General features: G+C 40.4%; 4 protein-coding genes across 14 annotated transcripts; 3 read left to right on the top strand and 1 right to left on the bottom strand.

Moving 5' to 3' along the window:
* Positions 1 to 2845: 2845 nt before the first annotated feature.
* Positions 2846 to 101397, top strand: CCDC88C (coiled-coil domain containing 88C). 7 transcript variants are annotated; one of them, XM_075426162.1, is made up of 31 exons: positions 2846 to 3336; positions 3420 to 3520; positions 11821 to 11929; positions 43213 to 43282; positions 51810 to 51868; positions 53494 to 53577; positions 54902 to 55042; positions 55786 to 55970; positions 56552 to 56633; positions 57063 to 57221; positions 63317 to 63463; positions 64895 to 65039; positions 67765 to 67946; positions 72464 to 72601; positions 74047 to 75117; positions 77360 to 77487; positions 78639 to 78780; positions 79376 to 79564; positions 79942 to 80103; positions 81221 to 81498; positions 86242 to 86385; positions 87259 to 87445; positions 87682 to 87827; positions 89240 to 89329; positions 90129 to 90370; positions 94286 to 94465; positions 94871 to 94939; positions 95554 to 95622; positions 96393 to 96694; positions 97689 to 97904; positions 99112 to 101397. In XM_075426162.1, exons 1-31 carry the CDS (start codon positions 3277 to 3279, stop codon positions 100123 to 100125), a joined length of 6291 nt encoding a protein of 2096 aa, XP_075282277.1. In that variant the 5' UTR covers positions 2846 to 3276; the 3' UTR covers positions 100126 to 101397. The 7 variants fall into 7 exon arrangements, with proteins under 7 accessions (XP_075282277.1, XP_075282279.1, XP_075282276.1 ...); XM_075426164.1 differs by having other exon boundaries at positions 95533 to 95622; positions 97797 to 97904; XM_075426161.1 differs by having other exon boundaries at positions 95533 to 95622.
* A 29357-nt stretch (positions 101398 to 130754) lies between these two features.
* Positions 130755 to 131831, top strand: GPR68 (G protein-coupled receptor 68). Its single transcript, XM_009936866.2, has one exon. The coding sequence runs from the start codon at positions 130755 to 130757 to the stop codon at positions 131829 to 131831; it is 1077 nt and encodes a 358-aa protein (XP_009935168.1).
* Positions 131832 to 135993: 4162 nt separating this feature from the next.
* On the bottom strand, positions 135994 to 183992 carry DGLUCY (D-glutamate cyclase). Of its 2 annotated transcripts, none has more exons than XM_075426157.1 (14): positions 183844 to 183992; positions 165296 to 165371; positions 161100 to 161211; positions 158111 to 158264; positions 157229 to 157427; positions 154528 to 154678; positions 152901 to 153023; positions 150735 to 150932; positions 148400 to 148660; positions 147825 to 147924; positions 145459 to 145607; positions 143239 to 143358; positions 141427 to 141578; positions 135994 to 136382 (listed from the first exon to the last, which is right to left on the bottom strand). In XM_075426157.1, the coding sequence occupies exons 3-14, from the start codon at positions 161200 to 161202 to the stop codon at positions 136239 to 136241; spliced, it is 1854 nt and encodes a 617-aa protein (XP_075282272.1). In that variant the 5' UTR covers positions 161203 to 161211; positions 165296 to 165371; positions 183844 to 183992; the 3' UTR covers positions 135994 to 136238. The 2 variants fall into 2 exon arrangements, with proteins under 2 accessions (XP_075282272.1, XP_075282273.1); XM_075426158.1 differs by having other exon boundaries at positions 183880 to 183989.
* Positions 183993 to 184597: 605 nt separating this feature from the next.
* RPS6KA5 (ribosomal protein S6 kinase A5) lies at positions 184598 to 268868 on the top strand. Of its 4 annotated transcripts, XM_075426146.1 has the most exons (17): positions 184598 to 185099; positions 196050 to 196121; positions 208596 to 208814; positions 213545 to 213660; positions 214418 to 214525; positions 235246 to 235329; positions 237963 to 238066; positions 247580 to 247730; positions 249149 to 249310; positions 250546 to 250671; positions 251326 to 251459; positions 254649 to 254742; positions 256530 to 256700; positions 260345 to 260536; positions 261134 to 261293; positions 262292 to 262455; positions 263869 to 268868. In XM_075426146.1, exons 1-17 carry the CDS (start codon positions 185027 to 185029, stop codon positions 264106 to 264108), a joined length of 2370 nt encoding a protein of 789 aa, XP_075282261.1. In that variant the 5' UTR covers positions 184598 to 185026; the 3' UTR covers positions 264109 to 268868. The 4 variants fall into 4 exon arrangements, with proteins under 4 accessions (XP_075282261.1, XP_075282262.1, XP_075282264.1 ...); XM_075426147.1 differs by lacking the exon at positions 263869 to 268868 and having other exon boundaries at positions 262269 to 262312; XM_075426149.1 differs by lacking the exons at positions 261134 to 261293; positions 262292 to 262455; positions 263869 to 268868 and having other exon boundaries at positions 256530 to 256718; positions 260345 to 260368.
* The last annotated feature ends 1775 nt before the right edge of the window (positions 268869 to 270643 follow it).

Below are 270643 nucleotides of genomic sequence, written 5' to 3'. Positions count from 1 at the left end.
TGTTTTTCCTGGCACCCCGTTGTTTACAGCTCCAGAGTCTATTTAAAGTAAACTTGCTTCAGAGCTGAGAAGTTGGTTGATGAACAGTAGAGTCATATTTACAAGAAAGCTGCTTAACAACAGTACCAAGCAAAGAAGGCGAAAAAGCCCTTTCCTGATTACCATGAGTTTAACTCTTGTATTCTAACCCTGTAAATTCTGTTATTCGCATCCCTCAGCAACTTACACTTCAGACAGCAGATGAATGGTGGAGCTTTGTTGATGGCTGTAATCGTTGCTAGGGGACAGTCTGGGGGAGGTGAATCATGCCATTTACAGTCCATCCAAAGGAACATTTGGAAATGCTTGAGCTCAGAAATTTCCTTCTGTGTTCCATGTTGCTGAGAGTCCACCACTTTGGGGCTGTGAAGGGTGCTTTAGAAATGCACATTATGACAACGGAGGCATTAAACATCCTGGTGTCTTTAGCTGCTTATACCTTTGTATGTGTTTTAAATCGTTGTTCTAGTGCTTCTTACTTCTTTGATAATTATGGTTTTAGTTAAAAGCTGACCGTGTGCAAATGGTATGAAAAGAAATCTGTTGGAAATCACATTAGAATTAAATATTACAAATTTTCATAATTTCTTTACTGTAATAAGCATGATTTCCAAATGTAAATGCATGTACATGTCTGGATCTGAACTTTCTTGGACATATTCACAGGCATTTATTTTACTTTGTCTGCTGTGTGAAGGTGTCAGCTTCAGGTACCACCAAAACTGTGAGAACTTGACCTGTAGTAGGTGGGTGAAGTTTTACAAGCTATGTCTTGGTGAAGCACAAAGTGGGTAAATAAAAGTGGTCATACTATAAATGCTAAGTCACAGTTTGGAGAGAACACAGAGGAAGCAGTACACACCTAGCTGAGGCTGGCAGGTATGGCACACAATTACTGAGGAGAACAATCCCAACATGTGCAGTTTGGGGTCTAGTAGCCAGGGTATGTTTTTTGCACAAGGCAGGCAGCCTGGCCTCCTCAAGTCCTGCCATGTGCACCTGAGATTGGACTTTGCAGGACTCCAGGGCAAGCCCAGTCTTGTTCTTCTTCAGGTCACCAGGTTATTACGAACATGCAGTGCTTTTGTGTTGCCAGCTTGAAGTCTGCGGCTCAAAAGAGCAGTTAGACGCAGGGACTTTTAAAGACTCACAGTTCAGAGTGTCTCAGTCATTCGGCTCTTCGCTCTTCAGCTGTGGGTTGTAGGCCCTTGTGGCACTTCGATTCCCCCTTGTCACGCCTGTTGAAGGAGTTTACCAGTATTTTACACACTGCCTCAGTGGTACCGCTTCCCGAAACAAGAGAAATGTTGTTTCCTACTGCTGCTTTGCTTTCAGCGCCAGAGGTGAGAACGCAGCCGGAGCAACCCGCTGCCCACCTCCTCCTCCGCTCCCCGGCCCCGGCCGGGCAGCACGCGCCGCCTGCGCCACCGCCCGCCACCGCCAGAGGGCGCCCGGCACCCGCCCGCCGCCGAGGCCGCCCCGGCCCCGGCCCGATCCCTGTCCCCGGGAGATCCCCTGGGTGAGGTCCGGGCCCCGCAGCTGTGCTCCGGGCTGCGCCCCGCCTTTCAGCCGTCTCGGACCACGCAACCGGGGCTTGCTTCATTGCAGGGCTTTGCAGAGGCGTGCTCCTACGAACGAGTCGCGCCCGAATCGTGAAAAGTAAAAAAAAATTATTCTCGCATTTGTGTTCTGGCTTCTCTGAAGGGGATTATATATTTTTCAGATATTAAGTTCTTTTTGTCTTGACTCTATTGATTAACACGCCCCTCATCTGTCGTAAGTGCTGCACTAACAGCTTTAAAATCGCGTTTAATGAATTCTGTTCACAAAACAGGCTTCAAGAAGTTACAGTACAGCAGCCCATCCCTCTGAGGCGCTGACAAATTCCTGTCCCCCCGCCGCCCCCAAGCAGGGGCTGCAACACTCCTATGCGTACCTGTTCTCCTTCCAGCCACACCGGAGGGCTTCCTCGCAAGCCCCCCCTCCTTCCAGGCTGAGGAACGCTCAGCCTGCGTGGCTCTCGCTACAGAGGGCGAATCGAACCGCCCGTACCCTGCGGGCACGTCCCCTCAGGAACAGCAGGGCCGTGCGGTGGCGGCTCGGGAGCGAGCGGCAGTTCGCAGCGGCTCTCCCTCCTCGGTCCGCAGGTGCGAGGACCGAAAATAAACCGCGTGCCTCAAGCAGCGCGTTCCCCCGCTCGCCCAGGGCCCTTCCCGCGTCGGACCGGGGCCCACCCAAACGCGGACCCGCAGCCCGAGGCTGGGCGGGCCCCGGGTTTCCTCCCCGCCCGGGCTGAGGTGCGGGGGGCGCGGCGGCGGGCGGTGCCGCCAACGGGCGCTGCCTCCCCGCCGCGCGCCCCAGGCCGCCTCCCCCCCTCAGCTGCGGGCGCGCGGCCCTCGGTACCCGCGGGGCGGCCTCGAACACAGGTCCTCGCGGAGCGAAACGGCCAGCGCCGGTCCTCGGCGGGACAGCCCGGTCGCCGTCGTTTTGGGACGGGGGGCGGCTGCACGCATGCTTACGCGTGGGCTGAGCACGCGTGGCGACTCGGGCGGTTCGTGACGAACAGCGTCTCAAGCGCGGTCCGCCCGACGCGGTGAGATCCGAAGGTGCGGGAAGCCGCCCCCGCGTCCCGCCCCCTCCCCCGCGGCCACCCAGGGGCGCCGCCCATTGGCCGGCGCCGACCCTCTCCGCGCCTCTCATTCGCGGCGGGCAGTGCCCGTCACGGCGCTTGCCGCGGCCCAAGCCTAATTGCCGGGGCGAGGGCGCGCCCCGCCGCAGGTGGTGGCGTGTTGGCGGCCGGAGCGGGGACGGGGGGCTGCGCCGCGCCGCCTCGCCTCGCCGCCTCGCCTCGCCGCGCCTCTTGGAGCCGGCCTGCAGGAGCTTTGCGCCGCCACTCCCGGCCTCGGGGAAGTTCGCCGCGGGTGGCTGCGCCGCTTCACCCTCGTCTGCCGGTGCGGCTCGCTCCTGCCCGGGCAGCCCCTTCTGCGGCTGCGGGGAGCGCTCGGCGGGGGCAGACCGGCCTGTTGCTGCCGGGAGGAGGGACCGCGGCAGCGGCCGGCAGCCCCGCGTCTTTCCCCGGCGCGGGGGCGGGGGAGCGATGAGCCACGCATTGTTTCCCCTGTAGGCAGCGCCCGGCGGGCAGCGGGGCGGCGGGCCATGGGCTCCGCGCCTTTGTCTCCCAAGTGAGCCGGCCCCGCTTCCGCAGCCTCCCGCCGCCACCAGCCGGGTCCCGGCGACATGGACGTGACTGTCTCCGAGCTCCTGGAGCTCTTCCTGCAGAGCCCCTTGGTGACCTGGGTGAGTGGGGGGGGGGGGGGGCGAGGGGGGCGGTGGAGCCCTCCCGCCATCCCCCCTAACCCCGCCGCCCTTCCTCCCGGCAGGTGAAAACCTTCGGAGCCCTGGGCAGCGGGGACGAGGACAACCTCGGCGTCTACATGGAGCTGGCGGATGGCGTCGTGCTGAACAAAATCATGCTGCAAATGTGAGCGGGCTTCCGAGGGAGAGGGGAGCGGGGCCCGGCGTGCCCGGGGCGGCGGCAGCCCCCGGCCCGGCCCGGCTGGGCGCCCGCGGGGGGCTCCGGGGCCGCCGGGGAGGGCGTCGGTCGGTGGCGGGGGGTCTCCGCCGCCCCGGTGGGAAGGCCGTCGCGGCGAGCGGGCTGGGGGAAGGCGCTGGATTTGCGGTTTTTGGGGGTTTTTTTTTGCCTTTCAGTTGCTCTTTGAAATTAACAAAAGCAAAGCGAAAGAACACCTCGAACTTAATCCAAGTTGTACAAAATCTGCTTTAACAATTTTCTAAGTTTTCTTGGGTGCTATGTGGGTTTTTGCCTTTTTTGTTTTCCCCAAACAGTTACTTTTTCTTAGTTGTTCGTACATGAGTTAGGGGAAGGTATGTGGCAGTGCAAATAAGGAAATGAAAGTACTTAATCATACGAAGCTTTACTGGGAGGATTTCAACTGAAGTGTGTCTACTCTTGAGTAAACTTTTACATTAAATACATAACTTTGGAAGAAAAACCCGAACCCCAACTTCAGTGATACCTCTTTCTGGGAGAACTCTAAGGATATGTCTTGAGGAAGCTTATAAATACATTAAAAGAGCAAACACTGAAAATGCTGTAACTCTGGAGTGAATTGTTAATAGAATTTGTACAGTTTTTTTTAACCACATTCTTTCATGTTGCTGATCTGCTGCGTGCAGATCCGGACTGTTTTCTATCATATCTGTATTTACTTTTAAGTATTCTGAAGTGCGTCTGATAAAGAGTTTGTAGGGAGAAGTGTTTGACTCTCAGGGGATGAGACTTTGGAAATCACTCAATTTTGGCACTGGACTCGTTCAAGTGAATGAAATCAATTGAAGCTCGACCAGTGACTAACAATGTTAGGCCAAGTCCAAGCGCTTAAATGAAGAATTTGTATTAGAATCTTTAAGTGAAATTCTTGAAAGTAACTTAAAAAAAAGTCGAACAACCCGTGCCTCACCCACTCAACTTGGCAAGTTTTGTTATCTTCTGGTACCTGGCTGCTCCATCTGAAAAGGTGATCAGATTTTTTTTATCGTTTTGGTGCTACTCACAGTGGAAGCTGTGAACTGGAACTTAGTGAAGCTGGTGAAGATTCGTGATTCGTAACAGAATTCAGAGCAATCTGCCCACCTGGGGATAACAAACCAGTGCAGTAAAATGTTAGCTGGGATGGAAACCTGTTGTAAAGAGAAGATGTAATTTCCAGCATTTCTGAAGGACTAATTACACTTTAAAAAGAGAACTTTCTGCAAATTAGAGCCCTGAGTATGAGCGTTCAGATCCAGACTTGTAGTTTTCCAAGATGTGGGAAACTGGATTTTGATTTGTGACCATTGTATTTGACATGGAGATGACCACCCAAATTATCAAGGAACAGCTGCAGTTGAGTCTGCTGCAGGTTTGACTAACTAAACAATCACTGTTAACTAATAGTGTGAAAGAATCTTACTATTTCAAAACAAGAAAAATTAAGTTGATACTTAGACGCTCTTGAATTTTGTTATTAAGTAGACTGAAGTTATGTGGCTTTTGAGTGACTGGTATTCTTATGAGTGGTGTATTTTAGAAGTGCTTTATCAGGTGGTGTATGCAAACTTAAATATTTCATAGTTGGCCACTGAATTATGTCTAAGGAGACAGAAAATTGTTAAAGTCTATAAGCTAACAATGTTCTGGGGGCAAGGAGTGACGGGGAAGTTATCACTGAAATAAGGAAGGTAAGGATATAGGCTGACTGAGAGCAGTGCCACCGATTGGCGTTTTGTTGGCTGTCATGGGTTTGTGAGAAATGCCCTGGCATGTTTACTTGCCTTAAGCAGTCAGGAAAGTAAGTTTGTTTTTTTCCGAAAAACCCCTCTGCCAGCAGTGTCGCAGAAAGTGTAAGGAGGGGGGAAGTACAAGCAGCGTGGAGTAGGAAGCTGTCCCATTATGCACAATCAGGACTTTTTTCCCCTTTTTGGGCAGCTTTGGAAGTGCTTCTAATGGTGTCGAAGGAGCTTGAAACCAAGAGTTTTCTACCCAGAGCCCAAGACTGTTTAACTTAGGAAGGGTTGCGGTTGTATTTATGTATCCCAACCCAGCAAGGCACTCGGGAGAGGTGCTGACTATGACCTTCACTTTTTCCTGACTTGACCTTTAGAAATTGCAATGCAATTACTGCTTGCCTGTAAATCAGAAAAGCCTTGCAAGGCATGCTTCCACCCTACAAAGCTTTCAGAATAGAAAAATAAATGTGTGTTTTAAAATGCTTCCTCATCAGTTTTTCAAGTCCTGGTCCCTGAAGATGACTTTTCAGTGCTCAGTTTGACGTTTCTTCCTGCTGAAATTGTATTAATAAGGGCCTTTGATAAATCTGCTAGAATTTGATACGCCATGCCATGATAGTGTTGACCGTCTGAAAGCACAGATGTATGCATGCATGCACATGCAGAGGGTGAGGGGTAGCAGAGTGAAAGAGCTGGGCTCTTAATGCGGATAGCTGGCTCCTCGCTCCTGTGTTGTTTCGCTTTTAGTTTTTTAGGTTAAATATCCTGCTTGCCTGCTCACTGGAACACAAATAACACAGGCACGTGAGCTTGCATCTAAACACTGGGCATGATGCAGTATTGTGCAGATCAACAGGTTTGTTTTGGTGAAGATTTTTGAAAGCCAGATTCTTGGGAATTTCGTTATTAAAAATAAAACATTGTTGTCCTGCAGCTAAGTGGATTTTAAGTTTAATCCATGGCCAAAAAGACAGGTGGATCTGTGAAGAAATCCAGATATACCTGTTGAGTGGAGATTGCTGAGTGAGAAAGTAAGGCTTTAGCTGTTTGACGCGTGAGTGGGCTGCGTGAGTTCAGTTAGCCTCCAGTTTCTGTTGTAATAGGTTGGATTTTGCCCAAATGCTGTCTGGCAACTTAAAGTGGGTGGAGAAGGTCCTGACTGCTTGGTGCCTGGGGTTGACGTTTTCTAGGCAGTGGATTCATATCAGCAAGGCGGCTGTGTCACCAGAGATAAGTGACATCTATCGCTTTTCCCGCCTGCTGGCTGTGTGACAGGAGGTGGAAATAGGGTTGTGCTTTCTCCTCATCCTCCTCGGAGATGAACTGCCCCCAGGAATGCTAGCCCTGAATAAAATGCGGTTTGCTCTCGCACACCAAATGTAGCCACAGCGCAAGGGCGAAGGAAGGGAACCTGGCCTGGGCTTAGGCAGATGCCAGCCGCAACGTGGTCAGCAGGTAACCAGCTGCTGGGCTTTGCTGGTGATCCCTAACAAAGCAAGACCCTTTTTTAAGAGAGTTGGGGATTGATTAGTTCCCAATAGTGGTGCCTAGCTGCTTAACAAGTCAAATCTAATAGGAAGAGATGGACAGCAGTATTTGGTTTCCCTGCTTATATTTTAAAATGAGACAGATGTTTTTTGAAGTCATTTTGTTGTAAATGAGTGGTTTCCGTTTCCTGTGTTCAAGTGTATACCCCAACCTGATCATGCATGAAGGACATGTTGATTTTTGCAGACTTGTAGTACTGGCTGAATATTCTGCATACAAAAATGTTTGCTAATCTTCAAAGTGGAACTGCTGTGTCCTTGAGCTGCTTTGTTTCTGGTGGATTTGTGTGTCAGTTTAATGAGCTGCTCTGCAGACAAAGTTTAAAGAACTTTTGTGAGATGGTTGTGTGTCACTTCCTGGTATGAAACCAGCATGTGGTGACACTGCATAGGCTGCCTTCAGTGTTACAGTCGCAGCTGTGGCATAATAATACCTACAAGCATAAGTAAATATTTACCCTGTTTAACTTCTTATAGAAAGTTTTGTTTGGAATTATGTGGAGTTGTACACATGCAGGCACACAAGCGTGCAAGTGTTTTCATATTGAGCTGTTATCGCTCTGCTAAATGATGATTGACTCTGCTACACATTCCTGCTTGCTGAATGTTTTGTTAGGAATACATCTGATAAAACCACATGTATTAAACCCACATAATAAAAATGCACAGTAATAATTTTTTCCATTTCGGTTGCATCTGTCATGGTTTGTGGTACTGTCAATCTGTCTCCTTTAATTTAGACCATGTGACAGGAACAGCCATGATGTGAGTGCCAGCTTCCTGTGGTTTGTAGCAAATGGCATGAACACCGGAAGATTGAAGATATATATTCATTTAATTAAAAATTGTATTTAAAGGTGTGTTTTTCTACCATTTTCCAGGCAATTTGGAAACCCCTCCAGCCTTGAGTGTCTTCATCCCACTTTGTGTTAGAGGAAGAGGGAGTTAGACTGGTCCAAGCATGGTGTATTTTCAGGTAGCGAGTTACCCGCAGAGCAAAGCGCGCAGGATGCTGGGCACAGCTGGTTCTTTCTAACATCTCGTAACTGTTGGACTTGGCTTGTGGGCTTCCCCTGTACTCATCAAAATTGCCTGTCAAATTGCTCAAATGGGTTTGTCATTTTAGAATTTAAAAAAAAATTTTTTGTTACTTTTATTAGTTGGTGGCTTAAGGGGTTGCATCTTCAAGCACTTGTGCTGCTGGCCCCAGCCCTGCTGAACTTGTCACTTGGTCTCTGTCCCCTGGCCTTTACTTTCCTCTGCTCCTGCAATAGTTGGGAAGGTGTACAAACCGGCAGACTGCTTTAACATGTTGGAGTATGTAGTGAGGTTTGAGACTTCCCTTCTCTCTGTTTGGCTTGGGTGTTTTTGACTGGTTTGCGGAGGACCTCCCTTAGTCACACCTCAGTCACACCACCTCACTCTTGTCTAAATAACTTTTTTGATCTTGAGAGTAGGTGGTTTTTAAAAGAGAATTGTACTTTTCATGATATTTGTGTGTAAGGGAAAGACATCAAAGGACTGAAAAAGCATCTCACTGAGGTTGTGTTCAGGGATTTTTTCAGATGCATTCGGGCAGGAATTTGTTTGGGTTACCTGGTTAGTGTTGCAAAAAAAATCTTTTTGATTTCCGATATGATCCTTGGAAAGTGTTTCTTTATGTAAAATCCTTCATAAACAAGTTTCACCAACCAAGCAGGTGCTGCAGTGTGCAGAGCATGGTACCAACAGCTCTGTGTTCTTTAGGGCAGAAACATCTTTAAACACAGAATTTGCCTCTTGCGGTGTAATGTTACTCAAGGGCTTATTTTCCTTGAGGACTCTGCTTCCCCTTCCACCTTCTCCCTGCCGTAGACCAGGCTGTTCGGGTTGCAGCATTTCAAGTACCTTGATCTCTCCAGGTTTCTGGCCTTTTTCACTTCTCCTGGGATGGGTGAGCGCCTGTGGCTGTGGGTTTTCTGGCAGCTCGGGCCTGCTCAGTCTTGGGGCGCGTCACCCTGCTCCCCTGCGGTGAGGCCTGCCTGCCCTGGGCTGCTCCCCTGTGGGGAGGCGGCAGCGGGAGGGCCGGGGTCTGTGCCCGCGGCTGGGGCCTGTGCGCTGGCTCTCCCGGCTCCGCAGGCTCTCCCCTTCCACGTCCCTGAGGTGTCTCAGGAGCCGGGTGGGTGACGTGGAGGAGGCAGCAGCAGCAGGAGGGGTCCAGCTGACCTCGCGTAACATGACATGGTTGTTCTGGGCAGGAGGTCTGATGCAGAAAATGTTTGAAAAAAATGCAACGAATATATTCTTTCTGAATAAACACATAGCTTGAACCCTTCATTCTTGTAAGTGTTCGTCTCCATGCTTATTAGGTTCAGAAGATGTTTTGCCAGTTCGACTGGGTAAACCTGAGCTGTCCTGGTGAATGGAAGAGAATACATCTGTCGCTTTGGGAACCTCCTGCTACCTCCAAGAGCAGCTTTCTGTGGCTCCTCTGCATTCTCAGCTGTGGAGCTAGGGCAGCTGTAGTCAGTACTCAAGCTTATCTGATCCAGGATTAAGGAAAAATATGGTAACAAATAAAGAAGAAATGGGATATAGCTTGTTGAGGAGGGATTGTTTGGTTTTTCCCTGTGGAGACAATAAGCCTACTGGCAGTTTGAAGTGTAAGCTGTGCTGGCCTTTCACATCTTGTGCAAAGGGTCCTTGCTGAAGTGAGATGGGGGGCTGGGTGAAGTTGGCTACACAATGTGTTCAGAAACACAAACCATCATTTTTTTGAGCCACATTCTGTTTTGAGAAAAGCTTTTAACTTCCTCCTCTGTGAGGAGGAGGAGGCGGCAGGACTGCTGGGGTGACCCTGTGTGCTGCGGCTTGGCTCCAGGTTAAGAGGACCCTGGGGTCAGTGGCATTAAGGGCTCTTGGGCAACCAGTTACCCTTAATGAAGATGATAGGATAAAAGCTCCAGAATTGCTTCTGAGGGCCCAGTCCTGCCAATGCTTATGTTCTTGTAACAGACGACTGGCTCCACTGTGCCAAAAGATGAGCAGGTCTTGTCTTGGAAGGAGGAATTGTTCTGTGTCTTACGTGCCATTGAAAACCTCATCCAAGCCCTGCAGTTACACTGCCTACAGCTGTTGAAGAAACTGCCATTGCTTTGCTGTGGCTGGTGCATGTATTTAGTGGATTTTTGCCCCGCTTGTGCAGTTTTGGGAAGGGTCCTGGAATATTGCTCCGCTGTACAGTCTAAGCTTTCTCTTCCTGGCCATAGACCGGAGTCACTGCCAGACAGTGTCATGGCAGTGTCTTGCCTACAAGAGCTTTCACATGGAAATGAGAACTGTAGGCTGATCCTTCTGTTTGGCCAGCTTCTCTTTAGTATATGTTTCTTCCCTTTTAGCTTCCTAGTTTGTTGTCGTGACCTTGCCTAAAAAGGCTAAGCATGCATCTTCCTGCAGGATACAGCATCTGCTCAGAGAGTACTGAAGGCAAGGTACTCCCGCCCGTATTCAAGCCCAGCTGCCGTTCACGCTTCTCCAACTTGCTGTGTTGCTGAAGACCAATACTGTCAAACTGTGTATGGGTGTGGCTTCTGCACTCCCGTATCTGAGAATCAGTAAAATGGAATACTACTGTGTAGGGTCTTGCTAGTTTCTTAGTGGCAGTTTTGGTCGTCTATACTTCAGTTTGCTTGAACCTCGGTACAGAAATACCATGTCTGATGTTGTCTGCTGCCAAGGCAGTTTCCTCTTATCTGTGGAATATCTATGTGTATTGTCGTATTTATACGTACAGCACTGCTTTCACTTAGGTGCTTTGGGGTGGTTATGCATTTAAAAAAAGAAAGAAAGAAAAAGCTCTTTGACATGCATATGTAAACTTTGGTAGGTGTACTTTAAAAATAAATATTGGATCAGTTCCTTTTTTATTTCCTTGTCAATGCCTGAGTTCAATATTTGGCCCTGGAAGACCTGTGAATGGCTTAACTGACAGCCCAAGCAGAGCTCTGGGAGGCAGGTATTCGGATTGTGTAGGAGTTTGCTGAGAAGAGTCTTTATTAGAAGGGAAACGCAAGGCTTTGATCTATGCTATTGGCAGATAAAGGTTTTCAGGTTCCTTTGTTTGCAATGTGTTAGGGGTGTACACAGAGAATCTGAAGGTGCACATTTGTATTAAATTATTTGCAGCTTTTTTCCTGGTTTATTTTTTATTTTAGAAATAAAGTTGATTCAGGTACAGTTTTTGATTTGCTTCCTTTAAAATCAAACAAAAACTTTAGGCTTCTTTCCCTAAAATCTTTCCATCAACTTTTTTCTTGTCTGGCTTGTATCTCTACCTGTATTTTTATATTTTGTTCATATCTTGAAGCCTGGTAGAACTAGAGCCCAGTTGAGCTGGTTTTTGTGACACAGTGGGTATACGACAGAGATCTAGTTAGATGATATGGGTGTAGTAAAAGTGCAGTGCTCCTTTTTCCCCTCACTTCAGTGTGTAATACATCTGAGTGTTGCAGTTTGCACAGTGATCATTGATCAAGTGCTAACACCCTCCTTTTGTCATAAAACTCCAAAACCAAGGAAGGCATGTTAGTCTTCCTAGGTTTCCCTTTATTTGAATGAGACAAACCACTTATTATCAGAGACTGCTTTGATCTAGTGTGTACAAACTAAATATGCTCTTTGCTTCGGGGAGATACATATGAGGAGAGAAGCTGCCCTGAATTGCTGTGGGGGTTAAGCTAAAGTAGGTTACTTTGTGGGATGCAGGAAGATTTCCAAGTTATACATAGGTACAAAGGTAACGAGCTTATTCTGTCATGACTTGATGTATATGTATCCTGTATAATTATGTCAACGCATTTAATGGGTAAATTTTTAAGGGGTTTCCTAATGGTGCATCATTGAGATGCCAAGATTTTGCACTGAGTAAACCAGTAATACTTAATTTTCTTTTTCCTTTTTTTGATAGAGATCCTCGACCAACCAACCAACGTGTCAACAAACATGTAAATAATGACACCTATCTCCGGGTTCAAAACCTGACCATCTTAGTCAGAAACATTAAGACTTACTATCAGGTGAGACTTCTGCTCTCTGCTCATTGATCTGTGGTGATTGCTACAATGTTCAGCCAGTGCAGGGGCTGGTGGCTTAGAAAGAAGCTTGCTACAGGAAATGGAGAGGAAATTATGTTTATGTAAAAGGACTTTCAGCCATGCTTTCCTAACGAAATGACAATACAGCTACCTTCTCTATGCCTTATGCCCAGAGGCTGCTTCCCTGCCCCCCTCTTTTTTAAAGAAAGTGTGCTCAAAGGCTGTGATAGCACTTGGAGATACATTCAGTAAAAAAGCTCTATTGTGGTGCAGTTGAGGTGTGTATGCGGAGGGATTTGCTGAAATTGGAATAATGTTTTTAGGTATAAAATTTGTTTAACAAGTAACCTTCTTTTAAAGGGGCTGCCAGCAAATAGGTTGTTATGAAGAAATGTCATTAATGCTAGAATATAAATCTCAAATTGATACACTATTAATTAGGAAAAACAAGTTTTTGCTTATTGTGAAGGTAGACTTATGCTATGTATTCGTTTTTTGGGTGTTAAAGCAGTTGTTTGTTCTGAACTCCTTCTCTAAGAGACTTAAATGCAAGAGTGACTGCAAATTCTCAGAAATAGTGCACTTAGGTGACATCCTTGAACTGATAGTCAGTGTTCCTCTGCCATAATAGTGCTCCCAAAAAGCAGGATGATGATAGCTGAGCACTTTTGCAGACTTAGATACGTGTTAGATGCTGCTGAAAAGCCACAGGAGTGAATTCAATTACTCCAAATAGAATTTTAGTGTACACAGTTGTGTATATTTAGACTCCTTAATGAGAGAGGTAGCTGTTCTCTGTTTCCTGTTACACATCTTTTGCCAGATTAGAATGCTGTGCAGTATAAACTAGGCTGAAACTGCTGAGGATTTTTAATACGTGTCTCAATCATGTAATGGCCAAAACAGCTAAACTGTAGGAGTTGATGTCAGTGTGCTCATTCAGGACACCTCATCTTTTCTGTATGTGTAGAAGGGGCTGTGTATTAGCTTTGTCTTCAAAATACAGAAGAGGTGTAATGCTTAACTACAGTGGTGCCTTTTGATGCCATTCTCTTCTAGAGCTTGCCTACTACTGTTCCATGTTATTGCCACTACTGTGCTTCTGGACTTGCTCAGGGAAGCCTAAAAGAGAGAGGGACTTGTGAAAAAGTCAGATGGGGTGGATGACTTGTGTGCAAGTTCCAGCGGCCTGCTAGAAAAATCAAGTGCAACTCAGGTTTCAGATGATGTGGGAGGGTTTAGTGTGTTTCTGAAGACAGTTGGCCTGTGTCTCAATTGTTGAGATCTGGAGATGCTGATGCAATGTGATGTCATTCCTGAGACTTGTGATTTCTAAGGGGAAATTCCATTTGGACCTAACTAGACGCTGAAAGCTTTTTTTTTGTTGTTTCTCTGTTACCCTGTGAACAGTGTAAATGTATATGGAGTCTACAAGTAAAAAAGGATGATGTTTAAGGACAGGGACAGGACTAGTCTTTTTCCCTCTCTCCTCACCCCCCACAAGATTTACAGTCTGAGAGTCTGATCGTGCAGGTGTTGAAACTCTAAAGCTTTTTATTCATGCAAGTTTTGTCTTGGAGCTGATAATCTGGTCTTTTACGAGTACCTGAAGAGAGATCAGATTCGGAGGGGGGAAAAAAGATTCAGAATGATGTGATATGTTGCTTGGTGTCATCTTGACCTAGCTGTTGAGCTGTGTAATCATAATCCAGTAAAGCTAGCAACAACTAAAATAGGTTGAGATGCAGAGTTTTCAGCGAGAAATGGTAGTTGAGGCTTGCAGTAGCAGGCATAACAGTGATGTCCCTGTTGTAGTCCAGAAATTAAGTACTATGAATCTTGCTGCCTGAAGATTATATACACTGTCTGCAAACAAAGCAGTCGTGAGAGCTGATCATTCTTTGCATTTGGTCCTGAAAATGTGTTATTACAACAAAGCTTAAAATAAAATCATGTTTTTTTTTATGATAATATTATATAAGAAACTTATTTGTCCTGGTCACAGTCACACCTTCTAGGGCAAATCCAAGGTCTTGATGCTAATTTGAGATTCTCTTTCATGCGGTGGTGTGGAGCCTTCAATGCTCCATAGTCTGTGAAGAGTTAACTCTATGTCCATCTATGCCGTAACCGAGCTCCATGTGGGATTGATGCAGAGTATAATGTTGTGTCCGTACTAATGTCTCTGTTAGATATTTGGAGAGTTTCTTGTGTTTTAGGATCTAAATAGCTTTTACTAGTTTTTTCAACATGCAACCAAATGGATTCTTTGGAATATATTAAATATTGTTAGGCCTCTTCTCTACTGAATGTTAGAAATTTTTTGAAAATAGGTTGAAGTTGTGGGCATTTTTTGATGAAGTAGTATTAATACATCAGTGTAAGTTAAAATAAGGGTAGTATCTTACTGACTGAAAACATGCAATCATATTTGGTTACAGACTGGAAGTGAGGGGGGAAGTTCCTAACAAACAATAGGAACATGAATTTGCTGCTTCCTCAAGAGAAACAAAGCCTCTAAAAATACAGTGTTGGCCTTGACATTTTACATTCCCTTTCACTTAATGGACCCAAGTCAAGTTTGTGGCTGTTACTGAATTTGGTAGACCAGGTCTCCTAGAATGAGGAAAATGCCACCTCATGCTTTATTGAAGGACATTGGTAGCTATGAAAGAATACTTGCCCCTCTCTGCACTGGGCAGAAAGTGATCAGGAATATGACATGAATTCGTGGTACTATAAACTGTATCTGAGGAAGGTGACAAAAGTAGCTACTAAAATTAACTCTGATATTCAGAAGCTTGTTGACATTTCAGATCATATAATTGTCTAGTATATCTGTATCTAATATCAAATTTCTCGTATATTTTTATAGCTGATCTCTTTGTTAAAGCAAAATTCTCATTAATACAGATAATACTACTTCAGAAAACAAGGACAGGTCTAATCCAGAAGTCTGAATCCGGGTATTCTCCACAGTGTTGGGGCTTTCCTTCTCTCTTAGGCTGAGGGTCTGTGCTGGGAATGACTGTGAACAAACCAGGTTACTACTGGTGGAATTTGGCTTTGATTTGAGCCATAAAGATCAATTCTTATCTGCGCTTCAGCAGGCGTAACTTGGGAGGAATAAATACAATGGAGAAGCCTTTTTCCAGTTCAAATAACATCTCGTTTTTAGAAGTTTGCTAACTGAATTTGTTCGTTAACAACTTTCTGAATAGTTGCCTTCTCAACAGCTTTAAGCTGCATAAAACTAGATTGCTGATGGCTAATAGGAAAAACATTGTGTCAAGACTCTTAAAATGGAGGGTTTGGTGTTTTTAATTGGGTATGTAATATTTGTTACTGGTGGTAGTGGGTAATATCTCTGCATCTCCCACTCTCTGAGCAGTTGCACCTTTGCAGGTCTGTTACTGGCTTGAGAGGCCCCTGTTTTGAAACCAGGCAAATGACTTATTTTGCTGTGGGATTTCATGAGCATTCAAGAGAATCTGTCATTAATTGCATTTAATAACTGTTATAGCACTAGCTCACTGGAGAAATGGCTGGTCATAAAACTTCTGTAATTGGTGCCCTATGTTGGAAAAGGGCTGAGCGTGCCGGAATGTGTTCGTTGCTCATAGTGTGAGTTTTATGTGTCTCTTCTTGCTCTGACTGAATTCAGACACTTGGCTGTCTCTAAACCGGAATTCACAATGGTTTTGTAGGGAATAGTTTAGTACAGAGAGTTGCAGATTACTGTCTGTAACTGCATTGGGGATGTTGATTGAAGGGGTCAACAGAGAACTGAGTGTATTGGAGAAGAGATGCTCATCCACTTCTCACTGGTGCAGGTGTTGTGCATCCTGGTCAAAGGGTGAAGTCCTTACCCCATACTACAGCTAACCAGTGTATATGGAACAGATTGACCTCCAGCTGTTGTCTGCTGCCTTGTGTTCATAACATAGTTCATAACATTGGGAATGTTGGTCCTTAAATCCACACTGTCTAGTCTGATGCAACATAGATGAAATTATCTTGCTGTTCCTGAGCTCTGCCTTCACTTTGAAATGCTGCTATTCTGAGCTCCACTAAGGCTAATCTACTGGTCCAATTAAATTGGCTTGAATGTAGTTCAGGTGTGAGTACTGCAAGACTGGATGATGTTTGGCTTCACTGAAATAAGCACTCTTGACCCTTGTTGACAGGGAGCTGTTAAGGCCCTAATTCCTCAGGGTCTCTTGCTTCTTTTCCAAATGGTGATTAATCCCAGCTGTGGCAACTGTCGTCTTAGTGGTGTGGCACTATCCCTGTTTCTGGCAGAGTTTGTTGGCACTGTTTAAAAAACCCCAAATGAAACAAAAAAGGAACAACCACCCCCCCTTAAGCTACAACAACCTGTGCAAGAGCTGTTACTGTTGCTGGTTCTGCCACTTCTGATGATGGAAGAAGAAAGTTAGAAAAACCTGAGGAATGTTGGCCTACCCCTTTCCTGTGCTGTAGGGAATATTGAAGTCCTGTAGGTGCTGGTACTTGAAGTGTCCATGTAAGAGCAGCTGCCCTGATGTCTGCAACATTTGGAGAACATATCCAGACCTGTAGAGTTTTGGAAGAGGCCTAAGGCAGGCTGACAGGGGAAGCCTGAAGTGGCTTTGCTGTCCTTCCTCTGTTCATGTGTCAACCCCTGGTTTTGGGGTTTTTCTGAGGAACCAAAGGTCGCTTTGCTACCAGTTTATAAAAAAATAAATTTATGAAAGGATCTGTTTTGATCTTGGCTAGCCTCCTAACCTTCAAAAATGCCAGTAATCACTCCAACAGTATATACTGCACTCTGAAGCAAAAATTCTTACTGCTTAGATGAGAAACTTGAGGTTGATAAAAGAAGAAAAAAAGATTGTGATCATCTTTTGGCTAGTCCCTGCATGGTTATTATGGCCACATCTGGAGTATGTGGATGAGAAATGCTGTTGGAAGCAATGCTATAATGTGGTCATGGCTGTATTTTTGTTGCCTGTATTTCCTGCAGCTGTGGCTACTAAATACAAAGTAGATTGCTTCATGCTTCTAAATAGGTTGGAAATCTCTTAAAGAAATAAAAAATCCTACTGAGAGACAGTTCTGAAACCAGTTGTGACTGCGTGGCTTGTGCAGCTTCAATAAGAAACTCATAACCCTTAGCATTTACATTAAAGTGAGGGTGTGGATGAGTAAAGATGAAACCATTCACTGAGTTTTTAAAGACTCCATATTGCCACAAATCCTACCCTCTCCACCTAAACTCACTTAGCTGGGCTCGGAGATAGTGGTGAGCAAGGATGCCTTACTTTTAAGGCATGTTTCTTCAGACCTGTGTCCTTCTCCTTTTACTTGGCTGCTATGTATTTGTGTAAAACAAGTACAAGCAGCAGGGTTTTTACCGGGCGTGTTACAGGGAGTTAGCTGCCTGTCTGGCTGTTGCTCTGAGCGGTTTGGCACTGGGGCTGCAGTTGTGCTGTGTTTCTCACCTCCAGAAAAAAGAGACCGTTTTGTCTTTAGACTGTGGCAAAAACTGGTTCTCCAGGTGGGTCAGCGAAGGTCTTGTAATACCAGTAGCATCCAGATCAATAAACAACTTCTGCTTCTGTAGTTGAGGCATTGAGTCAGGTTTAGAGCTCTTGGCTAGATTGCAAAAAGGAATTCAAACTTGGAACTCCAGATTTGGGCACAAGTTATGAACTGGCAACTGTACTTGAGCTATAAATAAAGTTCTGGAAGTAGCAATGTCCTCTTCAGTGAGCCGAAATCTTTCCCTACTAGGCAGGCTAATTCTGGTGGGTTCGTAATCCAGTCCTTAGCAAAGTAAACACCAAAATGCTAGAAATGCACATAAATGTGCGCACCCTGAAGTCAAAAAAGCATTCCTCTGTTCTGAGGGAGAGTTTGTATTCACAGTGACCTGCAGAATTAGGTGATAAAACTAACACACCAAATGGACAAGGCTAGCAAAAAAGTTTAAACTACAGTACGCCTGGGTGACTGCTTTCCTTTGATTCCTGTTCCCTAGAAATCTTAATTTAGCAGTTTGGCTTAAGGGGAGCCTTTCTTCATCTTGAGCTTTAAATTCCGAGATTATTAACTGCGAATGTCAGCTTTTTTTGAGCAAGATATTGGAAGCTTCAACAGATAAGCTCTTTCTAATTCAAATACTTTGCTCATCTGATGCACTCACTTAAGAGTATATTCTCTCCTTTTTCTGTACAGTTGAGCAGGCTCTATGCATGCAGTCTACTGAACTGTTTCTGCATTGGGAATTGCGTTGTTGCACCTACCAAAAGTAGTTTACAGGTTCTCGTGCCCTTATGTTGGAGCTGCATGTAGAAACAACGGTGAGCAGCCACTGTAGCTCTCTATACCTTGGGTTTTTTTCAGAAGTGTACAAAAAAAGGTAGTACTAAGGTACTATTGCAGAGATACTCTGTGTTTTCAGTAAGGCAATGGGCTAGGACTTGGGAGATGCTGCCACTCCGCCACAGACACGACCTAGAGCAGAACCTTATTGGCTCTGCATTTTTTTCCACTCCTGTTCTTCATCTGACTTCTCTAGTTAGTTTAAACTTGCCACAGGCAGACTGTGTATGCATATGTATGCAGTACGTAGCTAATGAAGCCTTCTTGGTTCTCTAGTGACAAAAATGTTTTGAGTTAGGTTTTCTGTTCTGCAGTAGCATGATCGCAAGACATGAAGGTTGCATACAGACTGGTATTTTGAAAACATTCAGTTATTGTGGTGGTGGCTACAGGGCAAGGGAATTACTGACCTTGGCACAGACACTCTGGGTAATGCTGAAATGGGGACATTAGTGTCTGATATAGTCCTTCATCTGAAAACAGTGGTACCCCTCTGCTGCAAGTGGAACAAACATAAGAACAACCACAAAGATCATGGCCTCTTTGTATAGGTCCTGTTATCAAGAATTTTGGTGAGAAAGACACGGAGACAGGTGACTCATTGCTATCAGCCAGGCTATCTGATGCTTTTTAGTGAGAATTGTCTTGCTCCTTTCCAGAAGAACTAGACTAAACAAATGTTTCTGTCCCAGAGCTGAAATAAGTTTTTGTGGAGATCAGTTTGAAAAGTGTTCCCAGGTTGGTGAGAGCTACCACTTTGGGTGGCTGGTAGCATGCTGTCAGACACACCTGATTGAGATTACTGGCTGTGGTTCTAGGATGCATTTCAGCTGATATATTGAATTATGTCTGGATGTTTAATGGAGGACTGATGTTAGAGACATTTTTTTCCCCTGAGGCTCCACATGCATTTTAATACAGAATGAAATAGTGACCTCAAACAGATGGAAGAGAATAGGTTGGCTTTTAAACTACTTTATTGGCTGTAATTTCCTGGAGCTAGAATATGGGAAAGGGCAGAATGGGCTGACATGTATCTGTGTAGTTCTTTGTTTTGCTTAATAAGCTAGAGGGGTGTGAATTCACTGTGCGGACAAATGAAGAAACTGAGCCAAGAAAAGAGAGGAGCAATATCCTAAAACATGGAGGCAAATGGAAGTGATCTGTAAAATATTTTGCAATATGGAATAACTGTTTGGTTCCCACACAGCAGTATTTGCTTAACCTCTGACATGTTAATTGAAAACAATTCTTGGGATGTCTGAATTACAGAACACATCCACTGTGTCCTTTGTATGGCTTAAAAAAGAGTAATGTGAGAGTGTGTGGGGCTTTGCTTAATGAAAGTCAAGGCCTAATGTTAATCTCCTAGACTATTGCTGTGATTACCAATGCTAAAGCCGCAGGGTGTTTCAGTCCTCTACTACATATATCTTTTTTGGATATTAGGTTTAAGACATAAGTCACTGTTCAGACAGTCTCACCAGACAGCCATGTTCAGTCCTGCTGCCTAGATTTCAGGCAAATGTCCCATTTTTGTCAGCTGAAATTTTGCGAGGGAGTTTTGTAGAGCCTACCAATTTCTGGTAAGTTAGAAAATAGCCTGCATGCCACTTATACCTGAAAATAGTTTTGAGATTTATTTTTGCTGAAAGATGCTAATAAATGAAAGTTAGATTGCCTTATTGCTTGCGTTTCTGTAATGAATTTCATGTCATTTAGTCCTTTTCATTAAAAAGTCTTTAAAGAGACAAGATGATGAATTCCACCAATGCATAAAGTATGATTGCAGAACAACCCCTGTAATTGTGTACCAGTTCCTAAAGCAAATAATTTCTACTTTTTAATGGCAGGTAACAAACAAAAATGACTTATGTTCCTATTTTATTTGCATGTTCTGTATGTGACAATGTTGTTTAATCCAATGTGGCTTTTGCTGAGGATGCTGTCACATGCTGTGTTGTGGCACACTGGATTCAGTCCACAGTCCTGCTCTTGGACAACTCGGACTCTGGATTAAGGTTTGGTGTCAAGGCTTGTTCCCATCAGTTCCAGTGACATCTGTGACCCTGTGGTGCGGAGTGACCAAAGGTGTCTCTTTGTGCCTCTAACTCAGCTGGCCTAGGCTTTCCGCTCCAACAGAGTTGTAATTAGCTTTTGTTACAAAGGTCTGTAATGAACTCTCAACTTTTTGTACACTTTTTTTTTAATGACTCACTAGACCTGTAAGCAATTCTTCCACGGTGTGTTTTCATCTGAAACAGATATTTGAGATGTGTTTTTAAAGCAGTGCTGATCTGTCATCTTGAAGGAGTGATTATCAGTTTCAGAAATGTGTGGGAGATCTTGGATAGAACATCATATCCATATGCAGAGTCCTGTTCACTTCTGAAAACAAACCGTGGTTTGTATTGTAAAGGACTGCTTGAGCTTATGTTGACCTCCAGTACTTTCAGCGAAGGTGAAGGGTCTGGAGCCGAAAAATAGGCGTGGAGGTTGTGGAGTCACCTACCCATGTTAAGAAGGATGGGATTTACCCTTCCGAGTGGGTCTCTGGATCTGAGGAAGCAACAGACCTGGGGACAGGAGGAAGATTTAGTGTATTAGTTTCTTTGCTGAAGACAAAGCACAGGAAAGGGTGTACTTCTTACTATGTGCTGTATGGACTTTATGCCAGCACAAATTAGGGAAGGCACCTGCTTGTTCATGTGCAGAAATTGAAATGCTGTCACTTGCTGATGCGTTGCATAAATCTTCCATTCACAAATATGTTGTTTTTTAAAAGGATTTAAAAAAAAGGCAAACTCTAAAGAGCAAATAAGGCATCAAATTAATGTGTGTGCACTGTACTTTAAGCAAGCAGAATGGCTTTTTTTATAGCTGTTTAGATGGGCTGTTTGAATGTAAGCTGTGTGTGAGCTGGTGCCTCTCCTCTTTCCCATTATGATTAAGATGGAGCTGAAGGGGAGTTACGTGTTTAAGTTCTGCTGGGTCTTCATATGGCCAGTAAAAGTACCTAAATAAAAATCTGCTCAGCAGACTGAAATGGCCCCTGTGGAGCTGTCACTGTCTCTTCTCTTTCATAATTAGCACTATTAGAAGTCTCTAGGTGTGTATTTAATTTGGTTTTTAGACTTGGAGTGACATCATTAGTGCCTGTTAGGTCATCAAGATAACAGCGACAGACATCTGCTCCTTTGGGGAATGGTAGGAAAGACTTGTGGCCTTTGCACAAAGGAAAAATATTATATGAATCCCATCTAAATATCTTCCAGTCCTGTTAAAATGATTTAGTGGGTTATTGATGTTTTTAAAACTTTTAAACTACAGTAGGTGGTGGTGTTCCTCTAGAAAGTCACCTTTATTTACCTGATGTTTTTGAAATCACTTCTTTAACATCTAAGTTGTTTGCTGTAAGGTTGAGAAGCAAAAGAAGAAAGTTGAATTCCCTGTGACACAAGAGTACTGCTTTTTTGTTTGGGTATGGATTGGTGTTTGTTTTTTTTTAATAACAATCCATCTGTAATATATCCACTGGAAAGGTATTTGTAAGGGAGTGCAGAATCAAATTTGTATTGCAGAAAGACCTGTTTGGTGTGCAGTGTGTCTCAGAAGAAAAGGGGAGGGTGGCGCTAAGGTTAATACCTGGTTTATTCTGGAGCAGCTGTGTTACAGTAAAGCTAAGTGGCTGGAGTCCCACAGGAGGCATCAGCATTTACTGCTAGAAACTGGAAGGGGGTGAATTTCTTTTGAAGTTTTGATTTTAAATGTAGAATTACTATGCACGTTAAGACTCATTTGTCAGGATGCAGGTTCCAAAGAAACAAATCAGTCTTGAGAAATAGTTACTTTAAAAGTAAAGCATGCTTCACTAATTTGTTTTTTAAAAAAATCCCAGAACTTTATAATTTGACTAGTTACCTATTTGAGTTACTTGGAGTATCTCAAGACTGTTTAGTTACTTCCAAGCAGAACTACAATTTAACTACAAGGAGTTGCCTTTTAATGTAATAAATGTCTTAAGGTCGCTTCTTCAGTTTTGATCTTTCGAAAGGAGGAAAAAACTCCTAACAACCAAACAAAAATACCCACCCTGTGTGTTCTGTTTTCCTGAATATGAAGAACCTTTGTGTCAGTATTGAAGGCTTTGGTTTTGTTTTCAAGGTTTGTGGAAAATGCTTATCTGAACAACACATGGGTGTATCTTTACAGTTTTTACATGCAGAAGGAATGAGTCTGTAGTAGAGGACCATAAAAGCTGCCATTATTAGAAGCCTTGCTTACAGTTCAGTGCTCTGGCACTTAATCTAGCTCCCAGCTTCCAGTCATGCAGAAGAAACTAAACCAGAGTGCTCTGTTTTAATTCTCAAACTCGGTTGAGCTGTCCTGTGTTTCTTTGAGTATGCATTTGCTTTGTAGCCTGAGCCAAAATCTTGGTTGGAAAGGTGATTTTGATCTCCCCTTTTTGCTTAGCCCTTTATAGATCGCTGGGTCCAGATTCTACGCGACTGAGGGATTCAAACTTCAAATGATTTGTTATTGCTTGAAGACTTGTCTCTGTAAGACGCAGCTGCAGTTTGGCCTGTTGCTGCTTAAAGCATCTCAGTTAACTTGCCAATGCACTTTCTTTGTACGGCATAGGACTCTATTTTAAGCGGCACTGACTTTCTTGGGATGACTTGATTGAACTTGAGATGCTGAGCATCTTGTACGGTGAGGTCTTTAAGCAGTTTTGGTTTGATACCCTTGGATATTGTGAAGCCAGAGCTGCCTGTCAGATCATGGTTTGTTTTGGCTCTCTTCCTTCACAGCATATTGCAGCCGTTACCAACGTCAAGGTATTTATCAGACTTTATCACTACTTAGAGATTTTGTAGTGTTTATGGCAACTATTTGAATATCTGCGGAAGGACTCATTCTGACTTGCTTAGCAGGACACCTAGTTTTGGAGGCTTTGAACGCTCCGCACAAGCTGCTGGTAAGAGATGCACTTCGATGAGTGTGCTGAGTTGACCTAACAGCATAAAAAAGCAGTTGTTTTTATAACAATCTGAACTGCTCTGGTCTTCCAGCATGCAGACTTTGCAGTCAGGCCTGTACTGTCAGCTGTTTATAAAGGACAAACCATTTGAAGTTTTTTCAATTTGCATATAAACAGGTAAAAATTATTTCACACCAATGACTTAACCTCTTGAGACTCTAAAGGGAAAATCTTTAGTATTAAATACATTAAAAATAAAAACCACTAGAACCAAACCATCACAGAATCACAGAATCACAGAATAGTAGGGGTTGGAAGGGACCTCTGTGGGTCATCTAGTCCAACCCCCCCGCCGAAGCAGGGTCACCTACAGCAGGCTGCACAGGACCTTGTCCAGGCAGGTCTTGAATATCTCCAGAGAAGGAGACTCCACAACCTCCCTGGGCAGCCTGTTCCAGTGCTCCGTCACCCTCAGAGAGAAGAAGTTCCTCCTCATGTTCAGACGGAACTTCCTGTGCCTCAGTTTGTGCCCATTACCCCTTGTCCTGTCACTGGGCACCACTGAAAAGAGCTTGGCCCCATCCTCCTGACACCCACCCTTCAGATATTTGTAGGCATTTATAAGGTCCCCTCGCAGCCTTCTCTTCTTCAGGCTGAACAAGCCCAGTTCCCTCAACCTCTCCTCGTAGTGGAGATGCTCCAGTCCCCTCACCATCCTTGTAGCCCTCCGCTGGACTCTCTCCAGTAGCTCTTCATCCTTCTTGAACTGGGGAGCCCAGAACTGGACACAGTACTCCAGATGAGGCCTCACCAGGGTAGTGTAGAGGGGAAGGAGAACCTCCCTTGTCCTGCTGGCCACACTCTTCTTGATGCACCCCAGGATCCCATTGGCCTTCTTGGCAGCCAGGGCACACTGCTGGCTCATAGTTAACCTGTCGTCCACCAGGACACCCAGGTCCCTCTCCGCAGAGCTGCTCTCCAGCGGGTCCACCCCAAGCCTGTACTGGTGCATGAGGTTGTTCCTCCCCAGGTGCAGGACCCTGCACTTGCCCTTGTTGAACCTCATCAGGTTCCTCTCTGCCCAGCTCTCCAGCCTATCCAGGTCACGCTGAATGGCAGCACAGCCTTCCGGTGTATCTACCACACCTCCCAGTTTGGTGTCGTCAGCAAACTTGCTGAGGGTACATTCTAACTCTTCATCCAGGTCGTTGATGAAGAAGTTAAACAAGACTGGGCCCAGTACTGACCCCTGAGGGACACCACTTGTCACCAGCCTCCAACTAGACTCAGCGCCGCTGATGACAACCAAACAATCAAAACAGACCACTTTGATCTTACCGATACTCATGCAAGTCTCTCCCATCAGGCTGCATTAATGTTAATTCCTCAAAGTCTTTTGTAAGTCAAGAAAGTTAATAGTGAAGAGAATTTTTTTTTTGTTGGCTAAACACGACAGAGTGATGCTTAGAACGCAAACAGGTTCCTGATTTAGTCTGCTTACTTACCATATCAGGTAGCATATAATTCCCAACTTAAAGCTTTAGTATGCACTGGACTCCTGGTGCTTCCACCAACCATATTTAATATGCAAAGGAGATTTCAAACAGATGCATTCAGTACATTTGTTTTAAATAAGCTTTTTATATGGCAGTTTTCAATGTACCTCTGCAGGACCGTGAAACCAGAGGTTACAGGTCACTGGTGTTGTGATACTTTTGCATAGGTGAACCTGAGATTCTAAAGCAGCTGTCTGACCAGGGTGCCAAAGGTTATCGGGTTAGCCCTAGATTTAAGTCATTATAGTCGTTTTTTCGAGTATCTAGTCTTGCACCTCTCAGTTTGTCTTGTGTTTGTGTACCTGGTGGATTGGTGCTGCTGAAAGACACATCTGTGTAAACAGAGAAAAAACTGGGAGCATACTTAATCCTTTTGTTTTTCAACACAAAACAAAGCCATATTTAAAAAAACCCCAAACAAACACAAACTCCTTGTATCAAAAATTTGCATCAAAGATGACTTTTTTGAACTCTGTTTCATTGTGGTTTTTTTCCTCTAAGTGAGAGTAAATGCACTGTGCAGGAACACTTGTCAGAGGAAAAGACTGTGAATGCCCTTGATGCCCCCGCAGAACACCTGCACTCTAGATGTTGATAGATTTACTTGGGAGAAGGGGAAGATCTGAAATGTGATCTCGTTTGCTGGGTTATTGGACCAACAGTTTTGAAATTTCTTCTTAATTGCCAGGTATGTTTGTTGATGTTTACAGTGACTTTGACTTACCTAAAACCTGAATCCATATGAAGTGAAACGTACCACTTCCCGAATTCCCGAAACTTGCAGCAGAAGCGTGCTGTCGGATGGGTGCCGGGTTCTAAGATCTTGTTCTCTGTCTGTCGGATGCGCTGCGACTGTGGTGGGCATCAAGTGTGTCCAAGTCGGGTCACGCTGACAGAAGGCAGCATGGAGCCGGCCTTCAGGAGCGGTGACCCCTCACCAGAGGCAGTAACTCAGTTTGGACCTGTTCCCCTGTGACTGCTTGCACTCCTCCTGCCTGAGGAGACCCGAGCTTTGCAGGGGGTTGTGCGCTGTCTAGGTCGAGGTCTTGCTGCTTTGCAATACAAAAGGAAGCACCCATTGAGTAGACTTTACCCTTGCACTTAATGGCTTGAATTTCTTCAGTTAATAGGGCCATCCACAAGGACAGAAGCTTTCCCTCCCCAGGGGTGGTGGTTGGGAGCTGCAGTAGTGGCCAGCCGCTTCAACAAGGCAGCTCCTGCCCACAGAAGCTCTGAGGCTTGTTATGCTAGTGTATCTCAGTAAATGTATCTGGCTGGCTAGCATAAGACATGTCATTTAATTACTCTGTATAGGCAAAGAAGTGTTCAAATGCCGCACTGGAATTACCGTGCAGTGCTTCTTGCTGGGTGCTCTGCTAAGTCTTACTAGAAGGATGTTCTCAGCTCCTCCTGCTAGTCTTGAATTAGGAAACCATGTGAAAGGTTTTTGTACTCTGATGCAAATCTCAAGGCCCCGGGGAAGTTGTGTGTTCATAAAAAGGCAGAATTTGGCTCTCGGTATTAATGGAGATCCACTCTCTGCACTTTACTGTTGTGTGGATGGGGAGAGAGGGAGGTTTTTGTGTCAGTTTAGGCACTCCCAGTTTGTTTAATCATCATCTGCTCTGTGTGATACGGACCCTTTTGAGCTCCACATCTTTGGCACACACTGCTGCTGTATCAAAGAGAAGTTATGAATGGAGTGAACTGGTTTCCTGGCGCTTGCAAAGCCATCGAAGTTTGTGCTTAACAGAACAACCAGGCTGACTAATGTAATACAATATTAAATACGTAGCAGCCCAAGATAATTTCCGTTTGCAGGGACAAGCCTTTTTTGTTTGTTTTTTTTCAGCATATCATCTAAACAATCATTAAATTTTAAATAGTTATTGTCCTTCTGAGGAACCAGCTAAGAGAGGGTAGAGTTTAACTACTACCTCTCACCTTTTTTAATGACAAGTCATTAATATTCCTTTGATATTCAGAGCAAGTCTGTTCCAGTTCCCAAGACATATGCTGTATGCCCTCAAGGGGGAAAGCAGTTAAGAATTACAAGGAGTATTATGCTTTTGTAGAAATAAGCAACCTGCTGAAGTAATAACCTGCTATGTGCTCCTAAGTGTCTCTGTATGAATCAGGGCTTTAAAGTGCTGACTGATATATGAGGAATATGTCATCTTTAAGATTAACAAGACAGATGCACTTGAGAGAGGAGGAATACATTTATTTTCATGTTCTGTAACACAGACCTTCATGCAAGAAGATTCAGACTTGAGTAACCCCTTAAACTGTTGCCACAATCCTTGAGATAATATGGCTCTTCTGCTGAGACAGAGCAGGGTACAGGTTTAGCTGAGCATCCTTCATTATTCTGTAGCTCTAATAGTGCAAAGTCTCATTTCCTGACTGTAACGGCTAGAGAAGTCTGAGACTTGTTTCATTGCAGAAAGTCTCTTTAAACCAGTCTTACTTTCTAAGTATCTTAGATAACTGTGCCCTATAATAATTTCTCTAACTTTCAGTTGGGTAAGTAACCCTGGTGAATTGATTTTTATGATGTTTTAATACCCTGTGGTGTAGGAGCACCTCGTGCTATGGAGTAGTGGCTCATTCTTGGCCACTGGATTTCATGCAGACTAGTTTGGGATGAGCTTGGGAATGCAGTAATTCACTTTGAAGAACTGTTGTGGATGTATGTTTCATGTCTGTCTGGACCCAGGCATTCAAACCCTGTCTTCTGCGTTAAGAGGGACTGCCCTCTTCCTCAGTTAATTGTATACATGTGAAGAACAGCATATTTGATGAGGCAGATGAATTGAAAACAGGCAGTAAAGTATATGCTTTAACATTTAATTACTAATTTACCTAGTGAAAAAACTTAGTGAAAGGATATTAAGAGTTCAGAATTTAAAGTTTATGTTGTTTGTCTGCAAAATCTTTTAAAAAAAGAAAAAAATTTCCATGAGATGTCCACAGAGAAAGTAAAGAGCTTACACATCTAGCTCTGTATAACTGAGTTATTTTTAATCCACATGAGAAGTGGTGTGTTACAAAGCAGTGGAAATCACTTTACATTGTGTGCATTCATAGAGATGCTCATTAAAAATGCATTTTTAGTCACCACCTGTTATTTGTTTAATATGATGGGTGCTTTACTGTAGTGTTGTATTATTTTTGTCATCCTTCTTTTCCGAAGTGCATTATTCATCACTTTAAACCATATGGGCAGAAATATATTCTGAACATCTGATTTCTGTACTGACCATTCCCTGAGGAAGGACTCTAATGTCCGTGTCTATGACCGGCCAGCGAAGCCATTCGTGTCATCTACTCGTGAAGATTTCGTACCTTTTGCATACCAAAGATGCAATTAGGAGATTGACAGCTGTGATGCTACAAGGAGACAACAAGGGGGCTGCACTTGATTAGGCAGCAAAGGCTGCTTTGCTCAAAGCAATAAATAAAAGCAACTGTTTTGGAAACAGGAGAGAGCTTTCTGCAGGTCCCGTCCCCCCCAAACCCTGCTTTTTCCCTGTGATTTGCACCTGACAGTGGGCATGTGCTGGGGTGCGTGTGGAGCGAGGTGTGTGCTGACGTGGCTCCTGCCTGGTACCGTGGCCCTAGTTCTTACCTTGCTGGGAGTGAAACCCAAGGGTCTCCCCTGTCAGAATGTCTCAGAAACTTGTAAACGTTTGACTCCTATGGGCCCTGTCTTATAGAAATTGGGATGAAAAATGCCTGTTGAGTTGCTTTCATTCCTTTTGCTTGGTTGTTTTTTTGACTGTGTATCTCCTCTGCTTTAGAGATATGATGTTCGCATTGTGCTGTCTCCCATTTTTCTTTCATGATAGTAGCATGTCCAGTAACACTTCATCAGTTGTACACACTGAGTGGAGGGTGTATATAACATACTGCGATATATTTTCTCTTTAATAGGGGGCAGGGGAATGAATAGATGGCAAAGTGTCCTTTTGTTTCAGTATGGTGTAAAATCTTTTGACACAACCATTTGGCAGGTTTCATTCTCATTCTTCAGCCCTGTACAAGTATCAAAAACCTGCCATACAACCTGGTGTAATCAGCAGTCTGCTCACAGGAGGCCCCGAGTTTGAAACAGCAGGAGTTTTGCAGCTTGGAGCTGAATGGTGTTGGCAGAGCTGTTAGCAGAAGTTTGCTTTGCTTAGTTCCTGCCTGCATTGTGCTGAGCCGATTTCAAAGGGGCTGTTGCCTCTACCTCGTGAGAATGACTTTCAGTCAAAATTCACAAGGAATCATGTATCTACTAGTCTGAAATGCAGCAAATGTTCTTTTTTATTTTCAGTTTCAGTTGTGCCTGTTTTTGTATTGCTGCTTACAAAATGACACCATTAGCTCAAGGGAAATTCCATTTTTTTTTTTACTACTGTGTGTTAATGTTCACTAATAAATTTTTGAGAACTAGCAGATCTTCCACATACTTATACTGTCAGTAGAAATTGCTTAGCTTGGAGCTTCAAACTTAAATGCCTGATTTTTAGCACGCTATATTTACCATGTGTCGTAATGTTGTGGAGATAAAAAGGTAGGCTTATGCTGAGGTTTAGAGGAATGGTGAATTCGGGTAGCACTGCTGAGGTGCCGCAGTATCTAGACTTGCATTCAGGTACTGTATTATAACTGCTGGATTTTCTCTGATTGTTTCCTCCAGATAATAAAAATCTGTTTCTCCCTTTAAAATTATTGAGAGCTGCATGTTTCTGAACACTGAGAAGTGAGACCATTAGTTCAGATGCCCAGCTGTAAAATGCAGACCGTTAGTGTAGGTTTGAAGAGCACGAATTGTTTTACTGCAGCATTTCGTTTGGTGAGTGACTGCACTAATTCCCGTAGAGCTCCAGTTTCTGATCGGCCATTCATCACTCAACCAGTTCACGATGCTCTTGGCGAAAAACAGGTTTGGCGAAGTAACTCAATGCCTCCACCAAAGGATGTTTGAACAATGATGCAGAACTGTTTTAATAAGTTATGTGAAAAGCTGCCTGTAAACCAGAAAAGTCCTTACTTCAGCACCTAACATCGTCAACATTTTCGAGTTCGCAGTGGACCTAGCATTGCTCCTTTCCCTGATGTACAGCTGGATGTGCTTGCTAAGGTTTTATGCTTCACTGAGGTGAAGGGTATAAACACACTCTCTGCTGATCAAATGTTGCTTGTGCTACCTGTCTCTGATTGTAGTGCCCTTTAAAATCTGAGGCTGCTTCTAGGAGTCAGACTTCTTCCAGACCACCAGGGCTGTTCAGCATGCTTTGAACGCTGCCAGGCTTAGATCTGCTGCTCAGTAGTTGCAACAACAGTATAAACGGGTTACTTTTGCATAATCTGTATCTTTTAAAATTCTGATAATCTTAGTTTCTACAGAGCAACACAGCCCAGATGTGCTAGTCCGGAAGAGGTGTTGCTGCTCTGTGCAGCCTGAGGCTTGAATCACTCTTGCCTGGAGCAGTCGTTCTGAGGATTTACCCTCCCCTCCTCTGCTTCCAGCTAGCTGAGAGGCCAGCCTGGCGCAGTTGCGTTGCTGCTGTTTTGTGGTCTGGTTGATAGGGAGCACAAGTCACTTGATACATCATATTAAGTTTCCGTTGATTATGTTGCTTAAATAGTAAACCTGAGCTCTGCTGATGTAGGTAAGGGATAGGATTCGCATGTGAGGCAGCACCGCATATGTGCCTGCCACTTTCATGTGCCATTAAAGGACACTGAAGATTAAGAAGTATAACTGAAAAATTATGCTAGTAATACAAAAGGGTTTTGGTGGTGTGCATAGTTCTACTTTTTCTGCCTGTTGCCAGAGCAGCCTCTTGTGTGTAGGGGCTCTTGATGGTTTTGAAACTGTTGTGATCATTTTTAAGGTTTTCCTCAGTAAATACAAGGTCTTGAAAGTTGGTTTTTCTTTCAGTTAAAGGTGAGGCTTTTGTATGAGCACATGATAGATAAGATTCACTTTTAGGAAAACATTAAACATCACAGCTTTAGAGGAAATTGTATTTTGACATAAAAAATCCAGTGGTCAGAAGTCTTTAAAACTGGCGTAGCAGCAGTATTACAAGTTAATCTTGCCTGCATGTTAATAATAACATAGTGACACAGTTTACCTCTGTTTCTGTGACAGATAGCATAAAGAAAGGATCTTCTAGGATTGCAACTGCACCCTTCACGCTTTTTCTTATGATATCCCAGGGTGTTGTATGCATGAAGAGTGCCATGACTACGGGCGAGTACTGATGAAGAAAGGTATAAAATGAGGAGAGAAAGTCTTTAAAAATGCACATCAATCATTTAACCATTTCTTGTTTAACCATGTCTTCTACATCAGAAGCCCACCATTGCTGCTTAACTCTAAGATGTCTGCTAGGGAGGTGGTGAAACAGAACTCTTAATTTGAGATCTGTGGTGTGAGGCTGGTGGGGGAGCAGAAGCTCTGCTGAGTTCATTAATGTGAACAGTTATGAGTTATCTGCAAGATTCACAGTAGATTACACAAGCTGTATTAAGCAGGGTTAATCAGTCATTTTGGATACTTCAAGGACCACTGTTAAGATTTGTCAAGACTGAAATTTCTTCTTGAGAGCATGTTTGCGTGTGCAAGTATGCATATGTGTGTGAATGCGTAGCCTGGATTACCATTGATAAGTAAATTTTGCCTAGTGACTACCACACAGGGACATTGGCTATTTCCTGTTCTGTGTATAGATGAAAGTGTGGCAGCTGTTGGAAGTGACTTTTTCCTTGCTTTTATATTTTTCTTTTGCCATAACTCTTTTTTCTTGAATATGAACTATTTCCCCTGCTGTGCAGTTGCAACAGTGAGGAGATGTTTGTTATCCTGTGATACCAACTTCTACTTGAATTGTGGACTCATTGTGGCTTGGTGGATTTCCACTGTTAATCTGTGATTCCCTCTTGCACATGGGTGAAATAGAATGTGGAAGGTGGCCAGGTTTTTTAAGTGTGTAGAGGATTATTCTGTCCTCAGGGAGGATTTAATGATTGCAGATTTAAAATCTTGATGTACCACAGCACCTTGTGTTGTGGTTTTCCATACTTGTTCAAAATGTTGGAGTTCTCCCTTTCTTTTTTTAAAGGAAGTGTTGGAGCAACTCATTTTTTGTGTAATTTCTCAGACTCAAAATAACTTGAATAACTGAATTTTCCTGACCCACAAAGACTTAACCTTAAATTTTATCAAGTGCACAGTGTCACACTATCACTTTTGCAGACTTGTCAGTGTTGTGTCTTTAAGAAGCCAGCTTGGTGCTGTGTGGTGTGGGGTAAAACTCCTAACGCTCTCACTGCTGAGCAGTGGGACTCTAAGTGCTTGGACATGGCACAGCCTGATGTATGGCAAATCTAATGGTGTTTCCAGAAGGATGTTGCTTGTCCTGGGTTTTAGCAGGTATAGTAATTCCATAATAATAGTGGGCAGAAGTAGCGGAAATGTGTATATACACATAACTCTTTGTGTATATATATGTGTATATAGATGCATATGTGTATATCCATTTCTTCTAGAGCGTAGTATTTCTGTTGCTATGTGACGCCCAAAAGGTGGAGGAGTGAGCGTGGCTGAGATGGAAATGGCACGGGATGGGGCCCAACCCCCCATGTGCTGGGGCTGAGGATGCACCAGGGCTGCCCACCTCTTGGGCCCGCTTCCCTCAACTGGCTGCTGAGGGCCGAGCGTCCGAAGCGCCATCCATTTCTGTCATGGTGGCTCTGGACTGGCAGTTTATGAAGGGATCAGATGTCAGTGAAAGGTCTCCTTGGGGTGGGATCGAGGAGCAGGCTCCTCCGTCACCTCCGCGGTGGGAGCCAGTTGGGAAAAGCAGGGAGGCTGTTGCTGGCAGCCTGCCCTGGTCACTGTCGGCGGGTTCCACCTGGCTCGGCTTTGCTGAGGTGCGAATGATTGGCAGTAAGCTCTGTGAGTAGCGAAGTGTCAACTGCAAATGGCTGTGTGTCCTCCCGGCAGGCGGCTGTTCCCTCTTCCAAGGGGGATGCGGTAACTCTGCAGATAGAAAGGTTGTTTGCTACTGAAAAGAAATGAGCATCAGAAATCCAGAAAGGGACCAGCGAGAGGCCCAGAGGCTATTTTGAGGGCATGGCCCCCATTTCCTCTCCCTTCCCTCTACTGTTTTATTCACTGTTAGTTTTTACTGTTGCTAGCTTCTGTGGTCTCTCTCTTTTTTTCCTTTTTTTTTTTTCCTGTTATAACTGCAGCACAGTGTTAATGGTAAAACTGGTGATTAATGCAGTAAATGCTAGGGGTATTTTCACAAGGGTGCTGGGGTTACTTTAGGAAAGCCATGTGGAATTCACTGCAGCTTCTCCGTCTGTAGAGTACAAGAAGCATTGATGGCCTTCAGAATCGCTTGCATGTTACCTGCTGGCTATAAAGAGAAACTCCAGTCTATACGTGTCTGTGAAAGAACCATACCATCCAACTTGAAGCTTCTCCTTTTACCCACCTTAAGAAAGAAGCTGCAGACTTGCTGTGGTGGCAGATCTCCTGCCCAGGGACTGTCTGGGTGTTTGTTGAATGTGTTGCTATTGGCTAAATCAGATATTGATAATGCAGTGATACGTTGAGGTAATGATGTTGGATAGAAATTCTGCTTCAAAATAATTGGGAAGCTCATAGCATTAGTCTGCAGTGATACCCCTTAAAGTTTTCTAGGGAGTATTTGGCAGGGGCATGCCTGAACTGCAAGGACTTTCTCTCTACTGGTATTTGAGTTTTTAGTGTCCCTGGTATCTGGTTGGTAACAGGATTTTGCCTGCAAGAGAGAGCTCTCAGTGATGAGGAGGTCAGGTTGTCGCAGGAGATGAATGAGAAAGTGGCTAATGTAATCAGATGAGTAGCATATATGAGCTCTTTTGTTCTTGTTTTAACCTACAGACATTACCAATAAAACCTTTCCCTCCCTGTGCTTCCCCAACCACTTCACTTGTCCCATAACATCTTACTGTCTGGTGAGGCAACCTTGCAGGGTGGGATAGCTTGTCCCTGCTCCCTCTCTCTTCCCTTCAGACCAGCTGAAAGCCGCCTCCTTTCATAAACCCAGCACGGATTTTTCCACGGTTGTCTGCAAATGCCTCAAAGATCTCTCTCTTGCCCGTGCTGCTGTCCTCTGTTGAAGTTAAATAGTGAAGGATGGCATAGTGACTGTTATCTCTCTGGTATTCCTAAAGCACTGTCACAACCCTTTTCTTCACTGGGAGAAAAAAAAATGTCTTGGGATTACTGTTTTTCCTGTAACTTTCAAGCATTTCAAAGTGAGCGGTGTTAACCAGTAACATGTTTTGTACTGTAATATCCCTGTTGGTCATTGCTGCCTGAATGCTGTCCATGTATTTACTGTTCCTCAGTTTCTAGGTGGTGTTTTCTCCATTTCTCTAGTACTGTCCATTCAAGTTTCTCAAAATGGTTTACCAATATAACTTGAAATAAATCTTGTTTATTCAGGGAGTATTATCCTGGAAAGACCAGGCATGTCTATGCTTGTTTCCAAGTGTTTAACTACCTTGTATCTGAGCAACTCTGAGGATGTTTGGATGCAGTGAAGGTGAGGCATGATACCTTTCGCTAACGAAGAGAAATACTTTTCTCTGAGCTGACGCCATGGCAATCAAGAGGGCTACTGAGACAGTAGGGTGTTACTCAGCATTAGTAAGAGTGGCAGGGTAAAGCAGTTTGTTTCGTTGGGGACTGAGGGGTACGCTGAAAATTACTAGCAAGTTTCTGCTTTGAACAGGATGTAAGAATATCAGATTAGTAGCAGCCAATCTGGATGTTTGTTTTATTTCTGTTACCTTAGTCACTGAGGAAATTTGACTCCTACATTTACGTTAAACTTGATCGCATCTGTTAGGGCTTCTGTTTGCCTGTAACGTGGTGTTCATAACAAGGAATTCATTAGAAATCCTGCAAGTATCCCATTCTTGTGCGTGTCCCCTCCCCGCTTTATTTTTTTTTCTAGTTTCCCAGATTTGTTTTCTTATTTAAACTTTTGATTTGACTTTTCAATAACTATCCAAGAGAGCCTCAGAATGCTTCTTGTCACACATGCCTCTGCCCTTCTGGGATCAACAACTTGTTTTAGAGTTTTCCCCAAGATGTATCACTTTGTTTCAAGCAACATTTATACTAATAAATAACTAGATGATACTGGCAAAAGTGCAAAATATGTCTGCGTTTATTCTGTGTAGCTTCTGCTCATTCATCTTTACCAAAGCAATATTGCTATGATGTGTAACCGGTGTTCCTGCATCTTCTCATCTCTGACTCCTTTGTGTTCCTGTTCTTTTGACTGCTGCTTTTTCAGACATTGCATTATGATTGTTGCTCCAGTGGTCGGCAGCTGCTTTGGAGTTCTTGAAGCTTTTTCAGAGCCTGGGACTTACATTGCAGTGTTGAAGTTGTGATGCAGATCTCTAGCTCTGAACCTGTAAATAAGCCCCACAGCTCACGATGTGCTTTGTGTCAGGTTAATTATTTTTGCTCCTCATGGCAGTAGGGAAAGTGTATTAATGAATTTGATGTATTTTATGTGAACTAGTATCATGTGCCCAGTTAGATGTTTACTGTGTCCCATATAAACATATCAAACCCCAAGTTCTAGAAATACTTACTGTAATAAGAGAAACGGTAGAAAACACATCTTATACGTAATCTTCCTAGAAATGCTTTTATGGGGTTGGTGTTTGTTTCTTGCTGGCAAGCTATATTTCAATATTGTAAATTTTTTCACTCCAGTGAACAAGGGCAGTGGAGCAGAGTTTGTATCTCAGAGCTCTGCATGGCTAATATGCTTTGGTGTCAGGCTTCGTTGTTAAAAGCTGAAATACACTTGCTCAATTTTAGAGCTTGATGTGAAAACATTTGGCTTTATCCTACCAAAATATGCTCAAACTGCGTATGGGAAAACTGGCTTCCTTTCAAAACAAGTGAGTGTGCTTGGTGCTGAGTTTCAGAGAATTCAGAAGTGCTTCAAGTCTGTTCTGATGGCCTGTGGTGTTTCTTTGTAATGTGTGTTAGGCTAAATTATTACGGTCCTTAGAGACCACCATAGATTAGCTGGAAGCATGTTGAACAGATGGATTGCATTTTAGCTGGTTATATTTGTAATGTCAAGTGACAGGCCTTAAACACAGCACATTTCTTATTCCCTGTTACTGCATAAACCACCCCAGGACAGATCTAAGGTGAAATAAAATAAAGTAGAGAGTAATTTGTCTGGATGCTATTATAAACATGTGAAGTCATTTGCACGTGATTTGAAGAGAGAAGTTGAGGATAAATCAATAGGCTTTTTATTTTCAGTGAAGTAGGTAAATTAGTCAAAGGAGCTGCTGGCAATAAAAGCAGGAGAACACCGTGCTCCACAATTGGATTTTCTTCTCTCTGGGTCAAATCAATACTGCTACTAGGCACAACAGCAGAGCTGTATGTTGTATTAACATGAGTGATTCATCTTGGAGTCAGTGAAACTAGGGTAGGAAATATGCTGCTACATAGCCATTGAACATTTCATTTTTTATTTTAGAAATAAATGTACATTTCTGTATTTAGTTTGATTTTTAAAAAGATTATATTCTCTGCAACTGGTGTGTGTGGAGGTGACAGCTTCCCCGTTATTTATTCAGTTGGGCTAGAAGTAGAACTGACTGTGTCTTAAAATACTTTTATTTAAATATACAGAGAACTTTTGTTATGCAATGTAAACAATGTGCAATGTAAACAATTTGAATTGATCTTAAAGCAAATGTTTTTATCGGGGCTTGCCTGGCTTGCCTTGCCCTCTGATGTCCGGAGTGATTTAATTCTGTGCCAGCCTGGAGCAGTTAATTTAACCAGCTCAGAGGGCAAGAGCATGCACAATGGATCACATTATAACCACAGAATCTTATTTTCGTTTCCTTCCTCCATTGCTTGTAACTATTTTTTTCATCAGTCTACTGATGCCTTGCATGTATATGACAAGCTCTTTGTTCCAGGATGTCTCGCTGTGTATTTGTACAACTTGCAGCGGATGAGGTTTTGCTCCTGGCTGGGACCTCTGCACTACTCCAATGCAAATAACAAAACCTGAGCCAGCCTGGGTCCTTTCTAGGTTGTTTTATAGGAAACTGGATTGTGTGCCATCCAAATGGTGTATGTGTGGGTTTTTTTAAATAAAACCTGATCTTATCTGGTACATACTTCTACACTGAGTATATTTCTGTCATTTGGTTGGTCATCTGCACCCTGCACAGGCTGAGCATGGCTGAGACTAGGTATGATTCCTTCACATCCCCTCCCACTGAGATTCCAGTCTACAGTTGTCAGAAATGATTACTTTCAGCAGATGAGGCAACAGTTATTTTAGTGACTTTTGGGTTTCCACATGAAGGGTCTTTAGAAGTGTGCTTTGTAATTTGCTGGTTTTCAGAAAAAAAACCCCACCCAACTTTCAAGACAGCTAATCCTCTACTCCGTCACATAATGAATACAATTGTTGCAGAGATGAGCAAAGTTTTAAATCAAATTTTGTCACATATATAATGTGTTGGCAGGGAAACAGAGTACTGAGTCACTTGCGTAGTGTCATCAGGCATGCTTGCATGGGAAGATGTACATGGTAAACATCTCAATAAAAGATCTGTTTGTGTTTCCCTTCCTCGTCATTCCCCTGCAACAACTTGTTTCATCTTGTCTGATCTTTTGTGGGACCCTGTCATACAGCTTACAGAATCTTGCTCTAAACTATTTCCCTGACACTGGTAATAACTCCTCAGATAATTATGGTGAAACAAAAAAAACCCTCTTTAAAAAAATAGTTTATGTGTAGAAAAATAAATATTCTTTTTTGTCTTTCAAAACATAACCTCCTTGTAGGCTGCAGAATAATTTACGTTCATTGTTGAAACAAAACTGGAAACTTTAAAAATTAAATAAGAAATTTCAGTTGCTTTTTAAAGTAAGCTTTAATGTTAAAACGTGTTCATTAGCCTGAGTGTTCACTCTTCCTTAGAGTTCTGATTCCAGAAAGTTTCAGTGCATTTGTCCCTTGGCCTTGGAGTGCGCCTTTGCCTGGGAAACACAGCTCCCAGCCTGTCCTTGTGGGTAGCATCCAAAGGGACCGATGGCTGCTGCTGTGGCTCTGAGCACCAACTCCTGCTGAGACCTTGTCTAAGCATGTAGTGTCTCTTTCACCAGATGTTTCCCACTCCAAGGATGGTGGTGAGATCAGATCCATACTGAGGTTGTCAGAGAAAGATGATGGCTGTGCTGCATAGGTGGGACTCTGCTGAACTTTTCCACTCCATTGGCCCGAGTTGAAATATAGGCCAAATTCCCTGGCTAGGTAGTGTTTGCTCATGTTGCTCTTGCTGGTATAAATAAAGCTGGTGATGGTTTTTCCTCATGGGCATTTTAAGTAGGAAAGCACCATTTGGCTTCTAGTGAGCTGCGCAATTAGCATTTTATAGCCAAGCAATATACTTAAATGAGATTGCTTGGCTTGAGCGTTGAATTACAATGGCTGGTAGACTGCCACTCTTCTTACATAATTTATTTAGCACTCGTTTCTTGCTTAGGATTCAAGCAGAGGTTAATTTAATTCTGCCTGAGAAGCCAGTAGTTACTCTGCATTAATACTGTGCTGTACTGCAGTGCGGGGGAAAAGTTTTTTGTGTGGATCTTGTATTTGCCTGGTCTCTCACCCATGGAAAGAACAATTTTACCTACTCCTTTCCTAGCAATGCATTCTTTTCAAGAGCCGTTGGCACACTTACATTGGCACTTAAAAATGCAGCTGAGAATATACCTTAAGAACATTTTATTCCCTGCTGTTGCGCATGTATTTAAGAAGCAAATGTGCATTGAAATGTAGTATGGGCTAAGGAGACTTTGTTCCTACAAAATTACAAGGGGCCTGTGTGCCCTGTTCCAGGTAAATAAAATGTTAATGTGTGACCATGGTGACGTGAGTGAGAGCTGCCACTGCATCTCTTCTGATGAGCCGAGGCAGAGAGCGAACATCTGGTGGGTGTGATCTTAGAAGGATAAAAAGAAGGGGTAGAATGTGCTTCAGCACTCCAGAGACAAATTAGAAACTTTTAGATGGAGGGGATTAATATGTTTGTTCATGTGCTTAATAAACCTAAGTGCTAAACTCTGTGCTTAGAATTTTATCCTGAATCTCGTAATGTATCTTGATTTTTCCTAAAGCCCTTGACTGCTAGAATCAGCGTGGGGGAATTTGGGCTTGATTTTATTTAAGCTCCTTTCTTAGCAAAGTGATTGCAAAGAGCTTGCAAATGTGAAGCAAGTGTGCAACAAGAGCTTAGATGCCAGAAGGCTGCTAATGAGAACACAGCATTTATTTATTTATGCCTAACCTCGTGATTTCTAGGTAATGTAATAATGTTTTTGAACCCTTGGGATTCCAGTCCTGGAGTGCCTAGCTGCTTTCAGCAAAGCTTACCTGGCTTAGGCAGTGTCTGTCCTTCTTCTTGCTCAGATCTGCCGGTTGTCTCAGCCTGCTTCACGCTCCGCATCTGTGGGCCAGCACAGTGGAGGGAGCGATGAAGGACTGAATGCCCAGTTTGACCTTCACTTAGAAAGCTCTCCCTATCGATACGGGGTCATGTAACTCTGCATACAGAAACCTTCATGGGCTTTACCCACACACTGGGGGAGTCTGGCTCAAGTAGTGTAAGAATTGGCTGCTGCTCGTTGTATTTTGTGATAGTGGTGTTGACCTGCTGACTAGAAGCAGCCATTATTGCAACCATCACTCCTATCAAAAGAGGTGAGATTTTGGACAAATCTCTTCAAGCTTAAAATATCTTTATCTTTGGCAGAGGAGCATTTCAGGCACCTACACATGCTGCGATAAGGCCTGACCAGGATTTGTTTTGAATTGAATTCCTTAAATAACATGTCTGATACCAACATTATTTTTTTCATGGAAATCTCATTAGCAGCAATTAAAAAAAAAAAGATGCAAATGGTATTCTGAGGGAGGTGACTCCTGACTTGCAGTAGCTGACCTTGAAGTTGGTTGATGGTCTAGGTGTAAAGCTGGCAGCTCAGACCCTGATTGTTCTAATAATCAGGGAAATTGTTACCGTATGTTGTATCTGTAACCTTTACTGTTTTAACCAAGCTTTATTTGTGCTGTGAAAATGATTAAGAGGTTTCTCACAGGAGGGACTAGATTTTTTTTTTTTTTTTGGCTTGTACAGTTGCTCTCTGGAGTACTGTGGGTTTTTTGTGGTCTATTTAAAGTGTTTGCAAACCCTGCTTTGTTCTCCAGCAGCTCTTGACCGGCTGTGCTGAGGCAGAAGGACACAGCTGTGTCTTGCCGCTATGTTTGATTTCAAGCACAACAGCATCCTTTTGTACGATACAATAACTTGCTGCCCTTGTGGGGCAACATTGCATTTTATCTATGATTTCTTTTGCTGGCGGGGCTTCAGCGGCATGTCCAGGTTAACCCAGTGTCCAGTGTAGCTGTACACTGGGAAGCGCTGGGGCCCGTGGAGCCCTTTGGTGCTCCGTACCGGGTCACAGGTGGTGATGGCACAGCTCCCTGCCTGAAGCCTGAGTTTGACTTCGTGGGGTCTTTGGAGTGGGATGGCGAGATGTGAGGGGAGAAGAGAGGCCAGGCTGAGGCACAGTCAATGTATGTTATTGCTGCTTCAGACAAGGAAAACAAGAAAATATTGGTAAGTGGATAGAAGCTGAAGAATTCCTGATTTGCTGTTAGTGGAGGGGACTTTGGTTGTATTCCCAGATGTGGGATTTTAAGCAATGGACCTTAGACATGGTCACATTATCTCAGCTACTGAGTCACTCACTGGATGTCAGCTGAGCCTTACAAGTTCTTGCACTTTTAGCCTGGACAAAAATCTGAGCTAAATCCATCAGTGTCAGTGTAAGAGCTTTCAGTTAACACATTTTATTTCACACTTGTACCTGTGCGAGTGGATGGTGTGTTGGTACATCTCTGTTAACAGAGGATGTTGTATTAAAGTGAAGTGTAACTTTGTTTCTGTGACTCCCTTTCCTTACCTTGAAAAAGCAGGGCAATGACATTGACCTTCCTTTATAAAGAGTAGAGATCTACCGCTGCGTAATGGCTAGGTATTATCACAAGCACTAGCCTGAAGGTGAAGGGTTTAGAACAATAAAGATAGTTACCTCTTTAAATAATTTATTTTTTAAAAAAACAGGTCAGAGTATCACCTTTTGCAACAATTTGAATCTTTCAGTCTGAACTAAGAAATCACTCTTCGCAGGCTCGGGGCCGTTTCTGCTTGTATTCAGTGACTGTCGGATTCTTGCCAGAAAGCTCTGAAGTTCAGACAGCGGCTAGGGTGTTCAGTCATGGTTATGTTGGATGGTATACTCAAATAATTTTACAGAAGGGGCTCCTGGGAATGTTAACAGCATAAAGGTTAGCGGTAACATCTTCTGTGTCTGCCAGTTAAATAGCTAGAGATCTGATGATTACACAAAGGCAACGCAAATTCCTTATGCATTTCTGCCTCAGTGCTGCTTCACAGGCTGGGTGACTGGTAGCACATTTCTTTCTCTTTTTTTGCCATGGAAATTGCTGATTTAAGCTCAATAGTATATGCAAATTAAGATTTTTTTTGTGTGTTTAAAGCTTCAGTGCCACACTGTGTTGTCATAGCAGATATTGCAGTCCAGCCATGTGCTGTTAAATCCAAGAGGTCTTGCACCTGTCTTGGTAACAGGTGCAAACAAACTTTTGTTTAATGTGTCTCATGCACAAACTATAAAATGCATTTGGCTAATGACTCAGCGAATGCTTGGTCTGCATTAGCCAAACTTCACATTGCATAAAGCTCTGTAGAACCTTTTTGCTTAACAGCACCAAATCCCCGTCAGCTGTGACACTGAGATATTTCTACCTGGTCCAGAAGAACAACTGCTGAGGAGTGTGTTTTGGGTATGGATCAGAGGGGGAAAAAAAAATGAAAGTGTTATGTCCAAAAATATTTTTTTTAATATCCACTCATGTTACTTATCAAATGCTGCAGGCTCACTGAAATATTTCCTCTTTTAATCAGGCTTAATATTCCTCCTATGGTAACTTTGAAAGCAGAGAAATAACAATGGGGTCCCTTAGAGGGGAAGCGGTGGGGTGAATGGGTGACTGTTTCGGGAAGCGTGTTTCTGTGCTCAGCTGCGGTACTGCTTCCCCTGGCTCTGAATATCAATGCATGTGCCCTCCTGGTCGCCTGGAGGGAGGCTGGGAGATAGAGACGGGTCGGGAAAAGGCACCTGCCAAACATGTGGTGGAGTTGTATTTGTGAACCTTTGTTGCCTGAATACCAGCACAGCGCTTTAATCACACAACCGTTTTCCTCCCAGGCTTTTTTGTGTGAAATAAGTACTGGCCTGAGAAATGTTGTGTTCAGATCATCACAAGCGAGTGCTGGTAATTGCAGGCTGAAGCTAACAACTGTCTTCCTGTGCTCTGTATGTTTCTGGGGTGCATGGCTGAATGTATTACCACGTGGAGTCGCCTCTGCAATGTATTTATTTGTCTACTTTTGAGCATTTTGCCTGCCCCAGGGCTTGTAACTTTTCCTGTCCCTTAAGACCGTTCTGACATTTCAGAGTAGCTTCAGGCAGCTGACATTTAAATATTGAACCTGACCAAGCAGTGCACCTTCTGCCCCTTGTCTGCCCTAAAATCAAATGATCTTTGAGCAAGGTTCATGACATACTTCAATCCGTTTTAGTCCCCATTAAAAACAATGGAATCAAATCTAGAACTTTAAATCCAGTTTCTCTGAGCAGTGCAGGATGTCTGTTCAACAGCTTTCCCCCACACCCAGTTCCCCAGCCCATCATTAAAATCTCAGACCCACGAAATAATTTGAACAATTACTTGAATTACTCAAACTTCACAGAATGGCTTTGGTACCTTTGAACCCACTGCATTTGTACGCCCTGGAACATGACAGCGGCTGTATGTTGAACATCAAACGAATACAGGTCATGCCTAGGGTAAAGGCATGACTGATGGGTGTGACTGGCATGGCTGCACATTTATTCTGATTAGTGCCATGGGACCCTTTAAGTTCTATATTAACCATTGTTGACAGAGGCGATTAGTGTATGTTAGCTGTGCAACCTGATGCCATGTTCAGATAGTGATTTCTCTCTCAAGTGGGGCTTCCTCTTGTGACCTCTGACCTGCCAATACGTTAAAAGCTTTGTAATCGATGGAGCTCTGTATTCTTTGTGGTGTGATTGATTGGAATTCCTTCACGCTGAACTCTGCCTGTTTTTCTCTTTTGTTTAGGAGGTCCTCCAGCAGCTGATTGTAATGAATTTACCAAATGTTTTGATGATTGGCAAAGATCCTCTTTCGGGTGAGTGGTTTGTTGGGTTCTTCACCCCCCTCCTCTGAAATCCTAAATAAAATGGGTATTTTTAAAATTTGCTTAAATAACAAACATGCCTTTAAACAAATGAAAAATATTTGTAGCCAAACTACAAATATTTGAGTACCTCTGAGTTTCATAGTTTAATGTATCTAGTATGTAATACTTACCTATCTGATACAAACATATCTGATATATGTGTTTGCACATCATACGCATACATATGTGATAGCAAGTTAGTTCTTGCTAGAGCCAAAGCAGCAACTGTTTGCTTGAAAGTCATGCCTCTTCACTCCTTGCGGCAAGTGACCCAAGATACAGTCTGCCACAGGAGAATCATTTGTCCTCCAGGTTTTCTGTCCTGTGTATCTGTATAACGAGCTAAGATGTGGCAATATGTGCACACCAAAAAGTCTTGCAGAATTGCCCTAAAGTGTGAAGGAACTGTTGCAAATGAAGTATGGGAAGAAAAATACATGAAGATGGAGGGGAAAAATAGGTTTATGACGAATTGGAAAAAGTGAGGAAGAGAATGGAGGAGGAGAAAAACACCCATCTGGCCATGTTGTCTAGGCAAGGACATCTGTCACATGAGGTATCGCATCAAAAGTGACCTGGAAGCCAGTGAGCTCATGTCCAGAGACCAGTGTCTTCGGGGAGAAAAAATGAAAGCTGTTTAGCCTGAAAATGAAGTTGACTTCTTAGAATCACATTTCTGAAATGAAAGGTTTTGTTGCTGTGGTTTTTATTTTTTTCTTTTTGCATGCCCATTCTGTCTCTGCCTTAGCCCCGTGCCAGTGCCAAGGACAATGTATTTGTTTTTACCAAAGAAGGAAGACTGGATGAACCCTGTCAGCAGCGCTGGGGAATGACACAGTAATCAGCATCTCCAGAACAAACAAATGGCAAAAAGCTTGGCAGAAGATTTTGTTTTGCTGCTTTTAGCAGCAGTAGTGTGTGTATGTACATAAGGGGTTTATATCAGAAAAGAATATTAACTTATGGGTGTTGGATCAGTGAAACTCAATCTTGGCACTTCTGCAGTAAAATCAAGCTGAGGGTAAGGCATTCGCTTCTTCAGCAAGCAGATTAAGGTCTGCGATGCCAGTCTTATTCTCCTGTACAGGCTTCTGTTATGGGTAAAGAAGAAAATAGAAATACAAGAGCTGTTGCTTTTCTCAGTCATGTGGGCAATAGGCAGAGCCTGGGCTGCTAGTGTCAAGAATGCCAGTGAATAGAGATGTCTGGGCCAGCAAGGCAATGTCTTTGCTGGCTAGCCGTCAATGGAAAAGACTGGCTGACTTCTTGTCGTGGCTGTTCGTGAGCGACAGCTGGCAGAGGCTCAGAATGCAGTAACCACGGTGTTGGTTCCTGGGGAAGCTGCACACTTGAAAGCTGTTCTGTCTTTAGCTATAATTTCCCGTCATTGACCTGCTGGTTTTTGTTAGCACCTTAGATCTTTCTTTTTTTGAAGAAAGTGCCTGATGTCTCTTGTAGGAAAGAGATTGGTCATCCATGTGTTCCTGTCTTTCAGCTCCTTTAATTACAACTAGAAATTTTGCTTTGCTTTCTGACATCTTTTAAAAGGTGGTGGTTTATTTGGGTGTGTTTTGTTTTTAGTGTAATCTTTATAAAAATTTATTTTATCCATTGCTGACTTATCATTGGCATAATTCAGAACATGGAAAGAGTGGGTAAAGAATGCAAAACTTCTGGATGTCTAAAAATGTAGTATGTGTGTGTAAAAAATATGAAGTTCTTGTTTAGCGGTATTATATAATGGTTAGACACTACAGAGGAAGATAGTGAACAAAGAAAGACTTGAGATGATGTTGCTCCAAAGGATGTATTCAAGGAGGAGAGTGACTGAGGGATAGGATTTCAAGAAGAGCTCTTCTTAGTGTTACCCTTAGGTAGATGACCACTGATATGATGTGTTGAAGAAATGGTTAGAGAAGTGGAGAAATAGAACTTCCTTCAGTAAGAGTAACCTCACTGAGGGCTGGTGGGAAGTTTGGACAGAAGGAATAGGGAGTAGAAGGCTGAGGAGAAGTTAGTAAAACCAATACAAAAAGCTGAATGAAGGAATAGGCTGTGGTGAGCAATATGGGTGAGCAATGACCAGGTGACTGTCAGGTTGATGTCTTTGTTACTGAGTGTCTTGCAGAGATCAGTGAGAGGAAGGCAGGGGCACTTGGTAGGGGAAAACAAGTGAAGTGAGAGATTGTCAGTGAGAGAGTTAAAGGAGGGCTGCAGGCTGAACAGAGATGCGAGGACAAAGCAGTTATCAGCATGGGAAGCAGTGCTTTTGGCATGAATGCAGGAAAGCCCCATGGAAAGCTGATAGAAAGGCAAGGAGACTGGGGGTGATAACAGTATGGGGAGAAGAGATGACAGAGATGCTTGTCTGAGGGAAGTGTTTGAAAGCGGCAAGAACAGTAGAGGAGAAATCTCTTTGTGTCCGTGATCCAGTCCAAGGACAGAGACTGAGAGGGAAGGAGAAGAGTCCTGGAGGGGGCATCTGCAGAGACAGTGCTGGGCAAGGTGGGGAGCACTCGGAGCTGGTGACTGAGGTGCAGGCAGTCTGCAGGGCTGGGGTGGATCTGAGAGGCAGTGGGGAAATCCCAGTTTTGCCTTCATCATCCTGTAGGTAAGTTATCTGAATGAAAGGCCCCTCTTGACCAGAACAAGAAAAATTTATCTCGTGATCACATTCCTGGAACAAATAGTGTTGCCTTGTACTGCTTGAAGTGGGAAGGCTCCCAATGACTGTATTGACTCCACAAGTCCAAGACCAGAGAGCTGTTAAATTATTCAATGTAACAATTTCAGTGACTTACTCCTTGTAACAAGCCCACATTATGTTTTGCTATAGACGTGTCTTTCAGAGCTGTCTGTTCACCAGTGCTGTCTGCAAATTTTACTTTTTCCTTCTAAAACACAGCCAAAAGCGGTGTTTAAGTGTATTAAAGTATAAACTGAACAGGTCTAAAGCTAAGAGTGCTGTTCTTGCTATTTAGTTCCCATTTGGCGCTCAGCAGTTGGGACTGTTGGGGCTTGCTGCAGCTCTGCTTTGAACATGAGACTATTGGAAAAACAGAGCTGCCACTACTAAATGCAGTAGCAGTTGGGCTTTTGCATAGGGGATGACACGTCTGCTGGGTTTAGGAACTTTCCTTGCTTTCATTTTCCTCAAAATCATTTTATTCCAGGCCATGGCAATTTTGCCTACTTCAGTTCATTTGGCCATGGGCATAAAAGTTGCAAAAATATTTGTAAGATGATGGACTTTGACTGTTTTCTAGAATGTAGAGAGCTGAAAAGAAACTTGAAAGTTTAAAGGGTTTAGAAAACTTTCCCAGGAATCTGATTTGCGGAATGATGTTACAGGATTTATTCTCTTCACTGCCCTTTATGAGTAGACAGAGACTACCATTAAATTTCCACTCTGTTTTTTATCTTCCATGTTGTTTCTTGCTGAACAGCTTTTTCAATTCATTACTGCACCACAAATCCCCCTGTGCTCAATATGAATCATCAGCATATTTATCATCTATGCGTATCACTGTAATCACCTTTTATAATTCCCGCTGGTTTTAGCATGCCTTATAAATGACCACTCGTTTGTGCGCCCACACAAGGGATATCAGTATAGAGTACTGGTCCTGAATTTCTGTTTAGAGGTGTTGTTTAACTTCTTAGTTTCTAGACATGCTTAGTTTAACAAAGCTAGTGTGTGTACTTGGAAACTGATGGCAAATAATGCTTTGAAACAGTCATAGTTAATTTGGAGGCGTGGTGGATTTTAACATTTTCAGACCAAGAATGGAAATAAGGCTTTATTTTCCTGAAGTAGGCTCATTTCTGTCTCTTGAAAAAACTTTGCTGTTTACATCCCCTTTTCAAATTACACATGAAGTTTGTGAATGAGAGCCCGAAGTCACTGCTGATAAATGTCTATAGAAACTGTTTTTCATTAAAGCTGTAAAAGATGTCTGCCCTCACTGGGGCATTTTTTCGTGTCTGGTTTCCTTCCTCATTTTGTTTCATAATCCTCCGGAGGCACAAAGGTTCATAAAATATAAAGTCAATAACAAAACACTGCCTCAATAGTGTAAATTTAGCATTCAAGCTTTTTTCACTCAGGATGTTGCTACAGTTGGTAAAAATGTCACTTGTGTGTTTCGCCCCTTCCCACCATCTCCTCACATCTACCGGCCGCCGTGCGTAGCGCTATGTGTGCTGGCACTCCCTCTCCGCTGCTGGAGGAACATCAAAGTACAAATGTGCAGAAAGAAGCCATCACAAGCTCAAGATTTCACATGCTTGGGATCTCTTGTTTCAGTTCTCTGACATCTTTCCTACCCCCCTCTCATTTTTTCTTCATTGTCTGTATTCTCTCTGTACCTTGATCCTCCTTTTTGTTGTTGTGTCTCTTAATCCCTCTGCCCGCCACCTCCCTGAGTCCTGCCATCTGTTTCCCACCCTCTGTCCTCTGTGAGAGCAGAGGGGTCTCCTGGCTCTGGCACAGGGAAGCTCCCAGGGTGCACAGGTGGTGCTCGAGCTTTCCCCCCCCTTTATTTGCCAGAAAACCCTCTGGCCCTCTCGCGCGGTTGGGAGCAGATGGTCTTGCTGCAAACCCCCCAGGTGTCTGGGCTCCCTTGCAGGCACAAACATGTGCCCTGGAATTTTCAAGAAGGTGTAAAAGAGGTGTCTGTGGGTTTCTGTTTTTTTGTTTTTAATTAGCACCTTTCTGTTTAAATGCTAGTTTGAATCCTGTCCATTCATTTCAGCTTGTGGGTACCTGTCTGCCAGGAGCTGCCCCAGACCTAAGCATTTGCATCCTAGGTTGCAGGAGGATGCCCTTTTGGTAAGGTCAGCTAATAAGCCTGGGTGGACCCAGCAGACTTTTTTTCCCAGCTGTCTAGGAAGGACTTGCATCATCCCAGTGAGCCAACGTAGGGAAATCTACGCATTCCTGCTTATGCAGTTGCACAAGGAACTTTACCACCTTATTAAATTAGCACAAATCAAGCCTTTAGAAACACCGCAGAATCATTCACTGTTCAGGAGGCATGACTGAACTGGGGATAAAGATCGCTTGCTTTTGTTCAACATGCATTACAGGATAAATGCACTGTCCTGAGTGCAGAACTTAGCTGCTGCGTTGTGTAATAATCCTAGATGTGCTTCCAGTTCACTTAGTAACCTCGCACTCTGCTTAAGTCTGTAGTATCTCGGCTCTCCTGTGGGTGCGATGAAGGGGGAGAGGGGTAATTAATCCCTTCCTGGCTCATTGTGAGATTTAATTGAAAACTTCTAAAGCAAGTTAGATTGGTGGAGAGGTTTTTTCATACTTATACCCTATTTCTTCCAAAGATCTCCTGTAAATAATGTTATTCTGTGAGGCCTTAAAATGTTACTCGAACCTAGCTTGAGTGATGATGGAGTGCCTTAATGCCAACAAATTGTCTCCACCCCATGTGAAACAACTTCTGAATGAAAGTCCAAGGAATAGAGAGAAGTGTAACTCTTTAAAATAGTCACTCATGATCTGCTGAAACATCTGTGTGGCTGGCACAGTAGATCTGTGAAGTAGACCTTTAAACCTTAAAAGTGTTACTAATGAGTAGTCTAATCTCCTTTTCATTCCATGTGCATAGTATGCCTGCAAGCATAAAATAAGTTATTAAAGAAATCTTGGAAAAATCCTGACAGCAGAGTTTTCTCTGAAAGCTGCCAGTGGGAAAAGCAAACTGCCAAGTGTTATCTTTAAAACAGTAACAAGCTAATAATCTCATTATTACCTGCAGTCTTTTAATTTTTTGCTCTTTTTTGTAAACTCTGGTTTGGCCTTCCCTGCCGAAGGGGCTTGCTATGTCTGCCTCGGCTTCCCTTCCTGATGGGAGGGCCTGGGTGGGGACAAGGGCTTGGAGTGGTATTTCCAGATAAGGTCAGTACCCAGTGGGAGGACAGGGTTGGCCTTGCGAAGTTACCCTGCAGTAACGCCGAAGGTGTTTCACCTTGCAGGGCCATGCAGCATCACCGATGCCTGTCTGTCACCTCAGGGGGAGAACAGCAAAACCCTTTGGTGCAGAGAAGGTAGAGTATGGTTTGAATGCCTGAAGTAACTTTCATGTCGTTAGGATGGTATAGATGCTCTCGCTGTTGGAAAGAACCCCAGTGCTTTCTAAAATGAGTGAGTCCAAGCCATTAGACTCACCCTGAGGGTAGCTGTGATACCATAGCGCACAGATTGGAATTTATGGTCAACACATGGAGGTGCTGATTAAAGCACTTGTCTGGTGTGATCTGGAGCAAGCAGCCTGGTGGCTACTCCTTCAGTCTTTCGTGGAGACGTTCTGCCCTCAGTAAGTTTGGGGAGAGTGAGACACATATTTGAGTCACTTGCTCTCCATAACATAGCAACTTGCTCTTGTGTCCCACAGGCGTGCCCTGCATTTAAGCCGTGGTCTGGATCTGCTCTGAAGCTGATGCAGAATGAAACCCAATGCTGAAACTCTAATGAGAACTCGGTTTCATGAAAAAATGTATTCTAACCAAACTAAGTATCTCCTTGGGCTCGTAGTGCCCTCCGATGAACTGTTCCTGAAGTAACAGGTCTTTTTTTGTTCTTGCTGAGGGGTTTTTTTTTGTGACTCTGTCTACATTTAAGGTTGTGTTATTCAGAATCATACAAAACAGACTTTCACAGACTGAAAGGTTATTCTTTATATTAAATTTTAGATTTTCAGAAAGTAGCAAGCCATGTATACTGCTAGATATGGGGAGAAGAGTAAGAATGATTGTACCTCTTTTAAAAACAGTTTTAAAATATTCTGCAGGGAAATAAATGATACTGTATTTACAGGGTGAAGTGTGCACTAGCGTGTTTTAAATATGTCTGTTTCTATAGAAGAGAAGAATTCCTGCTTGCAAAATCTGAATGAATGTGGGACTTAAATATTGAGAATTCCAGTGTTGATTTGTACAGTACACTGATAATTTATGTAGGGCATTCTTCAAGTATTTTAAAGATCAACATCCCTAAAAGTTGCTGAAAATTTGTGTAACAGTTAAGGTACAGTTAAAGACTGGTTTAGGGCATTTGTGTGCCGTAAAATCTGGAAATCAGAAAACAGGTTCTTTCCTAAGCTGCCTGCACATGGTTGCGCTGGCTTGCAAGGTTCTCCGCATGGGAGTAACCCCTGTGGTAATTTAGGTCAGTGTGCCTTTGTGCATCTGTGAGGCTGCAGCAGTGGAGTTGATGTGTCAGTTTAACTCCAGTTTCCCAGCCTTGGGTCCTGCATATGCCTCTGACTTTCTGCCCACGCAGCCTTGCAAGAGCATGGTGTTGGTGGAGGAACACAGTTGCACTCGGAAGTTATCTGTCTGTTTGGTGATGGGAGCAGTTGAACACCCAAGTGAAGCAGGGTGTAAAATGAAAGCGTTTATCCCACAGTTACGCACTGTGTGTCAGGAAGCATGCAGTTGTATAGGGATGAGAGAAAACTATGTGGCCTATGTATCGCTCCTTCTCTTCCTCTGGTGTGCATGAGGACAGGCTTTTCCTCAACCTAACTCCATAATGATTTTTTTTTTACCTCACTGAAACTCCTTGCCTTCCATCTCCCTTCGTCTTTGAGATATGTAACTTTCTTTACCACCCCACCATCCTCACGTTAATTTTGTTGAAACAAGGTCTGGAGTTGGCTCGAAGCCACACTGGTTCCCCTTGTGCGGCCTTCTCTCTGCGAAGCGTAGGAGCCGGCGGGCAGGACTGTTGGTCGCAGCAGGCTTCCCTGCAGTAACAACCTGCGTGTGTCTCCTCCCCGCCGCGGCTCCCCAAGCATATGGTTAGCTGTAGGTTCTCCCTTCTACATCACTCATTTTTTTTTTTTTGTCCTTCTTAGCACATGGGGTGTGTGCTTCAGAGTGTGAACAGGCTTTGATACAGAACAGAGGCAGAATTTATTTGCCAAAACATCTCTCGGAGAGAATTTGTGTGCACAGCATGGCATTCAGCTTTGGGAATTCTGAGTGGGAACTACTTGACAGACAGAGAATTTAGGACAAGTTCTTTCTTTGAGAGTAACCCTCCTTCGCTTCTGCCCAGGGTGGTTTTTGTGTTGGTGGGGTTGAAGAGATGGTGGTGGTTTGGGGGGCTTTTTTGCCCCCTTGTTAATCACAAACCAAGGGACAAGCATTGGGCAAATGCGTTGAACCATTTAAAGGATTCCCCCCTTGCATTGATCAGAGAAGATGCAGACAATGTAGGTAAGGATAGGACATCGTGGGGGGGGGGAAGTCTTGCTGGATTTGGGATTTTAAACTAGTCCATGAGAACTATATGGTTCCATGGAAAGTATTATAATGTTATAATGGGCAAATATACATTGTTCAGGCACTTGTTCAAAGGTCTCATTTCTCTCTTCAGAAGGATATTTTTGAGAGAATCATTTGCAAGTACTTAATTTGTTGTACATATTTACTGATACCCTTTTTTCCTCTCTAGGTAAAAGCATGGATGAAATTAAGAAGCTGCTGTTGTTGGTTCTGGGATGTGCTGTGCAGGTGAACATTCATTAAAGACCTGAAAAATAAGATTTTTCTGAATCTGTTATTTTTTTCTGGACTGAGAAAATCCACTCAAAGATCAGTGCTGTATGAACAAATAACCAGCTCAAGACAGCTTGTGAGCTGAAATTGAGAGAATACAATAGGTGAATGAAGGAGATGCAGAGGAGAAGACAGCCCAGGGAAAGGAAGCACACTTTGTGATAGCAGTAGCCTCAATTTATTGCCAGTGCTTAATCAGCTATAGGATATGTACTCTTGCAACTGGTCCACTTTGATAAGCTTTGAACAGTGTTCTTGGTATCAATATTGTGGTTGGTTTATTTTCTTACCATTTTAAAATATGGAGTGGAACAGTACATATTAATGCCAAACAAATAGATAAGCTAACAGAATAAAAATGTGTTTAATGATTCCTGATTTTATTTGCATAATCTTTTGCTTGAATATTAGCGGTAGAAAATCCAAAATGAGAAGATACTTTGTATATTCATGTGGGGATTTTTATGTAGCAGTTTTTAAAAGAAATAGATGGGCAGTGTACATGGGAAAGTCCCCAGAAATGTGTGACAGTTGCCAGATAAAGAAATCAGTGTTCTGCCCACCAAACCTCTGTGGCAGTGAACAATAGATGCGTTGCGGGCTAGCCTTTGCTTATAATTGACCTTGTTTGTATGTCTGTCTAGTGTTTTTGTTGTGCCTTGGGACATTTACCCTGCTCAGCTAACGTCAAGTCAATTATGTCAGGGGAAAGCTGTCTACATATGGCTGTGCTGAACTATCTCAGTGTTGCATTCCAGCACAAAGAATAAAGGTCTGATCTGGCAAGTTACTGTGCATCCTCACTCGCCATTGACAGGTCTGAGGTTCTTCCCAGAGAAAGGAACAGTTGAGACTCAGAACCAGGCCCCAAAAGGACACTGTAAATGAGTTTGAAAAAAAACTTTAAGTAATGTTTAATTTCTCCACAGTGTAGAGTTGTAACAAAAGAAGGCAATAACACTGTTAATGTACAATCATGGATACACAGATAGCAGATGCCTGCTGCTTTTAAAGCCTTAAGTAAAAGATTTACTAAAATCTGTCTGAAATGTCACATGTTTTTATCCAGAATGTTTCGCAGCCCATATTTTTATCTAAAGCACATGTTGATTTAGTCCAACAAGTAATATTATGCACTGATGTCAATAGTATCTAAAGTGATGCATCTCTCTTCATTGCCAAAACCAAGCAAAATGGGAACAGCAAAGCAGACAGGTTAAATGATGCAATATAAATGTAGTTTTACATTTGTGCAGCTCCATTAATGAAGCTGTGATGATTTCCTCTGGCTGTTGCCCCACCTCTTGATCTCATTGTGTGTTGAACTTTTGTTTAAAGAGCAAAACCAGCCATTTAGCTTAGCCTTGATTGTACTGACTGTAAAAAGTTTAAATAAAGCGTAATTCAGTTCATGCTCAATATGGAGCAGTGAAGTATTATGCCTTCTAGTGTGACAAAGTGTAGATCTTTAACATTTTGCCATTAGCAATAAGGGGATTTTTTATTATTATTTAAATGAAAAATGGTGCCGTAAGTTTAAGGATATGTAACACAGTTTCACTGTGTGTTTCTTTTAACAGTGTGAAAGAAAAGAAGAGTTTATTGAAAGAATAAAACAATTGGATATCGAAACCCAAGCTGCCATTGTGTCACACATTCAGGAGGTGAGACTGTGTTGTGTATTTTGACTTTGTATCTCTCCCTTTCCTGGCTTAACAGGGTTTTTTTATATGAAATATTAATGCTTGGAATTTCACAATAGATTCATGAATTAAATCACAAAAAGATTGAATATGTTACTGCAATCAAATTATAAGATGAAAATGATAGGCACTGGGAATGTTACTTGGCAGAGTGGTCAGAGATGCAGTGGTGCAATGCCTTGCTTGCCAGTTATAGGCTATGTAGAAGGAAATGTTATGAGGATACATGTGTAATATTTCTAAAAAGCATGTATGGCTTAGGAGCTGCATTGCCCCTTGCAGCAATGGTGTAGGCACTTAGTCCCCAAGTCCTGTGGTAGGTGAGACACAGGGTTCCCAGTGGCTTGCTTCGAACAGTGGCCTCAAGCTCACGTGGTCTTGAGAAGTGTACTCTGCAGCTGCAATTGGACGTATACACTGTTTTTAAAGAGAAGTTTGGTCCAATGACAAGTATTCTTGGACTTCCAAGGTTTCTGTAGCAGGAAGGAATACAAGTAGGCACTGGGAGCCAGCTTGTTTTGGAGACCCAAAGGAGAGCCATGCAGAAACAGCCCCTGCTGGGTGTGCCTCACCGGGAATGGGCACCCTGGGCTGCAGCCTGGGGTCGCTGGGTACAGGTGTAGAAAGCCCAGAACGCTTGGATTTGAGGAAAAAATGGCGAAAGTGTAAGAAAGGAATGTTTTTCTCAACACTTAAAAAAATCACAATGAACAAAGCATATGGTCATGACAAAAGCAGGAGCAGTCTTTAACTGAGCTTGAGAGATTTCCCCTACGTTTCTGGTAAATGATTTGGAGGAATTCGGTTTGGGTAATATAGCAGTTGAAGGGTACGCTGTTAGCAGCAACCAGAGACATTTCTGCTAAAGGCAGCTTCTCCCAGCTGTATCAGCTGCAAACTTCAAATTCATTGAAAGCAAGGTGTCTTCTCAGTCAGGCACCAGCCGAACTGTTCAGTGTGGGACCAGTCCCTTCAAATCCTGGGATGACCTCAGCACTTGCAGCAAGACAGTTGCATACTTCCAACATGCGAGCACAAGTGCTATTGGTAATGTGTATCTGATCACTTTTAAAAATCAGCCTTAATAATTATAAAAAAAAAAAATCTAAATACCAGAAATAGCTGGGTAATGTTACAGTTCAGGTAGTTGTTTGTTATTTACAACCTGGGTTTGATGAGATGTGACTTTTTTTTTTTTTCTTTAAACTGGTTAGTAGAAGATTCTGGGGGATGCAGCATATACAGCATACAAATTTATGTGGGTTTTTTTTGTTCCTGTTCCTAGGTGACTCACAACCAGGAGAACGTCTTCGACTTGCAGTGGCTGGAGCTCCCAGATATGGCCCCGGAAGAGCTAGAGTCTCTTTCCAGGAATATGGTTTTCCACCTCAAGAGGCTTATTGATGAGAGAGATGAATGCACAGAAGTACGATGACTTCTCTCCCATATAGAGCTTGTGCAAAGCAGCAGATGCAGGCTGCGTTCCTTCTCTTGCGTCTTGTTTGTGCACTGGGTTTCTGTCTTCTGCATCTCTGAAAATCTGTAGAAAGATTCTGACTTTTTCATTGATTCTTCCGTAAACAATAAGGTGTGGTGAAGTGAGTGAAGTGGTCTCTCTGTGAAATGGAGAGCAAAATATTTGAGTTTGTGACTTTATCTTGAGGTTTTTCCTGCTGTGTGTCTGCTCAGTCATTCATCTTTGCTGAATGCTTGCCCATCTGTCCATTGGTATCTACCAGTACAGGTTCCACTGTCCTCTTTTTTTTTTTTTTTTCTTCCCCCCTCCCTGTGTAAAGGTGACCTTATCTGTTACTGACTCTTCAGTTCCTTTTTGTTCAGATCTATGGAGGAGGCTTCTCCCCTTCTTAAACCTGTTGATTTTCTGCCATGTTTTTGACTCTGAATGAGTTAGTTAAAACTGTTAGTTGTTACAGATTTTTGAGTTCTCTGGGCAAAATAGACTGCTTATATTGAGCATTGGAAGGGGAGTATTTTAGTGGGCTGAGCACAGAGGAGATTACTTACCTCTGTGTAACCTTGCCTTCTGGCTGTCACTTGAATTTCGTACAATGTCAGGCTAATTATTTGCTATACTTATAAAAATTTTTTTATATACCTGAAAAACAATGTGTTTATCTCTTGACACTACATACTTCTCTGTATTTGCAGGTCATTGTAGATCTCACTCAAGAGAGAGATTATCTGCAGTCTCAGCAGCCACCAAGTCCTCTGAAAGCACCAAGTCCAGATTCTTCACCAAACCCAGCCAGCCCTCTTTCTAATGAAGACAAGCAGCACCTTGCAGTTGAGCTGGCAGACACAAAGGCTAAATTGAGAAGAATCCGGCAGGAGCTGTGAGTCACCAGTGATTTGTGCTTCTAGAGACACTCGTATATGAAGCCATGTGCGTCCTGAAAATGTGGTTGCCTGTCAGCTTCAGTACACTGGTCTCCATGGGAGCTCTCAATCATGTCTTTCAGATTTTTTTTTTTATTCATAGCAGTAGGAAGCTGGTATGGGTGTTCCATCTTCTTTCTTAGCTGGTCTTTAAACACAGAGTGATGGCTACCTCTGTTTTTCTTTTTGTCTCATCTCTCTCTCTTCTCTTCAAAATGCCAACTGCTAGCTGTGCTTTTTAATTATTAGTGGGAAGACCAGAAGCCAGCGAAGCTAGGTAGGACAGCAGTAGCACTAATGAGATAAACAGAATTACTTAGTATAAAAATAGAGTTGCAAACTCATGGTATGTGTATGGTATCATGAGAGAAAAAAACTTCTCGCTTTTATGAAGCTGTCATGACAAAGAGGCTCTATGTTCAACATATGCTAGGAGATTTCTGTATTCTTTTCCAGATTCCCAGTAGCGTCCATAAAATCAATAATGTTTCAGGGAAAAAAAGTAATGCTTACTAAGTTATTTTCTAACCCTTTCCAGGGAAGAGAAGTCTGAGCAGCTTGTAGATTCTAAACATGAAGTTGAGCAGCTTGCCCTAGAGCTACAAAAAGTAAAACAAGAGGTAAGGTGGGCTCATTTTGCTGTGACAGTCTTCACTGTTTAAAGTGCCTCTTTTAGTGTGAGGCTAAAAATACTACTCTGCCTATTTTTTTTAATGCAGAAATTGAGTTACTCGAGTAGGCTGTTTGATTATGGCTGTGGCATAGCAATGCTACGCTTTCCATTTAACTGGAGAGAGCAGTCTCCTCTGTTTAGCTTGTAAATAGCCTAGTAAACATTAGTAACGTTAGAGTCCCAACAGGCTGAAGAAGTTCTCTGTCTTGTAAAGAATTTACTGGCTAGGAGGAGAATTCTCTTAGTTCTGAACCAGGGGAATGCTATTTGCTTACACTTAAAATAAAGAAGTAAATAAATAAAAATAAATTTTAAAGAACATGCTTTCAAGTATCAACTAAGATTTTTCTCTGTGGTTATTCTTCACTTCTCACAGAATATCCACCTGGCCTCAGACGCTCGCTCTGCCCGAGCATACAGAGATGAGCTTGACTCTCTGAGAGAGAGGGCAAACCGTGTGGAGAGACTTGAGATGGAACTTGTTAGGTGCAAAGAGAAACTTCATGATGTGGATTTTTACAAAGCTCGCATGGAGGCAAGTGAAAACTGGGAGAAAGATTTGCTGAGTAATCCTTAATGTTTGGTTTTTGTTGTGTTACCGGTTCGTGTGTCATTTGTTGTTGAGCTGACTTAGCAAAACATCAGAGCAAGTGGAATTTCATAACATACGTCATAGTTACTGACTTAACAGCATTAAAAGTTCTTTCAGTGGCAGAAAGGATTTGGTGCACACAAAAAATAAATACCCACTAGTTTTAATAAGCTGTACTTAGTTCAGCATTATGTGGCTAAACAGGGCAGACCTTTCCTGGACACTTCTAGACAATCCAGACTTTTAGTCTAGCCTTGAAAATTTATTCTTGGGTAAAAGTCTGTGTTCCAGAGTTGTTCCTTTGACCAACATTTTAAATGTCATGTGTAAGTTAGCTAAATAAATGTCTGGGTGTTTTTCCTTAGGGGTTCGTAGCAGGTGCAGGTGTTGTTAAAATGGCTGGGCATTTTTAAGCACAACCTCAGATGACAAATTCTAGTCATCCTTTTGCAACTCTTGCTTGTAGTAGAAAGGAGAGAAAATTTGAATCTTCCCTAGTGCCCTGAGAAGCGTATGTCAGTAAGAAATGTACAGCTTTGTTCCAGTAGTGATGTCAGTTAATCAGTCTAGTCACCTGCAGCTATGCCCATCTTGGAATTAAGTGACTTAGGTTGGAAAGGACCTTGGAGATCATCTAGACTCACTGCTCACAGCATGGCTAACCTTAAATTTAGCTTGGACTGCTGTTATTTTCTGTCCTTTCAGTTCTTTGAGCCATTCTCACCTAAACTCAGCAATCCATGTACATAACACTTGAGCCAAAGTCAGATAAATATCCAGACTTGCTGAATGCATAGAGGTTCAGTAATTTAACAACCGCACTGTAATTAGATAAAATCCTAGGTCTGAGGTAGAAGGGGCAATGTTGAAACTCGCATTTTTCAGGCCTTGGGCTGAGAACAGATCTTATTTCTGCTTTATAAACTCTTTGTAGGTGATGGGGTTGGTTTCCCACCCCACCCCCCCCCCACCTAAGGGGTCTGTTAGCTGCTGCTTCTGATTAATAGATTCACTAAATTGGATGGTTGTTAGATGTGGTAGTAGACTACAAAAGCCTGTCTTCTCTCTCAGTAATTCCCAGTTTACATTAGGGACTCTGAAGTTCTGGCTCTCTCTGTTTTCCTCCCTCAAGCTGGCAAATCAGTCATGCGTTAACCTGGCACACTAGCTATCAGCACAGTATCCTGGCATTTCCCATTTGGCTGTGCACTGGAGTCGCTTAGCTCCTAGTTGCAGCTCAGATAATTTATCTGGAGCTAGGAGAGGACAGGTTTTTTTAGTCTTGTCTTCATCTGAGATCAAGGGAGTAGCTATTTCTGTTCTTGAGTTCTCAGACTCTTTGATTGTCCTAGAGCCAGCAGTTTCCTGTTCTGCTGTCTGCATGCTAATCTTGCTTAACACATCATTTAGTAGAAACCTCCACTTCAGTTTCAAATTTGTTCCAACTTTCCTCGCTCCTTTTTCCACCCTGCCAGTTTTTGGTGAAAGTAGTGAATGTCAGAGATAAGTGGTGGCTCTCCAAGGATACCTCCCTGCAATACAGCAGTGGGATAAAGAGTGTTTCCCATTGATATGGCACTTTTCTAATTCTAGGCAACAGTGTGGCTTCTAGTGAAAGTTGTTGCTGCTGTAGGGGCTGAGCTCTTCTAATATGCGGCAGGATTGTGCAGCTGTCTGCAGGCTGCTCTGTGGTCTAGAACAGCCTGGGAGTTTCACATTCTCACCACTCCCTCTGCCATCACTATCGGGTCTTGGCACAGCCATGGACTGTCAGTGCTAAGCAGTGGCAGCATCAGGCAAACAGCACTGGCTTCATGCTGATACATTCAGAGGATTCCACAGGGTGCTGTTCTGTCTTTTGTTTTTATGGTCATGGAGTAGCACAAAGACTATGCGTAGTAGCCAGTATCCAACTTGCCATGGTCCCTCAGCTTTCTGTCATGTCTGTCTCAAGTCCTCCACCCCTCCAAAAGAAGGGTTAATGGCTGGAGTCAGTTCAATGTCTGCTCGGATTCCTCCCACTCCTTCAAACTGTTTGGCTCACAATTTGAAGCTGTAAGATTTGTGTAGGGGTGGTAGAGACTTTAACACTAGACAGTACAATGCCGATTCATCTCATGGCATTTACTGATTGTGACTGGCTTCGTAAGCTCTAACTCTTAAGACCTGAAAAGATGTTACAAAGGCATGGCAATGAAAATGTAGGTGTGTAAAGTACAGTGTAAGCCACTTTTCTATGGTAATGTGATACCTTAAGGCTCATAGGATCTTGACAGGGTTGTTAATAAGCAGTGCCAAACTGGTAAGTGAGAAGAAAAAGTGGGTTTACCTTTGTGCATCAATGCAGAAAGCTATTAAATGAGCACTTAAAAATCTTTTCCTGCTTGTAGTTCACATACTTATTTGGTAGTTGGTGCAAAAAATATGGAATGTGCTCTGTGTATGATACCATGACGAGCTTTAGGAATGGCAGGCAAGGTTATAAGTGGTTTCTGAAAGCACGTAATACAAATCGGCAGTGACGGAAGGAAGAGATTTAAGGAGCTATTGCAGCAGGAGTGTAAAAGGAGCAAGTCTTTTTCTCTGTGAACCTAACATGTTAAGGCATGTGTGTTGTTTTCCATCTCTGGATGTCTTGACAAAGTTCAGAAATGATGTTTTAATTTGACCATCGTTCAAGGAACATGGAGATTAAGATGCTCTGGAGACCTTCCTGCTGGGGTGGCTTAATGAGGTCGTAACTGTGAATGTGGAGGAGCAGGCTTAATCAGGGCTTCCTCCAAGGAGGTGCTTCTCTCCAATGTGAAGCTCTGGCATTCTTCTCCATTGAACCTTGTGCTGCTCCAGGAGATCAGGTTATTTTCTGAGGCCAGGGAATCTGCCTTGCCCGTTTTTCCTCCTTCTCACTGCAATTGTATTTCCGCGTGGGATGATAGGAGGAATTTCTGTGAATTTTAAAAAACCCAAAAGCATCTCTTGTATCTCTTCATATAGCTGTCCAAGGCAGTGTGATTCTCACAAGATGTTAACTGTGTCATGGCTCAGTAGGGGCAGCTTCTGAACTGCCGGAAGGGAGGAGTTTGAACTCTGTTTAATAACTAGGTCTGGATGCGTGTGCAAATTCTCTAGTTTCAGTTGTTAGAAATCTGATTGCTACTTTAGTTTCTGAAAATGTTTTCCAGTGGCAACACACCCTGATTGTGCAACCACTTGCCCCCAGAGTTAATTGTAACCATATGAGTACACAATGCACATTCTTAAAGCTATTTCAAGGCACAGTGATACAGGATCAAACCACAACATCTAATTTTTTTAGAAATTACAAAATCAGAATTATGTATGTTGGATATTAAACCGTCACAATTTAAATCATATAAAATAAAGAGGTTTTTTAATCCCTTGCATCGTAAATTCAGTATATTTTTAAAAATCCAGAGCCCACTTCTTTTGCTGTTGTTTTAAACGCATAGTTACAAAATAATATTGGTGGGTTTGTTAATAAAAGAAAAAATAAACCTTCATTCCAGTGGGAGCATCACCACCCCATGACCACCACCTGCTGATTGTCTAACAAGGGTGATTTGTAGCCAGAATCATTTTTAGGTCAACTGTTACCCCAGCGACTTCTGGGAGATGTTAGTGCTGTTAAACGTGTTTTAGTTAGGACAGTTTTACCTTCCAGGCCTTGAGAAGTAACTCTGCAAAGCTCCCGTGTAGTAATTATTTAAATTATGTGAACTCCTCAATATTAAGACAACCTTAGATCATACATCAGTGAGCAATGTTCACCTCACCATAGCAGGCATTTCCACCAGGTTATTAATTTAAGATTTCATCATGACTGCTTTGAACTGACATGTCCGCCCCTCCTGGGCGCGCAATGGAAAGTGTTTCAGTCTTCTGTATATTACAGCTCCCAGTGATGTGTGGTTTGTACCAGAGCCTGGATATGTGTATGTACTTGGCAAGTAGCTTGACTCTTCATGAGACACTAAAATAACTAGTTCCTGCTTGGTAGGCAGTTTTGGGGATAGTTCTGAGGCCATGTATTTGAGGTCAGACACCATCTTACTACTTAGGGCTGTGGTCCAGATTGAGTGTGATGACCTAGCAAAGTAAACTCTTGTTGTGTTGCAGTTTCATCGTGGGCATTCTGGCAGCTTACATGACACTCAGCATATATGGTGTCATGTACTTCCTCTGGTCTGCCATCTGGTTAGTGTCAGCCTTTTGAGTTTGCCCACCCTGAAGTGACCCTGTTAGATCAGAATTGGCCCAGAATGCTGGTTCTGTAAAATTAGTGTTTCAGTATTATTATTTTAGTTACTTGCATACTCAGACCTTTTAATTGTGATAGTTGAACAACTTCACAAGCACTAACATAGTTGTCCTTTTAATGCTACTGTAGTAGGGAAATTTTTCCTCTCATGTTTTGCAAGCTGGTAGCTGACCCACTGAGAGAACAAGAGCAATATGGTACTGCATAAGGTAGACTTTCCATATTATGCTATCTACAGTCAAGACGCAGCAAACAACTAAGATTACTTGCTATAAAAGGCTATTAATTTGTGACCCCCTGTAGTATCAAAAGGTGAGGGAAGCAGCTGTCATCAGACACTCCTAACTTGTGCTTTACGGCTATCTTTTTTTCTTTTTGTTTTTTAAGTAACTGAGCCACATAAGGCTTCTTAAGGCTGATTCCACCCCCAAAAATGAGAAGATAGTTGCTGATTAAGCAGTGAAAGTGATTTGCTTATGCCTGGTGATCTTTCAGGAATCTGCATGGTTTGGATGTTTGTGGTCTGAGAGAGGAAACATGAACACTGTGTCAGCAGAGACATTGCATTTGGAAGACAGTTGTCCAGGAATAAACTTGTCAAATCATAAGCATTTCATCCTGCCTGTGTGCACATTTTGTGGTTTTGCATATTTCCTTGGAACAGGGGAAGAGATGGGGAGAGGAGGGAGGAAAACAAAGAAAGAAAAAAGAAAATTTCTTTAGAGAATCAAATAACGTGCTTCTTGCCCCATTTTAACTCTTCTGGGCAATAATTCTTCCTGTATCCATTTAGTCTGTAAGTGCTTGTATATTCCTGCCATAGAAAATTCTCTCTGACTGAAGACTTAGGTGAGGATCGACAAGAGTAAAAGCTAGCAGTGAGGTATTATAACTTGAAATAAGACCTAATTTAATAAATGTGTTTAAAACATGACCAAAAATACATGGACAGATTTTATGCTTTGGACGTTTCATGCTTCTGGAGATAAGATACCTGAATGCACAGAGCTTCATTTGGTGCTTTGCAAGGAATGTTTGGAGTGCAGTATAATTAATTTATTTCTAATGCTGTGGCTACAGCAGAATAAGAAGTTAAACTTTTACTCAGTAAAAACTGATATAAAAGCTGTAATGCATAAGCAACGTGGCTTGTGTAGTTAATGCTCGTGTTTATTGGAGATGGGGTGGGATGTGTGTTGAAGTATGAAAAAACTTTTGTTTAAGTGAATTAAAATTCTGTTCACGAGAGAGAAAAAACTTTATTAAACAGACATTTACATGTAAGTGTAGTGAAAAAGGGATATGAACATAGTATATAATGATGGATAGTCCTCCCCAGTGTGTTTTGGATACACTGTAACATCCCTTGAAAGTAAATAATCTATTTTGAAACTGGAGACTACAGTGAGCTGGCTGAGGAAATGGTATTATAACAGTGGAATCGGAATTGAACAGTTACTCTTCTGTATCTTGAGTCTCTTTGGTGCACCTCTTGATCTAGCCTCATATAAAGCAAAAGGAACTCCATGAAACTTGTAAAATTCAGGAAAAATAAATACTAGATTTACTTGCGTTAATGACTCAGTTTATTAAGCATTGTATCATCTCCCATTAAAATACCAGGTAAAAACTTTTTATGAAATGGAGACACATGTCAGATTTGTTTTTTGTGTTTTGCAGTGTCAGTTTATGAAAGTCACCTGATCTTTGAAAAGTCAGTTTATGCAAAGATATTAGCATTGTTACTTTTTCTCCCTAGGAGTTAAGAGAGGACAACATCGTATTAATTGAAACAAAGGCCATGCTAGAAGAACAGCTAACAATGGCAAGAGCTCGTGGTGATAAACTGCACGAATTAGAGAAGGAAAATTTGCAGCTCAAATCAAAACTTCATGATGTAGAGCTGGTATGCCCTCTCTTTATTATGCTAATTTTTTGAACTCATGTTTTTATGCTAGGTCATAGTTCATGTCACAGAAACCAGTGGACACAGGCAAACACAGTGCTTTTAAAGAGGTCTTTAGTTTGAACTTTGTGTACATGAATTCTTGAAATACTATAATGTTAACAGTGTAAGTATTGCCAATACTACTTGGTGTGAGATTGAGGAATTTGATTTTATGTTAGAAGGTATACCACAATTTTAAAATAAAGATTGCTTTCATACATATTGATAACAGAGATGTTAAAATCTGTCAGTTAGGTAGAAATCTTTTAGATATAGGAAATTAAATCTACTGTAGTAAATTATCTTTCTTCTTGGAAGCAAAGCCCCCAGCTACTACAGTGACACTAAGAATCCATTACTGGTGTGGAAGACACAAAATTCCAAAATTTATTTCTGTGTAAATCAGGAGACATGGCTTACTGCTTCATAAATGAGGAAACATAGGAATTGGCAGATTATTGTCTGCAAACAAAAAGCAACATTGGATTTATTAGAAATAATAAGTACTCTTTCATCTCTTGTGTTTTACTTAACAGCCCTCCTCTTATCCCACTGTATTTTGAATTCTTGTGGCTTTAACTGTATAGGGGTCTAACTGCACAGGGTTTCCAGCAGGGTCTGTTGGAAGCAAAGATGTTGAGGGTGCTGTGTGGAGTTATGTTTAATGACTGATTTGGGACATTATAAGGGTCATGTCATATGCTTCAGCTTTTCTTAAGTGGCTGAAGATTTTGAATGATACTTTTCTGAGTGACTTAATGAATTTTTGGGTAATGCTTTCTGAAAATTTGGGACCGTCTGAGGCACCACTTCGGCTCCCACAAATGTAAATGGCCATAATAGTCACAAGAAGCAGTGGTAAATTCATTCCCCAGGTCTGTTTTGTGGGTGTTTTAAAACCCAAATTGAGGCAGATGTTATTTGCCAATCCATATGGCTGGATCTGAATTTAACATGAGGAGTTGAAGAAGCTCAGTAGGATTCGAGGTTGTATCTGCAGAGTCTCCAGTGTGTCAGTGCATGATGCCACATGATTTTGAAGAGCTTAGCTCTGGAGACAGCTTGAATCTGGCCTAGCTTACTAGCCCTGGCTTGTACTGGCTCTGTCATCCCCCAGTGTGTTCTTACTCCAGTGACCCTCCCTCCAAGTGTATCATGGACCTGAGCTGACTAAACAGGGCCAGATGGGAGTGTCTGTGCTGCGTTCTGTGGCACGTATGGTAGCCCCCAGCAAGTATTTAATGCTGTACATGTGTTTCAATATAAAACCACACTGTTTAAGAAGATTCTTCTACCCTCAATATGTGTTGTGCTTGTAGCGGTTCAGCTGACACAGCAGTCTTATGGATAAGCTGAATATGCATTTTCATTCGTGCACTTCTTGTACAGGACCGGGACACAGACAAGAAGAGAATTGAAGAACTGCTGGAGGAGAACATGGTCTTGGAGATTGCACAGAAACAGAGCATGAACGAATCTGCACACCTAGGCTGGGAACTAGAACAACTATCTAAAAGCACAGATCTTGCAGACAGTGAGTACCAGCTGGGGCAGCTTTTCTAGTGTTTGTGGTCTCTTTCGGAGTAGACAGGCTGGTTCACTGAGACAGGAACAGAAGTTGAGTCCAAGCTTGGAGTACTTCCCATATTCAGCCACTTGACTTTGAAATATATTCCTTCTAGTTTTTTTCACTTTCTTTTGAAAGCATTAAAATATTTTCCATTTATTTTGTTGGTCACTGAGAGTGACTTTTAAGTAAAATGATAAAAATTAGGGAAAAAAAAAAGCTTTGTAAATGACACAGCACAAATGTCATACGGAATGCTAGATATTTCTAACTGAATGGCTGGGAGGAGTCTGTGATCTTTAGTCTTCTTTAGTACAGTTAGTACAGACAATTAGCTGGTCTTTGAGTCCCAGGAAGTGGCATATGCTGAAGTCATTTATTTTTACTAGATACTGAAAAATGTGTACAGTTAAAATAACTGGCTGATTATTTTTTTTGAATGGTCGAGTTGGTTTCCGTAACTATCACAAACATAACTAATGCTTCCTTCACTAGTCATGTTTTAGCATTGTTTTCTGTGTCTAGCCGTCATTCTGTCTAGAATACCAGCCTAAATAACAATGCTTAATGGAAGTTGGGAAATACACCGAACTGCAAAAAATAGCTTGTATGTCTTTTATTGATTACTCACCTGATTGTGCTAAGACTTCCATGTTTGGCTTTGTGGACTAGGAACAGTTTAACTTCAAAACAAAGGAATAAATTAGAGTAAGGAGATGTTCAGTTTTCAGTAAAGCTGTCTAGAAGAATAGCTTTGTTTTGTAAAATAACTGAAAGTATGCCAGGTACCAGTTTTCAAATCTACTTGTTGTCTATGATCTGATGTCTCTTTAAGAAGATTAATGGCTAATGAATTGTTACTTTTAATTAATAATCTTGCAAAGCAGGTTTACCTTACCCTGAGAAGTGAATGGCACTCTATTCCTCCTTCTCTGTAGTCAAGGATGTTGCTTATTACATTAGTCAGCAGAGAAGGAACACAATTCTCTCAAAATCTAAATTTTGATGAAGACTATTTCAGGAAAATGTAAAACTGTATAATCTTTTGGCTTATTTTAAATAGCAAGTTTTGATTTCCTGAGTTGGTTTCACTAGTGGTGTAATAGAAGGAAGGATGCTAATTTTATTTTGTGATCTTATTTATTCATTTCTGTCATTTTTTTTAAAACGCTGCTCAGCAAATTTTGAAAGTTATGTTTGAAAGATAAGACTTCTCCACTGTGATGATGCTTAGCATTTCAGCACTGGAGTTCCAGGACCTCTCTGATTAACTAAAGAATAAAAAGAGAGTAAGAGGAACCAAGAACATTACTGATGTTCTTGTATTCAGTAGGGAAAAAAAAAACAGTGAAGGAAGCCTGATTTTAGAAAAACTAAGAACACTCATCTTTGAAACTTTAAATTATTTCACAGAAGTGCTGTCCCACTTTTACAATAATTCTTTTTAAGAAGTTCTGTTTCAGTGCATGTTGCTGTTGTGAATGCATCTTGTTTGTACAAATAGAGTTAGTCTGCAAAGCTCTTTTGGAAAACCTCCTGTTCTTGTATTTCAAGTTCAAGTCTGCAAGGGTGGCAGATAGCAGAAGATTTTACCTGGTAGTCTGGAATATTTTATTCAAAATCATTTAAAAAATGAACATGGGAAGAAGTCATTTAGATGGGCTTTGCTTCAGGACAGAACTCAAGAGGAGTATTTATTTTGAGTCTTCATTTGACCAAAAATCTCCAGGTGATGCTCCGTAAGAGACAAATGGGATTTTACCGTTCTCAGAAATTTGCTAGTTCTAAAGTACTCAGTGTGCTGTATGAAATGATGCTGATTATTTAGCAGGAGTGAATAATTTTCTGAGACTTAAAGACAATATTGAAGTCAGTTTCGTATGAAATGTGGTTTTGAGGTGAAGGGTAGCAATTGTTCCATGTGAAACAGAGGGTTGCTTTTATAATTATTCAGATGCTGAGCAGAGAAATGAACAGAACAATGGGCTTTGGTGCTGGTAGATAAGGCTATGAGAGGTAGTGAGACTTTTGATCTCAAACATATAGAGTAAAATAACATCTCTGTTGTGAAACTTGCATAAATTTTGTTAGTTCTTAGATTTCAACCTCAGACACTTCTCTATGATCAACATTCTGATGGATGTCACATGCCTGGGTACCTGGTAGTAAAATATCTTCCCTGATTCAGCATATTCGTGATGAAGTAGCTGTGAAAGTAGACACTGGAACTCACTTTTGTAAGAACTTTTCCTGTGACTAAATATGATTGAATACGTAAGTTTTCACTAGCATTTGGAAGTGCACCATCTTGCTTTATTAGCAAACACTTCACAGTGGTTTACTTCCTGCCTCAATTTATTTCCTCTGATGGAAGTATCAGAGGGTATCAAAGTATATTTTGCTGCTAGCATTAAACATGCTACTAACATGACTAAAGCAATTTTACGAAGAGTTAGGGAAGTAAGTAACTTTCAAGATGGTTATCTGTTCAGATACTTGCCTATTTATTAAAGGTCTTAATTGTTACCGGTGAAAATGGGTTCTGTTTTTAACAAAGTGTTTACTTAGCAGTCAAGCTGAAGTGATAAGGATCTGACTGCGATTACCTTCATACAAGTGAATCTTAAGGACCTAGGAAGGGAGATGTTTGTGAATTGGTTACTGCCACCTTCTGATTCTCATGTTTCAACAGCCAGGAAGTCCTTTGTGTTTGAGTTGAATGAATGTGCTTCAAGTCGCATACTGAAGCTAGAGAAGGATAATCAGAGCTTGCAGAACACAATCCAGGAGCTGAGAGATGCCTCCGTGACCTCCAGAGAGAGCACCCTAAAGTTTGTGGAACTGGAAAAGGAAAATCAACAGCTTAGCAAAAAGGTATTTTGCTCACGGGAACAAACAGATCTCTTCGGTTGTAAACGTGGTGCACATGGGGCTGTACAGCATTCCTGGAATGATGAGGGATTGCAGGGAATTCATCCGTGTTCCCCAGAAGACTGGGAATGGATTTGGGCCCATCTGCTTAGTTGTGTTCTAACATTGGTGTATTCTGTTGCCTTCTACTTCACTGCCTACTGAGGTGCATCATTGTAAGCAAAAGTGACTGTTCCTGTCTTTCAGGAAAAAAAGCTGTCTTTCAGTGCTCATTTGCCCTTGTCAGATTGTACCATTGATTCTATCCTGTTCTGTCATCTTATGGCAGTCGCTATTAGGCAAGGCAGCCGTGGCAACATTGAAGTGTAAGTCTTTTTTGCTGTCCATGATCCTGGATCACCTCTTTCTCTTTGTCCTTTTGGCTATTAGAAGTTACCAGTGTCTCCCTCTCTGCAAAGATCTGGGTTCTTTTAATCTTTGTAGTAAACATGCAGGTCATCACTTTTTAAATTTATTTTTATAGATGTGTGTTACACTCTATTATTAACTATGATTACATTTAGCTCAAATGCCAGCTCAGTGCTTGTACTTGTGAAACACTGTGCTCAGTTCACCTTCAACCACTAGCTTTATTTTTGTCTGGCTCATAACTTGCGTCTTGAACTCTGATTAACTGAGCCAAGTGCCCGTTGGGAAAGCTTGCTAGTCTGTATAGAAAAAATTTCCATGCCATTTTTTTCCACATTCCTACCTTTGCTAAATTAGCCAGAATATAAGGCTTACTTCTCCTCATTACTGCTGTAACCTCTGTGTGAGTGAGACCTTGATAGAAAGATTTCAGTCCTCTCTGGCCTGTTTATGGGCTAACTGAATGCTTTAAAAGACAAGGGGAGAAAAAATCTGAATATGAAGTGCTGGTCATGGATTACTAGATTATAACTAGTAGAGTGCCAGTTTCTTTACCAAGGAGATCAGGTATCTATCACTGGATCATTCCATCTTCTAGAGAGATTCTTTTGCCAAGTTGAGAAACCAGTTTTGCTTCTCGGCTTTGTTCTGTGAACAGGGAAAATTGCAAAGATTCAGTTCAGTGTACTCCTCCTTCCACACTCCCATTTATGACCTGCTGTGTATGAGCAACTCGCTGGAGCTCTAATTTACATACTTAAAATTTGAGATCAAGGCATATAAACCACTCAGCAGATACCTGTGGTGAATCTGCAATTTAAATCACTTGAACAACTGTGGTCAACCTTTTGGCTTTGCCCCAGGCAGATTCCTGTGGGCACCTCTTGTTATGGCACTGTATTGGTGCCAACAGTTGTGATTCCAGAATTAGTCTGAAGTTTTTGATGATGAATGCCTTCATGTGGTGGGGTCACCTACAGGTCTGGTAGTTAAATAAGGCAAAAAATAGTAGTGGGGAGTGCCTGTGTTTTGAAAGGGGTGCACTGTATGCATCAGACCCATGAGGGAAAAAAAGGCAGTTGAAAATACTGCTATTAAGTGCAGTTGAAATGCATGAACCCTTCACCAGAGAAACACAGAATACGATGGGAGCTGTTGACTGAATACCGGAGGCCAGTCAAGTTGTGGATGGACTTCATCTCCCATTCAGGGATATTTGGGAAAAAAAGGTAGTAGACAGTGTTCTGTAGTCTGAGAGACATACAGTTGTCTCTCAGTGTACAGAGACCTGGTAGATGATATGTAAAATAGTCTTGACTTCATAGAATCATGGAACGCTTTGGGTTTGAAGGGACCTTTAGAGATCATCTAGCCCAACCCCCCTGCAATGAGCAGGGACATGTTGTTGCTGAGAGCCACCTCTAACCTGACCTTGAATGTTTCAAGGGATGGGGCATCTCCCACCTCTCTGAGCAACCTGTGCTAGTGCTTCACCACCCTTATCATAAAAAATTTCTACCCTATATCCAGTCTAAATCTACCCTCTCTTAGTTTAAACCAATTACTCCTTGTCCTGTCGCAACGGGCCGTGCTAAAATATCTGTCCCCATCTTTCTTATAAGGCCCCTTTAAGTGCTGAAAAGCTGCAAGAAGGTCTCCCCAGAGTCTTCTGTTCTCCAGGCTGAACAGCCCCAGCGCTCTCAGCCTCTCCTTACAGGAGAGGTGTTCTTGTCATTTGAGCATTTTTGTGGCCTCCTCTGGACCTCCTCCATCAGGTCCATGTCTTTCCTGTGCTGAGGGCTCCAGTGCTGGACGCAGGACTCCAGGTGGGAATAGAGGGGCAGAATCCCCTCCCTTGACCTGTTGGCCACGCTGCTTTTGATGCAGCCCAGGGTACGGTTGGCCTTCTGGGTTGCAAGTGTGCAGTGTTGGTTCATGTCCAGCTTTTCATCCACAGGTACCCACAAGCCCTTCTCGGCAGGGCTGCTCTCAATCCTTTCATCTCCCAGCCTGTACTGATAGTGGGGGTTGCCCAAACCCAGCTGAAGAACCCTGTGCTTGGCCTTGTTGAACCTCATGAGGTTCACACGGGTCCATTTCTTAAGCTTGTCCAGGTCCCTCAGGATGGCATCTCATCCTTCTGGTGTGTCAACTGCACCACTCAGCTTGGTGTCATCTGCAAACTTGCTGAAGGTGCACTCGATCTCACTGTCTATGTCACTGATAAATATGTTAGAGTGCTGATCCCAGTATGGACCCTGAGGGACACCAGTTTTCACCGATCTCCATCTGGATGTTGAGCCATTGACCAATAATCTCTGGATGCAACTATCCAATCAATTCCTCATCCACCAAACAGTCTGTCCATCAAACCTATATCTCTCCAATTTGGGGAGAAGGATGTTGTGGGGGATGGTGTCAAAGGCCTTCCAGAAGCCCAGATATATGACATCCATTGCTCTTCCCTTGTCCACTGTTGTAGTCACTCCATCACAGAAGGCCACTTGGTTTGAGATGTTTGAGTTTTTTAGTCTCTTCCTCTAATGTGCTTTTGTATTTCTCGCACACATGTATCCCCTTAATTAGAGGGTATGCACGTCCACAAGGGGATGTGCTAGGGGAAAGGGGGACAGTAGGGGTAGTCTCTGATTCATTGCAGAATGGCTTCTATGATAGGCGAAGGAGAGGGCAACAGTTTTTAAGAACTGTTAAAGACAAGCACATATAAAGACACAGGACAAGAGACAGAAGTGTTTTTTATTCTCAAAAGTTTTATGCCTATGGTTCTTTGTAACTTTCCTGAGATACCCATAGTAAAATCTTGCCTCCCTAAAGTCATTTAACTGAATTCAGATTTCATCCACTGTCTGAGACTTTCAAAAATTGTCTGATGATGCTTGGCTGTCTACTGTTCTAGTGCTACATCTTTTTTCCCTTTCTTGCAAGGTTTTCAGAGGAGCTAATAATAGAAAATCCTCCTTTCAGGCACAGTCAAGTAGCAGCAGTCCAAGTACGTGTTTTCTCTGCATTCCTAACTTGGACTGAAACAAGCTGTCAACAGTAGTTTCTTACTTGTCTGCAGTTTTCTGGGAGGTGCTAATGAAGACCAGCTATTGCTGAGTTACCGAGTTTGTTCCAGCTTTCTCTGAACAGCTCCTTTGAGCCCACTGCACCTTAACATCGTTATGTTCCTGACTGTTAAGCTTTTCTCGTCTTCAATCTGGGCAGTCCCTGCTTGTTTAAACGCTTCCTGTAATGAGGCACATGTTGACATAGGCAGAGCCCAGCCTCCAGCTATTTCCCACTTGTAAGAATTACTTTTAATATCTTTTTCATTGACCTTTTCACTGTTGACCAAGGTCATAATACCAACACAAAAAAACGAGCTGATTCTTGTGCAGAGCTGTAGGTGCTCACAGTCCTTCAGAAGCGTAAGAAGGCATCCTTCCTGATTGGGGGAGCCTAGCTCTCTAAATCCCATGTTTCAAAATGCTGAAGAGCTACTGCTTTTCAGTGCTTAATGCATTATGAGTACAACTTTCAAAAGGAGGAAGTAAGAAGACATTTATTCAAGGACTGGGATCTTATTCACAAATCTTTCAAATCCAGTATTGTCACCTGCTGGGGAAAACAGAGGGCCAACAAAGTACAGAGAGAGGGAAAGTAAACTTGGAAACTCCAGTGCTTTTTCTGTTCCTGATTTTTTTTTATTCGGTTGCGCACTGATATGTCTTAACTTTCTATGAGTTCACTGTAGATAAAGGCCATCATTGATGGAGAGGCTAGGAGGAGGCAAGTCCCTCAGAGGTGAGCACCAGAAGCTTAAATCACTGACGATAGGAGCATAGCAGGGCATTCAGACAGGGCAAGCATTTCTTACTGTTGTACTCTGTATGCCCTGATCTTTATAGGCATGAAGGAGATTCTTGGCACCGTGAGAAAAACAAACCAGTGCATTTCCTCCTCTGAGACTGGCGAGCTGCAGAAGGGAAGGATTACATCTTTCAACCATAGACCCCATCTCATTCCTCTCTGGTCTTCAGAACAACTAAGTGCAAACAGCTGTTGTGTCAAGCTGTGGCTGATGTGTTTTGGTGTATCTCTCCACACAGATTGAGAAGTTGCAAAATCAAATTGAAAGAGAGAAGCAAAGTAATCAAGATCTGGAGAACCTGAGCGAGGAGCTGATAAAAGATAAAGAACAGCTACAAGTCGTCATGGAGACTCTAAAAGCTGACAAAGACAGACAGGTGCAAACTTCACAGATGTGATATAAAAGCATTTGCTCAGTAGTGGTAATTTAATGATGCCATTTAGAGCATCAGGTTCTCTCAGGGATATAGCGCAATTTGAGAGCTATTAAGTGTAGGTTGAACTTGTTCAAGTGTAGGTAAAAAGCTTCTTCAAGCAAAAAAGCATGTTTTGCTAGTTGCTGCTCTTGTTACCTTAGGGAGATCTTCAGGTTGTTGTAAGGACAGACCTTCCCTCTTTGGGGAAAAAAAGACCTGATCTTACTGAATGGGATACCAACTGGTTTTAGGACATGCAAGTAAAACCCCATTTTATTGCAGAAGATTGATCTTCTGCCAGCTCTGTCCTGATTGGTTTGGTTTGGGTTTTTTTACCCACTGAACATTTTTGTTCTGTTTTAAAAAGATGCTGAGAAAGCGTTTGTCTTACGGATTGATATTTAAATGCCCTTCAGCTTGTACTGCTGTGCTGCAGTTCATGTCCAGTGCCTTGAAACTATCCTGTTACAGGTTCATGCGAGATATTGTCTGCATTAATTTGACTAGTAGAGAAAATCCAGACACAAATGATTGAGACTGGTCTGTATATTTTCAACCTGCAGTAAAATTTACTCCCAAGTTTTGTGCAATGAAGATTCAACAACAAAACGTCTTATTTGTGTAGTTCTTTTTGTCTTGAAGGATCCTTACCCAGACTCGTACCTGGGAAACTGCACTTTACCACCAAAGTCCTACGTTTCAGTTAGAACACGTAGAGACTTTGTGGTAAGAATGAATGAATGCTTCACAGGTAGGGCAGGAAATAAAACCAGAAGTAACCTCAATTGTCGGAAGACAAGAGATTCTGATTTTTTTCAAGGCCTAAGTCCTTTTTTATTTCTGTGGATGTTGTCTAGAAAAGAATTAAATGCAAATTGCAGTCTAAATCAGAATTGCTTCAACTGAAATCTGACCAGTGGGGTAAGTGTACTGTTCTTACAGAAACTGTGTCCTTAGTGAGATCTCTAACTGCTATACATTTTCAAACGTTTTGGGGTTTTTGATGGCTTATCACAGATAATTTGTGTCTTCAGGTCCCAAGGATGAATGTAAACCTAGACAGAAAGATACCATTTGTTAGGAATGATTCCTAACAAAGCATTTTCTCCAAGGTGTTCTCTGAAGGTCCTCTGTCTACTTTTTCCTTCTGCCTTGACCTTCTTAGCTGGCAGCAGGAATATAGCACTTTTTTTAGTTTGTTAGAATCATGGGTTACCAGAGGTAACAATTTTTTTCATAAGTTGGGATTGTTGGTTTTAGTTAGGGAAAGCTGGTGAGAAATTTATCTTGGATTAAATCGACATAGTTTTGCTAACAATCATCTGTCTGCTTCAGGACTAATTTATACAGCACTTTGTGGGGTATAGAGGAGTAATATTTGTGTGACTTATTTATTGTTTATGTAGATAAAGGACCTTAAACAAGAAAATGATCACCTTAATCAAGTGGTCTTATCCCTGAGACAAAGATCTCAAGTGAGCAGCGAGGCAAGAGTAAAAGATGTAGAAACAGAGAACAAGATCCTGCATGAAACAGTGACAGAGACTAGTAGTAAATTGAGCAAGCTGGAATTTGAAAAGAAACAATTGCAAAAGGATTTTGACCAGGTTAAAGAAAAAGTGGAAAGAGTGGAAGAAATGGAAAAAGAGCTCCATCGATTGGAGAGGGAGAATGAACAGCTCACAAAGAAGGCAGCAGCAATGAAAATAGTGACTGAAAAAGTGGAAGTTCTTGAGCAGGAGAATGGGGATCTGGAAGTGGAAAACAGGAAACTAAGAAAATCCCTGGACACATTGCAGAATATTTCCATCCGGCTTGGGGACCTGGAAAGGGACAACAAGCAATTGGATGAAGAAAATCTGGAGCTTAGGAGAGTGGTGGAGACCATGAGATTTACCAGCGCAAAAATGGCACAAATAGAAGCAGAAAATAAAGATTTGGAGAGGGAGAAAGAGGACTTAAGAAAGAATGTGGAAATGTTAAAAGCAATGAGCAAGAAATCGGAGAGGCTGGAGCTAAGCTATCAGAGTGTTAACTCTGAAAACCAGAGACTTCAGCAAATCGTGGAGAACAGCAGCAAAAAGATCCAGGAGTTGGAGAAAGAAGTGCAGGGAATGGAGAGTGAAAATCAGGTCCTTCAGAGAAAGCTGGAGGAGCTAAAGATTTCTGTGAAACGGCTGGAGAGGTTAGAAAAGGAGAACAAAGCCCTAGAACAAGAAATGTCTCAGCTTGAGAAAGACAAAAAAATGCTAGAGAAGGAAACAAAACGGCTTTGGCAGCAAGTAGAGCTGAAAGACGCTATTTTGGATGATAGTACAGTAAAGTTGGCAGTTGCTGAGAAAGAAAACAAGACACTAGAAAAGGAAATTGCTCGATTCAGAGATTCATCTAATAAGCTGAAAGAATTTGAAAAGGACAATAAAGATCTCATAAAGCAAGTTACAATTGATAAAAGAACACTAGCTACATTGAGAGAGGTAAGCAAAATTATACTACTTGTTTCAGTACGATGCTGGTTTTTTTTCAGCTCTGTGAAGTACCAAAGGGAGACATCTGTCCCATGACTACTTAATACACGAGCTAGGAGAGCTTCACAGCCTGAATAGCCATCACTGGATAGTGATGCCTTGGAAAGAGGAACCTCCCAAAACCTGCAGTGTATGGGGTAGCTGTAAACCAAAGGCTTTGCTACTTTCCCTAACCCTGTGACCACAAAATTGTTTGCTAATGTGAGAGCTCCAGCAGGGATTGACTCTTGAGCCTAGAAATTAGAGCACTTGTTGAGGACACGTTGACATCCCTATTCTAAAACAGACTTAGCTAAGAACCATCCCAGATGACCAACCTAACCCTTTTAGTAACAGCTGTGCCACATTTTTGCTTTACAACTACTTAGTGTTTTTCCTCAAAAGCTTCCCTGCAGAGTGAGAGCATGCTAAGCAACTCTGTTAAGTGGCAGCAATCCCTTCCAGCACCCCTCTGTACTGCAGAATGCAGCAATTGCACTTTTCCTCATGGTGATCTTTTAAAAATACATAATTAACATTAGGACATTGGCAAACGAATGATGTGTGTGCCAGAACCTGACACTCTTAGAAGTGGCCTGTGAGCAGATTGGGGTTATTGCAGCTTACTCTCATTGCCTGCCCCAGCTGCTGTTGTCCTACCAGAAACAGGATTTCCTTTGAAAGAGCATTCAAAGGAAAATGGTCACTGCTGTGGTAGCTCAGTGAAATAAACAAGTTTAGCAACACTAAATCAGTAAGCAATTATATACTTGAAGATTTAATTTTCTTTTAGTTTTTGAAGCATTAGTGTAATTTTGAGGAGGACAAAGTTTATCAGAAACATTTGAAACAGTCCCAAGTTGTGTTTCTATCCAATGTTCCGAAAAAATAAGTAAAACAATACCTTTTCTGAGAAGGCTCCTTTTAATCTTGCCCTTCTCAGACTTCTGCAGATTTCCAGTGGTTCAGACCCATACAGAAGCCTATCTTCTTTCCTCAGTTACTTTCTATAGATTCTAAAGGAGTTCATGGATGTTGAAGGGACCTGGTTACAGACCTTGGACTGGCACTGACCTTAGCTTTACCTTTTTTCCCTTGCCATGTGAATGAATGTATGGCTGAATTTGTGGTATCGGAGGACTGATGAATACCTACAGTTTGTTTAATAAAATGGGGTTTTTAATTTTATTCTTGCTTCTGTATGATATCCAGGATAATTTGTTTCTCTTACTTGAAGTGCTTCAGTAACTTTGTTCTTTCTTCATGCCTTGTTTAAGAAACATTTCTCATGTTTCTGCTAAAAAGTTAGTTCTCTGTGGTACATTTGTATTTTGGAAAATTTTGAATGGTAGGAATCTATGTACCATAAGTGATTTGTCCTTTTTAAACGTACAGGCTGGTATTATGTCTACACAGACCACTTTACTGGCAGAACAGCAAAGCATTGTCCCGATATTCCTTCTAGAACAACTCCATCACATCTCCTCCTCTTATGACTTCCTTGTCTGGTTCTGCTTAAGTTTCTTCGGAAGAAACCTAAATGAAACCAGAATGGGACAGTAGATACCATAATAAGTGACCAAGCTTTCTAGTGTCCAGAAATGTCCTAACTCTTACATGACAATGTAATGATGCTTTTTTAATTTGGCGGTAATTTATTGTATGTCAGAAGCTCAGAATCAATAGTCAAAAATGCACTATTACTGAGTCCCTGGGTAATAACACCTTAACCGTTGTCTCGGGAAACTTCCATACTGAAGTCCTACCATTCCTATGCATGTGTGCCAGTGTTGGCTGAGTATTTCAGCAGGGCTTTGTGTCCTTGCTGAGAGGTGGGGACTCCCGCTGCCGGTGTCCCCTGGCCCACACATGTACCTGCTGTGGCACAAGGGCAGGGTGTCCCCTGGCCCGCAGACATTCCCTCCTTTGGCAGGCGGGCAGGATGCCACTGTTGGCAGAAGTAATTCAGTACAGTGAGGAAGACAAAGGCCAAAAGAAGCATTCTTCAAATGTATTCCAAGTAATCTATAAATAAAAGCAATCAGTTTAATTCTGTACTCATCTGTCACTGATGAAGAATTTAGCTGACCTGCTTGGAACTGGGATTTTATCCAATAACGTATTCAGTACTTTAAAAAAAAAAAATATCTATAGTCCTGGCTAATTATCACCACCCTTTGCACAGCAACTAATCATGTTAGTACTGTTACAGGATTTAGTCCTGGAAAAGCTGAAGAGTCAACAGTTTTCTAGTGAGCTGGACAAACTGAGCCAGGAGCTGGAGAAGATAGGATTGAACAAAGAGCTGCTGCTACAGGATGACAACGGCAATGATGACATGTAAGGAAACTGAACTCTTAGTCATTCTTTTGACTCTGCAGGCTTTTCCTCAGCCTAACTCAAGACCTTTGCCCTTTTTTTTTTTTCTCATTGGTCTCACTCCAATTAAACTTATCAATTTTGGACACAAAGCATATTTTTCTGTGGCAAGTTTGGCAGTATACTGCAAGTTTTGCAAAACTTTTTCTTGGATGGAAGGAGGAAATGCCATTTTCTCTCTCCATGCTAGCCACTGTTACTACAGTCCCCCTCCTCAGTAGAGTAGCTGGGTAGCTATTTCAGTGTGTGTTCCTCCTCATGTTCTCCTTACAAGTAAGAATAGTGTCTATTAGACAGTGTCTGTCATTACTCTATGTAGCTGGTGATCCAACCACCTGTTAACATAAACATAGGTGTTGCCTAAGAAATTCCTGATTGCAAGGAATTTCTTTGCAAGTCTTATAGTAATGAACAAAGAAACTCCAACAACCCATGTGTATATAGACCTCTTGGTAAGACTTAGAGAAACACGCCCATCTTGTAGGAGTCTTTAGAATCTACCACAAATTTTTCTTGTTGTCAAGAATGTCCAGAAGAGAACCATAAGAACAAATTTCTCTAGTGTAATTAGGGGGAAATTAGAAAAACTTATTTTCTTCTTAAGTTATGTATCTCTTAAATATTCCTGTAGAACAATGCTGGGATTAATTCTGTTAAAATTGATTGGATTTTCCAAAAGGTTCCCCAGCTATAATATACCAATAGTGATCTGCAGCAGTAGAGGAAATAATTTTCCTGAAGAAGCAAATGCATGTAATGTTACGGGCACAAACTGAAGCATAGGAAGTTCCATCTGAACATGAGGAAGAACTTCTTCCCTCTGAAGGTGACAGAGCACTGGAACAGGCTGCCCAGGGAGGTTGTGGAGCCTCCTTCTCTGGAGATAGTCAAGACCCGCCTGGACGAGGTCCTGTGCAGCCTGCTGTAGGTGACCCTGCTTCGGCAGGAGGGTTGGACTGGATGACCCACAGAGGTCCCTTCCAACCCCTAACATTCTGTGATTCTGTGATACACGTGGCGAGATTTGGAATGGATGAAGGTGAGGTCTCCTACATAGATGGTGGCTCAAATCCTAGTGGCAGTCATCGGAAAGCTATTCTCATGTCTTTCAGAAAATACAAGATTCTGGAGAGCAAAACTGAATCAGCACTGAAAACAACACTAGCTGTGAAAGAGGAAAAGATTGCAATGCTGGAAGCTCAAGTGAAAGACTCTCTGAACTTGAACCAACAGTTACAGAATGATCTAAACATGGTGAGAGGTTAACTGAATTTTAGTTGTTGACGATGTGGTTCTACACATTCACATGCCTTTTCTTTTTTTTTTTTTTTCTTTTTTGTTTTATGCAGCAAGAATAAGTTCTCTACTCCCCTCCTCCTACACACACTTCCCAAAAACCTGTCCTGACTGGAGGGGTTTCTCTTTTCCCTTTCTATATAATGGCACCAATTTCAACAAAATTGTTGGGCTGGGGGCATGGCAGGAGATTTTTGTACATAACCATTATTTGCAATGTCTGTTTTCCCATGGGGTTTTTTTTTTCATTGCCACAGTGGTATTTTTCTGCCTTGTTCAATGAAAGCATTGGCCGAGGAAACATCTCACCTGAGAACAGCTTGCTTGTTAGGTGACAGTGAGCTTTAGTCAAAGGGCACCTGACTGGAGGCGGAGACATGGATTCCTCCACCTGTCTGTGTCTCACCTTCCTTGTCTGTGAAGTGAGGGTAATGGTTCTTGAATCCCTTGAGGTCCCTACCGTGCCAAGAGAGGAACTGTGTATCTCATCATTATTAATATAAAATCCCACTGCTAAATCAGTGTTTAAGGTGGTTGCTTGTTGACTTTGCAGGTAAAGAAGAACTTTGATGCACTTAAGCAGACTCAACAAGATGGGCAGTATGCTCAGAAGTCTCTGAGGTATTCTGCAGAGAAACGCATTCCCAACCACCAAATGAATGAGAAATTGGAAATGGGACACCAAGAAGCTACCATGGAGCTGCTGAAGCTGAAGGACCGGGCAATTGAACTGGAAAGGAATGTAAGCCTTCTCCTTCAGTTTGCTGTTATCCCTCAGACTTCCCTTGCGATCATTGAGTGGCTTGCTGGGATAGGGATTTTTGAGCTTATAGGAATCTAGTGGGTTTTCTGGAGCACAGAAATCTACCAAATTCTGCAGGTATCTTGGGACTGCATGGGACTTCAATGCTATATAAGTCTTGTATAACACTATTGCAGGGATTAATCTTGTACATAATATCTGTCCTACCCTCATTTAATGCTGAGAGGAGTTTGCTTTTGCACATTTTGTTGCAGAATGATCATAACTAATTGTTTCTCATCTTTGATAATACTCCAAATGATCAGGACAGCTGTTTCATTTCTTCTGTCACCCCTTAAATGCTATCTCTCTTTCAGAATGCAGCCCTGCATACTGAGAAGCAGCTGCTTAAAGAACAGCTGAAGCATTTGGAAACACAGAATGTCTCCTTCAACAGTCAGGTCTTGACACTACAGAAGCAAAATGTCAGCCTTCAGGAGCACAATACGGCCCTGCAGACGCAGACAGCCAAACTCCAGGTCAGGACAGCCATGCACCTCTGTGCCTGAAGACTGGATTTAGTTATAGTAGTGTGGAGAAGATGACAGCTAATAAGAAAATGTTTGTGTTGGTAGGCCGATGTAGTGATGTAAAGATGAGGGCCATAAGGTGGAGCTTAAATTTCTCCAAGCCAGGAGCGAAATTGGTTCTGTAGCTAATGTCTGGTAGCTATCTTCATTAAGAAGGTAGTTATTTAGAGAGAAACTTTTTCAATCAATACACCAAAATCCAGATGTGTTATTCCAGAAGCTGCACTTCTGGGATAAAAGGTCTTCGTTCTTTTTTCTGTTAATGCCATGCCTGTGAAAGAGCTTGGAAGAAATGGGAAGAGGACACAAGTCAGCTCCCAAGAGACATGGTAGCAATGAGTTCCAATGACAATTTTCACACTCCCAGACAAAATGTCAGAGTTGCTAGTGGAAAACAGATACTCTTCAATGTTACTTTACTTTTTAAAAAATAAACTTAGCTGGAGAAATAGAATAGTTTTAAAGGATAACATTGGATTAGCTCTAATTTTTTTGATGGGAATTTCCCTTTTTGAGCTCTTCCTCACACTTGTTCAGATTCTTATTTGTTCTTTATACTTATTACTCACCTGCAACTGAAGTGTATAAGCAACGTAGAAAATCAGCGCACTACCTGTCTACTGATATCAGACTTGTTAGGAGTGCTGCCTCCCTATGCAGTGGTGCAGTTAATTTTGTTGAGTTTGGATGAACTTAAGTTTTCTTTATTTGTCCATAAGCATGGGGTAACTTTGGTTTTGTACATGATTGTCAGACATGCAGCTGAGTTGCGAGTATTCTAGCTCATCTTGGTCTTCTGGCTCAAGAGCTTCTGCTAGTAAAACAGTGTTGTTTCAGTTTGGAGGTTATCCTAATACTTTCAGACCACTGATAGCATGGCTTTATATGGTGCATACTACCAGCAATACCAAAATGATGCCAAATTGTCCATAAATGTATTAGGTCTACAAAGCAATGGGTGCATTCTTGATTAACTCTGTGCAGATAAAAGCTGCTACTACATGTTTGTTGAATGTACCAGTAGGTGTAAATAACTAATACTTGATTTTTATTTGAGAAACTTCAGGTAGAAAATTCAACCCTCAGCTCCCAGAGTGCTTCACTGATGGCCCAGAATGCTCTACTCCAAAATCAGCAGACAGCCAAGGAGAACGAGAATGAAAATCTACTGAAACAGAAGGAGCAGCTGAAAGCTGAGTATGAGTCATTGCTTCAGGACCATGAACACCTTGCTTCACTGCATGAACGACAATCTGCAGAATATGAAATGCTAATAAACCAGCACAGCTGCCTGAAAACATTACACAAGAACCTGGATCTGGAGCACAAAGGTCTGGGTGAGAGGTATGCTCAGTGCTCAGGGGTGTAGTGTAGCTAGAATATGCACACGTTATAATCTTAGCCTTAAACGTTGGTCTCCAGTTATGAACGGTAACTACGGAGTAAGTTGTTACTGTGAAAAAGCATCCCCTCATTCTTGCTGTCATTAGGAGATTCATTGAATATACTTGCAAAGCTGTAGATTTTAGACCTCTAAGGGTGGCAGACCACAGATGACTGGTGGTACTTAGCAAACATGGTCTTGGAGATGCTTTGTCAGAAGTAGCTTAAAGGCCTTCACTACATTTAAAGGTCCACACTGTAATAACATGTAGCCTTAAAAAGGTTCTACCAGTTTTACTGTGTGGGGTATCTTTTCTAGTCATACAGTAAAGTCTGCAAATCACCTAGGTAACTACTTATGTGTGACTAGTGTGTATCCTGAGAAATTTCAATCATTGGAGATTGTGTGGGGCATGAATCTCATGACAAAGGAGGTTCTTTCAAGGAAGCTGTGTTGAGCTAGCTAAGAGACAGTGTTGTATTACTTATTTTCTTCTAGTTCTCACATCTTAAGGCTTTTGCTTCAGGCCCTTCAATTGAATTGTGAAATCAGAGATACCTGTTTATTGTTTAGTCTCTAGGCACTGTTTTCTGACAATTCTGCATGGATTGAACAAGATATATGATGAACTACTCCATAAATGCCACTCTACCTACCCATCAAAACTTTTCTTATACAATTCAGTGATTTTACTCAAAATATCTGTGTTTAGGTTCAGTTTCTGTGCAAGACCATGAGTTGGATTTAGGGCAACTCAGTGGTAATCTTTGAAGGTGGGCTAGAAAAAGTCTTTGGGAAAGAAAAGTTTAGCACCTAAGGAGCTGGCAGTACAACACACGGTAGATTTTGATAAAATAGAGAAATACACCTATTGTGATCAAAAAATCCACAAGGGTTGTGTGACAAGACAGCTGCTTGGCTATCGAATAAGTGAGCTGTAAGTGATTACACAGCCACCGTTCCTGCTTACCAGGTCTCTCTCGGACTGATGAATGGTTCCCACTGATTCAGACTTTGCTTGATTCACACTGTGGTGTGTTGAGGCAATTTGCTGAGTTTGTTCTTTTGTTGGTGAGTACCAATTATTAAACAGTTCTAGCATAAGGAAAAAGTGATTTTCTAAAAACAGATAATCTCTATTGATGAGTGCTCAGGTCACCACTGTAAGCATGAAGAATTTGGACTGTGTTACCGAGATGTAACTGCCAGTGAGAGATGTTTCAGGGGAGCAGATGGTGGCCTTTTCTGTACTCAAAGCAGGTTGATTTTGGCAGTTATGAGTGCAGTGTCCTCCTCAGCAAATCAGTCTCAAAAGGTATTTACTAAGGTGATTTGTTCAAGGACAGCCTGTGTCTCCATTTGACTGTCAGAAAAAAAAGACAAGCTGCTTCTTTGTGTGTGTTTTGTTTTCCCTCCATCGTGTGTTATGTGGAGTTCAGCTTGCTGAGGGAGCAGAGGGGAGAAAGTTAGAAAAACAGCTGTAAGAAAAATGTTTTCTTCTGCCACTGAGGTGTTTAATGGCTAAGATGAAATACCTCACTTTCAACTTCAACTAGAATGCACCACCTGCTAAATTTTTCCAGAGCAGCTCAGTGCAGCCAAGAAGCTTGCTTGCGCAGTGTCCAAGAGATGCGTTTTGTCTGTCCCAACTCCAAGGCGGTTGGTTTTTTGCAGTTGTAGACAGCACTGTAATCATAGTTATGTTGCTTAAGGCAGGATTGCACTCCTGCACAAACCTATGACTGCAGCTTGTCTAGAAAAATCCACAGCAACTTTAATTAGCTTGTAGACTCCTAACACTGCTTACAGCCAAGGTCCCCAAGCTTTGTGTAATTCACTCTGATGCATTGCAACCACAGAGTATTTTCTACACCTGAACAAACTTTATTAAACCTCCCTCGGCTCTATGTGCACAGTATTAAAACTGCAGTGGGGGTTTAATAATGGGTTGTGTGTAACTGCAGTGAAATTGCCTGTCATAGCCCAGCAGACCACAGATATGTGGGTTTGACTTAAGAAAAGGAGAGTTAGTGTGTTAGGACCGTTTACCATTAATAGCAGTTTCTTGACTTTGCAGTGTTTGGCTGATGGTCTCTGAACAGGGAAAGTCTGGACTCTTTTGCTCCATTTTTTAAATTGCTTTACATGTTGCACATTACGAAGGGGAGGTAGTAACTTACTAGCTGTAGATCCCTGAGCATTTCTTTGTGGCTTACTCTGGAGAAGTCTAATCCTGCAGAGACACTGGAAAAATTCTTATCACTGGAAAAACAGAATCCCTGCTGTGGAGGGTTACATATTTCAGGGACTTGTATTATTATGTTACCAGTACTGACTGGTAATCATTTTTCTGGTTCCTTTTGCTATGTGCTTTTTATCATGGCTGACCATTTTTAAAGTTCTTGGTCACAAACACCTACCCACAGTATTTGTTCTAACAAAGCAGCAGAAAGAGTGAAAGCTGAAAGGAGTAAGGAGGAATATGGGTGTTCCGTCCCAGGAATGGATTGCATCAGAGCCAAAATGGATTCTATTTGAATGTTTGAGGAAATCTTTTAAAAACCCCTCTGTCCAAGTGCCTGATGCTGAAAGAAGTGGAGTGAACATGCATGTTGAATAGCCTACAGGATGGGTAGTCTTGCCCCCGGTGGCAGAGTTTGTCAGTTTGCACAAATTCTGCTCAAGTGGTAGACTCCATGCTGAAGCCAGACTACAAGAAAATTTTGCCTGGGGAATTTCATTAGGGCTCCAGAAATGCAGAATCACTTGCGTTTTTGGTAGACAGTCTCTTCTTTCTTACCTTTCACCTAATATCTAGGGCAGCAGCTGTGTTCTGCCTCAGGTTCTCATACTCAAAGGCAGACTGGGGAGCTGGGCCAAGCTGGTAAAACTGGACCAGTATACTGCTTCCCTCTAAGTAGCCCTCTTTACAAAATAGAGGGCTTGGATAAAAATGAACAGAGTAGCCTTATCATACAGAAATGGCAAAAGAATTCGCAACACAGTTTCTGCAGAGGCAGCCATGGTAATCTCTGCCAAGGGACTGACTGTGGAGTTTGTCTTCTCAGGCTCTGGATTGGCATGCAGTCTGTCTTAAATCCTTCTTGGAGCTGGATGTGAAACCTTCCTCTGCTTTCAGGTTCTTCCATTTGTTGTACAGACATTGAATTTGAAATGTCCTGGACCTGAATGGAGGAGGAAAACAAATAAATAAAGTTAATTAAACTCCACTGGGAATGAATAGCAAAAAGCAGCTTTTGTCTGGGAGACAGGTACTTTTCTGTGTGGCCCTTCAATGGGCTGGAATTTGGGACAGGCTGTAATTTGACCCTGAGATGAAGGGAATGGTAGCCTGAAAGAAAAACAAGTTGGCAGGAGTCAGTGTATTTATTTGGTGCTGTCTGCTGCTTTTGTTTTTGTTTTGAAGTTTTCGTGACTGCAGAGTAACTGTTTTGTGCATTCATCTCCACTGGAATGAGAGCCGTAGACAGATGATGCCTGTACTGTTTTTTTCAAGCAATGCTGCATCTTCTGCCTAGTTGCTGTTTTAAAATTGCTTAGAAGGATGTTTCTCCATGACTGGCTCAGGTGTATCTGCCCGGGGATATTTTGGGGCAGTATCCTTTTATCACAGTCACAGAAAAATATGCTGATGACTTGACATTCATGGCACCAGTGCCCTCAGGGGCTTCTGCTGATATGTGTATATGGGTACAGACCCTGACAGAGGCCACCAGCAGGGGGGGGAAACCTTTTGAGAACAGCTTGCTGTTTTGCAAAGTGTTCTCAAGACACCTCGTTCCTTGCAGTGTTTTCTGAATGCAGGCAGTGTAGCAGTTCAGGGAGGCTGAGCCTGCCTAATCCATGTCTGTGCCAAGTATCAGGGTAGTTGTTCCACACCTCTGTTATTTTAGCATTCCAGAAATTGAAATTAGAGACATAGTTGATGGCATCTGCCTTCTGTCTCTGCCCGTCTCCGCACTCTGAATTATGCACAAATTGTATAAACCAAGTAACAGTGGAAGCCTGAACGTGAACACTGGTGTTGCTCTTCGGTTTCTCACCAGTGAAAAAGTAGAGCCACTTGAGCAGGTGAATCAGCCCCTGCTTCAAACTGTTTTGCTGTCAACTCACTGATACTGGCCTCATCACCTGTCTGGAATGTGCAGGAGATTATTACCTATGCAGGATGCTATTACCTATGCATATAACCTAATATGCATTAGGTTGTTACTTAATAAATTGTTGCTCATTCCACTGCTTTCTTGTTGCTTTTTTGACTGCTGCTTTCTGCTTTAGTCAGGTTTTTGAAATGTGACACTGACGATTATTTGTGAATGGCATTCCAGTTTAATGGTGCAGTCTCCGCTCACCCTGCAGACTCACATGCTTTTTACTAAATGATCAGAATCTGGAACTGAAAGAAGGTTCTGGCAATTGCATTTCAATTTGTTAAAAAAAAAAAAAAAAAATTACCCTTTTTGTTTTTTCCTGAAAGCTCTCCTCTTTACTTATAGACTAAGCTGAATTTCCATGCATAGTGTGGATTTCTTCAGCCTTGTAGTTTAACTACACAAATATGTATGAAACTAAGCAGGCAGGAAAAAAATCCTTTCATTGTGGTATGCCTATTAAAAATACGAAGCTAGAGGAAGAAAAATGTTTAAATGAAAGCTGAGAGTACGCCACTCCTCTTTTTGCAGATACAACAGTTTAATGAAGCACAAAGCAGAATTGGAAGAGTTGGAAATAGTTTTAAAAGCTGAGAGAGAGGTTCTACAACAAGAGAGAAGATCAAATGCAATAACCACTGGGGAAAATCAGAAGCTGAGGGAGGAACTGGACAGGTATGGTTCCCTTGTTAAATTCTTGTATATATCATTAAAAAGTCAGTTATGCAAAACACACAATTGTTTTGCTGTGTTGTGTGAACTGTAGCTCCAGAATACCTTCATTAGTGTGTCTGTTAATTTTTTTCTGTCTTGTTAATTTGATCATTTGATTTAACTCTGTCAGCTTCATGGACACAGTCCACAAATACTGTTACTTGGCGCTTCAAATATGGTCTGATCCTGGGACTTTTGCTCATTCAAAATAATCTTCCACGCGTGGTTCAGTTCACAAGTGTTTCTGTAATGAGTTGTTTCTGGGCACTTTAAGTAGAACTATGAATACCCAAATGCCCCAATAATATCTGGAGTTGTGTGAAATGGTTCCTACCCATTTTTTTTCCCCTTAATGAGAGCTGCATTATGTTTTTTTACACATTATGATTGAATTCTAGGTGTCACCATTGCTGTTTTTTCTGCTGCCCTGAGAAAGCTGCTGTTTGTTAATACTCGAGACTTGATTCTTGTTATTAGAAGTGGGCTTAGTGATTCATGTGATCACCGGGTAACTGTTAACTCATGTAAAAACCCCTTTTGTGAGATAGTATCCAAACTTTACATAATGCAGCAGTAAAACAATACCCTTCTCCCCCCAACCTGTATCCCTGCTGGGGTTCTCTGCATTATAACCAGTTCAGTGCCACTGTTCATCCTACAAAGGCGTTTTGAGAAACAGTTAGGTACAAATAAGGGGCCAGGGTCAGATCAAGTTAAAGCAATGTCAGATTGAATTATATTTAAAGTCACAGCTGCACACTGATGGTGTGGTCTTGGAATGTGAGGTACTGTATATGAAGAGTCCTTCATAAGCCTGCTGGCTTCTTTGTTTAGGGTGAATTTCTTGCACAACCAACTAAAGGCAGAGTATGAAGGGCTGCATTCACATACTAAAGAGCTGAAAACTTCCTTGAACAACTCTCAGCTGGAGTTGAATCGTTGGCAGGCTCGCTACGATGAGCTGAAAGAACAGCACCAGTCCATGGATATCTCTCTGACTAAGCTGGATAACCACTGTGAGGTGAGTAGCTGTAGGTAGGTATACTGCTGGGTTCCTGTTAGTGCTAACATTCATTATGTGAGGTTTTTGGCACACTATATGTAGAAGGTCAAGCTATGTGGTCATCATAACACCCCAATATACTTTGAAGTTATTGATTCGTATCTTAGGTTGCTATGCAATTGTGTTAGCCTGATTATGGTGCACTTCTAGGGAAGCCGGATGCAGAGGAGAGATTAATCTATTCTGTTTAATAGCTGCTGTCCCGTCTGAAAGGAAATCTGGAAGAAGAAAACCATCATCTCCTGAGTCAGATTCAGATGCTGAGCCAGCAGAATCAGATGTTACTGGAACAGAACATGGAGAACAAGGAGCAGTATCATGAAGAACAGAAACAGTACATGTAAGAAAATAGAGATTTGAATTGTGAAACCTAAAAAAGTCATCTAGACAAACATAGAATACAAATTATCTATCAGGAGCAGAAGGACAGGCAGGGAACGTGATAGGTCTGCTTGATACCTGGCTAGAAAAGGGGATGTGTAGGAGGAGATACATGTAAAGGGGAGAAACTACAAAATTTCTTCACGTTGCCTTACTGCAAAGGGGTGTTCAGGAGACACCTTAACAAGCATGCCCTTTTCAAATAATGTAGATGAAACAATGTGGAAACCTTAGTTATAAAAGATAGAATGCTAAAACCCAGTGGTACTTCTCAAAGGTTTCTGAAGAGCTAAGCTGCAACAAAAATTTAGTATTATGAGAGTCATTTTATATTTAGATGCTGAAGAATAGCAAATATTCATAGTCCTCTAGTTTTTGTCATTTGCATTATAAGAAAAACTTCCTTTGTTTTTGAGGATGCAAGTGTCAACATACATCGCTGCCCATACACAGGGTGACACACTTAAGTGAGATACCCTGTTTAAACATACTGTACATTTACAAAGAATCCTGTTCTCACTGCAGTGAATTTCTCTTATAGGTGTGAAACAAGGAAGAAGTGTTCTTAATCCCAAGAATTTTAGTCTGAGCGCTTCAGGATGATGTGGGAGTTGTTGATTGAGTTCTGTGTCAGTACTGGACTATACTGTTGAAATGTTAGAACTTGTTTGCTGAAATTGCCTGAATACAGTTCAAATGTAGTCTAAGCATATTTATCCAGGTGCCTGACAGATCTGTGATGAAGGTACATTAGACCAACTACTTGAATGAAAAAAAGATTTGCTAACATCCACTGTGCAGGCTAATAAAATAAAGAGGTTAAAAAAAAAAAGTAAGATTACATGGCACTGCTGAAAGTGCTTTGACACTGCTCACAGGAGACCAAAGTAGTCTTAAAAAGATCAAAGATTATTTATTTCTCTCATTCTAATAGAGTAAGCAGAACAAGAGTAAAATACCCAGTTATCACGTAGACAAGATGTTCAAACTATGTAAGGATTTTAACCCTTGAGTAATTGTCAGTGATCTGTGAAGAAGACTGAACAAGCAGCAAATGAATTTTCAAAAAACAAAATAAGATTAACAGCCACCAAAAAAACTGTGCTTGAGTTATTAGTGAGCAATCTAGCACCAGTCTACTGCTGTTCTTTCACTTTTCATACTTCCTGCTCAAAAATTGCCCATTGGCAAGTTTGGTAAGCTTTTGCATTTGCCCGCTCTAAACAGTGAATGAGCTCAGTAGGATTTTGAAGTTTATGTGATAGGAAGATATTTCAGTCTGTTTCCTCTCTTGGTGCCATTTGGTCTTCAATGTTTTGATTATGCTTAATTTCATACAGATGGTTCAGAACATGTTTTCCCCCCTCACAGTGATAAATTGAATGCCTTAAGGAGACACAAGGAAAAACTTGAAGAGAAGATAATGGATCAGTACAAGTTTTATGATCCCACTCCAAAAAAGTAAGTCCCAATGGGTTCAGTTCTACTGTTGTACAGATTTGTGAGGCTGAGAAAGGGTTCTCTGTAACTGGAGATCACAGAAATTTCATCTGAAATGGACAGTGTCATCTCTCCTCTCTTCATTCTCACTATGCAAGCCATTTTCTTAAGCAGCAGGTTCTGTTAATACAGAGTGCAGTACCGCATGTGGGGGCCTGTGTTTTAAGACAGGAATCTGAAAGAGTGTTAATTGGAAGAGAGCCCCTTTGCTCTGATGAATATCATCTTGTCTCTAGCAGGGGGGAGGGATCCCCCAATGTGGTGACAAAGCAGCAGTAGGAGCTTCCAGAGCTGGTCTTTCAAAGGGGATAAGCAGTCCACTGGAGAGAAAGGACTTAAGAAAAAATATTTAAGAACAACAAAAAAGAGCCAAGCTAATTCCACCACGCATAGTTCTGACCACTAGCAAAGAGAGGGATTAATCTTTAAAGCAGTTTTCATTTCTTTCCTTCTCCGTATGTTCCTTTGGTAGAGCTTTTTACACTGTTAAACTACACATATGGACCCACATAAGACATTTTATATTTCTAGTGGAGGGAACGGTTGTCTTTCTCGCACTTCTCATGCTGAAGAAATATTTCTGTAAAATAATTTTGACTTTCAGAGAGAAATGGATCTTAAGCTCGGTGAAATGCATGCTGCATCTTTCCAACCAATTCATGACAGTAAACTAGTAAGAATGTAGGATGGCTGTAAACTACTTTGGGGACTATTTCTTGTACTGTTTTATGAATCCTATTCACAAAACCTGCTTTATCAGGAAAAACCACTGGATTGGAGCCAGAGCCTTAGTCAAACTAATCAAGCCGAAGAAGGAGACTACAAGGGAGCGGTTCAAACCAGCAGCAGAAAACCCTCTATGGCATTCTGAATCCCCAGAGACAGTAAACTCTCCATCTTCCTCCCAAAAACTGAAACATCAGCCAGAGACTCAGGATAATACCTCTCAAGGGTCAAACTCTATGGAAGAGAGAGAGAACCCTGGGGCTTCTACAAACAAAGGTAAGGAACACCCAGCCTAAATTAATGATAAACAGTATTTTTTTAAAAAATATTTTTAAAAGATTTAATATATAGGATGTGTTAATACTCCATCACATTGTTTTATATCCCCTTTTTTACTAAAATAAGAGTTTTAGTAAGCAAAAAAGAAACCTGCCCTAAACTAAAAAGCTGAGTAGACTAAAATGGAGGGGGGTGCGGTGGGGGGTGGTGTGGTGTGTTGATTTGGGTTTAGTTTGGTTTGTTTCTTTTATCTGCTTCTCCCTTCAGCTTTTTTATATAGTTTCTTGGCTTGTCTGAATGTGTTGCATATTACTGAATAAGTTGGTGGAAATACTTCATTTACTGGGGTTTTGCAACAAGGCAGTTTTAAAGGTGGACCATATAATATTATGGTTCATTAGCAACTATTCTTCAAATGGGTAATAGCTGGTCTTACAGCCACTGCCAGGAGATGGCGCACATGCGAAAGAAATAACATAAAAAAATGCTAATTTATTGTAATTATTTTGGAGGATAATACCATGTCTTGACTTTGAATCAAACTAAGGATTTCTTAATGTAGAATGATGAAATTATTTTTTTTAACACTAAGGTGAACATAAGGAAGGTGGAATGATTTCTGTTTCTGTTTAGTCAGTTCATACAGTAAATCAGGTGTTCCTAATTATGGGAAATTTAAAAGAAAGCTCCTCAGAATAAATACTCTGATCTTTATTAAAAGCAATATATATCCCAAGCTTTGCTTATTCTATTGAGATCGATTCTGTCAGCTTCTATTTGTAGATCGTTGTCCTCCAGGAATACTTTTCAAGAAGCAGTTTTGAAATTAATCCTTAAAAATTAATTTCTGTCTTCCCACTGGGGAGTGTGGGAAATGGAAGGGGAGCAGCTGAGGAGGGTAGAACTGTTGTTATAAACTACTGCAAGTGTCTGGCTGAAGTTGTATTTCCCTTTTTTCATTCTAAGTCTTCAAAGTCATTGATTTACTTAAAATAAAAATGCATGTCTCAGATTATCTGTGTGATTCCAGGAGATGCTGAGTGTTTAATATGCATCCAAAGCTCAACCTGGGAATCTGGGCTTGGGTTTCCACAGAACGAGGCCTTCGTGGAGTGCCAGAGATAGCAAAGTCTCTGGGGCTTCATTCTTTTTGATGTTACATGAAACATGCTTGTGTTGAGATGGTGAGCATCAGTGTTAAAACCTAGAAGACATCTAGGAAATCTGAGTATATTACCACCAAGTAGCATGCACACCTATTTGATTTTCCTTTATTAAGTAAAAACATTTTGGGTGATATAACAGTAATTTCATAATAAACTTGCTTATATTTTATGTATATGTGTGAATCTATGCATTAATCTGAGTCAGATGAACTGTGATTAACTGTATGTTAATCAGTCCTCCAAATATGTGTTAGTCTTTGTTTAGCCTTTTTTGGTTTTACTGGTTGTGTAGTCTTTAATCTGTTTTAAGACACTCTAAGCTTTATTTACACGGATTTTTTTACTCTTTTTTTCTTCTTCTTTTTGGGATACCTGGGTGATAACAATTTAGCTGCGCAGCGCAAAAAGATTGCCTTTTTGAGAAGCAAAATCAAGGATAAAGAAAAGTCTCCTAAGTCTCCATCGAATCATCAGTCTCTCTCTAATCGGCTCCGGTTCTGGTCGTCTTCCGACATCCCATCCTCTCCCAATGAATCTGTTTCTTTTCCGGAACTGGGAGATTTCTAACACCTTCTCTTTAGCATTTATCTTGATTTATTTCTGACAAATATTTTAAATAAAACAAAATAAAAAAACCCCACATGCCTTAAAAGAACACATACCTTGATAGAAACACTCAGCATGTCTTTACAATACTCTAAATATAAGCACAGATTAGTGAACGTGGATTTAAGTTTTCCTGTAGAAGATGAATCACTGTTTGCACACTGTGGATCATTTCTTCAATGCAGCACATTTTAGGGGACCTCATGGCATACAGTTTGCGTATGTATATTGGCTGTGGTGCATGTTGTGAGTAAGTGAAGATGCTATGCGCTTCAATTTTTTTCTTGCAATCACACACTTGCATCGTGTCCAGTTAAAGTGTTGAAGTGATCTGCTGTTGCTATGCTTTCTACAACGCTGTAGTCCTACCAAAATACAAATCTAATATATAAGCAGTCTCAAGTCCTGGATGCTTTTCCTGTATTGTGTGCCACTAAATGCTAAAAATGGCAGGTGGTTTTAACATCTTTGTCCTCTTTTAGATAGTCTAGCTTTGAATATAGAGTGGAAGCTACTGGAAAAATTGTTCTCCACAAAGTGTCTTGGCGTTTGCATTCAAACCTGCTGTTTAGCAAAGTTTCACACTTCCAGCTATGAAAATTCATCTTGAAATGAGCTAACGTTTCAGTTTCTACTGCTTCAGTTTTGACAATTTTTTTTTCTGGAAGAAGGAAGTGATATGTTCTCTTAAGATTGGGAATAACCTTCATCATGCATCCGTTGCCCACAGTTCATATTGCCTGATAGTCATGACCTGGTGGCTTCTGAAATGAATGTGTGGGTCCATTCCCCACTCTGTGTTAGAGAAACACATGTAGCATGGGCAATATGCTACAGGGAGCTCAGCGGAGAGGCCAGAAAATTTCATCTCCCTTGTCAGCTCTGAGAATTGGTCCCTCTGGGGCACAACCAAGGCCACTGGCACAGCAGCCTGTTGCTGCCCATTTTGGGATTTGTAGAAAACAGTTATTTCCTGGGCAATTAATAATTCTGGCATCTATGGGAAGTGTTAAGTGCAGTTACAAAGTTGATTAGAGATAGATCTGCACAGCAAGCTTTAGCCAGTAATCGCCCATACAGGTGTGCCATAAACTTCAGTCCTGAGAGAAAGTGCCAGCCCTGTGCTATGGAGCCCACTCAGACTGTGACAGAAAACATTGTTTCTGAAGTCGGCTTCCAGGAGTCGTCTAAGATGACAGTACCTTGGTCCAGTTCTCTAATACAGCTTTGCTGCCGCTCTGCGCTTTGAACCAACTGTCTGTCCATTGTCTCCGCAAGTTATTCGTTTTGACCACTGCACTGTGCTGTGTTTTCAGCATTTAGTTACTATTAGTTAAGCAAGTACTCCACAGAAGTATGTGGATAACTAGAATCTTGTATCTCATTAAGGGTGTTTCCTATAGTAAATTCTTTAAATTTTGTTCTATTTTGTGTGTGCCTTTAAGTGTTACAATCATTAATCTGCCTCATGACTAGGAAAGACGTCTTCAGCTTTCTGAATCTAAATAATATTCTAGCAGGTAGTTTTTGTTGTTCTCATGCTAAGATCCCAGGAATTCCACTTAAAAGTCACTGCACCAGAGCATCATAAGAGCAGCAGAGTTTTAACCTTGTCGAGACTGAGCTCTTACCACAGCAAAGATCTAAACCTGAAAGCAGTAATCTTAGTATGCAGATCATGCTAGATAATTTCCAAATCAGCGTTATTTCTCTTTGAATAAGAGCGTGACTTCTGTCACTCTTTTCTTATTCTATTTTGTTACTGAAATAAGTGCTTAAAAATGTACCTGAAGGAATAATGTTATTGGAATTTCACCCCTCACTTATCTTTTCTGCATTCATGTCTTTGCTCCTTTTCTTCCTCCTTTTACAGTAATTGTTGCATGTATAATACCAACCCTCCCACTGGCACTAAGCAGCCCTTGTCACTCCCACACTTTAGAGAGCACACATGATTGAAAAACTGATGGCAGAAATTTCCTATCCAATACTGAACTGTTTATGGAAAAGCTTGCAAAACTGGCGTCTCTGTTGTGCGGTTTCTTTGTGCCTGCTTGTCATGTTTGTATGGGCAAAGAAATACAAATCTCCTAATTCTGTTTTTCATTGACTCGTATTTATTTATCTCTCTCCCCTGCAGTGCTAATGGAGTTAAAGCAAAAGAGAAATTCCCGTCACGGAGGCAGCAATAATAATGTAATCTTGGCAGACTCTGTGACAAAACACTGCTGTGTGGAGCTGGGTCCCAGGACTTACTCGACCTCAGCTATTCATCTGCACACTTCCACCCCCATCTCCAGGCTCCAGAGCAGACCAAAAGGTGTGCCGTGCGTTTGATACACCAGCTGTTAGTACAACTCTGGCTACTTTGTAGTTTCTGCTTGGGTGAAACATGTCTTCTAGTGGCGTTCAAGTACAAAAACAGAGCACTAGTGTTTTCAGTCCTACTTTATCTGCTTAATGGTTTAATTGATCAGATACAGGATTTCCTTACTCTTGTGATGTCATGAACTTGACAGACTGTGTTTGGATGTCGGTTATCCTGTGGTTCCCTGCCCAGTGGTTCACAGCGATTGTTAGAAGATGGCTGCTCTTCCAGTGTTAGCTCTATAAAACCCTCTTGAGCACCTCGGTCTTCTACACTGCTAGAATGTATTGGAGACTGACCAGAAGGGTTAACCTTCCTTTGTTTACTATTGCCTCTTAAGTTTTGTGTTCTTTTCAGGCTACAATTCAGAAGATAATTTATGTGAACAGTCCCCTGAGATGGAGTTTGCAAACACCAGACAGCATGGTAAGCTTGTTGCATGTACGAATGCTCTAAACATCTACATTAAAACCTGTTTCATTGCATCCACGTGAACTGTCCTGGAGCACTTTAGTTAAATTAACACGATAGTGAGATGTAGTAACACAGCACCCTTCCTTAAAGGGAGTGAATCAGCAATAAAAAATAATTGGGGTGGGGGGCATGGGTGCGTGGCGGGAGCACTGCAGCAGCAGCAGCACTGCCCGCTTAGAGATTTGTGGAAGACTTAATTTGCAGGCTGGTTACCAGCTCCTTCCAAAGAAACAAACTGAGAAAAGAGACAGCAACTTACTGTTAAACTTTTTCAGTATTTATGTTACTTTGTTTGTAGTTACTGTAAAAGTGAAACCCGGAACATATTTCTCTGTGCAAAAACTAAGTGAGAAAACCAAGATGGATCCTGAACAACATGACTTGAAAAACGAGAATGGTTTCTAGTCTGTCCAGGCTTTGGCAGCCTGTGTATATTACATTGTTAATGTTTTCATGTGACTTAGTTGCACAGGTCCTATTTTCAGAAGGCAGACTGTAGCCAAGTCTTTCAGAGAATCAGAGGAACTGAAGGTCTGTTTGTCCAGTGCTTGTTTTGTGTTTTTCAGTGTCCAGGCCAAGCAGTTTAGAGAGCAGTAGAAATGCTTCCAGCAGTAGTTCACCGCTCAATTTGAAAGGTAAAGCTTTTACAGCTGAATTCTGACAAACAGGAAGTGAAATTCCATGAAACTGTGTGCAAAATACTGTCTTCCTTCCGATTAAATTTGAAGACAGTTGTTTTGAAATTGTAATGATTATGCAATCTGGACATGGCTGTCTTGGGAATCAAAACTGCTGGCAAAAAGTACTTTTCTAAGATTGATTCTGGCAAGGGGTGGCTTTTAAGGAAAGCAGTGTGGTTTTGCTTCAGTCTGGCTGGCATCATATTGTGGGAAGTATTGGGCCGCTCTTAGATTTGTTTTACAACAACAGGTCTCTGCTGTTCTTATTCTGTATGCAGCTTATGTATGGAATCAGTGTGATCTGGAGATTTGCTTTTGCTGAAATTGTGCATCCTTGAAGGATGCCAGGAGACCTGACACTGGAAAAATCCACTTTCTGCTTTCACTGGCAGGTTCTGGCTCTCAGACCGCACACGGCCAAGACTGGGAGTTCTGCTAGTGGCATGAGGTTGTAACGAGGCCTCCGTACCATCTGTGTTATTCCTATTCTTTGGACAAGTAGCTGTGCTTGTTTAACACAGGGGCTCAAAGTGTGTACTGTAAGATGTTTACTAGTCCTGATTTTTCAATGTTCTGACTGCCTTGAGTTCTGTGGGAGAAGTAAGGTCAAAAATGTTGCCTACTCTGTGTGGAAATAGCCCTAGATGATAAAGTTCCTACCTCAGTGAGAAATCTACTGAGATGAGGGAACAACAGTGTCTAATGATATTTATGCTTCTTCTCAGGTTCCTTAGATCATATCCATGGTACAACAGAGAGCCTCAGCAGTGAAGATACAGTGCCAAGCAGAGAGGCACCAGCCTTGCTCCGAGACACCTATCCCTTTCACTCCACTTCTGCCATCTTAAGCCCTGGCAGCAGGCATGAGTCATCCTCCCACAGGAATGGTTTGATCTCTTATGATATACCTCAGAAGAGTACTCCACCCCAGTCTTACGCAAGCAGGCAACGGTCTGCCTCACCTGGCAGTGAGATGGTAACTTTGGAAGAGTTTTTGGAAGAGAGCAACAGGCTGTCTCCACCAAGTGTAAGTAAATGTAGCTACATAGCCCATCTTGGGTGTCAAAAAACTTTGAAGCTGATTCAGGGAGATGAGGGCATAAGGAGAAAAGGAAAGACTTATTCATACCTGTGGAACTTGCAGAGAACTATTGAGTCTTGCAAAATGAATGAAACTATTCCAGCAACTAAGGCAAGGTTAACTTTCACACAGCACTCTGCTAATTTATTTTTGTATGTCAGCTATGGCAAGTCAGGGAGATAACTCGCTTAAGCACTATGTATTGGACTGCTAGGGCCTTTCAATATCAAACACTTGCGGTCTCAAGGTTTTGTATTATGTCATCAGTTCTCAGCTCTAGGTATTTTTATTTGTGAAATGGTAAGTTTTCTGTGTAATTTTCAGCTGCTAAATCTGTAATTGGAAATGAAACCTAACAGTAGTTTTCAATTGAAGTGCAAAATACACAGTTTTTAAAGCATCTCCTGATCTGCAAATACTGTCAAGGCATTTGAGAGAGAATATTTTTCTTGCTGAAGGAAGTTCTCGATGCTTTCACTATGCTGCGTGTTTGTGTGCTGACTGGCACTGTGCTGTTGGTTCAATGACTGCAAGAATATGTTGCATGCTGAAGTGCTTTGTCAGAAATGAAATGTTTGTTTTCTAGATGGCATTTGTCTTTAGCTGCTCAGACGTACTGTACAGTAGTGAGGTGGTGCAGTATCAAGCATGTTTATATTAAGAACAATTCATTGATAGTGGAAGTGAACAGATGTTTGTTTAGTGAATGCCTTGGTAACAGTATTGAAATCAACAGAGCTGTACCATTTTATAGCATCAGTAAATTCTGGTCCTGGAATTTTCAGAGCAACACTTAAATATACCTCCTACTACCTATTATCCTAAATACAGTTCTTAGCTTTTAGAGTTTTTAAAAATTGATTTTTTTACTTTTTTTTGTCTGTAACTACCTGACCATATCTCCATTTTCATTCTTTCTGTCATCCTTGTTCCTTTTCAGCACTGGCGCAGTTTAAATGAGAGTGAAATTATTTCATTGCACCAATTTCCGTTAGAAGCTGATGCACTGTATCTCTCTTGCTACTCCCTATGTCCTTCCCTCCATCAGGAACCTTTGCAGTCACTCGAATCAGTCCTCAGTCATTCATGTCCCAACAGCGTGAGACACAGAACAGGCAGGGGAAATAGGAGATCTACTTCACTGTATATCCCCAGGGTATCCATTGTTCTTGCTGTGAAAGCAACAGCTCCCAACTTACCACAGCTTTTGCTAGCATATTAATACCTGTAGAAGCATACTTGTAACTCTTAGCTGTAATTTTAAAGGCTGCCAGATCACTTGCATTAGTTGCTCATAAAGTATTTCCAGTGCTTGTTCATAAACATGCCTGTTTTTGGAGGACTAGTCATGCTGTAATGTTAATGTGCATAACAGCAGCTTAAAGTGAAGTTAAAAATAACCCTAACACTTTAACATTTAGTTGAGCATAGAAATCTTCCCGCTGCGCTATTACAATTCATGGCGTTGGCTTCTAGCAAATGATTTTTGTGACTGGAAGAAACATTTGGAATGCTAGTGAAATGAATATATTAAATTTTAACATACGCCCTAGAGAAAAGAGATTCCATGAGCACGTTTTTTGTGAAGACAGCATGTCCCTTAACTGTTCTGAGCATGCCATGTACTAATAGTCCAATGGCAGCTGATCAAACATCACGATATTTGGATTGCATGGACCATCCCCATGAAATATTGTTTGTATATTTTCTTTTACTGCCAGGTTAATTGTCTGACTTGAAATTTGCAAGTTAATTCTGGGCAAGCAATCATATGTCCATTTTTGTAATGACTTTTTGTACATTTGATTATAATGTACACGCAGCTTTTAACATACATGGCATATCAGCTGGGAGAGGTGAGGGGAATCGATGGAGAAGCAATGAAACTTTTTGTAATGCTAGCACATCTCCCCAGGGTATTGTCTCCTGTGATATCACTGCAGTTACAGTAGGGCATTATCCAGATGAACTGTATTCTAGGAGATGACAGACCATCATTGATATCTGCTGATACCAATGGCTGATGTCGTTAACATGATGTTGATGTTACAGCTGATGGTGAAAGGAAGCAAAAGAGCTGCTGTGCCCGGGTTGCAAAAGAAATGAATCTCACAAAATTTATGACAATTAATCTGGCAAACAAGGCTGCTGTGATCTAATTATGAGCATGTTACTCTTTGATTTGGACTTATACCCATTGTAAAAATTTATACCTTCTGTTCCCCACTTTAAATATAAAATCTGTGGTTGTGTTTGGGTTGAATTAAGTGGGAAGGAAGATTATCCGAACACAAAGCTCTGCATGATTCTTTAAACGAGAAGTGTTGTCATTAATGTGGCATGTGTGCATTTTCTCACACCAGGAGGCCTCCAGTAACAGAGATGACTTGCTCAGCGATTATTTTAGGAAAGCAAATGAGCCTTCAGCTACTGGGAACCTGCTGGTTCAGCCATCCAGAAAGGAGGCTGCTAAGATGCCCGCTAGTCTTGTTGCTCCAACTGTCAAGATGGCCATCGCCAACGAAGATGGAAGAATAGCTAAGCCTGGAAATTACATGAAGCCAAACCTCAGACAAGCTGAGCCAGAACCTCTAGCAAACTCCCAGGGGTCCCTTAAGCTTCCTCACACACCACAGCACCAGTCTGCCAGTGGGCTGCGGCAGATGGCACAGCCTCAGCAGCCTGGAACTGCGAGCAGGAGGAGTACATCACTGAACAGGGCGTTTAGCTTAGCCTCTGCAGACCTCCTCAGAGCCACTGGCCCAGAGACATACAGGCAAGAGAGCCCTCAGAAGTCGGCAGCAGACCTGCGTGGGGGCAAGGACGCTGTCAGTCAGACTACTAGGGCTTCTGCACCAACAAGCTCCCAGGCAACCTTAAGGGAGAGGCCACAGTCTGCAAAGGTGGCAGGTTCCTTGCAAGGTGTCGATTCCCGGTGTCGGCAGCTTGACGCAAGGCGCCTTTCCCTGGCCCCACCAAAAGATGAGAGGCCGCTCTCCTTCCACCAGTTCTCTGCCTCTCCCACTGTATCTACCAGCAATCTGAACATGCAGCAACAAGAGTGCGTGGACCCTGGGCAGCACTACTCGCCTGCATCGCACACTCCCTCTAAAGTCAAACCCAAGCCAGCCCCTCGTACTGGGGAGGTGGCCACAGTGGCCCCTGCCAGAGCTGTTTCCAGCAGCACTGAGGGAAATATTTCCCTAGGGCAAGGCCAGGGTGATGCCCTACTTACCAAGTGCCAGGGTAAGCTGCCAGAAGGCAGCGCTGGGGCTATGGAGGAGCCCACGAGAGGAAGCAGCTCCAACAGCTCTCCTGGATCTCCGGACCCCCAGGGAGATCAGCAGACGGTTTGGTATGAGTATGGGTGTGTGTAACCCACAGGTGCAGCTGGTAGTATGTGTGTTTGCTATTGCTGATGTCCAGGTAGCATTTGTCTAGATGCTGTGCTGGGTCTTAAAAGGCATCACCTGCATGCTGCTCTGAGTGTTCTCCAGGTACTGTTTTCTAGTTGGACAAAGTACAATTAAGAGAAAGAAGGAGGAAAACCCCAGCCCTTCTTTTGACACTGTTGTGCCTAAAACAAAGTGTGAGCCTGACCTAATCTCATAGCAGGCTTGGCATCTGATTCTCACAGGTGCTTGAGCATTCCCCACTCCAGGAGAAGCTTAGCAGGGTCCTCTGTTATTGCTGCACTGTGCACCCCTTCTACTTGCATTAAAGAAGAGTTTTACAGGTCACGTGTGTGTGCTGAACCCAGCCCTGCCATTGAGAAATAACCATACTGAAAAGGTCATATAAAAGCCAAACTTCTCCCCCAAAACCAGAATCAGACACTTGGCTTAAGTAGCTTAAAGATAAAGCTGAAGAATTGTGTGGTTTTAGCCATGGATCTGTTAAAATCAATTCTTGCTACAAGCGTGTTTTGTAGAGGGAACTTGTAGACTTCCAAGGGTCACATCTCAACCTTCCCCGCTGGGGCTGTGTAAACACAGAGAGTCAGTGCAGTTAACCCACTGCTTTCACTATAGCTGCAGCTCAGTGGGTCCTTGGCTCTGCAAGCCAAGTGGTGCTGCCCTTTGAAACTTCTTTTATACAAACACTGGAACTAATGCAGCCTTTCAGGGGAGATGCTATTTGAATTGTAAAGGTGGCATCTCATGTACAAAAGTGTCTTGTAAGTATGTATATAAGAAGCTCAAGTATTGTATAGGAATGTTGTGTAAATTGTATTATTACATCCTTGTGTGCATGACAGCCCACATCCTGTGGGATGTTGTCGTTTAGAAATCCTTGTCTGTCTCCAAGATCTTTACTCAGTATAGAAAGGAAAATAAATTTGAATACATGTGAAAGAAATACACTTTTAAGAATCTATTTATGTGCAAAGAAGCTCTTTGTTTCTGTCCAGAGTGTCATCAGGTGCTCGTGTATATATGATCAAATGTGTATCTTTAATTCTATTTCATGTTTGTAAAGCTGTTTTTCTTGCAATAGACTAAATCCTTAAAAAAATACTTGTTTTGCTGGTTCTGATTTAATCTAGTAAAAGCTAAAACTGATTCAGCTGAGGATGTTTTTGTTATCTAGTATGTAGTAATCCCATTCTGGAAACTACAAAATTGTTTATAATAAAGATTAAAATGAAATAGATGGATATTGTACTTTTTTTTTTCCTGGAGGTGGGGGGAGCCCCACCGTGATTCATGGTGCTGGATGGAGGTCTGTCTGCAATAGCTTTGTGTAAGCCTCAGTGTTGATTTGCGTCTGTGTGCCAGAGTTGCATTTGTTTTTATAATGCTGCCACAAAAGATGGGTGGTAAATATTTCGGTTTGGTTGTAGCCTGCTTACTAAAGACTTTGGGAGGATTGGTCATGCAAATTGAGCGACTCCAGGTTACTGCAGAATCAGACCATTAGATTTTTATGCTTCTCCAACCACTTCAGACAGCACCAAGCATTTTGTCAGTTTTGACCAAGCTTGCATTTTGTGCAGTCTGTTTCTTGCTTAACTTTCAGGATGGCTTACAGAAGGGAGAGATTATTCATCTTTGAACATTAAAAGAATGGTAAAAGGAACTTTCTGCCTTCTCTGCTATTTTCATTGGAAACCCTAGTTTTGCAACAATTTTAAAATTATATGCTACACAGCAATTTTAGAACATACTGAATGTTTTTGGTGAACTGAATTTCTTTTTCCAGAAATTCCCTCAACATTTATTCTCTGCCAGATCACTAAAGGTGGAAGGCTGATGTTCTCCCTTGTTCCAGCTCCTTTTTGGAGACAGGTGCTCCATCGCCCTGCAGGCTGGACCGCAGAGGAATTGATTGGCGAGTTGTCAGTTACTGTAGATCTGCTTATGCTATGAATACCTGCCCAGTCACTTAAACCTCAGTTGTCACTTTCTGGGTTATTCACAATTACTTACTTTCTCAGTGCTAGTAAGTTTCAATAAAATTTTACTTGATACTTATTTAGTACCTTTCAAGCATGGAATAATTTTGAATACAGATGTTAAAACACGGAACAACTGTTGAAGCACACGATGCTGTGGGCCTTGGGCCTTCCTGAGAGCATTAAGGAAAATTTTGCTATAGGTGCCTGTCCTACTATGGCAGGTGCAGTCATTTTGCAGTCTGCTCAATTCATTAATTGTTTTCAACTCTGCTTTGACAGATGCAGCAGCTCCCAGGTAAGGGGTATCAGGTACCTGATACCAGGTAAAAAATAGGGAAGGAGGGAAAACAAGGCCTGCCTGCAGCGAAGATGGTGCTGCTCTTTGCCTTTCTGTGGTGCCTGGGGCAGTTGTTGGTAGGATAAATGGATGTTTCTGTGTGTCAAAGCCAACATGGGATAGAAGTCAATTGTGTTTAGAGAGAGTGTGCGTGATCAGCAAATTCTGCCACCTTAGTGCCCATGGAGCTGGGCAGGCAGAGCTGCCATGAGGTGGCGGGAGCTGCTGGGAGAGGCCCTCCTATGAGGGAAAAGGGGAGGGCGCAGAGCTTCCAGACCGTTACAGCCTCCTAGGTCCCTTCCAAGAAGAGAAGAGGAACTGCACTGAAATAGCGGCTGTTTCAATTTACACAGCTCCGGAGCCTGCGGAGAGCTGCAATGCGTGGGCTGGCAGCCGGGCCCGGCCGGCGGGAGCACGGGCAGCGGCTGAGCCCCTGCTGTGCCGTGGGCCCTGGGGAAAAGGACCTCTCTCCATAGTAACATGAGGCTTCAGCAGGCCGGCTGCTCCCAGCTCTGCGGGCAGAGGGCTGTAGGATGCTGATGCTTCCTGACAGGGGAGGAAGCACGCGCTCTCTGAAGGTTGCTGGTTACGTGTGCTAAATAATGTTGTGAGTGGTTCTGGACATAGCACTTCAAGTAACCTTCAATAGGGGAGCGCCTCAGTTTGTATACATGGCTCACTAATTTTCTAGATTATGTTTTCTGTTAAAGGACAGATTTCTGACAGGGATCCCATGCCAAGGAGGCAGCTAAGTAGCCAATGGGTTTTTGAGAAAGCTGAGGGGCTGTGCCTTTGGCAGCACCCGCTCCCTGCAGCGCGCTCAAACTCTGAAGTCTGTCAGAGGAGCTGTTTAACGTGAGGAAACAGATTTTGCATAAAATTACATGTGCTGCATAGCGATGTTATTTGCTTGAAGCAGAAGACATGACTGCTGTGGAAATTGCTTCTAGGGAGCTGTGTGCTCTGCATGACAGAGTGTCTCCTTACAAAGAAGTCTGAAGCCCGGGTCCTTTACAGAGACACCTTGTCACAGAAACCTTTTCTCTATTAGATACTCCTCAGCTGTTCCTCAAACCTGGGAGCTGATCGTGAATAGATGTTTTTTGATTTCAGTTAATTGAGTTCAGAACATAAAATCTCCAGAAGAAGAATTAAAAAATAGATTTTACTTTTTTCTGTAACAAGGGAGGTTCCAGGCATTGTAAAAATGGATAGTACTTCACTTAGAAAAATGATGCATCAAGGAACACTGTGTGGTTGGAAATTATTTCTGATCATCCAGATGTTTGGGGGCATACTAGAAGTTCAGCCAAAGGTAAATGACTTTAAGACAGAACATGGTAGAAATGCTCCAAATATTGTTTATATGAAACAACTACAACCTGGATGTTAAATGGATGTAAAGAGATTAACACAACTTTTTTTGTTGTTGTTGTTAAACATGAACCCAGCTGTGCTGAAAGCATTTGAGTTGTGGTTTTGCATTTGTAGATGAAGGGAGGAGGGGGGAATCAGTTGTGGTAAGCTTCAACAGAAAAAATGCTATCCTAAAGATTGCTTCTCTGCCCATCGGAGTCATGAAACATCAGATCATGGCAGCACTGGAGATGTTCAAGGCAAGGTGGAAAACTTTGGAATGTTTTTGCATATCTCCAGTACCAGGCAGAATTAACCTGACCTAACAGTGCAGAGTGAAATGGTTCAATTACTAAAAATAACAAAGTAAGTTATTGTTCTGAAGGGTTGCTAGGCTGGAGAAATAGACTGGGCTGTGAAGGTCTAACTTGAAAAGTGGTACTAGAGGCTGCCATAAGAACTAAGAGAGAATGGCATCAGCTGGAAAGTGGTGAAAAAAATTACGATTTAAGAGACTGAAGAGTTTAAGGTGACTGGGAGAAGCTATGGCAAGTTTTGCAAAACTAAATGGTGTTTTTCCAGTCACAAGGATCTCTTCAAATGAGAGCAGTAGACAGCAGAGAGCTGCTGTTAAAAGCTTCTCAAATGGGAAAGGCTAACTTGGGTCCTGAAGACAGCAAAATGTGAGTTGATGATATGTGACACAAAGCTGAGTTTAGTTCAGACTTGGAGGATTGTGAAGAATCCTGTTAGAGTTACATGGATGAGTGGGCAGCCCAGCAGCACCCTACGTGTGCTTACCCCTGCTGAAGCTGTAGAAGGGACAGTTTATTGACTGCTGGGGCCTTTTTGGGGGGTAGTGGGGGGGGAGCGAAATTGTTTTTTACTGCGAATAGGACAATGAAAATGTGATTATTCCACAGAAACTAGGAACCTAAAACATGTCCAAAACAAACCACAGAATGCCATGGAAAACAATGTCAGCTCTCTGTCATTCCCAGATGCTGTTCTGGTCAGTTCTAGTTAGAATACTTGCATGTTTTTAACCAAAGATTAAACTGGGGATTATGTAGCTCTGATGGTGAGGCTATGCCAAAGTACATAATGTGCGTGTTGCATACCAGAACAAGGAAGAGATCCAAGCACTGACATTAGCCTGCGAAAAGCGTGTCTTGCACAAAGGGAAAACAGAAGGAATCCAGGTCCTGCTTCTAGTGAGTGACACCCTAGAGTGTGATCTGAAAGTCGTGCTAGAGGAGAGAGTGCTTAGGAAGGGAAAAATGAAGATACTGGTGATGCTCATTGCACCTGGCTTTTATGGAATTAAATGGATTAAAATAATATCATATAGTTTTTTAATGCTTTTTATTTATGGTATGGTTTATGGGAGAGATAAAAAGCCTCTGCTTTAAGAAAGCGTCAGGTAAAATACAAGAGGCCTCCCCCTCCTCTTCAACATCAGGTGCCATCTGCCTTCGGGCTCAGGGTCGACCTGGACCACCACACTAGGAACTAGGTGGGCACCTTCTCCACGTGAAAATCCCTGAAATTTGCTAGTCAAAGATCACCTCACTCACTGTTTCAGTAGTTGGCATGCTCCGGAAGCATGAGACACAGTAATGGCAAGTAAAGCACACTGTGTGTCTGGGAGCGCACTGCTAAGGAAGAACATGAGAGTCTGAGAAGGATATTCCAGCTGGAGAAGCACAACTCCCCTGTGGACTGCTGAGGCATCTCTGGAGACCTGCATTAGAGGGAAGAGGGAGTTTTCTGCAAGAAAGAAGTGGGAAAGTATGTCTGTGGAGGGCCAAAGCGAGCATTTTGTAGTGCTGCTAGTCTGATTGTTTTACCATTCAGCAGGGCATTTTGAAGGTTATGGGATGTGGAAGTCCATGTTCCCTTGCTGCTTTAAATATCGCTAACCTAAATTATCCAATTCTTGTTAAACCCATGGAAAATGCTTCCCTGCACCTTTGCAAGAGGATTTTTTTTCTCCAGTTATCCAAACATTGAAATTAGGATGTGTGTGCACTGTGAGTCCATAAAATACCTAATTCACACATGTGTGTCTTTCAGAGCCACTGGTTACCTGGGGATCATAAGCTGCAGCATCTCAGCCTTCCACAGGTATGGAAAACTCCCAGTCAGTTTGAGAGTGCTCCTGTAGGATCTTTTGGCTATTTGTGAGTAAAAGTAGAAGAAATACTGAGAATCAGGGAAATGACAGTGACGTGAAAATCTTGGGAGCTTTTTTTAGAACTCCAATCATCTGAACAAGGTCTGCTTGCTCAGCAGCACAAAACTCTGTTAGAGTTCAAGCAGCATCTGGATGATGCTCTTCGTCATATGGTTTAGTGTTAAGAAGTCCTGCAAGGAGCAGGGAGTTGGACTTGATGATCCTTATGGGTCCCTTCCAAACCCAGGTATTCTGTGAAAAGGTAAATGGCGAAAACAGGCAGGCGCAGGCTGTGTGGGATAGACCTTGTATCGATTTAGTTGGGATTTAACTAAAATTATGCTAAGGTTGGTAATTTTCAATTTCCTCAGTCTCCTTAGCTTGCTCACAGCTTTTTTGGTCCATAAGTAAGTGAGACAAAGGGGTAGAACATTTGAGAGACCTGTATCAATAGCATTGTGCACGTAGGAGTACTGCACAGCTCATGTACTCCATTTCCATTAGACCGCCCAGCTATCGGGTGAAGTTGTTCCACCTCCGTGTAGACTAGTTTTAGATCAGTTAGGGCACATAAGGTTTAAATCAGCATCTGATGAGGGCAGCAGTATGTACACTCCAGAACGCAGCTTTCGTAGCTTCATTGGCACACAGATGTTTCTGCTGTTGCTACTTTCTCTGATGTTTTCATGCAGTAGTATCTTGCTCTTGGATAGCTGAGGTTTCAAGTAGGTAGGTAATACATGTTTTATGGGGAACAGTGTAATTTTTATGTTTTGGTATGCGCTTAAAACTACTTCTTCCAAGAACAACCACGTGGTGTGTTAGCAGAAATGTGTAAACAAGGGGCCTTCTTGCTAGATACTGTCCATACTATCTGTATGCTCAGACAGCACAACCCGCTGCCACAGTCTGGCCAAGCCCACCTTATCTCCATCAACTTTCCTTCCTTCATGACTTCTCCTCTTCACCACTAGACACCTTTCTGTTCTTCAACCCAGAGTGTTAGCTTTAACTATTTCCTACCCTTGATTTCATTTTTTGTACCCTGTTTCCATCCAGAACTAGTTCTAGCTTTCTCTGCTTTTTACATGCCCACTTCCATTGCTAGAGGTTTTAGTCATCTATCGGCAGTCTCTCACCTTTGCCATTTTTTCTTGGTGCTGTCATCTCTTTGTACCTCTCTGCCCTTGTCAGACTCTGTTACGCAGTCACACGCTCAAGTCTTGAGGTCAGTTTGTAGTCCTGATCTCAGTATCTGTTCTCGTTGCTTTCTGATGCTTCCTTAACTCTCCATCCATTGTTGCCTCAAATATTCCCCACACTCTCATGCCGCATCCTTGCTCTTCCTACGTTTTGCCCAAATACGCCAGTGCCATAAGTTCAAGGTGCCTTTCCTCCCTCACATCCCTCCATAGTGACACTGTGGTCATCGTCTTCTCATCGTGTCTCTTCCCTATATTCTCCTTTAGCTGATTTTTATTGCTCCATTTAGCTCTGTGTTCGTGACAAGTGGTGGCCAAGCCTTGAGGCAGCAAATACACCACATGCTACAAACCAATGTGGTATTTGTGGTGCAGAAGATGCATGTTCACATGAAGTCTAGAGCCAGACTTGTTTTCAGACTTCAAAATCTGCGTATTAATTATTGCAATGTCTTTCAAACATTTATTAATTACAATAAATACAGAATTCTGCTATCTGTGGTGGGATTTTAATGCAAGATCTTGTAACAACTTCTAAGCTTGTTTGTTATATGTTTTAGGACCAGCAGATATCTTTGATGCTTAAAGTTCAATGAGAATGTTAGCCCTTAAAAATACTAATAGGGTGATAGATGCATTTAAGAAGGTCCATATCACTTTTCTCATATTGGGGCAACATTGTTTCTGTTTAGTCTTAAGTATTTTTATCAGTATGAGTTTCCACATGACTTTCATTGTTTTAGAATTTCCTTCCTTGCTTATTTTGGCTTCTTTAATTGAAAAAAGCTTGAATTCCCAAAGCCTGGTGCTATTACCCACATGCAACTCTGGTGAACGCAGATCCTTTTCCTTGTTTATTTAACCAGTCATATCAATGGTAACGAAGTCACATTTGGCAGATCCTGAATTCCCTTCAGTCTCCCACCCTGTCTTATACAAATGCATGCGTGTTTTCTTCTTATGTAACCAGGCAAATGAATGAAAACAGATACTAACAACACTGTATTGGATCAAATTTCACCCACATAAAGTTCTGTAACTAAAATCAAAATAAGTGTTCCCTTCATGTGTTAAACTCTAACAGGTTCTTTCTGTTTAACAGACACTGTTTATCAGGAAAAGGGGACTATACTTACAAGCGAATCTAAAACTGAAAGTGAGAAGAAAAGCAAAAAATCAACTAACTGTGTAACCCCAGTCTATAGATTTTAGAACAATGTCTTTGTAGCAATGTTTTATGGGGAACAGCAGTATCTGGAGGACTACGTACATTCATACTGTGACTGACCATCTACTGCAGTTGCTGAAGACCAAGGACTCTTTTTACCCTTGAAGTATTGGTTCAAGGATATTTAGGCCCCATCTTCCCCACTGCATCAACGTATCCTCAGATATTTAAATAGTTAAGGTGGAGAAAGGTAGCAACAAACTGTTTTTCAAGTCCATTCACAGAAGGACAAGAAGAAATTGAAGTAACTAGAAACATGGAAGGTTAGGAAATTGCTATTAGAGCAAACTTTTCAAGAATAAGCCTAGCCAGGGGATGGAGACATTACCAGAGGAGAGGCAGAATCTTCCTCAATGGTAATTTTAAAGGAAGAGGTAAAGGTCTGGGGGAGGTAGGTTAGCTTTCCTTACTGAGCATCAGAGTAAGGAGACGGTCTAGATGACCTTCTTCCTGGTGCATTTCTGTGGGATCTGTGACGTTTATAGCACCGGTTTAGCTCCATTCTTTTTGAAGTTTGTTGTTTCTGGTTCTGACACATGCAAGCCAGGAGCTATTCAATTCAGTGGAGTTACTTAATCATCACACACATTAAAATGGTTTGACCAAAGTGAGCGAAAAGCAAGAATTGCCACTTGTACTGAATAATAGCTATTTGTCATCTTTAATAGCTGCTGTATAGTTCATGGAGATAAAAGGCTAAGAAAACTGTAATTTCTTTTCATTTTTAGAATTTTAAATATGGCCCAACATGCAGTTACTGAGTGTGTGCGATGGAGGCTGTGGTCTGCAACAGATACTGTTCTGCCCCCTTGGAAGGGGCAAAGTGGGGTTGACCCAAGCCACGAAATCCCTTTCTTTTAGCAACCTGGTTTACAGCATCTGCATGCTGAGACAAGCGAACTAGAATGGCTGGATGGAAGAAAAACGAACCAGGATTTTTCTGGAGTTTATTATGCCCTGTAATTTTTTTGAAAAGGAGATTTGTGGAAGTGATTGTTCCTGCTCCACTTGCAAGTCCTGATTTACCAGCTGCGCTGGTCAAGTGCTGCCTTTTTAGCACGCTCCGATAGACATATATTGTGCTTGATGACCAAGGCTCTGGCTCTGCTTTCTGGATATTCTGGTCCCCTATGTCTAACATATCTTCGAACATGCTTGCAGTTCAGCATGACAGAGAATTGCAGCCAAGGTGGGAACTAGGAAAGAGATACTGCCCACAATGTTACTTCTACCAATGTCTCTACTTTCCCTGACACTCAAGGGGACAATCACTGTCTGTGGGTCTTCTCAGGACTTGATCCTCATCTGCAGCCTGGACCCTGCAGAAGGTGGAAATGCTTTCCCTGCAGCCACCAATGGGACCAGGATACCAAAGTGATCTCGGCCCCTGGCAGGCTCTCGGGGAAGGCAAGTAGTCCAATATGATGCCCTGTTGCTCTTTACTGAAGACTAGTGCACATATTTCTAAGGAAGTAACTGCCCTTCATTTTCTTAATATCATCTTTTATAAACTCTTTAAATCTAATATAAGAGCTGTGATATCCAACGGTACGTAACTGTGGATTAAAAGGCATTGGAACAAATGTTTTTGTTTGCTTCCTGAAAGATCCCAGTCTATGTGATTTTCTTGATACATGTATTCTTATGTATGTATACAAAAATACATACAAATACTAAATGAGTACTGAATAAAAAAAAAAACCAACAACAGAAGAGAGGAGGGAGCATTCCAAGTAGCCCTGATCAATTTGATACCAACCCTTCATATTTCTTAATATTGGACAGGGTGCTCAGCCTCTGGCTGTGCTCCTGGGAGCCTGTGGCCTGCCTGTTCAGCCAGGTACACTGACTGCATCTCTGCCATCCTCTGAGCAGCACAGTGAGCCTGCAAAGGACTATTCTGTGCTTTTTGCAGCCTTTTCTGGCCATGTTCAAGAATTTCTTATTTTTTCTACTGCAGCCCTCCTCAGAAACTCAGAGAGGTCCCTTAACCCCGCAGATAATTTTAGATCTCTGATCTGCCACAGGCCTTGGCAGAGGAAGTGCTTTGCCATCTGGTAGCCTGTCATACCTGAAGAGCACTTTTCCTGTGTCTAGAATGAGGAGTTATTTTTTATGCCGGTTCTGACGTCAGCCATGGATACTCTTGGAGTATTTCCAGGTTTCATAAATGTCATTGTATCTTCTCCCCATTTTTTTTTTTTTCCTATTTTGTTTCTGTGCTTATGTCACTCTGCTTTCCACCGGGTTGGAAACGGAGAACATGTCTCGGAATACCCCACGCAAGACTCCTGTTTCCAGATTTACTGTCCCTGGCCATCCTTGGAGCACTGTCACCCCACTACAGTGAGCAAATGGGAGCTCTATCAGACACTGTAATGAGCACACAGGGACACTGGTGTCCCTACAGCAGCACGGCAGAGCACTACATCAGGTGAGTTACGTACCAGTTCAGAGCCTGAACTGGTAAAAGCTTTTGTTTCCAGCTTCAGTGGTGTCATTTTTATCTATCTGGATTTTAAGGGTAGTGCATTTCAGTTTGAATGACAGACGCTTTAATACATAGCCTATGGTGCAGCTTTCACTCCTGTGGGAATAAGAGTAATGGTGTGAGCGAACAGGAGGTCAGCTTTTATGTCTGCTGCAGCCTTCCTGAATGACCTTGGACAAGCCCTTTGATCTGTTGATGCCTCAGTCTGCCTTGCTGTGTAGATGAGAGAGGAAGGAGAAAACCCCTTGCAGCCCTTGCTCTTGCACAGTCAGAGAAGATGCTCCCTTGTGCAGAGATCGGCTTCTGCTGTGTTTGGACATAATGAAGGTCTGATCTCAGCAAGCTCTAGCAACAACTTGCTGTAAATAATACTAACAATGCTAAAGCTATGTATACTTTGTAATAAGGCAACATCTGTGTGTGTTTAGATAAGCTGCAAGCAGCAATACTTGGGCTTTGCACCAGCTGCTGTGATCATAGTGTGGCTGTCTGCTGGTTTGTGTCTGTCACGGTAGGGACGGGTGCGAACACCACTCTGCAGGCACTGTGATCTCCATATTTAGTGTCTGCTTTTGGCACTCGCATCTCTTTCATTTATGAATGAGTGGGTGAGGGAGGAGAGGGCTGGGCTGGGCTGACTCCTCAGTTGAACCATAAAGAGCACAGGAGCTGAAACACAATCTCCTCCGCCTCCTCCTTCCCTGTGCTGTTTCACCGGCAGCCTCGCTCACAGCTGCGAGGAGGAGAGCCTTACCAGCAGCCTGAGCAGGGGCTGGGAGAAGGGAAGTCTTGTGCTCTTCATACTGCAGGGAAAGCCTCTTTGCATAAACTCTGCTCACAGGTGAGTTTCATGTTTTATCTATTCATTCTTAAAAGCAAGTTAATTTTCCATGATTGAGCTGGGTTATACAAGGTTATGACCCCTGGAAAGGTGGCAGGACAGTTTTCTGGCTAGGCTGTTAAAGCAAAGCAATGAGGCAGTCCAAGTACTCAACAAAAGCAATGTGTCCACAAAATTTTCACAACTTCAAAATTAATTTCCTAGGCAAATTTCCCCTAGTGGGAACTTTGATTTAAAGTTCTTCGAAAAAACCTTTCTGGAATTCCACTTAGGCGCAAGAGTGCTGAGTGCTGAAGTTGTATTGATAAAAGGGAATGGTTTCATGTTTGCAGCAGGAAACCAGAGCAACAGCCGGTAGATAAATTCCAGTAGTTGTTTTCAGAGAACTTAGTAGGACAGTATAAGTTGACTAGATATAAACTAATGTGTATGACTAATAAGAGATTTAAATACTTCATTTCACCTAAGAACATGAGCCAGAAGTTACGCCTAACAGGAAACCAGGAAACTGCTCAACTCTACATAGCTTTGTTTGTGGGTGCTCTGTGTACACCCGTACAGATTTGTCTTTATATCTTAGAAGTATGTCACTACTATATTTTCCAAACAGTAAGCCACTTTTCTTCCCTCTGCCTTAAGAAACTTGAAATTGAAAGTTTGTTTAGAGAAATGAAATCTATTTAGTCAGAAATGAATCTTTTTTTAAGAGGATTAAAAACCTTTGTTCATTATCGTAGGTTGCCTGTGTTGTAAGTACATTTTTCTGGTTCTTGACAGTCTTTACAAAGAAACAAGAAAAGTAAATCACTGACTGATCAGCTTCATGTGTGCATGGGGAGGGGAGCTGAGAAATAGAGAATTTGGAAGAATATGAGAGCCTCGTCCTGTCCTTTTCTGTTCAGAAAACATGCAGATATTTATTAAAAAATATTAAGGAAACTTAACAGTGAGGCAAGCAAAAATAGCTACACACTGGCTCATAAGATGTGACACAGTCATTGTGGGCATTATGGGACTTTCTGAGCAGTCTGTTAATCAGCTCCCTCTGTGACTTTTTCCACATTAGCACCCCGTGCTCACACTGGCTCTGAAGAGTACAGTGTCTGACCACTACTTCTTTCAAGTTTGCTTTAATCGAGAAGCCAGTAGAAGTGAGTCAGTCGTGTGTATTTAACAGCCACTTCACCATCCCTCTTCTGAGGAAACAATATTTTTTACTGTCCTTACCCCTATCCTTCCTGCCTTGCCATCTTATTGCTAGTATGTTGTCATTCCCCCAAATCATGCGGCTTCTACATGTGCAGTTGTAAGGTCTTTCTGTTATATGAGGAAAGATGCAGAAGGCAGTTGTTTCCAGTTCATTTTACGCTTGGTACTAGACAGCTATAATTTAGACGATAACGTAGAAGGTACATCCCCAAAGTTTTAAGAGTCTTCTCATGGTCTGGGGAGTACACAGTGAGAAAATGTTGGACTGATAGGGTCAAACCAGTGTGTTACTCTGTGATAGTGGGGCAAAGCCCAACGGGGGATGACAATGTCTACATCACAGCATTGTGATTTGAATATTGGTTTTAAATGAAGAAAGTTGTGGTGATTCCAATATCTCACTAACAAACTCATCTCACTTTACATCTGCAGTGAGATGTATTTATCTCACTTTGTGGCTGGTGGAAAAAACTTGACTCCCTTTGTTCTGGGACCTGAGGAGTGTAAGCAATAATAGACAACGGGAAAACAGAAGGGAGATGTGGGGAGAGAAGGGAGAAAAATGAGTCCCAGCAGAGCTAGGGGTTACATAGTTGTCATCATACTAGTTGTCATTGAATAGGGTGAGCCTGGGGGGTGGCTGGCTCCTGAGGTCAGACAGGCTGGAAACTTCTTAGCTGTGGCTGAGCACAGTTGTACGGGGCCAGGTGTACAAAGATGTGGGCAGTCATGTAAGTTTTCCTCCCCTAATGAGCCCTGTGGATGTTGTCACTTAGATTAACCAGCTGATGCTGTAACTGCAAGTTTTCTTGGCATCCCATTGAACAGTACATAGAGAAAAAAATTTTTACTGCCAGTTTTTCTACACCTGACCTGAGGGTGCATGCGTGTTGCCCTGGGGCTTCCCTCTCACTGACTATTCCTGTGTCAGGGTTGTGATACCCGAAGAAGTAGTTATTTTGGACTTACAAGTACATCTACACAACTTGCTAATTATTTTAAGTAAAGACCTGTGGAAAGAGAACCCCAGATGTGGCAGCCTTGTGAGGCTCACTACTTTATACTTAGCTGAAAGTCTCCTCGAAGAGGTTTGTTTTTCCTATAAAGCTTATTCTGAGTGGCTTTTAATGTTTGTTATGAATTATTCTGCCAACTAAAGCATTTGCAGAGCTGCTGTCCCTGACAGCTGATGGCAATTGGTTTTGAAAACACACAGAACAGCTTTAATGTTTAGAAGAAACTGGCCAATAATTTGAAGTAAAGGTATTAGTAATAAGCTACAGCTAAGAACAACATTGCAGTTTATTCTCTGAGGGATGCATCCACTGTAATTCCTTTTTCCCCACTGAAAAACACACTCTGAACTCTGTTAATCTACTGGGTAACAACAGAAGAACTTTTTAGGCACTTGTCCAGAACCTGCAGCTAATCTGTCTGAAAAAGAAAAAAAAGACTAAATAATGGGTTTAAAACAATCTGTTAGAGGGAGGCTGACCTGAAAGTATACTCTGTTCCTCCCCATGGAGCCCTCTTGCCAGAAATTGTTTCTGTGGCAACAAATCTGTTACCAGCTGGGTTGTCTTGGAGTTTGTTATGGGGTTGCTTATGCTCAGATCTGTCACCATGCCAGAGATGAACAGAAATGGAAAACTGATCTGGCGAACAGGTAATGGAGAGGGCACTCTGCTGCCATTACTGTTGCTCCACGAGAGACATCCTCCTGATGTTCTGTACTCAGAAATTGCTATGGACAGCTATTGCTGATAGGATGAGCCTAGTCTCACATTTCTGAACATTGTTGCTTTATTCCACAAGCTTTCAAGCTTCCTTTCTCTCATGTTGTTTGCCATGGGTCGACAGTAAGGATGCATAAGCTTTGAAGAGATGTTAGACATCTAACAGAGAAAGGGGAAACCAAACCCCAATGCATTACAAAAGAAAAAGTAGTCAAACTTAAGTCTCTTTAGTGACACCTGAATAAAATGCTGAAGATGAGTGACATCAGTAGGGAAGAATGGAAACATTATTACAGAGATCTCTTGGTTTGGCTTTCTTACAACTCAAAATTTTAGCAACAATTAGAATTTGATCATTCTGTATCTGGAAACATTTTGTCTTCCATGTGCTAAAAGAAAAAGGAGAATTTTTGCTCTGTGATAGGTAACGATTTAGTGTCTACACACATCTAATTAGAGGATGTATCCGGCTTGTGCTTTACATTTAAGAAATGATCAGACATAGCTTTCAAAATAGAAATTGTCTTTTAATCTTGCAAGAGGCTTAAACTAAAATCTGTTAAACTAAAAACTCTATAATGTGAGGACATTATTATTTGGAATTCGAACTTGTGTCCAAATTTCAGAGATGGTCTTATACCTCCACCGCAGAGCAGGACCTGGATTTCTGAACAGCTCTCAAGTTTGGAATCCCACATCTACTGTGCCAGTTTTGCCATTTCCCATGCAAGATCTTGTCGCAGCTCCCCTGCAATGAGTATTTGAATGTCTCCATTTTCTCTAGTCAGGTGCATGTTGGGAAGCATGAATGGTGTACAGTAAGGTTGTTGCTTTTGCTGTGAGTTGCTTCTCTGATGCTCTGAGAGGAGTGTTTTTCATTTCTGTGAGGTCATGGTTCTTCAACTATTTTTTCAATTTTTGTGCTGAACCTCTTTTATCCAGATTAATACCATTCTTATGGGCAGGTTCTTCTTCACAGTCTTCTTTAAAAGCAGACTAGAGAAGGGTCAGTGAGTTTTCAAGCATATGGATGGCTGAGTTTGTGTCTCCAAGCAATAAGCTGGGATTTGTCTCCCAGAAGAGACGTAGCAAACCTGACAGGGCTCTGACATAGGTGAAGCAGGGAGTCGCTGATCGTACAGATGCCAGTGACATCCAAAGGGTGGGATGGAGAGGTGCTGGAAAGAACCTTTAGGCTCTTAGGCAGGACGCTGAAGTACAGAAATTCAGCAGCACTGTGCTGAGGTAGGCTTCTCACAGCATATGCAGGGCCAGACAGAGGTATAGAGAGAGACAGTTTCAAGGTATGATGAAGAAAATGGAGGAGGGAAGATGGGCTCATATACTTTGGGAAATGGGGGCACTCAGGAATAAGGGAAGGCCAGACTTTGCTTAAATCTTAATGAAAGCAAGACACTAACACTTAAAACCATGTGAGTACTAAAAGAATTTTTTTAATTAAAATTAAGGGAGTTGAGGAAATGAAAATTCAGGCAATGAAAATGTAAGCAAGCCTGCAGATACAGATGCCATCACTTTGTTTTGAATGATTTATCCATTGGGAACTAGATTGTTGGGGTCCTGTATCCTCAAGTGAAAAAATAAAGAATGGACTGAAGTTTTCAGTAGTCATCTGGGGAGCAAGAGGAACAACGAGGGAAAAAGCACAGACTAAAACCTTCTGTAAGGTGCACTGCTTCTGCATAATCATGAGAAGTCTGAGAAATAACGTTTTATAACATGCCTTACATGTGAATATTGGCATAGACTACAGGAAACTTGGTTAATCTCCAAAAGAGAAACTGCAAAAAAGGAGGAAGTTTAGTTAAAGGCAGCAAAAATGGATAGCTTAGAAGAGTTAAATCTCTACAGGCTACGTGGGGACTGTTCGAAGACATGCACAAATACATGTGCACACACAACATTCCCCTCCAATGCTGGATCCAAGGAAGAAATACAGAAATATAAAACAGAGACCAAAAAAGACTCATCTGAGTCTGAAAGGAAATGAGCACAGCTAAACAGCAGTACTTGGAAGGGTGAATGGTATGCTGGACTAGAGAGAATTAGATCTAGAATAGCAACGTTTGAAACACACAATAGGGATCAGTGTAAGCCAGAAACACAAACATAGTACAAAGGCACAAAAGAATTATTCCAGTTTTAAATGGTGATGGTGCAGGCAACGTTAGGTGCTTCAGTTGAACAGGCTCCTATCCTATGATGATTTTCATCTCTTTGATTGAAATAAATCCAAACAGAAGAAAAAGAATGAAGTCAAATTAAAATGAGGGGAGGAAAGGAAAAATCTCCAAATATTGTCAACAACTTTTCATTTTATCGTGTCTTAAAACTTTTGTTGTACAAAATTAATCATATACTGAATCATATATGCAGAAAATAGCATTTAAAAGAGAGATGACTTTATTGAATGTATCATTATTTGCTGATGCATGGAATAATGAAAATGTTAACATTGTCCTTGAACAGGAGACATGCTTAATCGCTTTAGGCACGGCAGAGTTTCAACCACATTTCAGTTAGACCTAGCAAGCAAAATTTTTCTCTCCAACAGCCTTTGCTATTTGTCAATGTTATTAGTCAAACATTGATTACTGATGTCCCAAGATACTGCTTGTCAGCAGCACTGCAAAATCAATTCTATCCACTGAACTATCAGTAAAGGAGGAGAAAAAATTGTACAGATAGATGTTTGGTTGCTTTCCATAGTTCTGGTTAGTGAGATAGTTCTGTTTGGAGGGCATGATGTGCTGGTATTTGGGTTTAATTACACCTGGTTCTGTCTGGAGGCAGTGGCATTATAAAAGATGCAAGCAGAAAGAGAATTTGGTCCCTGCTTTGGTCTCTAAAAGTTTTCCCTTGTAACCAATGAGAGATGCTGGGGAGGCTCGACAGAAGGGACTGCCTTGCATGTTGTTGGCACCCCCTCCCCCTTCTGTGCAAGCATATGGGTACAGAGACCAAGTAGTTCTCAGTATACATAACAGCTATGTCTGTATAGTGCCATAAGCATCTGGGCAAAGATACAGGCTAACATCTGGCTTATTCTGCCCAGCGCTGGTGCATGCATGCTGACCGGTACAGGATGCCGGCAGTCTGCTATGGCCCACATACTGTAAGTGGGTGGCCTGTGCTCAGGCTGCTGAGAAATATGTGGGGTGAATCCCATGGGGCCATGGCTCCTTTTGGGCAGTCGCCATGAGAAGCAGGGGCTGTATGGCAGTGCTGGGTCTAGAGGGGCGTGCTGGCAAACCAAGGAAGGCAAAAATCATTGAAATGCAATACAGATAGAACCTAAACTTTAAGACACTGATTTCTATGCAAGACATCTGGCATTGCCTGATGGAGCACTGTGCTGGTGTCAGAGCAGGCTGCAGCATCAGAAGAGGCAGTAATACGGAGTGTTTGGGAAAATGAATCAGAAGAGTGATTTTCCCCAAGGCTGTAGATGGTAAAATGAATCAGAACTCTTCAGAAGGGTGAAGTTCCTATTTCTCAATCCCAGGCTACAACATGGTTGTTCCAGTCCCTGTTCCTTACTGGTAATATTGCATGTTGATCATGGCTTGTGTGGCTTCTAATCAGTAAGACCTGTGTAATCTTGTCTTTTCTTGTGCTGTCATTTTAAATGAGGATCAGTGCACAGATTCAGGATTATAAGCAGTTCTGTTGTCTGTGACTTGTTGTTGCTGACTTAACTGCTGCTTGTGCAATAGAGACAGGACAGTGCTTTCACATCTGTGTCAAGGGGGGTTGTGGGGGTTTGAGTTGACTGAGGTTTTAGTTGAGGGGAAAGGAAGATTTGGAGTTGTTCTCTGAGAAATACAGAGATTTAAGATTCTGCAGAAAGTGGTGTGATATGTTTTCCTCCACCCACTGTCCTGTACTCAAGCGAGTCATCCATGAAGCCTCAGGGAGACATCCCCTGTGGGTAGAAGCTAGTCACTTGAAGGGTCATGTTATCCACCTGGCTGATCTTTAACACCAGGAAGGAGGGGGCAGAGGAGGGTCACTCTTAAAAGCTTTGAGGCAACTATTGCATGACTAATTTCTGTTCTGTGATTCACTTCCTTCATACCTCTTGGGCCTCTTGCCTGAAATTACGCATTGTATGAACTTCTTATTACCATAAATAGGGATTTTCCAAAGTATAGTTTCTTGTCAGCACTTCCCTGTGCTGAACCGGCTGTTCAGACCTTGCACTTGGTAAAAAGGCCCCCAATCCTAGGTAAAGAATAATAAGTAGTCTGAAATATTGGACTAATTGTGCTTATCATCCTATCTGCCTTCCTTACCAATCATGTTAAAATGTCCTTCATATGTGCAGGGCTCATCTAAGAAGTCCAAAGACTTAAAAACCTGAAATGAAATGGTACAGCAGGAGAACATGGATTTTTTTTTTTGGTGTTCATTTTTGTGCATGTGAAGTCATACAGTTTTCACTTCGATATAGCATTCATTTGAAGTAAAAAACTTTCAAAATGAAAAACATTTCATAAAAAATCATTGGAAACTGATGATTTGTTTAAAAATAAAATTCCTTTATAGAAATAATTTTACTTCATGTCAGATTTATACAATTTATTTCCATGTTGTCGCATGTCAGAGAGGGATGAGTTGCATCCTATCATCTGGCAAGCAATAGTGGAGAACAGAACAGAAAGGTCCTGAGAGCTCCCCAGACATTTCTTTGCCTTCAAGGGGCATCAGCTGAACCATTCTCAAGTTGATTGCCAAACATTGAGCTTCCTGATGACAGCCCTACATCCCGTGCACCATCTATCCCAGTGCTCCACTTGCCTTTGTTAGTGGAAAGATTTTCGTGGTGTTTAACCCTGCCTCTCTCATCTTTACATCAATGTTTAATGTGTGTGAAGGTTGTTGCTGTGTTTGCCCTCCATTTGGTCTTCTTTCAACTAAACAAGCCTGGCTCCCTCAGTCTTTGGCTTTGCTAGGCCTCTGACCTTTCCTCTGTACTTCTCCTGACCACAGCCAGCGGATCCCAGAGGATCCATGCACTTCTGCAGAGCCTTTATAGAGGTCCACAGGGTGAAGGGGTAGTACCTACAGCCTGCTGAGACATCCCAGTGTGATATGGGAGGGGGTTCCTTGTTTTCACAACATCGCGTGTTGTTGATTCCAATTCAGTATGTGACCCTGGGAACCCCCACAGTCTTCCTGGTATTCTACTGTAAAATAGGATATACTTTACTACTGACTTCTTGTATCATATGAAATATATAACATGTCTTATACAGCAGTTTGCATATTGGGTAGGAACAAAGCTTGGATACTCGGTGCTCTAATTAAAATGACAAATATGAGCCTAGGATGGTACTCCTAGTGATAGGACAAAGGGTAGTGGCTTTGAACAGAAAGGGGGTAGATTTAGATTAGCTACAAGCAAGAAATCCTTTCAGATGAGGGTGGTGAGGTGCTGGCACAGGTTACCCAGAGAAACTTTGGACGTCCCCTCTCTGGAGGTGTTCAAGGCCAGGCTGGATGGGACTTTGAGCGACCTGGTCTACTGGAAGGTGCACCTGCCCATGGCAGGGGACTTGGAACTCAATGATCTGTAAGATCCCTTCCAACCCAAACTATTCTATGATTCTATAATAATCTCCTGAGTTATTCAGGGCATTTTTTTCTGAAATATTGACATTTTCCAGGAATGTAAATTTTGTGTTTCAACAAGTGTTCCCTGTGACCTCTTCCCGTATTAGCCCACAGGGTGCTGTGTTGTTACAAGTTACTGATGTGTGGTACCTTAGCTCTCTTATGGTCATTCAGAAGTGCTCAGCTGCTTGCTTTCTGGGTGGCTTCCTGCCTCACTGGAGTGAGTTTGTTTGCCTTACGAAGTGGGTTGAGTATAGAACATTTAAATTTGTGATCCATAGTGATTTATCTGTTCCTTATGGATGTTCATGATCTGCGGGTCAGGGCACTTGGAACATTAAACTACATTACTGTGTTATTGCTGATGGGGAAATGAGAACTGGGACTACATTTAGAGGTGCCAAAATTATTTGAATTAATTAAGTGGCTAATTTAAGTGGGTTGTCTTCACTGGCTTCTAGCTGCATTGCATTCATCAGCCCACACTGCTTACAATAGACTGCATAGATCAAATTTCTCAGTTACAGTGATGTCCAGTCTAGTGCTTTCAACAAGTATCAAATTCACTATGAAGAAAAAAAGATTCACGATTCAAGTATTTGTCATGAACTTGTTACTCAAATCCATATGATCTATTCCTAATGATGAATTTATAAGTTGAGGGCATGAAACCCTCAACTACCCTACTATGGTGGGCCAGATGGGATCTGAAGTTTTAGCAATGAAATATTTAATGTAACTAGCTTACTGCAGACTTAGGAGAAATTTGGTAAGCAGAAATTAAGAAGCTGGGACAAATTCCCAGGATGTCAAAGTCCAAGCAAATGGAGTGATTTACCCAATGCTATGAATGATTGCATGTCTGTGTTAGGGAAAATTGAACATCGGTGACTAATTAGTCTTTTGTTTATATATGGATTTTTAAAAAATGTTGCTAGCTTCCTTCTTTGACAATAGGTTTATAAATGGAGTCATACAATAATGACAAAAGTAAAGTGATTTGTAATTTACAGAATACTTTTATGGTTTCCTCCAACTGAAATGGATACACAGAGTAATAATTCCTGTACACAGAGGTTCATGTTAGAAGGGTCCACTCATAAGTTAACACACTGAATGGGTTGTGTATGGACCTATAGTTTGTTCTTCCAATGCAAAAAAGCAGACAGAAAACAAATGGCAAGTAAGTATAGAGAGGTAGCCTTTCTACTTTACAAACAAAACCAGCAGAAAGCAGAGACAGAACTCCTTGCAGCCAATGGCTCTTCATACAGAGGTTTGACAAAAACATTTCTGTGCACTTTCTGTTGTACTGACTTTGGTTTATACTCTTAAGGACCATGTAGCTATCTTTAAAGTGGTATACATTTAATTCCAGATTCACTGAGAATGAGTTCCTAAACTGAGGTTTAGAAACTGACCTAATAAAAATACATGGTATGATCAGTAGATGTTTAGGTTTAGCCTAAATAAATGCCAGATGTCCACCAAAGCTGGTGTATCACTCCCCCTCCTCAGCTGGACAGGGGAGAGGAAATATGACGAAAGGCTCGAGGGTCGAGACAAGGACAGGGGAAGATCACTCACCAATTATCGTCACAGACAAAACAGACTGAATGACCGAACTTGTGGAAGAAAAACAAAAGTTTAATTTAACACCAATCAAATCAGAGTGGGACAATGAGAAATAAAAATCAATCTTAAAACACCTTCCCCCACCCCTCCCTTCTTCCCAGGCTCAGCTTCACTCCCGTTTCTCTCCCTCCTCCTCCCGAGCAGTGCAGGGGAATGGGGAATGGGGGCTGTGGTCAGTTCATCACATGTTGTCTCTGCCTCGCTGCAGCTCCTTCCTCCTCAAGGGGGGGACTCCTCACACCCTTCCCCTGCTCTGGCATGGGGTCTCTCCCACAGGAGACAGTTCTCCATGAACTTCTCCAATGTGAGTTCTTCCCATGGGCTGCAATTCTTCACAACCTTCTCCAGTGTGGGTCCTTCCCATGTGGTGCAGTTCCTTCAGGCACAGGCTGCTCCAGCGTGGGTCCCCCACTGCGTCACAAGCCCTGCCAGCAAACCTGCTCTGGCGTGGGCTCCTCTCTCCACGGGTCAGCAGGTCCTGGCAGGAGCCTGCTCCAGCATGGGGCTCCCCACGGGATCACAGCCTCCTTCAGGCATCCATCTGCTCTAGTGTGGGGTCCCTTCCACAGGCTGCAGGTGGAGATCTGCTCCACTATGGACCTCTATGGGCTGCAGGGGCACAGCCTACCTTACTGTGGTCTTCATCACAGGCTGCAGGGGAGAAATCTGTGCTCCTGTGCCTGGAGCACCGCCTTCCCCTCCTTCACTGACCTTGGTGTCTGCAGACTTGTTTTCTCTCACATCGTCACACTCCTTTCTCTTCACTGCCATTTCACTGCAGGTTTTTACCTTCTTAAACATGTTTTACCAGAGGTGCTACCACCATCACTGATTGGCTTGGCCTTGGCCAGAAGCAGGTCCATCTTGGAGCCGGCTGGCATCAGTTGTATCAGACATGGTGGAAGCTTCTGGCAGCTTCTCACAGAAGCCACCCATGTAGACCCCTCACTACGAAAATCTTGCCATGCAAATCCACAACAGTAGAGAAATTAATCCCATGCCCTGAAAAGGTACATTGGTGGTGCACATAAAATGAGCTGCACTAAAAGAAGGTGAGCATCCAGAACTAAGTACACTAGCGTCAGGAACTAGAAATATTGAGATCTCTAGTGTAACCTAATTTTTAGCCCACTTGCACATTTAAGCCAGGCTATGATCTTTAATGAATAGAATCGTTATTTCTACTGGACTTTTGTCTCCATATGAGCCATGCCAACTCTGAGCTGAATAAAACTAGTGCCCTGCTGAGATGCTTGAGCTAAATCTGAGCACCTTGCTTGTAGAAACTTAATGCAGTAGACTGGAATTACCATGGTTTTCTTCCTGCAACCTTTTTCTTTGATCTGCCAGGCCAAGTGTCACACTGATGCAGCTTTGCTGTTTCTGATCCTTGAAATAAGTCAGTGCTAACTTGACTTCATCTACATGTCTTCATATTGTGCCCTAAGAGTAGTTGTGTAATATGTTGCCTTATCCCAAGTAATGAACAAAGATAAAATATCTTATTCTCTAGAATTTTTTCTGCCTCTAAGAAATGTGCCTATTGTCCATTTGTTTGTTTTCTCTACGGCAGTCATTAGTGGGACATTTGAGTGCTTCACAAGCACTATCAACTTACCTTCAGGAAACTTCTGTCTGTAGGGGAATATAATGCTGAGTTTGTGAAGGCAGAGAAATAGAGATTATATTGTTTAGTTGCCCAAAACATTTGGACTTCTTCTAATTTGTCTGTATACATCTTAGAGTGCAAAAAGTTCTTCACCAGCAGTTAGTAGAGAAGACACCTGACTTCGTGCCCTTTAAACACTGCATCCCACTGTAGTTCTTTTCTTCTCAGAAGTAACAGAGTGAACCAAAGTGCATTGTTAGGCTAGGTATTCCCCATTGCATACTGACAATCTGATTTCTTTTTTTCCTTACCAGGCACAGTGATGTTTTATTTGTCCTTCATGGATTTTTTTGTTTTGTTTTCAGGCCAATTGCATCTTAAATCCTGTTTGTGTTATATACGCCTTCCCAAGTCAGTATAATTTGTTGATTTAGTAAGTGCATTTGCTATCGTATTCTGAATGGGATAGAAATAATGAAATTAGGAATAAATGAAAATACTGACTAGTATCCTCAAAATGGCAGATTATTGCACACTCAACTCAGTCCATCATTCCAGTTCAATAGTGAACTGCAGGTAGCTGCTTTCTTGGTGTGGCCATGTAACACATCCGGCAGTACAGAATGCCTTTACAATTGACTGGGTGTTAATGAGAACGTGTATACAGGCATGTGTCAAAAGTCTTCATAAAATCAAGATGTATTACACTTGTGGCTTCCTGTCTAGCTGTTCAACCGCATACTTCGTCAAACAAGGAAATGAGATTGGTCTGACACTACTGTTTATTGTTGAATCATGCATCTCTTATTGCAGCAGCATCTCTCAAGCAGCCTTCCAAGCTGCTTGTTTGCAGCGCTACTGCTCTTGCTGCCTCTGTGTCTTCTCCCCCTGTTCCTTGCTTGGCTTTCACCAGCCCTGAAACACAGCTGCTGACTCTGTTCCCCCTCAAGTCCTGTCCTTCCCCTATGCATCAGTAGCTCTGGTGCATGGGGGCTCTGTGTGAGAAAGGAATTGTTTGGGTATCACGGGATTTGAAAGCTGTTGAGGTTGTCATGTCTGAAATCAGGCTGAAGAGGCTGTGAGGACAGGGATGGCCCTGAGCTGTGATGGGTAGTTTCGGGTAGCTGGCGTACTGATATGGTTGGGATGATATTTTGGTGTTACGCTGTGTGGGGCAGGACTGATCATTGGCATGGGAGGGAAGGCAATGGGTTCATGGATTAATCAGGGGACATCAGACCAGCTTCCACTACTGTCCTTTATCCCTTCTAACTCTCCTTTTCTTTCTGCTCACTGCAGCAGCAACATGATCTGCAGCCTGGTAAGGCTGCACATTGCAGGGAAAAGAGGGCCCATCCATGTCTGCACTGGTCCTGCTGCAGAAAGCAAGTAGGACTGAGGCCAGAGCTTCTCCCATCTTTCTGAGACAGGCTGTGAAGTAAGTGAGGCTGCCAACCCCAGGCCAACTTCATCTTCTCCTGAAGTATGGTAGGACTCACTTGGGGCGACTCTCCACAGCTGTGAGTCACTTCTGTAAATGCACAGATATGTATATCGATTGTCTAAGACTGGTTCTGGTTGAAGCTAGGCTGACTGGTATATAATTCTCTAACTACTCTTTTCACAAGGCAGGTGTTACATCTGTTTTACCTAATCCATCATAATTTCTGAAAAGTCACAGCAATATGTGATGCTTTAGCTAATTCCCTCAGAGTGTCTAGAGACTATCAAAATATCTGTTAGCCTTTGCTTATCTAATTTTTCTATGCCCCCATCCTACTGTTAAAAACAATTTTGTTAGATGCTGGGTCACAATTTTGGTTCTAAAGATTGAAATAAAAAATAACAACAAATATTTCAACTATGTTTACATCTATAATTTATGCTTCTGCCTTGTATGTACTTGTCTTTCTTTCCCTTACTTTTCTTCTGTATTAATAGAAACGTCCTTAATTGCCTTTTATGGCTCTTTCTCCTTGTGACCCTCTTAGAATCATAGAATAGTTTGGGTTGGAAGGGACCTTTAAAGAGTCATCCAAGCCCCCTGCCATCGGCAGGAACATCTTCAACTTGAGTAGGTTGCTCAGAGCCCCGTCCAACCTGACCTTGAATGTTTCCAAGGATGGGACATGTACCACATCTCTGGACAATCTGTGCCTGTGTTTCACCACCCTCATCATAAAAATTTTCTTCCCTATATCCAGTCTGAATCTACCCTCTTTTAGTTTAAAACCATTACCCTTTGTCCTATCGCAACAGGCCATGCTAAAAAGTTTGTCCCCATCTTTCTTATAAGTTCCCTTTAAGTACTGAGAGATCACAATAAGATCTCCCTGGAGCCTTCTCTTCTCCAGGCTCAACAGCCCCAACTCTCTCAGCCTTTCCTCATAGGAGAGGTGTTCCATTTTTATGGTCCTCCCCTGGACCTGTTGCAACAGGTCCTTCTTTGGCATCACAACCCTTCCCATTGAATCTGAACATCATTATGTCATTTCCTCACACTCAGTCATGCACTCCGATTTCCACTTTCTTCTACGTCTTTTTTTTTTTCTGAAACTTGCTCTAAGGATACCAGGAAGTTTCTGCCCTTTTTATATTGTACAACTGGTCCCTAGTCTCTTCTGCTGGTCATTGCTTCCCAGGCCTCTTTGTCCAACCTTACTCTTCCAGGCTTTGGGAACCAGGATCAAACCAAGCTGATAAACCCTCCAGTGTTGGGAGAAATTTACTGTGTGAATTTAAGGGCTGATGTTTGTGTAGGTAATGATATGAACCAAATCTTAAACTGAAACAACTTCAAGTTTCGATTTCCAAGATTTGCAGCACAGTCCAAAGGACTCAGGCCTGTCTGCGGTGTATGACAGCTGCAGGGACAGATTAAACAGCAAGGCAACTACTGTCACATAAAGGCACACAACCACTTTATGCTCCCTGTTCACAGAAATGAGAGCTTTGTGGATGAGACTAGCTGTGCACACAACTTTTGCTGATGCCTACAAGGAAGCCCTTTGGCATCATTCCATTTGTCTCTGCTAAAAATGTGTAGGTCTAACTGCAGACAGATTTCTTATGAGGAAAATTGTAGCAACATTCGTTAAAACCAAAACATGCACCTAGACTCTGTGGCAGTAGTCGGTCCGAGCTGAAGCAGCTGTCGGTGTAGGTGGCTCTGAGCTGTTTCCTGTGCCAAAACCAGCAGACAGCGCTTCACGAGCCAGCTGCTCTGTGGTCACAGTGCAGGGGGGACCTCATGTTTTTGTCAACAGTTAAGGCACAAAGGAGTTTGGAAAGAAAAGAACCTGTTGTTGAACTGTCCAGTGAGTAATGAAACTCGGTTCATTTAAACCAAGAAAAGTAAAGCTTTCTGAAGCCCAGGGATTCTTGGTTTAATTTTTCACCCAAGAGCAAGAGAATTGTTTAGAGTTCATGTAGATGGTGAGTGTCTTCTCATTTGTTTCCAAGACCTGGGCTTAGATGGGTATCATCTAAAAGATGTGGGCACATATGAGAGACAAATCTTGCCTGGAAATGTCTGCAAACTCATGATACTGAAGGTGTTGTAGAAAACAATCGCACAGCTGCACTATTTCCATATTAAAGCTGTCAAAAAGGAATGCCTGTGTGTTCCCACTTGTAACTGTTTTCAGCTTTATGATTATCATCTGCACTGCAGATGTTTTTTATACAGTAACTTTTTTCTTTTTTTCTTTTTTTCTCCTCCTCCTGTCCAGCTGAGGTCGGTAAGTAACAGGGGAGCTGTTCGTCTTTTCTCTCCCATACCCTGCATCATCCTGCCTTCAGTTTCCACTTTTCCGGACAGCGTGTAAGGTACTGTGTATTTTATTCTTAATAACAGGGTGGGCCTCTTCTGCACCCGTCTGTTTAACACTGCCATTGAAGTACTTTGATACCAGGTTTGTCGGAAAAGAATAGTTTCACTCCCTGGCTAGTGCAGGGCTATGTTTAGTATACCCGGTGCTGGGGGAAAGGTGACCTACCTTTGTATTTCCCACTGGGCTACAGAGCCTGCCACTAGCCAGGCACGAGGGGTCAGAGGGCACAAAGGTGTTCCAGTGCCCACGTGCCGAGGAGGCTGAACCAAGGGCAGGATTTCCTGGCCTGCTGCTGCCGCTGAGCAGAAGAGCAGTACAAGACAGCTATTGCACCAGCAACAGTCTGGACCTTTGTTTTTCATCCCCATCTTTGAAACTGGGCAGGGTTTGTTAGCACAAGGCAAAAAAATTTGTAATTTCTCTGGGAGCAGGAAATGTTACTGTAATCGTAAGTGAGGATTTATGTTAGCATGATGTCGTATCAATAAGACTTTTGCTGTCTCCACATTCTGCATTCTGGCAACACTTCTAAGCTAAACAGAAACTATTTTTACAATCATGTTCTCTGACATAAACATAACTTAATAAAAACATTTTTTGTTCCTAAAAGAAAAGACACATTTTCAAAAAGTAGTGCAACTGTAGAGCATATCTGCTTTGTCTCATACAGTGATCCACATTGGCTCACTGGGGAACACCAAACAAAACTTAGCACTGTTTATTAGACATAAAAAGTTCTGACTTTTCAAAATTGTCGACAGCTTTCAAATTACTGATTTCCTCATCAGCAGGAGCTGGATGCTTTTAATTGGTTGATTAGATGATAGATCCCAAATTTTTAGGCATTTTAGACTATAATTAGGTGTGCAAATGCAGGCAAACTCTTACATGTAAAATTCATCAAATTATTTTACAGAAGTGAAATGGTATCAAATACAAACTCAAACACCATTGTACTTTGCCTGGAGCTCTGAACTGGAAGAGGTGGAGCGGGGTAAGCAGGTTACCAAAGCTGCCTCAGCAAAGATTCTGTGCGCTGTCGTTGTGTGTGTAGAGCCAGGTCTCCCGTAGACAGAAAAGCTGCGTGATAGTTACAAAGCCATTGAGAAATGCATAGCACACTGGACGGTGTTACAGGAGGGCTAATGGCCCATATGCAACAGTCCTTTGGGAAATTAGTACATAACTTTAGCAATTAATTTCTTCAGTACACGTCTGCGCTGCTAACATTATCATCATTCTTCTGCGGGAAGGTTATGGCAGCCTCTTGGAGCAAAATGAACCATAGGTACCTGTGGCTGGGTCCCTTAAGCAGCATTTCACCTGCTGTGCTTGATTTATCCGTAGTAGCTATTGTGCCACCCTCAGCGGAGGGGGTGAGTCTCCAGCCCAAAGGAGCTGTGCAAGAGTGACAGGGGGAGAGGAGAGCAGAGCTTGTGCTGTGCTGGACTTGACCAGTCTTTCACACAGGTTGTGCTGGACAACAAAGTTAGAAGTTTTGAGAGAGATGAGCATATGTTGGCCCGTTGTTTCATGACTGAAGGTATCCGAGATCTCCGAGAATGCTTCCACCAAAACTGAGGCTGATGTTCTTTGTGTTGGTAACAAAAAGAGGAAAAGCAAAAGAATGAAAATCACATGCTAATTCTTAAATATTTACATGTGTCCTTAAGTTTGCTGTGATTTCTGTGAGACTGTGCTACAGTGGTTGAAGCTAAACATTGAAAGTCTCTGCAGCTTTCGTCACTTATTTCAGCTAGGCAATTTTTTTGTGGCCCAAAGGAAGTGATTTTCTTTTCAATTTCTATAGGAGCAAAGCCCACCACGATTTAGAAAACCTTTCATAAAAAACAAAAAAACCTGACAGTAACATCCTCAAATGCTGCAGCTAACTGTACTTTTACAGTAGTGTGGCCATGTTTTCATAACAGTTGCCTTGGAAAAAATTGTATGTTCCTAGGCAAGACAGAAGATGATGACAAAAATACAAATTAGGATAGTAAACAGGAAAAAGCAACAAGACCTTATCTTTGTCCCTGGATAGTGCTGTCTCCTTTTGAACCACGTTAACTGAAGCTGTAGGAAGAGTACACAAAAGTATACGCTATAACCATGCATTTTCTGGGAAGAGATTGAAAGAAGCACAGTCTCGCTGTCCTGCGTCATCAGGTAAAATGCACATCCCCTTCAGACTGGGCACAGTTTGCCCTGCTGTCTTCCAGTCCTGAGCATTTGTGCCAATGTGCGTATATCACGAGGTGATAAAACGCTGAATGTGGTGCTTTGTTTAGTCTAGGGTTTAAGAACTGTGAGCTGACTCAGGGCTGAATGCTTGTCCTAGTTGAACCAAGTGCTAACCCATTGTCAGAAGTTATTTTTAGAAGTGTCTTAAATAGTAATAATGTAGTATAGGAATGGTTTTTATGGGTATGAGTTTGAATTACAGAAGATTATTCATGTGCAAGCAATTATATTCATATTCAATGAAGATTAAAAGGAAAGATACAAATGTATAGATAGTAACAGTAAATCACTGTTTTTGATAGTTAATGACAAATAAGGAATCTGTAATAGCACGTCCCATAGGACTGAGACCATGGGAATAGATTATACCAGATTCTTACAGTGTCCTTCTGACAGAGAAAGACAGCTTGCTTTCAGGATTGTGTTTACACATAACTGTAAGAAAGACTGCTAAACATCCCGTTTTTTTCATCCTGCTGGCTTGAACTGTGTATTCCATGGTATCTTGTATCTAAAGGGAAATCTGTGAAATGGAAATTAAAAATCAACTGTTTTGTGCACCCTGCAGCCTCTAAGGAAGTCAGAGTGGACTGCTGGTTTGCCAGAGACATTTTTCCATCATGGACAAAGCAGATTACTGGTTTTGTGCCTTCTCTGCAAAACCAAGATGATATTTCTTCACCTTTTAGATACTTGCAAAGCTCAAGCGACAAATGTTTGTAGTTTGCTTTGGGATTCTTGGATGCAAAATTTTCTGGTACTTTTCTGGGTACTAGGACTTACTCATACAAATCATGATTTCCCAGACAGGCTTTATCTTCTATCAAAGACTACATGAAAATTTAGGGCTCAGAAAAGGCAGCTTACTGAAAACTGTGCTATATATTTGACAGTTGTATCCTTTCTGAAGATTTTCATGTGTTTTTACCTTCAGGTTAAGAACATCCTGCAGCAAGTCATCACTTCAGCCTAAAGGTTTGTGGAAGAAATAAGCAATACATGAAACAGGATTAAATTAATTTTTACACCTATTCATTCGGGACCCTGATGAGTGATAAATGGGGAGAGTAGAAGATGGTGAATTTCGGAGAGAATGCAACTGAGAACTGCACTATTAATCATGAGATCCACCAGATATTATCCCCTGTGGTATACATATTTGTATTTATAGTAGGCTTGCCAGCTAACTGCCTGTCACTGTACTATGGGTATTTACAGATCAAGGCAAAAAATGAATTGGGTATCTACCTTTGCAATTTGACTGTAGCAGACCTGCTCTACATATTTTCTTTGCCTTTTTGGCTTCAGTATGTTTTACAGCATGACAATTGGACCTACGATGAGCTGCTGTGCAAAATTTGTGGGATCCTCTTGTATGAGAATATCTACATCAGTGTGGGCTTCCTCTGCTGCATCTCCATTGACCGCTACCTCGCAGTGGTGCACCCCTTTCGGTTTCAACAGTTTCGGACAATGAAGGCTGCTGTGATTGTGAGCATCGTTATCTGGACCAAAGAAATAATGACATGCTGCTTTGTCTTTATGCACGGCGAGGTCAGTATGGATGCCGAGAGCCATGTGGTGTGCTTCGAGCATTACCCCATCAAAGAATGGGAGCACAATGTGAATTACTACCGCTTCTCTGCTGGCTTCCTTTTCCCCTTCTTTCTGCTGGCCTTTTCTTACTGTGGGATTTTACGGGTTGTCCACAAGAGTCACGGCACTCAAAAGAAGAAGAAAATCCAAATTGAACGGCTGGTTTCAAGCACTGTTTTAATTTTTTTAGTTTGCTTTGGACCATACCACATCCTACTTGTGGTTCGCAGCTTGTTGGAGAACAACTGCTCATTTGCTGAGAAAATATTTAATATTTACCATTTTTCTCTCCTGTTGACTACTTTTAACTGTGTTGCTGATCCAGTATTGTACTGTTTTACCAGTGAAAGCACTTACCAGAACTTTTCCAAGATGCGAGACTCTTGTTTAACATGTTTAGGGTGTCTGAGGACTGAGACAAAGGAATCCTATCCGCTGAATGCTCCAGAAACTCCCAACAGGCCACAGCACGAGCAACAACCAAGGTTATTACAGATATCAAATGGTGATACTGAAAAGAAGGATGACTCCAGAACTACCTTGGGCAGACTATAGCATTCATCAAAAAAGGACATTAATCTAAAATCTGGAGCTGTGGCCCTGTTTGTGTATCCACCTGATTTATGTGTGTATTACAACAGTGTTACCTCCCAAAAGCTTACCAGCAATGCAGTACAGTGACGCCATTTCTGGAGGTGCTTGGACCTTGGCAGTAGTGAGGAAAGCACATGCGAAGTCAGTTCAGTTAGAATCATGTGTCTGTTGTCATTATGGTATCGCTCAAAACCTATTGTCTTGATGACTGCATCGAGTGGAATACTCAGTACTCGTGGTGTGTGGTTCTGTTAAATTAGTCTTTAACTGCTTTCTGTTTGCCCCTGTAGCATCTAGAGAAAATGATTCTCTACAAGCTGTCATCATCTGTTGAAAAGGGTGGAGGCAGAACAAATTAAATGTCCCCACATGTACTTTTAAAAAGCAAAAAAATTGCTGTAACATTCCTGTCACTCTCTGAAATAACTTGTCCTCCAAGCAGTTTCAAGGCCTGCAGAGACTGTGCCAGAACAAACCTCCTAAAAGAACCCATCTAATAACGTGAGACATTCTGGGAGAACATGCACAAGGAACTCAGCATCTGCTGAGACCTTCAATCTGTTGATTGACTGTTGAATCTCAGACTGTTGAACCTCATCATAAGGCTCCTATGGACTTCCAGAGGTATGAGATCTCTTGGCTCTAATGGGGATAAATAATTTGGTCTGTTAACTTCAAAAAGAACAGGAGGTTTGTAGTATGAGAGGCGCTTTGAATGACTGCACTTTTCTGAGTTACTGTGCTCAAAGACAAATGTAGTTACATCTAATGTCTAGTAAACCTTGCTAAAGTTTGGACTGTCCCCTTCACAATTTGTGTGTCTTGTGCAGCGTAGACCATACAGACAACTAAATAACAATGCATTTGTCAGGGAAACCGTTAAATGGATACTGTTTAAACTCCGTTTTCTCCCACAGATACTATAACTTAGGGTTTGGCCATTGTTCAGTAAATACAGTAGCAGAAATATGTCTCATTGATGTATGTTTCTTGGTTTAGATAGAAAACAAAATACAGGAGGTAATGGCAGTTAAAGATGTGGCGGTTTTGCTCTATAGTGTTGTTTCTACTGCTGTCTCCTCTCCAGGGTTTGGGTTTTTTCTTTATTATACTAATGATTCCTGTATGAGCCTTCTTTGTAATCTGCTCATCACATCTTCTTGTATCTGTAACTGTTACACCATGAATATTGCCTTGTCCTTTCACTTCTCTGATTTCAAACCTTTCTTGAAACACCTGTCTCTCTGCAACCTGCAGCTAATAACTTCCAGCAGTATCATCAGATTTTTTTTTTTAAATGTCAAAAGATTCTCTAGACAGACGGTCTACTAGTATCTGAAGTGTGTCATTGTAGCACAGCCTTGCTTGTCATCAGCTTCTAAAAGGCGATATGTTCTAGCAGTTTTCTGGAAACCACCTTGAGAGTGCTATATTAGAAATAATTACAGGATGTATTTAGTAAAGAATGTCCTTATTATTTCTTCCTATATTTGTTCACTCTGTGTTTGAGCCATCTTATGGCTTTGGCCCACAGTTTCTATTTGTAAGACTACAGATTCTCTCCTCCCTTCTCTTGCAGAAAGGATTCATGTCCCCACTCCCAGGAGGAGATTAGGTTTGCTTAGGTTAACATTTGGTTTGTTTAATTATTTTACATTTCTTTATAGTTGGACCACTCACCAAGCTGGATAAATTACTTGCATTTTTTCTTCTGACTTTTTGTGCTGCTTAGCTTTACTTTCTCCTAATCTTTCCTCTAATCTCCTGTCTGTATCAACAGGGTCGTAAGGCAGGGACTCCCGACTGCCATAATGCCATGCTTGTAGGTTGTTCAGCTCTGAGCCAACTACTTGGACTCCCATAATCTGGCAGGCTGTAAGACACACATGTGGTTTGTTCTAGGGTGAAAGATTTTTTGTCTTGGTTATGCTTTCCATCGTTACAGTTACCCATGCTGTTTAAATTAGCTGGAATGCAGGGCATGCTGTATTACATCAAATTACCATCTGAGCGATTAAGGCTTATTTGAGTTGGTACTTTGATGTGGTCAGCTTTTGGTCAGCTGCTGCCGTTTAAAAACAGATGGAAGCTTGTGTAAAAGAGTCCAGCATTCTGCTACAGTTCTCAATATTTAACCTGCTAACCTGCAAGAGAAGAGGGAGGTTTTTCTTCTTTTTTTATTTTTTTTTCCCTGAATTCAATATTTTATCAGTTCTTGCTATACTGTAACTGCTAGGCTTAGGCTGCAGAACTGTAATCGATATGGGAGGACCACAGCTCTCACTCAGAGATATTCTTTCCGTCTCAGCCAGAACATACTCAGTCAAGGGTCCTACTATTGTTGCTAGAGATATGCTACACATTGCTATCGGATTAATTACAGTGCTTGGGACTGCACAGGAGAAAGGCTTTTACAAAGACACTTTAGAGAAAAAAGACAAATAAATTATTACATTTTATATTTCTTAATGAAATCTGACTGTTAAAACTTGTATTTTGGGGAAAAAAGAGCAAAAGCTTACTAAACGAAGGGGGTTTTTTGACAAAAGTTAGTGTTTGGAAAGAATAATATACATTGCACCGATTAGTGTAATATGTCAGCAAGCTCCTGAGCACACAGTACACAGCGAAGGAAATCAGCTCCCTCTTCTCCCAAATGGACATTTTTAAATGATGCTAAGTTAATTTTGTGGGTTCTGTGCAACAGCAAAGGTGTGCCATCCTGTGGGGTTACTGGCTTTGGCAAAAAGCTCAAGCATTCGTATAAAACATTGTACTTAATAGTTATAGTTTGGAGACTTCTAAAGGAGCTGTTTTCTAATTGTGAAACTTCAGAGATAGTTTTACTGCAACATCCTTCAAGAAGGCTTTAAATAAAATGAATCTAAAAAAATGATTGATCCATAAAACAAACGTTGGGAGCTTTGGTGAGCCTCAATGTCTAGCAGCAAGTCTGGCATGAAGATTTCCTTCTCACACGTGTTCAACTGTTTTAAGTATTTAAAGGCTGTGTATCCTCAAGGACTTCAGAAGATTAATGTGCAAAGTACGCTGGTGTTTGTGGTACAGGCTGATTTTTCTCATTCTCAAAAAGTTATGTGTTAGTCTTGCATTAAGAGAAGGAAAAGAAAACTCACCTGCCAGAAAGAAAAGTAGATACAAGGCGTTGCTGGCTGCTGGAAGTCCACCGTGCTTTGCAAAAAGGCATGGCTGAACAGAACTGCTGTTCTCATCCTGTTACAGCGCAATGGTTTGGTGCTCGCCTTTTGCACCGTTATAATTATTGTGTGACCGCTACAGCCTCAGTGCCTGAGAGGTGCAGCATCAAATATACCCTGTCCTCTCTGTGCGAGGGCTGACTACCAGCAGAACTTCAGCCCTGACACTCACCTGGAGTTCAACTGAAGTCACAGCTTTAAATGACAGAAGTCAGGCACAATTCACAACCCTTTGTAAGGTACTGGTTTGGCGTTTGTAGGTCTTTGAGATATAATTTAAATTTAGTTCACTCCGTCTCACCAGGAGCTGAGTTTTTATAACTGGAATTCATCTAAATATTCATTTACATAATTTTATTTCATACTGAATGCAAATGTTTTCTAATTTCTAGTCATCCTTTAATTTCTAAGAATTAATTTTTAGTCGTTATTTATGTATTTAATTCATTTATCCTTAACAACAGGATACCCGGAAATGTCTACAGCCTTTCTGTGTTACTCAGAAAGGGACAAAATACATAAATGGTAAACTGCTACTACAAAAGAGGCAAAGGGCATGGCCTACGCTGTACAGGGAAGGTTTGCAGCGCTGCCATGAGCTCTCTGCTTGTCTCCTCACCCTTCCACAAACTATCCACCATCGTACGACGACAGTGTTAGTGGGCCTACAGGAGGTGTGCAGGGGGGCTGTATTGAACAACTTTCACTAATGTAACACTCACTGGGTGATTTTGTTTTTAACCTCCCCACTCCACTGCAGCTGTTTTCCCCACCACAAGGTATTTTTAAATCCAAGTTGCTACAAGAGTTACTTCCTGTTGCAGTTATGGGGTTAGTGAAACAGGAACAGCAATGCAAGAATATTTCATTTTCATGACAAGCGTTCTTTGTAAAAGCCAGATCACTTCTTAGTGTACAGTATCATTTATTATCCTTTATAGAATTACAGAAAAGAAAAGAAAACTAAATCCTGATGACGATATCCACTTATCGCTTCACAGAGATGTTGTAAGGGTAGCAATGAAAGGTTGTGTGTGGCCAAGACGCCAGAGATGAAAAGTCATCTTCTGATCTTTTATAGCTTGTGAGAGCCTAGGGAATGAGGAAGTAACATGGGAGCAACTCTTGATATTGAAATCACGAGAGGCAGTCATTGCTGCACTTCTTGCAGCAGCTTTTCAATCATGAGCGAATGGGTGTTGTAGAAGGGCAGCCCGTCCACTTCCAATTCCAGACTGGCAGTTTTTCCACTGCGGACCCCGTGCCGCAAAAGGGTTTTCAGAAGCTTCTCTTCCTTAGAAAACAAAGAAATAGAATATAATGAAAATCCTGAATCAGATAAGAGCATTAGTCAAGATCTTTATTTTAATTCTGGAGGAGACTGACCACATCCTCCATATTTATTTTGACAGCAATTTGCTAACATCTTTTTCTCCTCGTCCCAAAGAACTTGTGTAGCATCTGCAACTTAGGGAGTGTCAGAAGGCTTATGTTCTTGACTGCTGTTCATGATATTATTGTTTTCCACACAGCACATTAGTGTCAATTCAGAAACATGAATCCTTTTTTGCCTGGTTTCAAGTTCCTACTTTGCAGAAATCAGAATCAGAGGAACCTCCACCCAAAGTATCTCAAAAAACTACTTGTCGTTTCCCCAGCGTAGCAGCTGGCTGCAGATGCATTTTTAAAGAAAAAGAACAGAAGGGAAAGAGGACACATCAGGAAAAAGGTTACAGAGAGTGCATGAATGGGCTGCACAACCACTTTCCCGCATCTTCTGCAATCTCTGTATGCCTTGTGCTCTTTGTCCTCTTTTTTCTACTGACTTTATGAGAACTCTGGTTGCTTAGGAAAGGGATAGGGAAAAAAGAAACCCCTGAAACTGTGCTTCCTTGGGATTCCCTGAAATAGCGCACACTTCGTTTAGAACTGCAACTCAATTTCACGTTTCCAAGAGTTATTTTCTTGCTTAACAGTAATGTAAGCAGATAACAAAACATGTTCCAAGTTGAGTTGTTAAAGTACACAGAGTGAACAAAATCCTCAGTGGTGAGCTACGGGTGAGTTAGCACTGCGAGATGAAAAGATGGGACAAAATCAGTTCTGGGAAAACACTGGTTCTATGAACAGTGAAATGAGAAGACCTGATTTCACTGGACGTATGTCTAGCATAAACTGCTCTGCTTTCCATTTGACATGAAATGTACACACTAAAACTCTTTCTACTGTCTTAGCATTTACTATAAAGAGAATTTACTTCTCTGTTAATAAAAATCTAAGAAAAAATAAAAAGCCTAGTGACATCTTGGCTTCCCCCTGCCCTAACCCCATGGTAATTTACATGAAATCTTGGTATAGTCATATACCTATCTTTTCTTCCTTTTCTTTGCCAGGAACCTCTGGTCTGGTCTTTGCTCTACTGTTCTGCTTCTCCATTTGTGTGAGACCCTGCTATGGCAGAAATTGCTGCTGAAACAGCCCTACCAGTGTCCTGGACAAACAGTTCTATAGGTTTAAATACTACTTCTTTGATATTCCCATAAAATAACCTCTAGCAAAATCCTTTCTCTCCTGGACACAAATTAATGATGAAAAAATTATAAAGGTAGAATGTCTAATATTCTCTTATTAAATGTTTGGGGTTTTTTTCTAGGAAGACTTCTAAACAATAAAGAATACAATAGCTTTAGATCTGAATTTAGACACAATATGGTTGTATTTTACATCACACAGTACATGGCCAAAATATAAACATTTCTGAAAGAAGGAAAGTGTACCTTGCATGGTCATTTAGCAGAGAATTCAGTAGAATTTGGTAACCTGTTTTCTGAATGCACTGTATAAACATTTGTCATGTATTTTCTGGTATTGCATCCTAGTTCTTAGCTGCATCTAAGGAGGCACTGGTTTTCCATTAAAGAAAAAGTGTGCATAGTCACACGGTGTCAGTATTGACATTACGTAACAATACAGCAACTATACATGTCCTGGTTTCAGCTGGAATAGAGTTAATTTTCCTCCCAGTAGTTGTTGTGTTTTGGATTTAGTGTGACAAGAATGTTGATAACATTGAAGTTTTTGGGCTAATGAGCAGGCGTGCAGGAGCTGGGAGGGAGCACGGCCAGGCAGCTAGCCCAAGCTGAACAATGGAAATATTCCGTACCGTAGACATCATGCTCAGCTTATGAATGGGGGCAGGCTGGGGGCAAGAACTTTTCCCTGAGTTCAGCGAGCTCTGTGAGTTCGGCAAGCTCTGTGAGTTCGGCAAGCTCTGCGAAATCTGTGAAATACACAAATTCTGCGATCGCTGCTCGGGGACATGCTGTGCCATTGGTCATCAGGCCGTGAGAAAAACTGTATTGTGTATTGCTTGTTTTGCATATTTATTATTATTCCTTCCTTTGTTGTCTTATTAAACTGTCTTTATCTCAACCCATGAGTTTTACTTGTTGTCCATTCTCCTCCCCACCCCACGGGGCAGGGGAGGAGTGAGTGAGCGGCTGGCTGCTGCTTAGTTGCCGGCTGCCAGGTTAAGCCATGACAATATGAATGCACATATGAGCACCTGATCTTTCTGCATGAGAGAGGTTTTTATTAGCACTGGGTGTCTATTTGCAAAGTGCAAATTAGATCTCTCGTGTCGCAGAAGAGAGACCTGGATTGGATACACAAAATGTTCTTTCTAATTTGAATAATTTCTCCTGCATATTTACATGTTAGAGCTCTCTGATCTGCTTACATGGGGAAAAAAAGGCTTGCTGGCTTAAGACTATATAACTTTGCCTGATAAACTGTATTCTATGATCAAATGCTATTGTTTCCGTTTGTAAGGAACACACACAATGTACAGCACACTTCCTGAGCTGTAAAGTGCTGCAATTTGCTCACAGTTCTCTCTTTAGTAAATAATTATATTGGGAGTGGGGTAACCAGAAAAATAAACAAATTAATAGAAAGAGAACTCATTAATTTTCACTTTATTCAGGAAAAAAATCCACTCCCTTATGAATGACAAAGCTAACAAATAACACGAAAACAAATGTCACATTTTTTATATATTGCTCATTTATAAAGTAAGTCATATTCTTATAGGTCATACTTTGAAAATAAATACTATACAGTGCATTTCCTACCATTAATAAAGAGTTCAGTAAAAGAACAACTGCCTGACATATTAACCTGGTTGTGAGATGCAAGGAAATGCAGAGCTGACTGTAGAATGTTTAGCATCATCAGCTACATTTGGATGTGTATGAATTAATATATTTCCCTACAGTCACTTATGTATAAAAGTACCATGAAAATCTGAAAAATCAAACCAATATTGTCTTAACCAACATAATTATGATTCAGCTCCACAACCGAAAGGTAAGTAAAGATTGCTTTGATCAAATTGTTTCTTGCTCCTCAGGTTCCCAACAAGGAACAAATGCTCTGCAGTATCTCCTATTAAAATACACATCAAGACTAATCCATGCACTTGGAACAATCCTGGAGGTCGGTTCGTTGGGAATGGAGAGCTGTACAGTTCTGTGGCCTGTTGCATTGCAGTCCTGGCACCACTTCAACACGAGGCTGCAGAAGGTAATCTTTGTGCTTCAGGGGAAGACTTCATTTAGTAATTATGATCTATAGTTTTCAAGGAAGGAATGCCATTTTTGGAAGAAAAATAAAACACATTATAAGAAAGCCATTTCGTGCTTAGGCACTCCTTCAAATGTCTTCTTTCCAATCGCAAATACAAACACCGAGGTGGGTATGCATGGTGGTGCTCTTTGTCTTACTTGGGTAACTATTACAGCATTAAAAGAAGCTGGATTGGGCAGAAAGTAGCCATATAAACATAAATGGTATGAATTTTTTTTATACTAGTAGAGTGTGCGAACACTAATGTGTTCAATCTTCTGCACTGTTTACAGTTGAGTGATTTACAATTCAAGATATCATATTCTCTTCAGATGTTTTGTAATTTTGACTCCTCCACAAAACTGGTTCCGTTAATTTTATCTCAATAGATTTTAGTATTGCATTTTCAACAGCCCATTATTGGATCATTATCAATATTCCCAGCTGTAAAGCTTAGTAAAACAAAAACAAGAAGGATTTCCTGTACACAATATCGCAATTACAGTGCCTCATTACTAGGAATTTTTATCATAGTAGTTTTTAGGATATGTTAATTTAAAGGGCAAAAATAGTAGATGTAACTGGAAAAAAACCTGAAAAGTAATTAACCTATTTTTGGAAAAGGTTGTACTGAAAGGTGCCATATGCTTTGTTAAGTCAAAGGATAAGTGGCTACATGGTCATGCTGAATGTTGGGGTCAGTTTCAGTTTCATGACCTTTAGATGGAAAATCTAAATAGCAGGAATTAAAAAACCCTAAGACCTACTCTAAAGTACTTACGAGGTGCTATATTGGAATTTCATGCAGAACATGAAACAGAAATACTCCCCTGTTTTGGGCAATATCTATGGTAGCTGGATTATGTTTTGCTTCGCATTCTTGGAGGTCACAAACTTACGGGTTTTGTCCAAGTTTCTGTACAAGTACTCTGCCAATAAAACTGAAGTTTGAAGTTCCCAAGTTATCGCAAACCTTACTGCATCATTGAGTGTGTGTATATATATTTTTTTAAACACTGTCAAGTTAAAAGTAGAGCCACGTGCTTAGCAAGAGGAGCACAGATCACAGTCATTTCTCACCCCTCTGGGTTATTTTACTTTTTCTGTCTGTAATGTTTGCATTCCCAGAATATCACACTGTTCAGAGCTGCATCAGTCAAAACATTTTAAAATATTCATCTGCAAGTCTTTCTCCAACTTCAGAAACATTCACAACTAATTATAGAAAGGTTCTAACATAACTAGAAAAGGTGGAAAGATCAGAAGTAAGGTGTGAAGATCAGAAGTATGGAGTGGCTTCTGTATTAGAACTACGGCTTTTGATTTTGGAAGAGAGATATCTAACGGAGGATACAATAGAGATCTATAAAATAATGAACGATGCTAAGGAAGTGAACGGGGAATTTTATTCACTGTATCACAATAGAAGGATTTCTTGCCTTGTCCATATATTGTAGCACTGTCTTATGCTTGAAGTCGCAGCACATAAATACATTCATTTTTGAGGATTTTTATGTTCTATCTGTCTTGAATCCTTTGCAGAATATTCTAAATGCAGTGTGGCTGCTCATTCACCAGGGATTCCCCAAAGTCACCAAAAGACCAGGTGAAGGTAAGCAGTTGAACTGGACTAGCCAGGATTTGGTGGCTGGTTGCCAATTCCTTCTGCATGTCACAAGCAAGTCACAACTCCTTGGCCTTACAGAAATTACCTTAGTAACTGATGGAAGCGCCGATAGCCAGACCATCTTCTTCATTAACTGTGGAAAGCCAACAGCTTTCCTCAGGTAGCGGTCATGTATTTCACAAGTGTTGAGAACATACAGAGCGCAAGCAATGGCATAGCCTCCCCAGTTAGAGACCCCTGCAAAAGAATGTCACCATGAAATCGAGCTGTAAAAAACCCAACAACAGTTATTGCAAGGATACCTCACCTGCACGAGGCATTAGGCACATACAACTGCACCTTGTGTAGTGATGGTGACATGGAACACGCACACAAATTAAATATCGACATGAATTTGGAAGGTTTATTTCAGAAATTGGTTAACATATTAAAATGGTTTCAGTAGTATTTCAGATTGAATTTCTGCAAGTTTCCATCTAGCTTAGTTTGTGGTTTGTCTTTCCAACAAAGCAAAAACTCAGATGTTCTACAACACAATTCCACTTGGCTTAACGTGAAGGCCATGAACTGTGAAGAGCTGTGTTACAGACTGGTGTCTTTTGCTTTTAACCACACAGAGGTAGAAGATTTTGACAAAGTAATTTCAACCAGGCAAATTTTCACTGGTGTCAGATTTTATAACAGAATGCTGGACCATTGCAAAGAACCTCTTTTTGGTCACAAATGATGACTGATTAAAGAGTTCAGCTATTTTATAAGATATGAAGCCACGGTGAAACTAATTGTGTCTTCATGATGTGTCCTTGAGGTTAAGTATCGTACACAAAAAGACATTCTAACATAGTTAATATCCATAAATTTTCTGTATGCTGTTATCAAATCAGTCCACACAGTCTTGTTGGACAGCTTCCTTGGCAAGACTCTACTGGAAATCATTACATTCACAAATTTGCTGTGAGAAGTCCTCTCTATTGCCTGAAACTTTTTCCAGAGACGCAGAATAGCAAAATTTTCAGAAAGTGTGGAACTTGTTTTAGTGCATGCAGTTTTCTACACTTAAGCATATTCAAAGCTCTGCCTCACTTCCCTTTGCAGGGTTGGGGTGTGGCAGTTGCTTTCAAAGTAAAAAGCATCAGAATCGCCAAAAGAGCCACCATAGATACTGTATACATACGAGCATAAGAAGTAGACTTAATTATTGCCACACTCTCATTTCTCCCCCTAGATTGCTGCTTTAGCATCAAGAGCATTAGATGCCTAGGTCAGAAACCTAGAAATGTGAGCCTAAGTACAACAGGGACCGCCCAGTTCATAAATTGCTCCTGGCTGAACACATCACTTTCACTGTGAATTTTGTTTCGTGCTGGTTAAGACGTTAGGGTAGAAGAGAAATTCAACTACAGCATTCAACTTCTGTTGTACATTAAGAATGTACATCTGTCTGCGAATGGCTGTTGACAGGGCTTATCATCTCTTCATGTAAGAGCAACACGGCTGATCCAGGCCTGACAGGGTCTCACCCACAGAAGCTCATCAATTATACTCTAAATTCATATGTGTGTAGACATTTTCATTTGCACACAGGTCACTTACGCAGCCTTCCCTGTTATTTTATTTAAGGTGTGATTTTTCAAGCATATTCAGGACTTGCCCAACTCTTTCCAATTAAATGTACTTTCTTCACAGAACAGCCTCAATTTTCAGTCATTCCTGCGGGAGCTGTAGTTGCTTAACTATCCAGAAAACGGACATAATACTGAGACAGATTTGTTGGCTAATGATGACTTGGCCATACAAAGAAAGGGCCAATACAAATTAGTTGGAAAGACAGACGTTTTCTTTTCAATTCTATTCTCAAACATCAACAACTCCCCCATTCCCCAAAAAATCCCCTTACCAGCTACAATCGTAAAATCAGCTTCAACATCACAAGCTATAACATCTCCATTTTTTATGTGCTTCTTTACAGCATCTTTTACTTTGCCCATTCCCAATTCATTTCCGCCATCTCCAACACCTTTATGAAAAGAAAAGAAGACCAAATGAGCATGGACCCATGATGCATACCACTAATAATCCATTCAGAAAGCATCCAGTGCCTTTCCCAACTGCCATGACAGTTCATAGCTCCACGCGAGATCATTAATCCTTTTTTCATCAAAAAGTGTCTAAAACCCAGGAGGTTGTGAATGAAATAGCTGGTAGCATCACTTTATCACATGCTAATCTGCAAGTGTGTATACGTGATATGTGCTGTACTGGTGCAGGCGAAAGAAATCAATATTAGCAAGCGCTCACGAACTGCAGACAGAATTAAGATAGTAAACTTTGCTTGCGGAAGGCCTTACGTCAGTGCTCTCTGTACTGCATGATCAGAAGCACGTGAGCACAAATAGAGAAAGACGATAGGCACCAAATCCATAACAAACCCGAGAAATTAGCCTACAATTCTACAATGCAGCAAGCATAGAAAACTTTGGCTTGTTACAAGCTTTAATTCAAAAAAGAGATTACAAGTAGCAATTATTGCAGAAAGATAAGCAAAAGTGTATGATTTCTTCTAATTCACAAGCTCATTGTATTTTTAATTAATGACATTTCATAGTATATTTGACTATTTAGAGAATGTTTAAAACAAACTAAATTCTGCTGAACAGATTCAAATTCCCACTGTGCAGAACACTCCAAACTCCGCCAAATCAGTAATATACTTTGAGCTGCTCTGGGAGTTATTATAAGAGATTAGGGTATTTTTATTAAAGGAATAAGGATGTGATGTCACCCAAGTAGCTGGAGAGAGCAAGTCCTTGTATCAACAGTCTAAGATCAGGGACAAAATAATTGAAATTAACTGCAGCAGATAAAGTTCTGAGGCATTTTGCTAAACTTCTTTATGAAAGAGAATTTTTTCTATCCTTATTCAGTCAATCTTCAGCTTCTCTGCTGAGATTGCCAACAGAGTGCCATCTAGAGTGCTGCTTTTTGAACGTTGAAAGTCATTCCTTAGGAACAGGACAAACATTGGGGTTAAATCTAAGTAAAATGTATTACAAGTTTTAAGATAATATGAAAAATACCAGTGAACTCCTCTGATACACAGCTTTTCAATGATTCCAATACAGTGAAATCAGACTATGCATTAGTTCTGCAGGAACTCTCTAAATTCTGTGGAAACATTTGAAAACATCACTACCGAGAAATCACAGTTACAGTGCTTTTGGTAATACTTCGGAGTGAGGCCACAGCACAAGAAGAAAAAAAGTCAGATCAGCAGACATGTTCTGACGTGACCGAAATCAGGCTGGCGTGGACACTTGTTTCTATATTTATATAGACTACATATCTCCTAACTCTGTTTTGGGGCACACAGTGTAGCACAAAGCATTTGATTGTACAAGAACAACATGTCATATACATCTAGCAATCCTTGATCTGTGCCATATTCTTTCAAAACCAGATACTAGTCATTTTTAAGGGAAAAAAAGGACTACCAACAAAAGAGAGGAGCACCATGTTGACAACAGCACTCTTATTAGATGTATTAGTCAATGCTAAGGCAGTTTTGGCACGAAGGACAATGTACTCCTTTAAAGACTATTACTGTATATTTTGTTAGAACAGATGCAAATATGCACTCTCTGCTCAAGAGGATGTACCGCTAGAAGGTGATCTAAAGTAAGATTCTACCCAGACTGCTGTTTTAACACAGGTGTAACAATCATAAAAATAACCACAATATTTCAATATGTAATGTTTCCATCCAGTAGTCATTTGCTTTCTATGCTACCTTTCCCCCACAAAATACAGAATAAAGTCAGTGTCAAAAACTACATTTAGAGAAATGTATGCACACACACAGATGTATCGATAATACACACATCTGGGCTTGCTTTTTTGTTCTTAAATAACTTTGAATTCAACCCTTTCATTTTTTCTGGTCGCAAGAACCCTGCAATAGAAACCTCTAATTTTCCTCCAGCAACAGTCTCTAAATTCAACCACGACAAACAGCTGTAGCCCACAAGCAGTTACTCAGCACCTGCCTCCTGCTCCTCTTCACTTCCCGTACGAGTTCTTGTTTCTTGCTTCTGAGAACATAGCACAAACTCACACATACCTGTTGTTGTGACTCCTGCAATGGTTTGTGCAGCTAAAAATAGATCATCTATGGGATCCACCAGGTGTTTAATGTTAACTTTCCTGGCATTGTAATAATTGCCATCAGCAGCCATCCCAGCACGCTCTATTGCAATCAGGTGATCAAATCTGGTTAGAGATGAGTGAAAAAACAGTCGTCAGGGCTGTGATTCTCACCTAGCAAACTCTTCTATTGACTGCTTCTCCTGTTGCACTTGGTTCTACTCTTTGACCATCTGGAATTCAAGGTAAAGCTCAGATATTGTTCTGTTATTTCCGAATGTAGCTCTCTACCGTTTATTTTCAAAGGTTACTCTAGTTTCTTTATCTCTAGTTTAGTTAAACTCCCTCAAACCGCATTTGCCATCAAGAAAGGGAGAAGTTCCTACAATCCTTCTAACCAGCAACCTGTCCTGGGTTTGGCCAGAACAGGGTTAATTTTCACCAGACTCCAGGAAGGGGCACAGCCGGGGGGTGGGGGCTGACCCCACCTGGCCAATCAGAGCCCGGTATTCCATACCATGTGCCGTCAGGCTGGGTTCCGGGGGGGGGGGGGGGGCGGCGCGGCGGGAACGCACTCGCGGCTTGGGGGGGCGCGGCGCTGGTCCTGTTTCGGGAGAGCGGCTGTCTGGACCGGACGGTTCGTTGTTGTGTTTTCTCCTTATTTGTATCGTTGTTGTTCCTGTTTTCCCTCTGTTTGCTGTTCTGTTAAACTGCCCTTATCCCGACCCACCAGTTTCTGCCTTTGTCTTTCCATTCTCCTCCGCACGCCGGCGGGGGGAGGGGCGGCCGCGTGGCGCTTTTGTTGCCGGCGGCAGCCGAAACCAAAACACAACCCTCGGGTCAGCCATCTGGCTGTGCTCTGTTTCATGTTAAAATACTTATGTATTATCTTGTAAGACATTCATTGCTATAAGTGTTTTCAAAGAAAACAAAGAAGTGGCAAATTAATGATCATCTAAATCCTTGTTAGTGTAAATACAGTCTCTGCTTAAAGTATGTTGCTTGGCAAATGTTTGTTTGTTTCTAGTCATGGAGTTCTTTGGGTTTGGGTCTTTATATTTGGGGTATTTTTCTTTAAGTCTATGGCTATTTTGTTAGTTGTGAAAGTAGACAGATGTACTGCAGATGTCCTATCTTTGAAGCAGAATTTTAGTACTCAGTTCTGCCACTGTATGTTAGAAGTAAATTATTTTGCTTCTGTTTCTCCAATTTTACTGTCAAGAGGTTACTAATTCTGCTGAGTTACTCTATTCTTTTGTGGGTGGGTATCTATGGTGACTCCAGGGACCTTAAGCAGGTTAGCTGTCTATTTTAAAAAAACACTAACGCTAGCTTTTTGGGACTGTGGCATCAACTGAAATAGAAACTGGTTGTCATTGTATTATGTATAGCTATAAAACAGATTTTTAAAACAATACATAAAAATGAAGATGGTATCATACATATTATTACACCATATAATTATAGCATACACTAACCTGCGGAAAGAAATGGGAATCGAGTAAGTTGATGAAGCAAATACCAGGGTGAAAGATCTTGTTATCGGAGAGAACAAACTGAAGGCAACTATATTGAAATGCTTTACAAGGAAAGATCAACAAAACTGAGCAATGTATGCCTACTTAAAGGAAATGTAACTTGCCTGCTAAGTAATGAAATGTGTGTGCAGCTACTTAGCAAAATTTCCAGGGCATTAACCCTCATCTCACACTTTGTCTAAATCTGAATTTTTGCCCAACATTATATACTCAACAATGCATATGCAAACAGTTCAAATCAATATTGAGAAGTGCATGTTCAATCTATAACTCTGGCTTTGGCTGTCTAAAGACAATAGGAGGATCACTTTCATACTATTACAAACACTTGACATTTCACTACATCTGATCAGATTCCGCAGTTGTCAGACTGAGCCAGAGCTCTAGAAAGTGAACACACTCCACAGCTCTTTTCCTAGCTCTTTCACTGACTCTGATACAATATTTCCCCTTTCTGATTTTCTCACTGATTTAAGGTAAAAATAATGTATTGTGTATATGTATATATATCTATGGAACAACAGCTGAAAAGCTTTCCAAAATTTTTCAGAGGAAAAGAGCTATTGATATATGAAGTATTGTTTCTCTTTTTGCACTCCAGAAACGTGTAGTTGCCGAATAATGTGGAATTCTGTACTCTAAGTGTGCTCCAATATCAATGTTTGGCTTCAAAGTTTGTTCTATTCCTTCCAAGTCTCAAGGATTTACTTGTAACCTTTACACCTTCTTAAATCATGGTCATTATTTTTATTATAACTTTACACAGTAGCGGTGTGACCCAGTCTTAAAAACTGAATACGCATACCTAGGTCTTCTGGGATTCCCTTTCTCACACAAAAACATTAAAGCTGAATCAGCACTTTCCCTTTGATAACTCAATAGAGGGACAGGTCTCTTCAGGATTCCTACAGGAAAGCAAAATACAATTCAGACACTCTGTACCTTTATTTAATGTGTGTTTTGAGTAACTTGAAAAAAACAAAAGAAAGCAGAACAGTTAGAATAGTAAGGACTCAATGTCTTTACACAGTTCCTGATAAGCTCCCTGCATCCTTACTTTAATTTAAACTCATGGATGTTAGTGTTAGTAAGTGGGACCTTGCAATAGAAAACAGGTCTTCAAGAATAAGAACAGACATCCAGAAATCGTCACAAACAACTAATTCAGAATCAGTACCCAGACCCAGAAGCATTAACTTGATACCAGCTAGATCTAACAAAACGTCATCGTAGCAACACTGATCAGCGCTTAGAGGGTGAACTCTGGCTCATTCCCCGGAGGGAAAAAAAAAAAATCCTGTAGAAAGTGACAGCGAGATTAACTGAAGCAAACCTTGGCTCACATTGGCAAGACAAAAACTGAAGAAACATGTGTCTTACCTAGTTGAACAGCCTCTTCAATAATCTTTTTATTCAGACTCATGGCTCTCTGATCTGTCACTATGGCAACCTCCTTCTCCAAGGCCTGCAGTATAGCTGCAATAGCGAGGGCTCCCGGGGGCCCGTCGTTCTCTTCTGGTGGCTCATGAGTGAAGTGCGTGGGAAACCCCGTCGTTATCAGCACCGACCGAGCATGGGAGATGGACAGGCAAGCCTTCAGCAGCTCGTCCTGGCGCTGCAGATGAATTATGCCCCGGTCTCCTATAAAAGTGTTTTTAAAGAGAGCAGTATGCTTCAATATAACGTTCTCCTCTTGAAGTTTCTGTGTGGGTGGACCTGCATACTTTAACGATGTAAAATGGGTTAAAAAAAAAAAAAAGATAAATAAAAACTTCTGGTCAGGGCAGGAATTGGGGTAATTTCCTCAGGAAACCTAGGAAGGTGTAGGATATGAGTAATGAAGATAACAAGCTGTGCTTCCAGGTTAAGAATTGCAGTTAACTGGACTCTGAAAATTACTATACCTAGCATTTCTAGGTATTAGTGTAAATAGCTTTTTCTACTTCTGAGAGCTTATTTCACATTGTTTCCTCTCCTTTGGCCCTCTGCTTTCCTCTGATCCATGGTGACAGTCATGCTAGACCCTGCCTAACTACTGAAGCTAGATTGCAATTTGAGCATCCCAGTTCTTACAGAAGTTTTGATGCAGACTTCAGATGAATAAGCCTGTCTTTTGTCTCTATTTAACTCTATCTGCTTAGGGAAGAGCTAATTCCCAAATAAATTCCACTTAAATTATTAACCACAGAAGTGAGGTTTCAGAGACACTATAATTTACTAAAGGACTTTATAAACTCCATTAATGCTGTGGTACCCAGGTGACAGCTAAAAGATCTTGCAACACTTCATGTAGTAGAGACTCATGTTACCTGACTTTGAGATGTAGGTGAATATTAACAGATGTCTCTCCTTGTGGGTCAGCCCCCAACGAGGCAACGCTGTGTTATTTGTGTGTGTATGTGTCTCGTTGTCCAAACCCTTCCTATCCCCCCTCCCTTCCCCGGCACTCGGAAACACAAGTTCACAGCACAGTCCTCTCGATTTCCTAGCGCTCCCAAAAAACACAAATACCAGCATGATGTGCTGACGTTCATGGGCCAACAGCAAGAGGTACGCCCTCGCTGTTGTTTTCTAGCCTCCTCACATCTTCATCTTTCTCGCCTTCACCCCCGCCCCGCACCTTCCTCTCTTTGTCCTCAGTTTCCCCTTTGCCACTTCTTCCTCCATTCGTCCTACACAACACACAGGCACCATACAGATAGGGGACACAGAAAACAAAACTGAAGTAACAGAAGCAGGGAATTTTAGTCTCTGAGAAGTGGGGTACATTAACTGTACTGTACTCTCCTTTAGTAACAAAATGAGCTAACTCTGAAGTTAGGTCCTACACTTCTGCAGAGCGCGGCACTGTGCCAAGCTGAACTCCCAAGAGTGGGAAAAGGAGAGGCCTTGCGAGTAAAAATAAACAGACCCAAACATATGCACACAGCCCAAACCTGGAGCTCGGGAGAGCTGGGCGTAAGCTGTTTTCCACTACTGCCTACAGAGGATTTCAGAAAATTTATGGGAAACTGAGATCAGAATTTACAGCAGACAGAGTGTGTATTTTGGGAATGGTTGTGTAATTCAGTTTGCCTTTATTTCCCTCTCATCTTCCTTGTGCACACATGCAGCCCTACCCCTCAACCTTCTGTGGTGATCAGGTCACTTTGGTCCATCACACACCACCCCAGTGATGAATATGTCAGCAGAGCTTGACGTAATTCCTCCCATCAGAGAGGGATGTTTGAAAAGCACAAGCAACTACTCAAATTTTCTGGTAGGAGCAGAGGAGTCATGCGTATATGTAAAGAAAAGTCCTATTTACTCAACAGTGAGTACCCGTGTAGCTGTTACCAGGCATGCTGAGGTGCCCTGTACTTTACATACCAATTTCAGTTTTATTCAGTAGCAGTTCTTGTTCTCTGCGGACTCTCCAGTCTGCTGTAAACATTGATGCTTCTGCGTACTTTGACAGTGTACAGTCATCAAGATCAGACATTCCATTACCCATAAGGTTGAATGGTTTTGTCCAGACTCTGATATTAAGTACGGTAACAGAAAATGTAAGACCTAATTACATTAATTCACTGTATTCCACAAAGAATTTTAAAAATCTTTAAATTGCCTTTAGATTCTTGCTCTGTTCTTGAACTTAATGAATACCTAAAAAAGCAGGATAGGTCATATCCATCTCATAACAAATCCACTAAAGGAAGAGCGTTTCTGCTTTTACCTGGATCTATTCCAATTAGGGTCTCTAGAGTCTTTATCTTTTGGGCTGCTTCTGCTGACACAATACTGTAATGCAGAGGATCTCGAGAAATGCAGCGGACTTGCGGGACTTCTCTTGACGATCTGACTGTGAGGTTGTCATTCTTTAGGTCGGTAATGAACATGCAGCCAGGAGAATGAGTAAAAGCTAATGGAGCCCCTAAAATGGGTGAAAAACCTTCAATTTAAACACATTGTTATTGCAATATATTGAAACATCAGAATGATAAAATCGCAAAAAGCTATTTAATTTAACCACACAGAGTCTCTACCTGATGACACTTTTACCACAAAAACAGGTGATATTTTAAGTTACACTGCAGTAATTAATAAACTTTGAGATCAGGTTTTTCTGCAATATCATCTTTAGTATAAATCTGAGGCAAGTTAGGTACTGAGCACTGGTACCCTCCAAGGAAGTCTGTCGGGAATTGGCAAGTCTGAAAATTGGGTTTGACATGCACGAAGAAACTAGTGCGTTGACATAAGAACAAGTTAATGCTTAAGTTTGCACAGTGTGTTGGTGATACTGTTTCTGTAAGATTAAATTAATTTTCTAGGTTCTAGAACGCTGCTGGAAGCTATAGTGTCTCTCTTGTACCTTTGAATATCCTTGTTATAGTGATATAACTATGGCAACTACTGTCTGCTGGCTAGGACCTGTCCTTTACCGGATTAAGAAAATGGGGAATAGCATCTCTGCGCAGTCTCTTGCTGACCTAGGAAGCAGACCTATAAACTGGCAAGGAGTAGTGACTGAAGGGACCAGTAAGCCTTAGCAAGGGGAATCTGAGTAGCATCTAAAACCCTAGTGAACGAAAAGCTTATTTAGACCTGACAGCATGGTAGCTCCCTAAGCTGAAAATATTTGCTGTTTTTATACTAATACCAGAAGTCTTGATCTAGATTATATTTGATTTTGCAAAATCAGTGTTTTGTTGGATAAATCACAACTGGTAGAAGCAAAATCTTACTTTGTTAGGATGGTGAAAAGGAAGCAGATATTTCGTTAACAAGTACATATGTGCTTGATCTCTGCTAGACCTGTTGGGAGTCTATGGCTAGTTAATTGAAAAGCAGCTGGGGAACATAGTGGTTGAGGTTTAACATAGTTTGCCAGACCATGTGAGTAGACAATATTCTTTGCGAGAAACTAGCAGATTCATCTGAAGTATGGGTACTGGTGGTGTCGCAGAATTTTAACTTTGGTCAACAGATTGTAGAGAGGTTGGCAAGTTTTTTTTCTCTCCTTTCCCTGCAACAAGGATGCATGAGGAAGATAATAAAACAGGAAAGAGCAGAACTTTCAGTTTGGATTTGGGACTGGAGACCAGGGGTTCTAAGAAAAAGATATCTCTGCTCCCAGTGCTGAACATCTTTACAGCAAGTGTTGAGAGCAGTGTAGATAAACATCTGCAAGGAACCACAAGGATGTAGGTCCTGCAAGAGAGAAGGATGAAGCAGGTGACCTCCCAAGGCTCTCCCAGTTATCCTGCCTATGACTATTAAGCTTCTTTTTCAGTAAGAATTAAAATATGAGATTTGATTCCACACTAGTGATTTAGAGCAGTATATAACACTGTCACTGTGGTTTAGACGCATTTTCTTGCCCTTTATGTTCATGCCTGTTATAAATGACTGGATAAAGCGCAGGCCAGCTCTGTGCAGAGGACAAAGCTCCATTTATGTAAAATGTGTCACATTTACTTCATTTTAGAACAAAACCTAAAAGTTCAAAATTCTTTTCCAGGTCAATCAATTTGCTAGCTCTTGACAACATATTGGAAAGATTTCTGGCTGCTTCCCTCCCCATCCCTCTAGTTTTCAATAATGCTTAAAAAAAGATGTTTTAATGCTGCCACAGCTTAAGGTTTGTCTTTAAAATACTCAAACAAGTGTGATGGAGTTTCAGTAAGAACTTCGTTGCAGGTAGGCCTGTATTTCACAATGGAAAATAGTTCTGCCAAAGGTTTCCTTGTGCTTTGATTGGGGTGTTCTTTAGCTCACCCTAAAATGAAGCCTGCTAATCAGCCAACTCATTCAGTCCACCTTAGAAAAAAGAGCTTGAGAGAGAAAAAAAGAGCTTGAGAGAGATAATTTTAAAAGAGTCTCCAAGTATAGTACATACTGCAGTTGATGACTGCTTCTACTGCTGTTACTCCACAGGCCCAAAACACTGGAACATCATCAGGATGAAGGTGAACTGGATCTCCATAATCTGGTTTGGAAAGATCTTTTATTCCCAGCAGACCTGGAATTGATCCAAAATGAAATCGTGAGAGGTTCCAATTAAGCAGTAATACTGCAAAGCCAAGGGGTTGGACCACAAACAGCATTCAAGCTAGAATTGCAACTGTGGCAAGTCCCACAGAAGTGGCATATTTAGTTTGCCTTTGAGTGCACGTCCCCAGAACCTGAGCTGACTTGTTTTCCCTTTTAGTACTTGATGACATCAGTAAAAATGTATTCACTTTATTTCTGCAACAAAACACAAGCTAGATGTGTATGCTGAGTTTCCAAGATGTTATAAATCTTCTCTATCAACAGAAGAATTATATTCATAACACTGGCAAACAAGAATAAACGACTGCAATGCAAAATGGGTTCTTCATAGAACATGATTTCTGGTGCTTTAGCTTCCCATGTTCTTTAGCTAGAGAAACAAGCAACCACTCTTTTACCTCTCTGGGTTAGATAACTACATCTAGCTCTCACCCAGCTTTCACTAAATTGTCTTTTGCTTTATTTTAACACCTCCTTGTAATATTCTGGGTCATTTTAAGCACTTGCTCTCTTCCCTTGGTTTTAAATTCTTCAGATGCTTTAATATACCACTGGATTTTCCGGAATTCATTTATACAATCTGTATATATATTCACTCTTTTCTGTTAAAAATAAATTAGTAGTGAAGACCCTCACTTGCCCAATCTTCTTGTTGCTCTGTTCAAAGTAATGACCTATTACTAGCTCCTCAGACTCGAGCACTCGGACCAAATATATTACTGGGGTGGAATGTTACCAATGACATCTCCTCCCGTGCTCTGCAATGTCATCCTTCTGTGTATGCAGCCCATGAGTCCTACTGATTGACAAATTTCTGTCAGCAGTGGGGAACTTTTTTTTTTCTATTGCGATCTATCTTCATCTTACAGGTGTTTGGTTTGGTTTTGGTTTTTTGCAAATAGCCTCCTGTTTTATCTTCTTTTTCCAGTTTTCCATTGCAAAGTATAGGCCTATACTTGTCTGAGCTGGATTTTTTACAAAAATATATTCTTGTCATATTTCTATTCATTCTGTCTTAAGTGTTGTGCTCAATGTATCCTATTTCAGCATTTTTAAAAATAATGCAGTATTTACTTGCACAGTCATCCGCTAAGACACCAAATGCATCCACGCGTACTTCTCCCCATGCTGTCAATCATTGCTACCCTGTCACTCCGACAGCGAGAAAGTATTCACACATAAATGAAACTGAATACATTTTAGAAAAATGTGATTACACTTTCTTCCCAAAACCACTCCTGCCGTATAACTTAACGACATTGGAAAGCTATCTTTTATCCAAGAAATCTCTGTGTTCAGCTCATACAAAACCTACTTTATTCTACCCTGAGGTTTGTGACCATTAGAAAGGATTAAAACATAACATTCACTGGTGCGGGTGTTTCAGCCCTACCCCTTCCTATGGTTTCCACCCCCCCTTCATTTTTGTACACAGTGAAGTGCATGTAGAGTGAAAAATGAAAAGCGCTGACCAGGGTCACCCATGTGAATTGGTGCTCCATGGGCTTCTTTCAATGCAGATGTTGCTAGCACAGCTGCTTCCAACTTGCTTTCAGGAACAGGTCTCATTGTGACTACCAAGTTGCAGCTAAAAGCAGAAACATTGTAGCAAGGGACAGCTGTCTGGCAGTGGAAAAGAATCCAAGGTGTTAGCAAGAATATAATACCTCGAAGGTATTAGAAGAAGTAAGTCTAAAACTTTGTGCTGTACTTGACTTTCGAAAGGCTGCATACTAACATCCATTTTAAATTCTTTAAAAAACACAATTTTTTTTCTTAGCATCCTTTTTTTTTTTGTAAGATCCAACAGTGCAGGAGTGAAGCATTCCATCCTTGAGCTTCTTCATATAGATCACTAAAATGTGTACAGAACGGGAACGGGAAAAAGCTAATAAAAAGTATCACACAGCAACAAAGCTACTTGGTCTGAATCTGCCCTCTGTGTTTGAATTCAGGGGAGCTACAGTGCTCTGCAAGATGCAAGGGTCAGGGAGTCCTGCTGCCGGCAGGACCCGCTCCTACAGAAGCAACATGCTGGTTCCACTCACAGAGACTCTTCTGTGCCCCTAAGAACGGTTCTGTGGAATTCATCATCCTCACTGACTGGGATGCTGAAGCACCTTTTCTATTCAGACATAAAACAGTCCAGCTTTTTAGAACAAAATGTCTGGTATCTAAGCTGCATGTGAACATAAGCAAGACATGTAGAGAGACAGAGATGTATAGAAAATGTTCCTTAACAATCTTTATAATAAAAATCATGATACCTGTCACTGAAGAAATGCACTGTACAGTTCTTCACAGTATTGATGTGCTAGAAACTATGATATTTTCCTAATTCTGAAATGTTATAAACAGGTACCAGGTATAGTTGTATTTTTTTTTTTTTATTTAAGCTTGGTAGAAGGACTCACTTATGAGATAATTTGCATCTTCATTTTGACTGGGAGTACAGCAAAAAGACTGTGAATTTGAAATTTTTGTCTAGTAGAACAGCATACAAACTGTATGCATGCAGATGTATACTTAAGCATTATTAATACTAAAGGGTGTACCTGCTGGAGCCAGAATTATGCTAGGAATTCTGCCAACATCAAAATCTGCACTATAAACTTTCAGAGTACAGTTATAACTTTCAGTTCTACGGTAGACACCTCAAGTTTTTGGGAACATCTTCTGTCCAACAGGTCTGGGTTCATAGCAAATAGGCAGTTTAGAGGCTCTACTGTCACAGGAAAAAAACCAAAATGTGGCTGTCACACATGCAGGAGAAACTGCTGCTGTCACTGCTCATAAAAGGAATATTCTGACTGTAAGTCGGACCTGGTGTGGAGAGCAGGACATGTGTAAAGGCAAGGTAACTAGTGGTGTCCCCCAGGGGTCAGTACTAGGCCCAGTCTTGTTTAAATTCTTCATCAACGACCTGGATGAAGAGTTAGAATGTTCCCTCAGCAAGTTTGCTGATGACACCAAACTGGGAGGAGTGGTAGATACACCAGAAGGCTGTGCTGCCATTCAGAGTGACCTGGACAGGCTGGAGAGTTGGGCAGAGAGGAACCTGATGAGGTTCAACAAGGGCAAATGCAGGGTCCTGCACCTGGGGAGGAACAACCCCATGCACCAGTACAGGCTTGGGGTGGACCTGCTGGAGAGCAGCTCTGCGGAGAGGGACCTGGGTGTCCTGGTGGACAACAGGTTAACCATTAGCCAGCAGTGCGCCCTGGCTGCCAAGAAAGCCAATGGGATCCTGGGATGCATTAGGAGGAGTGTGGCCAGCAGGTCGAGGGAGGTTCTTCCCCTCTACACTGCCCTAGTGGGGCCTCATCTGGAGTACTGTGTCCAGTTCTGGGCTCCCCAGTTCAAGAAAGATGAGGAGCTGCTGGAGAGTATCCAGCGGAGGGCTACGAGGATGGTGAGGAGACTGGAGCATCTGTCCTATGAGGAAAGGCTAAGGGACCTGGGCTTGTTCAGCCTGAAGAAGAGAAGGCTGAGAGGGGACGTAATTTATGCTTACAAATATCTCAAGGGTGGATGTCAGGAGGATGGGGCCACACTCTTTTCAGTGGTGTCCAGTGACAGGACAAGGGGCAATGGGCACAAACTGAAGCACAGGAAGTTCCAGCTGAAGATGAGGAAGAACTTCTTCCCTCTGAGGGTGACGGAGCACTGGAACAGGCTGCCCAGGGAGGTTGTGGAGTCTCCTTCTCTGGAGATATTCAAGACCTGCCTGGACGAGGTCCTGTGCAGCCTGCTGTAGGTGACCCTGCTTTGGCAGGGGCGTTGGACTAGATGACCCACAGAGGTCCCTTCCAACGCCTACCATTCTGTGATTCTGTCAGGATAGTGCGTGGGTCATCGGTTGGAGTGGAGAAGGCAAATTTGAACAGAATCCAAATGAAAAGGCTGCCACAGCAAACAAGGAAAAACTTTGTTCCCATAAATGAATAAAAAAGCAGATTGGCCTTGCAGGAAGTTGAGAAAAGCACTGCACTGAGGTTTACCATATTTTACTCTGTATTTTTCTGCACTCAGCACTAGCCCACGCCTAAAGTTACTATGCAGGTAGAAAAAAAATTTCTGATTTTGAGCAACAGGTATATGCACATAATGTGAACACAGACAAATACTCACAGGCAAAGTTAAAACAAAGGCTATGTGTGTGCATATACCTACCTTATACATGCTTACATTACATTTTTGCTCAATGTTTCTTATGGGAATGCCAGCGTTTTGGACTGCTTTTTCAAAAGAGAAGCTACAGCCTAAATAAAATGTCACCATGTCCTTCAGTTGCTCAGAATACTCCTCTAGGCTTTTCAGTGATCCGGTACAAGCTCCGTGCTCGTATATTCTGTACTGCAGGCAGTCATTTCTAGTGAAACAGGAAATTATCACAGCTTTGTCATCTTTGAAAATGAGGTGAATTGTTTGAATTGATGTTAAGCCAGTATCAAATCACAAGATACAGCCTACTTTATCCATTTCTTTTCTTTCTGAGTAACAATGGAATAAACACATGCAAAAACCATGGAACACCCTATTCAACACAAAACCAAGCCAGTAAACAGAATATGTTAGAGTTTGGTATTTTTTAGGTTTTATAGGTAAATGTCCCTTATGTGTATCTTGTCTCAGGGCTTCAAAAATTAGGGAGATGTTTTAGGACTTGTTTTTAGTGTTCACTACAGGAGTGCATCTTTTAAATTACAGAGACCCTACAAATATCATGTGGTCACTTGTGTTACTACTACATAAAACAAAGGTAAAACCCTATTATTTAATTCTGCTGGCTCAGACAGCAAAATATTTAGAAACTACACAATTTCACTTTTGCAGTACAGAAATACTTGTAATACAACTATCATAACTTGTTTCTCAAGAACAACACGATTAGGCTGTAATACTCGCATACAGTTTTCATTCAAAGGTAGAACTCCAAGAAAAGAAACTTGTTCAAAATGTACGACAGTGGGAGCAGGCTGTTCCATGAAACCTTCCTAATCACCACCAGCATTCACTGCAGAACTTTGAGAAGCAGAGTCGGTCCATAGTTACCTGATATCAGAACCACTGCTCAGAGAAGGACATGACCAATTGCCCGGTTTACTTCTGTACAGCAGTGGCAGGGGTCCATCATTTGCGTGGCAAAACTTCTCAAAGTCATCAGCCAGGGACTTGTGCAAAATCACAACGTTGGCCTGCTTATAGCCTGAAATTGGGTAAGGTAGGAATAGGAATGACTGGTTATTAATTCAGCTTTTTTGTTTGTTAAACAATAGCTTTTCTATATAGATTTCTATTGATGTTCTACAAAAAAACACCTCAAGGAAATTTTTAATCCAGAATTCTGAAACAACTTTTTGAAATGTTTTTAGATTATAACTAGATATACTCTGTATGTGAAGTTGTTCGCAGCTAAAATAGTTGGCAGACATGGGTAGTACTAGAATATGAAGCCAGCACAATTACTTTAATAAACACTTCTATAAATTTGTATATAAATATAATATATTACCTAACCTGGGGAATTAGTATTCTATGGGAAAATGCTTTACTTCTGCAAATATTAACACACATCCAGACAGGCTATTGCATACCACACTTTCACCATTTTTTTTCATTTAATACCAAGCTATAAATCATGGCCAGTCCAGCAGTAAACTCCCGGTGTCCTGACATTACGTAGCCCATTCTTTATAGTTTGTTGGCTACGGAATTTTATTGTGGGCTGCAGTTTACCAGACTTAATTACAGTGCAGGAATAAAGTCTTGCTTGTCACAGTGAATCTCAGTCACTTCTACTATTTCTAATTTAAAAAACTAAAATGAACAGAACTGCTACACTTTCTTCACTTGGAATCAACTTTGATTTATAAGGTTGTTGACTACTACCATGCAATAGCTTCTAAAGGCATGGACATTTTTGCAGCGAATATCAACAAAGAAAGCTCACATTATTTAGCAAAAATTTATTTTCTAAACAGTAGTAGTTAATACCAATGCCATTTTAATTTTCCTGCATGTAAGTACCAGCTGTTCAAATATAGAGAGGAAATCTGGAGTACAACTAGTCTGTGGTGTATAAAACCGTCAGTTCCTTAAGTTCTGTATTGATACTGTCTTAACAAGTTATTACCATATCTGATGTCAGGCAGGCAACAGAAGCTCTCACTTTCTTAAATATTGTGGTAGTCTCTCATCCAAGAAGCTACAATTTAGTTGAAATCAATGATCTGCCTTAAAAGGCTGTAGAAAATCAGCCAAATCTTACTCTCCATCAAAGCTAACAAAGAAATCAAAAGATAAACTTCTATTCCTGATGGAAAAATGCAAAGCAAGGGCTGAGGTAAGCCTGTATTTGCATACTGAATGTGCCCACAAACTGCTCTCTCGGGAGTACTCAGCACAAAAATTCATTTTATTACTGGCAAAAGTTACTAAATACAGAAATAGTTTCTTGCTAAATACAGAAATATATTTTTGTTAAATAAACATACTAAATTCACCACTGAATAAAATACTACATTCAGTTACCCCTTAACCTCATTCTCTACTGTCCATGTGAAATCCACACACGCTTTCTACTTTGCTGGTGACATTCACAAAATCTTAAAATTATTGTTTTAGTGCATTCAATCAGACAACACTGAATTTACAATACTACTCACAGCTGACAGAGTGAATCTGTAGGTAACTTTCAGGTATTCTCTGAAGTCAGGAAACTTTGTTATAACTCTTTGACAGATGAATTGCTCCTGCCGATAACTATCCTTACTTTCTTTACAGAGGAAAATACATTTTTCCCTTCCCATGTCAGCTTACCTATATACTTGCATAATGTATCTCTCATGAATGTATTCACAAGCAATGTTAGTGAAGCTGGACATGCTGATCAACCCATACATTAATTCAACACAGTCATGCCCCTGTTCAGGGAAATTTAGAAAGAGTTTTTAATTTCTTTGACGACTGACAATGATGGCATTACGAAATAATTATTTCAACAACATAATTTTGAGGATTCCAAGAAATTCCAATTACTCTGGTCTTTTTAGTCTTTGCATAATGGCGCTGTATGCTTATGGCTAGAAGCATAAACTTGTTTTGTATGTAATAAAATTAACACACATAATACTATTGCAGCAATACATGCACTTAAAAATACACTTGGGGCAAACTGCAGATTACTAGCACTATAACATGTTTTCAATTAGTATTTTTCAACCTATGTACTGATAGAAAAGAAAACCATAATTTCAAGACTCACTTCTATAAAATCTCTTAACATTTTTACGCTATAATAATGCTACTCCACACAGCTTTGTTGATCAGCTACTTGCCACAGTATTTTTAGTAAAGTTACATTTTAAAGTTGATCAGAACAATGACACAGACTTCTTTGCTTCTGTAAAAGTCCAGCTATGAGAGGCACGACAGAAATGAATTTTTCAGAATGCATTCAGTTATCCGAGTATAAAACTATTTTTCCCTCCCCCTTAAAATTTCCAGTCTTAACAAGTCAGTAACTTCCAACTTGTGCAACAAATGAAGCAGAATGCACTTCTGTAACCATGTGTCTCTAATTCTTCCCCAAAGTGTACCCAATGCACTAAGAAAAGCAAGGTCTCTGTGAAGAACATAGTATGGTATCATACAAATGTGATAATAGCATATGTAAGAAAAGCCAGATTTGGTTAAAGATTTTTCAAATATTTTCTGCAGCCATAATTTCTCAGTGACATAACTGGGAGCTGAGGGATGCACTGCAAGCGTTGAAAACAAAGTCCATGCACTTTACACAGCTAGGATGGTATATTGTCTCTGACGTAGCTTTGTGATTTAAGAGCACAGTGTCATGTGCTTACAATGTGATTTCACAAACACCCAAGTGACTTAAGCACATAAGTCGACTTCAAATTTTCTTCTGTTTTACTTCAGTGCTTTTAATATTCCTACATTCCTTCACAAACAAAAAAAAGAAAACACATAGCTATGAATCTAAAACAGAGTCACTTTTGCACTTAGAGCTGTTAGGTTTACTTACCCTCTGCCATTCCAGAGGTATTACTAACACTGAGCCTGTTGCATCGAATTATTCTTCTTAGCACATGGGGAAGGAGAGATTTCAAGCCTCCTGTCAAAATCATCTCTTCAGCCTTTACAGAAAGATAATTATAAATCTAAACACAAAGCACACTTATTTTAACATTTTAAATTCTGATTTACTGGAGAACTTTGCTTGTTTCCTCTTTGTGCCCCACCAGGGTTGTTATCACTGGGAAATTCTAAATTGTAATCCAAAAGGCAGATCAAAGTCATAGGGTTATTTCACTGACATTATATGACTAAATGCAGACTGAATCTTTCAACAAATTAGCCAGAGGAATGCACTTTAACATTCTGGATAAAATGCAAAATTTTGCTGGCCTGTGATGTACACAACAGATTTCTTTCTTCCCTACCAAATATTCATTTCATGGAGTATTCACTTTTCTAAAGTTCATTATAACTTAAAAATTGCAGAAACACAAATGGATTAATGTACAAGCTATGATCTGTAATATTACGCTCTGTTGAAAATGCTTTTAGACAATTAGCAATGCAACCTTGCAGTAAAGAGAGAACTATATTCAGAAAATGTAGTTTTAATAGATTCCACATGTATTACACTTTTCAAATATTAATTATGTAGAAGCAAATACTCCCTTAGCTATTCTTCCACTGGGAAAACAGACATATAGATGTTTAAGTCACTTGTCATACAATCTGGAGTAGGGACAGAGATAAGTACTCTAGTTACAATCAATATCTGACTCTCTTTCCTTCTTTTGGAGATTTAAGATATTGCAACCTAGTCAAAGTTCACACAGAGTTTTCGCCTCCACCTAAACTATCTAGTAACTGAGACCAGCTTATTACATCACTATTAGGAAAAAGTAAAAGACAGCTCAGGGTAAAACAATAATTTGGCTGTTTATAAATGTTGGTCACTTTTAAGTAAAGAAATGGAACTATCCTCCAAGTAACCAAATTACCAACCTCCAAGTTCTTTAGTTCAGAAGAAGCCATTCTTGATGTCATCCATCAGTAGTAAAAAATATGATAGAAGCTGTGCTCCTTTTTTTAAAAGATGCCACTAAATTAATGTACAATGAGATGTTACAACCTCCTAGCAAAAGTCAACTTTTCTGTTAAAGATCCACAGTTTTTGTACTATAACTATGATAGTACAAAGTTTCACTCTCACAGTGGAGTGGAATATAAGTGAAACACTTTATGGTGAAAATTTATACCTCTGGGCAACTCCTTCCTTAATTAAATTGAAAGAAGAGCAGTGATATCTTTTAACTAAAATTATACTCTTATCTCAGGTTGTCTGTCCAAAATGTTTCCCAAAGCTTGTGGAGTTCTGAGAGGTTAAGCTGGGGTCACTGAGATTTAGAGTAAGCTTTGTATCTAGACTTTGAGGCCTTCAATTTTTAATTCTGAAATCTTTGTGTAACATTGTCAGCCAAAAGAAATCCATCTGGATTTTTTTTCTGAACTCTAACTTACTACTTTCTAACTCTTCTTGTCTTTTCTGCTTTTACATGATCATGCTGTATGTTGCATAAAAAATAGCCTTCATTACAAAATCATGAACAATTCCAAACACACACTTAAAGATAACAAGAAATTGGATTTAGAAAATTAGCTGAGCTCTAATCCAGGCCTATAAGTGTCAATGTGATACACTATTGTTACTGTAAAAAGAATTTCTAACACCAGTCTGGAATTATTCATTCAAGAGGTTTCAAATTAAATACAGTGATCCTAATAAAAAAAAGTGCGTTCATTAGATTCTTTGAGATAGATGATTTCAAAGATCCTCTGAAATAAAGAAAAACTAAATCATCTATAGGATTGATGGCCTTAAGAACTACTAGCTTACTTGGATTTGCAAGATTGTCTGAAGCTCAGCCAACTAGTTTGAGACAAGCTTCCTTCAGCAAGGTGTTTTATCACAAATGTGCTGGTCTAACGTTGGGCAATGTTGGCTGGTTCTCTCCTCATAAAGCATGTGCCCGTTAGCAGAAATGGAACTACCTATGGGATTTTATCAGCAAACATTTCGGGCCCTAAAAGTTTTAGGTTCATAGGACAGCAAGCGGCTAACAAGCTACAGGAATGTGAATGTCAGTAGTGCCGAAATGTTGCCTGTAAGTACCTTACGGAAACACTCGGGCTTGTAGTTCCTGTTTGCGAACCTGGTCCCTAGCTGCAAAGCAATATAGATTTTGCAAAGCACAAACACAGGCTGGACAGAGAAAGGATTGAGAGCAACCCTGAGGAGGAGGGCTTGGGGGTGCTGGCTGACAAGAAGCTCAGCATGACCTGGCAATGTGCGCTGGCAGCCCAGAAGGCCAACCATACCCTGGGCTGCATCAATAGCAGTGTGGCCAGCAGGTCGAGGGAGGGGATTCTGCCCCTCTGCTCTGCTCTGGTGAGATCCCACCTGGAGCACTGCATCCAGCTCTGGAGCCCTCAGCACAGGAAAGACATGGACCTGTTGGAGCGGGTCCAGAGGAGGCCACAAAAATGGTCAGAGGGCTGGAACACCTCTCCTGTGAGGAAAGGCTGAGAGAGGTGGGGCTGTTCAGCCTGGAGAAGAGAAGGCTCCAGGGAGACCTTAGGCCCCCTTCAGGTACTGAAAGGCTGCTCTAAAAGAAAGCTGGAGAGGGACTTTTTGCACGGGCATGGAGTGATAGGACAAGGGGCAATGAATTATAACTGAATGAGGGTAGATTTGGATTAGATAGAAGAAGGAAATTCCTCACTATGAGGGTGGTGAGGCACTGGCACAGGTTGCCTAGAGAAGCTGTGGATGCCCCCTTCCTGGAAGCGTTCAAGGCCAGGTTGGATGGGGCTTTGAGCAGCCTGGTCTAGTGGAAGGTTTCCCTGTTCGTGGCAGGGAGGTTGGAACTAGGTGATCTCTAAGGTCCCTTCCAACCCAAACCATTCTATGATTGTTGATGACTGGTTAGGAAGTGAATAATTTAAACATTAACCTTGTATAAAAGCAAACTGATTCATCTCTTTCAGATGAGAGATAAAACTCACCTTATGACTGTTTGCTGTCACTAAAGATCCTGTGGTGATTTTATAAAGCTATAGGGAAAATCCAACAGAATTAACATTCCGAGTTATAACTTTAGACCACTGTATTTGCTATACAATATCCACTATAGATTATGCTGCTGCTTTTCTTTATTAGTTGCTAAATTTGGATAGACAAGAAAAATTGTTAGATGCTTATAGGAAAAACTAGCTTTTGCTCTTTGACTTCCTCGGGAATGGCTAGTTTCTATGCAGTATGTTACATCCCCATGCTAGGGAATATTACAGCCATTTCTAGGACCTCCTGGAAAATCCCTGAGCCATCATGACCGTGGCCTGTTTGGGATGACAGGGAGAAGCACCAAGGTAAATCAGGTCTTACAGCTTCTTTTTCACTTTGTCCCATCAGGATGCCTAATGAATTGTACAGACTGGCTTTATGGGGCCCTCAAACAGCACTCTAACTAAACGGCCTCGTATAGCTCTTAATCTGTTCATCAGGATCTGTCGCCTAGCACAAGTTTTTCAATTCCTTTCATTTGTTCTGAGATAGTTTCAGATAATGGTAAGTATCAGTTATCCCATGTTCGGTCATGATACAGATAAGACAGGATGCAGGAGAAGTGTTGAAAAGCCCTTAAGAGAAGATGCTGACAGGGCTTATGAGGTGGCTGTTGTGCTTGAAGGCATCTTATGTCTAGTCCCCCAACTATGGGACCCTAAAATCTTTCCAGTCTGGGTTGCCTTTAAAGGAATGAATCTCGAAAGCAGACTAGATATAGTCCTGGGTAACCAGCATGTGAAAATCAGGTAATTTACTGGCTGAATAACGACAAACTTCATACTTAAAGCAGCCAGTCTGAAAAAAAATTTGTTCTAAGTCATGTTGCTCTTATAAGACTCCCTGACTTGCAATACCAATGACCTGTATTGTAATGCCTTGTAGCACTGAGGTGTCAAGATTACTCTTCAAGAACTCTTTTTTCAACATTTGGTTCTACATTAGAACTGCAATAAACACTTTTCTTTTTAGAAGTTTACATAAAGATTCAACATATTTCATGTGTATTTTGAGTTTTACATATTGAACTTCAATGAATAAATAAAACATATTGCTGTCTGACACTTTAAAATGTCACTTACCCACTATTGATTTGTGGGTACTACCATATCCTCAGCTGCACTTCCAGATCTTGACAAGGATGATGGAATGCCAAAGCTGGAAAGAGATGATAAGGTACAAAAATGATCTATAAGAATGATGTAAGGAACTGTGTGATCAGACAAGGATGGTAGTATGACATACGCCGTATCAGTGGTTCAGAATAATGAATCAAATTGTTGGAGACAGTACTGCATTGAAATGAGATTATATTATAAAGAGATATATATTGAAGAAAAAACTTTTCTTTACATCAAAGGGGCAGTCAAGGAAGCACAGATACATACCAGCTTTGGTAGAAGTTCTAAAGTGATCTTAGGTCTGGTTTTAATAAGTAACATAAAATTGTTAGGTGACATCATCATTTAGTATATATATGAGCAGCACCACTTGAATAAAGTTAAGCAGATACAAATTACCTGATAAAATTGGCCCAGCTGATTTGCAGAATATCCCATTATCTAGACAACAATGGTTTTCAGGAAGGCCAGATTTCGGGGGTGAATATTTTTAATTCGGAAATCACAATCAGATGTTGCCATGTGAAGTTCTAAGCCGTTAACCATTTCTACATGTGGTTTTCAGCACACGGGTCGAATATGGGTGACTGTGTGCAATGAGGTGCTGATCTTTGCTGAGGTGATTGAAACGGGACTTGTTCTAAGCCTCATCCTTATAACTGATTGTAACGATAATGCCCTGTTTCCCCTAAATCCACAACTCAGCTAGGAAAAAGGCATGTTCAGAGGAACATTACTTTATCCTGTTAAAAAACACTGTTGTTCTCCAGAGGCGTACCCTTGCCTGTCATACCACTTAGAGATTCACTAGTTTCTATCTTTAAGCCTTGTCTGGTAAAAAAGTTCATTACTGTTTATCAGGTAAGAGTTAAATATTCAACAGCAATGTTCGGAAAAAGCTACCAATATCAGCCAACTTTGCCAAATCACCTCCAACCCAACATGACGCAAGAAAAATGCATTTCCAGACATTATTTAATACTGAGGTTGCCCTGTCTTTCAGATGACTTGTATGACAGACAGAATAGCCTCCTTGCACTACCCTATTGTTTGCATGTCCTGGGCTGTTTCTTGTTTCCTCCCTCTTTTGTCTACAGTGCACCTCTGTGTCTGCCTTTTTCCTCTCTGAGTTCAAATCTCTATCACCTCCACAGTTGCAGGCTGGACTGACCTACACAGAGCTTGCTTCCTTGGTTTGTCTGACTGCATCCTCTGGCAATACAGGAGTTTGGATGCCTTCTCTCCTCTCACCAGCTCTTTTTAATTTATATACCTGCTGTATCTCTCAATTGGACCTTAAACTCGCTGAAAGAGCTTTTCCTGTTCTCAGTCTGAGACAAAATAATCTAACTTCAGATACCATAAAACAAAATAAATGCATAAATGGTTTCCTAGACTTGTAAGATGCAGACTCCTTTGGACCTCAATATCTATACGTACATATAGAGATATATATATACATCACACCTCTTAATATTACTGATGGGCTTGAATTAAGCATAGTTTTTCTAATTATTTCCTCCTCTATTTCCAGTGCAACCACTCACTACCCTTACAAAGTTATGTATCTTTACATTAAATTGTTGATTGAGCTATAGTTTATAAAGCATTTTACAATCTGCAGAGCATAATCTCTTTAGAGAAAAAGAAGGAAGTGTAGTAAGTGAAACACTTTGTATCACCTTGGAGCTTTCAAAATGAAAAAGTGAGTCTGCGAATTTTGCAGATATTTAAATATGAGCATAGATTCTTTCCAGGCCCACACTGTAAATTATTCATTACCCAAGAAAGTGGAAAAATGTCACTTAAGTGTCAGAAAGATTACACTTTGAGATGTAGTGGGTGTGTCCATACGGCCATGCTAAACCACACCAGATAAAAATGAATCAAAAAATTATATAATAACACAAAAGGATTAAAACGTCCTTCAGAAGCGTCAGCGTGACTGGTTCACCTTTACACATATCAAGTAAATTCATGACATAAAAATAAAAACATATAGTATTTCTGTGGTTTTAAAAATGGATCACCTGAGAATAAGCAGTCTGTAAAAAGTACTGCTGGTAAGAGTAACAAACCAGTCAGTCTGAAGACTGCAAAGTCCTTAATACCGGTTTCTGACGTCTCAGGTTACAGGTCTGTTTCTCCAGTGGTACTGATATGCTAAGAAGAATATGGTTTCATGCAGTGACTTTTCAAAGTGTAATCTAGAGGCTTGCTTGCAAGGAGCCCAAAGACTCTTACGAAATACAGTCTTGCATTGTTTATACTACTTTTGTCCTATTTTCAGTTTAAAGTTTGACAATAACAATGGGTGGTGGCATGTAGAGGTTCATCGGCCAAAAAGTGCAGGGGTCACTACTTAACGCTGCTGGGCAGGTTTTTTTAGATATTGTCACGCAGATAGCTTACCCACAGCTCCTGCTGCTCCAACAGGAACTGCAGGGTGACTTGAAACACGAGCCAGCCCACGGGCTGCCTTTACTAGATACATAATGGAAAGTAATCTAAACTAATTATAATCTAACAAACCCTTTGTGTACTATGCCTTGCCCTAGTATGAATATGGTTACTGAGGTCTGTTAATGCAAACATGGTTTAAAATGACCTGCTGCTTAATCATCAAGCTGACTCGAAATTCTGCCAAGAGACTTCTGTGAAAAGCACAAACTTCTCTGAAAATTTACTCCATTTGATTTTCCAACTGGGTCTGTCAGTTATACTTGTGATGTTTTATTTGAAGAATCAATTAAGGATCCTTTTTCTCCCCATCTGCTATGAATCATTCAAAGCACAGAAGTGCTTTGTCTATCATTCCAAAGAGGAAGTGCTTTGTGTATTTTCAGGCAGCGGCTCATCCAGCAAATTAAGATTTAACTTTACATTTGAAATACAGGTTATTTGCCTTTGAAGTTTATGCACCTTTAGATGAGGGCTGCAAATAGAAATTTAAATTAGTTGCCATTAGTGTTCTCTCTATTGCTTAGCCTATACTCAAGATCCCGCAGATTGTGTCAGGATGAGAAACTGATGATAGAATCAATGTATCTTTGATGCAATCTTGTTTACTTGAGAAAAGACACACAACGTTTAGCTTCTCCCAGTATATTAAGAAGACGTAACAGAAAGCAATTACCGGTTCCAAAGCAGCCATTTGAGGCAGTGCTGTGTATTAGTGTGACATGTCTCACACAGGCTCCCTGAACTTCCACCGCTAGATTTGTATTATTTTACACTCATCTTCTGCTCTGGGACAAAATAAATTGCTTCCCAGGTGGAGAAATATAGGCAGAGACTAGAGAATAGTTCACACTGGGGCCCTGCTCTTGCATGGGCACAATCTATGCAAGATGTCCGTTGGTTAGGCTTTTTTGTCCTGCAAAGAGATGAGGCCTCAAGACTTCACGCACCCTTCCAGCCCCTTGGGTCATATTCTAACACCTGCACACCCCGCCCCATCATCTTACAAAAACACATGACCAACAGCTTTAGAACAGCCACTTAATTTACATGCACCTTTGGCAAGATACAGTACACACACAAAGGGAGACAAGGACCTTGATGGAGATTTAAAAATGCCACTGTCATGCCTTTGACTTTGCTGACAGGTTCACTCACCGGCTGCAGTAAGGAGAGACAGCAAATGGTCTACCAGAGGTTGTTTTTGTGTAAGATGACAAGAAGTGCTTGTTCAACTTCAAGCAATTGAAAAAAACATGAGGGTGGTATTTAAATATAGTTTCCCAATCTACACTGAGCTACAGAAGATCTTTAGAATTGCTCCACAATTCTCTGGGCTGGGTCCAGCCACCATTTCTCTGTCTTGGCCTCTTCTGGCACGGAGACAGCCCAGGGATGCAGGAGGACCTTGCCTGCAGGCCACCAGCACCAGCCTCTCCCCTGGCCCCTGACACAGCACTGGCCAGCTAGCAGAGTACTGCACACTGGAGCCAAGGCAATGAGCCTTGGTGGATAAAAGCTCCTACAGCAAGGTAAATTTTTCTTCCCAGTCTTACTCATGCAGAATGAAAGTGGAAGTCCATAGGACAAAGTACAGTGACTTGTACTGCTTTGTTTGCCAGGCAGCAGCCACAGGTGCTTATTTTGATAAGAAAGTATGCCACCGCCTAGGTTACACCCAGTCACATCATGCATGGTCACAGGGCTGACAGGCTGCCTGTTCCTCCCAAGGAACTCCATCTGCAGGTAAGCAGGTGAGTGATGCTCTGCTCCTACACACCCTAAAAACAGTACCATGCTCCCAAAAACCAGTGCCACGCTCCTGCTGTACAGGGCATTCAGTCTACCCCCAGAATTATGCAGTTTCTTTGGGTTGAAGCTACCAGCAGGTGCTAAGTCACTGCATCCATTGCTCCTCATCAAGCAGTTCTACTCGGATACAGACACTAAAGAAATTATTGTAGCCTATGTATTTACACAGAGTGTCCTTGAAATGTGGGTATCTCAGTAGGCTGCATCTGGAGAACCTCCAGTGAACTGTACCTCTTCATACACTACCAAGCACAAACTTCTTTGCCTCCACTAGTATCTCCAATGGAGAGATACTGACTTTGGTTGTTCCGCTGCCTCCTTCAACTCCTAGACCAAGAAGTACTGTGAGCAGCTCCAAAGGACTGAGCATCATTTCCCTGATGGAACTCCTGGCTTAAGCAATGTCATTTGGATAACCAGGTGTCTCAGTGGCAGGCTCTGCAAGAACACCTCACTGCAATCTCCAGAAGTAAGTGTAGATGTGCTGTTAGCAATTGTGCCATGTGATGGCAAACAGCATGCACTGGGACTGCTATTTTTATTTTTATCCCTGTGGAGAAGAGGGTGCCTGTTTGTCGCTAGTGAAGATGCCCAAGCTCAGGAAACCAGTGATGTCACACACTTATTTGGTATACTGCAACACACAGCCCATAGATTGTCAGTAACAATGTTCACCATCCTTGAAATCATGCACATCAAATTGCTGGATTAGTGAGCTATAATTGTGAACAGTCAAAGCCCCTTGTGGTGGGACCCAAATAAAGATCAGTACCTTGTTCTCAGCTTCTCTTCCCCTGCCTATATAGAAACTATGTAAGACTCTATGCCACATGAACATTTGAGGGCCTCAGCTTAGCAATAACATGAGGGATGGAAGACCTGGATGATGTTGCTGCATTGACCTGATTGTCCAGTCATTTGCAAGAATCAGGAATTAGCTAGTTTTATAGACAAACAGCAATCACACCGATCATGGGAAGAGAGGTTCTGCAAGTGGTGTGTTGGTACTGCAGAGTACCAACAGTGGCTCCAAGCTGCTCTCTCAATTTCTGAATTCATAATGGATATTCAAGATCAGCATATGATGTAATTCCATTGGGCAACTGTCCTCATCCACCAGAATCATCCTTGATGGAGCAAAGAATAGGTTATCCTACAGCCATAGGCTGCAATGGTGGCTACTGTATAGAAGGAACCTGGGCTTGAACTGAAGCATTGTGTTCCGAAAAGGAAAACCACAACTACCTTACACTTTTAAATTGAGGGAAAGGATACAGGCCCTTATCAAACTGTGGTGGACAGCCTGACCCCACAGCATGTGGATGGTTTTGGTGCAGTCAGTCTATCACAGTATCTTCAGAGCGTCACCATTGCTGGAAGCAGCACCATAGCTGTGCAGCAAGTGCAAGGGAGAAGTTTAGGAGCTCTGTTAGGCTTGGGTCCTAACACAGGTCATGCGAAGAACTTCTACAAGTCTCTGATTCCGACTAGATCAAGTATGGGATAACTAAATGTTGTCACTCTGTTAGCTATTCAGTGGCTTACACAATACACTGCTGTGTTCCATGCAGTTCCAGCAGAGTGAATATCTCAAACCGCTGCCTTCCTGTGAGGGTTTCAGCAGAGAACTCAAGAATTTGAAAAAATACACAGTTCAGCTTCCTAGCTCATAGACTCAGTCCTGCTTCTCCCTGTGTTCCATGGGTGAATAAAGCAAGACCTGCAGGCCTATCACCCTCATACCTTTTATTACCATTGAAATACTTTCTTTTTAAAAGCAGCTTGGTGTTAAACAGATGACTCATAATGCTGCAGCATCAGTTAGCTGACTTGAAAGAGATGTTAATGTCATAATTTTAATTTTCATTGATATTCAAACAATAAGAAGTTAAGGGCTGAAATTGTCTTATGCATCTATCGCCTCATTTTATATTTTTAAAATATAAGTAAGCTACAGAGGTTGGTGTATCTTGGTGTGCTCTACTTCCAAAATTTGATTTTAATACAGATTTGAGCCCATATTTTGTATAGAGGCAATACAGAACAAAATTTAAGCTATCATTATTTTGTATTATTTATTTATTTATTTATTTATTTATTTTGGGTGTTGTTCCCAGATACAGTTGACGTAATGTGCATAAAACCTTGTCTCAGAGCTTACAGTTTAAGGACTCAAACCTGTAGTACTTCAATAAATATGGGTAAGAGAGATACATAGATAAGTAGTCCTACTGAGTTCAAGGACAGATGAAGTGCTTAAACATTTGCTGTATTGTACTCCATCTGCATAACTATTTGCATACAAGCCATACACTATAAACAGATCTGAGTAAAGAAAGATGTGACAGAAAAGTTATTTTAAAGTAAAGACAGAAAAATATATAAGCAATACATATGCTTTTTATAAACACCTATGTACGGAACAAGCTAACACCCTTGATATAAAATAAGTTATAATTAGTATTGATAAACCATACAGTTCAGAAAGAAGGTTCAGCTCTTTTTTTGTCTGCTTAGCAACTATTGATCCTTTTTTCTGTCTTCTGTATACATGCCAGATAGGCAATTGCAATAAGGTACCTTAAAATTCCCCAGCTTCTATTCAGGAGGTGCCTTAACATATTAAGTTTCGAATAACTGTTATTGTTCCTGGATATTTTTCAAATAAATTCTTGTGTATCCTAAGTATGGAGAGCGTGGTAACTTTTGTTTCATTTTGTTTTCAAATGGGAAAAGACTCTTGACTTGTTTGAGTGTTAGGTTTTGATGTGGCTGAATTTTTGTCCTGCTCTGAAATGGATTTTTATTGCCATTACATAATAGCCCCTTAAGAGTTCCAGAGTGTGGATTAATGCATGAATAAAGTCCAAATAACTGAAAACATTATTACAACAGTATCCTTAGAAGATAGGCTTAAAGCTACATCAAGCCCAGTATCCTGATTTTTATAGTGGTCAAAAAAGTATTTCTAAGGAAGAGTTTAAATCAGAGCAAACATTGACAAAACTTAGATAGTATGTCCTTCCAGTATTCTCCTGAGGAGGAGGACTTGGGGGTGCTGGCTGACAAGAAGCTCAGCATGACCTGGCAATGTGCGCTGGCAGCCCAGAAGGCCAACCATACCCTGGGCTGCATCAATAGCAGTGTGGCCAGCAGGTCGAGGGAGGGGATTCTGCCCCTCTGCTCTGCTCTGGTGAGATCCCACCTGGAGCACTGCATCCAGCTCTGGAGCCCTCAGCACAGGAAAGACATGGACCTGTTGGAGCGGGTCCAGAGGAGGCCACAAAAATGGTCAGGGGGCTGGAACACCTCTCCTGTGAGGAAAGGCTGAGAGAGTTGGGGCTGTTCAGCCTGGAGAAGAGAAGGCTCCAGGGAGACCTTAGGCCCCCTTCAGGTACTGAAAGGCTGCTCTAAAAGAAAGCTGGAGAGGGACTTTTTGCACGGGCATGGAGTGATAGGACAAGGGGCAATGAATTATAACTGAATGAGGGTAGATTTGGATTAGATAGAAGAAGGAAATTCCTCACTATGAGGGTGGTGAGGCACTGGCACAGGTTGCCTAGAGAAGCTGTGGATGCCCCCTTCCTGGAAGCATTCAAGGCCAGTCTGGATGGGGCTCTGAGCAACCTCGTCTAGTGGAAGATGTCCCTGCCCATGGCAGGAGGGGTGGAACTAGGAGATCTCTAAGGTCCCTTCCAACCCAAACCATTCTATGATCCTGTGATTCCACAACCTGTGGTTTAAGAACTTCTGAGCGAAGGGTGGTTTCTTCGTTTGTAGAGGTTAATGTAAAAACCGATAGCCAAGTGGACTTTACCCCATATAACTGTAGTCTGCAGCCTACCATCTGGATTCCAGTAGCTACCTCCTAAACCAATTTACTCGGGGAATCGTCTAGATGCAAAAGCCAAGAATTTTGCAGGGACTGTTTTATTAGGATTCCAGTTGCAAAGCCAGTATAATTAAAAGTAACTAAACTCTCTTTATATTAGAATGCAATCTACAAACACAGGCATTTCTTTAATCCTAATTGCGTAAATATATATCCTCTTGAGACAAGAATCTTAGAAGAGTGTTCCAAATACAATTAATTAGCTATTACTGGCAATATCTTCTCCCAAATAAGGGTCAGAATACAAGGTATATGAAGTGAAAAAAGACAAGCCAAATTAAGACCACTCAGCAGCTTGCATTAATGGGCTCCAAGTCTAAATATACAATTAAAATAGAGTATTCACACTTGCTAAAACTGAACTGTGAAAATCTATGGGGTTGGTCTCGAAAAGATTAGTCAATATATGGGGTTTTGATTGTGGGGGAAAGGAAGTAGTGAGTTTAGTTCAAACCTAGGCCTATTTAGCTAGCTTCTCTTTTAATATGATTAGTATGAAGATACATTTTTAGGACCACCTAGAACTTTGAAAATGGAGTGAGTATTTAGGATCAGCATTTCTGGACAAAAAAAGATAAATCTACAAAACAGATAATTGCTCAACTACTTGGAAATAAATAAACAAATAAATCATGTAGAGCAGGGTATATTGTATGATATATTGCTATGCCATACGTATCAGGTAGTATTTTTAATAGTATGCAAAGTTGGAAAAATATTATCATTTGAACATAGACCGAAGCATTTTCTCACTACAGAACGAAGTGAAAGGACTTTAATCGGCTAAAAGGAAGATGAACAGGTATCAGTGACTAGAACCTGCTATGATTCCCAGTCAGACTGATGGAACAGAAGACTGCTATCGAAAAAAATAATTACTACTACTAAAACATTTGAAAAGATGATGGTAGCTAATGACTTTCAAACTCCATTCTCTACTGACAGATTTTCCTGATGGAAATCTCTTCTCTAGTCTCATAATACTTGTCTTTGTAAATTAACTGACTTTGACACAGAAAGTTCAGTATGCAAGGCTAATTTTGAATCTATTAAGCACTTTAGACTGCAGATATATGAGATATACAATCATTGTGTCCATGGGAAAATTGTCAGTTCACTGGAGCATGAAAATACAAGACTGGAAAGAAGTGAGACTTTCTTGCTTGACATCAAAATTATAGCTTACCAGAAGGTATAGAACGGAATATGAAACCATATTAAAAATACTAGCAAATCTGTGTCCTCCTGATCAAACAATAAACATGCTTCCCCCTCCCTCCCCCCCCCCTTTACTGGAAAGTTTAAAAACTAAGCATTCTGAGTAGATCCAGCTTTGCTTTGGAAAATACTACACAATATTTTCCACTCCTTTTGAAGAAGGAAACTATTGCAATGAGTACTTGATTTCAAACTCTCGGAAAAAACAAGTGTGTACAAATATATGATATATACGCATTCACTCCATGGTTGATCAAATAAAGCAAACTGTTCTCAATTGAAGAGAGTTATTTCAAGACTGCATAAATTTAACAGAATAAAAGATAGTCCAAAATGAATATTTTACAGTTCAAAGAATAGAATGATCTGTATGTGACTTTTCCATGGTTACTAAGTACACAAAAGGCAATACGCAAACCAAAGCAGGCATTGTTTAGGATATAATCTATGTATATTAAAAATAGCTAAGAACATTAACAGAAATGCATCTAACTTCAGTGACCTTGGCTTCATGAGCTCTGCAGAAGTCGCACATCTCAAATGTCTTTCTTAAAAATAAACAGGAATAGAGAGGACACCATGGTTATGGATGGCCCATTTTGTCTCGATAGACATTTATTTTTGACAGACAACCAATATCTGGGCTTCATAGTAACTATCAGCTTCAGGAAAAAGTCAAAGTTTTCCCAGTTTCCAGTTGTGCTCTGAGGGCTTTCATTATAGCACATTAATGGGAAATTTTGGGAAGCACCTTTTTGTTCTGGATCTGTATATTGCTCAGCACAAAGGAGCGCCAGTCTATAGCAAGTGCTCTTCAGCATTACTGCAGTGATGTAATCTCTTACCTGCACTGAACACTTCTCCTGTGACTAAAGCCTTAAGCATATGTTTTCAATTATAGATTGAAATTTCTGATGGCAATAACCTCACTACCACCTATAAAATAACACTTAGAATTAATTCAGGAGATCTTTTTGTAATAAATCAGAATACATTTGTGGCTTCTTTGAAACAGCTTATGAATATTATAGGTAACTTGACTGCTGAGATATTTACTGCAGGAGTATGTGGATGTAATAGGTAGATGCAAGACAAACAAATAACCAGGAAAGACAAGAGATAAGCCTCTCCGAAGTAAATAGTTACAGACTCGCAATTTTACGAACAGGGGATAGTAAGATTATTAATAAGATGGATAGGCAGACTTTCTTTAAATGTTTTGGTTTTATTGTTCTTCTAGACAAGGCTCTGTTTTAACAAGGCTAGATGATTTCTGGATTTGTTACTTTTAAGAATCTCAACAGGAATAAACCTTCTAACAGCAAACCAAACAAACAAATCAATAGGGCCAAAATAGACTCCATCGTAGTCCAAAGCTTCAACTGCATCTAAGTATGCACTGTGAAGCTTCAACCCAGAGAGGTAAAAGCATTAAAAGGAAGAGACAAGTGATGCTGTGTAGGTGCACAGCATCACCTGCAGCTATGACAATAACATCCTTGACTCTGTAATTGAAGACAAATGAATGTTACTGCTACTGTAGCAGAGGCAGCAAGTGAGGGGGAAGGCTGCTCCCCTGGGGTGTGTGGGTGGGGTGAGAAGGTATTTACTTCTGTAGAGAAGGAGAAGCACTGGGAAGATTAAGCAACTGTTGCCTTAGAGGAGGAAAAATACTTTATCATGGGATATTTGAAGTCACAAAGGGTACATAAAAGGCTACAGAAGGCATGGTCCTGGTCTGGCTTGGGACACAAGGTTAAATAAGGAATTCACACTCTATGTTAGTCAAAAGCAGGGAGAGATTCATGATTTTTGCAGAAATCCCCTTCATCTCCTCCCTATACATGTCCATCAAAGGACAGTGTTCCAGGACTGCAGTGGGTTCATGTCCAATCCCAAATGATTTATAACTCTGTTGCTTTGATACTTGCTATCCAAAAGCAATTATTTTGTCTTATGTATAAACCAAACCAGGACCTCACGCTTGCCCACTTCTTCAATCACATAGCATTCTAAAGAAAAATACTGTCACACAGTGGAACAATTTAACGAATTTATTGTCTAAAGATGTAGGAAAATAATGGAAAGGATCTCACAACTACTCAGGACCACCCAAACCCAAATGCTTTGGTGGGAAGACACCGTAAGGCCACATTGCAGATATATGTTACTCAGAGAATGAGTGATTAAGTTGAAGCCATACACTAACTTCACTGCATGTCACAAGTAATTCCAAGAATCTGTGGAGTTCGCCTCATTTGACTTCCCATTTTGAAGATACATCTCAGTATAGTCGTAGGAAGACAACACTGAGTCCAATGGGAAGCAAATCACTTACTACAGAGTTTCTGTAATGACATGGTGGATTTGCTGTAATAAAATCTGGTGGAATAGGAATGTGTTCTTTTGAAGCTGGAGAGATGTGGTACTAGTGTAAATCTTCATTAAATCCCAGAAAATGCTTGGGGCTGAGGGCGCTGAAGTAGCTCAGCGTTAAAGGAGTTATTTACAATGTCAATAATCTGCACTGCTGTAATGTTGCCCATCAATATGATAACAAGCAGTCACAACAGAAAAGTAACTCTGAATGTGACATGTTTTAAGGAGGAGGATGCCAAACCTCACTCTTGGCCAGACTTCATAAATGACAGCCAAAGGAAAATTGCTTAATGGGACATTTTTATTGCATAGAAGTCTAACACTTCAGAGAAAACACAAATCCTGAGGAATTTGCAAAAGGAGTGTAAAATGCCTTCTGATCAACTGGGATTTTGATATCCTCTTGAAAGACTGTCATAGCAAACACTTCACATGAGAAAAGAGGTGTATTGAAACTGAGGGTTCTAACATTTAAACAACCTAAGTTTCCCCTACAGGCCCTTTACCTAAAAAAAATGAAAGAAATGAAGCTGGACATGGATTACTGAAAGCTCAAAGAACTGCTAGTGCTTGGTGCATAACTAGTACCTACAGCAAATATTTTACTGGACATTTTGAGGTGGGGGACTAGTGTTTCACATTCTGGATTTGCCTGTGAAATAGGGGCAGGTCCAACAAAAGCACAGAGGAGAAAAAAGGTAACAATTCTTCACTCTCTTTTTTAACTAAATTGTTATGGGTCATCAGATAAAACTAGTAAATGGCAAAGTCAAAGCAAACAAACGGAGGTCTTTATTCATCGAGTGCATAGTTAAACCTTAGAAGTTTCTTACCACAGTTTGTCATTACACTACATAGCTGCTGTTTGCCAGAGCTGGAGACAGGATGCTGAGCTAGACATACCCTAGTTTGTATCCTGTATCTCAATAAATTAGTACGGGATGAAAAATTTTACCAGTAATAAAATGATAGAATTGCTGAGTACCTGTCATGGGTTAGCTCTAGTCCCAAGTCACACAATGTACAGTGCCAGTGTCAATTATGCAACTTCAGTTAAAATCTACATTTTTTTAGACATATTGAAAATGTGTAATTTATTATTATAGATATTGGTTTTACTACCTGATTTTTCACAGTGGTATTTTATATCTGGTGTGTTTTCATGGATCATGTTTATGTAGTGTTTTTATAACACATTTTATTTTTTTCGTTCTTTAAAACTAAGGGTAATGTTTAAAATCTTTCCTCAAAACATTTTTCTAGTCCTTTTAAGGAGGTTCTTAGTTTTAATGCTGCTTATATTAAATCATACTATATTATGCTATAAAGGATTATATTACATTATGTTAAGAGGTGTCTTCCAGTCACCTGCTATAGTACTTGAACCTAATGGGAATTTTTGTATTTTTTCTGAGGAGCTCTAATTCCTTTCAGATTCCAGGAGATACACCACCTGAGTCTGGAATATATTTCTCTTAATTTATCCATCTGTTTCAGGATTTTCTCTTCTGTTATTTCAATTCATGGGAGCATCTTATCGTTTTAACTTTAAAAGAGTAGGTTCAAAATGAATAACCATCCAACTTTTTGTCAAGGTAAAGAGAAAAGGAAAAAAGAATCTCTGCAATATTATTCACTTCGTTAAATATATTTTTTGCTCTATTTAACAGATGCAATATCTTTAAATACGTCAGTAGGAAAAAAGTTGTGGAAATGAACTTCTTAGTTTTCATTTATGCTTTTCAAAAGCTGCCTTTCCATCTTCATGTGGCACTTACCTCCTTTTTGGTAGGCTCTCTTTAAGAACTACAATGCATACCTTTAAGCTCTGCCATTTAATAACTTCTTTTCTCATGTTTTTGCTTCCTTCTTTGGGGGTGGAAAGCAGATGCATGACTTCTGCAACTATCAGGATGTGCTCATGGTCTCCATGCTGCGTTAAAAGTTTTAAATTCCTCATCTCTAGCTTTCAGATCATCTTGATTAGCTTCTGCTTTCTAAAGTTTCATTCTCCCAAGTTACAGTCAGTTTTCAAAATAGTAAGAATTCACATGTGAGTCTTCTGAAAAGGAATTTAATTACACTGCAGTCAGTATTACTCAGAGGTTTAATAATACCATAATGTAGGACATCCCTCTGTGTTTCTTCTAACAAAATTAAAAATAATTTCATATTATTTTGAGTGAGTGAGGATTAGGATCCAAAAGTCAATTCTTTATATTAACTAGAAATTCCATCTCTGGCTGGCTTAAGCATTTAAGTAGATCAGAAATTGAGATAAACCCCTATTTCTGTTTTAATATAGTATTGCTTCCTTTCCTCTCTGCACAGTGTTCATTCATTTTCCTTTTCCTCATCAGAAAGTGAGTAACATAACAAATATTTTAATTGTTTCTCTCTTACAACCATGTAGATTTTTAACAATTAAACTTTTGAAACTGTTGCCTGGAGTAGTAGTTGCAACTGTACTGTAACCGAATTAAAAATAAACAAATTAATTTTCAGTGAAGAAATGAATACTAACTGGAACAGGACTTAAGCTTAATCAAAGATGTAACCCTTGAATCAGTAACACATCTTCACTTATATGCACTCTTTCAAGAAACGATCCATTTCCTGACAGAGTTGTACCACTTCCGTTAAGAGAATTATTAGGCTTGGATGCTCAGCATAACTTCTCCTTTCATGGTAAGATGTTAAGAGGTTTTAGAGAGATAGAACTGTTGGATGGAGCCGTTTCACACAAAAATGCTTTAAACAGCAAATTTACCTACCCAATCTACTTTTCTGACAGTTCTCAAGCACAAAATGTTCAACTTCAGATTAAAAAAGAAAAAAAGAGAATATATGTAAACTAGAAACTAGAAATAATACTGTACTAAAAGCTCACACAAAAGCTGTTTCAAGTCATGACTCTCTTTCACGGGGACTCCTTCCCTCAATTCATTTCTCGGTTTCCAAAATTTGATCCTCTTTTTCCCTTGCTGTGGAAATATTCTCCATGGAGTGATTAAGGGGAACGTTATGTATCATCTGGCTTTCCAGCATTTGTACTTTGAAAATAACACCTATTTCTGTAACAATTCAATGACCATAAGAAAGCACCAGATGCCCCCAACTTTAGCTCCCTAGAAACTACGTTTTTCATACGCAGCTCCCCTTCAGAAAGAAAGTAAATCAAGTACCTCAAAACTGTAAAGCTGTGACACCCTGGAAGTATGCAGCTACAGCACTCTTTTTCTTCTTTCTTTCTCTCTCTCTCTCTCTCATTTCCTCTCAGAAGTCTGTACATGGAGCATTTCAATTTTACCTCAGCCCTCAAACCAGCTTGGCACACCACCTCTTTTAGAACTAAAAAGGAAATGTTGTGACACTTCTTCTTAAATGAAGTTCAATAATATCTTTCCATGTGGGTATTTCCCACAGCATTTTTCCTCCCTCTCCTCACAATTAGGAATGGCAAGTAAATACACATATTTTTGAACAGTTGTGTTGTGGGATAGAGAAGGGACATCTATCTTTAGAACTCTGTTACTCCACGTTCCCAAACTCGCAGCATACACGCAGCCCAAACGTTGAACTGTTGGCTGATTGCCCTGTCAGGTTGCTTTTATCATACACATGAATATGAAAATGCTACTTAAAAATAAAATATTTACACTATGGAGGGAGAGTGGCTTTGCATCATGCCATAGTTTTTAATCATTTTTACAGCATATATTATTCCTTTTAACACTGGGGAGGTAATTTATTGAATACACATAATACAAATAGTATTTTTTTGATTAGTGTCACAGCACACACATAAATGAGTATCTAAAATGCAAATAACACTTTCAGTCAATTAAATTGCACTCAGAGCTTCACTTCTAAAAGCACAGTTTACATAGCAAGGGTGGTTTTACTTCTCCAAACTACAAAGGAATATCTTACAGACCATTCTGTACTCCCTGTGGGTCTATAGCCCATCATTGTTTCTGTACTTTCACATGCCTGCTTTGGCTGCAGGCTCAGGTCAAATTTCCTCCCTCAGCTGACCCTGTGACTGTCTGTGTTAGTGATTTAAAGGGGACAAAGGCAGAATCTGAACACTGGCACATGACTACCCATACTTCTGACTGCTGGCATGCTTTTGGGAATGGTTGGGCCCCTGACTAGCACTCTCCCAGGCAATGTCCGTATACAAGTTGGGGGCTAGCATGGCTCAGTAATGGTTTGCATGGCTCAGTAACGGTTTGCAATCTTTATAAATCCAGTAGGCAGTATGGAAAAGGCCACCCTGTTTTGAAGGGGAAAGAACTCAGCCTTGTGCGTGCAAGCTACGCCATGCTATGTCATGCCGCTTGCCGGGACACCTAAAGAACAAGTCCTAATCTGCTTTATTTTCCAGTACAGATGTAGCCTGTATGTTTCCACCTACCCGCAAATCTTGTCTACCCTTAAGGATGACAAAACTCTGTCCTTTTACAAACAACCACAAATCCATGTGATACTGCTTCAAAGACAAAGGTGAAGGAGGTGATGAAACCAGCCCACTATGCCTGCACCATTCCACTGAGGGTAGCTCCACTCTTGAATCAAGCACACTACCAAGTTTAATCCTTCACGCTCCCAAATGTTCAGTTGAAATGAAAACTTGAGCACAGACCACAGACAGGAGGTTTAGGATTTCAGTGCAAGTATAGATCTTTTGTCTGTCAAAAGGCAGGATTCTTTCCAAGCATTCAGTTGGGCTGCATCGCTGTTTCTGGATACGACACGAGAATCCCACTGCAAAAATATTTCAACACTGGAGAGCTTGTTCTGTAAAAAAATCTTTTTTTTTTTTTTTTTTTTAATGGAATGACCATGTTGCTCAGTTACTTTTTCCAAGGTGCAAGCAAATCAGCAGGTGCCTCAGTGACAACAACGAACTTTCAGTTCATGCAATAGTACTCTCTAAGCCCAGTCACAACTTAAACCTAAATATACAGGGTAATCACTGTGTCTTGCTAGATGCATAGACAGCAGCTACCACAATGGATCATTAACCTTGGTTTGATGTTTTAGGGTTATCGACTCATTCTTTAAAGCTGTTTTGGCTGAAATTTAAAAGGAGAAAAGAGAAGGTTTCAGCCTGAGGCAAATAAGCAGATGAACTCTGTCAAGCTAGGGACATCTGAAACCAAGCCTATTAGCAACTACTGGATTCATTGCCAGCCCCACTCACACCGACTGCTAGTAAGTAACAGAGTGGAGTCAGATTTCAGTTTCTCTCTTCCCAGGCTGCCAGGGACAGCTAGTACAAAGTGTAGGCTACTAGAGCCACTGGATGAAATGTAGTACTACCCGCTTTAAAATGTAACATGTGGGACACACAGTAATCAACAGTGGTTGTTACTCCTTGTAAAGAAGAAGTAAAACTGACACTCCCCACTAGTTGTACAAAGGAGCCATTAGTTACAACGGTGCAAAACTCTGATTTAACAATGAACTTTATGAGTTTTGCATTTTCATTATTTTCCCTTCTGTAGTTTAATATTATGCTGATGTAACATTTACTGTCTTTTCAACAGAGAGGCTTCTAGAATCAAGTGACAAAAGTTAGTGAATCAATTATTTTTCAGTTTGAAAACATCTTTGTGATCAGACTTTCTGTATTTACAGCCTTGATATAATACTGTTGGAAAGGCAGTAACTGGATGGGGGTTTTCAGTGAAGTTATGTGTCCACCACCTGCTACAGCGAGATATCTCAAGAGAACACTTGCAGTGCTTTGCGGAAAAAACCTTCAGAAGTATTTTTAATTTTGGGAAGAAAACCAGTCCCAAAAGCGCCTTAAGAACAAGGTTTAGTATTTAAACAATTCCATAGTAGAAAGCTCTTACCAACTTTAAATAGTTCAACACAATCTCTCTATGGGAAACTGTAGAAATGTGTGTGTATGTATATATGCACATGCACTTATATATATATATGTACAAACACACACACAAATATGTACTACCGGAATGTGAATAAAGGATTAACAGAAGACAATTTATTTAACTGATGTTTGATGTCCCAGAATCAGACTCTGTGTGAACACAGCTGCTGTACGTGGCACGGCACTGCAAGTTAGCACCTTGTTACACAGCGTCAAAGGATGGGAAGGAGCAAGCCAGAAACGACTGTAAATCCGCCATGGAGGGAAAAGCGGTTTGTGTGATCTGTCTCCAGGAAATGTGGGCTGCTTTAGGCACACCAGATCGCTTCCAAAACATAACAGACCGAGAGGCTCAGGTGAGACCAACAGCTCTAACACGATTCCAACCGCATCTGCCTTCAACACGGAATCACAGCCCGCTGCCAGGACCGCGTGCCCGCCGCAGCGAACGGGCCCAGACGAACGCGCCGCGAGCAGCTGCGGGCACCCGGACGCGCCGGCCCGGCCCAGCGCCCGCTCCCGCCTCCCGGCACACCGAGACAGGCGAGCCCCGAGCCGCCACAGCCCGCCCAGCTCCTCCTCGCGTTGTCACCCCTCCGCCACCGCACAGGCTGGGGTACCTTCCAGTAAACCCAGCCTCTGCAACACCCCCCGCCGACGCCTCCGCTCGCTGCCCTGCGCCCGGGCCGCCAGGCCCCCACTGCGGGCGGAGGCCCCGTCAAGCGCGACCCGGGGCGCGCCGCCCCTCCCGCAGCCACCCAGGCGCCAGGCCTGAGCTGACCCCCCGCCGCCCCCGCCCCCGGCTCTGCGGGGCCCTGAAGCCTGCGTGACCGGAGCGCGTACCGCAAGGCCGCGGCGCTGGCCTGAAGGCGGGCGTACCGACGTGCCGCAGTGACAGCGGCAGCTCTCCGGCTGCCCCAGCCCAAGCAGGCGGCCGAGCCGAGCCGGGCCGGGCCGCACCGCTGCGGGCCCGCACGCACCACCCGCGCCGGGCGGGGAGACGGGGGTTCAGCGGACGGTCAGGGCTCTGCGGGACCCCCCTCCCTCGGTCGTCCCTCCCTGCCCCGCGGCGAGGGGATCCCCTGCGCCCCCATCCCGCTGCCGCCTCCCCCCGCCAGGGGGGAGCTCTGCTCGGCTCCCCCCCGCCGCCACTGCGAGTGGGGAAGCCCACGGCTGCTCCCCCCCCCCAGTACGATGGAACCGGCCCATAACCCGAGGGAAGAGCGCCACCGCCGCTCCCTCATATGATTGCCAGTCGCAGTGGTCAATCAGCGCTTTCCCTTTTCTCTAGGCAACCCAGCGCCCGCCCTCAACGGGGGAGGTGGGAGAGGCGGGCGGGAATGTTTACAAACAAGATTAGGGAGTAGAGGGATTGGGGGGGAACCGGTGGGGCGGAGCCAGCGATTGGCGCAGCCGCTGACCCAATGAGGGACCGCGCCGCTCGGCGGAAGGAGGCACGTAGAACGTTCTCTGCCCAATAGCCGCTGGGCTTCGCGGGCGCGCGCGCCCAATGAGCGCTCGGCGGGGAGAGGGAGGGGGCGCGAGGGCCAGAGCAGGAGCCGCTCCCCTGACGGCGCCCCCTCCTCCCGCCGCGCTCAGCCTATCCCGGCTGGGCCGCGCTCGGCTCGGCTCGGCTCGGCTCGACGGGGCTCGGCTCCGCTCCGCTCCCTGCCGTTGGGCGGGGAGGGCGGCCGGAGCGAGGGGGAGGGGAGCCGCAAGGACATGGGCTGGCTCTGAGGGCCGGGGGAGGGGAGCCGACGTGCGTGTGCCTCCCTGCATTTTCATAACTGTTTGGTGTTGGGCGGTGTGTGGGGTTTGGGTTCCCCCCCCCCCCCCCCCCCCCCGTTCTCCCCGAGGCGGAGGGGAGAGCAGCCGCCCCCAGCGCGCCCGCATGGCTCCGCTCCCCCGGAGCGCCCCTGGAAAATAAAATCCGCCTCAGGCCAGGTGACGTCCCCCGCCTCCGCGCACACACACACGCACACACGCGGGGAGCGGCAGAGGCGGGGGAGCGCCTGCCTGAGAGAACATGGAGGGACCCTCGGGCCCGGCGGAGGAAGGGGAGCTGCCGCTCCTCACCGTCAAGCACGAGCTGAGGAACGGTGAGCGGGGGGGGGCCGCGGGAGGTCACGGCGGGCGGCGGGGGGGGGAGGGTGCCGGGCTGCCGGGACGTGGGGAAGAAGTGCTGAGGGGGGGGGTTCGGGAGAGTTGGTCGGGACCGGTAGGCAAGTCTCGGTAAGGAAAAAAATAGAAACCCAAAACCCAGAGGATGAGCTGAGAGACATGGGCAGGAGCGTGTGAGATGGGGGCGGGGGGACTTCGTTTATTTCCCAAAAAAGTATTTCATTTGGACTTCTGCTGCGTGTTTGGTTCCCCTGTCCCCCTTCCCCAGTGGTATTTGACACTCTTGAAGGAGAGAAGGGTTAGTCATTGTTTGTTTTGTTCTTGTTTTTCGTTTTTGAATTGTGCGTTTGACTTTTATGGCTATGTCAGTATTGGGGGCGAGGCGAGGGGCCGTTTGTTAGCGTCCTCAGTGATGTCGATTTGTGATGTGACAGCTTTTCTCTGACCTCGGCGAAATGCCGGAATTGTAGGGAGGGGAATGTACCAACATGTAACCGCAGAGTTATCTGGCGTTGCAGTCTGCGAATCTTCTTGTAGCCCAGGAGTTACTTGAAGACCCTTTGAAGAAGTAGTTCAACACATGAAATATACGTATTGCTTTTCAAGAGACAGCAGGAATACTCTGTCCTAGGTTGTTATGTTGAGGAAGATCTTTATATTCTGATAGGGACTCTGTGCTGCTCAGAAGTTTCCAGGCAACTTGAATGCTGCAGTAAAGCTAGGTTTTACTGTTAATTTAGAATTGTGTGTAAAACATAATAAATACAGAGACTATAGATCCTGATTAACAATGGGCGTGCTATTAACCCATGGCCTTCGTTCCTTTTCTGTTACCATCTTTTTTTCTCCGTGGTGAAGTAAAAGTAAGTATATGATGCTGTTCATCGCAAAAGTTTGAGAGAGCCGTCCCCGGGTTAATGGAGGTGACATTCCCTGATGGGCTGCTGTGGAGGGCGAGGAGTCCCTTTGGTCGCGTTCAGCCTCCTGTCCCCCTGTCACTCGGGTCTAGGGGCTCAGTGGAGGGGCCCCAGCGGAAGGTAGCTATCACTGCAGCTTAAAAAAAAAAAAAAAGTGCTCTTCCTGATAGCTACGCGGAAACCAAAGGGACCGTAGTTTCCTTCTTTCAAGAAGAAGAAAAAGAGCTGGTGGAAAACATACTTGTCTTGTTAGGTGTTGTTAGATTTCAGTGTGCAGGAGAAAAAGGGAGAAGGGGAAGGGAAGTGGCACACATTTAATCTATCTATTTTCCTAGCTATCTCTAGATTCACAGAACTATCCCTGTGGGATAGTTGTGTAAACACAGTTTGAGGAATTAACACATTTGTATAAACTAGACAAAGAACTGTCTAATATAGCGTAATAAGCAATTTTCATTTTGATGCTGATCTTAAAGCTTTGTAGGCTCAGGAAGTACTCATGCTTTTAATTTAAAAATTCTCAACCTTGTTTGTGTGTTCTTAAGCTTCTGAAATTCAGCTTAATGGGAATCAGTTGCTTCTCCCTTCCTCATTCTCTTCTCCTTATTAAGTATTTGGAAAACTCTGCTTTCTGAAAAATGCTTTCTAGCAATGACTTGTCTATTTCTGGAGCATTAGGGTGGAGGAGGGAGCTGCTCTGTCATGTACTCCTGGGAGACTCCTACTCCTGAACGTGTCAATAGTGTCATCGCTATGCAAGACGTATCAAGATATTGTTTCAGAACTTGTCTCTGCACAATGAGCAGAGATACAGTAACTTGGAAGAGAAAAATTGCAGTCAGCTTCTGTTGAAATAGAAATATATAAATAATCTGTAGGATACTTTGGGGATTTTTCTTAGTTTTTTTGGTCTGGGTCGGACTGTGTAGGTGCCTGGCTGCTGGCTAGGGTCAACCCACCAGTTTTAAAGCATGCAGCATGATTGTTTACTTTTGCTTCATTTTGGGAAAGAGGGTGAGGGAACGTGCAAGAACTAGAACTGGAGGCAGAGGATCTTCGTTGTTCTTAAATACTGAGGTTGCATAGCATGAATATCCTTTTAATGTGCAATTTGTTTAGATTCTAGTGTTCCGCTCCTCTCTGTGTTCTGTCTTTGATGTTGCTAACTCTGTGACTAACTGAATGATTTAGAATTACATATCGAAAGTAGCTGTCAGTTGGCAGATGAAAAAGAGATCAGTCTCTACAGTGCTTTGAAAGAATGTACTATTGTGGTAGAAATAATGGCTTCTTTGAGAAGGAGTGTCTCATTTTCATATCGTGGAAGTTGTTGCTTGAACCTTGTGATAACAAAGTACAAAGAATTATATATTCAAATCAACTAAATGCAGGTGAACCTACAGTTATACTTTGCATTTGTAATTACTTGGGTCTTGGAGTTGCTCTAAAAATATTAAATGAGTTAGAGACAGGCATTGATTATGGTCAAGTGAGTAAGTATGCATACTATGAAACTTGAATTTAAGATTAAGTTAGTATCTTCACAGGTGATTGTTGTTACCTTCAAGCAAGTACTGTGGCGTATGAAAATACACAGTAAGAGCATATGCAGTGCTGTTTCTACAGAGCTCCAAGCTGATGGCTAACCCTATCATACCATGGTTTAACTTCTTTTAAACTTTGACTTTGCAATTACATTGCTGGCTCTGATATGTAGAGTCAACCTTAATTTTAGCTCTATAACCCATATTCTTAGGGCACTGAAACTCCTCTATTGTGTGACAAAAAAGCAATTGCTGAAAAAACATCACTTCATAGGCATGTAGATTGGGTCTGCGATAGAGAAGGAGCTGTGGTGTGTAACACTTGAGTGCCCCTGTAAGATGCCATGTGATTTGGTGTATTGTAAGTACTGGGCACTGCTCTGTGTGTATATATTCTAATTTAATGACGCAAAGAATCAGCATGTCCCCCTACTGCTGAGGAAACTGTAAGCAAGCATGTGCTTCAGCGATTGTTCCTTTGGTTGGTTATTTTGCAGATCAGACATAGCAGTGACTTCTAGGACACATTTCAGTTAATAATGATTTTCTCCTAGTATACTTAGCAACGTTTTCTTTTTTTTCTTTTCCTGTCACACAAACCATTTCTTCCTCTGTAGAAACCTCACAATTCAGCCACTTCAGCATAGTCACCATCTTTCTTTTCTCACTTTGGGGAGGAAGTGAGTTTTTAGGGAAAGTGGAATCACTTTCTTTTCAGGAAGTAGAAAGAAAAAATATGCCAAAGATCAAATTGTAGGAAGTGGTGACTAGGATTGTTACTGAAGTACTGCAGTGAAAATAAGAAGAAAATGAAAGTTTTTGCAAGAGCTGTTTCTGTAATCTTGTAAAGGAAAAAGTTTTATTTTTTGAAGGCTAAAAAATTAGTACAACTTCTAATCTTTTTGGAGACCTAAAAAGTTGTGTATTATTTACAGTGAAAAAAGAATATTGTCTCTTCACATTTTCTGTTTCCTGGTAATGCTGTGGAACTGAACAGTGGCAAATGTAAAGCCTATTGGAGAAAAAATGTTTTGTAACAGGGAAGGATATGGGCAGAGAGGGAAAGACGTGATACAGGAAAGTAAGACGGAAATAGAACTGTTAACAGTGATATTTTCCCCCTCCCCCACCTCCTGTTGCCTTCTGTTGTAGCTTTTGGTTTTGGGGAAAAAGTAAAATAAGGATCAGAGGAACCTGAACCTTAAGTGTACGTGACAAGGTAAGAGGTTGCCCATCTTGCAGCATGCCTGTGCACTCCCTGCTTTGCCCAGTGAGAGGCAGAGATTAGCAAAACTGGAATCCTGAAGGAAACTTGTGAGATATTCCATCAATGTATGGGCAATAGGCATTTTATATGTTGTTTGTTTTGCTTGAACGCATTGTTCTTTTCCTTTCGGCAAGTCCGTTTTGAAGAGGATACTGGATTCATTTTAATCCTGTCACAGACTTTGGGCTAAAGACCTTGCTTTAGTTTGCAATTTGTCTGACTGTAACATTTGACATGCATAAAGACACGTATAGCCCAGATGTCAACGGAGCAATGGGCTGCAGGGCTCCAGAGGCAGAATGATTTGGAAATTCCACTTGCGTCAAGGAGTCTAACTTATGATTTAGTATGAAACTATAAAAGGCTTCGAACAATAGATACATGGACTGTTTGAAGGGTTTAATATTGCAAATTCTTAGTTACCCATTCCTGAATGAGAACTTAAACTATTTGTAAACTGTAAGGTTCATGTTACATCATAAGGCATTGTGAAAATTCCTATGGCTAAAAAACATGATGAGTCATGCATTAAATAGAGTGTTCAACCTTTGCTATAGTGTTACACGTGGCACCTCTACAGTATTCTTTTAAAATTATATTTTCTGTAAGACACAGATTTTTTTTTTTTTTTGATTCTCTGTACTAATTCTGTGTATTGCTTAGCAATCAGGAGATACTGTTAGTTGACTATTTCAAAACTTGGGTTGGCTTTCTACTTTTCTCTTTTGAGCACTAAGATATGTGTTCTCATGTTGCTGTGGGAAGTATAAAGAGTGTTTTAAGAGAAGTTGTTTATGAATCATCCTTAATACAACTTAAATCTCTGGATTTTACTGTTTACAGGATCAATACTTTTTAGAAATGTTTTGTAGTCTAGGGATTTATTGCTATTTGTCTTATGGTAACATTGATTACGATAAGCTCTGATAACAAAGGAGGAAAATGACTGTTGAACTTCTTGGGGTTTTCTTTGGGGGTTTTTTGTTGTTTGTTTGTTTGTTTTGGTTGTGGTTCCCCCCCCCCCCCAGGCTTTAGAATCCAACAAACTAAAATGATCTGTAAAATAGTCTGGTACCATTGCTCATTTTGCTTTCATTGCTTTGGTGGCATTCTATAAAATGTCTGATACGAATGAGGACTAGTAGTCACAGTCTTCATTGTCAGCCTGTTATTTAGCTTTGTTCCAGTGTATTCTAAATGTGATGGTGTAAAAGCTCATGCTGGATTGAACAAAAGAGTTAGGAAATTTATACGCCAATTTGATGCACTTTAGGATTTTATTCAGGAGGCAATTCAGAAAACACTTGCCAGAGTTGCTTGAACACATGAGAAAGCCTGGGTATCTTGGGGGTGTGATTTGCAGCTATATTCTTCATGTAAGTATTTCTGTTGGATCCTCTTCATTGCTTGGCATGATTTGATATCTTATGGTAAGCATTCTTTCTTTCTTTTTTTTTTTTTAACCATTATACAATCCTAATAATGAGGTGCAAGCTCTGCTAAGATTTCTTTGCTTCAGATTCATTCTGTAGATAGGCAGATGACCTGGTTTATGAATGACTCGTGTTACACATAGCCACTTTATTTGTTTTTGTGTTTTGTTTTGGGATCTATTGTGACTATTTCCTCGTCCCATTTTTTGTTGACGCCTGTGAATATTTTATGCTGGCTTGGACAGATGGTTATAAAAGCTTTGTCTGAGAGAGGACAATTCTGAAGATAATTCTGAAGTTTCCTGGTTAATGTCTGCATAATCTAGTATGTAAATACCTTCCATCAACATTTAAATTATCGGTTGTTCTTCTTTTGTTGATAAATTAATCTACATTCTTTTACTGTTAACAGTGTCCAAAGTGCCTGTGATTTGAATAGTGTGTTTTTTTTGAAGTGTTGTGCTGATTTCTGATGACAGCAAAGACCAAAGTATATTCATGTATTGTTCATAATTTCTTGTTTCAGCAGGTATGCACAATCTTTAGATATCTGTTATTTTGATCTGACTGTTTCAACTCTGTTCAGCATTACATTATCTATATCAACTTTATTCATTAGCATCTTGCCTGATTACATTATGGGGATTTTTTGACTATTATGTGACCTATGGTGTTACTGCATGTTAAGCTTCTAGCTAACCACGGAGGTGCTTCTAGGTTGAATCTTGGTGACCTCATAGTGATTCATCTCACAGTAATGACAAACTTCATAGCAAAGTCGCCTCTGTAATAGCGAAAGGGCTACTGCTGATGAATGCAAAAGGGTTTTAACATGGAGCATTTTCCAGTTCAGACTACTGTGAGTCTCCATCATTAATTTCAGATGTCCTCACTTTTATCTTTATTTCAGCTTCTGATGTGCAGATGATAACTTTGATAGGATAGTCTTCCGCAGCTTCAGTCGATTTTCATAATGGTAATGACAATTTCCTGCTACGTTCTCCACAGCATTTCGTTCATGAATTTCCACATACTGTATTCCACTTAGCTAGTACTTCAGAGGTCTTTACCGTCTTTGGCTGTGTAAAGTGTTGGCTTCCAGACCTTCTAGAATGGCAGCAGCAGCTTTATGAGATCTTAAATTTCTTTTTCAGTTCAGATGGTTTTCTCCTGAAGCATTTAATATTATAGAAAATGAGCAGTTATATTATTTGTGATCCTAGAGTTCGGAGTAACATGAATTGCATTTTCTCTTTGATGTGAGTTCAGAACTGTGTGCATGGTTTTATTTTTGCTGCAAATTCTTTTTTGGCCTAAGAAAAATGCAGCTAGTCCTTAAGATGGTGTGGTATTTAAATTCCGATTGAAGTTTGTAAGGTAGTTCCCTGTCCTGATTAGATGATACTCTTGTTCAGTGACCTGACAATTACTAGTTGGTGATGGTCTGTCAGATTTCAAGGACTGTGCAGTGTTTTTCACTTCCCTTCACAGATAGTTTCCAGTTGCTGTAATCAGTTACAATCAAAGCACAATTTTATATATAGCAGAAAACCAATATAACATCCTGGATGCATTTTCTTCAGTGTCAAACAAGCGATAGTTGTGTGGTTTCTGTTACGTTTTGTGTTTGGCTGTTGTGTTGTGTTTTTTCAGAAAGGAATGTGCTAGTTTTGCTTAATTTCAAGGAAAAACACCCTCTCTTTGCTCTGAATAAGGGATAATCTCAAGTTTGTGTTCACATAACTTTGAAAACCGTATCAGTTCTTTGCTGTGACTTTAAAAAGTAAGTGTTGCGTGAGTGGAGATGGGCCATTCTCTGAAGTTGCAGGTTAGAATCAAGTTGATCTTGGTACCAAGCATTGAACACCTAATAGTTTGAAACATTACAGAATGTCTTTTGTCCTGTTTTCGTTTTTGCTTTCTCTATTCTGCTGTAAATTACTTGAGGTTCATTGTTCTGCTCAATAAAACAGCAGAGCTGGTCTCCTGTTGCATAGAATAGCAGAGACAAGTCACAGCTTTCAGGCAGAGCTTGTCTTTGAAGGTTGCTTGATGTAGTTCAGTGGAGGAAGCTCTAGTTTCATTTGTCTGCTTCAAAACCTGAATGCACAGGCAGTTGTTGGGTCAGGTTCTCATACCAATCCTAGCATGATGATGTCTCTGAGGTGGGAGAAGCCTCTCACTGTTCTGTCAGTGGTAGTAGTAGTGTCCTTCTTATTGCAATCCTTTAAAGCCTCTCAAACTTTGAACAGTTGTCGTGTAATTGCAGAAAGTATTCCATGTGAAAGGCCTGCCAGCGGGGGTCAGCTGGGTTTCTGGGAGTGACTTGTGAATTAAATAACTGGTCTGTGGAGACTTAGGCTGCTGAAAGCAAGTTGAAGGAAATGTCAGTATGACGACTTTTGTTCTGGAGAAACTGCACCTTCTCTCAGCTAGGATGTTGAAAAGTGCTGTGCCTGGTTTCAGCAGATGAAGAACTGCGCTAGCAATGTAATTGGAAAGAATGTGGCACAGACACAAGCTCTTCAGCTTGCTTTTCTCAGGGTATGACTTCAGAGGTGGACTGAATGCAGCAACTGAGGCTGTTGGAGCAAGCCCTTGCCAGCTGTGGCAACGCTGGGAGAAGCACTTTCTGGAAATTGTTAATTTTTTCTTGTAGCTTTGAAAATTCATTTTTTTTTTTAAATGAGGATAATTCTGCTTCCTGCTTTGTAGGGAATAATTCTAAGAGAAAGTCTGTATGCCTGAAGTGTTGTATCATACCTCGGTGTTATGCAGCACCTTTTAGCTGTCTGATCTTGTGGGATGGCATTTTTTCCTCTGTATAATGCAAAAAGAATGAGGTAGGACTTATTTTACAGTGATTGTATGCTTATTTGTGATGTAGTTTTCCCCTTTTACTATGAAAATAATATTACACTAACCTTCAAGATGTTTACATGGTTTTTTAGGATAAGACAATTAAACATCGTAAATGGAAGTTAAAATGGGATTAAGTGGCTCATGCAAAAATTACGGCTCACATTGAAACAAGTACATAATTCAAATTAGGTATCACTCAGCTTTTTACTGTGTAACCTCATGAAAGTGAGAAAGGTTTTGTTAATGTTAATGATTGTGGAATACAAGTTACATTGAGTCTATGGTACAGGTTAGATTAATGGATTGAGTTTAGGACCTGATCTCTTTCTAGGACTATAGCTAGCACTACAAATCTTCAGCATGTTACTGGACATGCAGTGTTTCTCTGTGTTCCACTCTTTCTTCTATTCAGTTCCAAGAATATGGCAGGATTAAATGACTGTTTTGCTTGCTAGAAGGGTATTCAGTTGAAAAGCCTTCTGCTGACAGCTCTTAAAGGATGTGAGGTGGAGTACTCCAGAAAGGTTTTACCATAATGGAAGATCCAAATCAGTGGATTTCTTAGTGAAAAATATGTTCCCACTCTGAATTAATCACTTAGCTAGTATCCAGAGAGGTTCTGTGTCCTGAATCTCTTAAGTGACATCCACTGCTTTGTTAAAACTGTGGACATTCCAACCATAGTGTCTTTAGGATAGCCCCTGTCTTCCGCTGACCCTGGCAGGGAAGGCACTGCTTTGAAACTGTATACGTTGAGTATCATTCTCAGTACTTGTTAAGAAGAGTAAAATGTAATATGAAGTTGCTTCAAGATAGACTGCTTTCTGACTGTGACATGATGTACTGTAATTATGTAGACACTAACTCGGTCTAGATTTGCCTGGCATGCTGTTGTTCCTTTCTTGGCACATGAGTGCATCTTCCTTACTGCTGACTTCAGCAATGACTGTGATGTAGCGCTAGCAACAGTATTTGTTCTGTTTGCAGTGAAAATAGTACAGCAAGCTTCAGTTCAACTCACATGGTGCATATTGCCTCATTGATTTGTTTATGATTCTGGTACTGTCTTGCTTAGTACACATTATTAAAATGGAACTGATCACAAAAGTAATATTTCCCTGTTAATAAATTCACTGTGCTGTGTGTTTTTGTGATGTGTTTTTATTTTCTTTTTTTTTACATTTAGTATGAGGATAGCTTGTAGATGCCTTCAGATCTGCAAAAGTCATTGTCATGTGTACTTCTGTTTGTTTGTACAAGGAAAAAATCCTGAAAGCTCTTTTAGACTTTCTAATCTCCCAGTGATTTCAAGTGGCCTTTCTGCATTTCTTCCAAATTTGATTAATTCCTCATAAAGATGAATGATAAGAATTGAAAGTAATACGTTAGATGAGATCTCATCAGTGCCTTGCGTGAGAGCACTAATGTTACCCTATCCCAACTAGATGCATTTTGTGTATGTGTACAGATTCCTAGGATTGTTGGAAAAAGCAACGAATTTGCTTTTTCATTTATTGAGTGTTTGGATTTTTTTATGCTCTTCCTGCTTTGCGGAGAGATGTCTTTCTGAAGCTTTAAGTTTTCTGTTTGTTTTGAGTTGTTGAGTTACTGCAGTTCTGTGAATGGAGATTTTGATAATTAATTCAGAAAGCACACTATCTTGATAAAGTTTCTTAGAAGTATCAAACCAAAAGAGAATTTCTGTTGAACGGAGCAAGTTAATTTCCACATCTCCTATCAGAGTTTTCCTCTTTTGGTTAAGAGATCTTTGTACTTCAAATCTGTGGTGCTATTTCTGAAAACTTCTTGCACATCTTTCCTAAGCCTTTTTTTTTTAATTTACTAGCTGTTAGACATACAATTTGGCTTGAAGTTGCTCTTTGAGAGGCATTCTTTTAGCAGCCATGCCAGCTTATGCAGCTTCTGCTGCTTGATGCTGCATCCTTAATTGTGCTATTAAAACTGCTTATGCAGCTGCTCATTACAGTGGATCAGGGAACTGAACTTGGTTAAGAGTAATTTAACTTAATTATGTTTTTGTCTTACTGCTTTTAACCTGGATAATTTCAGGGAACAGCTTTGCTGAATGACCTGCAGCCATACTGGTGTAAATGGATGAATAATATTAGGATAGGAATGAAAGATGGAAAAAAATGGTAACTGCTTAAGGCTTTCTTTTAGCATCTTATAAAAGAAGAAAAAAACACAAACCAACAACAAGCCAAATGAGCACAATTCCTTTTTTAAATAGGGCTCTTCACTTGCCTCCTTAGAAAAATGTGTTAGACAAAAAAATACTCAGTGGTATAGATTTGTATAAACGTCAAACTTCCTCCTCCCAAACTCCCCAATAAAGCAAACAACTTTGTAGCAGCTTAGATTTTTCCAGACTTGTTGGTTATGTAGACTCAAAGTCTTTCCTATTCAGTAGTAGTGGACAGTCTTTATAGGTTTAATTATCCTGCGTTGAATGCAGGCATAGTTGTTGGAGCCCTGCTTATGTCATCTCAAGCACCATACAATCCAAGAACATGGGAATATTCAGGTTGCTAGGGCTAAGGGATGACCTGATTGCTGTCTGTAACTATGATTAGAGATTACAGACAAGGTGGAACTAGACACTTTTCAGAGGTGCCCAGTGATAGGATGAAAGATGGTATATAAAAGCTAGATGAGATTCAGTTATTATTCCATGATTTTTATACCTCCAGGGGCACCAATGGCAGCAAAATATTTATTCTCCTTTGCTTTTCAAGTTGAAAAAATACAATATGCAACTGAAATGTCCTTTTAGTGCTGCTTGTTTCATTCACCTGCTAACTTGTTTTTACTGAAGCTGTAGTAATATGCCAAAATGATGATTCAGTGTACTACATATCTAATGTGATTTTTTTCTTTCCTTCAGCAAATTTGACAGGCCATGCAGAGAAAGTTGGCATTGAAAACTTTGAACTCCTGAAAGTTCTTGGAACAGGGGGTAAGATACACTGTTTTTCTAAGTTCAATGTTGGAAGCATTACCCTTAAGTATAGTTCTGTTTTTCAACTGAGGTTTTGGTAACTGGAACATTGTTTAGGAAGATATATTGCTTTTGTATTGCATAGCATAATTTTCTTTGTTTTTTTCTCACAAATATTGTGCAAAAATGGAGGTCGTGTGTTCTAGCTTACAGCACTTTTGAAGATGCACTTTTTCAAAAAAATAGAGAGTAAACGGCTTGAGATTTGTGACAACTTCATACAGTGTGTGAAAAATCTGATCTAAATTAAGTCATGATCTTGATAATTTCGTTAATTTTTCAGACTATGTTTTCTTGAGTTTCTGGGAAAAAACCAAATAATGTTAGAATGTTATTGAATAGGATACTCTCTTAACTATGTGGTTTAGGGTTGACATTGTCTCTGCTAGTCTTTTTCTGTTGTATTCAAATCCCAGTAATATTTAAGATGGAAAAGGTTTGCTGTTGTATTGTGGATTTCAGCACAATGTTGGAGACTTGTAGGATGTTATAGGATTGCTGACTGACCAACAAAAAAGCTTTGTTTCCCCATAGTTGAAGGGACACACACAGAGGCCCGTACACAGACCAAAAGTAACAGCTTTTATTCTTCTTAGTGTGTTTATGCATTTATTTTGTCAGTATTAACATCAGATGCAGTGTTGAGTGGATTGAGATAATCATGAAGGTGGACTGTCATCAAGGTCTATAGAAGTTACAAGTTAGTTACGATACTAAATTTTAGGTATTGGCAGCCATTAATGGCTGGCAGTGAGGCTAGAATTGTACAAGCTGCTACATCACTGAAGAGAGCACAGGGTTTTGATTTTCACATTTAGCTGTCATACACATTCTTTCATAAATTTCTTAAACCGTTAAATCACCTGAGAGTGTATTTTCCTGTTTCTGAAGTAACTTTTTAAAAATTTAAATCTAACAGTCTTAACGATTCAACGCTTACTGTTAAATTTCAGTAGTTAGTGGTAGAGGCAAAGAAGCTTTAATATTACATATTCATAGGTAGAAGCAGCTATGCTGTTCTCAAGTGGTCAGTATTAGTCTGAGTGGGGTTGACAAAAAAGAAATTACTTATAATTATGCATTTATGCAAGGATGTCTTTCTCTCCTGCTGATGGAAACATTGACTGCATTTTTAATTATATATATGTGTGTGTATGAAAACCAGTCCCATACCTGAATTTTTTTTCCTCTTTCCTTACCACTGCCATTAGTCTGAGATCATGTTAATATTACAGCTGTTGCATTTGGAGTACAAAGTAAGTTTTGGTGGTTTCCTAAGTGTCAGTCTTCAAGTTCAGAGTAGTCGTAGCCTGACCTCCTTCTACTGTGTTTAGGCAGTGCCTCTGAAATACCCCTTTTGCTGCTGTTAAACTGTGTCTGTTATTCATTGCTACCTTCCATGCCCTTTCTTCTTCATGAACAGATTAGCCAGATTTCACTTGGCCTGGAATACTCTTAATGAGAGTAGGTAGTCCTTAGGCTCACAGTGCAAAGCTATCTTATTCACTCAGGTTAACAGGATAATTTTTTTACGAGGAATCAAGCCTGTCTGTCTTCATCATGCTCTACTAGTCACGTTGCTCCAGAAACATCTTCTGTCTTCGTGGACTTCGGGAATAATGATTTCAAGAACCGACTAAAAGATCCCTGCAAACTTCAGGAATCCAAGGACACCTTGGGTATCCTGAAATGACATTTGTAGGAGAATAGTAGTTTTTTTGTGGAAGAAATGCTAGTTGCATTCTTTTAATATGTAATTTCAGTCATAGCCTGAGATTCTTGCATTGGAAATGTAGACCATTAGGGAGGTCAAGAAGTTTTGTTCAGTCTTAAGCGTATCACAGCTGAGACTAGTGCACTAGGTGTGTCAGAGATTGTTGCTTGCCAATTACTGGACAGCATGAAATGCAAATGACCGTATCAGAATGCAGCTAGTTCTGTTTGCAGTAGGGGGAGTGACCAGGAGTGACCATCTGTGAATTGTCAGTGTTTGCAGTAATGTAGAATTGCTGAAAACACAACTAGAATGGACTTGAAGAGATCCTCCAATTGCTTGGCCCGAGACACAGTCTGTTATACCTGCGTAATCCCTGACAATGGTTCATTCTTAAAAGCCTCTAGTAGTAGAGATTCTGCAACCTACCTAGAAGTTCTTGCTGAGGATGTTGAATTTCCTATCTTGAGAAGCATTCTGGGGATCGTAAGAAGCAAAAATCCCCTCGTTCTTGCAGGAGGTTTCTGAAAGAATATTATTTCACAGTAGGATATAACTGTGTTAAGGCATTTCTTCTGTAAATATAATCCAGCAATATTTTGATGCAGCTCTGAACAGCATCTTCACTTTCAGTGTATTTCTAATGGTTGTGGTGAGAAGAGTTTCTGTGTCCTTTTCATTAACTTGGTGGAGCAGAACAGAAACTGAAGCAAGATATTGGCTATTTGGCTAAGATGATCCTGGAATGTTCTGCTGTGAGAAGAATGCTTGTGAGTATTGGGCCTACTGTTACAGAACTACGGAGAACTTGTATGAATTGACTCTAGTGCTGTTAGTTTAATAACGTATAAACCCCTTTGTAAAACTTTTTTTTTTAGGAAGTTCTAGAACTGTCTTGTCAATAACAAGAATTATTGTGCAAGCCCTCCGTCTGAAGTGTGGAAAATCAACTTAAATGCCATAGACCTTGCAGTATCTGCTGCATGTGAAAAGTCTGAGGCTATACATGCAGTTATTTGGCTATCACACTGACTGTATGTTTTTCCTGTGCAATGTGCCTTGCTTTTTTTTTCCCTACAACTTCCACAGCAAAGAGATTATTTTTCAAAAACTTTGTAAGACTCTGACCACCTGTTTGCATGGAAACTGTGCTCAAGTGTGTTGTGTCATGAGTTGTGGGATCCTGTTCAGGCCTGTGGCTTCTTGTTCTCATACTTGAGTTGAGGTTGGAGGAATGAGCATGACTACTCTGACTTCTCAATTCTTGGTAGAAGAATTTATGTTTACTTGGGGGAATGAGAAGAAGCATAAAAAGAACTGTCTATAATCACAATAACGTAAGTCAGAAATATTTGGAATAGCAGGCTCTTATTTGCAGACTTGTCTTAAATGATACTGTACAAGAGTAAGGCCTCATTTAGAACTGTACGCTTGTACAAAACTACTGGTCTGCAGTTCAGTTGTCCTTAGACTTGCTTTGATAATAAATGAAGAAAAAGTTCAGAAGATATTTGCATGCCTTCTGTATTAATAAGTGAGAGTCTGAATTATTCTGTAGTTTTTATTCTATTAGAAAAAGAAAAGAGGCTATTTTCTTCAATGTATACAGAAGTAATTTTTATCTGTGTATAGCTGGCTAAATGCCTTGCCTCTAAACGGTAACTGCCTGTTGGCTAGATTGCAAGTTGCAGGTACTTATTAGATGCCTTTTACCTTTCAGAAAAAAAAAAAGTGATACTTTAATTATTTCAGAAATTTGAAATATTTCAGTATTTTCAAGTGGGATGTGTGTGTGGGAGGGTGGTGTGTTTGTTTTGTAGGGTTTTTTCTTTCTTTTTGTGTTTCGGTTTTCATTTTTAATCAGGGTCTGTGGGAAGGCAGGATGGTTCCTGTAACCCAGAGACGTGTCCAAACAGCCATTGTTATCGCTATTAGTGACTTAGCCCAAATTATGGGCAGGATGATAAGAGAACCATGGGGTTGATTTTTTTTTTTTTTTTGTGTGTGTGTGTTGGGATGTTGGGTTTTTTTTGACAATTTTGAGAACTTCTCTATTCTTTTACACTAGTAAATTCTATGAAGTTGAAGATGGGGCTGAGAGTTGAGGTCATCTTAAGACATTGATTCACAGAGACAAAAGGGATACTATTGCTTTTTTGGGGAGCAATTTAAAGAAAAATGAAGAAGAGGACATCTGATGTTTTCTGTTTACATGTTTCTGTGTATTTTTAGGCAAGAGCAATCTTTGCTCTGGCAGTGAAAGCCTTATCCTGGTGTGAACTTTTAGGTATTACTGTAATATAGTGAATGCGAAATGAAAGGTCAGTGTTTTCGAACTATCTGATACTTAAATGATCTACAGTAATCCAAGGCAGAATATACTGAAATCTCAGTCATATTAAGTGATGACTGTAGATGCTATTTTAACTAATCACAATATTTTACATATAGTCTGCTATGAAACAACTGAAATAACTAAAGATGATATTCAAAATATGTTAAATTAAATGATACCTTGCTTAAGTATATGTAATTGTGGTAGTTTCTTATAGACTTGTTGGTGGTTTTCTTCAGGTAACAGCAGTAAAGGTTTATTTAAATCTTTTTTTTTTTTTTAAGACAAAAAAAAATTAAGATTGTTAGAGATAGTATCCTGGTGTACTGATGTTTCTTCTGTGGAAGTGATGTTTTTTGTGATAACATTTCCTTCATGCTATGTCTTAAAATAATGTCATACTTACTGTTTTCTTTAATTTGCATTTCTTTCTTTCTTACATTCCTTTGTCTTGCTTGTTCTTGTACACGCTCTCTGAATTGGAAGCATGCTTGTTATATTTTGCTTTTTGGTGTCAAAAGAATATCATATTATACCTGTTCCTCTTTTCACCTAAATCTCATGGGAAAAGACAAGAAAGCAACAATTTGAGTTAGTAGCCTTTTAACTTGAGTTGAATGTTTTTACATTGCATTAAGGAGCTATTATTAGAAGAAACTTCCTCATTAAGAAATCAGTTAACACTTTACATCTTATTTACAGTAAACATATTGTTTACAGTTAAAGAAAATATATGACAGTATACTACTGTTAATAAAGTTATTAATAATGTACTTGTTGCTCTGGGAGTGAATGCTTGCTTGACTTCTCTGACTTGCCTATGTTCTGTTCTACTCAGCATATGCTTTCTGAAATTCCAGTCTGTTTTTGTTTAAGTCCTTTTCTCTGCTGTCATTGTATATCCTTGCAAATTTGGAATTTTTGGATTTCCTGTCCACTGTATTCGTGTTTCTATCTGTCTGTCCTATCTACTTAAAGCTTTATTTCATGTGACATAGAAAACTAGTGCCTATTCTGTAGAACAAGGTTACTTTACAGCCAAGTAATCTAATTGCTTCCCAAAGCCATGAAGGGAACAACAAGAGAAGGTGGCTTTGTTGGTTTTATGCACGCCCACATGGCTTATTTGCTTCATTCTTTGTAAATGTGTTTTTAAAATAAAAAAATTGTTAATGTAGAGTGCATTCTGGGTCGTACATTTTTCTACACATAGATTATTCCTTTTTTTCTTCTCAGCTGTTGCTTCTTCTGATTTTAATAAATGCCACTTCCTTTCAGTCTTTCAACTGTGCTTAAGAAGAGACAATAGAAATGGTTCCTGAGCATGTGCCCTAATAATCTGGTCTACCGTTTGAACTACAGTCTACTAAGGAAGACAGAAAATATAATTGGAAACAAGAATATAAGTGCTGAATATAAAAGAGAGTAGTTTGTACATGATCTTTTGGAATTAAGTGCTTGTATGGGAAGGATATTCTTCCTGCATGTAGAAGATGCTTAGAATCTGAAGGTTATATTCATATGAAAAGAAGAAAATTGGTAGGATGAATGTCAGGTTTAAATAATCAGCTCAAAAATCTTGTTATACAAGAAGGTATAATGAAGAACCATCTCAGAGGTCAGAAAGTATTCTGATAAAGTCAAGGCTGGGAGATTAAGTTAGATCTTTCAAAGCAGATTGAAGAAAATATTAAATATTCTTCTCGTAAAAGGAGGAGAAAGAAAGAAGTGGGGTTACTGTGTTTGGGAGAGTGAGCCAGAATTAGGACGTGTCTAAAAATAATTCCAAACTCCAGTTAATACTGTACTTCAGTTTCTGCTGAGGACAGCTATGATGAATACTGAATGGAAGGTGGGATGGCTGATCAGAGACAGAGTTCGGAAGTAAGAAATTATTTTTCTGTACGAAAAGCAGACTGAAAAGAGGGGACTGTGTTCAGTCCAAGAACCTGAAACTTGGACAAATGCATCCCGTTCATCCATCAGATCATTCTGAAAGAATCTGGACATTAAAATGGAGATCAGTAGCAAAGATTCTTACTGAAGCTGATGTCAGAGGTGTTTCAGTATAACTGGAGAGAATAGCAAATGCAATCCTACATTTCAGAAGGAAAGAAGGAAATAAGGAGATGATCCAGGCAGCTATTTTAATTATTCTGACTTCAACAGTATGCAGTGTCTTCAAAGCAATTGTGAAGAAAATAATTTACCTTAATTTTTTTAATAATTAAAAATGAATGGCAGGCCTATGCAGTGGTAGATTGTCTTACGTATGAAAGCCGCCTTCTAAAAACTCACTTTAAGAAAGGAAAAAAGTTAGGTATGTGTTGCCTGCCATACCTATTTACTGTAATAACATTTGCTTTTGTTAAAAAAGCTAAAGGTAAAAAGGCACAAAGCAAAATGCTGGTAGAAAGTACATTTTAAGATGCAACTTACCATTTCCTGTCACTTTCTGCCTTTCTTGTTTATCATCTCTCTCTCACTTGTTTAATGGGACAGGGAACTTGTTCTTGGGAAAGAAGTAATGTTGAAAAAAGTCCATTGCAGATTCTTGCCTGTCTGAAATTTAAGGAAAGATGACAGAGGATGCGTCATCTTTGACAGTTTAGTGGTGAACAGTAAAATTCTTCAGAATGCTGTTAATGATCTTTGTTAATTTTGCTTTGTTAACTTTGTTTTTGGCTTTTTTTTCCCTCTGTTTTTAGCTGCTAGAGCCATATGCCTTTCTGACTTTGCCACATCCCAAATTTTAATTCATATGAACAGATACCTGCACAGTGAGAGTTCTGCCTCCAAATTCTTTAGGAAGTTTAAAGACTATTTTAACAATAAAAAGTGCAGAGGAAAGAGGTCATTAGGCATATATAATGCAAGAATACAGTGAAATTTATTGAAATCATTAAATATTCTGTACCTCTGAGCCTTTTCCTTTTGTTGTCTCATGATTATTCTGGCACTGACAATAAAAAAGTAATTTCAGAAAGAGGTGCAGCTATGTTAACACTTAAAAATATTACTTTAAAACTGTCTGAATACAAATGTCAAGTTTTGATGGAATTAGAAGTCCACGTAAACCATCCTGTGTGCTATATACATTAAGAATTGCTTGCCTTTTTTTCTGTAACAATTAGCTGGCATGATGCAATGGCTTAATGGACTTGCATTTATACAGAAATAATAAAGCAAAGAATACTTTATATTTTTAATTCATTGTCTTTCAGCAAGTGTGTACTTTAGAATATTCTAATGACTTGCTGAATTATTACTTACAATGATGTGTATGACTATGAATGTGTATTCATGAAAAAGGCAGTAGTGAAAGGAAAGTTTTAATCCCCAATTATGTTTTTCTGCCACACAAATTAAGTGATATGAAATCTCTTATTCATTTTAGAGGCCTGATATCTGTATCAATCTGCAACTAATAATTGCTTTTTTCTTTAACTTTGAATTCCTATTTTATTTCTCTTAGTAAACTGCAAGGTCACTCTAATACAGTTTGTGTCTGTGTATGTATATGTATGTGTGTATGTATATATGGTATGTGTGAGTATGTATGTAGTATGTTTGATACAGTCTTTTAGTTCTTCCATAATTTAAAATATTTTTAATGAATTTTTGGGAGTAAATATTTGGTGACTCTCTGTGTATTTCTTTATGGGGGATGTATTGTTGGCTAAATGTTTCTGCCTTGAAAGTAGTTGAGATGTGCATCAGATTTTTGTGAGCATGAACATTAAACTGTGACTCTTTGAGAAATTAAAAAAGCTTTTCTGAAAGAAGATTATCAGGTAAAGGTATTCTTGCGATTAGATTTCTTGCAATTTCCCACCTGGACAAGGTCCTGTGCGGCCTGCTGTAGGTGACCCTGCTTCGGTGGGAGAGTTGGACTAGATGACCCACAGAGGTCCCTTCCAACCGCTAACATTCTGTGTTTCTGTATCTTCTCCTTGCTGCCACCCAAATGCATAGCTTTCACGGTGTTGTCCTTTAAGTAGATTTATCGTGGTGATATCGGAGACTCTGGTGTTGAATATATCATGAGTCATTTGATTAAAATAGTGCTACTTAAGATTTATTCCCATCAAAACTGCTGAGAATCCTCATCATTCTGTCACTTCTTTTCAGATTTCTGAAGAAATAGTTTGTACCGTGGTAAAGCTCTATATTGCAAATTCTTTTAAGATGACACTAGTCTGGTTTCTAGAGATTTACTTACAGCTATTACATTTACCAGATAATTCTCTCCTCTGCTGTGTGTAAAGCTGTAGTAGATGCTGTTAATATCCTGGTAGCATTGTGCCACTTAAGATGCGTTATTGTATGTTTCTGTGAAGTGTGATTAAAGATACAGGTAGCCAAGTGTTAAAATCTAGGGGCTTTTGTTTATTTTAACTTCGCTTAAATTAATGTTCTCCAGCATTTCTAATAAAACTACTGTTGCGCAGAACCTAAGGAAACTTCTGTTTAATGCTCTAGACTGGGTTTTTCAGAGGCACAAGGAAATTCAAATGTCAAGCTCCAGCTGAAAATTAATAAAAAAACTAGGGCTGCTCCCTTAAAGTTAAGGTCATTCTCCACGCTGTTTCTGTTGCGTGTTAGGAGAATGCAGAAGTGTTATCTGCATTTTTCGAGAAGTAACTGCTTAAAACTGCTGGACCTTCTGGAGAGCAGCTCTGTGGAGAGGGACCTGGGTGTCCTGGTGGACGACAGGTTGACCGTGAGCCAGCAGTGTGCCCTGGCTGCCAAGAAGGCCAATGGCATCCTGGGGTGCATTAGGAGGAGTGTGGCCAGTAGGTCGAGGGAGGTTCTCCTTCCCCTCTACACTGCCCTAGTGAGTCCTCTTCTGGAGTACTGTGTCCAGTTCTGGGCTCCCCAGTTCAAGAAAGATGAGGAGCTACTGGAGAGAGTCCAGCGGAGGGCTACGAGGATGGTGAGGGGACTAGAGCATCTCTCCTATGAGGAAAGTCTGAGGGAGCTGGGCTTGTTCAGCCTGAAGAAGAGAAGGCTGAGAGGGGACCTTATAAATGCTGCTAAATATCTGAAGGGTGGGTGTCAGGAGGATGGGGCCAAGCTCTTTTCAGTGGTGCCCAGTGACAGGACAAGGGGCAACGGGCACAAACTGAAGCATAGTTCCATCTGAACATGAGGAAGAACTTCTTCCCTCTGAGGGTGACGGAGCCCTGGAACAGGCTGCCCAGGGAGGTTGTGGAGTCTCCTTCTCTGGAGATAGTCAAAACCCGCCTGGACAAGGTCCTGTGCAGCCTACTGTAGGTGACCCTGCTTCAGTAGGGTGGTTGGACTAGATGACCCACAGAGGTCCCTTCCAACCCGTACCATTCTGTGATTCTGTGAAAACGATGTAAATACTACTTTTGGAAGCAGTTTTTTTTTTAAAACCAGTGCTCTCAGTAGTAGGGGTCTGTTTTTCAGGTGCTAAAAATAATTTAACATCCAATATTGGAAAAATAGGTGAGTAACATTGAAATTGTGCATATGCATAACAACATTAGTGTGGTCACAACTTTATGGTCTGTAGGACCTTGATTCAGATCACTTGTCTGTACATCATGGAAGGATTTATGACCTGTGCCTATTTTACTGAAGTAATCTTTTTACATGTGTGGTTATCCATTTCACGATGACCAGCTGGTGACTGTTGAGTCTGACTTGAATATACTTGAGATGTCGTAACTACAGTTGAAATTGAGGAACCCAATGTAATACTGAACATCTTGGGAAAGATTGTCCTGGCCATCTCACATTTGTCTCGTAAAATAGAAAGATGTATTTACACTAACCTATTCTGGCTCTGTTTGCCATTCTTGACGGATATGTCATGAAAATTTATTTTATGAAAACTCTTATTGAGAATAATGAGTTCTGTGAAGAAGGCAGGCATGATTCCTTAGGGTGTGATGAGTCGGGTAAAGAACTCCTTAAAAAGAATTGTTCATTATATGAGCAGTGTCACTTTTGTGTACTGAATGAAGCAGAACTTAGTTGTAGGAAAAAAATCACATGCCATTTGATAATTTAAAACTCTGTTACCTGTCTGGAAAAAAAACACTGGAAAAATCTGGAGTTACACGTAATTACTGGGAGCAGTGTATTCTATAGCATTTGTAAAGACCAACTAAATTGGAGTGTCTCGCATCAGGGTAGTATACCCTGTCTAGTGTATTTACAGCTTTGAGATAGTTGAGCAATCTTTTTGAGAAAGTAATGTGAAGATAATTGCAGGGATTGGAAAAAACACCCGACTGGTTCAGTTTTCTGTCTCTCATGATAGCTTAAGGAGACACTACAAGAACATGGAGAGGCATGTGATGATGGTTTGTTTCCTTAGTGAACTTGTAGCAGCCTGCAGTTTGGGGTCTGCCAGAGCCAGAGATTCTCTTCTGTGTTTAGCAACGCTTGGTATACTTGCCTCTCTGTCAAGGATTTATGTAATCTTTTTGAACTCATTGACATTTTTGACCTCTGTAGCATAATGTAACAGTAGTTCCGCAGCTTAACCGTGTATTTGTTTGTGTTTTGGGTAGTTCTTAATCTTGATACCTAATAATTTTGTTTTCTACCTTATTTCTAGAAATAATGATAAATTGTTCTTTACTTGCCTTCATACAGTTTTTAATTTTTAACTCTCTAGCATCTTCTTAACTACTCTACCAGGCTAAGTAAAACATCTAAGCGTGTTTAATTCCCTTCATAACTAGAAGAATTCTTTTGTCTGTTTCCGTATTTTTTTTAATGTTCTTTTTTTTTTTTTTTTTTTCTGGTGGGGGGAGAGGGGAGCTAGGGGCAGAAGAGAGGAGAGACTGAAATAGTGTGCATCACTCAAGATATGAGCACACAAAGATTTCATACCACAACATAAGGGTTTTCTAATTTTATGTTGAAGGTTTGGGGGATGGTACATTTGTGTCCTTTTTCCCTCTTCTACACTTCCCCTGAAGTCCTAACATTCTATTTTCTTCTTGGATTACCACTGGTGTTTTCTCATAGGGTTGTCTGTGGTAACTCCAGGTGTTTTGTTTTTCTCAGTTCTAACACTATGTGTAATTAATTATTGTCGTACTTCACGTGGATTACTCATTTACCTATTTGGAGTTTTATCAGACGTTTTATTTTTCAGCTACTTGGTATTTTGATACTGTGGTACAGTTTTTAGAAGTCAGCTTTGATTTCTGTTGTAGTGGATAATTTACTAAACTAAGAAACCCAGCTTCCTCACTGTTTGTATATGACTGAATCAGGCAGGATGAATTCTTGTGATGACCTCCTTTTGCTGGAAAAGCTGAATATTTATGTTTAACCTTTTGTTTTTTTGTTTCCTGATATAATTCTTCGTTCATAAGAAGACAACCCCCTATTTGCACCCATGTGTGTTTAGTGTTTTTAAGACCCTTTTGTAAGGGAACTTGTTAAGTACCTTGGAAATCTAAATAAGGCAACCATATCATTATTGCTTACTCCTGATTCCTTTGAGCAATTATTAATAGAAATTATTAATACCATCTACAATAATAACATTCGTTCTTCCACATAGTATCCTGTTTGTGTGTCTGTTAATTCTAATCTTTACTGTTTCTAAAGGTTTGCCTAGTAGATTTATCAAATTTATATGTGTACAGTTCCCAGGAGCCCTTTTTATGAAAAAAAAACCTAACCAAAAACATGTCTGCATTTGCCAAGTGTTACTCCAGTGTGTTTGTAACCAAATATGTAAACTGAACATCTAGATTCAATAGTTTAAAACTCGGAAAAGACTACCTTTTTGTTCTGGTGACTATTTCTTTCACTGTTTTAGTTCAGAAGACTTTATTTTTGAGATAATCCCTCTAGCTTTTCTCATTTAAATCTAGTATGGGAGCCTCAGAAATTTCGATGGGCTAAATACTGATGGGAAGAACTAATTTGCCTTTCTATGGGTTTTTGGATCTTGAGAGCATAAAGCTGGTAAAGAAAGCATCTAAGTTGTGCACATATGGACAGACTATTTTGAGGACAAAAAAATAGCATCTCTTACTTCAAACTCTTGCTAAATTCTAGGTATGGAAGTTCTAGGTTATTACAGAGGAAGAAATCGTCAGCTTATTTTAAATGGTTTAAAAAACTGAAACTCTGTCTGATATTTTTTTCCCACTTTTGTGATGTTCAGTCACTAAACTAATTTGGTTGTAATTTTGCTCAGAAAAGGTCAATCTGAAACAAAAAACGTGTTCTGAAATATTTTAGCCTGAATGGTTCCTGTTTGCCATAACAATGAGTAAATGAAAATAATAATGAATATCAGCCAGAGCTGTAGTACAAGTAGGTGACTGTTTGTGATTTTTTTTTTTTCTTTTTTTTTCTTCCCCCTTCCCACTTTTTTAAGCCTATGGAAAAGTGTTCCTAGTAAGAAAAGTAAGCGGCCATGATGCTGGAAAGCTGTATGCTATGAAAGTACTGAAGAAAGCAACAATAGTTCAAAAAGCCAAAACGACTGAACACACAAGGACAGAACGACAAGTGCTGGAGCATATTAGGCAATCACCATTTTTGGTCACCTTACATTATGCCTTCCAGACAGATACAAAGCTTCATCTCATTTTAGGTGAGTAATTTCCAAGATTCAAGTTTTGAGTTAATGAGAAAAAAAAAAAAAACCTGCCCTTTTATCTCGTTAATGTTTTTTAGGTTTTTTTTCATGTGGTCTTAAGTACAATGTGTTTGGAGATTGCATGAAAGACCATAGGAAGTAAAATACCGTTCATCTTCAACAGTGCCTGTGTTTGTGGTTTTCCTGTTTGAACTTCAGCGTGCTACTCTGACTTGGGGGCGGGGGGGGGAAGTGTTGTCAATGACTTACATGCAGCAATAAATGTATATGACCGTAAGTACCTAAGCCAGAGAAATATTTTCTTGAATTTACCTAGAAGATGAAATTTTGATTTGCGTTTTTTTTAAACCATTATTATATACTGCATTAGTTTTCTGCAGATACTCAGGCAAACTGCTACCATGAATGAAAAAGTTTTTAGTCTCTATGAATACGGGCATTAAAGTGATTCTTTTATCTTCTCTGCATGCTGTCTTTGCATATGTGGCACAGAAGTTATTGGTAAGATAGGATGACCAAACATGACTTTGTTACTGGGAATAGGTGGTAGGACAGAACAAAAAAAGTAATGAAATATTTAAGCAGCCGAAAGACTTCTAGTTCAAACATACTGCACACTTCACTCTAAGAAGACGTTGTATGTTGTCCTCAATGTGATCGTTGTTTTTGAAATGTTGTTCTCTGTCTGAGAGGACAGGGCTACCTGTTACTGCTGACGAGTTAGTATGCTCTTTAAGCACTGAAATGCTGCAAACTGAAAGATCGTATCAGACAGGGTATTTTTCTGAAGAAATGCACTCATAACGTGGGCAGTGCCAGTTAAAGATTGTGCTTTCATTTATTTCTGGTCAAATTCCTTACAACACTGGAGTCTACAAGTTGTTGGTACAGTTTCCAGCTGGAAAATGCCGGTGAAAATGCTTGTAATGTGGATCAGTTTCTTGTTTTAATGGTTGTGGTACTTAATTTTGGTAAGTTCTACCAGTAGCCATTGTAGATCTCCATTTACTAGAGATGCTTGATAATGAACTATTGTATAGCAAGCCTTATTAGAACATTCTTTGTTCCACTTTTGTCCTTGCCATTTTGCTGTGCAGAAGCACATCTATTTCTGTAGCATTTGCAAGGTAGGCAGAAGGCTGATCAGAAAGTTTCTTAGGGTTTTCAACTCAGCTATCTGTATGTGTGGGTCTCACTATTCCCTACCACTGCCCTTTTTCAGGACAGTAATGTTTTGGAGAAAGACACTGAGATTAAGGAGTTTTATTATTTTTGCTTTATTCCCCAATTTCATTGCCTTTGAAAAGTTCTGTCTTTCTCAGGAAGATGAAGGATTTTTCCTGCTAATGAGGAACATTACTTCAGGAGCTGGAAAAGAGTATTAAAATCAACTCTAACCCCTACTGCTTCAGGAAGCATCTGCTGCCATAACTTTTTGTTATGAAACCATTTGATCTTTGAGTGTTGGCATACTTGCATGTTTCATTTTTTTGGGTATTAAGAGGCAATCCAAAATCACACGTTTCTGTGCTGAAAGTAGAGCTTGTTCATAAGACTTGGTACCACTCTAAAATTAGAAATATTTCTACCTTTCAGATCAGCAGTAAATTTTGTGTTTGGTGTGTAAGATGTATTTGTAAGAAAACTACAAGCAATTTTTAAAAGCTGCTTGCTTGGAGTATTTTAAAAGAACTGGAAAATGAATGATCAAGTTAATGCTTGGATACAGAATACATTTTTTTGTAGTGAATTATTTGAAGAAGTCAGTGGTCCTTTAATTGAAGTACAAGTTTTGCAATTCTTTTTAGGTCGTAACTTCTATTTATTGAACATTTATTAACAGGCTGATGTAGACATTAAAATAATAAATTTTTATTAATGTTATTTGAATCTACACCACTGGCTGTCAATTCTTAGGAAGGTGTTCTGTGCACATACCTTAGTTTCATATACTACAGTAAGATAATTCAGGTATCTGAGGAGCTCAAGCTTAAATGGACTATTCGCTAGATTCCTTTTGACAATGAGAGTTGAAAATTGTAGTAAAGATTCTTAAAAATTCTTCTGACTAGGACATTAAAGAAATATGTCAAATATTGTCAAAGGCTGGAAAATGCTAAAGAGACAAAGAAAAAGTTAGAAATACATTGATAGCTTTGTGATTCTTTGATGTTAACATTTAATTATTAGGGTTTCTTTTTTTGTATTTAAGTTATTGATTAATATTTTGGAAAAAAATTTGAAAGATAAAATGAGACAAAATGTGAACATGTATTATAAATATTATACCATTCTTTAAATCCTTATATATTTTGCTAGAATGTCATTTAGATCCCATTAAAAATACTTGAAAAAAAATCCACCAAACCAAAACAAAAACCCTCACACGAGATGGTGTAGTTACCTAAAATAAATACATAGTAATGGAGAAATTTAGGTGACAAGGATAATCAGAAGGCCAGAAAAATCTCTCTTGTGAAGGGAAAATTAAAAGCTTGGCATTATATTCTCATAAGAGTCAACGGTGGGAGCTCAGTAGTTCTGAAGAACATTACATATCAGATAGTGCGGACTGGGCACATGCCCACCATAACATGACGTTAAGGTGATGTTTAAAGGAAGAAATTCAAAGATGATGTATAATTAAAGGCGCTTTTTTTTGGTTTTTGCTTTCCCACAAAGTCTACTTGAATCCATTCTCAGAATATCTGTTGGGGCCAGAAAGGTCCTTTTTTTCCTTTTTTTTCTTTTTTAACAGAAAATGGGGATAATTAGAAGGGATTTAAAAATTTCTTTTAATCACTTTTTATAACAGCAAAAATCTGCTCTACCTAACATGGCCTAAAGCTACTTTATAGTTTGACTGGGCTTCACACCCTCCCTGCCAAAAACAAACAAAACTGTTTGTTGCAAGTTTTTTATGTCTTGGCATGTAAATCTTTGTAAATCACTTCTTTGATTTAGTTTCAGAATTTGTATGTTTCAGAGGGCTCTGAGTTTTTGGGGCAACTAGTCTCTGCCTTTGTTTTCATACCTAGCTAAACATGGTTTATGAGCAACATATCATTTCAGTTTCAAGAGGTTTTAGAATTTGCCTGAGTGCCATATTTAATACAGTTCTTCATGCCGTCAAATTATGTAGCTGTATGAATTTAGTCTGGATCAAGTGCAGACATGCAGCTGCATTTCTGCCAAACTTCCAGAATATAGGGTTTGGCGTTGATTCCAGTTTTTAGACTGACTTTAAGCTGTGACTGAAAGAACAAAACATTGTACCCGTTTGAGTACCAGTTCTATACAGTTTGTCACACAAGGTTAACCTACTAATACTTAAAAAAAAAAAAATCTGAACTGTCAGATGGAGTTTATATTGAAGTAATTGATTTTTTTTTTTTTTTTTTTTTCCTTCCCCATTGTGTCAGTGAAGCAGTTGGTCGAGCACCAAGAATTTGAAGGCTGATTGTTTTGTTGGGTTGTGGTTAATGTCATAACCTGAGTAGAATTAGACTTGTTCTGCCACTCCTGTGGCATTTTGGTTTGTATCTGTCACAGTCCTTGGAACATTGCCTGGGAATTCAGTTCTTACCTTGGACTAAGTTAGCAGTTCTGATTAGAAATATTTTAAAAATTTGTTTCTTTTACCTATGTTTTATCCATTATTAGAATACTGAAGGGTTTATTTGGAAGAGGGAAGGAGTTGTAAAATGTGGGTTGTTATTACTTTATTGTAATTTTTTTTCATATGCTTACTCATCTAGATAAATAATCCTCCTCACATTGTTTGATTCCAGTAATACTCCTTCCCAAACAGATAACTGGAGAACTAAACAGAGGAGAGAGATCAGAATGTCTATAACTTATATATATGCTTTCTCTTTCAAAGTATTAACTTATAATGGGATTGGACCTTTTTCATGGGTTTGTGTATTATACCAAAGAATCTATAAGAAACCATATTCAGGAAAATGAGCAAGATATTGTGGGGCATGTTCCCTACTCTGTGTATGTAGACCTCAAATACAATATGGGGGCTGTGATATTGCAAATTAGTGGCTTTAATGTACACTACTAGCATAAAGAACTCCGTCTCTAAAATGAGTTTGTATTGCAGTGGAACTCTGTTATAATAATGACTTGCCCCCCCCTCCCCCGACTGTGGGGAAAACCCTTTTGTTATATAGCCTGCGAAAAATGAGGTTTCCATGAGGGAATGTATGTGGAAACAACCTCCTCCAGTAAGCTTTGCCATCACAGCTCCCCTTGAGAAGGGTAAAACTTGTAATTGCCCATAGCTGATTATTTCACCTAATGCCTGTTTTCTAAATTGCCTTTCTTTATGTCAGTCTGCCTTGTAGCTCTGAACTATTTCATAAGAGTGTATGAGTTCTGTTTGTATGTATCATTTGTATTACTTTCTTTTCATATTTCTGAATAAATAAAAGACTTTTTGCAAAAATTACTCATCTTTATAATATATGGATATTGGAGGCTTATTTTATGGTTTTGCTGCTTATTTAAAAGTTGGCCATATTCTTCCATCAGTCCTCTAAGAAGGAAATTGAATATTGTACAACATGATGAAATATTACTGAATTACAGTAAAGTAAAAGTATCTGATCCCAGAACATCTTACTAAATAACTTACAAAGTACTTAATTTTCTTATTGGAATATTAATAAGTTGTCCAAAAGTGAAATTATAAGGTTCTTTGTTTTACTTTTTAGACTATATAAATGGAGGAGAACTGTTTACTCACCTTTCACATAGAGAGAGATTCTCAGAAAATGAGGTGCAAATTTACATTGGGGAAATCGTTTTGGCACTTGAACATCTCCATAAGGTAAAGTAACTTTATCCTTGTGCTGATTTTGTGGGACTACAACTGTGTTCTTTTCACATCATATAAAGTTATTAAGGAGAGCTATTTTTTTAGATTGTTTTAAATTCAAAGTAACTTTATCTAGCAATGGGATATTGGTTGTATAATTAGAAGTACTGCTCAATGAAGTGTGTATTCATGTGCACAGATTAAGGCTACAAGTTTCCATCTGTAGTGTGAAGAGTATTGTTATTGACAAATGATTATTAATTTTTAGTAACCCTTATGAAATGCTGTATGTCAGTAAAACTAATTTGTAGTCGATATCAACAGTGTTTGAGTTGCACTGTTGTTCCGTTGTACTTGTTTTGATACAATTAAACATCAGAGTTCAGAAATTTTGGCACAACTGTAAACATGAAGTGTTACAGTTTTCAGAAGTAGTAAGTAGATTTGTATACTACAAAGCATGCATGTATGGTCTAGAACGTATTACAGAAGCATTTTCAGTTTTCATGAAAGCTGAAGTGAGTTTTGCACTCAACAGCAAATATTGTCACTTCTTGATTCAAAGGATACAGTATGTCCTTGAAATTTTAAGACATTAATGTACAATGTAATTTCTGAGAATGTCACTCAAAGTTATTTCTTCACCATCATTTTAATTGTCCAGAAGATACATTAATGTGAATTTTACTAGTTTCGTGTATATTCAACAATATCTCATTGATGTGGTTATATTGATTTGGAAATATTTCTACTTATATTCTGTTTGCAGTTGGGTATTATATATCGGGATATAAAACTTGAGAATATTCTCCTCGATTCTGATGGCCACGTGGTGCTGACAGACTTTGGTCTGAGTAAGGAGTTTCTTACTGATGAGGTGAGTATTTGAATCTCCAGTAAGTGTGGACAGAATCCAGCAAGATCACAAAATCAGATTGTGTCTCATTGAAATGAAACACATTTGAGAGGGGAGAAAAACTGCCATCTAGACTCCTACTTCACAGAACAAATCTAGTAGTCTGTTTCACTGGGTTTTGAGCTTTCTTCAGTTTATTGGCCTGCCAGTGTTGTCAGACATTTTTCTCTTTTCTAGTTTTCCCTGAAATACCTTCGTGCTCCCTTCTGCTGCTTTTTATATGAAAAAGGAGTGATCCACATAAGTCTGAAAAGCCACTTACGTTATCATTTTCAGAAGCATTTTTAAAAATGCTTGACTGCTAATACTTTGCAATGACTAGGCAAATGGTATGCTATGACTCTTCTTTATGCTAATAATAATTGATGTATTATTATCTTGTCTTTCTCATGTCTTTGTGTCACTTTTGATAAGCTTAATTGCAAGCTTTTAGGATAAGAGCTTATCTCTTATTAAATATGTGCATGGTACCTAACATAGTGATCTCTGACTGTTGACGTTAGTTGTTAATTTTGTAAGGTACAGTTTTATCTCCAAATATGTTTTTAGACTTCAGAGAGTCAAAATTGCACAGAATTTTACTTCTGAGAAAATTTTAAAATGGCTATTTTTTTTTGGCTTTCACTTTAGATATCAGAAGTATTGAAATCTGGGACTGCAGATCTAAAAGTCTTTGTTAGAAGCAGCAGAGGGGTTTTCTAAAAATAGATAACTGCTAGTTTTATCTAGAATATTTGCATTTCAAATGGAGTCCGATAGGATTTGGGAGGTACCATTTTAAGAGATGAAATGTTACTTTCTGAAGCAGGGGAATAGTACAGATAATGTCAGTATATTCCTTTTAATCTATAGCATGAAACCAAGAAGAGGTTCAACTGGCATGACAGGGGATTATCAGCTTGCCAGACCAGTGCAAGAGAGGAGGTACAGAGAGATGCAGTCTTCAGCGGGAAAGAATGATAGTAAAAGGTGTGGCTAGGGAGAGTAGGACCTGCTTAGTGAGAGAAGCTTTGCTGGGCACAAGAGGCAAAGTAAAGTACATGGAATGGTATTACTGCACCGATGGGAGAGAAGGGGAGCAGTCCTCCAGCCTTTGAGTCAAAGTTGAATGAAAATTAAATCTTCCCTATGATGAGAATGTCATAATGAAACAAGACCTTCTTTAAGTCTCAAAACAGATGGTTTTAGGAAATATACTTATTTTTCATCTGTGCTCACCTTTGGGATGTCATTTACACTCAGTGCAAGGAAGGGGGAGGACCTGGATAAGCATTAGAGATGCCTGTCTGTTTTTCCCATGCTGTGAATTGGATTCCTCTTCTCTAGTCATTAAATAAAGCAGTCTTGGTGCATGGTCATTTAATGTTGGTTTCTCTGACTCTAACCCATTCTGTTTTCAGTATATACCTCAGAAATCTCTTCATTTAGCTATATTTTTTTTCTCATATATTCTGCTTCACACTTTCTATTTGTCTTCTCTGTCAAGAAAGCTCAACATTTCTAGTGTTTCTTTTAAGGAGAAAAGTAATTGCAATTGTATTGTTTGCTTTCAAAATGTAAGAAATTGTCTTCACTTGACTACAGTTTTCTTATGTGCTATTGTAATTTAGCTACTGAACCTAAACGTGATTAGAATGGCCTATTTACACATAGATGTTGACGTTTCATACCATATTCTCTGGAGACAATTCAGCTACTACTAGAACACTTCAAATTCACATTCCAGAAGATACTTACACTTCTGAACCAATGTACTTACAAATTTGCCTGTATAACTGCACAGCTTGGATCTGTTTTCAAGGTCATTGGGTGGCACTTTTAAATAAAGTTACACAACAGCACAAGTCAGGTAAGAGTGTAGCATTTGCAATTTAATCAAAGCAGTATGCTTTCTTTTCTCCCCGTTTCTCCACACTTCTTCCCTGGCCCACCCTGCTTCTTGCAAGAACTTTTTCATTAAGAAAGTATAGTTACGCAAGTGGAATTTATTCTAATAGCCCCCTGTCCCGTTCCACTCGGTGGGAAAGGAGAGGTGAGCTTTTTCAATTCTCTGCGCGGTACCCCGGAGTCACAACAATGACTCTGACCTGGGGCCCTACACCCACCTCTTTGAATTATATTTTCTGAAATACTTAGGTTATTAAGAAGGTATAAAAACCGTCAGCAATTACAAGCATGTACTATGTTTAGAATTCTTATTGGAGAGAATTCTTTACCATGTATTTATGAATTTTGAGTGGTTTTGTAGTTAGGGATACTTGCTAGGAAACATCATAGTTCAATGTTTTCAGTGTCCCTGCTTTCATCTGATGGTTGTTAAATATTTCCGGGTACCTGAGCAAGTATAGATTCTAACAACTTGTTTTATATTAAAAAGAGCGTACTATTTCTTGACTATAATAACTACAGCAGATCAATTGACTATTAAACAATGAAGAGATGGGAAGCTGCTTTTCTAAGCACTGTTTGAGTGAAAGGAAGCAAATGCACAAGACTCCTAGGAAAACAGAAACGTATTGATTTTTGCCATGCAGCTACTGAAGCATGAGCATGAAGAGTGTATTGTAAAGTATCCTGTTTGTTTTTCAGTTATGTGAAAGTGCTTATAACATGCAAGAATTACAAATCCAAGCTGAAAGCAGTGCAGTTTTAAGCGCTCGAAAGCATTTTATACTACTGTTTCACCAAAAACTAAAATTTGTCTTGTATGAGTGAAATGGCAGTCTGGTTTTGCCTTTTTTAATCTTTAAAATGAACTCTGTATGCTTGTATTTGCATGCAGAAAGAAGAAATAACCTGACTGGAATAAAGTAGTTGAGTAAAAATTAATTTTCACATAGGATAGGTCAGTGTCACAAGGTATTTAGGTATGAAATGACTTCTTGATATTCAATTCTTATTTAATATTTCGGGAAGACCTACAGTTTGAGTAGCCTAACCATAGAATGGAATTAGGTAAGAGATTAATACATTGAAATAAATAGTACCTTTTTAGTATGAAGTTTTGTGGTATTTGCATTCTTAGCTCTGTGATGAATTTAAGGCTAGTTGTTCTGATTTTTAACTCCCAACTGAATTGCAAAGAAAATCAGAGTAAAAAAGACACTTTTTAATCTTATGCTTTCATGCATCTCATTTGAGTTCCTGTCTAACTGGGAAGTGGAATGTATTGGTGTATGACATTAGTAGCAATTATTATTGGGGAGGCGGGGAATTAATAGGACTGACAAACTTTGTATTGAAACTTCTACAACGCTGTTTTGTTCATTGCATAAGGGCAGTCACTTCGGTGTTGCTATTTTTTTTTTCTCAAGAGTCTTGCATTTCGTTTACCTTTAAAAAAAACCAAACCCCCTGTGTTGGTATTTTTTTGCCATCATATTTCTTGTGTGCTATCTTCAACTTCTGGATTTGCATATCAGGCATATTTTTCTTTCTTTCTATTAATAGGTCTGCATGTATGCTGGAATTGTTTTGATTTGGTTAATGTCAGTTTAACCTAGTCATCAGGTCTGGTCTTCATTTTAATGTTTATTGTTAAAATGCTACTTCATGTTTTTTTTAATCTTTCTTTTCCCCTCACACTTCCTTTAGTTCTGCAACTACACTAAAAATCGTATTTTAGTATATATGGAAGTCTTTGTGTCTTAGAAAAAATAATCTGAACACATTAATTAAATTATTGTAGTAGTAATCTATTCTGTTGGATCATGCATAATAAATAACATTTTCTTTTTAACTAAATCCATAAAGTACACTTTCTTCCAGTGTATAGTGAAATGCTCAGTTCTTCAGCGTTGGTACACCTCTTCTGCATTAGTTTAAGTTTGTTTTGAAGTTTTTATGTTTGCTTAATGAAGTTTAAAAAAAATTGTGGTAAATACTGAGCATTGTCAGTCTCCAAACAATATATCTGAGAGCATACAAATGACTTAGTAATACAGAATATCTACCCTTATATTATTTGAGGGATGATTGAATTGTAATCTAAGTCAGTTGGGTGGATTTCTGTGTACTTCTGTCTGATGTGTAGAATGAATAGTTCAGAGACCTTACTGTTTTCCCAGCTGAAAATCTCTTGATCAGAGTTGCAAATTTAGTTATAACTGTTAGATGCTTTTCACAGTTGAATTGTTGTTTTCATTTATTAGCTGGTTGAGTGAACATTTTATTCTGGAAAGAAAATTAGTATGTAATTTTAAAAGATTTTAAAGGAAATATCATTAAAGGAAAAATGATAAAAAGATGGTTAGCCCACTATGGATTTTTGGCAGAATAAGTGGGAAGAGATTTGTACACATTGTTAGAGCAGTACTAAACAGAGGGAAGTGACAACAACTTGGCTCTTGTTTAGTGCTGTATGAAGTGTCATCTCCTTTGAGTGACCTGATACCTGCTAGATTAGCTGTGCATTTAGCTTTACAAGACCCTTTATAATTGTTCAATTAAAGTGATAATGTCTGATCGTTTAAATTTGATAGTGCGTTCTCTGAACACTGAGCGTTCTCTTGTGAAGATGAGTTAGTCATCCACAGCATGGATTATTCTGTTACTACATATGCTTGCATTTTAGTTAAACAATTGTTCAGTGATGTAGACATAGAACAGTTATAAGGAGTAGATTTACGTTTCTGCAAAGAGGGAAAAAAGTGAGAACAGTAAACTGAATAGTGAAGTTAGTACGCAGAAATTAACATTGATTATTGATCTGCCTGGACAATTAGTCATGATTTCCCTTATTTTGGAAAAGGAAGTGAAACAATGGCAAAAATGTTTTACTTTAATTGATGTACTTCTCTTTAGAATCATAGAATCATAGAATGGTAAGGGTTGGAAGGGACCTTAAAGATCATCTGGTTCCAACCCCCCTGCCACGAGCAGGGACATCTTCCACTAGACCAGATTGTTCAGAGCTCCATCCAGCCTGGCCTTGAACACTGCCAGGGAGGAGCATCCACAGCTTCTCTGGGCAACCTGTGCCAGTGTTTCACCACCCTCATGGTGAAGAATTTCTTCCTAATATCTAATCTGAATCTGCCCTCTTTTAATTTACAACCGTTCCCCCTTGTTCTCTCACTACACACCCTTGTGAAAAGTCCCTCTCCATCCTTCCTGTAGGCCCCCTTCAGGTACTGGAAGGGTGTTATAAGGAGCCTTCTCTTCAGAGTTGAACAGCCCCAACTCTCTCAGCCTGTCCTCATAGGAGAGGTACTCCAGCCCTCTGATCATCTTCATGGCCCTCCTCTGGACCCGCTCCAACACATCCATGTCCTTCTTGTGCTAAGGGCTCCAGAGCTGGATGCAGTGCTCCAGGTGGGGTGTCACGAGAGCGGAGTAAAGGGGCAGAATCCCCTCCCTCGACCTGCTGGCCATGATTCACTTGATGCAGCCCAGGATACGGTTGGCTTTCTGGGCTGCAAGCGCACATTGCCGGCTCATGTTGAGCTTCTCATCCACCAGTACCCCCAAGTCCTCCTCAGGGCTGTTCTCAAGCCACTCTCTGCCCAGCCTGTACTTGTGTTTGGGATTGCCCCAAACCATGTGCAGGACCTTGCACTTGGCCTTGTTGAACTTCATGTGGTTCACGCAGACCCACCACTCCAGCCTGTCAAGGTCCCACTGAATGGCATCCCTTCCTTCCAGCATGTCAACCACACAACACAGCTTGGTGTTGTCAGCAAACTTGCTGAGGGTGCACTCAGTCCCACTGTCCATGTTGCCAACAAAGATATTGAGCAGCACCAGCCCCAGTACCGACGCCTGAGGCACACCACTCGTCACTGGTCTCCACCTGGACATCGAGCCATTGACTGTAACTCTTTGTGTGCGTCCATCGAGCCAGTTCCTTATCCAACAAGTGGTCCATCTGTCAAATCCATATCCTTCCAATTTAGAGACAAGGACATCATGCGGGACAGTGTCGAATGCCTTGCACAAGTCCATGTAGACGATGTCAGTTGCCCCTCCTTTGTCCACCAACGCTGTAACCCCATCATAGAAGGATACCAAGTTGGTCAGGCACAATTTGCTCTTGGTGAAGCTGTGTTGGCTGTCTCCAATCACCTCCTTATTATCCATGTGCCTTAGCATGGTTTTGAGGAGGATCTGCTCCATCTTCTTGCCAGGCACAGAGGTGAGACTGACTGGCCTGTAGTTCCCTGGGTCTTGCTTTTTTCCCTTTTTAAAAATGAGGGTGATGTTGCCCCTTCTCCAGTTGGTGAGGACCTCCCCAGACCGCCACGACCTCTCAAATATGATGGATGGTTTGTGTTTTAAGTCTTCTGAAATTGAATATTGAGAACATACCAAACACTCTAAAGGCACATAACTGAACTGGACTCAAGTAATTGCAAAACCAGGTCATGAATGATCAGATGACTGTTCATGCCTTAGCCCAAGAGGTATCCCTTTTTCAGTGCTTAGCACAAAGATGATTGTGCTTTCCCAGCATGGAGCAGCAATGCAGAACCCTGGGGCACAAAATACATTCTGTCCAGATTTTGATGCCAAAATCTCAAAGTGCCATTAAGAACTTTTGCAAGGCAGATCATGATTTCTTATAGTGACCGCTCTAAGGATACTTTATTGTAATATACCCCTTCAAAATCATATATTGGGGAGAAATACTGATCTGTGTGTTAAAAAGCCTGGTATCTTCTATTGAATCTTGGAATAATATGTTGCTAGGGAACTTGGGAAAATTCTGGTTTGTAAGGGGGAAAAAGTAACTTTGAGGGCAAACGGTGCCATCCTCATTAATCTTTTTTTCTCATAGATTTTTTTTTTTTTTTTACCTCTTGAAATACTGCATATACCTAACTTCAGTGCAACCAGGTGTGAAAACTTACATGACTAGAGACTCGTGGCAAGAAAATGAATTTAGAACTAGATGGATTGCATTTGAGCAAAATTGTTGAGTCCTGCTCCTCTACCTTTTACATCAGGTGCTCTTTGATACTAATCTCTGCATTTTTTTTTTTACATTCCCTTTTTTAAAAGTAAATTTTTGAAGTCTTGCAGTGGCAGCCAGTAGAACTCTTTCCGGAATCAGTTCTTTTTTCCGTATCTTATAATTTTGCCTCTGTTTGAAGGTGGAGGATTTTCTCAGATTTTGCTTTGTATACCATTCTTCTCTCTTTTGTTACTACTACGTCTCTTATCAAAATATGATGGTTTAGAAAACAAGTTTTCCAAAAATTGGAATTTTGAGAAGAACCTAGTACAAAACGTTCATCTGGGATGACAGTGGTATGTACTTGCATTCCTCCCACACAATAATGTGCTGTTTCTGAATTTTTTTGCCTGCAGAACTGAGACGTTTGTTTTCTTTTCTCTTAGTTATTTGCTTTACAAATCCATTATCAAGATCTGTTTTCAAGAATTCCGTGTGGAATTGCAGTTGTATTGCACTGCGAAAGCAAACATAGCTGCTGTATAGATCTGTGAAATGGGTTTCTTGAACCTCCACTTGACATTAGATGGGGGCTTAGCTTGGCATTGAGTTATATTTTGGGGCCTCAGCTGTAGAGGTTGCATGTGTCCTAGCTGGCATACAGTACCAGGTTTAGCTGTTCTTGCTCTCCCTTTTAAGTGTCTGTTCTCGTGGCAGCTGCTGGCAGGCAAATCTCATTCTTGCTTTAAAAATTCAGTAGCCTGATTCCATGTCTGTTTTGGAAGCAGAAGGCAATAGTGTGTCTAGCTCTGGCACAAGGTATAGTAACCAACATGATGTTTTGACTTAACAGGCTTCATCAAGTAGGAACAGCCACCAGGATAGGATTTCTAAGTAATTTCAGATGACCTTATACATTTATTTTTTTATTAGTTCTTCTTGAGATGACATTTCAAACTAGTGGACTTCTGATCTGCCATATTGCAACCATTCTTAGTCTAGTCTGAACCTTCACTTTTGTACTACAATCTTCATTATGATTTTGTAGAACACAGCAGAGCAGTCCCACTAAACACTTTTTCCCGTCTTTGTTCTTCCTCTTCTGTCTCCTACAGAGATCATAGTTTTGGTCCTGAATAGAAGTTGAAGCTACAGAAGCAACAGTCTATAGCTGAGAGATCTTTTTGGTGAAGCTATACTCTTTCTGATATGGACAGCTTAATTGCCCAGTGTTATGTTTGGGTGTTATGACCAAGAAGGCTACTAAAAGAATTAAAATTTTAAAAAAAGTGAGATAGAAGAAACCAGTCAGTCTGGCTTGCACTTTATTGGAATAGGATTTTTGTTCTTCATTTTAAATCTACATCATGTCTTTGAACCGTGAGAGGGCTTTTCTGTTAATTTTCACATGCCTTCCTAAATTGAGACTGTAATTATTGTTATTCTGGACAATTAAAATGATGGTGAAGAATGTTACAGATCTGAATTCTATGAAACAGGTTTGTTTTTTTTCTTGGTGCATTTTTGTTTTTGAGGTAAATACCAGTAAGATCACTTTCAGACAGAATGACCTCTGAGGTTCACTGAAGGTATGAGGCCTGTTTCTGCATGGAATTTAGGCTTTTCATTCTTTACTTGTGATTTTCCTGAAACGCAAAATCCATTCAGCAGGTCAGCTTGTTAGTAGCACTTCTGCTATGTGGCCTTTACGGCGTTGCAAGTAAATTTCCATTTATGACTGTATTGTTTTGATGTATCCTATAGTCCTGCTTTTCTCGTTAAAATTACTGAGGGAACTGTAATGGCTCACTTAATCAGTAGCTTATAAGCAGTTTGCTGGTAGCTGATGTGTGAGATACTTTGTGTGATACTGCTGAATTCCTCAACTGCTGAAGATCTTCAGTCTTATAATCTGTTTCTGAAGGAGCTGTGGTTCCTGATTAGTTCTCGGAGAGCAGTAGGGCGGGGAGACTGCTCCCTGCATTAGTACGAGCTGGGAGCCACGTGTGACAGGGAGGCAGGCATGGGTCCGTATGCTCACTGACCAGTGGTGCAATCCCACAGTTGCCAAACAAGAAGATAGGAGCAAGTCTGATGGCAGTAAGACAGGCTCAGACAATGGTCTGGTGGCTATCAGACAAACCTATTGTGAGGAGGGAGGCTTGAGGTCAAGCCAGTATTTGAAGTTGGTGGACCAGGATCGGTAAGGTACCCGGCCAAGTACAGGCATACGCGCAGCATAGCTGACACAAAGATCAAGAATGGGAGAGCTGAAGGAGGCTCCTGACAAGGTTCCCCATGGGTTACTCAGATGCATTGTGTCAGTGTTGGTCTTGAGCATGGAAACCTTAACCCTTAGGACTGGGAAAAGAAATTGCAGAGCCTGTTGGTAAGCTCAGGGGCCTGACGTGGTTGGCCTAGGAAGGTTTTCACTATTTATGCTTGTAGCCAAAACCTAAGTTACAGCTTTTAGAACTCTAATTACATCCACTCACAACTGTACAAAATAGGAACAGTACAATATTGTCCCTTGTATTCTGGAAGCTCTGTTGTTTGGGGTTTTTTTTATTTCTGATTGATGTTGTTTGCTCCACTACGGATAGAGCCAAGAGAGGGTATAAATAATGCAGCCTGGACGATAACTTTGACTTTGAAGTTCCTTTAACAAGGGAAGAAAGACAGCTTTGGACTTCAGACATTTGTTTAGAGGTATAAGCAGTTAAGGAAGGTAGTTTTACTCCAGCATATTTCCCTGAGTTAGTCAAACGAAAAGCAACAGTGAAACTTCTCTAGCACGTTACAAATACTGGCATCTGTTCATACCTAGAAATGATCTACCACTTTAGGCATTTTGGGAAATTAAGAAATGGATTGTATGTTGCTGTCGGAAGGACAAAAAAAAATATTTCATTTGGTAACTTGTGAAACTCGTTAGGTGGACCCATACCCATAGTTAAGTCTGAGTTTTACTCCTGAATGCAGTGGCATAATATATCCTTTCTAGGCTTTACTGTCTGAATTTGCTTATTTCTCAACTAATGACTTTCGTCTTCAATGACCTCATAAAAATAGTGGAGTGAATGATGCTTCTGTCAATTTCCAAATATTGAATAATATTGAATAAATTAAAATGCCTAGAAGGGACAGTTTAGTGTGTATTGTTTACGGTGTTCTTCATTGTTAACTAAGAAATTGTAAAACCATAAAATAGAAGGGTCATTTGCAATACTGTTGTGGCTGAAGCCATTCCTATTATATTGATACTGCTAAATATGCACACTGAGAGACTGCAGGAACCTTATAGAGACATATTAGTATTACTCTTCAAGAGGATTCACTGCCTATTTAGTATGTTTACAGTACAATTGCCTCTTGCTGCCATTTCTAATTCTGAATTGGAGTCTGCTTTTCTGCCTTACCCTCTTGACTGAGATCTTCTGTGGAAGTGTAACGTGCAGGTTTTATTTGGGATGAGTTGTTCATCACTAAATGAAGTGTCACAGTCCTAGCGGAGTATCAGTTACAAGTATTTATGCAAAGAGTGTTGGGACTTCTGCAGGTTCAATTTAAATCAGTGACAGTAGCTGTTAAATACTCTAATACAAAGTTAGATACTTGGTATCTTTTGGGACAGCATTGCTTTCCCAGGCAATTTTTTTACTAAAGCCTTCATGATAGCATACTGGGGATGTTAGCTGCCCTTATTGAACCCTCAAAACAGAGTGATACAATCTGTTTTATGTCTTTAGTGTGAGCAGTCTGGCTTTTCTTCTGCTAGACTCTTGTAGCTGATACAAAAGAAAGAGCAGACTTCACCATACAAAGTTGAGACCATGTGAGAAGCATATGAGAAGTCAGAAATTTGTCTGTGGGTTTCCTGTTCAGAATTTGTATGAAGTCCTACTTAAACAGAATTTTTCTTAGGCACGGTTAGTATATTGATAATCGTACCATGAAAGGAAACAGTTATTTGAGAAACTTTACAAGCAGTTCTGGGTTTATCCATTATAACCTTGCAGTCTGTGACAGTATCCAGCACAATTCACAGCAGTCTTTCTGCAGATACCAGAAATACCTGGCAAGGCCAAATCTTCCTGAAGAATCTGCTGTATTAAGTCCCCTTTCTTAGTTTTGTAAAGACTTCTGAGGCATTCTGTATACTTAAAGATTTTTGTACATCAAGGAAATGTTTCCTGGCACATTGAAACGTGCTATGCTGTGGTCTCATGAAATCATAGAATTGTAGAATATCCTGAGTTGGAAGGGGCCTATGAGGATCATCGAGTCCATCTCCTGACTCCACACAGGGCCACCTTAAACTGTATATCTAAGACCATTTTCCAAACACTTGCTTGAACAGACAGGCTTGGGGCCATGACCACTTCCCTGAGGAGCTTGTTCTGGTGCTTGACTATGCTCTCAGTGAACAATTTTTTTCCTAATGTCCAATTTGAACTTCCCCTCATGTGGCTTTAAGCCATTCCCTTGCTTCCTACCACTGGGCACCAAAGGCAATAGATCACCGGCTCCCTCTCCGCTCCCCATCGTGAGAACATTGTAAACAGCAATAAGGTTACCCCTCCATCTCCTCTGCTCTTAGCTGAACAAACCTAATATCCTCATCTGCTCCTCAAAAGTCATGCCCTCTAGTCTTTAATCGTCTTTGTTGCCCTCCTTTGGACACATTCTATTATTTTTATATCCTGCTTACATAGTGGAGCCTAAAACTGCACACAGTACTTGAAGTGAGGCTGCACGAATGATGTGTATAGTGAGACAATTGTATTTTTTTTGTGGAATTGGTAGCTATAATGTGCTTAATGCATCCAGGGTACGATTGGTCCCTTTTTTCCACCCAGGCACACTGATGGCTGAGCTTACAATCAACTGAAACGCCCAGATCCCCTTCTGTAGGGCTGTGCTCCAACCTCTTGTCCCTCAGTGTCTACATTAATGTCTCATTGCAGGAGAGATCAACTGCCTCTGGTTTCATAGAGATTGGTTGATGTACCTAGGAAACATTAATGACTTCAAGGATGAAAGTTCTCTCTGTGTATTTCTATTCCTTGTAGTTTGATAGTATCCAGTGAGCAATCATCTCGGCTGAACTTTTTGAGAGCCAGAAGCATGGCTTGCCTGCAGATCTTACTTAGTCTGGAACATAAGTTGGAAATGCACCATCTTGTGCAAGAACTACAATACTGTGGTGTCAAAGAAGTTTTCACATCCGATATTAATTTCTTTTCCATGGTATCCCTTTCCCAAGTGTGAGTCTTAGCCCTGTGCATAAACATCTTTTTTTGGTATCTTTATCTCCTAAGGAATTACCACATGCCATGCACTTGGTAGTATAAGACGACTTGCCCTCCATCAGAGAAGAAAACTTGGGTTGTAAATACTTATGAATGACAATCAAGATTGTACATTTTCATGTGTTGGAATGTTTATTCACTAAATAAAATTCAGAGCAAGGTCTTTATAGTGATCATAACTTTACCAGTGCCAAAAGTTTGGTTTGAAAACTTAAATCTTCTGGAGACTGGCTTTCTTTTTGTCATGTATATTACATGCAGACTGCTTCCAACTTATTGTAGGTGAGAGGCATTTTCCTGGAAGAGTGGTGGATTTTACTTGCAGCCATAAGTATTTTACAGAAGTTAGAAACGTAGTAGTAGCTCATGTGATTTACATGGTGTACAGGTTCACGTGAAGTATAACCTGCTAGGTGATTGCTTAAAGAGAAGACCCAAGATATGCAGAGTTTTAGCTAAACTATGATTTTCGTCAGTTTGATTTTTCATCTATATACCTGATCTGGAAGTTGGCACGGGGATTTTTTTCTGCCTGTGCAATGAGGAGGAATTGTCCTTGACTTTAAGTAGAAAGACCATATCTATATTAGAATAAAAGCCTTGTTTAAACTTGCTATGCAATTTCAGAGTACCTCCAACAACAGTTAAGCATTCCTCTTGTCTTGCTAGGTCATAACATAACCTTACTAATGATGAGGTCAGATTAAGTGACTGAAGCAATTTACTTTGCCAGCTAACAAGTATGGACAAGCATAGGAATCTTGTAAGAATGCTGATGAAATCTGTGGAAGAACCCAGCCAAAACATGTGTAGTAATTCTGTTATTTCTCTGTAACCAAAACATGTGAGAAGAACCAGTAAGTAATTTTTGTCTGGATTGAAGAGTGGACTTGTGGATAGTCAATCCCGAGAGCAGCCCTGAATGCCTGCAGTAAGCTTCTGTCTGGCTACCTGGTTCCCTTCTGTTCCATGGCACCCTCTTGCTCTGTGTCACTGGGTGCTACTCAGTCATGGGGTTGTTGCTGCCAGATGAAATTCATGCCATCAGAGACTGCAATTCTGACTCTCCAACTCTAGAGATTCTTTGTGTTCTTTGGCCCAACAGCACTTAGCATTTCTATGTTTTGGTTTTGTTGTCGTTTTTTAGTATTGGATACACTAAAGGAGTAAATCTTGAGCTATTTGATTATGTTCCTAAAATATTTTATATGAATGCAGAATGCGAGGAGGTTATAAGTCCAGCCCAGTTTAATAGCTGAGCAGTGTGCCTTTTCCCTGATACTGTGTAGTTTCCGTTTCTTGAAATTCTTACACTAGAAATTATGTACTCTAGGGTTTAACCAAGCCTTTTGACCATATCCTACCATCGCTTCTATTAGCAAGAAATTTGTATTAGAGAACACTTACACTAATAAAGACTATTTAGAGAAGAGTAGCTTTGGTTTTTTTGTTTTGTTTTTTAAGTTGCAGAATTAACTTAAGGAGTCAAGTTTCATGGTTTGAAGGAATATGATAGTAGTATAATTTCAGAATGTGTCATATCTCATGTTCAGGGTAGTAGTCCAGCTCAGTCAAGAACAAAGTATTTGCGCATTAAGTAGTTGGAGAACAGAAGCACTCTGTTCTGTTTCAAAGGTGACCTTTCATGTAGTTGAAGTGGGTCATAATTGTGAATGCTGAAGAGAATGGCTTCAGCGAATACTTCACTAATCCTCTGGCTAAAATATGTTTGCACAAAGACTGTTGTGAATAAAATAAGCTGCAGGACCCGTGTCTGCTGGAGCAGTGGCACGTGTTGTTTGAATGCAATTCAAGTTGAAGTAGTTCAAAGGCCATATATTTAAACATTAAATAATATGTCTTCCAATGGCAGAATGACTGTCTTAAGACACTTGAGTGCTTTCCATATCTGCATTCACACTTTGGAAATAAAATCACAAATGCTCAAGCTCTTTCCCAAAGCAGTACTTGTATGGCAAATAGATGCTTCCCTTAGGCTTGGTGCACATGTATAGAACAGTGTACTTGGAATATGCCTCATTGTTCTGAGCCAGCTATTCTAGATAGAGCACCTGGTTAATTTTTACAGGCATGGGTACTGGCCTTATCTCAACTCACCCTTTCCAGCATTCACACCTCTAGTCTTTTATGTTTTTGTTTGGGTGCTTTGCTTTGATATCTATTTGTTTTGTTCCCAAGGCCTCTGAAACAAAATCTTGTGGGTTCTTAAGGCTTTGTTTGATCTTTTTCTTTTTGTTTTTGCTCCCATTTTTTCAACAGTCAAATGGTATGCTCCAGTTTGCTCAGTCCGTGTCTCTTGTTCAAGCAGTGAATTTGGCAACAGATGAGTGCATTTTGTGCTTAGCATTTATGTAGATTGTATGTTTCTCTTAATGTAACTTCTGGTTTTCTGCAGAAGTTGAAACAGAAATCTTACTTTCTGTAGTACTCAGCAGCAACATACTGATACCACCATTGACTCAGGAGGTACTCAACACATCAGCCCTTGCCTGCTTGAGTCTTGAACCTTTCAGTGTGGGTCATCATTTTTCGTTCTGGGGCTGCGTTTGAGCTCCAAAAGCTGTTCTCTGTACTCTTCCTTCAACCTGACTAAGATGCCCTGACTGCCATGCTGTGAGTAAGCATGAAAATCACAAGATGGACTTTCCAATTATGCAGATCTTGGTTTCCAGAGGGTATGGTTAACTTGATTTTTTTTTTTTTTTTTTTTTGAGTTCCTGAACTAGTGATCTTCTCTGATTGTTGAAGGAGTTCTAATACCATGTGACAGTCCCTTGGGATCTTGTCCTCTGCTCTTAGACAACTTTTCGACTCTTTTTTTTTTTTCTTTGCAAGTACTAGTTTGGCCCTGATATTGAGACAGGTGTCTGACTGTTCTCCTAGCTGAAGATGTCTTCAGCCAAGTATTAAAATACAGTTTGCTTCTCAGATGCAGATCTTTGGGTGCATGTGATAAAATAATGCAGGCCTTTAGCCCCTAGGTGTTGGGAAACACCTGTCCTGAATCTGTTGTCTCTATTTCTTTGCCCAGCTCCCATGCCCTTTTGGATGTGTTAGGACGTTGAATCAGACATATTCAGTGCATCTGGGCTTTGTGATTTTTTTTTTTTTTTTTTTTTTTTTTTTGTGCCACTGGAAACTTAACACCATCCTTCCAGCACAGTAACTTCTTAAATCAGACATAATGGAGTAGCCCTTTATCCAAGTAATTGGCTGCCAAAAGGCAGTTTGTCCAAGTAGAGATGAGCCTTTTAGGAGCATGTTATGCATGTGTGATTCCTTGGCTCTGCTGAAGTCTCATCTAGTTTCTGTGGTTCGCTGCGGAATTACAATTCTTGTCCCACATACCCTGTTATGACCTGTTGAATGGTTAGGAGACCTAATAACTGTCTGAGCTACTATTGCATGTGTTTCTAAACTGAATTTGCATTACCGTAGACCACAATGTGTACTCTCAAGGACACATTCTTGTATTATAGTAGTGACTGTTTCTCTGTCAATCAGGCTCTTCCTGTAGATGTGATGAGTTTGATTAGTCTCTGCAGAGAAACGGAGTTTCTTCTGCTTGCTTTTTTTGACACTGTTAACCTGCTTTTTTTACTTGATGAGGGAGCTTGTTAGAGGGCTCCAAAGGCATAAGTCCTCTCTGGCTTTAAGGGCAAAAGTTTACACATACGCTTTCTACAACCTCAGGTAGTTTCAAATGTCTGCCTAGGATTCCTGGGTTATAAAGCAGGGCCAAGTGGTGCGACCACAAGATCATCAAGAGCATGGTGGTGCAAGACCTCCATCCTTCTGTCAGCACTTTTGATTGAATTCTGGAGCTAGGTTTTTTGATCTGTGGAAAGGGTATAGTTGTGGTCAACCTGCCAAGATCAGTGTACATAGTCATAGCACAGATGACACTGTTCAGAGGTTTTTTTTCTTTGCTGAAGTGACTGTCTTCCAGGATGAATTCTAACCCGCATGACACCTCTTCGTCTTGGACAGTCACAGAATTCTGATCCTTTGTTGTAAAGCTGTTTTGTGGCTACATGCTGTCAACATTTCCTGGTTGGAAGACAAATTATGCCCTTTCTTGATGAAGGAAGAGGAAAATGGGATGCTGAAGTAGATAATTGGAGAAAGGGCTGCATGGAACATACAGACATGGTATTGAAAGTGCCCTAGCAAGTTAAAGCAGTTACATTTCACTAGGGTGCCCAGATCAGAGTGATTGCAAGGAGCTCTGAAGGAGGGCAGTGCACTATCTGTTTTTATATTGCCATTAAATGGAGTGGGAAAAGCGAGAGGTCTACCCCATGTGTAATACTAGAGTATTTATTAGAAACAGTCTGGTAATACATATAGGCACATCCATAGTGTCAGTATGTAGCTCATCTCGAAGAATAAGTGTTAAGCGAATATAACTTATTTTTCTAATTTAACAGGGGTGTGGTTTAACGAAGTGAACTACCTGGCTGTTCAGGTGAACCTATCCACGATCACTGATCAAGAACTCTTTGTATCAGTGGCTTCATGAAAAGTTGTCGCACTCTTAAGCAGCTAAGGGGTTTGAAGTAGCCACTTTGTATACCTTTACTAAAACCCATGCTATTGCGTAAACATTCAGGAATGATGCTGAACTTGGTAAAGAAAAAAAAGAAATCAAAATGAGCTGTGGTGTGCTAGAAGACTAAAGACTATCCCAGATTGTCTGTAAACATGGAAGCACTGCGGATTGGGAGCAAACATAATGACACTCTTTCAAAGAGAAGGTCAATATTGTCATATTGAGTTATTAGAGATGGGTTAGCTACACTTCTGTTTCCTTCCATTAGTGTCTGATAGGTTGCTGTTCTGCAGCTCAGAAGAGGGAACCACAATGTTTAACACATGCATGTTGAGTAAGGGAAGAAAGTGAGCATGTGGGTTCTGGAATTGGGATTCATGTTATAAAGTTGAATGAAATGTAAATTTGGAGGGGGGGGCAAAATACAAAATGGGGATTGGTTGTTATTTTTGAAATTTTGTGGGGAGGCTGCATACTTGATTTGTGAGTGAAATGTGATTTCACAAATCAATGGTGAAATACAACTTACAGTGACTTTGTCACAGAATCAAAGAATGGTTGAGACTGGAAGGGACCTCTGGAGATCAGCTGGTCCCACCCCCCTCCTCAAACACAGTCACCAAGAGCCAGTTGCCCATGACTATGTCTAGATAGCTTTTGAATATCTCCAAGCAGGGAGACTCCCCCACCTCTGTGGGCAACCCATGCCAGTGCTCAGTCACCCTCACAGTAAAAAAAGTGTTTCCTGATGTTCAGAAGGAACCTCCTGTGTTTCGATTTGTCCCCATTGCCTCTGGTCCTGTCACTGGGCACTACTGAAAAAAGCCTGGTTTCCTCTTCTTTGCAGTCTCCCTTCAGGTATTTGCACACATTGATGAGATTGCCCCTGAGCCTTCCCTTCTCCAGGTGGAACAGTCCCAGCTCTCTCAGCCTTTCCTTATATGCTTCAGACCCTTTCTCAGTGGCCCTTTGCTGGACTTGGCCTCCAATATGTCCATGTCTCTCTTGTACTCAGGAGCCCAGAACAGGACAAAAAAGGAAAATGTTATTGGAGGTAACATTCTTTGAAAATGGTTGTAATTCTACATGTAATGCATAATAGTAAAGACTTAGTGACTCCCTAAAAGAAGCATAACTAACCGTGAAAAATAAGTGCTCCTAGTGAAACTTAATATAATAAAAACTGTTCTGTCAGTAATGGCTAGGTGTAGTTGTTGGGGCTTGTAATTTAATAAAACAGAGCATAAAAGGAGGTGCCTAACAAAGAATTATCCAGATTTTGTGACTTCAGCTATCTGAAGTCAGGACTTTCTACAGTATCTTATGAAGGAAAGTCTGTGTCAATATGTAGTTGAGTCAGAATGCTTTGCTTTCAGACAGTTGGCTTTATTAATGTTCTGGGGAATGCTGTAGTGCTCTGAGCTTTTATTTGTGGTTAAATTAGAAACTATAAATAGTTGGTATCAGAGTGTTTTTTCTTAATGGTCACCCTGGAACAGTCATAAGCTGGTTCCAACAGGACTTCTGGAATATGACACTAGTATATGTAATGGCAAATCAGTGTTGGTTATGAAGAAAATGCACGGTGGGTCCATTTTTTTCCCCCTGCCTAATGCTGACTTCCGATTTACTGCTTAATTTCTTGCTAAGAACATCGCTTGTGATAATCATCTGCTTTCTTCTTGGCTCTGTTCATCCTTGAATTTCAGCTGTAGACCATTTCTAAACTGAAAAGGAAGGAAGAGCTAAAGGATACAAGTACTTACCTATGTGGATTATAAACTGGGGTTTTTATCAACCTCATTACAAACATATCCTAGTGTTTTCAATTTATAAATGCCTATGACAATAGTATGAGTTTTTCACATTGAAATTTAATTATAATAAATTACTTTAAATGATAGAACACCAAAATTGGGGGGGGGGGGGGTTTAAACACTGAATTTTGCAAGGGACAAAAAAAAATACCTTGGATGTGAATTTAAGAAAGAAATAAAACTGATTTTCAAATAATGTTTCAGAAATTTAGTCCTCTGTATTAAAAGCTAAAATGATTGTGAAAGGTAAAAAGTAAATATAATTGAAAATCAGAACCACCAATTGTAGCTAGTAAGGACTGTAATTGTTCCTTAAAAAACCTACTACTACTAATTCTGCCTGTTTTGAAATGTTTTTAGTGGGCCTTCTCATTAGAAAAACATACCTGAGATCATAAGGGTTCTGCTGTACCACTGTATACGTTCATGTACAACTCCCCAGTCTGTTTCTTGTCACTATTGTATCCTGTAGCCTAGCTTTGTTATACAACGTGGAGGTGAGAGACATCATTTTGCAGATGATTTGCTGAATTTGCAGCTAACTAAATGTAATAGTTTTTGTCTATTTCTTTTGATATATTAGCGTTATAAATTGTTTTCATAGATCTCAGCTTGGCTGCATTGTCTACCTCTTTGGAGAGGCAGCAGGCAAAGGATATTTTCATTTTGTATTTTTCACCCCCCTTGCTTTTTTTCTTCCTGTTCTTCCCCCCTCCTTCTCTCTTCCTCCCAGCTGAAGGAGAAACGAACAGAGGGATCTATGAATAGCTTTGCATTGGCTGATGCCAGGATGGAGGGCTAGGAATTTCTGAATTTTTTGTTTTTGCTTTTTATCTCACTATTTAGCTTTTAGATAACAGGTACTGGAAATGAGAATCAAAGAGAAACAATAGTTGTGTCAAAAGAAAGTGGAATAATGAAAAGTTTATTATTCTATGGTTTTGTCTCAGTTAATATTTCAAGTTAATATCTGAACAAAATGAGGCCTATAACTATTTTGAACTCAGAATTTTACCCCAGAAAACCAGTCACAGTATATGTATTTTAATAAATACAGTTTTGTAATATGCTGTTGGACTGTTTAATTTTTATGCCTCAGGGTAGCACTGAGCACTATTTCTGCTTTTAGAAGCTTCCTCTCATTAGTGTAGTACATTCTCTTATGTAGAACCTGTTTTAAACTCCAAATCTGAATCTACAAATGTAAAACCTGACTTTTGAAATATTTGCTTTTTTGAACACTCTTCTTTAAAGGACCTGTCAGGATCTCTCCCCAAAATGCTAGAAGCTTGAAGGATAAGGGAGGAACAATGTTGCATGGCCCAAACACATGTGCTTTCGTCATTAGCAAGGTACAGCATGACCTCATGTTGACCTCAAAGGTAAATCGCTAACAGGGAACAATTATACATGCCTGTGAAAGCAGCTTAGTTTTGAACATAATCAAGACAATAAATTCAGTGTGTAGAATAAAATTAAATTTACAACTCTCTCTGTCTTTCTGCCTTTCTCTTTCTTTCTCTTGTCTCTCTCCAAGTCTGTTCTTGAGAGAATGTCGTGTTTTTTATACGTGTTGCAAAAGAAAATTACTTTTCTAGAGGTCATAATAAATTTCTAGATACGGGGAACCCGAAGGATCTTGTATCCAGTTTAGTCAAATTGTACATCTTACAATGCAATGCTCTTTTTAATGGGAAGGTTTTGTTTCTTGTCTAGAGTATTGATATTGTAGCCTTCAGAATGCGTGTCTGTATTACCTTGGGGAATCTTGTGTAGTTCTGAAATGTATAGATCGTTTAGACTTATGGGAAAGTTTTTTTTTTTTAAATATCAATACGTTAATTTTTGTGTGCTTATCTTAGACTGCCACACAAACCTATGACATTTTATTTTGCTGTAGAAGACTGTAAATGTTCTGTAGCATTATGTGATACGTCTCTACATATGATGGAATATGATTTAGCTAGCAGTTCTGAGCTTTTTGGAGAAGAATTACTGCCAGCATCTTGGAACTGTTAGCCGTATCTGTCCCATATGGTTTGTATAATATAGTTGTTCAACATGAACTTTATTTTCTTTTTTTATAGAATGAGAGAGCATATTCCTTCTGTGGAACAATAGAATACATGGCTCCAGATATTGTAAGAGGAGGAGATACAGGACATGATAAGGTATATTCTATCTAAGTTTATTACTGAAAAAAAGTTCTTGAGGCAACACTGTTGTTCAGCTTGAGAGGTATTTGTAAAATGTAGTAGTGTCTTATTTAAACATGCCTTATTTCATGTTGTCCTAAAATAGATTATTGCCTATATTTAAAAGCATCTATATGACTTATTTTCAGCTTTTTATCTTAAGTAAAAAGCGTATTTATGAAGGTATTGAAACTCCTTTGTGTTCTGTTAAAAATTTGTTCTAAATATGCAGTGGGGAAAAAAAAAACCACCTGGCTGACACTTCCTTTTAAATAAATGTTTGGCTCAATGTATCAGAATTACCCATAAAACAGTTATTTTTCCACATTTTTTTAAATTGTTTATCAAGGAAATCTGTTATCTTTCTTGAAGTATGGAGTTGATTATTGGTGCTGTTGGTGTTCTCAGATTGTAAAAATTAATTCTATTTAGCTTGAGGCTCAAGTTTTATTATGACTTAGTGTCAGTAATTAATGGGAAAGATCAAGACAACCATAATTCATGGATGATGTTTGAAACAAAACACCCCTGCTCCCCAAAAGAATTCTACCATATTCCTAGATAAATCATCCCGATTGTTCACTCTGTTGAGAAGTTTTGGAGAAGGTTTAATATCTGGGTTTTTTTTGCTGTAGAATGAGTTGACTTGTGTTTCTGTTGAGTCATGGACTATGGTTGATCACAGTTTCTTTGTATTACATCATGCTCCATCTCCTTTTCCTAGACTAACTGGACTCAGTCTGACTTTTGCCTGAGAAGGTTCTCTCTCCTCCTTCTCTATGTATTCTGCTTCTCTTTTGGTCTGAGTTCACCTGTATATTTCTTCAGGTAGGGAGCACTGTAGTGGGCACAGTGTTTCAGCTAAGAGCTGGCAGTTCGAAGTACAGCAGAATGATTGCCTCCCCAATTCTTCTATTAAACATAAAATAGAATGTGCTTTGTCTTTCACTTAGTCATTATCTTACACCTACTTTGTATTCCACTGTAACCTCTGCATCTTTTTCTACCATACTGCTTGCCTAGTCGTCATTAAAAATGAAATTTTACAAGCTTATGAATTGAAGCTTTTTCCTGCACTCTGTTTCTTAGTTTAGTCTTGCCAGTTTCAGAGCATCCCTCCAATGTGCCATGTTTTCAAGTGCTTACAAGTTCAGTATTGTTGCTGATTTAAACAGGAATATCTGTTCTATTATCTTTGATTGGTTTTATCTGATAGTTTCATTAGATGTAGTAGAGAGCCATCCAGTAATCTGTAAGAAATAGCTTCACAGTTTGATACCACATGTTAGCTGATAAAGAAGCATGGTTTTTCAGTTACTTAGGTGATGGTAGTTGTTTACACCACATCCTGTTTGCTTTCCCATTGGCAGTGTCATGTGGCACAGTGTTAGAAGGTTTTTGGTTTATTTCATACTTACTGCACATCTAGCAACTCAAAGATCTTTTTTTAAAATAAGAGGAAATGAGATTGCTTTAGTATGTTCTATGTTAGTATGTTCTCCTTAATCAATGTTTTTTATTTGTAATCACTTCTAGATAACTCTATTGTTTGTCTAAAACATTTCCTCTAGTATTGCAGCATTTTTTGGAAAATTTTTCTGATTCTGCAGATTCTCCTTTTCTTTTGGAAAAACACATGCCAAGAAAATATTCTTTGGGATTTTCTCTGATCATTGTGTATTTGCAAAGATAATTGCTAACAGTACAGAGACTTCTTCAGCTAGTTCTTCTAGACACTTTTGGCTGAATATAAGAAACATCAGATTTTTTTTTTTGTATCTTTAAGCAAAAAAAACTAAAGTACAAGGCCAAACTGTCATCATTTCATTAATTGTCTTCCTGCATTGTATTAATGTTGTCAGCGTAAGTAAAGCAGAACTTCAGTTTCATTGGCAGAACTTCAGTTTCAGTGACTTGCAGATTTCATGGAAGTAAAACTGAGAAGTTCAAACACCTGTAGTTGAATTGAATTTGTGGAGATGACTAAACTGCTTCCTTTATTATTCATAGTAACATCTTTTCTTTAGAAAGAGAGAAATATTCTGTAAGTATCAGAGATACGAATAATGTGATTAGTATATGGGAAGCCAAAAATCACATGTTTTACCAGGGAATATAAGATAAAATTCCATAGCATTTTCAGGTGTCCTGATTAACTGTGTCCTGTGCTCTGAAACTGCTTTTTGAAAGTTTCTTAGTTTCATTCTCAAGCTCCTAAAAGCTCAGGTACCACTACTTCTTAGCAAGGGTTAGGTTCCTCTGTTATTTGGAGTATGTTTTAGAACTCTTATCACTTCATAATGGTAAAAATAAAAATTAATTGGGGGGGTGGGGGGAGGAATTTTAGTAGTCAGTGGAAAGATTTCAACTTGAGAAATTAGTTGAAGAAGCTAAGTGGAGAGATTTCAAAATAAAATTAATTTATCATAGAAAATACGTCCAGTCAGTATTGCAATCATTCATGCTTTATTGTATCCAGGTTTGCCTTTGTATTGATAGGTTGGCTTTTCCTTTGCTAGTTGCTTTCTGAGTGCATTGTTTTGTTCCTCCTTCTGTTAACAATTTCACTTCAGCTTATCATAATATACATAATTATTGTTCTTCTGTAGGCTGTCGATTGGTGGAGTGTTGGTGTTCTTATGTATGAATTATTAACTGGAGCATCACCATTTACAGTTGATGGAGAGAAGAATTCCCAAGCAGAGATTTCTAGGTAAGATTCAAAACAGTAAAGTATACGTGCTTACTCACAAAGTGATGCTTATGCCATAATGTATGTTTTGTGAGAGTTTAAATTAAAATTTAGGAAGTGCTACCAGGGTGACATCATAGGTGCTCCAGTTCACACAGTCACAGAGTGGTAGGGGTTGGAGGGGATCTCTGAGGATCGTCTAGTCCAACCCCCCTGCCGAAGCAGGGACACCTAGAGTAGGCTGCACCGGACCTCGTCCAGGCAGGTTTTGAGTATCTCCAGAGGAGGAGACTCCACAGTCCCTCTGGGCAGCCTGTTCCAGTGCTCCGTCACCCTCGGAGGGAAGAAGTTCTTCCTCATGTTCAGACGGAACTTCCTGTGCTTCAGTTTGTGCCTGTTGCCCCTTGTCCTGTCACTGGGCACCACTGAAAAGAGTCTGCCCCATCCTCCTGACACTCACCGTTAAGATATTTATGAGCATTTATTAGGTCCCCTCTCAGCCTTCTCTTCTTCAGGCTGAAAAAGCCCAGCTCCCTCAGCCTTTCCTCATAGGACGGATGCTTCAGTCCCCTCACCATCTTCGTAGCCCTTGGCTGGACTCTCTCCAGTAGCTCTTCATCTTTCTTGAAGTGGGGAGCCCAGAACTGGACACAGTGCTCCAGTTGGGGCCTCACTAGGGCAGTGTAGAGGGGAAGGAGAACCTCCCTCGTCCTGCTGGCCACACTCTTCTTAATGCACCCCAGGATACCATTGGCCTTCTTGGCAACCTGGGCACATGCTTAACTTGTCCCCCAGCACTTCCAGGTCCCTCTCCACAGAGCTGCTTTCCAGCAGGTCATCCCCAAGCCTTCACTGGTGCATGGGGTTATTCCTCCCCAGGTGCAGAGGAGATGCAGGTTCTTTTTAACAGAATGACATCTGAAAGCAAATAGGTTTCATTAACCTCAGAAGTTTTTTAAAATAATAGACCTGAACTTTACGAAAGACCTGTTTTGTTTAAACTATAGTGGAACCACAGCTTTGTAGATACTCAACCCTGTTGCATGTTTACTGTTGAAAAGGAAGTCAAATGAAATATGAAATTATATATAAATAGAATTATCACATTCAAAATCTTAATATGTAATGAAACATATATTTAGCTAGAGGGATTTTTGTCAGCTCTTGTGAGATCACTCCATCAGACTACAGGTTTAAAGTGTCAGGAGTGTACCCTACTACTGCCTTTTTGTCACAGATTGTACTGATTTTATAGTGTATAATGTGAAGCAAAGTAATGCATCATTTCTAGCCGTACTTGCATATCTGAGAAGAAAATATGATACTTAAGGATATGAAATATCCTATCCTATTCTTATATTTTGCATGTAAACTTTTCCTGACTATCAGCTTTATGTTCAGTAATCTCTACACTTTAAAGGTTTGTTTCAGTACCCATGTAAAAACATTGAAGCATTTTTAAAAGACAAAGCAATAAGCTTGCCCAAAACACATTACTGAAATCACCCGAAAATTGAGCGTTTCCTGTTACTGCATTTCTTTTGGAGTGGGGAGTAGAGGGCTTAGTTTGCATAAATTAATAACCGCTGTCAAGATCAGCTTGTAAGCCCAGTCCCAAAACTAAGAATAGTCTTGCTCTTTATTGAAATGTATTACCATGGTTCTGATCCTTACCTGAAGTCAGTGGATGTTTAAGGTTATAATGGGTGACAGAATATACATCAGTTATTTAGATAATTTATTTTACTTTTTACTTCTGTTATAAATTCAGGCAATTTCTTGGAAGTTTGAGACCTGTTTATTGGTTTCTAGATGCCTACTAGAACAGGAAACTTAAAGGGCCACTAGAAAAAAGCGGAGCGGGGGACAGACTGGAAGTCCAGTAACAAAACAAAAATCAAGACTTCACCCTCTTGGTTGTTACGATGGAATTAAAACTTAAATTAACTCATTTGGACCTATGTAACGTTGGAAATTTTAGTTGCTTACTTATGCCATGTGTGAATTGGTAATTTTGACTCCCAAGATTTACTAAATAGAATTCTGAAAGAGTTACAAAATTTTTGGAGAGAATCTTGACCTGAATTTTACAGATACTTTTTTTTTTTTCTCCTCCAAAACTGGGAAACTTTTTAGATATGTAATCTACAGAATTTGACTGTCTTTTGGTAGGTCCTTAAGTGCTCTTTAATGTCTTAATCTTTCTGATAATTTAAGATTAAATTCAAAGCTGAGAAACTGCAAGGTTGCTAACATCCGTCCTCTGACAGCTAATAACCTAATTTCTGATCTAAATTCAGTTGTGGCAAGTTTACTGTGTTGTTGCTCAGTATGCTTTTGTTCTGGCTGGTGTTTATACTACATGTTTATAGACAGCAACCCTGTAGTCTTTCAGCTTTTATTTTCATAAATTTAGAAGGTAAATTTTACAGTTTTCTTTAAATAAAGATGTGCCCAGTCTTTCTGTTTCCTGAAAAAGCCTTTGCTTAACTCAGCTTGTGTTGGTCTTTCTTACATATGGACAATTTATTCCTGTTGATGTTTCAAGAGGAACTTGTTGTAGGAAGTAATAATTCACCATCTGATCAAAAAGATACTCCTTTCTTTTTGCTTGGGTTCCTCTTGTTGATGCCGATGGTGGATTGAATTCCTTCTCCTTTTCTATCCCTTCCAACAGATAAGCCCCTAGTTTATAGCTGAAATCTCATTAGTCCAAGCTATATGGCTCCATTGCAGACTTGATTTCATCTGTCTTCTGTTACTTCAGTACTGATAAGACCCACCCATGGTTTCCAGATCCTTCCCATTGATAGCAATTTCTGTGCTGGATGACACCGGGTTTGTGTGTTTGCAGTTTATTATGTAATGAACGTTATGTTCCTTTTAAGAGTGTGGCTGAGCATGTGTGACCATTGCTGTTTTCTCTGTCCTGGCTGCTGCACGGAGTCATGGGGAACCTTCTGGGAAGTGGGGGTTGCTACATGCCTTGGGGAGCAACGAGAGCATGTTTGGGGCTTTCCCTAAGGGTAGGGTTGAGCAGACGGAACGAGTGTGAGGTATCAGCAGGCTGTGGTGGTCCTGCAGCCCAGGCAGAGGGTGAGAAGAGTAGGGAGCAGAAGTACCTCTCGGAGAAGATGGAAAGAAAAGCTTTTTCTAAGGTTTCAAGAGAACTGTGTACAGTTTGGTGCCATCTTGGGAAGCTGTTAAGCATGAGAATATGCCTGAAAGAAATGATCCACCTGTCCTGACATGCTAGCTTGTTAAATTTAGAAATTCTTGTTACCATATTCATGGCTTTTCAGAAATGCCCTCCTTGTATTTATCTCTAGTGTGAGTACACTGAGCTCTTTCTAGAAATAACAGATGATTTTTCAGTACCTGTCTTTGGCATAGGAGCTATGATGTTTATTTCCTTTTTTCTTTGATAGTTTTGTCACTGAAGATACATTCACAGTTTACACTTAATGGCCTTTGGTTCTTTGCTCAATTGTGTCTGCAGCTTTTTCTGTAAAATCTTCTGTTGAATTGGGATGCAGACTCTAGATAATTTTACACTTATATAAGTTCCAAATTCTCTCCTTGACTATCTTTGATCTTTCTGGTTTCATTTCCTCTCTAAACTGATGAAAAGCTGAATTGCAGATAACTTAGTCAGATATTTACAGTTGCCAGTGGTAATGAAATCATCAGCACTGGCACAGAGGTAAGAGTTGGTACAAGCTTCTTTCTTGATGGCAAAATTATTCTAAACAGAAATTGTATTCCCTAAGCTAAATATGCTTTAACTTGCCAATTGCAGCAGACTTAGAGTATTCAGTTTTCTCTTACTCAGTCACAAGTCCCGAAAGCACAGTTTCCATGGCCTTTGATTTTTCTGAGTTTAAGGAAAAAAGTAAGCTGTTGAATCAATCCAGGTCCTTCTTTTGTTTTACGTAGGTGGGAAGTGATCCTAGGTGTTTTTAGATAATTTCATTACCTTTATTCTGAAGTACCTCTCTGATAATGGACAGTTCACTTCTATAAAAAATAGTTATTGTGTCATTTGTATCTTTTTTACTCTTTCTGATGAGAGATTGTGTTCAGTTCTTTTATCATAACCTTTTTGACAACACTGTGAACTTGTCTTTCAAGTTGTCAATGGCAAGTGCAACTTAAGTAAGTGCATACTTTTAATTTCCCTTAAGTCTCTGTCTCTAAAGACTCTTTGTTCACATGCTTGGTGTTACAGGTTATTAAACTTGATTAACAAAAAAAAATCGCAGAAATATTCAAGTATCTCTCCTATTCTAGTATGCGCTCTCTGCTTTCTTCTCTCTCCTTCTGAGATCTTCCTTTCGTTTTCAAGGGTTCTGGACTTCCATTGCTGCAGAGCACCGGAGGGGACCCATCTTGCAAAAGCATAGGCAAGGGCTGGGTTTGATTACAAACCCAGTATTTTCAGTTTGACCATGAGTGATTTGTAGTGCTGACTTGAAAAACAGACAGACCTATTTTAGGAACTTGACTTTTGATGGTCTTGTCATATACATACAAGGGTTTAAAATGAGTGTGAAGTTTTTGGAGTATTATTTTGCTGATGTGCAGCAGCTTAGAAAATCTAACCAACTTTGGGGTTATGAATAGACAGATATCTTTTTTCCATTTTTATGCATACATACATCTATGAAATAATCTGTAGAAGCATATGATGCCATATTAGCTTACTAATGCTAATAGCAGCCTATGTTCTTTATTTAACATAGTTAGACTATTTAAACTTCACGGAGGAAGACTGAAATTTGACCATCCATTAGATGCTGTGAAGATATTTTGGCCACAATTCTGCAACAAAACTTTTCTTGATAAAACTCTTGGGCAGATGCATAGCAGATGTATACTAGGATTCCCTTCGTTACTCTCTGCCTGTGAAGACTCCAATGATTGCTAGATCTTTTAAAGGACAGAGCAGTCATTAAATACAACCTGTAATTTGTGTGACTTCTTGTCTTCTGGAATTTTGTCCCAGAGCTTGTAGCTGTCTACCTAGAATGTACAGAGTTTGTATGCTTAGAAGGGAGTCTAAAGTCCAAGAACTGACAGACAGTAATGTAATTATGCTAACAGATAGCAATGAGTTAGGAAATCTCTGCCATGTGAAGGAAACCAGTTGATGCTATACTTGATATGAATCACATCACGTCAGTGACTGCCTACAGATCAGTTAAACCTTTCACTAAAGCAGATGGTTTTAAGAAAGTCATAAGTATTGCATCAAAGTCTCCAACTTGCCTAGAACTGGGCAGGCACATATAGTTCTGACTGCTCAAAGCTGGAACAGAAGAATCTGGCATTAGTAGTTCTGACAGGACATTCAGTAGAGTCGTCCTCAAGTGTGAAAGTGAAAACTCGGTTTTGGAAGCTTGTCCATCTGCCCTTTAACATAGTTACAGCTTGGGATTCCTTTCTCTTGTTCCCTGAGCATTCAGGATGGATATGCATCTTTTTTGGGTGATGCTTATATGCAGTTCTGAGGGCATTGATAATAGACTATAGTAACATTTCTAGCACAAACCTAATTGTTAGGGTGATCCTTTCAGTTTTTCATGATCTGATTGTGTGTTTTACTTGGTGGAAGCAAAAAAAGCTTCAGGCTCTGCACTTTTGATGTTTTGTTATCTCTTCTGCAGTCAGGCATCTGCTTTCAGGCTAATCACAGTGGAAGGTGAAAGGTGGCTTCCATCTTAGTATCACATATTTTATGTCTATATCTTGATCAAATAGTTAGGTTTTGTTTTTTCTCTGTCTATAAAATCTTTCTTTGATTGGCACCTAATGGTTATCACTTCCTAAATTTTTTGTTCTCCTTTCTTGTAATCAGTTTGTTTCTCACTGTTACTATTTTAAACAAGCTACGTAGTTGCAGTTTCCAGTAATGAATTGGCATCAGTTTGTTCAAGCACCCTATCTTCAGTTAGTTTTCCATAGCTTATGCTTTACTTCTCAAAATGATCACTCAGTGGATATATTCATTAGTAACTTTTACAATATAGTTTATAGATTGGTCAATCTAGTGGTAAAAGATAAATTGGTCAATAAGTCAAATTGCCAAATTGATCCTGTTGTCAATAGATGTTTTCATATTCTTTGATATAAATTGGATTTTCTCAGCTCTGCAGTGCATCAGAATTTTGACTAGTTCAGCTGTTTACAGAGTTAATTAAAATGAAAAATTAAGAAAATATCGGCTTTTGACCGACAGCATGTTTTCCCCTTTCATTATATCTTAACTACTGGGAGCAATCTGCTGTCTGTGTTGGAAAACTCCCAGTGACACTATTTGTCTTTATAAGGGCTTTATTGAGCATTGCAAGGGCATTCTGGCAATTCCATGAATTTTTCATAACAAAACCAGTGAGTTCCTTGGCTGCTTTGTCAGGCCCAGCAGCCGGCACCTGTAACATAGGAGTGGCTCTGAAGATACTGATAAAGAGGAGGAGCATCTAAAAGTCAAGGTGACATTTCCCTACTGTATCCTTCACTCACTGAAGATCAGGTATCGCCTTCTCCTAATTCTCATTCAGTAGCATGTCCTTTGCATTATCATGTATGCTCTTGGTCTGGTAGTATTTATGGGAGAAACTCATCAGAGTTAGAGTTCCTGAAAAATGATACTAGCACTACTACAGAGACTGGTCTTCTGAGACCCCATAGAGAAATTGTACTCATTTGTTCTCTTTGTTACCCATGTTATCAGTCATACCAATTCAGCATCTTTTTTCCAGAGATATTTTCAAATTTTTGTCTGACTGGGCCATCTGTAATCTCTGACATTTTTCAGGCAGGAAAATGGTCTAGAATTTCTCTCTTGGATTCTAAAGCCATTCCAGAATCGCAATCCCATTGCTTTAGAAATTAATTTAAAAAAATACTGACTTAGGGTTTGGGGCTCTTTTTCCTTCCCTTCTGAGAGCCTAAGGAGAGCTTGTCTCTTTCCAAGATCTTTGTTATATAGCTTTCCGAATCCCTCATTGGAAAGGTGGATAAATGCATTTCCTTGGACTCCTCTAGCTGAAGTGATTTTCAAGCTAAGACGACATTGTAGATTTTGCTGGCCCTCCTGTAAATCAAGTAATTTTGCTATCAGGATGTCCTGTCTTCTGTCTTGCAACAGGAAGGTTTTCTTACTGCCTTACCTGCTTTTTCTTTCTGAAACCAGATGATTTCTGAAGAGAGTGAATCTTTACTTCTCCACCAGTCCTACGGTGTAAGAATCCTCTTGTTTAGTGATGTTAAAATTTGGTATTAACATCCCTAATTAAGAAATCATTTGGCAATAGTGTGCTTTCTTCTCCTTTTCTGTAAAGTGAAGTGTGTTCAGAAGTTGAGGACAAGGCTTATGGTGGTTGTTACTTCTGCTGGCAGACTGGCTGTGGTTTAGACACTTATTGGTAGATCATCCTTACATCATTTAAAGACAGAATCCATTTTAAAACATAGACTGTATTTTCATAACTCATTTCAGTGTTATTTAAACCAAGATGTTAACTTGTTTTGTCTTTTTGTTTGCTTGAAATTAGATACTACATCAGTAGAAACCATGAGATATGTGCGTATTGAACTTGGTTTTGTCCTTCCACACTGGCAGGGCAAGACTATTTAGGAAACAATCTGTTTGCATCTATTTTTGGAGTAATCCAAAAAGTTACGTATTTCAAGATAAAAAATTTCCCATGGGATAGCTGACTCTAAGGATTTGTCATGCGGTAACTTTAAACTAAATTTAGAGATGTCCTGCAATGATTAGCTTAACTTCTATCAGAGACATGTAACAATTGGGATTTTAGTGCTGCCACAAACTCGTGTAATTTCAACCTCGCAGTCTCTCATAGCTTCAGAATCTTTCAGTCTGTTTAGTGGAGGCCCTCTTAAGCCCTTCTGTGTATTGTGCTTCTTGAAGTCACCACAGCGAGAATATGCGTGTAGATACATAGACACCAAGTTGAACATGAGCCAGCAATGTGCCTTTGTGGCAAAGGCAGCAGATGGTATCCTGGTCTGCATTAGGCAAAGTATGAGCAGGTTGAGGGAGGTGATCCTTCCTAACTACTCAGCAATGGTGAGGCCACACGTGGACTACTGGATCCAGTTCTGTTCTCCCTGGTACAAGAGAGACGTGGATGTATTGGAAAGAGTCCAGCAGAGGGCCACTAAGAAAGTTAAGGGTCTGAAGCATATAAGGAAAGGCTGAGAGAGCTGGGACTGTTCCACCTGGAGAAGGGAAGGCTCAGGGAGATCTCATCACTGCATGTAAATGCCTGAAGGGAGGCTGCAAAGAAGAGGCAGCCAGGCTCTTTTCAGCGGTGCCCAGTGACAGGACCAGAGGCAGTGGGCACAAACTGAAACACAGGAGGTTCCTTCTGAACATCAGGAAACACTTTTTTTACTGTGAGGGTGACTGAGCACTGGCATGGGTTGCCCACGGAGGTGGGGGAGTCTCCCTGCTTGGAGATATTCAAAAGCTATCTAGACATAGTCATGGGCAACTGGCTCTTGGTGACTGTGTTTGAGGAGGGGTGTGGGACCAGATGATCTCCAGAGGTCCCTTCCAGTCTCAACCATTCTTTGATTCTGTATGCTAAAGAGTTTTGTATGTGTATCTTTTTAAACCTGTTTATGTGTCTTTGGTATGTGTTGTCTGTGTGTGCATTCTCAGTTTTCCTTAGTTTCAGTATCTACATTTGGGGTAACTGAAGGACAACTTGCCTCTTCCTCTTTATATAAAACTGTAGGAGCTACACATACAAAAGATAGGTATTGAAATGTGATTCTGCTTAGGCTTCCAGGATTATGAACTTTCACTAGCTTTATCTCATGGCTCCTAGCTCTTGTACTGAAAGAGACAGTGAGGTTCCTGTCAACCTTATCTTTAGTGTTCATCGTTTTGAGGGGAACACTATGCCCAGTCCCCTGAAGTCCCCTTTTCACTAGCCTTTTTTTGTAGATCTTCATATGAAACACATTCTGTATTTCTGATTAACGTTGTTATGCTTCTCTAAAATTTTTCCAATTACAGTTCCTCCTTTTGAGAGTAGGGCATGAGCACTGCACGCAATACACAACGTGCAGGCAAACCTCAAATGGCCCAAGGGTGGGTTTTTTCCTCTTTATTTTCTAATAATTTTTGACATTGGAGTTGTTGTTTTTGACTGCTGTTAGGCATCGGGTAGATGTCTTTGTGGAGCTGTCTGTGGTAGCTATGAGATTTCTTTTGAATAGTAACAGTAAGCTCAGTATGTGTGAAATGAGGATTGTTTTTCTTTTGTGGATTAAGTTACATAACATCTCTCATACAGGTGTTGTGTTTCAGGTCCATATTTCCTCAAATGTTTCTTTATTGGAAAAAAAAAAAATATTTCACATTTGTTGTCTTCCTGTCTTTGGGTACAATAGGAGTTTCAGTGAAATGTTAAGCACTACTATTACTATGGTGACTCTTCGATTTAACAATCAACGTGTGAAGTAATTACCAAATAATTGTTATTTTGTGTTTAACAGGAGAATATTAAAAAGTGAGCCACCTTATCCACAAGAAATGAGTGCACTGTCTAAGGATATAATTCAGCGTCTTTTGATGAAAGACCCCAAGAAGAGACTAGGTTGTGGTCCCACTGATGCAGATGAAATCAAACAGCATCCCTTTTTCCAGGTAAAACAAACAACAAAACTCCCCAGATACCACTTACTCTACATTAGTGCCTTTGAAATCCAAGTCTAAAGAAATTCTGTTCTTTTGTTAGCAGAATAGCTTAGAGACCTGCTAATTGCATCAATAATTGCACTGAAGTTAGTAAGAATATCCATGTGCTTATGTATATGGATTTTGTGCATACTACAAGTAGGGAATGGTAGATTTTTAATATATTCTGTTTCTAACAGTTACTTGAAGCAGCCGAAAGACACACTACTTAAACCAGAAGGTTTAATGGAAAACACTTAAATTATATGTTGTGTGGGTTTTTTTTAGAAGAAATTTTGGCACTAATGTTATTAGTAAAATTTGAATGTTGATAAAATGCACCATTAGTGATAAATGCCTCTTCTGTATTTTTCTTTGCCTAATTGAATCTTTAGTATTTTTAAATAGATTTTAATTCTGTTCAGATTTCAGTGTATTAACATTTGGTTTCAAAGCAAGTGAAGATTGGATGTGTGTACGTCAGCTGTACTGTTCCATCCATTGCAATTAAAATTGTTTCTGTGCTTTCTTTGAAAAAACATAGTATTTTTGAATGAATAAACAAAGTATATATTTTGGTGCTTCTGAAGTTAAATGTATTTTTAATTAATATAAACTTTGGAGTATTTATAATTCATAGTATAAATTAAACCTTTCAAATAAGTATTTTCAATGGAAATTCAGTGTGGGCAATATCTTAGCTTTTTAACTTCTGAAATTCTTATCCCTGCTGTATTACTTTTGTCTTTCCTGCCTCTATAAGCGAGTCTGACAAAGTAGAGTTAAACTTCCTTTAATCACTGATTCTTTTGGAAGATACATTTCTTTTTTTCCTCATACAACACTTTTTGTAATCTTGACTTCATTTCAGTTCCACTCCTTCACAGTAACAGTGCCATTTTCTCATAGCTGCTATATCTATACTTCCTACTTCTAGCCGTGCATTTCAGTAAGAATCCAGAGGCGTTACACTCTCTGGACTGTGGAAGCTGGGATTAGAAATCAGTAGTGAAGAGTTAAGATACTGCATGCATGCACTATGGCTTACAAAAATATGAATGTTGTTTCCTCTGAAATGGAGGAAGAAATTTAAGGGCTGACACACTGATTGTTTGGCTTATTTCCACTGTTTAAAAAAAAAAAAAAGGCATAAAAACAACAACAAAAAGACCTCAAAAACCTACATTCTGTCTACTTAGAAATAAGTGTGGTACTTCTTGCATTTACCTAAGCAAATTTGTAGGGCGTAATTTGAATGCTTTTCATCTGGCTGTGGCAGATAGCAAATGGAGTTAGGACTGTTTGTTTCTGGACAAGTTGCTCTTTCTAATATCTGTTTTTGTTAAATTTTCATTTGATTCAAATTTATTTCCCTGGTTTTGGTTTAGAATATGAATTGGGATGATTTAGCTGCCAAAAAAGTACCAGCTCCTTTTAAACCAGTAATCAGAGATGAATTGGATGTCAGTAATTTTGCAGAAGAGTTTACAGAAATGGATCCAACATATTCTCCTGCAGCAACCCCTCAGACTTCAGAAAGAATATTTCAGGTATTTTAAGAATTCAGATTAATTATAATAATATAGTGTATTGAACATTTACACATGTATAGCTAGCTCTTTTTTTCCTGCCTTCTAAGTTATTGGGAACTAGCTATGTAATTTCCAATCCCAGTTTCCAGCACTGTTTGTTCAGCAATTGCAAAATGAGAAAGGTAGAAACAGTCCTGCTGCAAACGAAATCCCATGTGTCTCTGTTCCCAGCTGAATGTACTACCTGCTGGACTAAAATCAGCCTGTCCTTTATTGATTCTTCAAACCTTAAGAGTCTTGTCATCTTGACTGCATCAGCCTGGGCAGTGTAGTTTGCCCGTGTCCACATTGTGCTCTAGTTAAGGTATTCCTTTGGGACGTGGGAGCTAGCTGCAGAGTTGAAAGCAGGTCTTCCTGTAGGAGTGCTCTAATTACAAGACTACCATATACAGATCAGTAACGAAGCTTTGCTTACCATCTCCTCCATGCGATTGAAGAATGATCTCTTCTTGGACTGCACAGTCTGGATGTCAAATGGGCAGAAGCAGCTTGTGTGCAGCAAACTTGGTACCAAAGCTGCAGGGGTGAACAGCAGCTCAGATTGCTTTCTTTCCTCCCCCTCATAGTGTTTTGCTGTTTTTTTTTTTTTATTGTCTGTTTTTGAGCAGCTTAATGCTTAGTGTACAGGAATATAACATCATATTTTAGAAGTTGTTAGACTTGCAGTGACTTTAACAAGCAATTTATGCATGTTGTAACATTCTCTGATTCATCCTGCAGTGGTAGTCACAGCTGTTCTTGTTACAATACCCAAACCAGGCACATCATTAATATGAAGCTTATTTTGTTTTGCCATTTAAGATGGTTTGATGCTTACATCATAACATAAAAACTATTTCATGCCTTAACTTAAGGCATTCTGGGAAGCTAGCTAGTTTGAAGTATGAGCCTTTATCGATATTGCAAACCAATTGAAGCTGAGCCAGACTTTCCGCATTAATACAACAATTCTGGTAAATATTATTGTTTTATCTGTGTGGAGAATAATATAACTAATTCCAGGAAGATACCTGTTCACACTGAACAGAGTAATATCTACCATCAATGAGCCAGTTACTGTTTCTGTATTACACTATAAAAATTCTGACTTCTTTGAAATATTCTTCTGGAACTTCTAATGTTTTGTATGCAATATGATAGTTTGTGTGCAACAATTTCAAGGCATACCCTTTTCTGATCTCTTAATTTCATAGGGATATTCTTTCGTTGCACCTTCTATTTTGTTTAAACGCAATGCAGCTACAGTAGATCCTCTTCAGTTTTATATGGGGGATGAGCGGCCTGGAACTACAACTATTGCCAGAAGTGCTATGATGAAGGTAATAATAATATCAAGAACTGAATTAATTTGGTTAATTTGAAACTGCTCGTAACTTTCAAAGCAGCAATCACAGGCTAGGCTACAGGTTAGAAGATAGTCATTATTCATTTATCTGTTCTCTGTGATGGCTCCTGAGATGATCCAAGCTTATAATTTGCATGTGCTACTATTAAGAAGTGCTTGAAGTTTAATCTGAAAAATGAGATGATTGTCTGGTTTTCCAGAAGACTGAAGTATAGTAGTAACAGTAATTTTACTCCTGATGGTTCTTATTCAGCCAACCATTAGAGGTATTTTTGAAGCTACACATGCTATTGTGATGTCTTCAAATGAGCACATAGTTTTGTCGATAAATGTATGTACAGCCATCTTTGTTCTTGTTTGCCTGAATATTTTGTATCTTATCCTATTGTAGTAGTAATGATTTATTTAGTGATTATGTTTGTTTAATGTAACATAAGATTTACTCTTTGAATGTTAGAATAAAGTTTATGTATTTTGTTAAATAGTAGTTAAGATTGTATTTTATCAAAAAGAGCTCTTTTACAATTTTAAATGTAGATGAAAAATTCTCATGAAACTTTACTCTTTGTCTTTGACTGTGTATACTAAAAGTATTCTGCAGAACTAAATACAGACAGTTTCCTAACAGGACTCTCCATTTTATCATCATTATGAACTGGATCTGAAAGAGAAACCATTGGGAGAAGGAAGTTTTTCCATTTGTCGAAAGTGCTTACACAAGAAAACTAGCCAAGAGTATGCAGTAAAAATAATTAGCAAAAGGTATAAATATTCTATAAGACAATAAAAATATTTTCTTTGCTTACTGTCACCCATGGATTAGAACAATGTTCGCTACATTTTTTGAAAAATAGCTTTTAAATAATTTCCTATTTGAAGAATCTACAGAAACTTACAGTAACCTTATGACCTTTAAAAGATTCTGAGAGTCTTCTGAAGCAAAATGTTGTCGGGGAGGACACAAGAAGAAGCCTAAAGAGTGCTTTTCTCGTTCCCAGTTGTATTCTACCCTAATTTCCCCTAATTTTGCTCCTAACCAGGGTGAGGTGGTATAAGGCCCTCCTATCTTTAGACTTAAGTGAACTGAATGTGGGCTTATGCTAGCTCCCTTTCCTAAGCAGCCCAACTGATGGCATAGAACATTGCTTTTAAGAAGGATCTTTAGTGTGGGTTGCCTCAGATCTAATTAATCGTATGTGTGTGTAAAATGGAATTATACTATGGAGTTGTAAGTTGCATCTTGTTTCCTGGGTGTTCTGAAGAGAACACCACAATGGAGGCAGCTGACTTGCTTTGTACGTGGGGACCATGTGGTCCTCTTCCAGAATAGATACCTCTGGCAGTTTCTGCTCAGAGAATAATTAACGATAAAGGATTCTTTGAGGGGTGGATGGATTTTTAGCTTCATTTTGCAGTGTTCATTTGTAAATATGTTCCTAGTGTGTTGTAGGATGCTAGCAGGAAAGGGAAGGGACAATCTAAATGTTCTGCTATCAGAATGATAGTTCACAGTGATCTCTTCTCCAAGACATTTGGCTGTACCTCTGTTTTTTCCAGACTCTAGAAGTAACTGTCCACCAGACTTAAGTGTTTCATCACATGCTTTTTGGACAGGATAAATTTAAGAATAAGCCACCTAGCTATAGGTGTCTGAGTCAGTTTTCCGGGCTCTGCAATGGTTACTGGAAGCCTGCTCAGAACTATTAGTGGAGCCTACAGAGAGACTCAAATGACCAGGCACTAGCGGTGGAATTCAGTGACTTAAACACAGGCATTTACGTAGTGCCATTTTAGCATCTATCGGTGTCCTCTCTGTCTTCCAGTTGCCATCAGTCTTGCGACTACTACCTTTATGTAGATGTCTTCATGGCTGATGTCTTCCAGGCTCTCCTATGCTTAGGCCACTGAATCCTACTCTAGGTATGTGTTTTATGGTGAACTAGTTCACCCTGTAAGATTAATTAGCTAGAATTTCACTCATTCTAATGAGACCTTTGACAAGTAGCATGCAGTAGACACCTACATTGGGTGTTTTAGTCTAGAAATCTCTGCCTTGTGTCTACATTCAAAATTTTTTTCTGTGGTGCACACAGAGCTGCAGATCTGTACTCCCATCTCAAGCTAAGGGGATTTTTTTATTTCTGGATAACAGTGAACAAACTAGTATTGACTTTTCCCATAGAACTAAACTTTTAGGAATTATGTCCCTAAATGATACTGCTCACAGGTTCTTTTGCTCTTTCTCCTTTGTCTTGGTGGACCAGGCTAAATGAAGGTAAGAAGCGGTCTGTGTACAGAGACTTTTTTGTTTGTTTGTTTTGTTTTTCGGATTGCAGGCTATGAGCAGACTCAGAGCATGTTTGTGTAATATTTGGAGGTAGCAGTAAACCCACGCTCTGAATGGCTGGACATAAACCAGCCTTGAATAAGAAACTGTTGAACTGTAAATAATACTGCTCTAAGGACCACACTAGTAACTCTTGCTAAAAGGAAAAGTGTAATAGATTTCTAGTAGTGTCTTTTGCCTCGAAGTCAGACAGTCTTTTACCTATCAAAGGTGCCAAGAAAATGAATCCTGCACCTAGGCAAACCTCTTTGTGATACTTGAGGTAAAGCTCAGATCAAGAGTTCTTCTGTGATGTTGCTTTGTTAGTACTGCTGGACATGCCTCCATCTGACAATTTGAGGTTTATCTGTGTGTCTGAAGGCCAGTGAAACAGTGGAGTCCTGTAAACTTGCTCCAGTTACTGTTTTAGAGCTTCCCGTTTGTTTTTCATGATATTGTCTGTTTAAAATCTGAGATGGTAACTCTTTATAAGAGGGGAAATACTCAGAAAAGTCCATGCACAAATTTCGAAGGTTTGTGTTCATGATACTGAACCTTTTTGATCTGTTTCCTAGGTCCACCTTCTTCTGATAGCAGTTTAGGGGGGAAAGACTATCTGAGTTGGGTTTTTTAATTTCTTAAAGACTTGAACTCACTTTCAGTTTAAACAACATCAGCAGAGATGCAGGTGGAACAGCTTAGTTTACTTGTTGACTATATGAAGCCTGCAGAAAAACAGATTTCTCTTGCACAAAATTCTCATCATGTTCTGGTCCTAACTGGGGGGGGAAGGGAAGAGGGAGGGCAACCAAAAATTAAGAACACACATGGTGAGAGATATTCTGTCTGAGGCCATTCTCTAAGTCATTATAGGATTAGTGTTTCTTGGAGAGAGTTTTGGCAAAAATTTTCAGGCATTATTTGTCTAAAATATATTCACATTTGTATTTAGTGGAAAACAAAATGTTCTGCTCTGTCCCTATTCACATAGTTTTTATAAATGTTTACCGTGTTCACTTTTTCTGGCTGTAGATTTCAGTACTTGAAAGGGAATTTGTGCAACGGTTTTTGCTCTGGAGCTAGTCTCTTCTTACCTCTTACATTTCGGATTTTTACGATGGCCTGTTAGGTGTTCACTTGTGTAACACAGTTCATATATAGATGATGTTACTCTTCTTTCTAGTAGGAGCTCATAGTTTCCATACAGCTTTGGAAGTACTTTTCTCCTATAAGAGTGGTAAAGGATTGGGCCAATAATTTGAATCTTGAAGATGAAGCTGAACTAACAGATATTTGTAGGAACAGAGTGAAGTCAAATTGCCCTGGACTAAGGGAAGATTGGTTTAGATAGAAACTGTTCTATAATGTCAGTTCAGCTTTTGCTGTAGCAAGTTGCAATTGCATCAAAAACATTGTTTGATTTGAGTGTGGTTTTTTAATGTCCTAACTTGCAGGGTTATGTGGAGAGTTTTACTCGGCTTGCTTTGAATATACTTTTAATTGTGTTCAAGTGGTTGTAATATTAAAAAATCTGGATTGCAAGCAATTAAAAAAATAGGTGTAACACTTTGAATGTGCAGTTTGCTCAGTAAAATAGATACAAAATGACTGCTTAATTTTTCCAGAATGGAAGCCAACACCCAGAGAGAAATAACAGCTCTGAAACTCTGTGAAGGACACCCGAATGTAGTGAAGTTACATGAAGTTTATCATGACCAGGTATTTTGAAGAAACTATAATCAGCATTTGCCAAACACATTGCCAAGAACTTTTAGGAGTTAAGCATGTGGTTACTGTGGAGGCAACTTTTTTCCTAGGGCTTTTGTCCAGTCAGTATAGCAGATGAGGCAGAAGTTCTGCATTCAAGGGAACTTGCAGTTACTCTAACAAATCAAAAAAGTATTTGGAAGAATTAATACTCCTGGATTCTGTTCTGGTTCTGTCCTTGGTTTACTTTGCTAATCGTCGTACAATACTCATGGCCTAGTTTCCATATCTATGATACTGGGGTACCTAATCACATACCCTCAGGGTTGTCATGAATCTTGAAATAATATTTGTGAAATAATTTTGAAATCTTGCATATGAAGATTACATATCTAGTGTTTTTTCTTACCTATTAGTAACTTAATGGAGATAACGAAGTAGCTTGGTAAATTACCAAATGTGAAAGTAAAGCCTCTGTTTGAAAATACATTGAGCTCAGTTTAGGGTTTATTTAGACATCTTAGTTGTCTTTTTCCTTAGTGTAATGCAAGCTCCACAGCATTTAATAAGCTATAATTTGATCTAACTTGGAGATTCGCCCTGGTTTGAGGTAGGGGTTTGGACCAGATGACTTTTAACTTGCTCTAATATCAGTCTAGTCAAATTCTATATTAGTAATCCAACTGTAGAGTATTAGGTTGCAGTCTCTTTTGGTGAGCCACAAGAAGTTCTGCAGCAGAGAAAAGTCTGTTTATCCTTTCCGATTTTCCCATCAGCTGTTCCCAAGGCAAAGAAAATGTGCAGAAGAGGGTGTCTTACAAGGATTACTGGCAACGTGACTAGCAGATGCCTTGTTTGTTCTAAGACGTTACCACTTTCTGTCCTCATAACTCTGCTTCTGTTCCTTGATATCTAGATACTGTGCACCTTCTGTTCCTGATTATTTCTTTGAATTTCATTTTTTGACCTCTTCCCACAACATTTTTCCTTTGTTTGCAAATATTACTTTTGTTACTGCCATTCAGGGGAAGGAAATACTAGAAGCCGTCACATGCCTACATCCATTGCCTTTTGAGAATGCTAACTTTGCTTTCCTTTCTTGAGAAGTCTGCTGTTTGTTTAATGGCAAGATATTTGAATTGCAGTTGATTGTGTGCTGATACTGTGTTATAATCAAGTCACTGCTTAACGATTGTCTTGAAAAGAACAACCATCTAAACAACCATTACTCTTTTAATTTAAAAAATACTCTTTAATGTTTGGGAAGATGTCTGTTGTGATTCTAATAATAGAATAACTTTGGCTGCTAGTCTGTAGGGGACAAAATCAGAAGAAATTGTAGATAGTCTTTGGTTTCACTGTAAAGTTTCAGGGTGCTTTTAAAGGATTTGGTATCATTAAATGGCTAACTTGTTATGCATGTAAATAGAAATGTATCCCTATATCAGACCAGGTTTAAACAGCAAAAGTCTAGCTTTTTCCAGCTTTGTTTGTTAGCCTAAAGAAAGGCACTTCAACTCCTTGCAGATTTATCTGTTTACATGGCAGCATTGTGTTTTTGTAAATAAATATGAGTGGATGTGGGGAAGACATCAACATTCTTCAGTCTCAGTGAGACTGATGGGAAAAAAATGTTATCTGAAATGCAATCTGGTGCTTCTTACTGGCCTTCCAAATTGCTAAGAGCAGCATTTTTATTTCTTCAAACTCTGAGAATCAGAATAGCACTTAGCTTCTGAATGAATGTTGGTTTGTAATGCTAAATTTCTAACATGCCATATTTTTCTTTATTGTTTCAGCTTCACACATTTCTAGTAATGGAGTTGCTGAAGGGAGGAGAATTGCTTGAGCGTATTCAGAAAAAGAAACATTTCAGTGAGACTGAAGCCAGTCATATTATGCGCAGACTTGTTTCGGCAGTGAGCCATATGCACGATGTAGGAGTAGTCCATAGAGATCTGAAACCTGAGGTATAGTGACTTGCTTATGTAAGTTTAGACATTAAGTTATTAAATATCTAGAATGTGACATATTTCTGTTCCTCCAGGTTTTATTACAGATTTTTCGACTTCTCTATTTTTAATAAAATCTTATAATTTTTACTTAGCAAATTCTGTAGATATTTTTTTTCTGTAGATATTTTTTTCTTCACAGGTAGAAGTAACTGTTAGGAACCATTTTTAATTTTGTAAGCAAATTACATTCTATCATGTTCAAAAACATTCTTTGTCTATTTGGGGACAGATTTTACTAGTGGTAAGTATATATTTATTGTGTGAAACAGTTCAGAAGCAGAGCTAGGTTGCTTGGGTACTTTGCCTGTACATTTCCACATTTTGTTTGATCTCAGTTCCCTTGGTAGGGCTTCTTTTGGAGGGTAGCCTTCACACCTTTGTACTGTCTTCTGTAACAGTTAAACACAAAATGAACCACAAACTAACACAGCCAACTAAGAAGGATGTGTGATTTGAGTTCAGTGAGTTTAGTACTTTCCACAAAAGAAACAATTATTTAGCATATATTTTTTCAATAATTACATGCTCTGGTATTTTTATTGTGCAGCAACATCTTGCCTTCCAGACAATGCAGTTTACTATGGTAAGGTTGACCACTGGCTTTGTTCTGCTTCCTGGAGCCAATATTTGCTCCTTTTTCTTTGCCAACAGTGGGCTTGGGTATGTGTTAGTTTTCTTTAGCCCAAGCATAGTGTAGATTGATGTTAGTTGATCCAGTAAGGATGTTGTATTGGTGACTGCAGTCATCGTACCTCAGGAAATAGCTACTTGTATTGTATCTAGAGTTTAAAATGATCCACCATTCCTACTGGTGTTTCATGCTTTTGTAACATACGTTCTGGTGTGTTACAAACTTACGTCTTTTATAGCAACTCCAATTCAACAGGTAAGGAAGTCTGCTAGGCGTTGTTATTAAAGTATGTTTGAAAATCAGTCCAAAATATATGTTTGAAAACGTCTCTGTACTAAATAAAACATTAAACAAAGAAGGGGCTATTATGGAATTCTAATGTGTCAGTTGAAAATGTGACTCTTGGAAAAAGTTTCTGTACTGACATCATCAAGGAAAGAAAACAGCTTTTGAAACAAGTCATTATTAAAAGGACAAAACCCAGAAATCCTTTCTCTCTTCCAATTCTCGTCGTTTTAGTCTTACTACCATCTTGAATGTAAAGGCCAGATTCTGTAAAGTGGAGCTTCATCTGCATGGTAAATTAGGCAGTCTTCAGTTTTACGTCATGTTCAAGAACAGAAGTCTGTGAAGTCCAAGTAATGAAGGATTAGCAAACAGCTTGCAGAATACATTGCCTCCACAAAGTTGGACTTAACCAGCCTGTCTCCTTCCTGTTTGTTGTTTTGAAAGTTACTATTTTAGGTTCAGACATGACCTTAATATGGGATATGCAGACTTCCCAGTATAGATGTGGTTAGTGTACCTTTTTGTAAAAAGGTATATAGGAAATTCTGTTGCTTTTCTAACCATTCCAGTCAGATTTGTTCCATGTTCAACTTTGATGTCTAATGTGATACTGGTAAGTCTATTTTAAAAATTATAGCTGGTTACATGTTACTAAGGATGAGGCTCTTTTTAATTGCATGGACTGGAAGACTCTTTTCTTTAAGCAATAGTAATTAGGTCACATATATTGCTTTGCAAAATAGAGGGTAAGTACTGGATAGCAAATGGAGAATTTGCAGAAATAAAGAATTCATGTAGCATACACGACCATTTGGAGCCTTGCAGAAGAGGATTTGAGGACTGTTTCTGTGAAGCGATCGTTGATCTGTAAACTGGGGTCTACAGATATTAGAAAAAACATACCAAGGGAGAGATAATGATTATATGTCCTTAAAATATATGTGGAATATAGCTTTTAAGTGTGGATTTTTGTGAAACACACTTTATTTACCTTATCAATGAAGTAGTCTGAACCCAGCTTAGGATATTTGGACTGTGCCTTTCTTTCTGTGCATAACCAATTTCATTTTTATCTTAAAGGAGGTCTTTTGAAACCGATGTTACTGCAGTTCTTTATTGTTGGCTGTATGACATCACCATAGAAAAACAATTATTGTATTAATCACCTATCCTCATTGTATGAATATTTTTGCTCAAATTAGGCTTCCTTCAGATCCCTTTTGCACAACATTTTAATATGGAAAACTGACTTTTCTGATTGTGCATTAAACTATAACCAACAGTATAGAATGCAGAAATACTGTTTTGCTCTTGTCTCTTCTCTCAGATGTGCAAGGGGGGAGTAGAAGTAATTTATAGTTCATCTTGGCCTCAGCCAGTTCTCCTAAGACTTAGCTTCACTCTTGTTTTTTTCCTGACAAATATAAATATTCAGGGAAAAGAAAACCAGATTGTCTTAAATCATCTTCTGAACTGATAACAAACTGTCTTATCTTCAAGTCTGAGATGCCACACTCCAGTCTGTAAAGCTGGAATTCTCAGGGATTGCTGTACCAAAGTTTCTTTACTTTTGTGTAAGGAGTAGGCCATTAGTTTGAGGTTGGACTGCTACCTGCAGTGCTCAAATGCCATTGGTTCCAGATCTCTTCCAGAAAGCATATCTATACTGACGGTGAGATCTGTGCCAGACAGTTGGTACAACTACTGAGCTATTGGTGCACTTTCTAGTTAATCATCCTTTGCTTTCAAATTACTCTTTTGTGTTATTTAGCTTATTGCACTATGGCTTCAGTGTGTTACCATTTGAGGACCAAAGACTAGGGGACTTGAGCATCTCTCCTACGAGGAAAGGCTGAGGGAGCTGGGCTTGTTTAGCCTAAAGAAGAGAAGGCTGAGAGGGGACCTTATAAATGCTTCTAAATATCTCAAGGGTGGGTGTCAGGAGGATGGGGCCAGACTCTTTTCAGTGGTGCCCAGCGACAGGACAAGGGGCAATGGGCACAAGCTGAAGCATAGGAAGTTCCATCTGAACATGAGGAAGAACTTCTTCCCTCTGAGGGTGACGGAGCACTGGAACAGACTGCCCAGAGGGATTGTGGAGTCTCCTTCTCTGGAGATACTCAAAACCTGCCTGGATGAGGTCCAGTGCAGCCTACTCTAGGTGTCCCTGCTTCGGCAGGGGGCTTGGACTAGATGACCCACAGAGGTCCCTTCCAACCCCGAACATTCTGTGATTATGTGACTGTCCAATCACAAGACATGCAACAAGTTCCACACACAAGAAAGCTGTCATTCACGATATGTCAGAAGGAAGTGGAAGCTTAAGAAAATTGGCTATTGTCTAAGGAAGAAGGCAATTCTCGTTTATGTTGATGTCTTTGCTTTTTTTTTGTGTCAGTGTTCCCTGAATTATTTTCTCCAGTGTTGTCTGCTAAATACCCATTTTCATTAATAATCTCAGACAGAACTATCCTGACTTGCAGATAAACACATCACATTTTCTTGCATCCTAGAGTACTGTTATTTCTACTTTTTCTTTTTTTTTTTTTTTCCCCCAGTGTCTTCCAGTTGCCCTTTTCACATAATGGGAAGTTTTCTTAGTAATAAATGTAGGGAAAAAATAAATATTCTAACCCATTTTCTACCCAGTGCTGGTATTGATTTTGTCTTTGCTTTTCAGAATTTATTGTTTACAGATGAAACAGATAATTCGGAAATAAAAATAATTGATTTTGGCTTTGCTCGTTTAAAACCACCTGATAATCAGCCTCTTAAGACTCCGTGTTTTACTCTTCATTATGCTGCCCCCGAGCTCTTGAATCACAATGGTTATGATGAATCTTGTGATCTGTGGAGTTTGGGGGTCATTTTGGTGAGTGAAGTTTTTATTTGTAACATTTATTGTATGTATTTATTTTTTGTTAAAATGCAAGGGACTTTACACAATTTCAGACCTGAATTGGGTAGATATTGAATTCAAGTGAGGTGAAAATACTGCTCCAGAAATAATAGGTTCCAAAGACAGATTTTTTCCAGGGGTGGAAATTTTTTCCCCTAGGCAGTAAATTACATTCAGCATTTCTGGGAATGGAAAAAATACTCGCTACAGTCTTGTACTTGAGATATTCTTAAGAGATTTTGCAGGCATCCATATAATCTTTCTACAGTTTCAATTCAGAGAAAGAATCAGCCTTCATTCTGATTTACAGAAAATTGATTTCAGTAGATACACTGTGTAGAAATACCATTGTGTTTTGTGTGTTGTTTCCTGAAGCACATGAATGTTTTTTCTAACAAGGACTCTAGAGAAAGTGTTGCATGTTTTATATTTTCTATAGACTTGAAGTTATGCTAGTCAAAGGTTTATTGTATAGCACTGGTGATGCAAACAACAGCACAGTAGTTATTTAGAAATAGGGTTGTCAATAAAGATAGTATATTTGTTAATACTAGTTTTGTTCTCATGCAGTATACAATGCTATCAGGACAGGTACCATTTCAGTCTCAAGACAAAAGTTTAACATGTACCAGTGCATTGGAAATTATGAAGAAAATAAAAAAGGGAGAATTTTCATTTGAAGGAGAAGCTTGGAAAAATGTTTCTGAAGAGGCTAAAGAGTTAATTCAAGGTATGTATTCACAAATATTTCATATCTCATATTTTTATCTCAAGAGATAAAATTTAGAGGACTATACGGTATCTGGATGCTGCGATCAGCATCAGAGTGCCTAACCTGACAGAGTAGCATGCATAGCTTGAGATATGTACTGACCCCTAATACGAGGTATGGGTAAAGGTGGGTATGACAGAATGGCATTACAAATTGCTTGTATGCCTAGCAGAGAGCTTTCTGATGTAGTGAGATGCTGATAGAAGGTTAGCGAGTTCAGAAGTAACTGAAGAGCCTCAGAAAAGGTGAAGTCACTCTTTTAAAAACAGACTCTGCTTTTAAAGATTTCTTTTGTGTTATTTTTGCATTTGTGAAAACACCAGGTTAAGAAATATTTTAAAAGCTGAGATTTTGGAGAAAAATGAATGTATTACTATCATCTTTTCCTCTGGCTGTTTTTGAATGCACGTACCAAGACTACTGTATTTCTGAGCTGCTTCATTCACGTTTGCCATGCTTTGATTCCCCTTAAGCTTTTGAGCACCTAATTATGTTTTCAGCATGAGATAAGATACTGATCTTAATTCTACTAAGATGGAGTTCTGAATTTCTGTAGAAGCAGGCTTGTAAGAAAATTTTCTGCCAAAACTGTAGGCATCTTCAGATTCAGACTTCAGTGGATCCTGCAGAGAATCTGAGGCTTACTCTCTTGAACTGCATCCTAGACAAGTTTTATGTGAAGAAATCATTTGGTAGTTCTGAGTTAGTGTGAAAAGAGGTACGAGTTATCAAACACTTAAATAGCAATTTCTTGTGTTTAATGATGCTTCTGGAGAGGATGATAGTATAACACTGTGTGAGCCTTATCTAGGATAAATATTGGCATACCTGGGATAAATATTGTTATGACTGACTTACCAAAGCAATTCATGATATTTTCTTAAAAATAGTTGCGTTGTCTATTAAACTGTGATCTATTTATCTCTCTTGAAGTGAATGTAATATATTTCTATTAGGACTTCTAACAGTGGATCCAAACAAAAGAATTAAAATGTCCAGCCTGAGATACAATGAATGGCTTCAGGATGGCAGCCAGCTGTCATCCAACCCTCTAATGACTCCTGATAACTTAGGCTCTTCAGGAGCTGCGGTGCATACATATGTCAAAGCTACTTTTCATGTAAGTTCGAAGAAATCTTACGTCATGTGCTAAGTTTGTAATGTGTTAATCTAGATTTTGGGATGTTTTAATTAAAAATACGTATTTGTCCTTATAATTCAGTGATTGCTCATAGCTGCAATTTTTTCCTCCATACCTACTATAGGTGGTTGAGTACAGTGAAAATATGAATGATGAGGCAAGAATAAATTTCTTGAAGACATTTATACTAGTGGGGTTTTGAGGACAAAATGAAATAGCTGTTATAAGTATTCTGTCTAGAGGTATCTGTTAAAAGGTCTTCAAACTTCTATAAAAAAAGAGAAGAAGCTTTGTATTTAACTTAGGTAACTGGTTGACTTTTTGTCCTTATGGTAACAAAATTGAGGTAAAATTTGTGGAACATATCTAGTTCTTGTATTTAATATCATGGATACTTTCTAAAATGGACTTGTTTGTCTGTCACTGTATATTTACTAAAAATGTTTGAACTGCAACTTTATTACACAAACATAGTGTTGATTCTAGTGATTTCTTCTACAAAGTTTAAACTGAAGTTGGGCAGACTTATGCTGAAATACTTGTAGATGCACATTACCAAGAAGAGAAAAAGAAAGGAATTGTTACTTGAAGAGGTCCCAGTACTACAGCATAATTTGGACTGAAAAAATTTAACTTCATGTAGTTTCTGAAAATGTAGTCTTAAATAGGTTTAAGACTTAATAAAAAATTAATGAATGAATAAATTAATTCACAGGTAATTAAAAAGAATAAGGAGGGGAAGATGCCAATTAATAATGTTATGTATTGGTTCTTAAATACCTGTAAAGGCTAGTAAAGTTATTGTCACAGCTACAGTAAGAATTAATAAGAGACTCTAGTGGCGGGCTATGAAGATGATGAGGGGACTGGAGCATCTCTCCTACGAGGAAAGGCTGAGGGAGCTGGGCTTGTTTAGCCTAAAGAGGAGAAGGCTGAGAGGGGATCTTATAAATGCCTATAAATATCTTAAGGGTGGGCGTCAGGAGGATGGGGCAGACTCTTTTCAGTGGTGCCCAGCGACAGGACAAGGGGCAATGGGCACAAACTGAAGCATAGGAAGTTCCAGCGGAACACTTCTCCACTCTGAGGGTGGCACATCCCTGGAATAGGCTGCCCAGAGGGTTTGTGGATTCTCCTTCTGTGGGGATATTCAGAACCTGCCTGGACAAGGTCCTGTGCAGCCTGCTCTTGGTGACCCTGCTTCGGCAGGAGGGTTGGACTAGATGATCCCCAGAGGTTCCTTCCAACCCCTGCCATTCTGTGATTCTGTAAGGATCCGTCAAGAGATTACAATTTCTTATGACTTACCTTAGAACATTCATAATAAGCTATGAGCCATAAAATGTCTTAAACCCCTTGAAAAGCTTAGAAATACTTTTTATTTTTAAACAGGCCTTTAACAAGTACAAAAGGGAAGGATTTTGTCTCCAGAATGTTGACAAAGCACCCCTTGCAAAGAGGAGGAAAATGAAGAAAACAAGTACAAGCACAGAGACACGTAGCAGCTCCAGTGAAAGTTCACATTCTTCTTCCTCTCATTCTCATGGTAAAACTACACCTACAAAGACATTGCAGCCAACGAACCCTGCAGACAGCAATAACCCAGAAACCATCTTCCAGTTCTCTGACTGAAAAGCAGAGTATATCCTGTCTTGAAGATTTAAATGGTTATAAACTTGGCAGTACCTATATTGTCTTCTCCCACCCTTCCTCCCTGTGGCTTACAGGCCACATATGGAATATGTCTGTCGCTTTAAAGATTTATTTCGATCATACTTTTTTAGCTTTGTATTTCAACACATTTCTTTTTAGTATTAAGTTTGGTATCACTGGATATAGTATAATACTATTATACAACCAACATTGTATTCTCTTAGGGCTAAATTACTAGTGTGCAGTCAAGCTCAAGGTAAGGAGCTATGCTGCTCGTGGTACAGCTTGGAGGAAGACCGTTTCTCAGCGTCAGAATCTTCCTCGCAGTTTCTTGCCCACTGTTCAAAGAAAGGAAAGCTCTGTAACGCGTATAGAACTCTTGGATCTTCTGCTTTTACCCAGCTGTGTGAAGAATCTGATTCTTCACGTATATAGGGAATCATTGGTACAATGCACCAAAGCAGTATAGTACTTTAAGGCCTTTTAAATTTGTAGTTACATTCTATCCCATTTATTTGAATTTTAAGAGCAAAACTAAGCGTTATGGGACTCATGTGGCTTTAAAACTCCATATATCTTGTTCTAAACAGCTGGGAATAGAAGTCTTAGGATTTTTTTTTATTTATTTAATTTTTTAAAAAACATCTAGGGTAAAAGAGGTCCGATAAGGTGAGTTGTCTAGTACTGTGATACAATAATTTTTATTTCTACTTTTTGAGGTTATTAACTTTTAAAATGTTTTACAGATTCTAAAATGTAGTGCTATAAGAGAAAGTGAAATTTCATATTGAATGCTTTGGTAAACGGTCACATGTTAAAATATCTATCTCAAGAATTAATTATAATTTATATTTTCTTTTTATATTTACACAATAACTTTAAAATACTAAGATTTTTTTTTTAAACATGCAAAAACTCTAGTTTCAACATTTGTTATTATAGGGTCCATACAAAATGTATACCAAGTTACCTGAATTTTGCATTGTGCAAATATGGCAGTTTAATAGTGACTGTAAAATATTAGAATATATGTTTTCTTTTTTGCACTTTATAACATCAAAAAGAGATGTTTTATAATAAAGTGCACTCAGATCTTTCTTCCTACAAGGTGCTGAGCACTGTTTTACTGGGTTGAATGACCTGAAAGCCACCGTATTTGGTGGTTGTGGTCATTGTGAAGGAGAATTCTGTACTTTGCAGGAGTGAATCCCTGTACATTACCTACTGTTCTCATTCCTTTACTTTAAATTGCAAAGCTCTTTCTATCTTGCTTTTACATTGTATATACGAATACTAGACCTGGGCACCTTGTGTAGTGTAGATGTTAACAACTTATGCACTGGGAATACTAAAGGGAAATTATATTGAACACTGTGCTTCACAACTTGTTCACTGTGGTGTTCTACAGTGAAGTATTTCCTACTGTGATAGTATAGTATGTACATAACTGTTTGGAATCATAAATGTGACTTATGGAAACATCAGCATAAACTTTTAAATCAGCATATTTTATAAATTTACAGAGAGCTCTTTTATTGCTCATATTCTCAATGACTAGGGGTAACTTAAGTGCTAAAGATGGCTCCAGTTTTGCAAATGCTTACATGTGCAAGTTTCCACTGAAGTCAGAGAGACTCCTTGTGTAAACTTAGTCATGCCTAAATTTGTGTGATGGAAGACTGGGGGATTTTGTTAACAGCTTGCTCTATCTTAAAGTAACCTTAATCCAAACCCTATGCAAAAAAGGTTGTAGGAATTGTTTATATTGGTGGTTTTATTTATAGAATTATATCAGCTATCAGTATTGACAAATACAATACATCCATGTTTACAGGGATTGTGTGTATCAAAACGAAGCTTTGAAGCCCAACATGTCTGTTCTGTGTTTCTTTAATATTAATAATGGCATTCTGAGGTTTTGGAGTTGCTCATGTGAAATAGTTTACTACTTTCTTGATGTGAGTGTCAACATTAATTGCAGCATTAATTTCAGGCTGATGTGAATATTGAGATTTGCACTGTTTATGTAGAAGTAGTATATTTAAAGATCAGTATATGTGCTAATAACACAACCAATTTTAAGTGGCCGATGTTAAAATATTGAAAAATAATTGTCAGTGTAATATATTCAGGTTTGCTTTCTGAATGCTCTCTTTGGAAGTAATCTTGATAGTGAACATGGCTCATTTGTAAAAGAAAACTTTCCCTCTCCCCAATAAACTTGCTGTAAATACAACAAACAATCCACCATTAATACTTGTTATGCAGACAGTACAAGTAAATTGGGAGGCTGGAGAACAGGTTCCTTACAAAGTTCGCACTTTGAGGAGTTCTTGGAATTTGTTGTCTTCAGGGTGAGGACAACAATAAAGCAGGTTTTGGTTTGATTTCATTTAAGTGTAAGAAACTTTTGGATCCCAGGTGGATTTGGAATATTGTGACCCAGCTGAAATAACTTCTTAGTTACAAACATGGTACACTTGTTTTCCTGTTGGGAAGTTTAAACTGTTGCTTGATAAACTGGTGAAACAAGAAGAAAGAATGCTTGCACAAGATATTAAATGACAGAGATAATGGATGTATCGTCAGAGTTTTTTTCATACAGGTTTTGCGAGACTCTTTTGAGACTAGAATTATTAGAATACATCACTTGTGTCAAGACAGCTTTTATAGATGAATATGTCTGTGTCCTCTATGTGCTCTAACAGCAGTTATTTAATAAAAATTTTAAAACAAGGTAATTCTTTTTTGGCAGGGGTAAGTACATTTAGGTGTCACCTTGCATTTGCTTTGAACCATTTACCTGGGGCAGCTGAAATGTGTATCACCTCTGACTTTGTGCTGCCTCCAGGTAACAGAGCTCTTGAGGAGGTGTGTTTGACACTAAGCTGTCTGAACTTTTAGATTAGCATCTTTGCATAAACAACTGCTGATCTCCATTTACATTGATAAAACTGAGTTGTAAACTAGGCAGCTCAAGAGCAGGTTCACTTCTTGTTCAGATGTCCCTGCAGGAGACCAGTTACTCTTGGCAGAACAGTGTTGTCTCAGCTTAATATGTTGCTCAACCTGGCACCCTAAGGCAGACAAAGACCATGGGCCAAATTTTTCATACTCATACCACTATTTCTGATCTGAAGTGTACAAGCCAATCTTTGTTTGTACTATAAATCCTTTATATTGCCTTGGTAAAGAGGTGTTAGACTGTAAATTACGTTTATACTCTGATTAAGTTTCCTTTACAGTGCTGCTGTGGTCAGGCAACTTTAATGTCTAGGAATGATATCTCCACTATCAGAAATAGAATGCATTCAGCAACACTGTGGGCAGATTTGTTTGAAAAATCAAATTTCTTATCAGTAAAGATTTAAATAACTACTGTGGTTATCAATCTAATCTTTAAAGTATTTGATATTCTGTAAAGGTATTTCTGTGTAATACTTTTAGAAACACAACTATTAGTACTTAGGTAATTCTGCTAAAGGATTTAGAGGAGTACAAGGGAGGTAACGTGACTTACTGTTCCTCTGGCTTAGTAAGATTGCTACACTTTTATATAAGGAAAAGCAGCTGAAATATTTGTTGTTTCTTAACAGAAGGGGCAGTGCATTTGGCATTGTTTACTGCTATGAAAAAAACTTTACTAAAATGCTTTATTAAACAGTTTTGAGGGGGGTAACATAAAAATACAGTATTGCATCAGGATGGGTTGAAGCTTTAAGTTGGCGTTGCTGATACACGTATTTTCTCAGCCCTTTTCCATGGCTGCTTTTCTGAACAAGATTAGTGATACCTGCACAGCCATGTTCCCTAGTGCTCATCCAGGAACAGAATAATTCTTGGCACAGAATAGACACAGAATGATATTGTCTGTTTATTGGTTGTGATGAATTGGTGTGCACAAGTGTCTTACATTTTTAATATGTGCATGTGTTATGTGCATGTATGTAGATACATGCGTATTGCACATCTAGACCTCAGTTTAAAGTAATATGCCTTGTTTAAGAGAACCTGTACTTAAAAATGAGTTCTTGACTCACACGGATTCAGAAGACCAGAAAAGGGGGCTACCACAGAAGAGGAAGAAGGTTACAGGAAGCCAGAGATGAGTGGCTTCTGGGAAGATATTTTCAGGGGTGAATTTCTCCCTTCACTATCTCTATGTGCATGTAGTATTCACTGGCACCAAAATGCAAGTTTTCTTGCCAGTTACCCAGCATAAACACATTTCCTAGCTCTGCAGGTCTCTGAGTGTGCGTGTGTGTCTACACACACGTGTATCTTTCTATGAAATTTTGGTCTTCATTTGAATTTTTTTGTTAACTATCGTTCCAGGTGTTTTTACCAAGCTTGTGGTCTTTGTTTCTTTCCCCCATGTATGACAGTCTTTCTCAGTACCAATTTTTACATTGCAAAATATGACATTATCCTCCTTAAGTCAAGATAATTGAATGTTCTGGATTGAGAGAACAGGAAATAACATGGCTGTTTCTTCTGTCAAGAGATAAAAGTGCTTTGGTCTCTGTCTACCTGTGAGAAACACTTCCCAGTTTGCTCCTTTGACCCACAGGGCACTGGATTCTGTAAAAAAAATAAGAAATGCAGAGCTGTTGGCTAGCTTTCGCCTGCCATCCCACACTTTTATATATGACTCATTCAATAGATTCTGGATGTTCCGAACACCTATGTAGAAAAGAAAACTGAGGATGATTCCTGTAGTCTGTGCTAGTAAATAAAGTGATGCTTTCGATTACATGGACCAGCTGGAGCAGTCTTGTTGTTTGTGCCTGGAAGCAGCAAGAGTGGGGAAATGTAAGACACCTGCAACAATGTAGATTTGAAGAAAACACCTGTGTTTTGACAGCATTCATGTTCTGTGTGATGGAAAGGGAAGTCAACGATTGCTTGGGAAGCAGTGGTAAGCGTTCAGGCCATTCCTGATCCTGCTTCTGGCCACACGCTCTGCCCTTTTCTTGGTTCATGGTATTTACATGATCTCAGCCAGCAGAAACAGGGGGGAAATAAAACTGTTCTTTTGACTTAGTTAAGACATTTTGGTTAAAAAGGGATTAATTTATTTCATTCTTAATCCGAAGTGAAAGTAGTAATGAAGCATTGCAAAACCTAATATGCTATAATGCTATGATTTTTGAAAACTAATACTTTATTCAGAGGTAGAAAGGAATCCATACTGTTCACACATAAAAACGCTTTTTAAAATTGGCAACCAATCTGGCTGTATTGACAAAATTCCTGCAGAAGTCTGCTAACTTCCTTTGATATGCCAACATTAAAGCAGAGAAAAAGAACGCTGCTTTAATCACTCAGGAACTGCTCAAAAACCTATCACAGGCGAAACTGCAAACGGATTGGAAACTTGCTGCATTTTGCTTAATACAAAGATAATTTTACTTTGTCAACAAATCAAGCTTTACATCTTTAAATTTGCATCTCATTTATGTTCATATGATTTTCCTTGGGTTTGGTATGTGGGTGGTTTGTTTTTTTAAATATGTGGTTGTCTTAGTATGATTGTGGCCAAAGATTGATTTCCATAAGTAAGAGAAAATCTAAGGACTTAAGCTAAGGCCCTATGAATCACCAAAAGTAGTGTGCTGGGAAAGGTAGTCACTAACTAGTTTAGTTCAAAAAATACGTATGTATTACCGATATTTGCTGATAGAACTACATCTACCCAAGTACATTTTGCATCAGTTATGGGTGTGATTTTGTGTGACATACTCAACTATGCTAAAAAAAGCTTTCAAATGTAAACTAGTCTTTGGAATTACAGCAAAGTGAGAAGAAAGAGGGGGAAGTTGTATTTAAAGATGATAATGCAAGGAGGGGACAGTGCTCAAGATTCGTCTCCAAGTTAGGCTGACAGAGGTGACTAGGCAGTAGTGTTACTGTATTGTCTGTAGAAGCTTACTCATTAAGTGTATCCTTTTTTCCCTTTAAAATCAATATACAGCGGAGAAGAGAAACTAAACTAATTCACAAAACAGCAAGTACCTTGAAGCTTTTCTCAGGATTCTGCTTAATGAGTTCTCATCCTTTAAATACCTATCTCAGCTGTACGTAATAGTTCCTCTGTTGAAGCTATGCCCACCTGAGGGAACAGGATCACACTGTCTGGTGCTGTGTTCATTGTACACTGATTGTACAGATTGGAGCTCAAGGTGCTTTATCCCTGCTGCTTTTAAATTCAGGTGTTAATACTATTCTACTTAATATGTGTTGCCATGTCAGTCCATCCATAGGCAGCTCTGGCAGGTCACTTAGTTAAATTTTAAAGCTGTCAGATTAAGTGGAAAATGCAAGATCTACTTCAACGCCAAAGGGAGAACAAGCCTTTAATCTTAACCTACATCTGGATTACAGAAATGAATGAAAGCTCGGCATTGGCTTTCAACGTTGACAGTCTTGTCTTAAGATGCTACTGCAGCAAATTCTGATGCTTACAGATATCTTTACTGTACTGATCTTTTGCATGTAGAGAAAGAAACCTGCA

The sequence above is a fragment of the Opisthocomus hoazin genome, chromosome 7 (assembly GCF_030867145.1).
Source record: "Opisthocomus hoazin isolate bOpiHoa1 chromosome 7, bOpiHoa1.hap1, whole genome shotgun sequence".
Taxonomy (NCBI): domain Eukaryota; kingdom Metazoa; phylum Chordata; class Aves; order Opisthocomiformes; family Opisthocomidae; genus Opisthocomus; species Opisthocomus hoazin.
The sequence above is the reverse complement of the archived record's forward strand: the minus strand, read 5'-3'. Positions and strand labels throughout refer to the sequence as shown.

Excerpts from the sequence above, each read along its gene's own strand:
- CCDC88C (XM_075426161.1), top strand. The coding sequence starts at position 3,277 with ATGGACGTGACTGTCTCCGAGCTCCTGGAGCTCTTCCTGCAGAGCCCC. Across the intron at positions 65,040-67,764 it reads AAGCACAGATCTTGCAGACA|CCAGGAAGTCCTTTGTGTTT; the intron begins GTGAGTACCAGC and ends ATGTTTCAACAG. Across the intron at positions 96,695-97,688 it reads ACAGGCTGTCTCCACCAAGT|CACTGGCGCAGTTTAAATGA; the intron begins GTAAGTAAATGT and ends GTTCCTTTTCAG.
- GPR68 (XM_009936866.2), top strand. The coding sequence starts at position 130,755 with ATGGTGAATTTCGGAGAGAATGCAACTGAGAACTGCACTATTAATCAT.
- DGLUCY (XM_075426157.1), bottom strand. The coding sequence starts at position 161,202 with ATGATTTTGACAGGAGGCTTGAAATCTCTCCTTCCCCATGTGCTAAGA. Across the intron at positions 158,265-161,099 it reads TACCTCTGGAATGGCAGAGG|GCTATAAGCAGGCCAACGTT; the intron begins GTAAGTAAACCT and ends ACCCAATTTCAG. Across the intron at positions 154,679-157,228 it reads GTAATGTAAGCATGTATAAG|ACAGCTGTCCCTTGCTACAA; the intron begins GTAGGTATATGC and ends TTCCACTGCCAG.
- RPS6KA5 (XM_075426146.1), top strand. The coding sequence starts at position 185,027 with ATGGAGGGACCCTCGGGCCCGGCGGAGGAAGGGGAGCTGCCGCTCCTC. Across the intron at positions 214,526-235,245 it reads AGGAGTTTCTTACTGATGAG|AATGAGAGAGCATATTCCTT; the intron begins GTGAGTATTTGA and ends CTTTTTTTATAG. Across the intron at positions 262,456-263,868 it reads ATGTCAAAGCTACTTTTCAT|GCCTTTAACAAGTACAAAAG; the intron begins GTAAGTTCGAAG and ends ATTTTTAAACAG.